This window comes from Aspergillus chevalieri, chromosome 6, assembly GCF_016861735.1.
Source record: "Aspergillus chevalieri M1 DNA, chromosome 6, nearly complete sequence".
NCBI classification, from domain to species: Eukaryota; Fungi; Ascomycota; class Eurotiomycetes; order Eurotiales; family Aspergillaceae; genus Aspergillus; species Aspergillus chevalieri.
In genome coordinates this window covers 2,761,979-2,964,991 of record NC_057367.1, presented here as the reverse complement: position 1 = coordinate 2,964,991, position 203,013 = coordinate 2,761,979, and the positions used below count along the sequence as shown (strand labels likewise).

General features: G+C 50.2%; 80 protein-coding genes across 80 annotated transcripts; 35 read left to right on the top strand and 45 right to left on the bottom strand.

The window, feature by feature from the left end:
* Window positions 1-92: 92 nt before the first annotated feature.
* ACHE_61043S (uncharacterized protein) lies at window positions 93-3,783 on the bottom strand (the record flags this gene model as incomplete). The annotated part of the gene is made up of 5 exons (XM_043282284.1): window positions 93-221; window positions 278-494; window positions 531-782; window positions 819-1,574; window positions 1,622-3,783. The coding sequence occupies 5 exons, from the start codon at window positions 3,781-3,783 to the stop codon at window positions 93-95; spliced, it is 3,516 nt and encodes a 1,171-aa protein (XP_043139679.1).
* Window positions 3,784-8,366: 4,583 nt separating this feature from the next.
* Window positions 8,367-8,708, bottom strand: ACHE_61042S (uncharacterized protein; the record flags this gene model as incomplete). The annotated part of the gene is made up of 1 exon (XM_043282283.1): window positions 8,367-8,708. One exon carries the CDS (start codon window positions 8,706-8,708, stop codon window positions 8,367-8,369), a length of 342 nt encoding a protein of 113 aa, XP_043139678.1.
* Window positions 8,709-9,062: 354 nt separating this feature from the next.
* ACHE_61041S (uncharacterized protein) lies at window positions 9,063-9,578 on the bottom strand (the record flags this gene model as incomplete). The annotated part of the gene is made up of 1 exon (XM_043282282.1): window positions 9,063-9,578. The coding sequence occupies one exon, from the start codon at window positions 9,576-9,578 to the stop codon at window positions 9,063-9,065; it is 516 nt and encodes a 171-aa protein (XP_043139677.1).
* Window positions 9,579-10,475: 897 nt separating this feature from the next.
* Window positions 10,476-10,976, bottom strand: ACHE_61040S (uncharacterized protein; the record flags this gene model as incomplete). The annotated part of the gene is made up of 2 exons (XM_043282281.1): window positions 10,476-10,571; window positions 10,680-10,976. The coding sequence occupies 2 exons, from the start codon at window positions 10,974-10,976 to the stop codon at window positions 10,476-10,478; spliced, it is 393 nt and encodes a 130-aa protein (XP_043139676.1).
* Window positions 10,977-12,349: 1,373 nt separating this feature from the next.
* On the bottom strand, window positions 12,350-15,068 carry ACHE_61039S (uncharacterized protein; the record flags this gene model as incomplete). Its single annotated transcript, XM_043282280.1, has 7 exons — window positions 12,350-12,715; window positions 12,769-13,011; window positions 13,064-13,225; window positions 13,287-13,575; window positions 13,649-14,022; window positions 14,073-14,588; window positions 14,643-15,068. The coding sequence occupies 7 exons, from the start codon at window positions 15,066-15,068 to the stop codon at window positions 12,350-12,352; spliced, it is 2,376 nt and encodes a 791-aa protein (XP_043139675.1).
* An 8,386-nt stretch (window positions 15,069-23,454) lies between these two features.
* ACHE_61038S (uncharacterized protein) lies at window positions 23,455-24,106 on the bottom strand (the record flags this gene model as incomplete). The annotated part of the gene is made up of 2 exons (XM_043282279.1): window positions 23,455-23,799; window positions 23,858-24,106. 2 exons carry the CDS (start codon window positions 24,104-24,106, stop codon window positions 23,455-23,457), a joined length of 594 nt encoding a protein of 197 aa, XP_043139674.1.
* A 1,506-nt stretch (window positions 24,107-25,612) lies between these two features.
* ACHE_61037A (EGFR-like transmembrane domain-containing protein) lies at window positions 25,613-26,264 on the top strand (the record flags this gene model as incomplete). The annotated part of the gene is made up of 2 exons (XM_043282278.1): window positions 25,613-25,654; window positions 25,719-26,264. 2 exons carry the CDS (start codon window positions 25,613-25,615, stop codon window positions 26,262-26,264), a joined length of 588 nt encoding a protein of 195 aa, XP_043139673.1.
* Window positions 26,265-27,070: 806 nt separating this feature from the next.
* Window positions 27,071-27,871, bottom strand: ACHE_61036S (class I SAM-dependent methyltransferase; the record flags this gene model as incomplete). The annotated part of the gene is made up of 1 exon (XM_043282277.1): window positions 27,071-27,871. The coding sequence occupies one exon, from the start codon at window positions 27,869-27,871 to the stop codon at window positions 27,071-27,073; it is 801 nt and encodes a 266-aa protein (XP_043139672.1).
* Window positions 27,872-28,068: 197 nt separating this feature from the next.
* ACHE_61035S (Zn(II)2Cys6 transcription factor domain-containing protein) lies at window positions 28,069-29,364 on the bottom strand (the record flags this gene model as incomplete). The annotated part of the gene is made up of 2 exons (XM_043282276.1): window positions 28,069-28,623; window positions 28,678-29,364. The coding sequence occupies 2 exons, from the start codon at window positions 29,362-29,364 to the stop codon at window positions 28,069-28,071; spliced, it is 1,242 nt and encodes a 413-aa protein (XP_043139671.1).
* Window positions 29,365-30,008: 644 nt separating this feature from the next.
* On the bottom strand, window positions 30,009-30,324 carry ACHE_61034S (uncharacterized protein; the record flags this gene model as incomplete). The annotated part of the gene is made up of 2 exons (XM_043282274.1): window positions 30,009-30,256; window positions 30,315-30,324. The coding sequence occupies 2 exons, from the start codon at window positions 30,322-30,324 to the stop codon at window positions 30,009-30,011; spliced, it is 258 nt and encodes an 85-aa protein (XP_043139670.1).
* An 83-nt stretch (window positions 30,325-30,407) lies between these two features.
* Window positions 30,408-30,880, bottom strand: ACHE_61033S (uncharacterized protein; the record flags this gene model as incomplete). The annotated part of the gene is made up of 3 exons (XM_043282273.1): window positions 30,408-30,656; window positions 30,711-30,819; window positions 30,876-30,880. The coding sequence occupies 3 exons, from the start codon at window positions 30,878-30,880 to the stop codon at window positions 30,408-30,410; spliced, it is 363 nt and encodes a 120-aa protein (XP_043139669.1).
* Window positions 30,881-32,255: 1,375 nt separating this feature from the next.
* On the bottom strand, window positions 32,256-33,210 carry ACHE_61032S (uncharacterized protein; the record flags this gene model as incomplete). Its single annotated transcript, XM_043282272.1, has 3 exons — window positions 32,256-32,939; window positions 32,995-33,098; window positions 33,171-33,210. The coding sequence occupies 3 exons, from the start codon at window positions 33,208-33,210 to the stop codon at window positions 32,256-32,258; spliced, it is 828 nt and encodes a 275-aa protein (XP_043139668.1).
* A 596-nt stretch (window positions 33,211-33,806) lies between these two features.
* ACHE_61031S (uncharacterized protein) lies at window positions 33,807-35,087 on the bottom strand (the record flags this gene model as incomplete). Its single annotated transcript, XM_043282271.1, has 4 exons — window positions 33,807-34,047; window positions 34,102-34,542; window positions 34,611-34,756; window positions 34,806-35,087. 4 exons carry the CDS (start codon window positions 35,085-35,087, stop codon window positions 33,807-33,809), a joined length of 1,110 nt encoding a protein of 369 aa, XP_043139667.1.
* Window positions 35,088-36,011: 924 nt separating this feature from the next.
* Window positions 36,012-37,539, top strand: ACHE_61030A (FAD-dependent oxidoreductase; the record flags this gene model as incomplete). The annotated part of the gene is made up of 3 exons (XM_043282270.1): window positions 36,012-36,168; window positions 36,219-36,256; window positions 36,361-37,539. 3 exons carry the CDS (start codon window positions 36,012-36,014, stop codon window positions 37,537-37,539), a joined length of 1,374 nt encoding a protein of 457 aa, XP_043139666.1.
* A 788-nt stretch (window positions 37,540-38,327) lies between these two features.
* ACHE_61029A (putative MFS transporter) lies at window positions 38,328-39,894 on the top strand (the record flags this gene model as incomplete). Its single annotated transcript, XM_043282269.1, has 5 exons — window positions 38,328-38,558; window positions 38,606-38,620; window positions 38,682-39,083; window positions 39,130-39,489; window positions 39,547-39,894. The coding sequence occupies 5 exons, from the start codon at window positions 38,328-38,330 to the stop codon at window positions 39,892-39,894; spliced, it is 1,356 nt and encodes a 451-aa protein (XP_043139665.1).
* A 554-nt stretch (window positions 39,895-40,448) lies between these two features.
* Window positions 40,449-42,700, top strand: POX1 (fatty-acyl coenzyme A oxidase; the record flags this gene model as incomplete). Its single annotated transcript, XM_043282268.1, has 4 exons — window positions 40,449-40,814; window positions 40,878-41,251; window positions 41,302-41,968; window positions 42,020-42,700. The coding sequence occupies 4 exons, from the start codon at window positions 40,449-40,451 to the stop codon at window positions 42,698-42,700; spliced, it is 2,088 nt and encodes a 695-aa protein (XP_043139664.1).
* Window positions 42,701-42,979: 279 nt separating this feature from the next.
* On the bottom strand, window positions 42,980-44,287 carry ACHE_61027S (uncharacterized protein; the record flags this gene model as incomplete). Its single annotated transcript, XM_043282267.1, has 2 exons — window positions 42,980-44,218; window positions 44,270-44,287. 2 exons carry the CDS (start codon window positions 44,285-44,287, stop codon window positions 42,980-42,982), a joined length of 1,257 nt encoding a protein of 418 aa, XP_043139663.1.
* Window positions 44,288-44,831: 544 nt separating this feature from the next.
* ACHE_61026A (zinc-binding alcohol dehydrogenase family protein) lies at window positions 44,832-46,000 on the top strand (the record flags this gene model as incomplete). Its single annotated transcript, XM_043282266.1, has 3 exons — window positions 44,832-45,089; window positions 45,143-45,260; window positions 45,318-46,000. 3 exons carry the CDS (start codon window positions 44,832-44,834, stop codon window positions 45,998-46,000), a joined length of 1,059 nt encoding a protein of 352 aa, XP_043139662.1.
* Window positions 46,001-46,387: 387 nt separating this feature from the next.
* ACHE_61025S (NADH:flavin oxidoreductase/NADH oxidase) lies at window positions 46,388-47,708 on the bottom strand (the record flags this gene model as incomplete). The annotated part of the gene is made up of 2 exons (XM_043282265.1): window positions 46,388-47,482; window positions 47,538-47,708. 2 exons carry the CDS (start codon window positions 47,706-47,708, stop codon window positions 46,388-46,390), a joined length of 1,266 nt encoding a protein of 421 aa, XP_043139661.1.
* A 1,688-nt stretch (window positions 47,709-49,396) lies between these two features.
* Window positions 49,397-51,968, top strand: ACHE_61024A (beta-glucosidase; the record flags this gene model as incomplete). Its single annotated transcript, XM_043282263.1, has 6 exons — window positions 49,397-49,517; window positions 49,572-49,765; window positions 49,816-49,868; window positions 49,921-50,143; window positions 50,206-50,618; window positions 50,669-51,968. 6 exons carry the CDS (start codon window positions 49,397-49,399, stop codon window positions 51,966-51,968), a joined length of 2,304 nt encoding a protein of 767 aa, XP_043139660.1.
* Window positions 51,969-52,795: 827 nt separating this feature from the next.
* Window positions 52,796-54,077, top strand: ACHE_61023A (uncharacterized protein; the record flags this gene model as incomplete). The annotated part of the gene is made up of 2 exons (XM_043282262.1): window positions 52,796-53,919; window positions 53,975-54,077. 2 exons carry the CDS (start codon window positions 52,796-52,798, stop codon window positions 54,075-54,077), a joined length of 1,227 nt encoding a protein of 408 aa, XP_043139659.1.
* Window positions 54,078-55,121: 1,044 nt separating this feature from the next.
* ACHE_61022S (cytochrome P450) lies at window positions 55,122-56,690 on the bottom strand (the record flags this gene model as incomplete). The annotated part of the gene is made up of 1 exon (XM_043282261.1): window positions 55,122-56,690. One exon carries the CDS (start codon window positions 56,688-56,690, stop codon window positions 55,122-55,124), a length of 1,569 nt encoding a protein of 522 aa, XP_043139658.1.
* Window positions 56,691-57,835: 1,145 nt separating this feature from the next.
* Window positions 57,836-64,470, top strand: ACHE_61021A (non-ribosomal peptide synthetase; the record flags this gene model as incomplete). The annotated part of the gene is made up of 5 exons (XM_043282260.1): window positions 57,836-58,448; window positions 58,505-61,519; window positions 61,594-61,871; window positions 61,927-62,016; window positions 62,089-64,470. 5 exons carry the CDS (start codon window positions 57,836-57,838, stop codon window positions 64,468-64,470), a joined length of 6,378 nt encoding a protein of 2,125 aa, XP_043139657.1.
* A 1,005-nt stretch (window positions 64,471-65,475) lies between these two features.
* Window positions 65,476-66,393, top strand: ACHE_61020A (uncharacterized protein; the record flags this gene model as incomplete). The annotated part of the gene is made up of 4 exons (XM_043282259.1): window positions 65,476-65,655; window positions 65,714-65,824; window positions 65,879-65,963; window positions 66,011-66,393. The coding sequence occupies 4 exons, from the start codon at window positions 65,476-65,478 to the stop codon at window positions 66,391-66,393; spliced, it is 759 nt and encodes a 252-aa protein (XP_043139656.1).
* Window positions 66,394-67,671: 1,278 nt separating this feature from the next.
* ACHE_61019A (uncharacterized protein) lies at window positions 67,672-69,011 on the top strand (the record flags this gene model as incomplete). The annotated part of the gene is made up of 2 exons (XM_043282258.1): window positions 67,672-68,822; window positions 68,873-69,011. 2 exons carry the CDS (start codon window positions 67,672-67,674, stop codon window positions 69,009-69,011), a joined length of 1,290 nt encoding a protein of 429 aa, XP_043139655.1.
* A 427-nt stretch (window positions 69,012-69,438) lies between these two features.
* Window positions 69,439-70,560, top strand: ACHE_61018A (sialidase family protein; the record flags this gene model as incomplete). Its single annotated transcript, XM_043282257.1, has 1 exon — window positions 69,439-70,560. One exon carries the CDS (start codon window positions 69,439-69,441, stop codon window positions 70,558-70,560), a length of 1,122 nt encoding a protein of 373 aa, XP_043139654.1.
* Window positions 70,561-72,312: 1,752 nt separating this feature from the next.
* Window positions 72,313-73,258, bottom strand: ACHE_61017S (uncharacterized protein; the record flags this gene model as incomplete). The annotated part of the gene is made up of 5 exons (XM_043282256.1): window positions 72,313-72,473; window positions 72,527-72,607; window positions 72,659-72,736; window positions 72,792-72,958; window positions 73,011-73,258. The coding sequence occupies 5 exons, from the start codon at window positions 73,256-73,258 to the stop codon at window positions 72,313-72,315; spliced, it is 735 nt and encodes a 244-aa protein (XP_043139653.1).
* A 782-nt stretch (window positions 73,259-74,040) lies between these two features.
* On the bottom strand, window positions 74,041-75,254 carry ACHE_61016S (uncharacterized protein; the record flags this gene model as incomplete). The annotated part of the gene is made up of 2 exons (XM_043282255.1): window positions 74,041-75,138; window positions 75,189-75,254. The coding sequence occupies 2 exons, from the start codon at window positions 75,252-75,254 to the stop codon at window positions 74,041-74,043; spliced, it is 1,164 nt and encodes a 387-aa protein (XP_043139652.1).
* Window positions 75,255-76,986: 1,732 nt separating this feature from the next.
* On the bottom strand, window positions 76,987-78,066 carry ACHE_61015S (pectate lyase; the record flags this gene model as incomplete). The annotated part of the gene is made up of 2 exons (XM_043282254.1): window positions 76,987-77,165; window positions 77,223-78,066. The coding sequence occupies 2 exons, from the start codon at window positions 78,064-78,066 to the stop codon at window positions 76,987-76,989; spliced, it is 1,023 nt and encodes a 340-aa protein (XP_043139651.1).
* A 1,985-nt stretch (window positions 78,067-80,051) lies between these two features.
* On the top strand, window positions 80,052-80,943 carry ACHE_61014A (RTA1 domain-containing protein; the record flags this gene model as incomplete). Its single annotated transcript, XM_043282252.1, has 2 exons — window positions 80,052-80,220; window positions 80,273-80,943. The coding sequence occupies 2 exons, from the start codon at window positions 80,052-80,054 to the stop codon at window positions 80,941-80,943; spliced, it is 840 nt and encodes a 279-aa protein (XP_043139650.1).
* Window positions 80,944-84,744: 3,801 nt separating this feature from the next.
* ACHE_61013A (DUF3425 domain-containing protein) lies at window positions 84,745-85,683 on the top strand (the record flags this gene model as incomplete). Its single annotated transcript, XM_043282251.1, has 2 exons — window positions 84,745-84,886; window positions 84,935-85,683. The coding sequence occupies 2 exons, from the start codon at window positions 84,745-84,747 to the stop codon at window positions 85,681-85,683; spliced, it is 891 nt and encodes a 296-aa protein (XP_043139649.1).
* A 2,282-nt stretch (window positions 85,684-87,965) lies between these two features.
* On the top strand, window positions 87,966-88,830 carry ACHE_61012A (pectate lyase; the record flags this gene model as incomplete). The annotated part of the gene is made up of 3 exons (XM_043282250.1): window positions 87,966-88,323; window positions 88,377-88,645; window positions 88,699-88,830. The coding sequence occupies 3 exons, from the start codon at window positions 87,966-87,968 to the stop codon at window positions 88,828-88,830; spliced, it is 759 nt and encodes a 252-aa protein (XP_043139648.1).
* Window positions 88,831-89,778: 948 nt separating this feature from the next.
* sit1 (putative siderochrome-iron transporter Sit1) lies at window positions 89,779-92,062 on the bottom strand (the record flags this gene model as incomplete). Its single annotated transcript, XM_043282249.1, has 11 exons — window positions 89,779-90,140; window positions 90,191-90,250; window positions 90,305-90,492; window positions 90,550-90,643; window positions 90,695-90,752; window positions 90,809-91,134; window positions 91,183-91,276; window positions 91,324-91,428; window positions 91,487-91,551; window positions 91,605-91,764; window positions 91,835-92,062. The coding sequence occupies 11 exons, from the start codon at window positions 92,060-92,062 to the stop codon at window positions 89,779-89,781; spliced, it is 1,740 nt and encodes a 579-aa protein (XP_043139647.1).
* Window positions 92,063-93,438: 1,376 nt separating this feature from the next.
* Window positions 93,439-93,762, top strand: ACHE_61010A (uncharacterized protein; the record flags this gene model as incomplete). Its single annotated transcript, XM_043282248.1, has 1 exon — window positions 93,439-93,762. One exon carries the CDS (start codon window positions 93,439-93,441, stop codon window positions 93,760-93,762), a length of 324 nt encoding a protein of 107 aa, XP_043139646.1.
* A 356-nt stretch (window positions 93,763-94,118) lies between these two features.
* On the top strand, window positions 94,119-95,440 carry ddiA (putative DNA damage-inducible v-SNARE binding protein Ddi1; the record flags this gene model as incomplete). The annotated part of the gene is made up of 2 exons (XM_043282247.1): window positions 94,119-94,656; window positions 94,725-95,440. 2 exons carry the CDS (start codon window positions 94,119-94,121, stop codon window positions 95,438-95,440), a joined length of 1,254 nt encoding a protein of 417 aa, XP_043139645.1.
* A 603-nt stretch (window positions 95,441-96,043) lies between these two features.
* ACHE_61008S (EXPERA domain-containing protein) lies at window positions 96,044-96,731 on the bottom strand (the record flags this gene model as incomplete). The annotated part of the gene is made up of 4 exons (XM_043282246.1): window positions 96,044-96,117; window positions 96,170-96,322; window positions 96,387-96,581; window positions 96,641-96,731. The coding sequence occupies 4 exons, from the start codon at window positions 96,729-96,731 to the stop codon at window positions 96,044-96,046; spliced, it is 513 nt and encodes a 170-aa protein (XP_043139644.1).
* Window positions 96,732-100,596: 3,865 nt separating this feature from the next.
* ACHE_61007A (TauD/TfdA dioxygenase family protein) lies at window positions 100,597-101,861 on the top strand (the record flags this gene model as incomplete). The annotated part of the gene is made up of 3 exons (XM_043282245.1): window positions 100,597-101,270; window positions 101,328-101,662; window positions 101,716-101,861. 3 exons carry the CDS (start codon window positions 100,597-100,599, stop codon window positions 101,859-101,861), a joined length of 1,155 nt encoding a protein of 384 aa, XP_043139643.1.
* Window positions 101,862-102,730: 869 nt separating this feature from the next.
* On the bottom strand, window positions 102,731-107,046 carry ACHE_61006S (putative non-repetitive nucleoporin; the record flags this gene model as incomplete). Its single annotated transcript, XM_043282244.1, has 5 exons — window positions 102,731-103,339; window positions 103,389-104,018; window positions 104,070-104,158; window positions 104,210-106,687; window positions 106,746-107,046. 5 exons carry the CDS (start codon window positions 107,044-107,046, stop codon window positions 102,731-102,733), a joined length of 4,107 nt encoding a protein of 1,368 aa, XP_043139642.1.
* Window positions 107,047-107,455: 409 nt separating this feature from the next.
* Window positions 107,456-108,074, top strand: ACHE_61005A (uncharacterized protein; the record flags this gene model as incomplete). Its single annotated transcript, XM_043282243.1, has 2 exons — window positions 107,456-107,601; window positions 107,669-108,074. The coding sequence occupies 2 exons, from the start codon at window positions 107,456-107,458 to the stop codon at window positions 108,072-108,074; spliced, it is 552 nt and encodes a 183-aa protein (XP_043139641.1).
* Window positions 108,075-108,360: 286 nt separating this feature from the next.
* ROT1 (reversal of Tor2 lethality) lies at window positions 108,361-109,177 on the bottom strand (the record flags this gene model as incomplete). The annotated part of the gene is made up of 3 exons (XM_043282241.1): window positions 108,361-108,660; window positions 108,713-108,891; window positions 108,946-109,177. The coding sequence occupies 3 exons, from the start codon at window positions 109,175-109,177 to the stop codon at window positions 108,361-108,363; spliced, it is 711 nt and encodes a 236-aa protein (XP_043139640.1).
* A 294-nt stretch (window positions 109,178-109,471) lies between these two features.
* Window positions 109,472-110,371, top strand: ACHE_61003A (5-formyltetrahydrofolate cyclo-ligase; the record flags this gene model as incomplete). Its single annotated transcript, XM_043282240.1, has 3 exons — window positions 109,472-109,568; window positions 109,621-110,142; window positions 110,250-110,371. The coding sequence occupies 3 exons, from the start codon at window positions 109,472-109,474 to the stop codon at window positions 110,369-110,371; spliced, it is 741 nt and encodes a 246-aa protein (XP_043139639.1).
* Window positions 110,372-110,535: 164 nt separating this feature from the next.
* Window positions 110,536-110,943, bottom strand: SME1 (small nuclear ribonucleoprotein E; the record flags this gene model as incomplete). The annotated part of the gene is made up of 3 exons (XM_043282239.1): window positions 110,536-110,588; window positions 110,657-110,747; window positions 110,803-110,943. The coding sequence occupies 3 exons, from the start codon at window positions 110,941-110,943 to the stop codon at window positions 110,536-110,538; spliced, it is 285 nt and encodes a 94-aa protein (XP_043139638.1).
* Window positions 110,944-111,442: 499 nt separating this feature from the next.
* Window positions 111,443-114,865, top strand: MTR10 (nuclear import receptor MTR10; the record flags this gene model as incomplete). The annotated part of the gene is made up of 8 exons (XM_043282238.1): window positions 111,443-111,562; window positions 111,641-111,733; window positions 111,808-112,080; window positions 112,174-112,264; window positions 112,335-113,615; window positions 113,676-114,101; window positions 114,167-114,697; window positions 114,777-114,865. 8 exons carry the CDS (start codon window positions 111,443-111,445, stop codon window positions 114,863-114,865), a joined length of 2,904 nt encoding a protein of 967 aa, XP_043139637.1.
* A 1,838-nt stretch (window positions 114,866-116,703) lies between these two features.
* Window positions 116,704-117,271, top strand: ACHE_61000A (uncharacterized protein; the record flags this gene model as incomplete). Its single annotated transcript, XM_043282237.1, has 2 exons — window positions 116,704-117,084; window positions 117,164-117,271. The coding sequence occupies 2 exons, from the start codon at window positions 116,704-116,706 to the stop codon at window positions 117,269-117,271; spliced, it is 489 nt and encodes a 162-aa protein (XP_043139636.1).
* Window positions 117,272-118,798: 1,527 nt separating this feature from the next.
* On the top strand, window positions 118,799-121,793 carry ACHE_60999A (putative C2H2 finger domain protein; the record flags this gene model as incomplete). The annotated part of the gene is made up of 2 exons (XM_043282236.1): window positions 118,799-118,988; window positions 119,035-121,793. The coding sequence occupies 2 exons, from the start codon at window positions 118,799-118,801 to the stop codon at window positions 121,791-121,793; spliced, it is 2,949 nt and encodes a 982-aa protein (XP_043139635.1).
* A 356-nt stretch (window positions 121,794-122,149) lies between these two features.
* CDC4_2 (putative cytokinesis EF-hand protein Cdc4) lies at window positions 122,150-123,047 on the top strand (the record flags this gene model as incomplete). Its single annotated transcript, XM_043282235.1, has 5 exons — window positions 122,150-122,152; window positions 122,445-122,598; window positions 122,677-122,817; window positions 122,873-122,965; window positions 123,019-123,047. 5 exons carry the CDS (start codon window positions 122,150-122,152, stop codon window positions 123,045-123,047), a joined length of 420 nt encoding a protein of 139 aa, XP_043139634.1.
* A 79-nt stretch (window positions 123,048-123,126) lies between these two features.
* On the bottom strand, window positions 123,127-123,723 carry ACHE_60997S (uncharacterized protein; the record flags this gene model as incomplete). The annotated part of the gene is made up of 1 exon (XM_043282234.1): window positions 123,127-123,723. One exon carries the CDS (start codon window positions 123,721-123,723, stop codon window positions 123,127-123,129), a length of 597 nt encoding a protein of 198 aa, XP_043139633.1.
* Window positions 123,724-123,909: 186 nt separating this feature from the next.
* Window positions 123,910-126,060, bottom strand: ACHE_60996S (M3 family metallopeptidase; the record flags this gene model as incomplete). Its single annotated transcript, XM_043282233.1, has 1 exon — window positions 123,910-126,060. The coding sequence occupies one exon, from the start codon at window positions 126,058-126,060 to the stop codon at window positions 123,910-123,912; it is 2,151 nt and encodes a 716-aa protein (XP_043139632.1).
* A 602-nt stretch (window positions 126,061-126,662) lies between these two features.
* OLE1_2 (stearoyl-CoA 9-desaturase sdeA) lies at window positions 126,663-128,082 on the bottom strand (the record flags this gene model as incomplete). Its single annotated transcript, XM_043282232.1, has 2 exons — window positions 126,663-127,792; window positions 127,848-128,082. The coding sequence occupies 2 exons, from the start codon at window positions 128,080-128,082 to the stop codon at window positions 126,663-126,665; spliced, it is 1,365 nt and encodes a 454-aa protein (XP_043139631.1).
* A 1,041-nt stretch (window positions 128,083-129,123) lies between these two features.
* ACHE_60994A (nucleobase:cation symporter-2 family protein) lies at window positions 129,124-130,863 on the top strand (the record flags this gene model as incomplete). Its single annotated transcript, XM_043282230.1, has 1 exon — window positions 129,124-130,863. The coding sequence occupies one exon, from the start codon at window positions 129,124-129,126 to the stop codon at window positions 130,861-130,863; it is 1,740 nt and encodes a 579-aa protein (XP_043139630.1).
* Window positions 130,864-130,954: 91 nt separating this feature from the next.
* ACHE_60993S (MOSC domain protein) lies at window positions 130,955-132,292 on the bottom strand (the record flags this gene model as incomplete). The annotated part of the gene is made up of 2 exons (XM_043282229.1): window positions 130,955-131,055; window positions 131,104-132,292. The coding sequence occupies 2 exons, from the start codon at window positions 132,290-132,292 to the stop codon at window positions 130,955-130,957; spliced, it is 1,290 nt and encodes a 429-aa protein (XP_043139629.1).
* A 334-nt stretch (window positions 132,293-132,626) lies between these two features.
* Window positions 132,627-134,039, top strand: ACHE_60992A (uncharacterized protein; the record flags this gene model as incomplete). Its single annotated transcript, XM_043282228.1, has 5 exons — window positions 132,627-132,669; window positions 132,725-132,944; window positions 132,993-133,045; window positions 133,094-133,725; window positions 133,776-134,039. 5 exons carry the CDS (start codon window positions 132,627-132,629, stop codon window positions 134,037-134,039), a joined length of 1,212 nt encoding a protein of 403 aa, XP_043139628.1.
* A 76-nt stretch (window positions 134,040-134,115) lies between these two features.
* Window positions 134,116-135,105, bottom strand: ACHE_60991S (uncharacterized protein; the record flags this gene model as incomplete). Its single annotated transcript, XM_043282227.1, has 1 exon — window positions 134,116-135,105. The coding sequence occupies one exon, from the start codon at window positions 135,103-135,105 to the stop codon at window positions 134,116-134,118; it is 990 nt and encodes a 329-aa protein (XP_043139627.1).
* Window positions 135,106-135,637: 532 nt separating this feature from the next.
* Window positions 135,638-136,448, bottom strand: pre8 (proteasome core particle subunit alpha 2; the record flags this gene model as incomplete). Its single annotated transcript, XM_043282226.1, has 2 exons — window positions 135,638-135,756; window positions 135,824-136,448. The coding sequence occupies 2 exons, from the start codon at window positions 136,446-136,448 to the stop codon at window positions 135,638-135,640; spliced, it is 744 nt and encodes a 247-aa protein (XP_043139626.1).
* Window positions 136,449-137,158: 710 nt separating this feature from the next.
* On the top strand, window positions 137,159-138,177 carry ACHE_60989A (uncharacterized protein; the record flags this gene model as incomplete). Its single annotated transcript, XM_043282225.1, has 2 exons — window positions 137,159-137,974; window positions 138,025-138,177. 2 exons carry the CDS (start codon window positions 137,159-137,161, stop codon window positions 138,175-138,177), a joined length of 969 nt encoding a protein of 322 aa, XP_043139625.1.
* A 1,264-nt stretch (window positions 138,178-139,441) lies between these two features.
* On the top strand, window positions 139,442-141,065 carry ACHE_60988A (uncharacterized protein; the record flags this gene model as incomplete). The annotated part of the gene is made up of 2 exons (XM_043282224.1): window positions 139,442-140,613; window positions 140,663-141,065. The coding sequence occupies 2 exons, from the start codon at window positions 139,442-139,444 to the stop codon at window positions 141,063-141,065; spliced, it is 1,575 nt and encodes a 524-aa protein (XP_043139624.1).
* Window positions 141,066-143,052: 1,987 nt separating this feature from the next.
* On the top strand, window positions 143,053-143,771 carry ACHE_60987A (uncharacterized protein; the record flags this gene model as incomplete). The annotated part of the gene is made up of 3 exons (XM_043282223.1): window positions 143,053-143,061; window positions 143,139-143,510; window positions 143,583-143,771. The coding sequence occupies 3 exons, from the start codon at window positions 143,053-143,055 to the stop codon at window positions 143,769-143,771; spliced, it is 570 nt and encodes a 189-aa protein (XP_043139623.1).
* A 163-nt stretch (window positions 143,772-143,934) lies between these two features.
* On the bottom strand, window positions 143,935-146,574 carry ACHE_60986S (uncharacterized protein; the record flags this gene model as incomplete). Its single annotated transcript, XM_043282222.1, has 1 exon — window positions 143,935-146,574. The coding sequence occupies one exon, from the start codon at window positions 146,572-146,574 to the stop codon at window positions 143,935-143,937; it is 2,640 nt and encodes an 879-aa protein (XP_043139622.1).
* Window positions 146,575-146,959: 385 nt separating this feature from the next.
* ACHE_60985A (uncharacterized protein) lies at window positions 146,960-147,259 on the top strand (the record flags this gene model as incomplete). Its single annotated transcript, XM_043282221.1, has 1 exon — window positions 146,960-147,259. The coding sequence occupies one exon, from the start codon at window positions 146,960-146,962 to the stop codon at window positions 147,257-147,259; it is 300 nt and encodes a 99-aa protein (XP_043139621.1).
* Window positions 147,260-147,544: 285 nt separating this feature from the next.
* On the bottom strand, window positions 147,545-150,846 carry VAM6 (putative vacuolar morphogenesis protein AvaB; the record flags this gene model as incomplete). The annotated part of the gene is made up of 4 exons (XM_043282219.1): window positions 147,545-147,599; window positions 147,649-148,125; window positions 148,178-148,286; window positions 148,338-150,846. 4 exons carry the CDS (start codon window positions 150,844-150,846, stop codon window positions 147,545-147,547), a joined length of 3,150 nt encoding a protein of 1,049 aa, XP_043139620.1.
* A 691-nt stretch (window positions 150,847-151,537) lies between these two features.
* On the bottom strand, window positions 151,538-153,304 carry FBP26 (bifunctional nucleoside/nucleotide kinase/histidine phosphatase family protein; the record flags this gene model as incomplete). The annotated part of the gene is made up of 3 exons (XM_043282218.1): window positions 151,538-152,179; window positions 152,233-152,892; window positions 153,251-153,304. The coding sequence occupies 3 exons, from the start codon at window positions 153,302-153,304 to the stop codon at window positions 151,538-151,540; spliced, it is 1,356 nt and encodes a 451-aa protein (XP_043139619.1).
* Window positions 153,305-154,656: 1,352 nt separating this feature from the next.
* Window positions 154,657-155,803, bottom strand: ACHE_60982S (RNA-binding protein; the record flags this gene model as incomplete). Its single annotated transcript, XM_043282217.1, has 4 exons — window positions 154,657-154,918; window positions 154,987-155,340; window positions 155,398-155,671; window positions 155,764-155,803. The coding sequence occupies 4 exons, from the start codon at window positions 155,801-155,803 to the stop codon at window positions 154,657-154,659; spliced, it is 930 nt and encodes a 309-aa protein (XP_043139618.1).
* Window positions 155,804-156,910: 1,107 nt separating this feature from the next.
* Window positions 156,911-157,597, bottom strand: ACHE_60981S (uncharacterized protein; the record flags this gene model as incomplete). Its single annotated transcript, XM_043282216.1, has 3 exons — window positions 156,911-157,036; window positions 157,096-157,416; window positions 157,472-157,597. The coding sequence occupies 3 exons, from the start codon at window positions 157,595-157,597 to the stop codon at window positions 156,911-156,913; spliced, it is 573 nt and encodes a 190-aa protein (XP_043139617.1).
* Window positions 157,598-157,912: 315 nt separating this feature from the next.
* Window positions 157,913-158,629, bottom strand: ACHE_60980S (uncharacterized protein; the record flags this gene model as incomplete). The annotated part of the gene is made up of 3 exons (XM_043282215.1): window positions 157,913-158,107; window positions 158,161-158,475; window positions 158,531-158,629. 3 exons carry the CDS (start codon window positions 158,627-158,629, stop codon window positions 157,913-157,915), a joined length of 609 nt encoding a protein of 202 aa, XP_043139616.1.
* Window positions 158,630-159,237: 608 nt separating this feature from the next.
* ACHE_60979S (uncharacterized protein) lies at window positions 159,238-159,708 on the bottom strand (the record flags this gene model as incomplete). The annotated part of the gene is made up of 2 exons (XM_043282214.1): window positions 159,238-159,492; window positions 159,607-159,708. 2 exons carry the CDS (start codon window positions 159,706-159,708, stop codon window positions 159,238-159,240), a joined length of 357 nt encoding a protein of 118 aa, XP_043139615.1.
* Window positions 159,709-159,982: 274 nt separating this feature from the next.
* On the bottom strand, window positions 159,983-160,301 carry ACHE_60978S (uncharacterized protein; the record flags this gene model as incomplete). The annotated part of the gene is made up of 2 exons (XM_043282213.1): window positions 159,983-160,207; window positions 160,266-160,301. The coding sequence occupies 2 exons, from the start codon at window positions 160,299-160,301 to the stop codon at window positions 159,983-159,985; spliced, it is 261 nt and encodes an 86-aa protein (XP_043139614.1).
* Window positions 160,302-161,471: 1,170 nt separating this feature from the next.
* ACHE_60977A (ATP-binding protein) lies at window positions 161,472-164,301 on the top strand (the record flags this gene model as incomplete). Its single annotated transcript, XM_043282212.1, has 3 exons — window positions 161,472-162,171; window positions 162,224-164,079; window positions 164,143-164,301. 3 exons carry the CDS (start codon window positions 161,472-161,474, stop codon window positions 164,299-164,301), a joined length of 2,715 nt encoding a protein of 904 aa, XP_043139613.1.
* A 247-nt stretch (window positions 164,302-164,548) lies between these two features.
* On the bottom strand, window positions 164,549-165,745 carry MDH1_2 (malate dehydrogenase; the record flags this gene model as incomplete). The annotated part of the gene is made up of 4 exons (XM_043282211.1): window positions 164,549-165,142; window positions 165,193-165,287; window positions 165,339-165,609; window positions 165,680-165,745. The coding sequence occupies 4 exons, from the start codon at window positions 165,743-165,745 to the stop codon at window positions 164,549-164,551; spliced, it is 1,026 nt and encodes a 341-aa protein (XP_043139612.1).
* An 807-nt stretch (window positions 165,746-166,552) lies between these two features.
* Window positions 166,553-167,463, bottom strand: BOS1 (golgi SNAP receptor complex member 2 family protein; the record flags this gene model as incomplete). The annotated part of the gene is made up of 3 exons (XM_043282210.1): window positions 166,553-167,002; window positions 167,051-167,398; window positions 167,461-167,463. 3 exons carry the CDS (start codon window positions 167,461-167,463, stop codon window positions 166,553-166,555), a joined length of 801 nt encoding a protein of 266 aa, XP_043139611.1.
* Window positions 167,464-168,082: 619 nt separating this feature from the next.
* ACHE_60974S (uncharacterized protein) lies at window positions 168,083-168,805 on the bottom strand (the record flags this gene model as incomplete). Its single annotated transcript, XM_043282208.1, has 4 exons — window positions 168,083-168,116; window positions 168,182-168,592; window positions 168,641-168,705; window positions 168,755-168,805. The coding sequence occupies 4 exons, from the start codon at window positions 168,803-168,805 to the stop codon at window positions 168,083-168,085; spliced, it is 561 nt and encodes a 186-aa protein (XP_043139610.1).
* A 632-nt stretch (window positions 168,806-169,437) lies between these two features.
* On the bottom strand, window positions 169,438-171,138 carry LAT1 (putative pyruvate dehydrogenase complex, dihydrolipoamide acetyltransferase component; the record flags this gene model as incomplete). The annotated part of the gene is made up of 4 exons (XM_043282207.1): window positions 169,438-170,511; window positions 170,576-170,799; window positions 170,898-170,947; window positions 171,032-171,138. 4 exons carry the CDS (start codon window positions 171,136-171,138, stop codon window positions 169,438-169,440), a joined length of 1,455 nt encoding a protein of 484 aa, XP_043139609.1.
* A 446-nt stretch (window positions 171,139-171,584) lies between these two features.
* SEC7 (Arf family guanine nucleotide exchange factor SEC7) lies at window positions 171,585-177,728 on the top strand (the record flags this gene model as incomplete). Its single annotated transcript, XM_043282206.1, has 4 exons — window positions 171,585-173,339; window positions 173,389-173,573; window positions 173,634-177,332; window positions 177,386-177,728. The coding sequence occupies 4 exons, from the start codon at window positions 171,585-171,587 to the stop codon at window positions 177,726-177,728; spliced, it is 5,982 nt and encodes a 1,993-aa protein (XP_043139608.1).
* A 384-nt stretch (window positions 177,729-178,112) lies between these two features.
* On the bottom strand, window positions 178,113-178,978 carry MET8 (bifunctional precorrin-2 dehydrogenase/sirohydrochlorin ferrochelatase MET8; the record flags this gene model as incomplete). Its single annotated transcript, XM_043282205.1, has 3 exons — window positions 178,113-178,248; window positions 178,315-178,796; window positions 178,883-178,978. 3 exons carry the CDS (start codon window positions 178,976-178,978, stop codon window positions 178,113-178,115), a joined length of 714 nt encoding a protein of 237 aa, XP_043139607.1.
* A 250-nt stretch (window positions 178,979-179,228) lies between these two features.
* On the top strand, window positions 179,229-180,952 carry ACHE_60970A (ribose phosphate diphosphokinase subunit PRS1; the record flags this gene model as incomplete). Its single annotated transcript, XM_043282204.1, has 5 exons — window positions 179,229-179,487; window positions 179,549-179,558; window positions 179,612-179,732; window positions 179,804-180,864; window positions 180,916-180,952. The coding sequence occupies 5 exons, from the start codon at window positions 179,229-179,231 to the stop codon at window positions 180,950-180,952; spliced, it is 1,488 nt and encodes a 495-aa protein (XP_043139606.1).
* Window positions 180,953-184,728: 3,776 nt separating this feature from the next.
* Window positions 184,729-184,896, top strand: ACHE_60969A (uncharacterized protein; the record flags this gene model as incomplete). The annotated part of the gene is made up of 1 exon (XM_043282203.1): window positions 184,729-184,896. One exon carries the CDS (start codon window positions 184,729-184,731, stop codon window positions 184,894-184,896), a length of 168 nt encoding a protein of 55 aa, XP_043139605.1.
* Window positions 184,897-186,169: 1,273 nt separating this feature from the next.
* pldA (putative phospholipase PldA) lies at window positions 186,170-189,085 on the bottom strand (the record flags this gene model as incomplete). The annotated part of the gene is made up of 8 exons (XM_043282202.1): window positions 186,170-186,184; window positions 186,240-186,785; window positions 186,848-187,308; window positions 187,359-187,619; window positions 187,671-188,292; window positions 188,350-188,502; window positions 188,561-188,961; window positions 189,025-189,085. 8 exons carry the CDS (start codon window positions 189,083-189,085, stop codon window positions 186,170-186,172), a joined length of 2,520 nt encoding a protein of 839 aa, XP_043139604.1.
* A 483-nt stretch (window positions 189,086-189,568) lies between these two features.
* ACHE_60967A (DUF890 domain protein) lies at window positions 189,569-191,309 on the top strand (the record flags this gene model as incomplete). The annotated part of the gene is made up of 10 exons (XM_043282201.1): window positions 189,569-189,657; window positions 189,708-189,755; window positions 189,806-189,881; window positions 189,932-189,942; window positions 189,990-190,088; window positions 190,137-190,210; window positions 190,257-190,383; window positions 190,435-190,525; window positions 190,578-190,841; window positions 190,893-191,309. 10 exons carry the CDS (start codon window positions 189,569-189,571, stop codon window positions 191,307-191,309), a joined length of 1,296 nt encoding a protein of 431 aa, XP_043139603.1.
* A 95-nt stretch (window positions 191,310-191,404) lies between these two features.
* Window positions 191,405-194,344, bottom strand: ACHE_60966S (tetratricopeptide repeat protein; the record flags this gene model as incomplete). Its single annotated transcript, XM_043282200.1, has 1 exon — window positions 191,405-194,344. The coding sequence occupies one exon, from the start codon at window positions 194,342-194,344 to the stop codon at window positions 191,405-191,407; it is 2,940 nt and encodes a 979-aa protein (XP_043139602.1).
* Window positions 194,345-195,025: 681 nt separating this feature from the next.
* On the bottom strand, window positions 195,026-197,824 carry SWI6 (putative APSES transcription factor (MbpA); the record flags this gene model as incomplete). Its single annotated transcript, XM_043282199.1, has 3 exons — window positions 195,026-195,711; window positions 195,762-197,442; window positions 197,507-197,824. The coding sequence occupies 3 exons, from the start codon at window positions 197,822-197,824 to the stop codon at window positions 195,026-195,028; spliced, it is 2,685 nt and encodes an 894-aa protein (XP_043139601.1).
* Window positions 197,825-198,400: 576 nt separating this feature from the next.
* Window positions 198,401-199,399, top strand: ACHE_60964A (uncharacterized protein; the record flags this gene model as incomplete). The annotated part of the gene is made up of 1 exon (XM_043282197.1): window positions 198,401-199,399. One exon carries the CDS (start codon window positions 198,401-198,403, stop codon window positions 199,397-199,399), a length of 999 nt encoding a protein of 332 aa, XP_043139600.1.
* Between the last annotated feature and the right edge of the window lie 3,614 nt (window positions 199,400-203,013).

The following is a 203,013-nucleotide window of genomic DNA, read 5'->3' as shown; positions in this document are numbered from 1 at the left end:
CCCTAACCCTAACCCTAACCCTAACCCTAACCCTAACCCTAACCCTAACCCTAACCCTAACCCTAACCCTAACCCTAACCCTAACCCTAACCCTAATAACCCATGCCGATGTGCCGTTCGACGTGCCAATCAATGAGCCATTCAGTGTGCCGTTCGCCGTGCCATTCAGTGTGCCATTGACCGTGCCGGCTCGTGTGCCATTCCATGTGCCGTTCAATGTGCTGTTCAATGTGCCATTCAGTGTGCCGTTTGATGTGCCATTCAGTGTGCCGTTCACCGTGCCATTCCATGTGCCGTTCAATGTGCTGTTTGATGTGCCATCGACCGTGCCGGCTCGTGTGCCATTCGCCGTGCCATTCAGTGTGCCATTCAATGTGCCATTCACCGTACCATTCGGTGTGCCATTCCATGTGCCGTTCAATGTGCTGTTCAATGTGCCATTCAGTGTGCTGTTTGATGTGCCGTTCGCTGTGCCGTTCAATGTGCCATTCGATGTGCCGTTCGCTGTGCTGTTCAATGTGCCATTCGATGTGCCGTTCGATGTGCCAATCGTTGTGCCATTCGACATGGCATTTGATGTGCCGGCCTGTGTGCCAATCGGTGTGCCAATCGGTGTGCCATTCGATGTGCTGTTTGATGTGCCGTTCAGTCTACCATTTGACATGCCATTCACCGTACCATTCGGTGTGCCATTCCATGTGCCGTTCAATGTGCTGTTCAATGTGCCATTCAGTGTGCTGTTTGATGTGCCGTTCGCTGTGCCGTTCAATGTGCCATTCGATGTGCCGTTCGCTGTGCTGTTCAATGTGCCATTCGATGTGCCGTTCGATGTGCCAATCGTTGTGCCATTCGACATGGCATTTGATGTGCCGGCCTGTGTGCCAATCGGTGTGCCAATCGGTGTGCCATTCGATGTGCTGTTTGATGTGCCGTTCAGTCTACCATTTGACATGCCATTCACCGTACCATTCGGTGTGCCATTCCATGTGCCGTTCAATGTGCTGTTCGATGTGCCATTCAGTGTGCCGTTTGATGTGCCATTCGATATGCCGTTCAATGTGCCGTTCAATGTGCTGTTCGATGTGCCATTCAGTGTGCCGTTTGATATGCCATTCGCTGTGCCGTTTGATGTGCCGTTCGATGTGCCGTTCGACATGCCATTCACTGTACCATTCACCGTGCCATTCACCGTGCCATGCGCAGTGCCGGCCTGCCACGCTGTCAACTGGTCAATGAATGGCATCGCCAGCCACATATACCACACCACCAACTCCCCGACCGCCCGTGGCACATACCGGTGGATCAGCTTGCTGTCGTTGCTCGCATGGAAGCCCTTGTGGTATGCAGTCACCAGTGTCACCATCCCATCCTCAATGAACACATTGCGGAATTGGTTGTTCGGCGTGTTGACATACTGCACACTGAGCAGCTCGGGGGCCCGTGCCGGCTGCCCCGCCGTCATATGGATGGCCACGGCCAGTTTCTCCTTGAACCGGGCCACCCGGGCCAGATACTGTGCCACCAATGGGCAGTGGATCGCCCCCGGCGCATGAATTGCTGCTGCACGGGGCGCTCTGTGCGCAGCCGCTGGATCATCCACCACCGGCCATCCACGGGCCACCGGGTCCGGCGATCATGCAAAAAGTTCCAGCCCGGGTGCCCCTGGGTGGGATCATCATACAAGCCCTGCCACGGGATGGCGGGCAGCGGCATGGTGCTTGGGGTGTGGGCGCTGCTGGAACCATCGGCAATACATAATAGTTCACACAGCAGCTCCCGTGTGGCCCCAACCAGCCTGTGGATGAACCCACGGAATTCACCCATCGTGAAATGCAGATCCTTGTACAACAGCTCATCGGCTCCCATCCACGCCACATGGCCCGGCGCCGTGCTATTGTAATGGATCTTCAACCCATATGTGCGCCAGTCGAGCAATGTCTGCATGGGCCCATGGGTGCCACGGATCATGAAGCGGCTGACCATCTGCTGCACATGGTCATGAAATGACGGGCGATCGTGCACTGTGGTGGGGGTGGAGCGTGTGGGACTGGCACTATCACAGCCCTCATCGATATCGGCCAGTTGGGCATCTGCACTGGCCAACGGCCATGCTATTGGGCTAGCCGGTGTGCCATTTGGAGTGCCATTCGGAGTGCCATTCGGAGTGCCATTCGGAGTGCCATTCGGAGTGCCATTCGGAGTGCCATTCGGAGTGCCATTCGGAGTGCCATTCGGAGTGCCATTCACTGTGCTAGCCTGTGCCTGCCACATCTGAATAATGTCCCCCACATGGGGATCCAACCACAGTGCCTTCTGCACCACCATGAACCGCGCAAGCTTGATCATCCGCGATAAAATGGGGGGGTAACTGTCGGGATCACGCCACCCAGTCTCCCCCCAGCCGAGCACCGCCATGGCACACACAAGGGGGCTTTCATATTCATGGGCACGGTGGCGCTGGTTGAGCAGCTCAATGCAAAACTCCAAGCAGGCACGCTCCATTGGGCTCATCATCCATGCCGGCTCAGTGCTGCCTGCATTGCCAGTCTCCTCTGCTTCTTCCACATGCTCGGGGCTCACCCCATGCCCCTCGGTGGCCCGATAACTGCCGGGGTTCCCACCCTGCTCTAGGATCCGACCGGCCCCGGGGAACATATGGACCGCCCGAGCCCGGGCTCGATGGGGCGCCTGTTGGGGCCTCGCCATGGTGGGCATGGCAAGCTGCCACAAGATCTGCCACTTCCGCTGCTGCCGCGCGGTCATCCCATACACGGGCAGCGGACCACACCACTCCCGCATGCCCTGTCCGGCCTGGGTGGCCTGTGTGCGTGCAATGAAGCCCAACACTTGCTGCCACGCCTGCACATGCTTCTGGACACTGGTTTCATCCATGTACGCCTGGAGCGGCCGGTATGGGGTCTGTCCGGCCTCGGTCCGGGCCGCCTCCATACAAATGCCGGTTCCACACCGCTGCACGGTCTGCTGGCTCCGCCGGGCCAACTGGCCCATGGCATTCCAAATGGCCTGGATGGCCTGTTCAATGGGATCCGGGGGCTCCTCGGGGGGCGCTTCCACCAGCCGGAGCAGGTCCTGGGGGTGCACACCTTCCAGGTATCGTGCCCACCCGGTCCGGCGGAGCCACGGGTTAGCATCGGTGATCCGATCGGCCTGGATGACGGCCTGTTGTTCCTGGGCCGTTCGAGCCTGATCCCATGCGGTGATGATGGCATCGACGGCCCGTTGGGCCTGGTCCGCGGGGGGCGGTGGTGGTGGTGGTGGTGGGTGGCCCTCTGGGAAGCGGATATGGATGTAATGGGACCCCGGGCCCGATGGGAAGATCTGCTGCCACGCTACGGTGGTGAATGAACGCCGGAGCTCAGCGGCCCCTTGTGTGCGCTCTCTCTGGCCAACCCGGCCACGGCGGGTCTGTTGGGACCATTGATGGACCTGGCGCCAGTGCTTTCGCATGGTGTCCATGCTGGATGCCACATAATGGCACGGGGGGTCCTGTCGTTGGCATAACAAACCATTGGGTTCACAGGGGATGATGGGAATGATGGGCAGCGGGTCGTTCAATATGCATGGGATCTGGATGGCCGCACTGTCCTGTTCAATATCCTCCCACTGTTGGACTGCCTGAGCCAACTGGTGGGCGGATTGATGCTTGAACTGATGTTTCCGCTTCAGATGTCGCTCGACCTCCACCGGTCGTACGCCATGCTTGCACTGGCGACAGATCATCACTTGCAAGCTTGGGATCTTCTGGAACAGCTCATTCTCCATGGCCGCTCTATCCCATGAATGGGTGTAGTGAATGATGCTGTGAATTCGATGAATTGAATGAGTGAATGACCCCCGAATTCACCGGGTCGATCATGGCGGCGGAATGGCGATGGTCGGGCCACACCCCAACAAATCCGCGCGCCCAAACCGGGCATCTTTCCACCCACACCACGCCGTCATTTTGGGCGATATGGGGCCCCCGAGCGAGCCAGATATAAAGCAGGGGCCGGTCTATAAGCTGTGAAAATTTCAGCTCAATTGGGCCACTCCCGGGCACACAACCCGGTGTAAGCTCCAGACCGACCGAGCGTCAAGGCTCCAGACCGACCGAGTGTCAATTGCCATTTTCGCCAGCCAATCAGCGCCCGACTTCTCCGAACCCCTAATTCGGACATGGGCATATTCGTCCAACCCCTCTGGGTTAGGATGGTTTGCTGACTATCAGAGAATGGTTGTATAATGTCTGATTGAAGAAAGTCAGAATCATAGAAAGAATCAGAAAACTGAGATTGTTGGTTTTGTGACATATTGAAAAATGTGTAAATAGGAAACTATCACTGAGCAAAATGTGAGGGACTCACAGAAAGATTTAAACATGGCTTCAGGGGACATTGACTATTGCAGGGAGTTACATGTAGAGTAGATAGATCTATTATTATGGAGTACCGCTCTATATTATGATAGGTTTAAATGAACACTAGTGCGGATATGATATGGATATCCTTGGATTATCCGCATGATATCCATTAATTATCCATGTAGATCCGCAAAGTTCACGATAAAATCATCAAGTTCCCATTTTCTTGATTTTCCAACAATTACATATTGAACTATATGGACTAGGCATTGGAAGTATATAAAAATCAGCTCCTGCTACTGCTTGATATCTTATTCAGGCAAATGTTCCCCTAAATCAATCTTCATGAGAGTAGTTCTCTTGGTAGAGGATACACCTGCACACTCCAGCAGTAAATATATATTTTCACCTGTAACACCCAAGGTCAGCTTTTAATAACGTATTCAACGGGCGAGCGGCGAATACGGCCGAAGTGCGAATTTTCCCCGCAACCATTACTTTTCGAAGCTTTTCAACCACCAACACCATTCAATCTGACTGAATGAGACTATCTCCTAGTTAAATACATGTCTATTTACTAGGACATCTCCTTATAGTGTGCCCAATAATCCCACAACCACTACAGCGTGGTGGAGCTCGCTGGCGAGGTGTAGCATCATTAAGTTGCTCATTAAGCTGTGCATCAAGCTGCTGAATAGTATCAAGCTGCTGAATATGCTCACGGCCTTCCTGTACAGAGATAAAGAGGTCATCCCCTAGAGAAGTGTGTTTCCTTGCCTTCTTCTTCATTTTCCGCTCATTTTCAGCCCGTAGAACCTTGATGTCTTCTTGTAGAATGAGGTTCATATTCATCGCCATCTGTGCAGCCTTCTCAAGATGTTGAATATGAGAGATTGGGCTGCTAGAAAGTGTCCTTTTTTTCCGAAGACTTCTTTGTAGGCTGCGAACCTTATGGTCTAACTGGCGAGGATTTTGAGGTGTTTGAAAAGCAGACGAGATTGAGCCTTCAGTTAGATTTGGCGGTGGTGTTGGTGTACGAAGTTGAAAGGTGATTTTCTCAAGAACCCGACCCTGATTCAATGGTTTAAGACCTGCACCTGCAAAGCCACTGCATATATTCCCTTTGGTAAATGCTGCTTTGCGTGCAGGAGGGTATAAATGTAGAAAATCTTCCTTGTCAATGTGGTTGTTTCCAGCCACCATCATACCTTCCACTAGTTTTCCATATGCGCGTTTGAGCGGCCCAAAAACCCCAACATCCAGGGGCTGAAGAAGATGAGATGTATGTGGAGGCATACAAAGACAGATAATTGAATTGTTCTTGCAGAAATCATCAATTCAGCAGTTTGGTGACTTGAATGACCATCAAGGATAAGCAACCGCTTCGCGCCAGTTGAATGCAGCTTTGAAAAAGGATCAAAAATTTGCTTTAACCACTTGAGACCAATTGCATCAGTTGTCCAGCCATTTGGACTGTTGGTAAGCTTCCAATCCAGGGGAAGATTATCCTCTTCATACCAAGCAGCCTGGTGTTCTTTCCCCTTCAAGATAATTGCCGCTGGAATAAGAATGCCCTTAGAGCTCACACATTCAATGATTGTGACCCATTCACGATTTCCCTGGATAACTGTACGAGGTCTCTCACTGCGTTCTGCTGCAGTAATAACCTTGGATGTTGTGCAGAGTCCCATTGCAAAGCCAGTTTCGTCAAAATTCCAGATATCATCTTCATGTATACCATGTTCTTGGATAACCTTGCGTACAATCTCAAACCACTCTTTAAGAACCTTTGGATCCTCTTGTTTTGCCCGCTGGTATGTGATTCTTCGATTGTATCTTGTACGTAGTTCAGGACGACGTTTGGTAAAGGAATAGGCCCAGTTGATTCCAAGAATTGCAGTTGGATCTTGTGTACGCTCACGAAGTAAAATTTGTGCCATTCCACGCAGGAATTCTGACCGAATTGAGAATCCTCGCTTGTCTGCATCTAGTAGACTCTTGACAAGCACTTCTTCTTCATATTCTGTCAATTTATGGCCATTTGCACGTGTTTCTGTACGTGGTTTGATTCCATTAAGCCGCTTGCGGAGGGAGGATTCAGAGACACCATATATCTGGGCGGCTTTCAATTTTGATTGAACTTTTTTCTCTTTCCATGCAGTAATAGCCATTTGCATACGGGCTTCCTTAGATAAAGGCATTTTTGTGTATAAAAAGTAGAAGAAATGATGTGTTAAAAATGGTTGTGTTGAATATTTTGGTGGTTGCGGGGAAAATTCGCACTTCGGCCGTATTCGCCGCTCGCCCGTTGAATACGTTATCTAAATCATTAGTAGCTACCACCACTTCGCCTGTAATTTGAGATACTAGAATTACTTCAAATGCAGAGGGTCTAATATACCTAAGCATTTTCAAAAATTTCATAAGGAGGACAATGGAAAAGTGCCAACTGATCCTATTACAATCAGAACAGGCGTAAATAACTGATATTTACGAATCTGAATCAGCGAGTTATGCATCACATGACAGCCTGAATGTAGTTAATTTAGCGAGAATTGTGCAAATGCGGATACCATGCGGATATCCGCATCCTATCCACGCGGATTTGGATTTGGATTTGGATACCTGAGTCATATCCAAATCCGTGCGGATTTGGATGTGGATAGCAAAGTGGTATCCGCGGATGAGGATATGTCGCAGTCTAGCCATGTAGTTGTGAATGAATGGGAGCTTTAGTCTTTTACATGAATAACTTTCCGCAGAAGGTTCAGCTTTCCGGTATACTTCATATTTCTGACATAGTAGACTGCAAGTGTCACGGCGCTCTACTAGGATAATGGAACATCCAACTCATGGGTTCTACCTAGGTAGCTCTCGACGAGGATAATTGACATGAGGAAGGAAGAAAGAAGGTAACGCCATATTTATCAACAAAGCAACAAAGCAAACAGCCACGCCTCACGTGATAACCAACCAACGTGACCAGGCCGTCACACACAGTAACTTCAGATGCTCAATCTTCAATAGGGGGGATCTCTGAAGTTGATATTCTTGTGACATCAGCTACATCTCTACGGCCACAAACAACCACTCATGACGAACTTTCACAGTATCTAGGAAGTAGTAAGCTATATCCCCTTCCATCTTACCTGTCTCTTACTGATCTCTATAGGTACTCAACTAGTGAACCCTCAGATCTACTGGAGGGATCATCAGCATGAATACCCCATCCTTGCAAGCCTCGCACGAGATGTTCTCACAACACCTGCTAGTGGTTCTGGTGTTGAGCGGTTATTCAACTCTGCTCGTGATATCTGTCACTACCGCCGAGGATCACTGAAATCCAAAACAATCAAGGAGCTTATGTTGTTTATGTGTACAACCAAGTTTGACATGGAATCTGAACAGCTTTGTCACATAGATGAGTATCTCACTACTCAAGAGACACAAGCAGAAAAAGAGGAAAAGGATGCTTGGAAAGCAGAGGTTGAGTTCAATCAAATCAGTGATGATGAGGATGAACCTTCAGTGATCACATTTCAAAATGTCCAGCCAATTCATGAGCATATGCTTGGGAAAAGACAAAGGGTTGAAGCTCCTACTGATAAGCATGGGCCTCTGATTGAATTAGGTGAAGAGGATGAGATTCCCCTGCCTGATAATAGCCACATGCAGGCAGAGAGCAGTACTCAGAGGCGTTCATCAGGGCGACTTCCAAAGCGTTCAAGACGAGATGAGGACTTTGTGTATGAAAAGCCATAGAATCAGTAGAATTCTGAAATAATCTGTTTGTGATTGGAAATTTTTATAATAATATGGCCTTTAAGCGTTTATCTGATCTCATTCTGTATGTGTAAGCAAAATACCCAAAAATACAGGCAGAATCTACATAAAATATGCATATCACAGCATTTCCTATGTTTGTACTGTTTGTGGAACCTCCGGTTCGAACTGCACCTCCGCGGTTCGGGTCTAAGAATATAAGAACCGCACCGTGGTTCCAACATCAAGAACCAAGAACCGCACCTCTTGCGGTGTGGTGCGGGTCGAACCGCGAGAACCGCGGTTCGATTTCGAGGCCTACTTGCACTAATGCCGCGATGCGTCCAGAGAAACCCTTGGACGACTTGGTGATGGAGCGAAGGAATAGAGTGTCACAGATGGCCCCGTGACCCCGCCCCGAACCCGCCCCAAACCCCGCCGGGGCGGGCTTCGGGGCAGAGGTGCTCACCCCGCTCTGGGTTTGGGGCAGAGGTCCCCGCCCCGCTAATTTTTTGGGTGCCCCGTTGGGGCGGGCTGAACTGGGGCAGCGGGGTTTGGGGCGCCCCAAGGCCCCGTTAGGCCCCATTACGAAGCCAAACATATATTACTGTATGGTATCTATACTGTGTAACGATTACTTTGAAGAAACCGAGTGTTTGACTGAGAGGCTTTGTCAGCTCAAAGTTATGAACTTATGCTATTATATTACAAAGGATCATGCTACATCCCGCATTTTAATTGTCATGATAATTTTTAACCATAGTGAAAACGAGTTGGAATTTTTTAACACTATCTTGATTCTTGAAACCTGATACTCCATACATCTTCCAGCATCAATGATAAAGGGGAACCCTTACAACCTCTGCAGGAATGAGAAAGCCCGTGCACTTCCAAGATCAATATGGATAGTACATCGACTCAGTCTCACAAAGACTACCAGCTATTTACCGTTCTCAAGGCGCTGAAAATATCCAGGTTCATGGATAACACGACGTGGCCGGGTTGTTGCAGATTGAGGATGTGGGTTTATAACCTCCGACTGGCTTGTCGTAGAATGAGCTTCTGCGTTCATGGATGGTGAATGGATGGCAGACGGTCGCTGGTAAGACTGCAGTGGAGGTAGTCTGAGTCCATCTTCCTCATCGTCATCAGCCCAGCGATCTCTATCATCATCCTCAAATCCACCTAGATCCTCTTCATCACTGATATAGTTGACATCCAATTCAACATTGAAATCCACATATCCCACATCGTTCTGCTCATCATTGTCACCATCTTCAACAGATATGTATTCCCGTTTCAGTTCAAAGCGGTCAGCAGACATTTGGATCATAATTGCTTCAATTGTTTCGGGTGCGAGGCGGTTACGCCGATAGTGGCAAACATCCCGAGCAGTACTGAACAGATTCTCGACACCAACACCACTCGCTGGAACTGCAAGGAAATCACGGGCCATTCGAGAAAGGATTGGGAAACGGGGTGCATTATCACGCCACCAGTCAAGGACATCAGGGACTGAACCCAGTGGTAAAGTTGCTTGAAAGTCACCATGGTTAGAACAATTGAAAAGGTCATAAATGCAGAAGTAACAAAAGAAGACTAACGCTCATCATCCAGGTATCTTTGCAGTTCAGTGTATTGATGACTCTGTGATTGTTCGTTTGAGTCAGACTGTTGGTTGTATCGGCGACGCTTGTACCGGTGAAGAGCTTGATCAATTACATTCAGATTGGTGGAGGATGCAGTCGCTTCGTTGATCAATGGATATCTGTTTCGGTAATAAGAAAAGACTTTTTTTAGTACATTCTCATATTTAACCGACCAAAGCATTCCTGAGCCACCATTTTCTTCCCAACTTGCTCCTTGGAAAACAGAAAGCTTTTGGCATGGATCAAGGACAGTGCCGATTGCATAAATGACGCCCTGAAATTCATATGTCTTTCCATAATATTCTGAAAGTTTTCTGTGCGCCATTGACAAACCCTGATAAAGCTGCCTTTTCCACGGTCGCTGTTTGTTTTCAAGGTGATGCTGATTATCCTCGATGTGATTGAAGAGACTGTTGTAGATCATATACACCTTGTATAAATATTAGCAAGGATCTAACCGTGGTGAAAATTGGCACATGCCTTATGAACTGTAACTCCATGGTGCTTAGACAGGCTGTTTGTAAAGTAGTAGAACTCTCGAAGCAGCTGAAGTAGGTACTCCACATGTCGCCATTCATGTTCTGCAAGACTCAGAGGGAAGATAGCATGGTCATCCGTTGTGGTGATAAACCTTCGAATTGGCTCCCTCAACTTATAAGCCCGTTCAAGCATAAGAAAGGTGAAATTCCAGCGAGTTTTGCAATCTAGAAGAAGACCAAGTGTTTTAGTATTGTGTGAATCCATTCGCTGATATCGTCGAAAGCTTTCCCGACGTTGAGGGCTGGCATTAACATATCGCACTAGTTTCCGGACCTATCTAGCATTAGCTGAGAACAAGTAACAAAGAAAAAAAAAGAAAAAAGAAAAAAGAAAAGAAAAGAAAAGGGGAAATAGAATCAAAGCCTTACTTTTTCGAGAGTACGAGTCAATCCTTTTTCTCTCAGGTTTTTATCATCATCATTCCAGCGGATGCCAACAACATCATCATTTTTGGCATCGATCTTTAGCTCACGCAAAAAGGCATTGACGGCAAGTTGTATGACATGTGTAAGACATGGAAGATGGTGTGGAGTGCTAAGAATGGCTTGTAGGCCACTGTCCATGGCATGCTCAAAGAAGTCATGTGTGTTCAAAGCGTCTTGCAAGCCATGAGCAACATCTGGATCTAAAGTCTGGGCAAGGGAATCTGTGACGTAGACAAACATTGTCCCATTGTTTCCAGCCTGTAATAGTCAGTATGATCTCAATTTCTTATGTTCTAACCATGGCGAGAGGATGTGTATATTATACGTACATTGTCCGTTGTAATGCCAAGGAGGCGATGAGACAGATCATGCTTTCCCAATATTTTCAAGAGCACAGATCCAAGACGATCCCCAGAATGAGATCCTTCCAATGGAGAAAAACCAAGAAGGGTCTCGCAAAACCGGAAATCCGCTGAGATGAAATACCCAATAACTGCCATGAATGGTTTCTGATCCGGACTTGTCCAGCAATCAAGGGCAATCGAAATTTTACTATCAGAAGGAAGGGTTTCCATGGTATTCCGTCGAGAAGTATGAGCAAGCTGCATTAGCAGATCTTTCACACCATTTCGATTGGGAAAATGCAGCTTTTTGTTCGGACCAGCCGCAAGATTTAGAAGACGTCGAAATTGTACATTTTCAATGAGTCGGAATGGGAGACGGTTACCAACAATGCAATGAACTACCTGTTCCTGAAATGCCTCACGAGAATAAGTCTTGTCTGGCGTGTTTATCTGGGAGATAGAAAGAATTCCTGAGTTAGTATACTTGTTTTGCATAACAGGATATTGGAGTAGACTTTGCACTTACTGGTCCTTTTCCAAGAAAGTCTCGAATGGAAGCATGACATTTTTGAGGATGCTGATAAGTGCATTGCCTGGTATTTGGATGTCTGATCATTGTTTTGGTCCCATTGCCTCTACCTGGATGATCAATAAAGGTCTCACAGTGAATACAGCGAGCATGTGGAGTGCCATCATCAAGACGTGCGACTTCTATGAAATGCTGCCAACCTTGAGAATGTTTGGATCCTCCCCATCGCATGTCTTTACCCTTCTTCTCAAACTTTCCAGCTGATATAGTTGTCCTCCACCAACGCATAAACTCATCTCGTTTTTGAATGAACTCAGATTCAGTGGTGAGGTTCTTGCGTTCTGGATATTTGACACATGTGTTTGTTCCATGTCTGCTTGAAATGATATCCAGGTCAAAGTCGCCGATTGGGTTGTTTTTCCGGTTAACAGAGGAATATGGTAAAGATGTATTCGGAAAGGGATCAATTGGCAAACTTCACTGGCTCTCTGGAAAAGGAGAGGACTCTAAGTCAAGATTGGGAAGTATATCACTGAATGATGATTGTGGTGCTGGCGCAGGTGAGGAATGAGAAGTGTAAGGAGTATTTGCTGGCGAATCCATTGTACATAGCATTCATATAAACATGATGAGAAGGAAGAGAAAAATCTAATAATCCAGAGCAGAATTTCAAATTCAGCGCCCAACACACCCCAAACTTTTCTGTAATTGAGAAAAACACTTTAACCATGGTTTGAATTTTAATTTTCGTTGTCAGTTGCCTCTGTGTTCTCTTCCGGTTCCACACCCTCTCCTGGTTCTACATCCTCTGTCTCATTTCGCTTGCGCTTCTGGGTCTCTGACTGTCTGATCACACTATTCTTCTGAATAGATCGGTTGTGCTCCTTGATCTTTGCTTGGATCTCCTCTGCTTGGCTTGTGAACATCTTCGGCCGACATTTTAGGAAGCCAGGAGTCTCCTTGATAGTGATCGCGGCCGGTTCTGAACGATCCAAAGAAAATGCACTCAAATCTTCGGAAAAATTATCGATTGCGTGTGTATAGCCGTACCGTTCAAGCACTTGTGCCTGGTCCTTGAGAACAACCACAGCCGCCTCATATTCCGCCTAATGAAACTAATGAGTTTCTAACCATGGTTAAAAGTGCGAGGAGCACTTACCTCACATCCAATCAGATTCTCTGGTCGCTTCTTCCCGCCCTTAAGCCCCCAACTGATCGTTTCCAGCATCTTGCTTTTGAGGGATCGGTAGTGCCAGAGGGCACCAAAAATTTCACCTTGCTGGACCAAGTCTTCCTCCTCATTTTTGTTGAGCATTGAGGGAGTTCGGCAAACTGCTTGATTCTGTTTAAGCGTGCGGCCAATCACCGGGCCCCACGGTGAGTATGGCATCTGATTGGAGATCTAAAATATGTTAATCTCACCACGGTAAGAAAAGTGGAGTGAGGGGACCTACTAAAAAACCCAGATCATTATACGCGCTCATCGCATTGGTCAGAACCGGGCCGGCAGACTTGACAACATGCTGTATAATTGCAGCCCAATTCGGGTGGAGGAAACGCTCAAAATATGCAGCTGAGTGCGACGCACTTGCAAGGGTATCAGGGGGTGGTTTGAGCTAGAATCAGTTTTATTAGCAACTTCATGTTCAATACTAGTGAACTGTCTGGTCAACCTACTAGGTCATTGAGTTTTGGGTCCTTCCAGAAGCCGTCAGTTTGGACCTGTCTCACAAGCTCATCGATGAAATTACGAGCTAACCGAAGACGGTCAGCATCCAGAGAAAATGGACGATCAAAATTCTTGTCTCCGAAAAGAAGGTCTTGGATCTCCAAGTCCCATTGGAAGTCCTTCAGATCATGCGAGGCTGCTGCAGGGTATGTCCAGTCTGGGTCAATCCATATAGCTATGTGGCGAAGAATCCGTTTGACCTTGTCAACTGCTTTTTCCAGGTTGCACCAATCATTCCTAGTCAGAAAGTTAATGATTCAAAAAGCTACTAACCGTGGGGAGATTATGGAGTCAGGGAACTGTAGCTTACCAGCATGGACATGGGAGATTTCGATTCTCCATTAGGCGTGAAAAGATGAAGTGGTAATCTTCTTCACTGAGATCCTTAAGAAACCCTGGGCGACGCCAGTCGAAGCGATAGTCATTGGTTTGGTAGGGGCTTGAGAGTCGCGGGAGTTGCTCATTCCGATAATTTGGAGGCAAAGGCCAAGGATTCTTGCGCTTTTTGTTATTCAACCAATAGTCCTCACGGCGTGGATAAAACAGGAGCCGAAGAGGGTAGTCTGGCCGACCAGCCTCAACACTGAGGATTAACTCCCAGTCCTCACATCGAACGAGGTGCGCGGTATGCCCGAAGATCTTTGTGGTGAACTCGAGAAATTTATCAAACTCTCGAAACCAGATCTGACTGTGGTTAGTACCATCTTCAACCTTTGATGTGGAAATCAACGTACAAAATCAAGTTTTGATGAAACCATTTTTCCTCCGAGGGTCCAGGTAAAGCGACGTTCTCCATATCGTGTCATTCCATATCGAAAAACATACGGCTGAAAGCCTTCATGGCTGATCACAGAGCCCATCCGGGCAGTGTGTGTGAGATACAGACCAAAGAGTGTCTGCACCCAGTCAGAGAAAGTTGAGCCTCTGACAATTTCTCCTCGCTCTTTCTCTGGCACACTCTCCAGCCGACCGAGTATCTGGACTGCATTGTAGCCATCACTGTTTGAATGGTGCATGACTTCACGATTGGCCATCAGGGCAGCAAGGGTATCCTCTGTCATCTTGTCATCATCATAAAGGTCGATGGCCCACAGATAGTCATGGGCTTCAGGTCGTGTGATGTCTTCCCCAGCATCAGCGCGTTCAATGGCCTCTTGAAGGATCTTGAGCATAGCTGAAACCCGATGCTGTCCATTTCGCAGTTCAAACGTGGTACCTTCTGGCAAAACTTGAATGTGAATCAATTCATTCTGATGTAGTTACCGGTTAGCAATGTAGTCACCATGGTTAGAATGTTAACGTACAGGATCACTAGTTTTTCTGGTAAGGGATTTGTGGAGGTCCATGAGCGTAGTCGTTTCTGTAACATGATCTGCCAAAACTGTCTCCAACATCTTGCTTGTAGTCGTCACTTTTAAGCGGTCCTCCTGTGCAAAACGCCGAACACCACACTTGAACGCCTCAGAAAGCTTCTCAATGAAACGTTCATCAATGGCTCGGTTACGTTCATTATGTGAGAGAGCACGAATATCCACCACAACACTCCCAAGGTATGCACTGTCAAGCTGGGTGACTATTCGATCGTCATGGATGAGCTTCTGGAGTGGTCCACCATTTTCAGATTGCTCGTTAGCCTGAGGAGCCTCAGGAGCAGGGTCAACATCCTCAGCACCTTTCCTGGCTTTGCTCGTGCTGGCCAGGGTTTTTGATTGTTTCTTTGGCGGCGCCATGGCGGCGAGCAAACTAACCGTGGGGAGAACAGGTCTCAGCGGTGTTTACTAACTTTTCATAAAACAGCCGATTTCTGAAAAACCTGATTAAAGAAAGGAAGATGGTTTCTTAGCATGGCGAGAATTTCGCGGAGTGATATTTATGCCCACGCCTCTTTTGTATTCACTAACCAGAGGAATGAAATAAAAAGCCAGTTTTACAAGTTTTATTTTCTCTTGCTTCACTGAAAGACACTCCGTAGGTTTTATATTCTTTGTGGTGATCTAGAATATAATTGGCGGATTTAGATTATATAATGCCCGGAGGCAATGTACTCTGTGGTTGCGACCGGAGGACACTCATAGAAGAGAAGTTGTAACCGGAATGCTATGTAGAACCTGTGAGGCTGTGACCATCTCACATTCCTCCCGTATTAGTTCCTTTGTTTAAAAAAATTCTAGACATATATTGATATTGCATTGTATAATGATGTCTTTCACCGTGGTGAGATTGCTATTGCGCAGAGTATACATGTAAATCGCATTAGCGCTATATATGTATATATATCTCAAGCTATATACTCTTGGGTACAGCATTCAAACAGAACAACTTCTTAGGCTTGTAATGCTTCGGAGTTGCTATTACTTTATGGATAGATATAAGTGTCTATATGATTCCAGAGGGATTCCTTCATGATAATTATGTATATTGCGACCGCTGCAACGATATTCTACTTACAACTTCGCATGAGGATGTATGTCGACATGGTAAATGTGCTGTAATTATACATGGCTGCGTAAACTATCAAGTGATCGTGTCTCAAATACAAAAAATACCGAAAACTCGGGGCGGACTGGGGACCCCGCCCCGTTAACTGCCCCAAACTAACCATGGTTGGAATAGTGCGATATCCGATCGACGGATTGGGTATAGCACGGAGAGTCTTGGGGTTTTGGGGCAAAACCCGCCCCAACCCGCCGGGGTTTCGGGGCGGGCAGGGCCATGGCACACCCCGCCCCAAAGCCCACTGGGGCGGGGCATTACTTGCCAAAGCCCACCCCGCCCCGCCCCGAGTGACACTCTACGAAGGAATCGTGTTGGCCAACCACGCTATGCGTAGGACAACACTGCCAGGATCAAAGCCTGTCGAAATTAGGGGGACTGGCTGTCTAGTCATGCCACTGCATTGTCCAGAATTAATTAAGGCCATGAGTCCCTGACAAGCCAGGTAGATCCGAAACCTCATTTCAAGTCATATGGGCTTGCAATATGGTCTATCTTCCACAATGGTGATAAATTTACATCAGACTCTCACTCTCACTTACAAGAACCTCTTCATTTTCTATAAATCACCCATTATCTCCTTCATCAAGACTTTCCTTCTGTTGGTTATCATTGCCATCATTTCCTGCTTCCTCAAAGAGATCAAACCCAACAATGTGTCCCCTAACGGCATTTCTCACACAGGCAGATGCATTTTGAATCTCCCAGATGCTATCGCCGCAGCCTCTTCCCAGCGCCTGGTTTTGTCATGAACGGCATTCAAAGTTCGGTACTCAAGGATTTCATTGATGCTGTCATCAAGAGTCCAGACATGGAAACCTCGTTACTCAGATAATCGACGATCCCAAATCGCTATTCGATGCGTGCAAACGATCGATACATGGCACAAGCAATTGCTCTGCTTCTGTGATGCTCACCTCCTTCAACGAAATCAACGCAGACTACGCAATTATAATGTACGAGAACTTCGTGGAGAATACACCCTGCAGCTGTATCTTCGGACAATCGACTCTCTCGCAGCGCCTGCTTCCGATTTAATGCGCACTGGACGCTCATATTGCACGATTCGACTCCAGCATAAGATCAACCGAAAAGGCGTGGAGTGGGTATTTTGTGAGACCGGCTCAAGCGTGATGGACGAGCCCTCTACCATTCACTGGTTATCGATCGTCGGGTACTTTGCGTCCCCGCTTTTCTTCTTCCTTTTTCTTATGCCTGGTCACTATATAAACAGTTCCGTTGCAGAAGAGTGACAAGCTTCTGTCGCAGAGCTGCTGACAGCCCAGGGAGTGGCCACCACTCCTCGTGTTTCATCGAACATAGTGTCCTTCTGCATTCTCTACGCTCCTGGGGCAATCGTCCACTGGTCTGCTGTTCATCTTCATGCTTTTTGCCTGCATCTCATTGCCTGTGCTAACTGCATGGGTTCATTATTTTCCAAAGCTTCGCTAGCCGGTCTGTGCACCGCTGTCCTGACCTTTGCAATTGGATTGATTACAGTGGCATCGAGTCTGACTATTACCAAGAGCACAGACGAAATGCTCGGTCTATCACTTGTATTCCCACCATATGCCTGGTCAATGCTAGTACGCTACTATCTTCATTCAATGTATTTACCCCTGGGATACTTCTGGTACTAGGAATTGCTCATTCACAGGTTATCTTTTTATAGTTGTTTGATAGAATATAGCCAGGTCTGTTGTTAGAAAGTAACTGTTAAAGGGAGTACATGAGGAATGTAGAAATATGACTGTGGACCATGCGACCGAAGCAACCTAGTCCAAACTCAACATATATGTAACGGGCTAGGCCCGAAAGGCACCTCGAACCATAAATGGTTCTCGATTGAAGCTATTCACAAGAGCGTGCCGAAGTCAGGTGATCTACGATCACCTGATCACGAGTATATAAATCCACCGCCAGCGTGTCTTTCTTTCTTTCTTTCCTTTCCCCAACGAGTTCTTTTGTACATATCTATATATTAGATAGCAAGGCTTCGGCCCATTACATTAGAACTCGTTCGCCCTCATCTATCTACTTATTTATTGAACAACGGATTACGCATCGGATTGAACGCGCAACGGATCGTACATCGCACACTGGACACACTGGACACACTGGACACACTGGAAACACTGGACACACTGGACACATTGAACGATTGGACATACCGGATAACTGGATACATTGGACATCGGATATCAGACATCGAAATTCACGGATAGTTGAGCTATTTACAAACAAATCAATAGTCAAGTCAGTCATATGACCACATTTTCAGCGGAAATCAGCGACCACGAGTCAAACGACCAAACCGACGGCAACATGGGAGACAATATACACTCAGGAGGGACCACCACTCCTGTCCCACAAGATCTTGTCGCAGTTATTGCAGGACTTCAACGACAACTGCAACAAATGGAAGAACGGCGGATTGAAGATCTTCGTCGTCTCAAAGAAGAGTTGACGAGCCCACCCAGAGAGCCCTTGCCACAACCGACTATTGAAGAGATAGCCCCCCAACCAATGGCGGACCCTGTTAGGAGACCTCGACCCAAGCTGACAGACCCAGAAGTCTTTGATGGTCGAAACCGAAGTCTCTACCGTCCGTTTCGAAGCAAGCTGCGCGCTAAACTTGAGGTCGATAAAGAAGCCTTGGGCAATGCCTATGATCGTATGTGGTATGCTTTTGGCCGTCTAACAGATGGGGCTGCTATGCAGGTGCTGCCCTGGATGGAGCGGTTTGCTAAGAAAGGAGCTACTGAGAGCCAGCTGGACGGAATGCTTGATCAAATGGACTTCATCTTTCTGGACCGGAATCTGGAGGAGAAGGCTGTACGAGACCTTGCAAGCTTGAAACAGAACAACAAGCCCTTCACAGTCTTTCTCACTGAGTTCAACCGACTACTCATGGAAGCTGATGGCCATAACTGGCCTGAAAACACAAAAAGGTCCTACCTAGACAATGCATTAAACCGTGAGATGAACACACGCCTTGAAACTGTTGAAAAGAAAAATGGATTTGAAGACTATTGCCGCCAGCTACAGCAGATTGCGGACCGGATGGAGAAGAACCAATTGCGGTACTCACGGAACAATAAGCATACCACCTCAACTTCTCCAGCTCACCCTGTGAATACCACCCGTGCTTCCTCTCCACCCCAAGATATGGACTGGGAACCCACAACAACAACTTCTGCACGCAGCCAACCTCGACGCGTGGCTAAGCATGTATCACGAGAAGAAATGGAACGCCGCAGACAAGAACGACGTTGCCTTCGTTGTGGTGACTCCACGCATTTTATCTCCCATTGCCCCTACGACAGTCCTAGGAACAGTACCCGCATGGCTCGCTCACACATTCATGGGCCGGAACTCGAAGATGAAGAAGAGCAGTTGAGGGAACAACCCAAGCTGGGAAAAGAATAGCTCCTGCAAAAAGTCTCTTGCAGGAGCACCACCAGCAGTTGATGGATCTACCTACATGGCGACCGGCCCCAGCAGCTCAGATAGACCTTCAGAAGGAGTGGAACGACTTCCGAAAAAGAGTCAAGTTTGACAGACCTGAATTCAGAGTATCCGCATTAGTCAATGGAGAACAGGTCAGCAGAACGTTAGTGGACACCGGTTGTACTACATATGGTATGGTTTCTGAGAATTTTACCCGAAAACATCAACTGGAGCGTGTAACCATCAAACCACGAACTATCGACGACTACAAGGGCCCAACGGATGATTGTATAAGGGAGGTAGCGAAAATCTCATTGAACGTGGGGGAAACCACCAAAACACTGCATGGCTGTATGTTGTTCCTAAACTGGGTAGGGGACTCGACATGATTTTAGGCCTTGCATGGATAGACGACCAACAAGTGTTTATCGACCCGAATGGTCCGAAATTGCGCTTCACAAATGGCATTGTTGTTAGCAGCATGGAAGATCAACCACAAATGGATATCCAGCCCATCGGGGCGAACGCTTTTGCACTATGGAACCGACAAAAGAAAAAGGACAGCAGCGTACAGATTTTCGCCGCAAGTTTAAAGGACATTGAGAAAGCATTACGACCCAAATTGCTGACAGACCCCCGCACCAAACTACCACCTCATTACCATAAATTCCTATCAGTATTTGACCGGAAGGAAGCTGACAAGCAACCACCATATCGAGGACCAAATATCGACCATAAGATTGAACTCAATAAGAACGCTGATGGAACGACCCCTGAACCTCCATGGGGCCCCCTTTATAATATGTCAAGGGATGAACTGCTTGTGCTACGGAAGACATTGACAGAGTTGTTGGAAAAGAACTTCATACGTGTTAGCAATTCGCCTGCTGCAGCACCTGTATTGCTTGTCAAGAAACCTGGTGGAGGCTTGCGATTTTGTGTTGACTACCGAGCACTGAACGCCATTACAAAGAAGGACCGCTACCCCCTACCACTAATTAATGAAACATTGGAAAGAATTGGGAAAGCAAAATGGTTCACCAAGTTGGATGTTATTGCTGCTTTTCACAAGATTCGTGTCGCTGCCGGCGATGAATGGTTGACCGCATTCCGAACTCGATTTGGGCTGTTTGAATGGCTTGTAACACCATTTGGACTAGCCAATGCACCGAGCACCTTCCAACGCTATGTTAATTGGGTCCTACGAGATTTCCTAGATGAATTTGCTTCTGCTTACCTTGACGACATCTTGATATTTACGGATGGAACATTGTCAGAGCATCAAGAGCATGTCTGCAAAGTATTAGGCCGTCTCCAAGAGGCCGGCTTACAGATTGATATTGATAAATGCGAATTTGAAGTGAAGTCAACAAAATATTTAGGATTCATTATTGAGGCAGGAAAAGGTGTCAGCATGGATCCAGCAAAGGTTGAAGCAATCATGAACTGGGCTGCCCCTACCACTGTGAAAGGTGTCAGGTCATTTTTGGGATTCGCGAACTTCTACAGACGTTTCATCCGAAACTATTCTGAACTTACAACTCCACTAACAGCGTTGACTCAAAAAGATAAACCCTTTGTGTGGGATGATAAATGCGAGGAAAGCTTCCAACAGTTAAAAAGGATGTTTACAACGGCACCAATCCTCATGCAATTTGATCCAGACCGCGAGACTGTCGTCGAGACTGACTCATCAGGGTGGGCCACTGGTGGCGTACTTTCACAGTATGATGATGATGGTGTATTACGACCTTGCGCGTACTTTTCCAAGAAAAACACTCCTGCAGAGTGCAACTACCAGATTCATGACAAGGAACTTTTGGCGATCATCAATGCATTGAAAGAGTGGGAATCAGAGCTCATATCAGTGGTAAATTTCCAGATACTGACAGACCATCGCAATCTCCGTTATTTTACTACCATGAGACGACTGAATGAGAGACAGATGAGATGGGCAGATCTATTGAGCCGATACGACTTCACACTTCATTACCGACCAGGGAAGCTTGCAGGGCGCCCTGATGCACTGTCTCGACGAGAGCAGGATGTTCCTGTATTGGGTGATGAACGGCTAAAGCATCGCGAACAACGACTATTCGATCCTGAGATCCTCAAGGACGGACCAGTGGAAGGAAGCAGCAAAAGAAGACTAGTTGAAGAACCCCATCCTATTAATGTGTCCCGGATCCTTCTAGCACCAGTCGGCACGGAGCCCTATAACAGTGAGCCAAGCGCACCTCAAGGATATGAACAGGCGAACGAACCTACCAATCTCAATAGTGAGCGACCATCGTTGGAAGAGCTACTGGATATGACTCTTGATGAACATTGGGCTCGGGTAGAGCCACTAGATGAAAAGTATGGTCGTATACGAGAAGCAGTGCAAGTAGGAGCACATCAATTCCCACGTGAACTGGGGATCAAAGCCTCAATCTCAGAATGCTCTATTGAACCGAACAACCGCTTGTGCTACCGAGGCCGGCGATGGGTCCCTGACATTGAATCTCTGAGGACAAGGTTGCTACAAGAAACACATGACTCAGTACTTACAGGCCATCCAGGGAGGAGCGCAATGTATGCTATCCTGGCACGAAGGGTCTACTGGCCTGCAATCTCTGAGGATGTCAGACGATTTGTACGGAACTGTGACAAATGCAGTGCCAACAATGTATGGAGAGACCGCCGACAAGGCCTACTGAAGCCTCTACCAATTCCAGACCGAAAATGGAGATATATTGCAATTGACTTCATCGAGAAGTTACCAACTTCAAATGGTTATGAAAACATCATGGTTATTGTCGATCGCCTTGGAAAAGGTGTCATCCCCATACCCTGTGAGAAGATCGACACCTACACAGTAGCACAGAAGCTTATTCAGAGTTTCATTGGCTATCATGGCATTCCAGCCAGTATTGTATCAGACAGAGGAAGACAATTCACCAATGAGATGTGGAAGCGTTTTTGTGAGCTACTGGGGATCAAACGACAATTATCAACTGCCTACCACGCTGAAACCGATGGCCAAACTGAGCGAATGAATGCTACTATTGAACTATTCTTGCGCTCATTCTGTGATCACACACAATCGAACTGGGCGTCATTGCTACCAATGGCACAGCTTGCAATATGCAGCCGGGATGCTGCCTCCACAGGTGTCAGTCCATTCTTCCTTGACCACGGCTACCACGTCGATCCCTTTCAGTTAGAAGAGGATGTTGAAATCAACCTTTCAGCACCAGACCTGGGCACCATGCGTGAACGAGGTGAACGAATTGCAGCCAAGCTAAGGGGAGCTCTTGACATCGCCACAACAGAACTTGCTGTCGCCCAACAGAAACAAGAAGACTATGCCAATCGTCGAAGAGATGTCGCCCCTGAATACCAGGTTGGGCAGAAAGTCTGGCTTGACCTGCACAATATACAAACAGAACGCCCTAGCAAGAAACTGGGAAGCAGGCAGGCAAAATTTACTGTGTTGGAAAAGATTGGATCCCACGCCTACCGCCTCAACACACCAGGCACAATCCACAACGTGTTTCATACAGCGCTCCTCCGCCCAGCGGCAATGGATCCCTTCCCTAGCCAACGGAAAGATGACTACCAACCTCCTGCAGAAATGATCAATGGGAATGAAGAATATATGGTCGAACGAATACTAGATGAGCGTTTTCGACGGTGGGGACGAGGCGAAAGACATGAGTTTTTAGTCAAATACATTGGCTGGCAGGAACCGGAATGGAACGATGCGAGGAACATGGAGGATACCATAGCATTGGATGACTGGGAAACCTACAAAACGATGAATGGGATTGTTGTCCAATCGGCCTTGAGTATACCAAATGAGCCACCCCACGCCGGGGGGCGATCGCGGAGGCGACGAGGAAGGGGGGTAATGTAACGGGCTAGGCCCGAAAGGCACCTCGAACCATAAATGGTTCTCGATTGAAGCTATTCACAAGAGCGTGCCGAAGTCAGGTGATCTACGATCACCTGATCACGAGTATATAAATCCACCGCCAGCGTGTCTTTCTTTCTTTCTTTCCTTTCCCCAACGAGTTCTTTTGTACATATCTATATATTAGATAGCAAGGCTTCGGCCCATTACAATATAACACCCTGATCACCACCCAGTGGGATTCAACCGAATCCACTTCGCCCCCGACAGAATCCTCCTTAAGTGTACGACCAAACAGCAAAGGCGCGGCCATCAGAAGACTCCCAGGGCGTAGTCTGGGCCTTGAAGGGGTAGCAGTCATCCAGGCTCACACCCCGGCGGGTGGTAATGTTCTTGGCGTTGACAAATACTTCCCAAATATTATTTCCACCAGCAAAAGGGCAGGCCAGGAAGCCATCCGCGCCGTTGGCCTTGTACTTCCACTCGCCAAATTGAGCGCCCTCGACCTGCGAGAAACCATTCATAGAGGAACCGGGCTCCATATCGCTGTCGCTGCCGCCAGTGTATCTGACATGACCGGTGCGGTCAACGTAGATGTGTTCACCACCGGGGATCTTGGCGGACTAGACATTGATTCATTAGCTGCGAATGCAATTGTGATGCAGATCGGATAAGACATACCATGTAGTTCGCAGAGGCCAAGACAGAGGCATCTCGGACAGTGATATTACCACCAGGACAGCCGCTAGCCTTAACCACTTCGGGAGGACACCAGACGTCGGTTTCACCGTTTAGGTACAGGTAGGTGGAAGAAGCGTCCAATTTCAGGTTGTGAGCAGGAGAGTCAGAGTTGATAGCAACGACGCTGAAACCTTTACTGGTCTTCTTCTCGGATGGGAGAGCAATGGCGCCAGCCAGGAAGGGCAGCATGGAAAGGAAAGTAGAGAATCTCATTTCTAATAAGCGTTGTTTTGAATTGAATTGAGATAGATTTTGTTGTTGTATGAGTGTTTTGCGGCGATGAGAGTTGAAAAAAATGGAAATCTTTCCACCATTTACGCCGGCTGCCCCTGCTACCTGTGCAAAGGTGACTTTCTTGTCGTCCGTTCTAAAATTGTATTTCTGTGGGAACCTCACTTGGCTCGGGGCTGTGAGATGGATGCCATACCAACTTCCCATTTGGTGGGTTCCCGATCCTGGATCGATCATGATCTACTAGAGATAGAATACAAGCTTTCCTTTTTGAGTTCACCGCCCGTTTGGCCTTACAGAGTATATCCGCGAAGTCGTGGATCGGAATGCGGCTGTGCAGGACCTCAGAAGGTCTTGGTAGTCATTAACGGGGGCCGGGGGGCGATTGATGAACAGATCCATCAGGCTTAGTGAGCATTGAGTGCTTGCTGGTGAGATTATCTTTCATGTGTATAATATGGAGAAATCCCAGGGGTTATACAATGTATGGGACGGTTTTTCAAAGAGCTCTAGGAAATCAACTGTGTAAGTATCCTTGAAACAAAATGGCTGGTCAATTAGCCTTCGAGTGACTGTACAGAGACCCAACCCCCAGAAGTGCTAGTCATGTATCCTCGCCGTCCGAATCGTCATGGATATCACTACCAGATTTCAATGATTAGTTACTCCGCTTTCTTGTTTCCGAGAGGCAGCGTCCTTGCCCTTTTGTGGCAAATCCTGCGACGATTCAGGCGGGTCATAAGGCGCAGATGGGTACGGCAGTCTATAGCGGTCAAATTGCAATATTCAAATTGCAATAACCAGTATTAAATGTTTGTACCTATATATGGTGGATATACTCAAACTATGGACTGAGTACTCTGTATGTTTATTTTACTCCGGAGTCCACCAAGTAAATTATTATGGCGGGTGGCTCCTCAGCACTGGTAGAGGGCCAATGTGGGCCTCGGCTTCTCTACCAACGCCGAGAGTTTGTCCAGGACCAGGGATTTCCCTTTCCGCTTCCAAGGTAGCGTGGAAATACCCGCCCCTCGACGTCAAATAGATACACACTACTAAACCAAATCAAACTAATGGCAATTTCCCCTGGGGCAGGACTAAGCTGCTCGTAGAATTTTGTCCGTTATTCTTCATGCCCATGAAGTTCATCGTTCATCTACCATGTCATTGACAACAGGGGTTCCTCTGCCCCTTACAACCACCTTTAGCCCGCCGAGTGAGTGTATCAGTGATTTCTGGGTCGCTTACAACACAGACAGCTCGATCTATCTGAACCTGGGGCCAACAACCCCCTCACTATGTCTCCCAACTGGCTGGGCCTCGACTACCTATTTCTCCCCAGGTATTTGCCCCAGCGGCTATGGCATCGCCGCCAGTTTCGCAGTGCCCATGGGCAGCGCCATAGAAACAATCGCAACGTGTTGTCCGGTGTGATCTCCCCCTAGTCTACTTCCACGCGAGTCCATGGAGCTGACCATTCCTTTCCTTCAGGGTATCCGGGTATACGTACTCGACGCGACCTTCGAGTAAGGAGCTATTCCCATGGTACAGCAGCGCAGTCTGCCAATAGACTTCGGGGCCAAACGTCGCCACAACGTTCAATCAGACTTTCTGGACAACGATTTCTACAACTCCCTCTCCGACCACGACCACAACAGTCGCCTCCGGGACGCTGAGCGGCACCGACGGTCTTGTAAATGCATATGGCGTCGAGATTCGCTGGCAGTCAACGGACTTCAGCAACGCCCCAGCCACAGCCATTGCGACCACCACCGGTGCAGCAGCCGAAGCAACCCATGACTCATCTGGCTTGTCAGCAGGTGCCAGCGCAGGAATTGGAGTCGGGGCGGCCGTCGCGGTCATATTTCTCGTTGCGCTGGGGTTCTTCCTTCTGCGTCGACGCAGGCTCCCGGAGAATCCGCCTGGCGATGGAAAGCAGGGGGATTCGTACATAACACTTCCGGAACATCCAAGCCGGATGCAAGGAGAAGTTGAGTTACCAGCAAATCCGTCGAGTGCTGCCGTTTATCAGAAGGCGGAGTTGGCGGATAATCCTGTGTATGAAATGGAAGGAGGCTCGAAACGAGCTGAACTGGGAGCGTCGAGTCCCCAATGACCATGTGTGTGCCGTCCTACATTATGGATGTGTTATGCTGCTCATCATTATTTATCATTTAATCAAGTTTATTGTCCATGTCGAGCCCTAAGGCTATGACAGACCATATTCCATGAAACTCGAGGGTCGTAACTGACTTTCGGCCTCTTGTTCCTATGAGTTCCCGAGGTAGTACCCCCCTCTATAATATTTCTGATCCTTTTCCTCGCCCCAAGTCCATAGGACGTCTCAAAAAGTTTTTGAGGGTTGGCCAAATCAGAATGGCCACCTCTGGGCCATTGTACAGAATACTGGTTAGTCGCACACGAGTTGTCGCAAGATTGCTTCCTGGCAGTGGATAGCCGCCAGGGACGTCGGTTTCCACTCAAAGGACTCATCACAAGCATCAAGCGAGCTCCTTCATTCAGGTTGATCTGTACCGGGGTCATGGATCCGTGGATAATACCCGATATCAGGGCTGAGCTGTATCCATGGCGCACATTATTACATCAGGGAATACACCGCATGACAAGCTGTAAACCGTTTGTTTGGGCCAGGCGCTGATTTCGCTCTCAAAGTTGAGATAATAAACGATCAAGTAAATTATCTCATTGGTGATATTCGAGAAGCTCATCGTAGCTGTAAAGAATTGTGTGGTTTCGAGTACTCGTGAAAGGAAGTTGCCGGATATAATTTGGGCCAATGGCATATATATCCTTCAGTCGTGGTAGAAAAAGAGCGCCCGAGTCTACAAACTTCCCATTGCAACGAACACTTGGTATATAGATACAATTTTATTTGCGGCTAAATCAACAGCTATATGACAATCACTTCCAGCAAAGGATCTCTGCGTGCAGTACTGCGAACCATCCATCCTCGTCCTCGATAAACCTCCTCCAGCCTTGCGCCATCTGGTTCAACTCTTCCTGCGTCGCCAATCCTTCTTTCACTGCAGTATTTGAAAGGCCTGAAGACTTCGCCCGTCCCTCCATTGATCCTCCCCAATACGCGCGCTCCGCAGGACTACTGAAGCACCAAGACCCCGCGCTTTTCTGAATCTTCTTTCGATCGAATCCCGCTTCCCGCGCCCAGACATGAATGTACCGGCCGGAACAGGCATTACAGCCCTTTGCCTTTGACATTTTTTCGGTTAAATTCCACCACGATTCTATTCCGGCATTCTCTGGGTACCATGTGTATTGCGCCGATTCGCGCGCAGCAACTATACCACCGTCGGATTTGGCAACACGGCGCATCTCACGGAGTGCTTTGACAGGGTCCGCGATGTGTTGCAAAACTTGGTGAACATGTACAATGTCGAAGCTGTCGTCAGGGAAGTCGAGCGAATGAATATCACCGACGCGGAAGTCGACGTTTGTGACTCCCTCGCTGGCCGCGAGACTTCGTGCTTGGTCCAGCGGATCGGAGACGTACTCAATACCAGTAACGAGTCCCTGAGGCACGCGGCGGGCAAGATCCACACTAATTGAGCCAGGACCGCAGCCGATGTCGAGAATCGTCATGTTGGGCTTGATATGCGGCAGGAGGTATGGTGCTGAGTTGACGACAGTGCGCCAGTTATGTGTTTGAAGGACTGAAGAAGAGTGGTCTGTTGTGTAGGCTGCCATCGTGATGAAATTGATTTGTTCAGAATTGAGAATTAGTGTTTACTGATCTTAGATGTTAACTGATGAAAAGGTTGACCTTTAAATAATAGCGACGCCATACTTGGCGTGACATCCACTTCGGAATTCCGAACACAACCAAGTAGATGATTGGCCACATTTCTTGGCTGCGTCATTGTACTCGGAATTCCGAGCAGAGATCAACATCCATGGATATGGGCGCAAACGGCGAATATCATCATCCCGAATTCATCCACCGTCTGTACCCAGCGCTCTATTCTCCTCCGTCGTGGTGGAGAGGAAGTCTCTACTGACCTCCACAACTCTGAAATTTCCAGCATTCCGTCTTCCCAGTCGAGCAGGTGACGGTCGTACTCTTTGGTCCATGTTTCGCGGTCAACGGCATCCCATAATGACCTGCTTTCCGGAGCGTACAATCCCCGTAGTTCTTCAGCAACGAAATTTGGCAGGAGACGGTCAGCATTGTACACGCTGCTGAAAAGGTACATGACCAGAATAGCCCGGCGTTTAGTAGATGCCACAATCCAGGATTCCCAATTCGGCCGCGATCGAGAGAGTTCAGCGGTGCAGAAGAGGCCATTCCGTGCGGTACGAAAAGCCATTTCCATGAGAGTCATCATAGCCTGGTCATTCAAGACGGAGGGACCACCAATAGGAGTGAAGTACATCATAATCGAGTAGATCATGTATGCCTGGAAAGCTGCGAGAAGTTCGTAGTCATAAGGACTCGGAGGCTACACAGATTAGAACGAATGCTTAGCGAAGCACAGGAGAAGCCCGTAGCGTACCTCTTCAGCCAACCGTCGCATCTCATTCTCTACAATACTGACCACCATTGTCTCGCTCCCGGGGACCGCCTGCTCCCACATCCGCACCAAGCTATAGCAGTTTGCAAGCGCGCGGGGCATTTCTCTCCCCACTATCTGCGCGCGATGAATTATGGGAGGAAGTCCCCCGTCCTTCTGCATACAACGAGGATATGTACATAATATCCGTGCGATGTACTGCAAGGTGAACGGATGATACGCTTTGGGGATCTCTTCGCCTTCTGTAAGAGGTAGGACGTAAGGCCTCAGCCAACGATCCCGGATATCTCCAGCATTAGCACTAGGTGCCAATTCGACTACTTGCAGGTCAAACTCGGTCTCTTTGTCCCGCTCCGGTCTTGTTTGTGGTTGGTTTTGAGCGGCTGTGATTGCACCAAAAGGAAAATCAACCGGCGCGTCCGTGATCTGGTCCAGTCGCGGAATTCCGAGTACTGTTGTATCGAGTTCTATCATAGACGAAGTGCTCTCAACAGATGGGCTCAGGCCTTCGTTGGCCGGATACTCGCAGTTCTGGCCTCGTGATCGACATCTTGAACAGGCCGGTCTCTCGAGATCGCAGCGGACTTTGGATCTCGTGCAGCTATTGCAGGCCTTCTTACGGGGCGGAGCACGTTGCTTCTTTCTCGAAGGGCTTGTCCTGGCGTTCATTTCAACGTCCTTGTATGTCGAGAGGTTCGGGAATGGCGGTTCGCGTGTTCGGAACTCCGAACCGGCGCGTCACGTGGTATTTATGTCTGTAGCATACACAACGATAGGATACCATTGGAAGCTACTAAGCTAAATAATAAAACTAATATTCCCATAGCCATAAGTCCTCGTACGCAACGTTGCATAGAGCATCTCTCTTTTGTCCGTATGCCTCGCCTTGCCCTAGCTTCATCGGCAATCTTCGGCTTAAGCAAAAATATTTCTCTTCTCTACCGGGGATATCACCGCAAGGAGGGCCATGCAGCAATACTGAGTATTTGTAGTACTGATTGCCGTATGCAAGCTAGCTGAGTGCAATAATCCTCCCTCGTCCCAGTCCATATTCTCGCAAACTTCAGCATCGATTGTTATGTACGGCTGGACGCGCTTCCCGAGTAATGACGCCCCGTGGTCAAAGAAACGAGTTGGTTGAATGGGAATCTTGCACTTTGCGAATCGCCGCGGCTCCTCCATTCCCGAAACACGTCTCATCATCCCCAACTTCTTCCAATATTGTTCGGGATTTTCGATGCCATCGTCGGAGTTCACTAATCCCAGTTCCTCTTCCTCAACATTCCGGCCCTCTTCACTCTCCAGTTGTTTAATCAGGTACTTGGAGGTGTAGTCCTGTACCACCCACCGTAGTGACCATCCATAATCCCGAGGTCCTGGTTCTGTATTCCATACTGTCCGTCTTTCTCGGGGATTGGCAAGATGGCGACATCTATGCCAAGAGAGCGCAGAACGGAATAAAGCACCAGGTCTGCTCCCTTCAGCACCCTGGGAAGCTGAGCCCGACCGTACTCTTCAGCTTTGGGATATGCGTGAGAACAGGGGAACGCAAGAATTTTACCTACTTCAGAATTAGTACCTACTTGTCAGAGTGAGCCAAACGGGAGAAAGAGACGTACCGTCTTGCATGGAATTGGACCTTCTCAGGGTTTCCTTGATCCAGTCATACAAGGGAAGCGTCTTCCGATTCAGGACTTGGGGCTCATAGAGAGTCACAGCTCGGTGACATAGAGGTTATAAGTGAGCGTCATCCGATCGCCTTCCGTGATAGTCTTGACTTCATGCTCGCAGTCACTGTAGAACGCCACTTGCTGGATGGTTGTCTCACTTTTGGCACTCCAGTCATATCTGAATTCCTGGCCATCGTGCTGCACGGCCAAATCACCTCCCTTGAAGGAAGATGGAAGGCAACCAGGTGTGTCGACATGCTTGCAGAAAAGGCCGGATGGTCCTGAGTAGGCCTGGAGCGGGATAATTAGTTAATTGGAGGCTAAAAAAGAGGTATTTCAACTCACGTTCAGCTTGTAAAGTTCTGCATGCAGCTTGCGCAGGTCCACGTTTCTGCTGCTGGGGAGGAGGATATGTTCAATGTACTCAATGATCCCGTAGTCGGACGGGTGAAAACTGGTAGCAAATTGCTCCGGGTCAAGTTAGACGGTCTTGCGGTATTCAGGGTCTACCACATCCCCGTTTCCCCGGCCGAAGCTCGTAAAGTCACAGCTGGCAATCAATCGTTGCAGTACATCCGTACTGGATTCTGGAGCAGCTCCATGGACTGGAAGAACCAATTTATTCGCGGTCGAACCAGTGCTTGCTGCCCAGAAAATACTTACTGGAGCAAAAGTTGGGTCAGTTTCGCTTGTCCCCACGATGGGGATAGCACTACCACAGGCAAGTGAGGCCGTATCTTGCTTGCGTTCTATAAATCCCTTCAACTGGCGACACAAGACTCGACAAACGCATTGCGAACATCTGGGACCGGCCGATGAGCACCAATCCGTTGCCGATACTATTCCTCTACCAGCATATCCAAAAGAGATTGGGGGAGAGGCTATCTTTGTCTTCGCCTTATTCTAGCCTCGATGTTTGTTTTTGACTTCATCTTCGTCCAGGTTTGCCCCTGAGTGGGGGGTTTCAAACGCGGTCCTCCATCGCGCTGACAGTCAACTCTTGGACTCCGCGTTCTCCAAATTGGATTAATTGTCCTGGAGATCCTTCACGGCTCGCTCCCTTCTTTCCTTCTGGAATTTATCCCAATCTGGTCCAGTTTGACGCCAATGGACACGGTAATCAAGATTGAAGCGGTAGACTTGGGCGGCAAGCCAGTACATGCAGGCATCAACCTTGCAGTTCTATCAAGTCCACATCAGTACATGAGCAAGGCTCCAACCAGGGACCCCAGACATAGTCGGATCAGGGCTTTCTCCATGTCGTTCTCGATTTCATCGATTGTCAGGCGATAGTGACGCGATCCTTCTTGGGATCTGGTTTCCGGTCACGGTAGGAGTAGCCGTAGCCATTGTCATCGTCATAGTCAGACATCGCCTGGTCAAACATGGCGAAGGATCATGGACTTGATGGAGAACGTCGAAGAAAAGCTGATACCGTTATGAGGATGCAAACGATGAAAGAAGAGAGTATGGTTATGGAAAGAGAGGACGTTATATAACAGCAAGAAGTAGGGGCCCGGTCACCTGAAAGCACCGCCCAAAGAGAAAACGCGACATCGCTGCCTGCTGTTCCTGCATCAGGGTTGCACAAGTATCCCAATTCACCAATTAGGATTGCACTCGCCACCACTGATGCCTGAATAACCTGGTCCCTGTCCGTCTGTTGCCTGCTGTTTGTCCCGTTTGAGGAATTCTGCAAAACCCTACTACGGGTCAGAATGACGCGTCCAGGTCTGGAAGTGCGTTGCTTACCTGGGGATAAAGCTGGTATACATACTCATCACGTCTATTACGCATGGCATAATATACAGAAATCTCTTTCAGTCAGAAGACGAAATAAAAGACACAACAGGGTATAATACGGTAAATGAAATCACAACGATGCGCGCGTCATGCTTCCGACTGGATAGCGCGAGGCGTAGGAGGCGTAGGAGCTGGCCCAGCATCCAGTTCATACACCGGTTGAGATATTTCCGTGGGCAGCTCTGAGACTTGATTCTCCGGTGCTTCGGCCGTCCCATCGGGTGGCATCTCACGAGACAACGGCGGGGTCTCGAGTTTCGGATGGAAGACATTCAGGGCCAGTATGTCCATCAACGGCTTCACTTCCGGCGGCGGCGCGACAGCACCCGTCAGCACTTGCGATGCTTTGACCTTCTGTTTGTAGAGCTTCCGGTTGGCGCCTCTTCGTTCGATCATGATAGCCCCCTCGAGTGACACTCCCGCGTATATCCCCTTGGTTTTCGAGTATGCGAACGTCGCTGCTGCACCCTTCGTGCTTGCTCCTCCAGCCACCTCGACACTTCTTCCAACTGGTCCGAATGCCGTCGAAAGGTTGGCACTCAGTAATGCACTTCCACACTGCGAGAATGTCCGGACGGCGTAGGTATCGTTGAGGACGAAAACGAAATCGGTCATTTCGACGCCAATTAGGCCCCCGAATCCACCCCCAAGTATTTCAATTGCAGATGGAGACGACCAGCTGCCATCGTCGAGACGAGCGACCATAACCCCTGATCCGAATCGAGCTGAGCCCAAGAACCCGACGCGGAAGACGGTGAAGACAACTAAACCCTGCAGAACCGTTAATTCAGCCAATCTCAATAAGTGTGCCGCAAAAGCTCAGTACCTTTGCCTTCTCCAGGACATGAGGGGGGAGCGATAACCCCGGACTACCAAGGGACGATGGCCGAATAAAGGACTCGAGGATTCGCATGGACTTTTTGCTCTCGCCTGGTGTCGCACGATATCAACAATCAGCAATCTCTTCGACAAGTTTTCTCTGCAGTGAATATGGGGACGCACAGCGCAAAGACGCGGGGAACGGGTTGTGAATTCTTTCCATGGTCAGAAATCCAGTCAACCTTGATGGTCAAGAATCAGCTGTGAAGGACTCTCTCCTGCAGAAGAAATTGGCCATGCCAGCCTTATCTACTGTAGAAAACAGGGGGAGTCCTGGGGAACAGCCTCGTCTCCCCAGTGTGCTAGCCGCTACAGACGCATTGATGTTGATCGTCTCATTCCGCGAATCAGAAGAGCCATTAGTGACCGGTAGTCGCGTTGGCGCGTGGAGGCGCAGTAAGGCGTCTTTGAATACGAGCGGTTCACTTCCGCGATTTCGAACTGAATTGTACATCGCGTGTCCCTGGATTGTCACGTGTGGCCATTTCCCGCAGACTCAAGAAAAGAAGATGAAATTACTCTGGACAGTCAATGTTCAGGTCTAAAAGAACATGCAAACATAAATACAGCATAAGTACACACAAATGGCAGCTCAAGTATGGCACATTTCATGACGGACATGGTATGCATCAGGGGTATATATATATGGAAGACGCAATCCTCCAACAACAAAACAGACTCTCGCCGACCGGATGATTAAAATATGATCATAAAGGGATATTCAAGAAGAAGAGGAAATGAAGAAAGCCGCCCGCGACTTTAATCTCTGCACGGCACAGAGGATCCCGGTTTGCGGGCGTAGACGATTGTTCCGGGGAGGTAGGCACGGGTCTTGTAGTCTCGTAACGCTGCTCGCATCTGGGCCAGATGTATTTGCGCGCGATCGTACGGCCAGCCGAGTGTCGAGGTGAGTAGTCGCAGCATGAAACCTTCCACGCCGTTGTGCAGTCGGAACTGATTCCATCGACCCAGTTCATGCATTTTGGGATCCGAACTCCAGCTGCACCGTCATTAGTGGCAAATCGTGATTACACCCGGAAAACAAGGAACATACCCATTCATAGGCCATTTGTAGTCGACTTCCACCACATCCACAAAACCAGCGCGCTTGAGGCGCTCTGCGCTCTCCTTCCAGATGGTAAAGGTCTTCCCAAACTTGACTCCGGACTGCACGACCGTCTCGCCCCAGAGCCGGTAGAAATGGTTTGGTCCCACGCTACCGTCGTCTGAGGTCGGCTCAACCGAGTGTTCCACCACTTCAACATAGCCTCCAGGCCGCAGAGACGTATAGCATTGGCGGAAAAACTCGTCCCAATCGGGGATGCAGCCAAACATCTCCCGGATGTGGATAAAGTCGAATTGGTTAGGAGAGTAGGTCCAAGGCAAGGTCATATCATCGATCTCGAAAACGCAGTTCGGGGGTACAAAGGAAGGTTGGATCGGGGAGAGGTCGACTCCGGTGACCTTGGCGCTGGGATATTCATCGGCCATATCTCTGCAATCGAAGAAGATCGGATCGTCAGTTCACGATTCCGATCGGTACAATTTCCGTTGATAACTCACATGGCCCAGATCCCGGTGCCGGTGCCGACATCGAGGATTTCTTGGGGGTTCTTCAAGGGGGCGAGATGGAGTTTCCCATCGAGGGTCAGGTAATACATGTGATGCGCGACGTCTTGCTGTTCGTTGGCGGTTTCATCGTTGGGTCCCTGTTCTGTCAGCACCTTCTCTTCCCTGTTTGTATTCAACCCAACATACCCAGTAAGCACCATCGCGGTAGGCATGGTAGCGACGGCCGTATTCGAAGCGGTAGTCGGTGATATAGCAGGACAGGGTCTTGGTATCGTCCCCGATAAAGGAATCGTCGCCGTACGCAGAGTCCAAATCATCGTCCCGGTATCCCACCTCTTCCAGGCCTTCGTCGTCGTAGTCTTCGCTGGTGGCGGGATAGAAGGAATCGCTGGTGGTCGGAGCATTATTACTACTATCCCGGGTCGGAGTGGAGGAGTTGGAGCGCCTAGGGGGAGGAGCAGCCGTCATGACGAAGATCTGCGCTCCGTAGCCACGAGGTGAACAATTGAATCAATAGAGGTGTGAATATAATGGTATTCAACAAAGAATTGAATTAAGAAAGAATGCGAGGCGAGTTGGGGAGTTTGAAAGCGCCGGTCACCTGACTCTCCCTCCACCGGTGGCACAAACTTTGACGACAAACAACGACGTTCTTCACTGAATCGGGGAGGAGAATAGTTATGGCAAAATAGAAAAAGAGAACACGAGATAATACGAGATCAGTGGAAAATAAGCAATACTATCAAGAGCGATCAGCCACTATTGCGTATCGCGTATCACTTCTGTTATGCCCCGAACAGTGTTCATATATACGGGAGTACCGGTTCATAACCCCCTCGGCCATCTCCTGTCGGTCTTTTAACTCTGCAAGAGAAAACCCTCTCAAGCCACGGTCGAACCTTCTGCTCTTCTTCCGCGATTCATCTTCCTTTATTCCAGCCGATCCTGGACGCCGGTGCACGAATGCAGACCCGCTCGCTGTGAAAATGCACCATACATAGCTCCGATGGCTGAAGAACCCGCAGACAAGCCCCCCCGTGGCCACGAGTCAAGGTGGACATCGCATCTCCACTTTGCCATAGTGGGAATTAATGTGCACCGAGACATGATTATTGCATGATGGGTTAAACCCGGCTGAAGGGGTTTGCCTGGAGACCATGCAATATGCCGTCAACACTCAAAGTCTGTCCCGGCTCTATGTCCGGCTCTTGGGACTCTTACTTATTACCGGACTGATAGACGGACTGATGTTAAGGATGCTCGGACTCTCTTTCCTCAGTCCCGCTCTATCGGCGACTGATTCACTTGAAACTAACGGCTGAGGATAACTGAGCATTCACTGACTTATGTATTCTCCTCCGTAACTTCACTGCTGCTGGCTCAATCTTCGCCATGTCGTCCTCTCCTCAATCCCCCTGTTCCCCTCTCCCTCGTTCTTCTCATCGTCGTCAACGTTCGATGAACGTTTTTAGGAATCTCTGGGCGGCTGTCATGCGCAAATACAATCATGCAGACCCTAATTCCGCCACGGTGCTGATTGTCGGTGCTGGTATGCGACCGTGAAATTGATATACAGAATTTGTTACTGACCATCTCCAGGCTCAACGGGTCTAGCGCTGGCTCAAGGATTGACAAAGGTATGCTATTTTATGCATTGCTCTTTTTATTTTTTTTCTTCATTTTTAATGCGTTGCTTATTTATCTGCCGTGCAACATCCACTAACGATGTACCTGATTCCAGGCCGGGATTCCCTGCGTGGTCGTCGAGAAATATGATTGCTTGGATGCTCGTTCACGCGACTGGAATATGGGTTTGCATTGGGGTGTATCCGCGCTGAGATCTCTTGTGCCCGACCATATGTGGGATCGCATCCAATCCGTCCAGGTCGACCCCCATGCGCCCACCGCCGAACACGATTCGCTCAACTTCTACAATGCCCAATCGGGTGATATGATGGCCTCGATCCCCGTCCAGTATTTCTATCGTCTTCGTCGTCGCAAACTCCGCGGTCTGCTCGCAGAAGGACTAGACATTCGCTACGGGAAAGAGCTGCGCTCTATCGAATACTCTGAGGATGGAAAGTTTGCCACGGCATGGTTCGAAGATGGTACATCAATCACGTCGCATTTGGTCGTTGGGACTGACGGCGCTCATTCAACCCTGCGACAAACGCTCATTGGTCCCAGCAGCGGCAGTACCCAACGTCTTCCGTACTGTGCGACCTTCGTCCAAGCGCGATACAGCGCTGACCGGGCTCGATACTTGCGCAAACTTCATCCTCTATACCTCGCGGGCATCAACCCGGCCGGCTATTTCTCGTTCTTCGGTATGCACGACATCCAAGATCCGAATGACCCGACGACATGGACCTTTTTCTTCTACATCTCATGGCATTCCCCGTTGGAGGAACAAGAGCGGACGGCCAACTGGACCAATGCACAACGGTTGCAGCAAGTGAAGGAACTGTCCAGGTGCTTCACTGACCCGTGGAAAAGTGCGTTCGAGTGGTTACCGGACGACCACCAGGTCTGGTACATGGGTCTGTCGGATTTCGATCCAGGCACAAAGGATCACCGCTGGGACAATCATGGAGGGCGAGTCACCATGGCTGGCGACGCGGCTCATGCCATGACGTACCAGCGCGGCCAGGGCCTCAACCATTCCATCACGGACGCTGCTAAACTGGCAGAGGCCGTGAAGCAATTTGCTTCCGGCAAAGCAACCCAGGCAGATGCCATCTCATCCTACGAAGAGGAGATGGTCGCTCGTGCCGGCGGAGAAGTCCGCTTGTCGACTGTCAACACCGGGATGCTGCACAATTGGGAAAAGGTCCAGCAATCACCGGTGATGCGATCGGGCATGACACCGCAACAGCAGCAGCGGCAACCACAACAACAGCAGGCCATACATGCTCAGTAAACATGCCTGCTCTTTCTTTTCTTTCCGGTATTTTTAATGGTTGGACGCGTTTCTTTTTCTCGACTCGAATACCCATTCATCGTTACGGAGTTTGTATGGAATTGGCGGTACATATTAATATTGCTTCTTAATGTATTTAATTGACCATATTTGCGAGACTTGCCTCTCAATTGAATATATTGTCTATATGGTGATCGTCTTCTTTCCAATGGTATTTGGATACCGCATCAGGCCATCGTCCTTGTTTGTCGACCTCTCTGCTTGGATGGCTCGATAACTAACCCCTAAATTCTTCACTTATTTCCCTTGCTCCGTCTGAATATTGATTACTATCCAATTCCCGTGATTGAACCTGGGAGTGGTGAGCCTCATGTGAAAGTGGGCCTCCTGGTCTGTCATGTGAAAGCCGGTCATGTGCTCTGAGCGTCGTGACTTCTCGATAGCCTCTTCTTCTTATGGATAACCTAGCAGGCCTGTGACTAACCTCTCAACAACTTCCATCTGTCCATAGCCACAAGGCAGCCAATATCATCGACGCAATAGACCCTTGATCTACCAGCCAAGCCCGAGGATTTGCCGGTCCCCAGAAACAGCCCGTCAGGAGAAGGATTGGTCCAATCATCATGGCCAGAATGAAATCCGATGCAGCGGAGAAATGATCTGGCATCTTGTCCCCGCATCTTCAACGGATGGACTTGGCGACAGGCAACGGAATGTTCGCGGGGTTGGATATATATTTCGTAGTTCGCGGAAACAGGCACACACATTAGCAGAGAAGACCAGACACCATGGCTATAACCTGTTTGACGCCATTGGAACTGAATAATAGGCCATCTGAAGTGCAGCCTACACCAGAACAGGCTGTGGAATCAGAAAATCCTATCAATGGTGATGATGATCCTCCGGCGACCGCTGTCAATGCTCTAGAGAGATGGAATTATCCCCGACACAACATCACTCGTCTCATAGCCACCTTCTGGAGCTTCATCGTGTCGGGAGCAAATGATGCTGCTTATGGTGTATGTTCATCGTCACAAATGGCAAGAAAACATGCTGACCGGTATAGGCTTTGATCCCTTATGTATGACGCATTTCGTTTCTGGACAACGATACAAAAGCACGAAGACGACTGACTGTCACAGCTGGAATCCTATTATGGCCTCAGTTACACTATTGTCTCTCTGGTATTTCTGTCTCCTTTGGGTGGATATGTGCTTGCCGCATTGTTTAACAATCGCATCCACAACGCCTTTGGCCAGAGGGGAGTCGCGCTGCTGGCTCCAGGATGCCACTTGATCGCGTATATTGTCAACTCTCTGCATCCGCCATATCCAGTGCTGGTAGTCTCCTTCATCTTTGCAGGATTCGGAAATGGCCTCACGGACTCGGCTTGGAATGCGTGGATTGGCAATATGGCCAGGGCAGATGAGATTCTGGGTCTCTTGCACGGGTTCTATGGTGCTGGCGCGGTGTTGAGTCCATTGGCTGCTACATCGCTCATCACGAAGGCCAATTGTCCGTGGTATTATTTCTACTATATCATGGTATGTCAGCCCAATTATGTCTAAAGTGCCAATGCTAACCGGTCAGATTGCATGTGCCGCGGTCGAGATAGTACTGTGCGCAGCTACCTTTTGGAAATCCACGAGCGCCGTATTCCGTCAAGCTACCGCACGATCACAAAATGAGAATCACAAGGGCGGCCTGCGACAAGCGTTGTTCACGTATCCATCGTCACGTGTAACCTGGCTCTGTGCCTTATTCCTTCTGGGATATGTTGGAGTCGAGGTCGCGCTGGGAGGATGGATCGTGACTTTTATGACCCAAGTGCGACACGGACCCGCATTTGCCAGTGGTATGACGGCCACTGGTTTCTGGCTCGGGATTACAGTCGGCAGAGTGGCGTTGGGTTTTGTGACGCCTCGCGTGGGAGAGAAAATCTCCGTTTCGGTATGATCCAATGCAAGTGCTCCGTATATTTTTGATGGCGTTGCTTACCATACTCAGGCTTACATTATTCTATCGATTGCATTTGGCCTCATCCTATGGCTAGTCCCCCAGTTTTACGCTTCCGCCGTGGCCGTCGCCCTGCAAGGTTTCTTTCTGGGCCCGCTATTCCCGGCGGTGGTGGTGGTGACGACAAAACTCTTGCCACGGCATTTGCATGTGAGTTCGATCGGATTTGCTGCCGCATTTGGTGGGGGAGGCGCGGCCGTGCTTCCGTTTGCCGTGGGGGCTATTGCCCAGTCGAAAGGGGTGAAAGTGCTCCAGCCGTTTATTCTGGGGTTGTCCGGGGGGATCCTGATATTATGGCTGGGGTTGCCGCGGTTGAGCAAGATCCACCGGGGGGAGTAATCCACTATATTTCCCAAATTCGATCTTACTTCCATACTCTTTGTATTTACAGTAAATGTATCCAAACAAAAGCACTGTACTCTGCACCTGGAGAGAAGATGCATCATATGCAGATCTTGATTATCAGATAACACACAGCCTCGGATCAGCTGCTGCTTCGTGGCCGATTTCGGTCGGCTGGCCATGACTCGGGACCGGGGATCTCCGACTGCAGGGTATCTAGCAGCGGTTCTGGCTGTATTCTGGCTGTATCATGAGCCTCCTTCCGGCCTGCCTTTCCCGAGCTTGCGGACAAGCGTTTCTACGCGCGGATATGGCTGACTGCTCCCGAGCCGAGGCAATTACCGCATTGGGACATCCGCTCATCCTCGGCCGAGTGTCATCAACGTCAAAGAGTTGCAATTCATCTGCCCGTGTTTCTGCTCTGTTCTTACTCTTATCAACCCCGTCCTCCATCTTTTCTCCATCCCCCAGATTTCTCACCCTATTGTCATCCGTCCTTTGTGTGTTCGTGTAATCCCCTTTATCACCGCCCTCAATTGCCCATCGTCATCATGCCAAACCCTCCCCCCGCCTGGGTCCAGGCCTTGAAGCCCGCCGGCCCGCAAGGCGCGGAATTGCTCGCACATGAACGCGCCCAGTCGAACGTCGCAGTGGACAGACTCGCAGAATTGCTGCACACGAAGGCGGCTTTGGAACGGCAACAGCGGATTCTGGGGCTCCTGCAACCCGAGAAGGTCTTTGACAAGTCGCAGAACCACTCCCTGGGCCGCGTGGATCGCATCCAACGGTCATTGGCAAAGGGGAAGCGACTGCAGCAATTGGCGGAGCAGTACAAATGGACGACGGAGGAGGTTCTCACGGCGAATGAGCTGGTCGGTGAACCAACGCCGTATGGCCTGCACTCGACTATGTTCTTGGTATGTTGAGATTCGCATTCGTCCGTAGAATGACGGTGGCTAACTGCTATACCTACGCTATAGGTGACGCTGCGGGAACAAGGAACACCAGAACAACACAAGCTTTTCCTCGAACGCGCGCAAAAGTACGAGATCGTTGGATGCTACGCACAAACTGAATTGGGCCATGGTTCGAATGTTCGTGGTTTGGAAACCACAGCTACGTATAATCCCGATGACAAGACCTTCACCATCAACAGCCCGACCCTGACTGCGTCGAAATGGTGGATTGGCTCGCTCGGACGGACGGCCAACCATGCTGTCGTCATGGCACAGCTCTACGTCGGCGGCAAGAACCTTGGTCCTCACCCGTTCGTCGTTCAGATCCGTGATATGCAGACTCACCAACCTTTGGAGAACGTCTACGTCGGTGACATTGGACCTAAATTCGGATATAAGTGAGTACTCCACGATTCACCAAGTTTTGCAGGTATACTGACTATTGCAGCACCATGGACAACGGTTTCCTCCTTTTCAACAACCACAAGATACCCCATGTCAACATGTTGGCCCGCTTCACGCGTGTCGACAAAGAAACCAACCAATACGTTCGTCCCGCGTCGCCATCGCTGTTGTATGGTACCATGACCTGGGTGCGCTCCAGCATCGTTCTTCAGGCTGGTGGTGTCCTCGCCCGCGGTGTCACCATTGCCGTCCGCTATTGTGCTGTTCGGAGACAGTTCCAGGACCGCGAGGCCACCGAACCAAAGGGTGAGAACCAGGTATTGAACTACAAGATGGTCCAAGTCCGTCTATTACCCCTCCTGGCCGCTATGTACGCGTTGCACTTCACTGGTCGGGGAATGATGAAGCTCTACGAGGAGAACCAGAACCGCATGAAGGCGGCCAGTCAACCTGACCAGGACAGTCGTGGTGCTGGCCCTGAGCAGCTGCGCGCTGGTGCAGACTTGCTTGCCGACCTCCACGCTACTTCTTGCGGTCTCAAGGCTCTTGCCAGTACTACCGCTGGTGAAGGTCTTGAGGTTTGCCGCCGTGCTTGCGGTGGACACGGATACAGCAGCTACAGTGGTATCGGTCCGTGGTATTCGGATTACCTGCCTACTCTGACCTGGGAGGGTGACAACTACATGTTGACTCAGCAAGTTGCAAGATACGTAAGTCACAATCCTTTTGAATCCATGGACTTTGCTTACTGACGGTTGCAGTTGCTCAAATCCGCACGCGCAGTGCTGTCCGGCAAGGCCCCCAACAATGACACGTGCCAAATCCTCCAGAGCTACCTTGATCGCCGGGAGAAGGGCGCATCGTTCGACGTGCTCGAGGTTGACAGTGACATTGTCGCCGCTTTTGCCTGGCGGACAGCACACCTCACCTTCGAGGCCCTCAAGCACCGCGATGTCGAGAACCGCTCGTGGAACAGTCTTCTTGTCGACTTCTGGCGTCTGTCGACCGCACATTCGCAGTACCTGGTCGTGAAGAACTTCTACGAAGCCGTCTCGTCGCCTCAGCTTGCTGCCGCCGTCGACTCGGAGACCCTGGGTCTCCTACACAACCTCTTCCGTCTGCACGCCCTTCACACACTCGAGCGCGAAGCATCCGAATTCTTCACCTCGAGCGCCGTCACCACCCGCCAGATCGGCCTGGCTCGGACCAACGCCGTTATGAAGCTTCTTGACGAGGTCCGCCCGCACGCCGTGCGACTCGTGGATGCATGGAAGATCCCCGACTGGCAACTCGACAGCAGTCTCGGTCGGTACGACGGCGAAGTATATCCCGACCTCTTCCGGCGTGCGAGCCAAGAAAACCCCGTCAACGACTTGGTCTTCGACCCGTATCCGTGGAACGAGAACGTTTTGAAGAATGATGCTCCGAGGAGCAAGCTATGAGTCTTTTTCCTTACTGTTCTTTTTCGATAATTCTTCCTTCTGGGCTGTATATGACTTTATTGGTTCCGGTCTTGATAGAGTATATAGATTGAATAGACCAAGAATGTACCATAATTACAAGGATGAAAAGTACAAAAAATAAAAATTAAAAAGAGGTCCTGCCCGGGATCGAACCGGGATCGTTGGAATCAGAATCCAAAGTGATAACCATTACACTACAGAACCGTAGATGGTACTTTGCTCCACTAGATAACATTATCAACTAGAACAATACTATCACTAATCAATGTCAACCTCGTCAATATCATATAACCAATCCTCCTCTCGAATTCCCCAAGACCACAAGCTGAACACCCGACGGGCTAATAGCCATGCCCAAATTCCCCATTCCATCCTGGTCATTTGCCACGGCCCCTTCTGACGTGACCTGTTACCGTTGTTGGCCGCCTGGGCCGCGAATTCTTCGATTCGCGGACGACGAATTGTCTCGAATTGGCGTAGACAGTCCTCCAGCGGAGTGGATTCCTTCTTCAGCAGGCGAGATAGAAGGAATACATCTTCCAGTGCCATGGACACACCCTGTCCCACATGTGGTTGCATTGCGTGTGCTGCATCACCGATTAAGACACACCGGCTGGTGTGCCAGACGCCTCTACGTGGAAGTCGATAGACGGGGTAGAAGTTGACTGTTTCGGTTTTCGAGACGACATCATGAAGAAAAGATCCCCAAGACCCGCCAATCTCGCGGGTGATATCCTGAAGCGTGTTCTTGAATCCCGCGACTTCTTTCTCGCGGTGTTCATTCCACCCATCCCTCTTGTCTGCTGCGTCCGGTTCAGGAATGTGTCGTGTGAGGAACCAGAACAATTCCTTCTCTTCTAAGTTGTCTGTACAGGGAACAACCGTCACCGATCCTTGCGACGTGAACGTGGCGTGCATCCCTTCCAGGTCAGTAGGCACAGGGACGATAGAAGACATGGATGAAATCCCGGAGTACTCGGGCGTAATCTCCGGGTCGACATGCAGTTTCCGAACAGCAGAATGGATACCATCGCAACCGAGGACCAGATCTGCCGTGTCGCAGCTTCCATCCGAGAAGGTCATTGTAGCGCTTGTGCCTGAGTCTTCATCGATAGCCACCAAGCGTTTATTGAAATGAACCGGAATACCACAAGTTTGGGCCTTGGAGAGAAGCGCATCTATAACCACTGTCCGCTTAATCCGCATAAATCCATATCCCGTTTTGGCTTTGATCCTGGCAATGTGGTCGAGGCGTCCCAGTTCGTTCCCGTTGATAGAATGCACGACCATCTGAGGTATGATAGAGCCTCCTTCTAGAAGTGGCTCATACACCCCCAGTCGGTCGAGAAGTCGCACACCATTGGCCGGGATGTTGATGGCGCCGCCAAGGTGGGTGGGTTGCTCCCTTAATTCGTACACCGTCACAGAGATGTTGTTTATATCTTGAAGACGGAGAGCAGCTGCAAGGCCGGCAGGGCCTGCTCCTATGATGATAACCTAATACAAAATGAGAAGTCGAATTCGATGAGCCGGGACGTAGAGACATACCTTGTTGATTTGAGCCATTTTCCCGATCTGTATGCCAACTTTCTTGCAAGACAATTTTATCCATATAAGCAGGGCGAACCCGATTTATATAGATTCCATGTCCGCGTAGACACAAGTTCCTAATATCGAAAGTCGGCCTCGGGGTCGGCCTCGGCCTCGGTGTTCGTTTGAATTGGACAGCGAAATCATGATGCCTTGGAAGGATTCTTCGCCCCGCGGGATGCAATTCTGTGTATTCCGTGGGCCACAACGGCATGCCCCAACTCATGATCTTCGGTATCCCGATATCAAACTCCGTACTTCATTGATCACTGCCAATCCGGCCTCCTATGCTGATTGGTCAAGATAGCTGTTTCCGGTTTCGGCAAGTCGGCCGATTCAGCATAACGGAACATATGCGTTTTATGCCTCCGTGTCGACACCGAGTGGGTCGATGATCTCAACGTGATTACCAAGCAAAGCAACCGAATATGCGACAAATATATATATCTAGTGATCGCTGGAGAACACCCCGTTGCTGAGAACATATTTCGTACACAATTGTGGACTGAAATTTGGCATCATGAAGAGCGTAATCAATTTGGCTGGACCAGTCGTCAAGATCATTGAAACCGCCATCCCCGAACCCAACGATGATCAAGTGGTGATCAAGGTTGTAGTGTCCGGTTCTAACCCCAAGGACTGGAAAGTGCCCGATATTGCTGCCATTGATGGACACCCATTTTTTGAGCGGTACTCGCAGGTTCGGGAGGGCGTCAACCAGGGCGATGATATCGCAGGTATCGTTGAGAAGGTGGGTAAGAACGTGGTCGAGTTCAAGGTAAGTTCCCAAATGATAACCGTGGAATGGTTCCTATGATTCTGACCAAGTAGCCCGGTGACCGAGTTGCAGCATTCCATGAGATGCTGGCCCCCGGCGGCTCCTACGCGGAGTATGCTTTGGCATGGAGCCACACAACCTTCCACCTGCCGAAGGAGACCTCCTTTGAGGGTATGCCAGTCCTTGCACGAATCTGCAAATCAATTTTCAATTACTAACAATCAGCAGAAGCTTCAACTATTCCCCTAGCGGGGTTAACAGCCGTTGTTGCGCTTTATCACCATTTGGCGCTGCCCTTCCCCTGGGCACCAGCGAAGAATGCTATCCCCCTCATTGTGTATGGCGCCAGCACAGCTGTTGGAGCATTTGCTATCAAGCTCGCGCAGAAGAGCAACATCCACCCCATCATTGGTGTGGCTGGTAAAGGAGCACACTACGCCCAGCAGTTTCTGGATTCAAGCAAAGGTGACTGCATTGTTGACTATCGCAACGGACCTGAGGAGACCATCCAAAAAATCAGGAAAGTCGCTGGAGGAGCAGAGATCCGACACGCATTGGACACCATCGTTCTGGAGCAGAGTACCCATGTACTGAGATCCGTTGTCGCTCCCGGAGGCAATGTTAACCATGTCTTGGCCAGTCCCCCAGACCTGTCTCCTGCTGTCGCAACCAACACCTGGGTCAGCTCCGCCCACCAGGAGGGAGGAGCAGATGACTGTCGGGACCTTTGCTTCCTGTTCTGCCGCTGGATCGGTCGAGGTCTGCAACGGGGAACATTCTCAGGACATCCGTTTGAAGTGAGACCCGGTGGCTTGGAGGGAGTTCAGGACGCTCTGAAGGATCTGAAAGAGAACAAAGCCAGTGCCGTCAAGTATGTCTTCCGCATCGCTGACACGCCGGGTCTTTCGTGATCTGTACATACGCCAAGCTGTCAATAATCGATGTACATAGCTACTTGACGCTTACCAGTATACCAAATGATGTTCACGATAAAGTAGTGCATCTGTCAGTAGTTGCCTGGAGGCATATGCCCAGCCGCTAGTTCCAAACAGGCGAGCCGCGACAGTCATGGGGCATCAGTCACATGAGCTGTACGACTTCACGTCAATAACAGAGATCCTGGCCTATATGAGTGACCTTCTGTGCTTGTTGGATACTTCAACTGGGCAAACGTGATTGGAACGCCTATTTCCGAGCATATCGTGGGTTGTCGGCAAGTCTAAGTCTATCAATATCTACCAATACACATCCGACGGGAATCATAGTCTATACACAGGCTGAAAACAAAAACAAAACGCTTAGTCGAAGATCGAGCTCTTGTACACGGAGGGGTCGATGTAAGGAGTACCGCCCCGTCTGGTGAATCCCCATCGGATTTGGTTGGCCATGGAGATCTCAACATTCAGATGCTGGGCGAACGTCCACGCCGTCGCCGTGTCCTTCTGGAAACCGCGTCCAACGAGAGTGACATCCAATCCCTCTTCCTCGAGCAACTGGTTGGCCTGCCTGCCATTGGTGATCGCTCCGACAGTAGCAACAACCAGCTTGTCGCCAACAGCCTTCTTGATAGCCACAGCAAATGGAGCCTGGAAACCGGGGCCAGACTTGACCTTCTGTGCAGCGTGAACACCGCCAGAGCTGACATCGATCAAGTCGACAGCACCCTGAGCAGCAAGAGCCTCTGCAAATCGCACGCTATCCTCGACCCTCCAGCTCTCCTCAGGGAGGGACTCCTCCAGCCAATCGGTTGCTGAAACGCGCAGGAACACGGGAACCTGCGGACCCACGGCATCACGGGTCAACTGCGCGATCTCGAGAGGCAAACGAATGCGGTTCTCAAATGAGCCACCATACTTGTCAGTCCGCTTGTTGGCAGCAGGTGAAAGGAACGAAGAAAGGAGATATCCGTGGGCGTTGTGGATTTCAATGAAGTCTGCACCAGCAGCAACAGCACGCTTCACAGCAGCACCCCAGGCTGCCTTGAACTCCTCGATTTCCTCCTCGCTCATGGCCTTGGGCTTCGGGAACGAGTCGGCAAAGGGGATGTCACTGGGGGCCTTGACGTTCTCTGGCCATCCGCCAACCTTTTCCGTCGCAACAACAGCCGAACTGACCCAGGGAGCAACAGTGGAAGCCTTGCGACCTGCATGGGCGATCTGAACACCAATCTTCTGGTTCTGACTGTGAACGAACTCGATCACACGGCGCATGGGCTCAATCTGAGAGTCCTTCCACAATCCAACGTCTTGCGGGGTAATGCGGCCCTCGGGGACGACTGCAGTGGCTTCAATCATCATCATGCCAGGACCACGCTGGGCAATGCCACCAAGGTGGGCAACGTGCCAGTCGGTCATGTGGCCATCCTGTGCGGAATATTGGCAGAGAGGAGCCAACTGCGCGAAAACGTTAGAATAAATCACACCAAGGATTTCAACGGAAACAACTTACGCCAATGCGGTGCGGGAATGTCACGCCTCGAATGGTCAGGGGCTGGAAGAGCTTAGGGATGGCCTGGCCGCTGGCCTGGGGGTTCGCTGCAGTTCCCGCCGGAGGCTCCTGGGCCGGAGTGAAGTAGGAGATACCCTCCGCGGGCTTGATGTCGACGTCGGGGAGAGACATGGTGTTTGCGGGTTACGGTATGAGGAAGAAAGTGATAATGGTGACTACTGACTACAACCTACGGCGCTTCATTCTCGCTTTATATACTACGGCCGCGAGTCAATGGCAAATCCCGTTGCTTTGAAATCAATCCCGAGAGTTGGCCTGGGAGACCCGCGGTAGAAGAACAGAGAATCGTGCGATTGAGACCGCTTCTTTCAATCGCCGTGATCAATCGGACCGACTGAAGAAAAAAAAGTCTCCGAGGGTGACTAATGAGTCCTATAATCGACCAAACGAGTTTAGTGTGAGTGGCGAACCATACATATACAAATTTGGACTCTGATTGGCTGACCATACAGATCGAGATTTTGCAATCCGGAGTACATTAGGCGAACAGGGTGCTGCAGAATACCAGGATCCCATGAACCATGAGACGTCGCTTGTCAGTTGAATGCGCCAAAGGTCATCCCTCATTCGGCTTATCATTTAGAATGAAATCTCACCTGCAATAATGACCGTGCAGTCTCATCATGGCCCAAGATCGGAGGCATGTATGCCGGAAAAATCTCGGGATGAATAGCGAGACGGTCATGGCGCCCTTTAAGATTGAGGGATAACTTGTGGTGTAAATACCAAGTGCTCGGGCCCATACGGATATATAACTTCGCAGTCCTGGCTCTCCAGACATCCCGCGGTGAGGCAATATCCGTATGGTGCGAGTAAGACCTGCTGGGGCAGCTGCGCCGCTAGACCCGTTGTATTGACTAGGTTTCTGTTCAACTCAACAAGAGCGATATCCCCTCAGTGCAGTAGATTCCATCGTTTATGGGGCCGGCCATGGAGCAGGACTGGGCCTGCACCCTAGTTAATCGGGGTAAACGTGTCTTTGGCAGTATGACCGGCATGGTACAACCCGGTTACTCTCGTTGAATCTTTTATGCGCCGCATTTCCCACGGCTGCTTACGGTGCGGGGGTCGGGTGAGGTTACTCAGTTTACCGTGTTCAGTTATCCGAGGTCAAAGATGGCGATATTATGGCATCAATGAGAAATAATCTCATCCCGCATCGAAAGTCATCTCCATAATGATACAGGAGTGGGGAAACAAACCACTCCGGTAAACAGAGGGAAAGAGTCTTCGGTAGTTGATTATGGTCACCAGACGCTTTGGCTATCGGAGTTCCTCCGGCCAAGAACCGTCGGCCACTACGAGCGACGGTGTGTTTTTAGCTTGCTTTCAGATATCATCCCACATAACTTTACCCCAGATTGACCCCAGATGTGTGGGGCCTCGCGTGGTGTGGGGATACACGTTTCGGAACTTTGCTCACAATATGGAGATTGCATGACGGATGCAACCATATCCAGAGGAACCGTCTTGCAAAGTCCAATAATACGCCGGGAAGACACCGAATTGCCTTTCTGGACGGCTATATCCGACTGCCATGCCTTGGCCTCGGGCTGGCTTGCTGATATGTTATGAATCGTGGACGCTCAGGGCACCACCCATACTCCCCTTTCCTTTCACTTGTCCATCAAAGCCCCGAAGATTAGCCGGTTCCCAGACGTATTGAAATACAAGGGAGATGAATTAGAGTGAAAGCAGTCGAACGGACCGGGATCTCCAAAGGCATCGAAGAGTATAAAGAGGGCATCTTGGCCTGCTTTGGAAGGAGGGAAACCGTCCACAACAGCAGCCTTTCCAAGATGGTCCGATCCAGCATTACCGGCTTACTCGGTGGTCTTATCCTATCTTCTGCCGTCGGGGCAGAGAATATCACGAGCGACACTCACTTCTATGGCGAGTCGCCGCCGGTCTACCCCTCTCGTATGTACAGCGCTCTCGACTTTTTTAGTCATAGTCACTGACCAAGAAGTATAGCGGAGGCCACGGGAACCGGACCTTGGGCCATTGCTTACGGGAAGGCCCGCGATTTTGTAGCGGACTTAACGGTGGAAGAGAAGGTTAACTTGACAGCCGGTATCACGGCTGACAGTTCCTGCTCGGGTATTATTCCCGCCATCCCTCGCGTGGGATTTCCCGGATTATGTGTGACGGATGCCGGAAATGGTGTTGTATGTTGGGCCTTAGCGTGGATCTTTCTCCCTTTACTGACCTTATCCAGAGAGGTACGGACTTTGTCAATGCTTGGTCAAGTGGGATACATGTTGGTGCAAGGTATTTCTCACTTACCCATAGATATGTGCATGTAGTGTACTGACTTCTATAGTTGGAATAAGAAACTGGCCAGACAACGGGCTGTCCATCTGGGCTACGAGTATCGTCGAAAAGGTGTTAATGTCGCCCTTGGCCCTGTGGTGGGCCCTATCGGACGAGTAGCAGAGGGCGGCCGTAATTGGGAGGGTTTCTCGGCGGACCCTTATCAAAGCGGAGTGCTTGTCTATGAATCCGTTGAGGGAATACAATCGACTGGTGTCGGGGCGTGCACCAAGGTGAGTTCCCTCTGGCACTGGGAGACACTGAGATCTGATCTGACAAATAATTGCCTTTACAGCACTTCATTGCCAATGAGCAAGAAACCAACCGTAACCCCGAAACCGATGATCAGGGAGAATATGTGGAGTCTGTCTCGTCTAACATCGATGACAAGACGATGCATGAGCTGTATCTCTGGCCTTTCCAGGACGCCGTACTCGCTGGAAGTGCTTCGATCATGTGCTCGTATCAGCGCATTAACAACTCGTATGGATGCCAGAACAGCAAGACCCTCAACGGCTTGCTCAAGGAAGAGCTAGGCTTTCAGGGATACGTGATGACGGACTGGTATGCCCAACACGGAGGCATCGCCTCGGCAAACGCTGGTTTGGACATGGCGATGCCGTACAGTGACTTCTGGAACTCTAACCTTACAGACGCCATTGCTAATGGCACAATGGAGGCCTCTAGACTGGACGACATGGCTACTAGGTAAGTTCCGTACTTGATTCAATATATGTACGTGCCGCTAACTAGTCCAGGATTATCGCAACTTGGTATCACCTTGGTCAGGACACTTACTTCCCAGACCCAGGAGTGGGGATGCCCAAGGATGTCGCAGCTGAGCATCAACGTGTCATTGCTACCTCCCCGGATTCCAAGGGTACGCTCCTGCAGAGCGCCACCGAGGGGCACGTTTTGGTCAAGAACACTAACGGCGCTCTTCCATTGAAGTCCCCGCGTCTCGTGTCGGTGTTTGGATATGATGCCAAGGGCCCAGACGCTCTGCAGTTCAACACCATCAACTTCCAGTCATCTTACCCGGCCATTCAAAAGAACCACACCTTGTGGGTAGGTGGTGGGTCTGGAGAGAATTCACCCGCCTACGTTGACGCGCCCATTGACGCTTTGCAACGACAGGCGTACGAGGATGGAAGCTCACTATTATGGAACTTTGATTCGATTGATCCCCAACTTGATCCGACGAGTGATGTCTGTCTGGTTTTCATCAACAGCTATGCCACCGAGAGCCAGGATCGCCCCGGACTCACCGACGAATACAGTGACACTCTCGTGACCAATGTAGCTAACAAATGCAACAATACCGTGGTTGTCTTGCATAATGCTGGTATTCGCCTCGTGGATGCTTGGGTTGATCATGAGAATGTCACAGCTGTGATTTTCGCCCATCTCCCCGGACAAGACACTGGCCGGGCTGTTGTTGATTTGCTGTACGGCCGGGCGAATCCCTCAGGACGACTGCCCTACACAGTTGCTCGCAAAGCTGAGGACTATGGGTCATTGTTGCAACCTTCGCAGCGCGAGGGCGATTACTGGCTCTTTCCGCAGTCCAACTTCAGCGAAGGCGTGCTTATCGACTACCGTGCTTTCGATGCCCAGAACATCACACCCCGCTATGAATTTGGATACGGTCTGTCGTACACGATATTCGACTATTCGGACCTGCAAACGCGACGGTCAAATGTCTCGACCACGGCTTACCCCCCGAAAGCAAGCATCGAACAAGGTGGAAACCCCCGTCTATGGGATGAGATCCTGACTGTGTCCGCGAAGGTCTCGAACACTGGTGTGGTGGACGGAGACGAGGTTCCCCAGTTGTACCTCGGTATTCCCAATGGTCCCGTCCGTCAGCTGAGAGGATTCGACAAATTGCGAATCGTGGCAGGGGAATCGGCACCAGTGGCCTTCCCGCTAACACGCCGAGATCTGAGTGTCTGGGATGTCTCTGCACAACAGTGGCATTTGCAGGAGGGAGAGTATAAGGTGTATGTCGGAAGGTCGAGCAGAGATTTGCCTTTGAGTGGAACATTCAGCATTTAGATGACACCCTAACTGGGAATGTGAGACTTTGATGACTTAGGATTGCAAATATAACTCTACAGGCTTAGTGACGCTGTGAAATGAACATTTTTACGTACCTAATTCTCTGAACTTTGTGGATTTCTCCACGTCCAAGTCGGTATCTATTGCCATTCTGGAGGCAAAGAGGTTTGACACCAATATTTCCCCCATCTCTTCCACAACTCCTTTCGCATTAGCACACATCAACGAAGAAAGTTCGCTCAGTTCCATGTTGAACAAGCCATGCAAGGATACATACGACGGCCACAGAAGATAGACACATACCCCAGATCCCGGTCCACGAGTACGCGGTACCTCTTGCAAGTTACACGCCGATCAGTCTATACGAGCTCGAGTGTATCCATGCGGCTATGACAAGGTCACCGATACGGAGGATTCGATGAGCTCCGCATTGGGTGACTGCCTGTTTTACCATCGACACACAGTTACTTTGATAATGTGTACAGGGGCACTTTGGAGCGTGGCCCAACAATTGATTGCCAGATCACAACCCGATGTTCCGGGCTGAGTGAGGTGGTTAGCAAACATCTGAGTCGGAGCGGAAGACAAAGATGAATCATATTCTAAACATGTCGGTGCCCGGATAGCCTTACAGCAACGTTAGATTGGTCAGATTTGAAATAGGTGTTACAGTCGTATCAAATGATTGAGCTCTAACCCCCCTCGAGTCTCCAGCGATATCATCTATAATTCCTCCATTGCATCTTCATACCTTCTCTTCGTGATCGCTTCTTCATTCTCCTATTCCCAAATTCCGACCATCAGTGCCGCCGATATTTTCCACAATGCAGCCTTTCCACACCCTCTCCCGAATCCTTCCCTTCCCGGATGCGACCCAAAAGGCGTGGTGGGATAAGTTAGCTCCCATGCTTTTGAAGGCTATGCAAGCTCAAGGATACGATACCGAGGCCCAGTATGCTCAGCTGGGCATGGTATACAAATGTGTCCTGCCGTACCTCGGACAATATCCAACCGTCGAGAACGATGCTACCCGCTGGAAGAGCTTCTTATGCCCATACGGCATCCCCATTGAGCCAAGCCTGAACATCTCGCAAGGCATTCTACGTTACGCATTTGAGCCTATTGGCCCCGATGTCGGTACTGACAAGGATCCTCAGAACATGAACGTCATTCAAGACTGCTTGAAGGGGTTAACGGACCATGATGACCGCATCGATACTACTTTGTATGCCCAGTTTGCCTCGCGGTTATTGCTCACCGAAGAGGAATCGCAGCGGGCGGCCGCCACAGGGCAGTTCACCTTCAAGCCTGGGCAGGGCATGCATGGGTATGCAGTAGACATGAAAGGCTCACAGCCCATGGTCAAGGGCTATTTTTGCGTTGGCATCAAGTCAGCTGTGACGGGGATCCCGACTGGGAAATTGATGCTCGATGCAGTCCGGGAAGTCGACACTGAAGGCAGAATTACTGAGCCATTGGACAAGCTGGAGGATTACTACGGCAATGCCTTGGGAAACTTGAGATTATGCTTCATGAGCGTTGACATGATCGATCCGCAGGATGCTCGCACTAAATTGTATGGTCTCCAACAAGAGGTTTCCTTCGAAGGACTCGAGGATCTCTGGACATTGGGTGGCCGTATCAATACCCCGACAAATCAAGAGGGCCTACAGCTGCTCCGAGAGTTGTGGGATTTGCTGCAAATTCCCCCTGGAGTGCGAGATATCGACGTTGACCACTGCTCAGTGGGCCAACCGCCCAAGTATTTGCTGCCCAGCTTGGTCAACTGGACGTTCTTGCCCGGCCATTCGGATCCCATGCCTCAGGTCTATGTGGTACCGTTTGGCCTGCCGGATGCGCACATTTCGGACGCTTTGGTTACCTTTTTTGAGAGACGTGGATGGACAGATCTGGCGAGGAACTACAAGAGCAATCTGGCATCGTATTTGTAAGTCCTCATGATTCTTTTTGCAAGGAAGAGTTACTAACCTCCTTTATTATAGCCCAGACGTCGACTTTTCGCAGTCCCGCCACGTCCAGGAGGCCATTTCATTTTCGTTCCGGAAAGGCAAGCCATATCTGAGCGTCTACATGTCCCTGTTTTAGGATGTGTTCAGGCTTGATTCAATCATCTGGAGTGTCGTGGTAGCCGTTGAGTTAGTCGATGTCTATAATCTTGGGATTTCCCAAAACGAGATCTGCACTGAGCATTGGTCGTGATGTTCATTTTCTTAGTGTTGCGGGTTTTATCTTGCTGTTTTACGAAATATCAATTTTCCAAATTTCGTTGCTATACACGTCGGGAATAGTAGTCATTTCACTGCTAAGATTCTCTTATACCTCTCTCTTTTTTCAAACCATCAACGACCTACGGTCATCGAACATGAGCCAGATCTTCCCCTCCCTGAGACATCCTTTCCTGAGTACATGATCCCTATACAACACATTGGATATCATAACCTGACAATCCTATTGTAAAAGCTCGCTTTGGAAGCCGAAGGAAGCATTGGGTCCAGCCTAGCCCACTTATTTACTAATTCATTACCCCCTCTCCCTCCCTTTTCGCGCTGACAGAACGTACGCTGACCAGTCCGGTATCTCGCAGACCGTAATGGTGGGGCTTTTGCCGGCCAAATCTGACAGAAGGTCAGAAATCTTGGAGTCCACGGCATTCGATGCACATCCTCAACACAGACCTGCCAGCACCGGAAGGAACAAATCCCGATCTGTCAGAAATTCGAGTAACACGGAACCAAGGTACCATGCATTGTACAACGAGGCTATTAGCCACAAGACTTGGACTCGCCATAGTAAGACTATTGCCGGGCAATCCGTAAATCTGACAGAACTGCCAAGAAACAACACACCACAAGTGTAACGTGGCTGCAGCCGGACCCCTGAGTAATGTCGTACATGTACAGCCGGCACTACGACATACGAGCAGCGGCTACAGTGGCGTTGCTGAAGCTTTCGAATTGGAGGGTAGTGATGCTCCTAAAATAATATTGAATTGCAATTTCTGTTCCTTGACACTCGAAGAGAAACTAATTGAGGTAACTGTAGAGTGATAAAGCATAGAAGTAATTTACGTTTAGCGGTGTAAGCAACAAGTAAGATAAGGAACAGCTGTACAACGTGGTCACACAAGGCTTATGCCTCTGATGTCAGCTCGTTCTCAACCTCCCGCAGAATGGCATAACTCTCCTTCGGAGCGATCTCCCATTCCTTCTCAATCAGCGCCTTTCGCTGTGCATCCCGGGCAGTAAATGTAGCGTCGAACTCCGGAATAGGAGAAAGGAAGGCTCCGGCCGATGGATTCCGGAGCATGTCCTCGACCTCCACTGGAGATGCAGTCCGGATGTTGAAGGCCCAAAGCAACCTAGCAGTCGAAATGAAAAGACTGTCCTGTGCAAAGTATCGTCCTGGACAACCACGTTGACCAAACCCGAATGTGGAAAAAGGCAGGTCTGGGTTCGCAATCCATCGCTCTGGAAGGAAGGAAAACGGTTCCGGGAAGACGTCTTCATTGTAATCTAGAGCCCATTGATTTACCAAGACTGTGGCGCCCTTTGGAATGAGATAGCCGTTGTACTCTACATCACGGATACTTTCACGTGGTGCGCCCAGAGGTGCGAACGGCCTCCACCGTAAGGCTTCTTTGACAAAGGCGTCGATGTAAGGGAGATTGCGTACATCTGCTGCTGCGGGCAAACGGTCCGCTCCGACGACCTTGTCCAGTTCTTCCTGCGCCTTGGCAGCTTTCTCCGGATATAACGCTGCAACCAAGACAATGATACGCAAAATTTGCTGCGATGTCAAAGATGCCTCGTAGAGTGTACCCAGTGTATATGAAACCTCAAGTTCCGACATTGGACGAGCCACCTTGTGTTTTGAAACCTCTTTAGCCCAAGTCCAGGCCGGTGCATTGATTCCCTCACGGAGTCTGTCCACGAATGTCTTATTGAATTGCTCGCAGATACGGTCACACATCTCCTTCCAAGGAGTAAGGAATGACGGCAGATATTGTAGAAGAGGAATGTATTCCACGAGCTGGCCTGTTGCTCGGAATGAAGCCTCGCCAGCTTCTGACTTGACTCGCACCAATTCTTCCATTCCCCGAATTTCTGGATCATCCGGGTACTGGACGCGCTTGCCGTAAGCTAATGTCATGAATAAGCTAGCAACCATCCGCTTAAAGCATGAACTGAAGTCGTCGGTTTTGAGAAGCTCTGCCAGTAGTTGTTTGGTCTCGACGTCGCGGAGTGCCGTGTACCTCTGCGTCATCCACGGCCGCAAGACGGAGGCCTGCAGCGAGCGGTGATCTCGCCAGCGTTTGCCGTACTCCATTCCGGAGGAATTCATTCCTCCAGAGAGACGATTAAACATGACGAGTTGTGGCCGAGAGCTATAAATGGTACTCTTCTTCTCCATCAGGTCATTCGCAACCTGATGGGAGCTCAGAATGATCGTCGTGGTTAAGCCCAGAGAAAGTGTCATTACTGGCCCGTATTCGTCGCTCCATTCTTTGTATTTTTCCCACGGGTTGACAGCCGGTGTTTGAAGACTGTTACCGATTAAAGGAAGGCCTCGGGGCCCGGGAGGGAGAGGAAGGCGTTGTTTGGAAGAACGAGATTTGAGCCAAAAGAATGTGCCAATGTATACGGCAACAACTGCCCATGACAGGGCAGCAGGTGAGACTGATTGCACGAGCTCTCTCATTCTGGTGAAAATAATCGGGGAGTCCCACATAGCGTTGGCAGTTGGTTCAGCTGTCAGCAAATAAATGGATATATTATCAGTTTCGAGTCGACACTGCAGAGTAAAGGAGCCCTGAAAATATTAAACATTTTGTCAGCTTGAAAATTGCCGCAGTGAATTCGCCTTGGCAATGACGATGATTATTTCAAACGAGACCACATGCAACGATATCCAGGATGCAAAGCCAGGGACATACGTCGCCACAGATTCTGATGCGCTGAAAGCAGATTACGATCGAGACGATTCGGCCTTTAGAAGCCTCAGCTGGTGGAAACTGAGACGGCTTTAAAAAGTGACCGGGTAGTCCCATCGCATCGGACGATGTTGCTTTGGTGCCGTAAGGTGATAGGTTAAGACCAGACAAAACCAACGAATACACTCGGTACAGAAATCCTGGCTTCAGTTGCACCTGTGGCACAGAAGTCTAGGTGTCCTAGCCATCGTCAAGGATTGCTTGGATCTGCAGACTCTGACATAATAGCCAAGCGTCCAGTTCTCGTCGAGAGCTAAATAACTAATATGGGCCATCTCATCGAAGATGCCATTCAGCTAGCCCAGGGAAATTGCACATGTAAGAGTTAATTGGGAACCACTGTGATGCGAAGATAGGTAAAACGAAAAGAGATTCTGGGAATACTCAATGAGACCGGGGACTAATAAAGCGACCCACAAGTAAACATTCAGTCAGAGCTGAGAGCGTGGAAAAACCACTGTTTGATGTCATCACCATCCCCGTACAGCAATCCCCAAACTGGACAATAATATTTCTGAAGAGGCCCACTGTTACACTATTCTATGGCATCATACACACAGGATCACAAACAGCAACCTCAGCTCGGGTGTTTTCCAAATGCAACCAGTGGGAATTGTAGTTTCTTTACCGCCAGCTGAATGCCATACGGAGCCGCGGGTTCCGTCGAATTGGGCATCCAACATGACGAACTGTAATGACACGGCGTACAAAAGAAGGACCGTCAGGCCAAGCGCAGGAGCCATCGAGGGTTCTTGTCGTCGAGTCCGTTGTAGAGGAACTCGTGAATTACCCTCTTTTGTCCATTTAGACCCGTTGCCTATAGTTGAATGTCTCCTCCGTTGCAACTTGATGCATGATGGGCTCCATCGAATCCGACTCTGTCCTCTCTTTCTTCAGTCAACAGTGTTTTCAGCACCCAGACAACACTGCTATCGACGATGGGCCAAACGGCAACCTTTCCTACAGCCAGCTCGACCAACAATCTTCCACACTCGCCCATTACCTACGGCAAAATGGCATCAAGACAGGCCAGGTGGTTCCGCTCCTAACAACCTCCCGTCTGGAAATGGTCATTGCGGTTTTGGGTATCCTCAAAGCCGGTGGCGTCTATGTGCCCGTTGATATTGATCAATGGCCTGCGGACCGCATTAACTATGTGTTGGGCCGTACATGTTCGGGCCTTGTGGTCTATACAGGTGACCATATCCCTTCCGGTATTAATCTCGAGGAAAAGTGTCGCATTGTTCAGGTTCAGATTCGGCTTGAAAATGAACTCAAAGCACAATATGAGCCCAATCCAAGGCCCCGGTTGATGTGTATCATCTTCACCTCTGGCACTACCGACAAACCAAAAGGCGTCATGGTTCCACATACCTCCGTTGCTCGGTTTGTAACATCACCGGGCTTCAACTATGATATAGTGCCGGGAGACCGGGTCTTGTTGGTACTTTCGGTAGCATTCGATGGTATGTTCGAATAGCCCATTCTCATTGAAATGGCGAAACTAATACGGAATCATTAGCATGCATGGGTACCTTGTTCAACACGATTTGTAACGGAGGAACAGTGATCCTGGCCAACAGATTAAACTTTCAGGAACGGTCTCGGCAATGCACGGTCCTTGTCGTGACGCCGTCGATTCTGGATGTGTTGAGCCCTCCTCAATCTCCATCAGATTACCCCCAACTTGAACGTATTTTCCTTGGTGGAGAGACTCCGTCACAGCAATTGCTAGAGGCATGGTCAGCTTTCAACGATGTGGCTCTGTGGATTGCCTATGGTCCGACCGAAGCTACCTGTGCAGTGTTGTGTGGTCGTCTACAAGCATCCAGTGAGACTGGCCAATTCCATCCTACGAGGCTAGGGCACAGCATCCCCGGCTCGAGTGTGCTATTGCTCACCGAGAAAATGGCAACAATCCAAGATAGCAACATGGAAGGGGAAATATGCATCGAAGGTCCATGTTTGACGGATGGGTATTGGCAGGATGAGGAACGCACGAAGGATCGATTCATAGAATATCACGGACGACGTGTCTACCGCACCGGCGACCTCGGCCGATTCGTGACCACTGAAGATAACGAGACCGCCATAGAATTTTGTGGACGGCGTGATAGGGTTACCAAAATCCGAGGGTTTTTGGTTAATCTAGAGTTGGACGTCGACGCTGGTCTTCGACGTCTTGATCCGGACATTACCGCCGTTTTCTCCGTTGTGCTCGATAGAAAGCTATGCACAGCAGTCGTGCCATCCTCAGTTGATTGTCGCAATCTACAGGCAGCTTGGCGGCTGGTGGCCCCGCCCTACCTCGTGCCTGATAAGGTGGTTGCCCTCGATGACCTCCCGCTGACGGCAAACGGAAAATTCGATCCTCGGCAAGTTATCAGCATTTTGCGGGATGCATTGCAAAAAGATGTGGCCATGCAGAATGGTACATCGCACAATAATGGTGCCGCCAATGATCGAAAGCAGTACAACTGGCGTTCAGACCCTTTAACGATTGACCAGACGATCATCAAAGGTCTTCAACAGGTCTTAGGAATCTCTCAGGCCGAAATCAATATGGAGGACTCTGCCGTGTTCCAGGGCGTGCATTCATTGGCTGCAGCTAAATTGTCGACATTTTGCCGGCACCATGGATACAATGTCTCTGTTGAGAGCATCCTCACGGAGCCATCCCTTCACGCCTTAGTTGAGAAAAATCGCCACGAGACAGAAAATCGACCAGATAGCTCCGCATTCGCCACAAGAACACCGGAAGAAAGCTCTATGCCTACCCAAGGACCAGTGACGCCCTTACAGAAGCGGATGGTCCTCGACAGTATAGTGGAAGATCCTAGGGCTAATTGCCCCCAGCATATCTCTTGGTATAAGACGGAAGACATTGGAAGGCTCCGAGAGGCCTGGAAAACGGTGGTAACCCATGAGCCCATTTTTCAGACTACTTTTGAGCTGGACGAGACACAAGAGCCATCTCAGAGACTCATCGGTGCTGGACTCTTCATATGGGAAGAGACAACCGTTACCACACACGCAGCCATCAAAGAAAGCCTCAAATCTCTCCCTGCTGCCACCGGTTTAGGGTCACGATTCCGCGTGCTGCATTGCGTCGGATCGGAGTTCCCCCACAACGAGAGTATGTTTGTATGGGCGGTGCATCATGCGCTCATTGACGGTTACTCTGCTTCACTGGTGTTCGAAAAGGTCGACAAAGCGCTGCAAAATGAGCCCTTTGAATCCTCCCATCCTTTCATGCTTGCAGCTCAGGATATTGCTCAAATGCGGGATAAACTAGCACCTGAGGTTGACCATTTCTGGAAAGACCAAGAGGTACAGTATCCTGGGGCAGCGGGTGAACCTCTCATCCCGGACGCGTTGACGAACCAAAGCGGGGTGGACTTCGCTGAGCATGTCGTGAACGTTGGTATAGACAACCAACGCCTGCGCTTTGCGGCACAGCAGGCCCAGGCTACTCCGGCTGCCATCTTCTATGCAGCATGGGCGTTGCTGCTATCTAGTTACACGAATTCAGACACGGTGATCTTTGGGGCTGTATTCTCCGGAAGAAATCTTCCATTCTCATGGGCCCCGTGCATGGTCGGGCCGCTGCTCAATATTCTGCCCTTGCGGTGCCGTATCAAACGCGATATCGAATCGGCCGGTTTTGTTCGCGAGATTCACCAAACAATCCAGGATATCTCTCGATTTCAGGTTGCTGATCGTCCAAAAGATACACCACCGTTTGCGAGCACTTTGACCGTACAAGATTCTGGTCTTCGGTCTGGGACTACTGCTATCCCCTCGCTTCGCTCTCCAGAAGTCAGAGAGTCAAATTTGCTTCCACTCACGGTTGTAGTCGAAACTGACGGCCAAATCACCTTTCTGTATCGCACAGATCGGTTTTCTGAAAGCCACGTAAAGGACATGGCAGCCATTTACATGAGCTTACTCGATGCCTTTCTCGACCCGGGACGAAGTCTACAGCACTGTATGGATCGCCGGTTTCCAATTGAAATGAACCAGGCCATACTGCAAACAGGAAATATCGATTCTGAAGTCGCACGAGTTCCTTCTGTAGACGGGGGACACACTCTTTCCAGTCTCTTCGGTACGGTCGCTAGTCTGCACCCCACGCATGTCGCAGTTCAAAAAGGGTCACATTCAATTACCTACGCTACCTTGGTCCAATATGCAGCTCGTGTAGCTGCAGTAATTGAGAAAAGGACACAGCCGGGAGAAGTGGTAGCCATCCTGGCCGATAGATCAATCAATTGGATTGTCGGCATCATGGGGGCCACGGCTGCCAATACAGTGTATTGTCCGTTGGATTCATCATATCCGGCTGAGTATCGAGAAGACCTGCTTCGGCGCAGCCATGCCAAGTTATTCCTGGTTCCCAGCAAGTCACAACTCCCGACAGCCGATAGCGGAGTGGCAACCGTTTCCATCGAAGACATCCTAGCTAGCGATATAAAACCACTTTATCCATGGCGAAAGCAAACACCTAGCGATGGAGCATACATTTGCTTCACGTCAGGTTCAACAGGTGTTCCGAAAGGCAAGTATCTCAGCAACCTCTGTTTGCAATGTTACTAATGTATATCGTGATAGGCGTTCTTTGCCTGCATCAAGGAGTGGTTTCGCTGCAATCATCCTCTGAGGAAGGACGACTGCATAGTGAGCCTGGACGGCGTATCGCTCAGTTCATGTCAACTGGTTTCGATGTCTGCGTTCATGAGGTTTTCGCCAGTCTTTGCTACGGAGCCACACTAGTCTTGCGCAAGGACGATGATGACCCCTTTTCTCATCTTGCTGATGTGGATGTGGTGTCCATGAATGCTACTGTTGCTGGTTCGCTAGATCCTTCAGAGTATCCTGATTTGCACTATGTATGCTTTCCTTGTTCGCGCATATTTGATCAGGGGCTTACCAGATTTAAACCAGGTTTACCTCGCTGGGGAGCCAATCCCTCAAAGAACAGCAGACAAGTGGGCAGTAGGTCGGAAGCTGTACAATGCATACGGGCCTACAGAGGTGCGTACCATTCTTCTATCATTCAAGCTGTCTGGGACGGTATGTGCTGTGATACGTAACTGACCATTTCAGGCCACCATCATCGTCACGAGGACACTACTCCAGGCAGGCATTCCAGTTGCCATCGGCGAACCATTTCCTTCTGTAAGAGCATACATCCTTAACGACCGCAGGGAGCTTCAGCCGCCAAACACACTGGGCAATCTCTTTGTCGCGGGGGTACAAGTGAGCCACGGCTATCTCGACCTACCAGAGGCCACCGCCAATTCATACTTCCCTGATCCTTTTCTTCCTGAATCTTCTAACGAGCGCATGTACGACACCGGTGATATTGGATTCTGGGACACAGACGGGAAAATCCAGTGCTGTGGCCGTAAGGACCGTCAGGTCAAAGTACGCGGGTTCCGTATTAACCTCGACGGTATCTCCAACATGGCCACCCTCCGCATGCCTACAATTCGCCACGCTGCTGCTTTTGTCAAGGATGGTGCAGTTGTATTGTGCGTGGAACCGGAAGACGTGAATACGGACGAGCTGCGGGCCCGATTAAAGGATGCTCTGCCTCCGCATGCGATCCCGCGGACCATATATTCCATTGCACATATTCCGTTATCATTGAACGGGAAAATCGATGTCAAGCATTTGGCTGCTATGGAAGTTCGCAACGACACGGCGCTTACCAATGGAATTACTAAGGCAAATAAGCTGGATTCAGCCCAACAAACGAGCAGCAATGATCTGAGTAATGGTGTTTCCCATGCCTCGAGCGAAGCGCACCTTGAGAAGCTTATTATTAAAGAGTGGCAACAGCTTCTCGGCCTCGATCCATCGCAACCACTTTCTAGGTCGGATGACTTCGTCCTTCTCGGGGGAGATTCCATTCGACAACTCAACTTGGCGGCACGTCTCCGGTCGGTACTTGGGCTTCCAATCAAGGTTAAGGACATCATCCGGTCATCCACTTTGGGTGACTTGATCACCCTAGTTGCGCAGCAGCAAGAGCAGCAGGGGAAGAAGAATGTCCTTAACGGTACACCTGCTCACAATTCCGTGGATCGACCACTAGGATATAAGAAGCTCTCACCCCCAGAAATGGAATGGGCATGTAAGTATCGCCATTCGCAATCGCAGTCAACCTTCAATGTGCCTTATGTTGCACGGCTCTCGTCAGCAGTTGACTGGCAACGTCTCGCGAGCGCCTTAGAAACAGTCCTCAATCGCCATCGCGTGTTGAGATCGCGATTTGTTACGAAGGATGGAACTGGCGAACGTGTTTTGTCTGAACGTCCGATCAGTGTAAATCGGACGGTGCATGATGTCGACATTCAAGAGGTGATCAACCGGCCCTTTGAGTTCGACAGCAGTGAAGCCCTTATCCGCACGGTTATATCGCCATCTACACTGGTTCTGTGTATTTCGCATATCCTATGTGATCTAACTGCCATAAACACGCTGTTATATGAAGTTGCAGCTACCTATCGTGGATTGGCCTTACCTCCGGTGGTGCGTGAGTACTTTGATGTCACATGGCACCATACAGTCGACCCAGAGAAGCAACGATTCTGGGCAGAGTACCTACAAGGTCTTAGTTTCAAGCAACCAGATGAAGTCAAACAAGTCAATGGAGTCAACGGCTGTGATCACTCGAACGGTACGAAGATTCGCAAACCACGCTCGTACCGGGGAACCTCACGGACAACGAGTCTGTCCGACAGTCTGTATCGTCACCTTATTATATCCTCGACCAAGAATGGGTTCACATTCCACCAGTTTGGCATGGCCGTTGCCGGGCTCGTGCTGCATTTTCTGACTGGTCGAGACGACATTGTGCTTGGCTCCCCATTTGTCAATCGCCCTTCGTTCGAGGACCGACAGGTAATCGGCTTATTCCTGGAGCCATTGCCTGTTCGTATTTCCGTGAAGCACCAGAACGAGAATGATGGCGGACCTGGCGCTCGCGAGTTCGTGCAGAGCGTCCGACAATCCTCACAATCGGCGCTGGCACACAGCGTACCCTGGGCAGAATTGATGTCCCATCTGGGGCTCCCTTTCCCCTCCGCACAACCTCAAGTCTTTTCCTGCTGCGTCACTTTCCATGACGACCGGGGAACAGATCCACCTCTGGCGATAAATGGCGTGGAGGGACAATACATTTCAGCGGAGGGAGCGAAGTTCCCCTTGTTGTTCGAGTGGCAGGCAACCAGGGCTACCGGTCAACATGAGCAACTCACTGTGCGCCTTGAGTATGATACCGATTGGCTTTCCGCGGAGTTTATAGAGATTCTCGAGGCACTGTTGCTGGAGTGCTTCCGGATGTTGTTGGAGGAAGAGGGCAGCCGTCATGGCGAAGTGAAAGGACGGTTGGGAGAGGTGCTTCAGAGCGAAGCCACTCGTATCGGAGTTGCGGTGGATGAGATATACGAGACGGCGCGACAGTATCTAACGGTAATATAGATGGGTTGGCGTTGCTATGTACAATGGATGTTGGGTTCGTTGCGGTGGAGGAAGGAAGGTCCGTTTATCGGGAGGAAATCAGGTGATGATAAGATGAGATGTCCCGAATAGGTAATGCAACAACATCGCGCCTTTTCTACACAATAGAGGGAGGCAACTGATGAGTGCCGCTGATACTTTCTGCTCTATAGTTCGATAGTTTATATTACATACATTGTACGGTTTCTGGGCTGTTGTGAAGAATGCATTGTGTTCGGTGTGAAATAGCTAGTTATCTGTGATATTTGGACGGAAGACAATAGCATTCATCCTCAATTTCACTCTCATTAAATTGACATTTCACTTATAGCCACTGCGTAGTAGTAAAACCTGTGTATCCTACTAGTCTTGAAAGAGTATGAGATGAGATTAATCTTTACTCATACACAGGTCCATCGCTACAATCCCCCATACTATTTGGAATATCGGTCAAGAGAAATATGATCCATTGGCCAGGATCTGATACAATGCATTCAAACATGAAGTAACCAACATGACTGCAATAAAGCAAACTAGAATAAGCACCGGCGCATAAAAAAAATGGAATTCAAGCGGCTGAAAGGGCTGTACATTGGAGACAAGCCCGAAGGATGGATCTAGCTTCACTCAGCAAATTCTGAATTGGCCTACATTAAGTGCACCGGGATAGTTGAGGTTACAATATGCTAGGAGCTGAAAGGGGATCGTGGCGTGACCGACTCTGAACAATGCTCACGGACTTTTATCTTTTCTTGTACAACGCTAGCAAGACAAGCGAATCTTGCGAATATCTGTCCCCCTATTTCAGCGCTCATGTTAACGAACTGCAAATTGACTGGGTTCACCAAGTCTGCGAAAGCCTTGCTCTTTTCTAGTTCCACACTAGTTCGAAGCGTCCAACTCGGTACAATGGGGCTATCTCTGGTCTTGTCCTGCGGGGTCATTGCCGGAATCTCGGGGTTCCTTTTTGGGTATGACTCCGGAATCATGACCACAACTATCGCGCAGGAACAGTTTCTTCAACAATTCAAGCCCAAGGAGTCCATGGTCGGGACAATTGTCGCAATCATGCAAGCCGGAGGCTTCTTTGGCTGTCTGACGGCGGGCAAACTGTCAGATCTATGGGGACGAAAGAAAGCAATCATGTTTGGCTGTGTGTTTGTGGTGGTAAGCCTCTGAATTTTATTCCTCTTGGTGATCTCGATCTGAATACAAGGACGTATAGGTCGGCGGTGCTCTCCAAGCTGCGGCATATCACACCGCCATGCTCATTATCGGACGATTGGTCACTGGCTTCGGTGTTGGATCCCTGACCATGACCGTGCCTGTGTATCAGGTACGCTTCTCCGGACACGCATGTTGAAATTATTACTATGCTGACAATGACCAGGCGGAAATCTCACCACCTCGTTGGCGAGGGACCATCGTCGGCTGTCAGCAACTGATGCTAGCAATAGGAAGCGCCATTGCCAACTGTAAGAATTGATCGAAGATGACAAAAGAGAATTGCTAACATATCCAGGGACTGGGTATGGTTGCAGTTTCGTGAACTCCTCCTTCCAATGGCGCATGCCGCTTGCTCTACAGGCTCTCCCGGGAATTGTGCTTTTTTTTGGCTCCTGCTTTCTTCCCGAGTCACCACGGTGGCTTGTGGAACACGACGCGCTGGATGCTGCGTTACACGTAGTACAGCGCCTATATCCCGACAAACAGAACCTGGATTCGGCTTACGCCGAGTTCCAGGAAATTGTGGAGCAGATCAAACAAGAAAAAGCACAGACCTCGGAACGCAGTTACCTCCAGATCTTCCGGCGAAAGGCATGGAGGAAACGGCTCTTCCTAGGGGCCGGTATCTGGCTAATGCTGAATCTGACCGGGGTCAATGTACGTCTTTTGCCATTCTGACATCGGATCACATCTGACAGCCAGCACAGGTTATCAACTACTACTTGACACAGTTTTTCACTGCTCTCGGATATGAAGGTAGACGAGCAATTTTCCTGTCAGGAGTCTACGGCTCTGTTGGGGCCGCTACTACCTTCTTGGCCCTGTTCTTCGTACATCGCCTCAGCAGGAAAACTCCCCTGATGATGGCAAATATCTCACAAACAGCCACGTTGATAGTGATGGCAGGACTCACAGCGGCATCGGAACTGGGGAAAAGTGGACAGGTGGGGGGCGTTGCAATGATCTTTCTATTCTTCGTCATTTACTGCTCCACTTGGGGTCCTCTGTCATGGGTGTATGCGTCGGAGATCTTTCCGACACAAATCAGATCAGTAAGTGCGCCTTTCCAAGACCAGTATACCCGTACTAATAAACTCGCAGAAGGGGTATTCAATGGCCAGTGCGGTCAATTGGCTAGTGACTCTTTTGTTCAATCAAGTAAGTCCAATTGCCTTGAAGAAAAGTGAGTGGAGGTTCTACTTTCTTTTTGTGGCCACGAATTTCATTTCTGCTCTGGTTCTGCTATTTCTCTATCCGGAGACGAGCGGCAAATCCTTAGAGGCAATAGACTTGGTAAGTCTGTCCTTACTCACAGGTAGCGAACTGAAATTGCTGACTGAATAGCTTTTCGCCGATCATCAAACAATCCATAGATCTACATTGGAGGACAACGAGGTCAGAGGGACCAGTGAATCCGTGAATGCAAAGCATTGAACCTTGTCTATTCTGACATGAGCATCTCTGAGAAGACTTGACCGCTCCTTATGATAATGGGTCAGATCGCAATTTATTACCTGAACAGTGCCAAGGGCTGAAGATATTGGGACTTGAATTTAACCCCTGTAATGCATAATTTAACCTTCGATTATATCAGGAACCGGTCCGACAATAGCTTTGACGTAGCCGACTCGGACCTGTTCAAAATCGGGCTAGCATGTTGGCCAAGAGTGTAACAACATTGGATATACTGTGCATCACGGCTAAGCATTTGTGTAACGCTGACAATCATAAGACTGTCAGCAGGTAATCATACGCCATGAAGGAGCCAACGCAACAAATGCAATACTTTCAGTATCTTCGCTTGATTGGACAATCCCCGGAAATCTCGTCGTAGTATAATCGGTTATCGAGATGTATCCTGTTACACCGGCATATAAGAGAGCCCCTCGAGTATCAAAGCAAAGCACTGGGGGAGCCTATTCGAATACCATCGCCTCTATTACTCCGGCGCCAAATATGACCTCGTATACCGAGTCCAGCGAAGGAACGAGAATGCCCTCCGAGATATTGACCTCTTACTACGACTATCCTACTCATGACCAAGAGTCGTGGTGGCGGGATACCGGTCCCCTTTTTGGACGCTTCCTCAAGGGCGCTGGGTATGATGTCCACACCCAATACCAATACCTAGTGTTCTTCATTAAGAACATCCTTCCATCTCTGGGACCCTATCCCGCCAGATGGCGCAGCACTATCACGCCGACTGGATTGCCAATCGAGTACAGTCTCAATTTCCAGAAGAATTCCCGGCCATTGTTGCGCATTGGGTTCGAACCACTGAGCCGCTTCTCAGGGACAGCTCAGGATCCCTACAACAAGATCGCCACGGCAGACCTACTCAATCAGCTGGCGAAGGTGCAACTGCATGATTTCGACACCCAACTTTTCAATCACTTCATGAACGACTTTGACCTTTCAAGAGCCGAGACCGAAACTTTGCAGAAACAGGGAGGTATCAATGGAAAAAGCACCGTTCGCAGCCAAACAGCTTTCGGGTTCGACCTGAAAGGCGGCCGGGTGTCCATCAAGGGCTATGCGTTTGCTGGGCTGAAAAACCGAGCCACTGGTATTCCTGTGGGCCAACTCATTTCGGATTCCGTTCGCAAGCTGGAACCCCAAATGCACTGTTGGGACTCGTTCTCCATCCTAAACGACTATATGGAAAAGAGCGACGGCTGGAACGAGTACTCGTTTGTGTCGTGGGATTGTGTCGATATCGAGCGGTCTCGCCTTAAGTTGTACGGCGTTCATAATGCTGTGACTTGGGAGAAGGTCAAGGAGATGTGGACACTGGGAGGACGAATCGAGGACGACGCCACCATAAAAGCCGGTCTCGAGCTGTTGCAGCACATGTGGGCGCTGCTTCGGATTGACGAAGGTAACCGCGACTACAAGGGTGGATTCGCGGCCGACAACGGCGGAAAGACCTTGCCCATCATCTGGAATTACGAGATCAACAAGGGCAGTCCACATCCAGCGCCCAAGTTCTATTTCCCGGTCCACGGAGAGAATGATTTGCAGGTATCAAAGTCCATTTCCGAATTCTTCTCACACCTGGGATGGGATGACCACGCCAGACAATATCCGCATCTGCTGCGTCAGATATAGTGAGTGACTATTAGAAACAGCCCGTGAGCATTATGCTAACCTGACGCAGTCCTAACCAGAACATCTCATTAACCGAGCGCCTGCAAGCGTGGATTTCTTTTGCATACCACGAACACACCGGACCGTACCTGAGCGTCTATTACTATTCCGCTGAGCGTCCGCCTTGGGGAAGCGATCAGGTCAAATAAGCTGGAGCTGAGGAGGGTGAGCGCCATGGAAAATGGGTTCTCGTTATTGGTAGCTACGATTTAGTTTCTGCAATCGGACACTGGTTCAGCATGCAGTATGGCGTTGGGACATCAGGCCCTCGTTTCCCGCTTCTTCACTGTAATCTTAAACGCTTTCCGCAGGTGCGCCTATCATTATCTCCATGGGATGTCCATGGCCAAATATAGCAACCCAGATCTATACCGCATAGGGTTAGAGCACGACCTGATCTCCTTATGCCCATTCAGGCTAGCGGCAGGTCAATCGGACAGGCAGCGTCTTTTACCACATGATGTCATCATCCCCCCGCAAGACCATAAATGCGTTGCATCCCCCATTCTCCGGTATTTTACATAGCAGTCCCTTCGTCTTCTCGATTAATACATACATATATATATATATATCACTATGGCAGACAAAATTGGCCAAAAGATCCTCCACGGCTTCCAGAAAGGCCTCGACGAGCTCAAGAACCAGGGCTCCTCGGGCTCCTCCCATCCGGCCGCAAACCATCCTGGAGCCCCTGCTATCGGAAGACGAGTTATCAACAGCGACGAGCGCCATGTCTCATTCAATGGCAGAGGCACCTATCCTCGTTTGACTCGCCTGTCCGACGGTTCAATTCTGGCTTCTTGCACCCAATTTGAAGGCTCGACTCGCGTCCTGCGCGTTTCCCGGAGTACCGACGGCGGCCAATCCTGGGCAGAGCATGGCGAGGTGTCTCGGGCTGACGGCGACTGTGACAACGTGTTCTTGCTGGAGGCCGCGCCGGGGGTCATTTTGGCGGCGTTCCGCAACCACGACATTGGCCCGCACGGCCCCACGCATTTCCGCATCACCGTCTGCCGGTCCACGGACGGCGGACGATCGTGGCAGTTTGCGTCGCAAGCTATGGAGAAGGGTCCCCCGAATGGTATCTGGGAGCCCTTTATGCGGAAGGGCCGTGGTGGCGAGGTGCAATTGATTTACTCGCAGGAGTTTGCCCACAACAACCAGTGTTCGATGATGGTTACTTCGACCGACCACGGTTCGTCGTGGTCGCCACCACGCTGTCTGCACGGGGAGACAGAGTGCCTCCGTGATGGCATGACTGGTATTGCCGAGACTAGGGATAATGGCCGGGAGGCCTTGGTGATGGTCTTCGAGACGACGCGACACGGTCCCTTTAATGTCGAAGCGTTGCTTTCCTACGACGACGGCCGGACCTGGGGCTGGAGGCAGAACGTGTACACGCCGGCTCGTGGCCACAACTGTGGGTCGCCGCAGATCGCATCGTTTGCGGACGGCACGTTGGCCGTCATCTTCATGACTGACGAGAGTCAGTCGCAGGTGCAGTGGACGCGCAACGCAACGGTCAGCGTCGTGTTTGGCCAGGCGCCTCACAACGGACAGATCCAATGGAGTAGGCCGGAAGTGATCTGTGACAAGATCAGTCACTGGCCGGGCATCATGGCGTTGGACCACCATACGTTGCTGGCAGCGTATGAGTGCGGAGGTCCTCGCGCGAGGACCATTTCGTGGCATCCATAGTTGGAGTATATTTTCTTTTTGGATATATATTCGCCCTTATTTGAATTGATTTCGGTTTCCCGTATATAATTGGACAAATGTTTCTATACTTCAGGAGGTACATTTTGCCGATCGCGCGCCAACGTCATTTTCGCCCAGTCAAGTGTTTGTTCCGCGCCTCAACCAGCTGGCAGCATCTATATAGTCATAATAGTCAGCGATGATTCTCGTCATTTTTGTCCGCTTTGTACATATAGTCCGCCGTAACTGCCCTTACCTAGTACCTACCTGTAGCCAGGACTTGAGATATCCTGTGACTTGTCACAGACCGTGACTGGTATGTTAGCACTGTCCTGCGGTTATACATTCTGTTAGCTGAGTTCCTCGGTGCAACCAACGTTCTCTTTATAGAGGTAAAGAAGAATCTGACGCTTGAGACTCAAAGACTCGAGTGAAAGGGCCAGGTGCTTTCTGAATGCGCCGGTATGCGGAAACCTTTCCCTTAGGCCTGTTTCCTCCAGCCCTCTTGTGCCTGCTTTGGCATCGCGATACTTCAAATCAGTAACATGCGACAGAGCAAGCATAAAAGAGAGGTTATTGGATGCCTGTTCTTGTAGTTCTGACAGAATGAATTCCTGGTTTCTGACTCCGTTGACATGAGCGTCTATTCATCCGATTGGAAGATCCGTTTGATAGCCAGTAAGCCTGATGACGTTCTGTTCCTCTATTCGCTCAAGAAGAGTAAGTAATCATGCTTCCCGCACACGAATCACAATTATTCTAGCCAGTATATGATGGATAGCGGCGGAACGCATGTTCGACCGGCTCATTATGTCTTATATTAACGGCATTAGGGCATTTTGGAACAGATCGGCGTGTCGAGAAAGCGGGATTCAACGGGAAAATGGGTAACAACTTTGAGCGCCGCGGAGAAAGCACTGATACTCCTAAGAAGAGCCGCCAAAGCGTCAGATCATGATCGCTTTCAGGAAGCGGAAACGCTGGCGGCAAATGGAGTGGAGGCCTTGAAGACAAGGTAAGCGATTTCGGGTTTCGCAAGGTCTGGGTCATGATGACTGATGAGCCTGAAGCGTGGCAGAGCTTCCCTACAACCGGCTGGAATGCTCGAGGAGGTGTGGGACGGGTAGTCTGTCTTTTGAAGAGATGTACAGACACCGCAAGCCGTTTTAGCATCCTCCGCTTCGGCTCATTTTTCCTTCTTACGGATCCATTTTCCCTGAAAATCCTACTAAACTTTCCCCTATCAGTTCTCTTTTACACTAACCACTCATGCCTTGTACACATCGGAAGTGCACAGCACCCGCGCCCTGCAGGATTTCCCGCTCACCATCTGATGTTGAATTATTTTTCCCCAGGCGTCAAGAAGCGCCCGTCTATGGGCTGATCTATATATCTCGCTCTAGTCGTGTCCTACCAGGCATCGATGCTTTGCTCGGAATTTTGCTCTATCTATAAACCGCTATGTCTTACATTATTGCTCAGACTTACAGTGCAGGTGGCTATATCTGTCCATCTGTGGTTACCCATGCTTAGATGGACTGTTATAAGGATATATAGCGTCTTTTATAAATGAATCAAATACACAGAGTATTGCACTGCTACGCAAACAAACGCCCACTGATTTTACAGGCATGCTACTTGGACAACAAAAGATGGCTTTCAAGACCTATGGTCAGGCACGGTCTAGCTATATTTACTTATTCCGGAAACAACTGTATACAAACAAAATTGTCACCTGAAGACGTAAAATCTCTAAAGGTTGTAAGTGTGCGCATGGATGTTAATAGTCTCCACAGTCCAAGTCTTGCCGTTGTCACTAGTAGTAAAGTCCGACGAGTCGGCCTCGGTGAGGACAAGAGTATCTTTGAACGAAGAGTCAGCGGAGTCGAGGACGATGGTGGTCGACTTGTATTCTGTTGGGGGTCAGCGATAACTTTTTTATGTCTGTTGCTATGACGAGACTTACGGTGCGCAGCAACGCGGGTGTTCTCGCAGGCGTCGTCCTGGCATTCGACAGCCGTACCCCAGCCTTGGGCCTGACCGGAGCCTAATTGACATCGTCAGTAGTTGCTTGAAGAATAGGGAATGGGCGGCATACTAGTCGACAGGCTTGAGACGACCTCTCCGTTGATGGAGACGGTCTGATCATATTTGTCGGTCTCATCGTTGTATTCGTCTATTATTTGATTAACCTTGATCATCATTGAAGACTGTCATGAAGGAAAACTTACAGTGCATGACAAGCTCATCACCAGGGTTGGCAGGGACCTCTTTGCCGCCGAGCTGCTGCTCTGTTGTTTGGTTAGCACTGCTTGTCCAACTTGTCAATCGTCCGAGTTTCTTACCCTGAAGGGTGCTTGCCCATGTACACCACTGTCCGCTGCTAGCGCCGCAGTTCCTACAACACGTCAGTTCCTGATATCAACCGGTCTCCTCTTGGATCCACTGACGCGTTCGGGTCAGAGAAAGAAACAGCAAGAGCCTGAATCAAATCACCACCGCTGGTTCCCATTCCAGGCCAGAGAGCAAGTCGATCAGCTTCCTTGCTAGGGACTTCGGGAAGCACAAGAGTGGTGTTTGCTTCACGGATCCATGACTGGGTAGGACCGAGGGAGAACGCAGGACCGAAGCCAATGTTGGACTGGGCGTTGGCAAGCCCGAGAAAGGCGAGAGTGGCGAGGCTTGCGAGGGTGTACATTTTGGATTTTTCTGTTGATAGGATGAGAGATTATTGAGATACTGGTAAGTGTCTGATGCAGCGAGATCGCTCTTATAGTAATCCAGGCATTTTCTAGGCTCAAATTCTCCGGCCCCTTGAGACTCGCAGTGAGCCGATAAGTTCTGGGAAATTTGGGTGGTAGACTCCTGTTACTGACCTCCGTTGTTTCAGGTTAACTAAATTTCGGCCCAGAATAGGGTGCTTAATACCCCCTAGTGCCAGTCTTATACATATTAATCATGTCAATTTATTTAAAAGGAAAACATTGAAAAGATGCAGTAACTAATCTATGGGGTACTTGGCTCCGTCCTAGGGGTGCTCTGGAGTCAAGGGAACATACGCTGGCGTTGATACCCACAACGGAAATTTCTGCGATCATATACGAAATATTGCCAATCTCAAAATTGGTCTTGAGAGCGTCCTACAGAGTTACCTTTGCTGCCGAGCCTACAAAGGCTTTCACTTACATCGCATCACGTCAACTCGCATCCTTGTACACAGAGTAAATAACCGAAGCAAAGACGGGACCCCTGTATAGGCCACATTTATCAAAATCACAGGGACCTCTGTGAATCATACGGTTGACATTCAACGACGGATGCCCTTGACTTTTTGTGATCCTGTTGACCTCGCGGGCATCAAGAATTGAAGACAGACTGCATTGCCTTGGAAGAAATCCCATGGTAGTTCGGTCCACGCCGATCTACACTTTCACTCTGTGCTTCTCGCGACTTCGTATCTGTATATGAAGTGCCTGGGAGTCACCTGGAAAAGTGTGCAGAACCCGTATCGAGAACGCTATTCGGAAAGGCCATCCACTCCTCCCATCCAGGACCAAGAAATGCATTGATGGATTCTATCAGAAACAGTCCAGAATCGCAAAAAAGCCACGAGTCACGGATGCTATGTAGCAACACAGCATAATGAGCGAAGATAATCAACGCTTCGGGACGCCGCGCTTTCAAAGCGTCAAAATACTCGTCAGACACACGCACTGGCCATGCGGCTATCGGGGATTTGCTCATGAATCCCGGGTCGGAGTTCGCTGAGTTGCTTGCAAGCTGGAGATTCTCAATCGCATCCTTGTAACAGTCTGTGATCGATTGCCCCAGCCGTGCCGATGTAACGAGGTCCAGTAGTCTTTGACATTCCGGTCCGAGAAATCCATCACGATCGGATGGCATCTTGTTATATCGAAGCATTGGGCTCAATGGGGTCTCCGCAAGTATATGAAATGACAGACCGGCGACAACGCGGACTCCCCGAAACAAATGAATGGACTGGGACAGTTTTTCCATGAAATTGTTAAAATCAGTATCACGGAAAACAAGTGCATCAGACAACAGATGATTCCCCAGCATTACTGAGAAGAGAAATATTGCGCCACTAGTCTCAGCATTCACTTCCGGCTTCATGGCATTAAACATGGAGAGAGCTTTTGTCTGCAGGTATCCTGCATGAGTCCTGTAGAAATCTTTCTTGTCCGGGGAGGAAACGGCAGCCAAGTGCAACGCAGCGAGTGCCAAGGCCTCATTCATCGCATAAGGAGCGGACACGCAAACTCGGAAGAGCTCGCTGACAGGAATCTTAATTTGCTCAGAATTCAGCTCCACTGATGGAATAGTTTCTGTTGACAGATGGTAGAGGAGTTCAAAATGCAACATATTAGCCGAAGGGAAGTCTTCTTCCCGCGTCGAAGCAGGGACACTTCCTGCTGATGACGCTACGGCTGGTGACGAGCGAGCTGTAAGGCTGGCTTCAGTCTGAGCTCTTGTAGCCGCGGGAGTTGGTTCTGCCAGATATTCGCAGTGCCGTTCCGAAATCGAGCAATTGACGCATGTCGGCCGCCGCTCATCGCACTGGCCAAAGTTAGCTCCCTTGCCGCGACAGTAACCCTCTCTGGTAGTACCTTGACGTGCCGCCGTTTACATTCCACACAGCCATTTCTGGATTTTTTATGTGCTCTGCGTGGCATTGCAGATATGCTGGGCCAATGTAGGTACAAGGAGAAAAGTGGTTGGATCGGAGAATCGAGAGCGAAGCAAAATTGCTATTTGGCGCTAAACCCGTTTGGGCAGGTCATTTCTACTCCATACAGTCTCTACGGAGTACACTACCCTCCATCCTTCATGGAACATTGGTAATGAAGCTCAAAATGATCTAGACCTTCTTCTAGTTTTACAATTGCAAGATGCCCCGTCGCAGGCTAGCAGACATTAAATATCATGGTTACAGAACGGCGAGGATGGCGTGCTTTCAGCATAGAAGAGCACTCGGCGAGTATCTGTCTTTCGTGTTCATATTCTGATGCCCAATATTGAAATACAATATCGATGACGCCGAACAACAAATTTACCTTATGTAGCTCGGTCAGAAGGTAGTTCTGGCTTGTTCTTCCTCCTCGGTCTTAGCCTTCTCGAGTTCCTGTCGCTGATTCTGATATTCCCTGAAATGGTGTTCGATACTCCCACTTCTCGTTTTTAAACAGTTTCTTTGGCTCGTTGCGCTTTTGAATAGACCAGCGGTTATTCAACCCACAAGATTCCGCTAGTACACTTATCTTGATGTTATCAATGTCCAACTTACAGGGATGCAAGGCTAGGTTTAGCCTTCTGCGTTGTGAGACACTCCCACGTCATGATCAATCTTTTTCAACAATGCCATAGAAACGTGATACTTGATTTCGGCACGCATCCACGATTTCCTGGCCTGCTGCTTCAGGGTCGAGCCAGACGTACGGAACGGCTTGCTCATGCGAAACGTTCGAGAACGAGAGCTTCTATCCCCTTTGTCCTTTGCAAGAAAATTAGTATAATGCGTTCACGGTAGAAGGTTGGCACTGTATACCAGCAACAGTCTGAGACAGATTGGCTTAAGAGACATATATCCCGAGAAAATCTAAAGTTATTCGTTTGATAGGTGTTTGCTTTCATTTGGTTCCCAACGCTCTCGATCAAATCCCGTGAATAGTGAAGTGGTGAAATAGCCAAGTGGAATCGCTCCATCACCAGAGAACCCAAACTGGCTTGCCTTCGTATGTAAAAATAATTGAATCTGAGCTCCCAGGCCGAGAAAATGGCGCGTTCCTGTCACATGAAATGACCAGCGTGGGGAGCAGGTCTGAGCCTGCTGGTAACTGGTACAGCATAAATTCCGCCGCTTGATAACGCAATGCCAGGCTGTATCTGACAGTGTGACTAGCGCTTCAGCAACTCTCTATGCTGGAATGTTCTCTCATGAGTATATGAGGTCTAGGCTAGTATAAATAAGCCAAAACGTGCCGCGGCACCAATTTGGCGCAACTTGAGTCCAAGTAGCATATCAGGGCAACCGAATAGTTCGGAGGAGCTGAGGGAGGGACAGCAGGAGCACTTTATAATGATGTATGAGTCAAGACGTGAATAATATGGACACCATATGTCCTGGTAAGAAACTATTCATCTGCTACGCGAGAATATTGTTAATTCACCTACCCAAGAACTACTTTAAGTTGTTATTACGAAGAGAGGAATCTAGCTATGGAATAAAATCACAACGATATTAAGGACATGCAGACGGAATTGAAGTAAAGTATACAGAATACCTGTACTCAATCCGTACGCATTATTGATACAGACTAAGATGTACACGATGGACGCTAGCCTCTGCTATCTTTGGAAACCAGATCACATTTTTTTCATCAGTAACGTGCCGCATCATCCAGTGATTTAGGACTGCTGAGTGATGTCGCTGTTCGAGTACTTGCAGTTGGTGCCGTCAGGACCAGAGCCAGACTCGGTAGGCTCATCACCGTTCGAGTTACCCTCGTATGTGACACAGATGTCGTCGACGCCGGACACGGTGATACCACGGAGAGTGGCAGTGTCATCGTAGTTGGCGTTGATACCTATGTTCTCGTTAGCCACAGGTCACCATGCAGAGTCGAAATAAAGCATGTACCTACCGACAATTTCACTACCCTCAACAGCGTAAACGTTCTCCATGACAACGTGGCGAGTAGGCATGTCATCGCAGTTACCGCAGCTACGGTAGACCTTGCCAAAGTTCTCAACGTAGAAGCCAGAAACCTGAAGGGTACCGCCTCCGTCGTGCTGCAGGACCTTGTCTTCGGCGTCGAAGGCACCACCACCAGTGATGGTAGTGGTCTTGCCATCTTCCTGCTCCTTGATGGTGAAGGCGTCCTCACAGACTGAGCTCCACCACACATTGGTCAGAGTACACGCACCGTAGCAGTGGACACCCTCGATTTGGTTGGGACCAATGATGACGTTGGAGAGCGAACCACCGTCTTCAATCTCGAACACGGCGTCACTGTCATCACCTTCTTCCTGACCAGTGCAGGAAACACCACGGTCGTACATGACCATTTTACCATCAAAGGTCTCGCCGGCAGCAATAGTCTTGACGGCGCTGAGAGTAGAGGTACCAGAGGAAGCCGGAAGGGTGGTAGTCACGCTTCCACTTCCACCCGCGGCGCTGCTGACAGGAGGGGCAGAAGTGATCATGGGTGATCCGTAGGAAGCCGAGCTAGTGGGAACAGCGCCGGAGGAGCTGTCGGAGTCTTCATCCTCGTCCTCATCGTCATCGTCATCGTCGTCGTCGTCGTCGTCTCGCTTGAAATCGGCCAAACGACGGTTGAACGCCTCGGGAGCGAAGCGACGAGCCACGAGGCTACGGGCACCGTTGATAGTGGACAGGCTACCTTTGTTGTTGTACTCGGCTGCGGGGGCGGCAGCAGCACCAATGGCGGAGACCGCAACGAGAGCAGAAAGGAATTGGATTCTCATTTCCGCAGGAATCGAATATCAATGAACGAATCGGTTGGTTTTTGTTTTTTGTATAGCGAAAGTAAATGGCTTGATCAACAAGGCAGTAGAAAGAGATAGCAAAAAGGCCGACGAACCAGTCGTACGACAAGAGTATAGAGAATGTAGGGATTGAAGAATTGAAGTGGTTGAGTTGGGATCAAGGCAACGAGATCTTTGCGTTTAAATATCCGAAAGGCGTGCCGCGCGTGGCAGCATGCATACAGAAACTTCATCAACGCCATACAGGTCACTGCAGATCGCATATCGAGAGACTTGGCTCATCCGGACGAAAATAGCAGCCAAAAACAAGATATCCAAAGTATTCTGACTCTTCGCGTGTTGATCTGCAGGTACGACTGACTCTGTGAAGCGCTCCGGAGTCCAAGTCTTTCTTCATGCCACCGGGTTCAGCCATATCTCTGATACGCACTGAAGTTTCAAGCACATCAACGGGAGGACGATCTCAGCGACGATATCCTCTCCGATTGGCGTATGCCCATCATTTGTTCAACACGAGCCAAGGGTCGATATGAAACAGGTGCCAAGCAACGGGATGTCTTCACAGCCACGCACTTTATTTTCAGGAGAGGCCGCCACACATGTTGGTCGTGGTACGTTGTCGGTTCTATACATTATTGAGATCGAGATATAGCAGGTCCGAACGTATTCAATATTGTCGTGTTGCAGCGACGGGAAGTGATCTGAAGACTGTACTCGAATTCCCGGGAACAAACTCGAGCAAACAAACTCCGCGCGACGTCTCGCATCGAGTCCACTCGCCGGTGGGGAATAATGTATGTGCTAGCAATCAAGACTGCCCGATACTGGTGATAATGCTTAGCTTGAACCCCAGTAGACGACGGTGACGCGGAAGGTATAAACCCCAGACATAGCATGAGTCCAGATAGTCCACGGCTTCCCATCGTTTATATCCAAGTGTCGCTGCGAAGGCCAAAGGTACCTGACCAGGGGCTTCTGGACGCTATTCGATAAGCATGCCATTGTCGTATTTTTCATTGGATATTGACATGCAGACGGCAGGAATTAGATAACGGTCGAGACGGTCGGGTTGGCAATGCTCCGATGCAGCAGTAACACCTGCCTATCGTTCATTTCGAGAGTTTTCACTCATGGTTGCGATAATAGCTAGTGAGGGTCAGTCTCTGCTCAGGCGACTGGAGGCACCGACTTACTTGGAAAGAGAGTAGAAAGCGGTGTTAGATCCGTTATCAACACTGCCGCCCGTCGAGCTGCGTGGCGACATGTAATAGGGCTGTGAACTACTGACACAATGTTCTCGTATTTAAAGGAACAGTTGCCAGGATATATAACATTCTTTTCGCTTTCATTATCTGTCGACTAGGCAGAAGTGTTAGAGATGGTGCTATGAGGGGTCTAGTATGGGCTAGTCTGCTTCATGTACATGTATGTTGTCTTAAATGCGAGAAACTATTATACAGTAGAGCAACCATTGTTCAGCCTTATTGGGCATCCTCAATCTACGGAGTAGTACGAAGTATTACTTGTTCATATGGCGAGATTCTGCTATATTGTCATACTCGCAGCCGGCCTAATGTCTCGCCTACAGGCCGTATAGTTACCCCTTTCGGCCACACAACTAAATGTCAACATTTTAGATCCTCAACCAAAACTTTGCAGAATCTTCCATCGAACTCCCATTTCCATTTTTGGTTCTGTAGAACTTTTCCCGGGTTAGACTATTTCTGAAGTTCCGCGTATGCACGAGCCAACTACTATACCAGCCAATAATATGCCCACCAATCTATACGCGTATTCGGCGCTCGTCCTGACAGTAGATGAGGAAGACTATCTTCTTTTTTATACGCGTATAGATAGGAATAGAACTCTTGCTACGCTATACTTGGTATAAATCATGCCAGAGTGCTCAACATGACTCTAATTGAACAACTACGATTCTCCTGCATTCATTCTGTACCCTCAACATGGCCGAATTAGAGACATACAAGGGCTACTATCTCTGGCGCTATGTGCCCTCGCTAGCAGCGGCCGTCATCTTCCTCATTCTCTTTCTACTGGCAACCCTCTTTCATTCGTGGAAGATATGGAAGACACGGACCGTGTTTTGCATCGTTTTTGCCATTGGTGGACTATGTACGTATTCGTTTTCTTTTCAATTATGTTTGGTCTATACTAACACATTCAGTCGAGGTTATAGGATTTGGAGCACGAGCGTCCGCCCATAGTCGCACCGGTAGCGTCTTGACATTTTCCATCCAGAATGTGTTCATCCTCCTCGGACCGACCCTCTTCGCCGCCACTGTCTATATGACATTAGGACGTATCATTCGCAGCGTCCGTGCAGAGCAATACTCGATGGTGAGAGTAGATTGGTTGACCAAGATCTTTGTGACGGGGGATGTCTTGTCATTCCTACTTCAAGGAACCGGAGCGGGCATAATGGCCACGGGAAGCAATGCATCACTTGGTCAAGACATTACCATGGTCGGTCTAGTGGTACAAGTGGTAACTTTCACCCTATTCATCAGCACCGCGATAATCTTCCAAGTCCGGATGCACCGTTACCCAACTCGTCAGGCTTTTGACATCGATCTTCGGTGGAAGAAACACCTCTATACGCTCTATGCGGTCAGTTCGTTGATTCTGGTTCGGTCTATTTTCCGAGTAGTAGAGTATGCGATGGGTCAGGATGGGTATCCGCTCACTCATGAATGGACTCTGTATATCTTTGATGCGGTTTTGATGTTTGGTGCTATGGTGATTCACGGCGTGTTCTTCCCGAGTGAGTTGCGAGTCGAACGTCCGAAGAGCGTCGAGAGTGGTGGTATGGCATTGGACGGCGCAGAGGGTGTTTAATTGTTTATTTTCTTTCTTTGTAATTACATTTGTATTGTGTTGACTTAGTATATCCTTCTTTTCTTTCTGTCTTGGTTGTCAGAGTATACGGGTTACCCTTGGTACAGAGCATTGCAAATTACACCGTTCAACATTCCATTGGGCTGAGACAAGGGACCAAAAATAAGGACCATAATCAACTATGATCTTGGCACATAGAAATATTAGGCTATTGAAGCTATTCAAGTCTCGATACCAACCCCACTTCCATGATGGGCAGCCGATACGAATACGAGCCAGTCAACTCCAACCATCGGCGTTTATCTGCGGATTTTCAGAACGCATGCATTACAGTTGTCACGTCCTTAAAATGCTGCGAATCCTTCATTTTCAACTCCCATCCTCCCGTTCCACGGTCCATTATCCCCGGCGCCATGTCATCCTCCCAACCTCAGCCAGTTCCTGATGAACTCTTTCTCGACCAACCCCCTCCTCCATACTTAGAAATCGCCGAAGATGCAGCTGGGGTTCGAGGTAAAGCACGCCGATCCCCCGCCATGATATCACTCTCTAACATACAGCAGACGACGGCCGTATTGAGGTCGACCTTGATTCTTCGGCGTGCAAGACGGCTATCAAGTTAATTCCCTGGCCAAGCGAGGATTTTGACCTTTCCGTCCCGTCTCCGGTTAATACGGAGGTTGTTACGAGCAAGGTCAAACTCAACATTGTCATTCAGGTTGTCGGGAGTCGGGGTGATGTTCAACCATTTATTGCTCTGGGAAATGAATTACAAAAACACGGGCATCGTGTGCGGTTAGCCACGCACAATGTCTTCGACTCGTTTGTGCGAAACTCCGGGCTGGAGTTTTATCCCATCGGCGGCGACCCAGCAGACCTCATGGCATACATGGTCAAGAATCCCGGTCTTATTCCCAAAATGAAAAGTCTGCGGGCGGGAGATATCCAACGCAAGCGAAGTATGGTTGCAGAGATGCTGCAGGGGTGTTGGAATTCTTGTGTCGAGGATGATCCGTTAACCGCGACACCTTTTGTGGCGGATGCCATTATCGCAAATCCCCCCAGTTTCGCCCATGTACATTGTGCACAGGCTTTGGGTATCCCGGTGCATCTCATGTTTACGATGCCGTGGTCTCATACGGCAGCCTTTCCACATCCTCTGGCTAACCTGAAGTATTCCGAGACCAGCGCAAATTTTGCCAACTATGCTTCGTATGGTATCGTGGAATGGATGACTTGGCAGGGGTAAGCATACTATTTCTATGTCTATTGGCGCAGACTGCGTATCTGACATCATGCAGCCTGGGCGACGTGATCAACGATTGGCGGAAAACTATCGACCTCGAGGCAGTTCCGATCACAGAAGGCCCCAACCTCGCGGCAACACTAAAGATACCCTTTACCTACTGTTGGTCTCCAGCATTGGTACCTAAACCTAGAGACTGGGCCTCGCATATCGGTATGTTGCGCATCCCCTTGATCTATACCCCGCTAACAAGTCAGATGTCTGTGGTTTCTTCTTCTGCGATCCGCCAAACTACCAACCACCCCCCGACCTCGATGTGTTTCTTAGAAGCGGGCCTCCGCCCGTATACATTGGCTTCGGCAGTATCGTTATAGAAGACCCTGAGCGGTTGACGGCGATTCTTCTTGAGGCAGTTCGCATGACTGGGGTCCGCGTCATTATCTCACGCGGCTGGAGTAAGCTGGGTGGTTCCTCGCCCTCCACACGAGACGTCTTTTATCTCGGCGACTGTCCTCATGAATGGCTGTTTCCACGTGTTGTTGCCGTGATACATCATGGAGGTGCTGGGACAACAGCATGTGGTCTGCGCTATGGACGTCCTACAACTATTGTTCCGTTTTTCGGAGAGTAAGTTTCACATCCCTTAACATTACTGAACGTCACTAACCATCCAGCCAACCATTCTGGGGAAACATGGTCGCCGCAGCCGGAGCCGGTCCCAAGCCCATCAAACATACCTTATTAAACGCAAACAATCTAGCAGATGCGATTCGATTCTGCATGCGACCAGAAACATCAAATGCGGCAGGCGACATCGCCAACATGATGCAAGCAGAATGCGGTGTCAAGACTGCCGTTGAGTCGTTCCATCGAAACCTGCCTTGGGATACAATCCAATGTCAGGTCTTGTCTGATGAACCGGCAACGTGGGTATACAAAAAAGCATTGACAAAGCCGTTGTTCTTGTCGAAGACAGCCGCGCAGGTTCTCGCTGATCATTTACGGCTCGACTCGAAGGACTTGCAATTGTAAGTTGCCATCCTCATGTTCCTTCGTCAAGCAAAAGCTAACAACGCAGCCACTCACCAAACCCGATTGTCATCCAAAACAGACGATGGGATCCCATCACCGGCACCACCTCCGCCGCAATCGGAACAGGCACCGACCTGGCCCGAGCAACAACGGATATGTTCTACAAACCCTACAAAGAAATCACCCGTGGTCGACGCGGTTCATCACGGCCCAGTACGTCGCGATCGACCAGCTCTCCTTCCGTCCAGAGGGCAGACTCAGACAGCCAGGTCCCAACCGCGGAGGAAGTATCCCGTGCAATAGAACAAGACCATCGGTCAAACTGGATTACTACGGGGAGAGCGATCGGGGCGGGAGCGAAGGGTGTTGGGAAATTTATAGGGTCTTATTACAAGGGTGTGCTTGTTGACATTCCACTTGCGACGACGGAGGGTCTCCGTGCAGTTCCTAGATTGTATGGCGAGGACGTCAAGGACTACAACGTCAACGATTGGAAATCGGGGGCTCTTGCTGGGGGGAAGAACTTTGCGCATGGTATGAGTAGGGGTCTGACTGATTTCGTCAGACAACCGTACAATGGCGTCGTTGAAGATGGGCCATTAGGCGTGGCTAAAGGGTTTGCGAAGGGGACGATCGGACTTACCACAAAGATGTCATCAGGTAAGTGGTTCTCGCTCCATGTTTTTGAGTTGATATTAACTGGTTAAGCTGCACTCGGCCTCGTGGCATATCCCGGCTACGGTATTACGAAGAGTATCCACGCTGCAGTTAGGACAAAGACGAGGAAGTACATCATCAAGGCGCGGAAGAGAGAAGGAGAGCACCGCGCTATTATAGCGGTTGCAAGCGGGCTCGACCATGGTACGATACTTCGATCATTTGAGGCACATAAGCGGGAGAATACCGAGAGCCATCCATCCTCGCGCTGGCAGGAACCTGCATAGTCGATTTCTCCTCGGGATTCTTTGACACAAGCATACAAGGCTCCTAATGTCTAGTTCATAATTTTGCCATCGTACTGGTACCTTGCTTATTTGATTACAGCGGAGCAGCTTCTCATAACTAATCATTCTGTACTTAGATAGCATCAATGGAAATACTTAGGAACAATCCCCCTTGACCCTACTTTAGACAGCATCAACACCCCAATATTCTCCGGCATGGCAGCTGATTGATATTGAGAATCGATGATGAGTTGCCACGGATCAAGGTTCTTATGGTCGTCACTGGAATAGTCTGATAGTCGCCACTCTTTTCCGGTATACTTCTCTGTATCGTTCCAAATTGGCAAAAGCCACAACTCGAACCTTGATCGCCGCAAATAGAGATAGCAATTCTACAGAGTAGGGCTAGGCTGTTGAATTCCAGGCAGTTCCACCCCACCCGGAGATATCCCTAACTCCGAACCAAGCAGCAGATCCCCGTGTCAGCGAAACATAAGAGGCCCATCGGATCCCCGCATCTGCTCAATCAACTAACTGCTAGTTCTCTTCAAGGTCCTGCTGACAGCCATATTATACACTATGCATTCCGAAATCATTCCGAATCGCTCAGACACTACTGCAGCAACGGCTAAAACGGAGCCGACCGATGATGGATGGTCGGGATTGACGGATCCTGTGGAGAGGCGGAGGAGGCAAAATCGATTGAATCAGAGAGCCCATCGTATGTGCTGGGATACCAATGCTAGGAAATATTGGCTAACGGTAGTAGGTCAGCGCAAACGCGCTCAAGGACATCCATACACCCGACCGAATACTACGATAATAAAAACATCACCCCAGACAACCTCTTCACCGGACACAGCGAAGTTCACGGACACCGCAGAATCCACAGAAAATGCAGTATCCCCAGTATCCTCAGCAAGCAGTACATCAAGAAGAAATTGCTTAGGCTTGCAAATGCTCAGTTACCTACACAAATTCAGCGAATCCGCATATCAAAGCTACATCCTAGGCTGTCCAACATCCGACCACCTCCTAACACTCAGCAAAGTGAACGTCTTCCGCGCATTCGGGGCAATAATGGCATCTATGGGCATGACTCCGGACCCCGAATGGATGCACGACGATGCAATATCGCCATTCAGCACGGTGCGCCCGGGGATTGCAGAAGATACTAATCTCCCGCTAGCGCTCCGCCCAACGAAGCTCCAAAAGTCACTAGCACATCACCCCTGGCTTGATTTCTTCCCGCTCCCCAAAATGCGTGACAATCTCCTCCGCGCGGGGGAGTTCGATGATGAGGAGCTATGTGTGGATATCATGGGTTTTTGGGATATGTCGACGGATAGCTGTAGCATGCTGGTCTGGGGCGAACCTACAGATCCGAGTAGTTGGGAGGTGACGGAGGCGTTTTTGAAGAAATGGCCGTGGGTTGTCCGGGGTTGTCCGGAGTTATTGCAGTCGACGAATTATTGGCGGCGGAAGAGGGGGGATGCTGTTATTTTTCGGTATATCTAGTTTCTCCAGCATATCTTCAGTGTACATTACGAATTCATGCTCTACAAGCACATTCTCACATCATTTCTTCTGTACTCCTAGAATACCTTGTCGCCCCATAAACGGCGCTAATGCAAGTTGCTGACAGCGCTAAAAGAGCTTAAATCTTGGCGTCTCTCAACAGCCAATAAGACGTAAACCTGTCGATATCCGGGGAAACGTCGGACGGAGAAGATTCCATATTGATAAACTCGGAACTTGAGTCAAGCAATCTGTGCTGGTGAAAAACAGAGATTCTCGTTTATCAGTTTATTGATGTGGCTGGATAGCAATTGGATAAGATGCGTCCTCAACGTATGGAGTACTTCTGTAGCAACTCCCACGGGGCGATTCAATGGTGGGATAACTTGCGTCAGGAGCAAAATGGTAGGATATCAAGTAGGCTAAATATACTCACTTTTATAAGGCCATCTTCCTCTGGTCACTGAAAAGTTGAGACAAGGGTATCATAGGAAGGGTAGCTATGTGTGTACTACGGCTATACTGCACGGATTGAAACCGGGTCATTTATGTATTGCAGGCTTTATGTACAAGTGGAAGGAAAGACGGAGTGTATGAAAAACCTCTACTAGAGGCAAATTACAGATGTAAGATAAGAAGGAAATATGATAGATTGATGTAAAGAACTAGAATACAGGTGGGCGGCCATGCATATAGATCGTCGCATAAAGAAAGCAAGAAAGCATCTACCTAGACTGTTCGTTGTGACTGCAAGGAGAGGAAGCATTCTATTTGAGTGCAAACGGATATGTGCCTACAGACTATATAAGAAGCGCCTCTACAATGTTCATTCTTTGCCCTGAATGCTAACTTAATAATTGTGACGGAAATCCACCATAGCTCTGTAGACCAAGGACATCACGAGAGAGCTACATAGAGGGAGGCACTAACCCTACTGACAGTATAGCACATCTCCAATTCACTCGACAACCGTCCATGTGCAGTTGAGAACTCATGCTCCGTCAACTTTCCGTCATTATTACTCCGTGCTTGTCCCAAAGTCCGATGTGAGACGATAAGCCATAGCATGGCGGACAAGCGTAGATAAGCCAACATGGCACACCGCATAAGTACAGCGAAGAGCTGGCTTTGGATTTCACACTGAGCAATCCACAAGAACACAACTCGACATAAATCGACTTGTGCGCTGGTGACAGGTTCTGGAACGTGAATGGAACCATACCATCTCTCATAGCTTGGCAAATGAAGCTTCGCCTGCCAACAATTGACCTCAAAGTTCTAACTTGCCGTTTTTTTTTTTTTTTTCTTTTGTGGTCAGAATTTCCGGTATGGCAAGGTCGACGGACAACGGAGAACAAATTGAATCCCATCACTGTCACATCCGGACTCCGTATTTTGTACTGCGTATTCGCCGGAGTATTCGAATTTATGGAACGGATGATTCGGTTGACGATTGTGCAGTCTTTTTGTTATCCAAGCGCCAGTTTATTTAACCGACATTGCAGTAGGAAGACACATGCTGCCATCATACACCAGAAACCGCTCTCAGGCATGAGTCAGTTAAGCTAGTCAAATGAATCGCAGGGGTGGTCTAGTAGCCACAGGACAAATCCGATACAGCGTGATATTAGGTAGCGGAGAACCCAAGACCCTAACTGTGCTGCGCCACGATTTCAACACTAAGGGTCTTAGTATCCAGGGGTTGAAGAATGAGAATCGCAACACAACCACCAGTCATGGGTCAAGTTATCCGGAGAGCGGGCGCCGTAGAATGACCAGAAGACCGTCAATTGCACATCACACTTCAGTTCAAAGCTCGAGGTCGCTCAGATGGCAAAGGCAGTGCAGGATGTCGGCAGAAGCCGCATCTTGGCACGGAGAACCAGGCAAGCAGGTTGTATCAGAAGATCCAAGAGGTACATAATTATCCGGATCAAATGTTTGCTGAGCGCCGTAAACGAATTGCGGTGATCGGCAGGCACTTTGACTGGCTCGAGATTCAAGTGGTGGCCATTGTGCCTGTGGTTGCACGAATCAATGCTGCAGTAGTATTTTGTTGGAGAAGCATCTCCTTCCCAGCAGTTTCACATATATCCTCAATTTTCTTTCTCTTGGGAGAATGAGGACTCACATTGAGACATGCCAAGATGAAAATAAATCAGTATCGTAGAGGACCCTGTCCTCTTAACGAATGTATACCATGAGCGTGGGTATAAAAGCCGGCTTTGCGACCACCTTTCCAGCATCATCTATCGATCAACTGCCATTCTCAGTCATCCAAAATGTATCAGAAAAGCATTCTCTTCTCTCTTCTTGCTACCAACGCCCTCGCTGCTGTCCATGGAGGCTCACACGGCCACCTGACCAAGCGGTACACCTTCCCCCTTCCTGACTCCCAAGGCAATGAGACCTTCGACGAGCCCAAGGAGATTACGGATGTCTTCAACGGCGGTATGAAAACATACGGCCGTGGTGTTGAATGTACCGGCCAGGAAGAGGGTGGCGAGAGCGACGCCGTCTTCATCATCAAGGAGGGCGGTACTCTCAAGAACGCCATCATCGGTTCTGACCAGATCGAGGGTGTGCACTGCCAGGGTGCTTGCACTGTCGAGAACGTCTGGTGGGAGGCTGTCTGCGAGGGTATGTTGATTCTTCCCAGGAAACGTATATACCACTTGGCTAACCAATAATAGACGCTCTCTTCCTCAAGGAAGGCAGCGGCCCCTACCGCATTATTGGCGGTGGTGCCCAGGGCGCCGAGGACAAGGTTATCCAACACAACTCCGGCGGCGAAGTCAGCATTGAAGACTTCACCGTGTATAACTTTGGCAAGCTCTACCGCTCCTGCGGCAACTGCGACTCGATGTCCGAGCGCACTGTGACTATCTCCGGTGTTACGGCTGTGAGCGGCAAGTCTCTTGCTGGTATCAACAGCAACTATGGCGACACTGCCGCCATCACTGTATGTTTTCCCGACTGTGATTGTTGTTTTTGTGGCTAAGTTGACATATACAGGATACTTGCGCTACCGACGTCGACGACATCTGCGTTGAGTACGAGGGTAACAGCAACGGCGACGAGCCTGAGAAGATTGGTTCTGGACCTAGCGATGCGTGCAAATACACTGAGCCTCTTTCCTCGTGCTAATTTTTTCAAAGCTGGCTTGCCTGTAACCTGATAGTATTAGCATTCCAATGTCACTTTTATTGCATTAACTCACCAAAGAAGACAAAATATTTGTCGACATTGAAATTGAAATTGTAGCTGCCTAACTACTTACCTTTTTCGGCTAACTACCACGTGCTTTTGAAGACAATAAATTCAAAACAATCGATCAGGATACTGTAGCAGATCCCATCAGGGAGCTCCAACAGTTTCTACCATGCTCTGACAAACGGAAGGAGTAGGTATCTGGGGTGCCTCAACCACCCATCGCAGCCACATCATAATGCCCAAGCAGTTTATTCACCACCTCCCAATACCCCGGTGTCCCAAAATCCATACTCAGCACGATCCTTGACAAGATCGCGCTCTCAGTCTTCCATTTCTCTAGTTGTTTCTCCATCTGCGATATCAGTATATCAATGGCGTAACATCTTGGGTTCTGTTGGATTGGATTCGTTAGTTAAGTGTTGTCGAGAAATCAGGCAGTTCATACTGTTTTTTCAAGAGCCCTCTCGGCGAGGATACGTTGGAGCCGCTAGGCGCGGCTGAAGATCGTTGCGCTCTGGATGGAGGTTAGAAAGGGTCGGATGGTTGGGATATGGGGGTTACTCACGCGATATGTAGAGCGAGGCATGGTGAGGAAAGGCAAGATGGGAAATTTGTAATTGCGATCTATTCACAAAGGATAGATTGCATAGGTATTGTACAGGCAGTTGGTGAATTCCGTTTGAACCACCCAGAGTTTACATGGCTTTTTCTATCTTGTCATTCTGTTGCTTTTAGCATAACTGTTGCATTCTCAAATATAGCTAGCCATATTAAATACATAAGCTAGAGGAACTGTATCATATACAGGCCACTCAAAAAGACAGAGTGCAAACGCTTGATGCATATCAACCAAACGCCATCATCCAAAAAAACCAATGCAAATCAAGGAGACTCCTCGCTTTCTTCTGAATCAGCATAGCTTTGTTCGTTGGTCAACTTCGGGTTCTTCATGCAAAAAGCAAAGACAATCAAGGGCACTGTCAAACAGATACCTGTGATGCAGAGTAGCCGCTGGACATATTTATAAGAGTCGACGACGGCCTGCCTGACAGGGGTCCCCATGGCATGGGTAGACACAAAGGTGAACGGATCCCCGTATGCCTGCTGAACGAGTGCAGGGTCATCGAGCTTATTGCTAAGTTCCCCAGGAAGGACTTGAGTCCATATTGCGCCCGCGATAGTATCGCCAAGTGCGCTTCCAACGTTGTAGCAGGCCAAAAAGAGACCAGTCACCACGGCAAGATCTGTTTCATTTAGTCAAGCCCGTAGAAAAAGTGGAACGCTGTGCACTTACGTTCGTGCTTAGTAGCCGCCTGAATACTGGCCTGGGCTGAGTACGGGAATAAACCTCCAGCTGTGTATACTTTAGCACCAGATCCCCAAAAGCTCAAGACTCTACTAAACTTACCAATACCTAGCAATACTTGCCCACCAATAACGCCCGAATGACTGGATCCTCCTGACCCTCCACGGAAATATATGAGGATGCCAAAGGCGACGCTGAAAAGCAAAGTCCCTGCAACGATAAACACTTTGAGTCTTCGAACTTTTAGGATCACGAATCCGAGTACACAACCAGTGATGACTGATGCAAAGCTGTATAACGTCAGTACGATTTTATAATGGCTATTGTCGATCAAGCTTTGAACTGACCTGTACAGAGAGATAATTCTGGTTGCAGAGGTAATCGATTCATCGAAGCTGACAACAAGGACGGTATATAGATAATTACCCTGAAGTCCCCACGCTATCCGGATGATTAGGCTCAGTTATTATGAATTCATTGGTAGGGACCTACCAGTGTTCAGCATGATAGCAATTCCCAACGCACCCCAGACGGCCCGGTCTTTCAGCAGCTGTAGCACGTGTCAATCAATCTCGCTTCTTTTTCATGGATGATTTGGGTTCAGACCTTGAATGGTACCATTGGGTGCTTGCATTTGCGTTCCCAAATGATCCATGCTGGAATGCAACAGACGCCGACTACGAGCGGCGCGATGATTTTGGCGGTTTTCCATTGCGACTGAGCCCCATGCGCAATGGTAAATGGTGTCAATATCAAAGCCAAGAAGGCAATCAGAAGTAGGATTCCGCCCACATCGAGATACCAAAAAGATTCTGTAACAAGCTGGCGAGCTCCAAGTAGACGGAGAGGGCTCTGGTATGCCGCAAAGGCGCCCTTCTTTTTGGCCCTCCTCTGTACTATGTAGAGTGGAATGAGCAACGTAAGTGTACACACTAGAGCTGGTTAGCATTATACAAGGTATAGCACAACCATTCACGTACCTGGATAGACTATTGCGAACATCCCGATTCCCCATCGCCAAGTAGTGACCTGCAGGACGGAGGAAGTGACATTACCACTGATCCACGTATTGATCTGATTTGGTCAATGCCGTTCGTTTTACTCGAAACAGAAGGTCTTACTATAAATGGTGCCGCCGGAATATAGGAAAAAAGCAAACGGGATTGGAGAGAGGTGATATCGGCGATCAAGACCTGAAACAGCAAGACAATTGCAGTATAACCGACCTAGAGATCACGGGTTTAGTAGGCATGGCACAAGCAAGGTATTACAGTTTCGAAATACCTGAAATATCACACCACCGGCAACAAATGTCTCCACATTATCCGCGCAAGCTTCCACAATGGTCCCTAACCGATTGTCAGCATAGGAAAGAGGCCATGAAGAACGTTATGAGCCGTACCAACTGTGTAGAACACGATCGAGAGGAGGATCACTTCGACTCTTCCGAAAACATCGGCAATTTTCGCGGCAGTAGGTTGTGCTGCTGCTGCGATCACAGCGCGTAAGACATTGATTGTCGAGATCAGACTGTGTTGTTGGTATTCGGCTGTGGCCAGAGGCTGTGATGTTGACGCAAAGTCAGCAATGCGTTCAAGTCTAGGTTGTGATATAGAAGAAGCTGCAAGGTACCTGATATGTCTGCCGAACCTGGTTATCCAAGCCATAGACATAAGCAATGAGGAATACGCCGGAGAACAAGAAGATGCGGTCGGTTAGATGGATGTGCGAGGAAATGAGTTCAATGCGTTTGACACCCGGACTCTCCTTGCTCAACAAAGACACTGATTCTTCAGAGCTGTCCTGCGATGGACGAGGCTGAGAGGCATGATTAGGTACTTTCTCATCGTCCGTCGCCATGATGCTCTGTCCGTTTCCGGTGCCAGAGACTCCGCTCCCAATTCTGGGGTAAGGGTAGAGAAGAAAGTGAGAGAGAGGACAAAGCAGGCAAGCTGGCGAAGCACGAGGAAAAATTAGGAAAAAAAAAAAAGGTTCAGTCAGAATCCCGTCATTGGAACCAATTTAGAAACTCATCATCAAGAGATAATCTTATCTTCTGAGTTTAAATTGTATCGTTAGTCAGACCCGGGAGAATACGAGAAGCTGAGAGAAAAAGAGGGTAGAAAAGAAACAGATCAACTATGGGATCAAAATCTCAGAATCAAGTAGAGAATATTTGCTTGGATTACATGTTGTAGTTGTATTGCAGTCGAGATGCAACATCCGTTTGCGGTAGGTGGTAGTATACAAATTATCTTATCTGATCATCTAAATATGATGGCTTAAATTTGATGCGGAACATGGATATTCTTGCACGCTCGCAAATTATTAGTGTCTCTTTGCTACGATAGAAATGGCTTAGCTAACTAGCAAGCAGCGACAATGCTGTACGAGCTACTAGCAATGACCCAGGGAACCTTACGGGCGCCTAGAACGGAATCACCACCGTCCGCAAACCGGAAAGCCAAGTCAAACGCCTCCGAGACTGGAATTTGAGATCTGGGCATCGCGTCTACATCCTGTTCCATAAGGTATCGCCATATCAATCCCAATCGTCAATCTGTGGTAGCCCTACGGATATTCAAAAAGAGCCGAACAATGCCGACAAATATTCAGCAGTACATTGGCCTCTAGTCAGTTTGAATGGCCGGATATACTCCGCCGAATGGTGAGCCTTATACAAATTATCGCACTACTGTTGGTGGAGACCAGTATCAACGGTTGCTGCTGTCATGTAGCCGCTAAGTGACTAGTTGCAGGAGACTTGCGGCATTTCCCTCGTACTTTCGTCGACTCGCTGGTCAGGGTGTTCGTTGGACTCCGTGTATGGAGAATAAAACCAGACGGGCAGCACGTTATTATCATCGGGGCCTGTACGGAGTATGCGAAACTGTTTGTGGCCATCAGAGCACGAGGCTATGCCGTCAGCACAGAGACAGCCGTAAAGATTACCGTCGCATGGCCTGTATGCAGGTTTTCAACGCGTGACGCAGTGATCCGTGGCTTCAGACCAGAATGAAATCCTTTAAAGGAGGCACAGATTATCGGGCAAAGATCGTCTTATTTTCAATCCGAGTATCCTGTCCGGCCCCCCTCGACAGTTTGACGCCGCAGCCCCTCCGGTTCCCACTGCAGGTTCAACGGTCACCCGCTTTGCCTGGTGATTTTCATTCGATCTAGAACCCGACCGGCAGCACAAGCGTTGCAGTAGGACATGGCTGATAAATAAGCACAGAATGAATGTACAAGTACTCCGTGGACAACAGAAGACTATAGTAAGAGTGGACAAAGAAGGAAGAGAGAGGAAGAAGTTGGAAAGTTGCCGTTTTGAGCCACCCGCCGCCGCCGCACGTCACATGTCGCCGCAGTCTCCTTCACCAGAGCAGGACAACAACATCCAGTTCACCACTTGTACTCTGTGCTCTCTGTACTTCATTCCTCTTCAGTCTCCTCCCTCTCTCTTCGCTGCTCTCCTATCTCTCCTGTTGTCTCTTATTGAATCTCCCTTGCGCCTCCGCCATATTCTCTCCCTCCGACTCCGTGATCTGCTCCCAGCTTGAGGTCATTACGCATGCTGCGTGGGACTTGACACCTTGCAGGCCTTTCTCTTTTCTTTTTTCTGTCGCGTGCTTCGCCTATAGAAACGGACCCTGGACTGGACAACACGCTTCTTGCTCCTCACAATCTCGTTTCCTTCTTGTCTCCGTTTGAATTGATTGAATTGGACTTCTCGTGGGATTAGACCTTCCCCGCATAAAGTACTTTTGATACACCATGTGAGTTCTGAGGATAGGGATAGCTGTTACAGCACCGCTTTGGCTAACAAATCCCCAATGCTACTAGGCGTATCACCGTCAGCGTTATCCGGCCGGACCAGGCCGATTCCGACATCGTCAACCTGGAAGTTGGCGGAGACATGACCGTCGAGCTTCTCAAGGCCATCATCGAAGTCGAATCCGCCATCCCTCCCAGTTCCCAGCGGTTGCTCTACAATAACCGGATCCTCAGCAACGATGCACAAACACTCGAGCAAATTGGTATTGGGGAGGGGGATATGCTAGGAGTTCAAGTTGCGCTACGGACTCCCCCGGCACCTACACGGACAGCTGGGCCCTCAAGTGCCGCTGCGCAACAAAGCCTCCAGCGACGCCAAGCGATGACACCCGATCCTGAAACGATTCGTCTACATATCCTTGGTGACCCGCGAGTGCAGGATGCGGTCCGGCGACAGAATCCACAGCTAGCAGAGGCTGCTGCAGATCCGCAGCAATTCCGGAACGTCCTTTTTGCGCAGCAACAACGAGAGGCCCAGCAGGAGGCAGAGAAAGAAGCGCGTATTGCCATGTTGAATGCAGACCCGTTCAACCCTGAGAACCAAAGGGAGATTGAGGAGATTATTCGCCAGAATGCTGTGACTGAGAACCTCCATAATGCCATGGAGCATCATCCCGAATGTAGGTGGTTGCTCCCTCTATCTATTTGAGCGGTTTTAAGAATCATTGCTAACGAAGCGCATCAAAAGCTTTCGGTCGCGTTACGATGCTTTACATCCCCGTCGAAGTTAACGGCCACAGACTTAACGCCTTTGTCGACTCGGGTGCCCAAGTCACGATCATGTCGCCTGAATGCGCGACCGCTTGCAACATTATGCGATTAGTTGATCAGCGTTATGGAGGAATTGCAAAAGGTGTTGGCACCGCAACGATTCTTGGGCGAGTGCACTCGGCGCAGATTAAAATCGGGAGCATGTTCCTACCGTGCTCGTTTACTGTCATGGAGGGGAAACACATTGATCTCCTTTTAGGTCTAGATATGCTGAGACGTCATCAGGCCTGTATTGACTTGAAGAGGGGTGCACTCGTCATCCAGGACGAGGCCGTTCCTTTCCTGCCAGAGGCCGATATACCCAAGCATCTGCAAGAGGAATTTGAAGACGAACCGACCGTCAAGGGTCAGGGAGGTGCCGAAGTCGGGGCACGAACAGGAGCCGTCACCCATCAGGTTGAGGGCAACAATAACGGTCAGGGCCCGAGCGCTTCCAGTAGCACACCGGCGGCAGCATCGTCCTCGTCTGCCGCACCGAGAATCAACATCCGTCCGACACCTGGTCCATCGTCCCGGTGGTCACAGGACTCGATCGCAAAGATCACGGAACTGGGCTTTACTCGGGAGGAAGCGATCCGGGCATTGGACGCAGCGAACGGGAATCTGGACGGGGCTATTGGATTCTTGATTTGAAAGTGATACCAAGCGGTAGTTTTTGATTCTTGTGCTGTACTTCATATCTGTATCACTGTACAGTCTCAACCAGCGCTATTCTGTTTTGAGCCTGTGTAATACTGAAGCCTACTGCGATTCTGCTATCGTTGCACTGGAAGTGCAATTCTTATCAAGCCCTTGAGACATGCATGCATTGGCTTGCGAAGCCACATATCTTAGATCGACTGGATGTAATTATTCTCCTGGACTTGGGTCGGGGTGCAACTACTTATCTTGGTGGATCTACGTTGTGGCGTTACGCGGTTGCTTGGGGATAACTATAGATAGTCAGGGTTCAATATACATGCAATGTGATATCGACAATGCATATTATCTACACAGTACAGGGTACAGAATGGCCAGCTGGAATACGCAAGGGGGATGGAGACGATTTATCATATCCATCTCTCATTATCAATCTTTTACAGCTGCGTATGTACATACTACACACATGGTACTTATTCCTGCACTGCACGGCCTTGATTCATATACTTGCTTGACGTGACCTCATTACTCCTCGCCTCGCGCCGTTCTACCCGGATGACCTTGATATCTCTGCGATATGGCTAGTAGTAACGCCCGCTACTCGCTCTTACTCTTCTGAGTAATAAGACGGGCACGCAGCCGGAAGACCATATCCAGCGCCATGAACGCGCCTACGGTAACATTAGCTTGTTTCAATTGAATAAACGGGGAAGAAAAACATACCCAACGCAACATACGGACTATACAACATGGTGAGATCCTGCTTCTCGACGACCGTCCGATCCGTCCAGCTCCAGACCTCGGCCAGACACGGCAATGAGGTGACGAACGACTGGACGCCAAAGACCAGTAGGTGGACGGGGACCATGGGGTCATCTACGCGCATTAGCATTGCATTAGCATTGGCGTTTTCACGGTTTCAGAAGTTGGGGTTGGCTACCTCGCAGCAAAGCACCAATAGCCCAGATACTCAACGGCGCATGATACCAGATCTCCATGGTGATAAACACGACGAACCACACAGGCGCCGGCTGCTCGAAGAACTTGTCATTGTACGTATTTACGTAGAATTCGCGTAGTTGTCGCGAGAAGTCAGTCTGGAGGAACGACGGCAGGAGAGGCGCCGCGTCGATTACTGCGAGATCAGGATACGTCCTACAGAATAGCAATTGAAGGGCAGAGCAGAGTACGTACAAAAGATGATCGGGAGGTGAATGACGAAAAAGACAAAGTACAGCAGGTCGAGTTTGCGACTCCAGAGCGAGGCCGGCGCGGATCCGGCCATGTTGTTCGTTGGTGGTGTGTGCGTGTTTAGCCGACCGGCGACGAGAAGAGTAACAGGGACGTCGCTATAGAGTAACCGAGGACGGCACGAGTCAGGCAGTATGTGTGTTTCTCTATAGAATATCTTGAATCAGAGAGCAATTGACTCTTCTGTACTCTATGTTGACTGTATCAAGTGAAGTCGCAGCAAGCAGTGCTCGTCAGGTGACCGAGAAAAAGCAAAAAACTGCACGCATCTCGGGAGTTCCTCCTAAACATAGCTTAAGCTTAGCCCGTGGATCGAGCCTACGGGGGTTCCTCCTGGGTAATTTGAGTAAGTTCATGTTGCTTTTTCTCGCCCGGCTGGTTGGGAAACACGTTAAATCTCTCCATACATAGTGTGGACTACACTTCAATCTACATTCTCTGTACAAGTACTACCAGCCCCATCAAATATTCGGGCTAAACCCATATCCATGAACGACCCTCGGATGGCAAAATGGCAGAATGGCAAGTAGGAGATAATTCGGTGTCTACAGAAGCTTCAGACTCTGTACACCGCAAGTCCGCCGCCGTTTGGCTGATGGAGCCGTAATCAACTGGGTCCTGACAGCGCCTAAGTCTTGGTCCTGGGCTAATCGTTCAGACTCATTTTCCGTCTGGCGTTTCGGTCTCGACGGAGAACAACCACGAAGGAACTGACTCGCTCCGTGGCGACTAAAGCCCACTAGTCTGTGCTCTGGGATGCTGCTTTTGCATGCCCCCTTACCCCGAAGCACACATCACCCTCATGTACATAGTACGAGCTTGCGATGCATGCTGCCGGCATCTATCCGACCGATCAAAGAAGGAATTTCGAAATGCCGGAAACCGGAACCATGGAGTTGCATGTCAGGTTACGGTCTAGCAAACTCAGTCCTACAGAGAGAGTCAGTCCTGCTCTGTACGGAATCACGATCCTACGTCTACATGCAGTAGTGCGCCCTACAATCGTTTCCCATTTGGAACATATACACCGGGTCTCCACAGAGGCGGGTTCTGGCTTTCTTGGTGGTTCCCTCCCAACTTGGGGCCGAAGACGACCCAAAGTTCAAACGACGGATGGAGATTAGACGACGAGACACTACTGCTTTAGCTCCCTGCGCTAGTTACCACCACCGGGCCGGTTTGGGCGAACGTTGCTATTCAATTTGTTGACCAGATCAGGACAACGTGGCGATTTTTCGTTTCGTAAGAGAAAGAAAGGGGAAAGCAAAAGGACGAAGAGACCGATCCTTTCTCTGCAGAAAATGCTCTCACACTACGGAGTATATTTTCCAGCCAAGATATCTTCGATGTCAATCATGATACAGCATGACGTAGCACGCATTTAATTTTCAAAAAGCAAAGAGTACATCGAAGCAACTGTAAGGATATCTTACCAAGATACCGCAACGGGACTTCTGTATGGGTTACCGATTGACTGAAGACTTATCTGATCTGATCTGTGCGCTGGCGACTGCGACCACGGTGGTGAAATGGTTCGAATATTCTTCTACGGCCCTTCGATATGGCCTGGAAACCTTCTACGACAGGCCTAGATCCAAGATTACTGTACTACCCTACCGGCCGTCCTCCTTCCGATTCGGATGGGGCTGGGTTCGGATGATACAAAACGGTCTCTGGCTTAGTGTCTTGTCTGTGGAGAATCTGATAAAAAAAATCTGCTCTGTACCGGGGGTATCGAACCGTACACCCGAAATGAAAACGGACTGCTATTCCTATTCAAGACAACCAGATAAAGAGAGTATGACGACTGGCTCCGGAGCACGGTGGGCTGTAAACGCTGTGTTCTGAGCACACACGCTACTGCTATGGATTAAACTATTCGGGTAAAAGTCATGCTGGGCTGGGAACACATGAGAAAGAGGGTCGACGGCAACGGACAGGCGAAGAGGCAAGAGCCGAACCAATGAATGCGTACAATGTACGACCCCAGAATCCTCTACCGATGTTTCTCTCCGACAGCTCAGAAAAAGCAAAAACAACGGGGACCATGGATTGGGTACCTGTCACAACCCCAACCGCTAACTATATACAATTTACCCTGGATTCTGGTTTACACGCCGACTTCCGTGATGTAAAATCCGATCAGTCATGTCAATAGAATGTCATTTCCCGGTTCAGGAAATTCGAGACTCTTAGTTGCATACCACATACGTACAAAGCAGACAAACACAAGTCTTCATTAATTGACCATTTCAAGGCTGGCTGCAGGGCTCGATCGAGAATCTAGTTCTACGTTCGATACTCGTGAAGTACAGACGGCTTCGAGGCCATGCAAGGATGATGCAAGATAGGAAGCAAGTCGCCAGAAACAGAGCAAGCCGGAGCAAGAGCTATGGCTCCGGACTCCTCCTACTCCTACTCCATCCGGAGGTCTACGGGAGGAGCTGAAGCTACGTACCAGCTATGGAGAGCTGCAGCTACTTTCTCGGACGACGACAGTTACAAGACCCATCTGGCGCGCCCTATTGCAGTGCAGTTCAACTCGGCTCAATTGCTCCCGTTGTATCGTGATATTGAACATCACGGCTTGCGGGTTTAATATCTATTTTTTGGAATTCTAGCTGCATGCTGCAAGATTCCATCATTCCCTGTCCACTTTTACGGCCACATTTCCGGCATCATTGACGACCTTATCATTCACATTTGCGTGAGGTCTCTTCTAAGCGGTGAAAAAAAATAGAAATTTAGAGGGAAAAAAACAAAAAAAAATTCTGCACCAGAAACAAACGGAATGAAAAATAGCTTCCATCCAATGCGAGCCAAAGTCCCGGAAACGCGCCGGGATCAAAAAGCGAACCGGGGGTTATGTTGATATTCATTGTCGGTGGACAATCGCAGTCAATGGGTCAATTCCTTCACCCCGTTTGAAAAAGGTCCATGAAAAACTAGCCCAAGTGGACGACAATTCGAGCTCCGATGACCCGCGAGCCGATGGATTGGCCCTTGACCGCTCATCTTCTTGCTCGTCGAGTGTCCCTCGCGCGCGTTTCCGGTTCATACAGAGCAGTCTTTCTCGAGTACGGAGGGTGGTCGGAGGATGGCTCACTAAGCGGACGGACTAGTCTCCAGTTTTCCTTCGTGTCGGATGTGTCTGCTCTACTCCCTTTTTTGATATATTTTATGTCATTGTCACTCTAAAGGTGGCGCCGGCCGTCTGCCGTTGAATCGTTTGGACCCGTCCGGACCGTTTCTTGGTGTAATTCTGGTACACACACAGTTCCATATACGCACACACACACACACACTACGCTATACCCCCCCTGTCGTCCCGGCATAATAATTTTTTTTTCACCCTCGGCCCTGGTCCTTTTCGGAATCTTCTCACGCATATCCCTCCCCAGCGCAGAACTCATCACCCTGGCCGGAGATGAAAGGGAGTACTATGTAGCAACAATGCCGTTTGTTGCGCTTGCACTGGCGCGCGCGCGCAAGGTTGTGGACTTGCACTACACCAGTGGTGCCACAATGATCATATCAGGATATCCACTTGCTCGAAATAAATCTTTATCGGGCAGGAAAACACGAAGATGAATGATGAGACGGTGGAGAGCGCCGGGCTTGTTGTATCACTCCCCCGTCTTGTCTATCAGAGACGGATCCTTATTTATTGCCGGCGCTCGTCCTCTCCATGCTCTTTTTTTCTTCCTCGTCTTCCATGATTCTTCTCTTGTTATCAATCAGGATCTTCGGCCTTCTCTCATTTTTCTAGACCGGTGATCGTCTGTTTTCTTTTTTGAGTTTGACTCGTGTCGTTGCTTGCATAGTTTCTCAACCTTCTTAAACTCTTTCCCTTCCTGCTTTTTTCTATCAATTCATCCTATTCAATTCTCTCAAACAAAATGCCTTCTTCTGCTCCTTCAGTTAAACCCATCAAGCCGGTCAACAGCCACAAGCCGGAACAGCCCATCAGCTACGACATCAACATCCCCTATGTCGATGTCAACAAGGAACACAAGCTGCGCACCCGGTACCCCGAGTACCTCCCGACCTGGGACAAGGTGTGGTTTGACCCTTTGCCGCCATTCGAGTATGAAGACCCGGCTCTCCGCGCAGATGAGTCCATGCCCAACCTGCTCAGCGGCACCGCCAGGGAGGAGCACATCCAGCCGAGAATCGGCACCTTCCTGCACGGCGTGCAATTGAACAAGTTGAACGATACGCAGAAAGACGAGCTCGCCCTGCTCGTCTCGAAGCGTAAGGTCGTCGCGCTTCCGAACCAGGATTTGATTGACGAAGGCCCGGCGCGTCAGGAGGAATTCATGCGGTACTTCGGCAAGCCTAACTACCAGCCTGTTTCGGGGACGGTTCGCAACCACCCCGGTTTCCACATCATTCACCGTGATGGAAACAAGGAGGAGATCACGCGGTTCTTGGACCAGCGCACCACGACCACCCTGTGGCATCAGGATGTCAGCTACGAAATCCAGCCCCCGGGCTATGTCATGCTCGGATTGTTGGAGGGTCCTAATGTTGGCGGTGACACCGTCTTTGCCGGAACCGACCTGGCATACCAGTATGTTTCTCCCCTCTTTCCCACCCTCATCTTTGTCGAAAACTAACCCATGTGCAGACGTCTCTCTCCCACATTCACCTCTTTCCTGGACAAGCTGGACGCAACCCACTCCTCGGCCAAGATGATCAACCACACCCGCCTGACCGGCGGTCTTGTCCGCAAAGACCCCGTCGACACCGTTCACCCGCTCGTCCGCGTGCACCCCGTGACCGGCGAGAAGTGCCTCTTCTTCAACGGCGAATTCATCACCCGCATCGAGGGCATGAAAGTGCCCGAGCAGAAATGGCTGCTTGATTTCCTCATGAACCACGTTGCGACTGGCCATGACTTCCAGGCTCGTGTGCGCTGGCAGCCGAAGACGATTGTCATCTTCGACAACCGGTCTACTATCCGTAAGTTCCCTTGCCTCATATCATTTCAGAAGCACAAGCTAACAATCCGACAGACTCCGCTATTGTCGACTACCTCGACGACGACAACAGCGCCCAACTCCGACATATCTTCCGTCTCTGCGCGCTGGGCGAGAGACCCATGCCCACTCACAGGCCTGACGACCACGACCACGACTCCCACTCCGAGTTCAGCGAATAATCTTGCCTCTCTTCTCCTCCCCTCATCCTCACCTTCTTTTGCCGCTTTGATTTGATCTCAAAAAGACGTACTACTTAATTTGCCATCTCCATCGCCTAATACCCATGTGCGCCTGTTTCTTGTCTTGCCTATTTTGATACCTCTTGTCTGGTCTGTTTCTGATAGACGGTTGTTTTTCGTTTTTTCGGGGTTTCTTTTTATTCCTGTTTGTTTGAATCGGTTTACTAGACTGGGGTTGTTTTTGATGACTGATAGACTTTGCTTTTGGCTGGGGATTCGGTTCCTCTTATGCTTGCTTGCTTGCTGGTTTGGTTTTTCAGCGTGTTTCGGGTTCCCTTTTTTTAACCTTTTTTTCTCTGCGGTCTTAAAATGGGTGGTAATAAAAATGATTCTGCATATTGGTTTTATCTTGCTTCGTACTGTCTTGACTGTGCTCGCATATCTGAAGTAGATCACATTGTGTTGGAAATGTGTCGTTTCCTGGGCCATATACAGTCTGTATGTCTCCTGTAGGCAGTATGGTCGAATATCTGAGTTATGTCATGTATTGTATAGGGACAGACCACGAAGACTCAATCCAATCATCCAGACTAGCTATTACATCTTAATATGTATAAGTAGAAAGAATGAATTATGGACTACCATCTCATCCAAAAGAACATCACACCACTTCCATGAAAAGCAACCATAAAATAACTATAAACGCCCAGTGTACAGACATAAACTCAAGAAAAACATTCAAATGCAAGTGTAAATGTACTTGGCTGACAACACAAAAACAGAAACCAGGTCTAGCCTTGTTCTTCCTCTCCTAAAGCAAGCTAAGCTCCCCCAAGTTTTAACGTCCAACTTTTTTCAACCTAGGAAAATCACCGCAGGATGTTCTCAATCCGCACCCGAAGCTCGTGCGCAACTTCCATCTGCTCTGGCAGAATGCCACCCTGCTGTAACAAGAGGAGCATCTCCAGGATTCGCTCCGCAACCAAATCACTACCAAACACTGCTCCGCCAAGACGGACGGTCTCGTGGAACCAATATTCAATCAGATACAGAAGGTCCTTGGCGATGTACTTCCGGTTCGAGCCATGGAAGGGTGCTTCGTCGGTGTAGTACATGGCCTCGAGGACGGTGTAGACGGTTTCGTGGGCGACTCCCAGGTCCAAGAAGAGGTCGACCACCCATGTCGCTGGGCCAACGCCGCGCTGATACTCAAGGGCATAGCGCTCAAGCATGGGGAGGAGAATCGGAACGGGGAAGACAAACTCGGACATGCGGAGGCGGCTTCCAAGGCTGCGGACCTTCTCGATGACGGCTTCGTAGGGCATGGGTTCGCCCCTTTCAACCGTTTCGTCATGTAGGTCTTGGAGCAGGTGTTGCCAGGTGGATTTGATGTCGGCCGAGTTGCGGTGATCCGCAATGTGGAATATTTGCAGGCAAACGTCGTAATAGCTCGCGGGATCAGCGAATTGGTTGAATAGCTGTACACGTTAGTAGAGATTCACGTGTGAGCGGAAGATGTATACGTACAGTACTGATGTCCATGATCGGCCCATCGACGTCGGCAAGAACGTCAGGCTTTCGGTCCGGAGAAATCCGCTTGTCATCCTTCAGGCGCTGCAGCAAATCATCCTGAATGTTCGCAACATCAATAAGGTTCGAGATCTCCTGTAGCACGCGCTGCCGCGACTGGCGGCCCACATCCGGTGTGAAAATTGAGGCGTTCGCCCTGGCACGGCCAAGGTACTCGATCCGGCGACCCAGAGGCAATGCAAAGGCACTCTGTGCAAGCTGCAACTGAACCTTGGCAGCCTCAAAGAACCGCTGAGCCTGCGCATAGTATCTCCAAAGGAGGTCCGCATGGGCAAGGTCGTCTGCCGACTTGCGCTCCAGATAGGTAATGACGAATGAAGATGTGCTTTGGAGCAACCGGTCACTCCATCCTTGTTCCAAATACCAATCATACAAGCTCGTCAGGAACACCTCGTCGGCCGAATCGGCAATGACGCCATACGCCTCATTCTTGCGCTTAGCGATAACAGTGAACTGCCCATCAACGACGCCAGGGTCATTGGCGGCGAGGTTGTCGACTGCAATGACGACCTTGAAGATCAAATCATAGCATTGCTTTCTAAAGTAGAAGTAGTCGCGGCGAGAGTCCTTGGCCCATTAGCATCCATCAATTACGAGAGTTAAAGAGCTTAGACATACCTCCTGAGGCCGTCCATCGACAATCCACGAGAACGCCATGTTGGCCTTGTCGGAGCGTGCCGCAACATTGAGCGCGAGTTGAATTGCACCTAATCAGCCTGTTAGTATTGTAGAGGAAAAGTTTCAGAAGAACAACATACCCGCAAAAAACTCGTTCTCAATGTAATTTTCTATAGCAGAAACGAGGTAGTCCATGGGAAGACTATCCGAAACTTGCTGGAACAGATGAAGAGACTCGTTGAGCAGGTTACGGCCAAGTTCAGAGTTGGCGCCGGCCTCAGTAGCCCGCTTAAGCAGCTCCTGAGCCTTGAAGATGACCACATCCTCAGGACTACAGAAGCTGCCACATCGCCGTCGCAGGGCATCAGCAATCGTCTCAACGTTGGAACCCTTAGCGATGTTGCGGTTTACAATTCCCTTGACCAGCTCCTTGGCAATGTCGTGGCCCTTGCTAGTGCTGAACAACTCCTCAAAGGTGAGCTTGAGGAATCGTTGCTTCGACTCGTCAGGCAAAGTGGCCACGATCTCATCCACCCGCTCATCGAAGAGCACCAAAACGAAAGAAATGCCCTCGATAGTATGAGAAACAAGCTGGACAAGAGAATGAAGGGCACGGTGCTCCGCTTGCAGAGCAGTTTCCTCCTGCTTGGTCGATACGCGAGCCAGGGCTTCCGGACCACTCAGACCTTCAATAAAGCTCTTGTTGCTTTTGAAAAAGTCCTGCAGTGCTGTCAGATCGCGCTGAATGGTTTGCAATTTCGCGATAGCGACTGAAGGTGAGATGGTTTCCCCTCCGCTCGGGTCCTTGCCGGCTGCGGCGATTTCCTTCTTCCATATCGACCGCAGCAAACGCGTCATGTACATGGCGATACCTGTGTGTCTGGGAGAAGGCACGACAGCATCGATAGCAGGTGTCGAGTTATCAGCGACGGCATTCTCGTTCATTGTGGGCCGACCACCGTACTCGATGAAGACCTTGCGGGCAAACTCAAGAACGTCCGGGTCGTTGATCTGTGTAAGGCGCGAGTCCGTGGAGATCTCAACGCCCTGGCCGCATGCAACAGCCAATGCAGTTGCAAGTGTTTCACTCCGGCCATATGTACGAATGAAGTTCTTGATCTCTCCCTCGAGTCCCTCGTCCCCTCCATTATCAGCACGACCACCACGTACTAATGCTGCGAACATGTCAACGAGACGACGACGACGGATGACATGGATGCCAGTGTTCGTCAAGATGGCAATTTCCGGTGCCGGGTTGTCGAACTGAATGGCAAGTTCATTGCCAAACCCTCCAGGCGAAGATGCTGCGGCGGCGGGTGGGGAGCAGAGGCCGATATCCTCCGCCCTACTGCCCAACGAAAGCCAGCTCGCGGTCTCACCGGCCTTTCCGGGGATCGGGTTATCCTGTGCACGAGCGACACGCCCGGAATCGGGAGAGGAGACGAACAAGGTGTCAGATTTCTGCGTGGAATCCTTGCAAGTAAAGCAAAAGAAATAGCCGGGAGGGTAACGGACGGTAAAGCGTGTAGGATCCAGGGAGTGAATAGGAATTTTCGAAGCCAATGGGGCCTGGAACCGGGGCTGGGCTTGGAATGTAGGACTCAATGGAGCAGCGGAGGGGTTGTCGAACGGTGGCGTCTTCACATGGTGCGCCTGCATGCTTGTCGGGGGGCTGGCACCATTCGGAGACGGCGCCCAGCTGTAAGACCCAGTAGCACTCAGGTAAATCCGGTAACCGGTAGCGGTGGTAGCCATAAGGTGATATCGCGAGGCCTCCGCAGCTGGAATCGGGCTGATGGACACGATCCTCACCTTGGGATTGAGGGACTCGTTTGTCATGATGATGTGTCCGATGTTGGCGTAGATATCCATGGCTGGTTTCGTGATGGCCAGGTTAACGGTTCCGTCGGACTTCAGGTGGAAAACACGGATGGTCGAAAGGGACGAGAGAGTGTAGAGCAACCTTCTGGTGTCGTCGACTTCCATCTGCACAACATGCTCAAAACCCTTTTGGGTGAAGCTCAGATTCGGGGTGAAGGCTGCCAGTCGAGAGCTGGTGTGGTTGACTTTCGAGCAACGGCCCTGGAACCACTTCTCCTCCTGCTGATAGATGAGTTCGTACACATCGTTGTCCGACGAACCACCAAAGAAGACCCGGCCAGTTGAGTCCGACGAGGCCAACACGTCAATGTCCAAGCCCCGAATGGATGTCGACATGCCCGTTTGATACAACGTCACCTGCCGTGTACCTCCCGCGGTCGTCTCGCAGCCCATACCCAACAAAATCACATCCGCCGTGGTCGAAATAATGAGGATATAGCTGATTGTTGGCAGAAACACGCCGTCACGAGGTCGCGCCAGCTTGACCGCGTTGATACTGTTAGGTTGATCCTCGAAGCCCACCAATTGCGGATTCGGGTGTGTGTAGTCCCACAGGTAGAGGGCGTTGTCAATCGCAACCCACGCGTGGTTCAACTCTGCAAAAAGACCCATACTCGTCGATACCTGTGCGCGGTTATATTGATCGAAGATTTGGTCGGGGATATTGTACATCTTGACTTTTTGGAACGGCGCCCATGATGGTGAGACGGGAATATCGTAATCGGATGAAAGGCCCTCTGGCAACATATGATAGTCAGTCAGTCTATTTCTGTGGATCCCAACGTTAAAACTCACGCGATAAGTAGCTATCGAGGTCGGGATAGCGAGTTTCCTGAGCAAGCGTGTCATTGATCGTCCCTGCACCGCGCTCCTCTGTGCTCAATGTCTGATTCTTAGACTTCGAGGTTGCTGGAGGAAGCTTAGGAAGCGAAGCAGGCGAGGTTTGCTCTTGAACTGGAGCAACAGCAGATGGCGTCGCGGGCCTGGCAGGAAAGAGCGGCGCATTGGAGGCATTCCCGGGGGCAGGGGTCTGGAAATAAGCTCCTGGGAGCGGCTTCTGCGGCGTGAGAGTCGGGGGGAGATTCGGATAAGACATGATGCCGGTTCACGGCTCGCTGAAGAGCTCTTTTATAGAAGAGGAAGGGGAGGAGGTAGAGGGAGGGAGTCGCGCTCCCCGGCGTAAAGAGAGTCTCGTTTCGGCGCTGAAATAAGGCAAACAACGAGAGAAAAGATAAATCAAGTCAAAAAAAAAAAGAGGACCAGCCGGGGAGGAAAGACAATGGAGAATAAAGAGCATTAGCCTGCATGGAAAGAGCAGAGAGGAAGAGGCCAGCCAACAGACCCGTTGTCAAAGAGGAAAAGAGAGAGAAACAAAATCGTGCACGGGCCCCAGAAGTTGGAGAGCTTTTGCTTGTCCGCCTTTGCGGTCAGCACCACCACCTTTACTTCTTAATTGAATACAACTACCAATTCGCTTCCATTAATACATCCTAATTGGAAACAATATGTTCGGACCTACTCGCTTGTCCTCGCGCATGAGTCTCCTGCGCCAGGTGCGCTGGAACTCGACTGCCAGTCCGGCTACGCCGCCCTTAATGGCTACGTTCAGACAGGATCTCAAGGATGCCATGAGGGCGAAGAATACGCCAAAGTATGTCTAATTGCTTTGACATTGGGATATTTGGGTCTACTTCAACGGACGACGCTGACTAGTCCAGGTTGAACGTCCTGCGTGCTCTCATCTCCGAAGTCAACAACTCTGTCAAGACCCCCTCTCCCATCCAAACCGATCTACAGCTCCTGTCCCTCATCCGGAAACGTGTCTCTGGGGCACAGCAGGCAGCGCAACAGTTCGAAGAGGCCGGTCGAGCCGATCTGAAGGAGGGTGAGGATTTGGCTGTGTCGATCCTGGAAGAGTACGCCGGTCAAGTCAAGACCATGGGCGTGGACGAGATCAAGTCGATTGTCTCGCAAGAGCTTAACAAGCTCAAGGAAGCGGGCGGCAAGGCAGATATTGGCTCGTTACTCAAGGCCCTTTTTGCTCCTGGGGGCGCTTTGGACGGCAAGCCGGCAGAGAGATCCGAGGTTGCCAAAATCGCCAAAGAGACCGTCGCCGCTGTATGAACATGAGCATGAGATACGATACGGGTTACGGGCATGAACACTGTATAATAGCAATGTATGTTACAACAAAAATAGACTCCCATCATCTCTGTCTGGATCTCAAATTGGGCACTCAGTATTGATTTGAAGACAATCGATGCTTCGTTGCAAACAGGGAAAAAAAAAAAAAGGCTATCAGTCGCATGTCTGGAATAGTGTACACTGAAAAAAACTGTTAACGCCGTGATTACTTTCCTATGCATGATCTTGCTGATTACAGAGACTGTCGTTGTCGAGTCGCATTCAATCAAGCATACATCAACGCGATTCCACCCAGAGAAGTTGCAATGATACCAAACCACCACCACCGCTCAGGGCTGACCAAGCCCTCGCTCTGAATCAGGTTCTGTATGGCGAACGAGCTGGAAGTGTCACTCAAATCGCGCTTGCTCTTGGGCGCCTGGGTGTGCAACGGGTTCAAGGTCGTCGTAGGCAATATCTCGGGGGTTTTGTAGGCAAGGTACATGGGATGCAAGGGAGCGCCGTCATGGCCATAGAGGTCAAGGCGACGGACATTGTGATAGGCATCTGTCGAGACCGTGTACGACTGATGTTTTTGTCAGTGGCAGATTAGGAGAGTCAATTCCATTGGTAAATACCTTGAAGAACTCTGTCTGATTGTATCTAGTATAGGTAGCAATGTCCTTCTTGCACGGGTCCGACAGCAACTGACGGCCATCAACGGCGATGGGATTCAAGACTATGGATCCATTGACGAACAGGGTGAATGCGCCATGCTGCCATTGCATGATTCCTTTGGGGCAGGAAGGATCCTTCGCTATTCGCGAGTCAACACTATCCATTAGGATGGTTTATGGAGATATATACTCACGATTGGCGAGAGCGCGATAGTAGGCCGCTTCATAGTAGCCGTCCGACGTAAATGAATAGGAAATGCCCGGGTGTTTTGGTTCGATGAGACGATCTTCAACGGAATCGAAGAAGCCGCGGCCTGTAAACACACTCTCTGACTTGGTGGTCCATGTTCCAACCAGCTCGGAGACACTAATGGCGCCGACAGCCGTAGCGAGAAGTAGATAGCTAATGAAGCCAACCGCAACCATTATGGGAAGTTTTGAAGGTGTAAGTGTAGTTGACAATTGACATTCAAGAGGGAAGAAAGAGGAAAACAATCCACATATTCACTGTTACCCCCTCGAAAGGGGGCGTTTCCTGTGTGGAATGGACTGGCGACTGCCCTTTCTTTAGCCCCTCCCTGCCATCCCAAGCAACAAACAATGTGCCAAGCCATCTGCACCTCTGACAGCAACACTACCTATTCTGTATTCTATAGAACTCCCCAACTACTTTGTCCTTATTTCTTCATTATCATAGCTTTTTTCATTCCGTAACCGCCCATGATGACAGCTCCTCTGCAGGCGGCCAAGAAAGACCTCCGGAAGAAAATACGTGACGCACTGCGAAAAATCCCCGCGGACTCACTATCTTCTCAATGTATGCCATTCAGTGCCAATCAATCACGATCTTGAGGCTAATACGTCGACAGCCGGAGTCGCTACAAACAAGCTTCTCTCCCTGACGGAATACCAGAATGCTAAGAGAATTGGGGTCTACCTGTCCATGCCGTCCGGAGAGCTGTCCACCACGAGCATTGTCCAAGATGCTCTGACCAAAGGCAAAGAGGTCTTTATTCCTTACATCTACACGGTCGAGCCGCCGGCCATGCTGCCAAAGACCTCGGTGATGGACATGCTCGCCCTTGAGTCCATGGAAGAGTTCGAGTCACTAGAGGCAGACAAATGGGGCATTCCATCGCTCAAGAACGATCAGGTCCACGGCAAGAAGAACTGTTTTGGCGGCAGTGGTCTCACCTTTCCCGCCGAGAAACAGACTACATCGCATGACAGCCAGGGTCTGGATCTGATCGTCATGCCCGGTATGGCGTTCGATCAAGGTTTCCGACGACTAGGCCACGGGAAAGGATATTATGATCACTTTTTGACCAGGTATTCGACTAAAGCGGCAGACGGCAAAACAGTAGCAGGAGCACTCAAAATGCCTTTTCTCGGTAAGAAAACCTCTTGCGCTGTACTATGAAACATTTCGTATCAAAGAAAAACGAGCAAAAAAAAAAAAAAAAAAGGCAGAAAACACCCTCTGACTCCACTTAATCAGTTGCCCTCGCCCTCCAGGAACAAATGCTTCCCCCGTCCGAAGAAATTCCCGTTACACATCATGACTGGCCTATCGATGCCCTCATTGTCGGTGATGGCAAATTCTTCGTCCGCAAACGCTGATACGACCAGAAAAACGGACTCTTTTTCGTGTAGATTGCTTCCTTTCCTATGTGTATATGATATGCTTCGATCGTCCTCCGATATAGACCGTAGATTCGATTATTAGGAACAAAAGGACATTATCGTATCGCAGCGAAACTTGGCTCTTCTTTTCTCTATTACGTTCATTGGACGGCTTGAATCAGAGACACGTTGTCACCCTTGAGCAAGATCTGGCCTGTAGTCGCGTTGTCAGTCTCCTTCCGATAACGCACCGACTGAGTAGCAAAGATGGTATTATCATACCCAATGGCCTCCGCTTCTCCTCCTCGGTCTTGGTAGCCAATTTCACTTCCACCGCATCGTCGATAACCAGGTTCATGAACTCGTCAAATCCCTACACGTCATTAGCTCACCTACCCCCATCGAAAACAGCAAAACTAGGAACCTACCCGAATCTTGCCCTCTATCCGGAACGCCAATTGCTCATAAAGCCAGATGGAAACGGTCGATCGCTGTTGGAGGAGCTTGAAGATAAAATGAATCGGCGCGAGCAACGTCTTGCGAGCTCCACCGCCTGCACGGCCGGACATGATGGTCGATAGACTGGGAGAAAAAAAGCTGGGTAATAAAAGCGAAAAGAACGGCGATATATCAAAAGAGCTGAAAACCAGAAAATACACGGTTGCGCAAAGGGTCGTCGCGTTGGTTGTTGGAGGGAAAAGAGAGGAGGAAAGACTGTCGGCGGTGATGACGGACTCCCGTTGCGGCTCACCAACTTTTTTCCCTGTAGGTCGGCCGTCAAGCCAAACATCCCACCTGCATCCTTCCCGCAGAGGAATACTGTTATATACTACCTTTTTCTACTTTATTCCTGTGCATTTTTCTGTCATTTGAACTTGTTCTCTACACGTTTAATGAGTGTTCATGACCACCATCTATCGATAAGGTGCTGAAGAAGCCTGTTTGGCCTGGCTCATCTGAACCCCTCTTTCCCAGACAACCCCCCCGGTTTTCTTCTTATATCACCACCTCTTCTACCTACTTGTTTCCTTTCTCTATTCCAACGACTTCCCTTCCAGTCAGTGCACCATGGCCAGCAAGGAAGGGGCCTTTGCGCCGGTCCTGGCGGCTGTCGCTACCATGCAAGGGAATGTTTCACGCTCCGAGAAGACGCATGCCCACGAGTTTCTTGAAAAGTTCCAGAAATCGGTTAGTCCTACCCTTCTCCCAATGACTTCTTCTCTCCAACCTTACGTATGCGATATCTGATACCGGATCATATGCTAGATCGAAGCCTGGACCATTACCCACGAATTGTTACAATCTCCAGATGTTCCCGTGGAGGCAAAGCTCTTCGCAGCAACCACATTGAAAGGAAAGGTGAAGCGGTCTTGACACAATCTTGCATTATATACCCTATGCGGGGGGTGGTTCCAACACACTGACCGCAATAGATCGTATTCGATTTGGACCAGTTGCCTCCGGAGTCCGTCGTGGCATTGCGAGATTCGGTTTTGAATTTGTTGGTGGCATATGCGGCGGGCCCTCGTCCCATCCAGACGCAGCTATGTGTGTGTCTGGCAAGCCTTGCGATTCAAATGCTCGAGTGGAAGGACGTCCTCGTGACAGTCGGTTCAGCATTGGGATCGAGCGCCGGTGACTGCGTGCTGGAATTCTTGAAGATCCTTCCGGAAGAAGTGACGGAAGGTCGCAAAATCAACCTCTCTGTATGTGCGGTCAATTGAATCAGACGAAACGACCTTCCCAGCCCAGCCGGAATCGCCAACAGGATCAGAGTCTAATGCTTTGTCGTCACATAGGAAGAGGACCTTATCACGAGAACAAAGGAGTTGCTGGAAGATAACGCAGAGCAGGTAATGCATCTGTTGATCCAATACTCCCAGTCATCCCGTATGTCACTGTTCCTCCATTGCTGGTCAATAAACGACCCTAGGCTAACAGTACATCGATGTCGTTTCAGCAACTGCGTCGACAAATCCGCGTCTCTTAGACTGTATAACTTCGTGGATGCGTGAAATCCCCGCAGCGAAGATTGTCGACTCGCCGTTGATGGACGTGATCATGAAGGCGCTGGACGATGATGCGTCGTTCGAAGCCGCCGTCGACAGTGTGTGTACGCTGTACCGTGATACTCGAGAAGTCGATGACTCGCTTCCTATTATTCAAGCCCTATACCCCCGAATCATGGCCCTCCGGCCCAAGATCATTGAGACCTCGGAGTCCGAGGATACGGATGCGTTCAAAGGTGTTACCCGGTTGTTTGCGGAGGCTGGTGAGGCCTGGGTTGTTCTTATTGCTCGCTTGCCAAACGAGTTCCGCGGGCTTGTGGACGCTGTTCTGGAGTGCAGTGCCCGAGACTGGGAGCGCGACGCCATCTCTCTCACCTTCATTTTCTGGTACGAGTTGAAACAATACGTCACCCTGGAGCGGTACAATGATGCGCGTCTCGCTTTCAGCGATATCTTTTCGCGATTGGTCGACATCATGGTCAAGCACTTGGAATACCCCCGACCCGAGGACGGTGAATCAGACTTGTTTGGCGGTGATCGTGAGGCAGAGGAGAAATTCCGTCACTTCCGGCACGCAATGGGTGATGTGCTCAAGGATTGCTGCGCGGTCATTGGTGTTACGGAGTGCTTGTCCAAGGCTTACCAGTTGATTCAACAATGGGTGTCCAAGTACGCTTCGCAGGCCAGCAACGAGCATGTCCCGAACTGGCAGGAATTGGAGGCACCACTGTTCAGTTTGAGAGCGATGGGTCGGATGGTCGACCCTGAGGAGGATACCGTTCTGGCACAGGTGATTCCGTTGATTGTGCAAATCCCGGATCAAGACAAGGTACGGTTCCAGGCCATCATGGCTCTGGCTCGGTACACAGAATGGACGGCCCAACATCCAGAGACACTGGAGCCACAGCTGAACTACGTTATTTCGGGCTTTCAACACAGCTCTCAGGAAGTCGTCCAGGCTTCTGCGCTGGCGTTCAAGTTCCTTGGAACGGACTGCCAAAAGCTGCTGGGTGGACACATTGCCCAGCTCCATTCCTTCTACGAATCAGTGCTCGACAAGTTGAAGCCAAATAGTCAAGAAGAGATCACCGAGGGTGTGGCGGCTGTCGTTGCGGTGCAGCCACTCGACAAGATCTACGAGACCATGAAGATGTTCTGTGACCCTATCATGGCCCGCATCATGAATCTGGCCAACAATGCCAAGGATGAGGAGGGGCAGCGAGCCGTTGCTGGTATGTATTATGCACTACTGAGGGAGGGCTATTGAGAGAAGAAAGTACTGACTTCCACAGATCATCTGCAGTTGATTACCATCTTCGTTCAGGTTGTGCAGCCGTATGTTGGTCCGAATGTGGAGAACCCGGCTGTGAAATACTGTGGCGAGATTCTGTCCATCATGACGACCATTGTCATGAACTTTACGACATCGACCCCCATCCTGGAGCGCGTTTGCCGTTGCTGGCGATACATGATCATCTCGTATCGGACGGCCATGATCCCTCTGTTGCCTACTTTGGCCCAGAGCATCGCCAATGGGTTCGAGGCCTCGCGGGAGGGTTGCTTCCTGTGGGCCACCGACGCAGTTGTTCGTGAATTCTCAGAGGGGGCTGAGCTGGTGGACCATTCGACGAGTAGTGCCGTGTTCCAGTTTTATGAGCAGCAGGCCATTGCATTCCTGCGGATCCTGAATGACTTGCCACCAGAGCAACTACCAGATGGTAAGCATTATCCAGCTTCATATCATTGGTTAGGTTTAGCGTTAGCTGACGGGGGGATGTTTCAGTGATCGAGGACTTTTTCCGCCTGTCATCGGACGCGGTGCGGTACTATCCCAAGGAATGCATATCGTCATCTCTAGCGGTGCCCATCTTCTCCGCAGCCTTGAGTGCTCTCACACTACAGCAGGTGGACCCGCTTATTGCCACATTACATTATTACCGTGACCTCTTTAGCTTTGCATTCGATAAGCCGATCGTCTCGGAATTCACTAGCCCCGAAGGCGAGGCCTACGTTAACCCGCCAGAGGTGCAAGCGGCCGTGAAGCAACTGATCGCCTCGCAAGGCCAACTGCTGGCGCAGCGGGTTCTGACGGGCATGATGTTCATCTTCCCTGGGGACTGCTTCGCAGATGCGTCGGGAGTGTTGATGACCATGTTTGAACTCATGCCGCAGGAAGCTGGAGCCTGGTTGCAATCGACGCTCCAGATGCTTCCGGCGGGTACAATGAAGCCGGGCGAGGCGGAGCGGTTGCTGAAGGGGGTTGCAGACAAGGTACAATCGGGAGAGACACGAAAGATCCGAGTCCTCCTTCAAGGTTAGTATTTGCTTTTTTCTGAATTTTTCTTTGCCGCGCTTTGTGTCCGTACGTGGACTAATCCGAGGCGACGTGTTAGATTTCACCAACTCGTACCGGCGACGAAATGTGGCACCTCGCGAAGGGCTGGGGCGACTGGAGGCGACACGATTCCGGTTTAGTGGCTAGAAGGATATATTTCAAGGAAAGCACTATGTATTACTGCATACCAAGACGGGACAAGTCAGGAACAGCATATCATCTGAAACAACGAACCTGGAAGATCATGATCTCCCTCAGGCACAAGGTGATAATCGCGGAGTGTGGCGGGTGTAGTGTGTGTCCTGCCATGATACCAGCTGAAAATAATATTCGTTTTTAATAAGTGTGTGTAGCGTATGAGGAAAGAAGACACGGACTCCACACCACCTACACTGTAGTATCCAGCCACCAGCCGCGTCACATGTAAACAACAGACCTACTCCAGACCTATGCTCATACCGCTACTATGACTACCATTTCCATCAAGTACTGTACCAGCAACAAGCCGAATCCGGCATGACTCGCGACCGCGAACAGATCCCAGCCATTCATCCATCGGGCTTGGCCGATATCGGGACCTGCAGGGCTGATCGATTTTTGCTTTTGCCGGGCTTACCATTTTTACACTGTCTAAGCGTAGAACATGTCCGATAGCCCGAGGGGGATGAAGTCAAGCCACACTCCAGATATTGCTTTTGCTGTTTAGCTCTTGGAGTAGTCTGTAGTTAGGACTGGACTAGTCTGAATATAGTATGGAGAGGGACGAAAGTTCTCGGTTCGCTTGCGTATAGGATACGATACTTGGTGAAGGGTATGTGGAGCGGTCATGGGACAAACTCTGACTACTGGACGGATATCTGTGCTCCATTACATGTACGCAGGACAGGCTCGTGCGAGAGTAGACTTTGGACATGAGGTAGGTACAGTCATGCATGATAATGCAGGTGTACAGAAGAGTGCGGAGAGAGGAAGCAAGACAGTGCATGCTCATATGACAGCAAGTGAGACATGCTCCAGTTAAGCATAAACATGAGGAACAGTATTAATACAGGGTAGGTACTGTACAAGTAGGTATCGGGCTGTCTGTCGCCCGAATTGGGAACGCGCGGGGCGCCGTGATTGGCCTCCCCGCAGAACTACTGTAGGCGGGGAATTTCTGATTCGAGTATCGCGGTACCAGAAGATTATACTCTGTAGGAGTTTATTGAGTGTGTTTAATGTTTAGTAGATATATCTTTAATGCGTATTGTAATATGTGTGCTTTGATATATATCCTGCTTACTTCACACGGTGAATGCAGTCAGTCATGGATATATATTTCTGAAGTAGCATTCACTGATAGAACCCTCCAGTAGCGTTGTATTCTTCCCAGATACGTAGTCTGGAGTCCCTCAATCGTCTCTACAACTCGTTCTTTAGTATACGCATTATATAGGACATAGCATGCGAGACATTGAGCGTAGGCTACATACCAGCAACACTGTAACTTTTACCACGAAGATGACAACACAGACACTAACGAAGACACCCAATTGTTGAGATTCTCGAAGGAGTGCTTAAGACATGGAAGCCTTGTTCCAGATGAACCAGGACCTGGCAGATATGTGGGCTTAGAAAGAAGTAATTACCCTAGCTCGTCGAGTTTCTGCAAATCGCTTATATTGGATATACGCTACCCACAAGCATCTTTGGAAGACGAATACGCTACTAATCAATATCGACACACTGTGCTGTTACTCGGGTGCAGCTTGTTAAACACAACGCTGGCACGAGTCCTTTCGACCGCCACGTTCTGGATCGATACAGTTGACTGATTTCAAGTTCCCGTGACTCGATATCAATCAAGGTAATTCTTATTGTCTTACTCGATTGTGATCATAAACCCGTGATATCTCCTTCTGTCTAATTCTGTACGTATCATTACAGTAATCTATAATTGGCCAGTGATCGACTACACTTAACCTGTTCCTGAGCTCGTATGCACAATGATGAACGTAGCTGTCATAGAGGAGTCACCTGCCAACACACCTTCCTTAATCCGTCTTCCTGCAGATTCTGAAACCGTCGAGCAAGAGCCGTCCTCGAGGGGAACGGTGGATCCAGCCAACGATGTTTTTTCTTTTGCAGAGGATACCGCGCTTCCGAGATCGGCCGAGACAGCCACCACACTTATCCGGAAGGCGTGCAGGGAAGCATCCTGGAGGGCTACTAGAATAGACCAAAGTGAAGGTGAAACTGTTCCTGACGATCCTGATCAGAAACTATACTGTCGAAGGAGGACACTCCCACGTATCTGCCTGGAGTACGGCGAACAGACGCAGGATGCGGAGCGGATGCAGATGCAGGATTCGAACAAGAAAGCGCGAGTGGGCCGAACTGACCTCATTTCGTCTGGATGGGATGGCATACAGTATGCATTGACGGTGGCGGGCAACCAAGTACCAGACTGTAGATGCCATTGGATGGAAGATGGTCGATCCTCGAAGCTTGGACGAGGATGGACGGGATAGTCAGGTACGAGAGGAGGCTTCGCGTAGAGGGCAGTGTGATTGACGGGTGGGTTCGTGGGCGTGTACACCGTAAGTTGCGTGCGCATTGATTCTGAGACGGCTGAGAATAGAAATTTTGTTTGATCACCGTGGACAGCTGATCAGATCTGCGATGCCATCATACAAGTACGGAGTAGTACTAACTAGTACATTAGTGCTGAACACTGAAGACACCTTGATGGCAAGACATGCATACCTGGACATGGACATGTGCACGTTTCCAGTTTCCCTTGTGGTAGACGGATCAGATAATTTCTCATTTCACAGTGTATAGTACCATGGTCGTGTGTTTCTGCACACAGCAAAGATCTACAATCAATCGTATCTTATCAGATAATCTCGGTAACCCTCGGTTGATCCGAATCAAACAGCACAAGGAATTGCACATTCTGGAAGACATTCCATGGATCCTGCTTCCGTCAACGTCAGCAGATTCACCGTATGATCGTATACCTAGTGTGTTTCAGAATCAATCCAAGAGAATTGCTTTTGCCGCCAATTCCTGGGCTTATTCCCATTCCGGGCCAGAAGTACGTGTGTAGCGAGCCGTCACTGGCTGTGGTGTTTTCCCGAGACTACGCCTAGTGCGAAGTACTTAATACATAGTAATCCTGGTCTTACCGCGGCAAAAAAAATCGCACGGCGCCATCAACCCGTATTGAGCTTTCTGGCACGGCAGATCGCTCCACACGGACATGCACTCGGAGGCCAGCATCGGCCATCGTGCGGGCTTGACCCGGTTAAAGTTAGCGAAAATGCATCGGGCAATTCCTCGAATGCGGTAATTCTGTATTATTATTCTGTACGGTGTACTCTGTATGTGTAGGGTCTAGGGACCATAGTTAAGTTGGTACTATGCTCCGACTAACCGCGACTGCCGCTTCTCTTGATTTAATTTTTCTGGGTCCATCTAATCTGATCTGATTCGGTATTTATTGTGTTATATTCTCTTTTCTTTTTCCACAATTTTTTTTTCTTTCCTCTCTGCGTCATATGGATGTTCATTCTGCAGTAGTGCCAGGGGCATCAGGGCACCGCTCGCACTTCTTTGCTTCCCTTTAGGAAAATCGAAAAATTCCATAGACTTCTACTGCGGATTCTGCTGGCTGTGGCTTGTTTCTTCTGCTGATCGTATTGTTATTTTCTTTTGTTCATCCCGCACGATCCTCGCCGACCCCTCTTCTGCTGCCGACACACTTACAGAATACTCACTGATTCGATTCTTCTCCGGCTTCTAAACAAGTCAATCTCGTTTTTCTTTTTCCAACTCTAATCCTCGCTTCCTTCCGGTATAATTCTGCTTTACGAGGCTGACGACCCTCTCCAATCTGTCACTGGATCTGCTCAAACCCCCTCCCATTCGCAAATCGCCCCACCATCTGCATATCTACTACTTACTCTACGCCGGCACTATATAAGTACCTAGCCCGTCCGGCCTTTTGGATAATATCACTATCCAGCCAGACTAGTCATGCCCTTCGTTTGATTGCCTGACAATACCAGATACAATATGCCCTGCGTCGTCACAGCCATGGCCCAACTGGAACAAGGCCAACCCAAGGTCCTCGACATGAGCCCGGTGCAGTCGACTATCGATGCCGCCGCGAAGAAGCGCAAGCGCACTCGCAAGGTCTACACAGACAAGAAGTTTGTTTGCAGCCATGAGGGCTGCGGGAAGAGTTATTCCCGTGCTGAGCATCTCTACCGTCATCAATTGAACCGTACGTCCCTTCCCGGCGTGCTCAAGTACAATGCTAACCTTGCTAGACACCCCCAAGCAAATCTACCGGTGTGATTTCCCCGATTGCTACCGGTCTTTTGTGCGTCAGGATCTCTGCATCCGGCACCGGGAACGACACACTACAAGGGGTTCCCAGTTGCAGAAACGCGATCACTTCGCCCAGACTGCTTCCCATCATGGCAAGCCATTGGTCCCTTCCAATGCTCCCTCTAGCGCTCCTCCTACTACACTGCCCTCCTCCAACATCCTGCCCGCAACAAGCAACCCAGAAACACCATCCACGGTGCCTCTCGGAACATATCAATACATGCCCGACTATCCTTTCCCCCGGCCGCATAGCTCGACCAACTACACCCTAGCTTCTCCCGCCGCTCAATCCACCACATCCTTTCCTCCGTATGGCCCGGTCAGTGACCGCTCGTCATCCCATACTCCCATTAGCGATCTGGGGCAGGATCCCCAGCAATTTGGGACGCCTGTGTCGACGGCTACCACATCACAAACAATCCCTACCTCGTATCAACCCTTTTCTACTCCCGATATGAACGGAAACTCCTTTAATCCGACCACGACCTACGACTCCCAGCCGGGTATGACCATTCCCGTCACATACTCGGATCTCTCTCTGGCTACTAGCACCGCCCCAACACCGACCACCCTGAGTGGGCTCGACTCCAGCCTGATGGCTCCCGGGCCAACAGCGACTGATGCCGGTTTTGATCCCATGTCTCCCTGTGCATACCCCATGTTTGGCGGCGAGACCTACAACCGGTCTCCGTTTGCCATGGCGGATGACTTTGCCGCATGGCTGTTCAACGAGCCGGGCCAAATGGCCACCCCTCCTCCATCCACAACATCGCCGTCCTTGGGAGGGTTTGCACCACTGCCACCGTCAGTGGCACCGACACCAACAACCGGGATGATGCCGGGATACCTTGACACAATGCAAATGTCGAATTCTTTTTTAGTGAACGACCCTGCTTGCCAGGGGCTTTTACTCAACAACATGCTGCCGACCCAGCAGCAGCATCCTATGAGTGTCACCAGTATCCTGGACACTGGATCGCCACAGGCCGTCCTATCGGGGGAAAAACGCCAGGATTTGCTTCAATTGATGTCCACCCGTTTCAACGAGGCGGCATATTCTGCGGCGGCTAAGCGTAAGGACTCGCTGATGCAAGGTAACCTGGACGATGACCACCATGTTCTCAGTCTGCGCATGATGCATACATACATCGGATCTTACTGGTACCACTTCCACCCCCAGCTACCTATCCTGCATCAACCAACGTTTTCTGCAGATGAGACGCCCAACCTGCTCCTTTTGGCTATTATTGCCATTGGGGCTGCTACGCTGGACAAAGTGCACGGGTCCGTGACTGAGGCGTCCGCACAATTGGCCGATTTTATCGCCTGGCACCTGCGATGGGAGCTGTTCATGGATGCTGACTTCCGTCCACCCGCTAAGCTGTGGATCTTCCAGGCTTTGTTGCTGCTGGAGGTCTACGAGAAGCGGTTTTCTACTCGAGCCCTTCACGAGCGGGCTCATATCCACCACGACACGACCTTGACTTTGATGCGTCGCGGCAGCTCCCTTATTGGAAAGGATGCATTTGGTAACATGCACGACGGCGCTGGTCACTCGCGATTTGGGTCGACGTCGACAGTGGCTGATGACTCGTGGTCGAACTGGATCAAGGCTGAAGGTACTCGACGTGTTGCATTTGCTGCGTTTGTGCTGGACTCGACGCACGCAACCATGTTCGGACACTCGGTTAAGATGGTGGCCCATGAGCTGCGGCTGCCCTTGCCGTGCGACGAGGCGCTGTGGTCCGCAACTACCTCTGCAGAAGTAGCCCGGATGCAGTCCAGCCTGAAAGCCAACGGCGTCAAGCCCGTCCTGTTCCTGGACGGGCTGAAGAAGACACTCAACGGCGAGTCTGTCCGTACCAACGCCTTTGGTCGAGCAATCCTCATGTCCGGATTGCTCAGCGTCAGCTGGCACATGAACCAGCGGGATCTGCAGGTCAGTTCGCTGGGAGTGCCGCAAGCCCTGGGAGGCCGCGACAAATGGCGGTCGTCGCTGCTGCGGGCATTCGATAACTGGCGCCGCGACTACGACGAAGCCCTGGGACAGGGCTCGCTCTTCTCGTACCACGCCAACCGCTTCGCCGCAGAAGATCCCGTGCTGGATTCACGGGATGCACTGCACGCGCTGGCACACATGGCCTCGCACGTGGACATTGTCGACTGCCAGATCTTCGCAGGCGCAGGTCGACTCCTGGGCCGCTCCATCACCACGCGGGACTACAGCGCCGCGCGCGAGAAAATGACAAGCTGGGCAACCAAAGCGTCCGCACGGGATGCGACGTTTTACGCTCTAAAGATCCTTTCCAAGTGCCTCCTCCCCGAACAAACCTCGACTTTCTGGTCCAACGAAACCACCTCTACCTACTCCGCCCGCAACGACTACCTCCTCAACCGCCCGTGGGTGCTCTACATGGCGGCCTTGGTAGTCTGGTCTTACGGCTACGCTCTGGATGGATCGCTGGCACCAGTGTCACTGAACAGCAAAGCGGAACAAGCGGCCGATATGCACTCGTTCCTGCGGCGGGTCGGGGGCGCGCGGGACCCGAATGAGCTGGAGCACATGGGCGGACGGAATCAGAGTCTGGGGCTGTTGATGATTCTGCGGGAAAGTTTTGTGGACAGTCGGTGGGAGTTGATTCAGGAGGCGGGGGAGCTGGTAGGGCGTTGTATTGGGAAGTTGTGTGGGAGCATGTGAAACAGCAGGACTGGTTTGATTCTATCTTGTATTATTATTTATTTACTCCGTATAGTTATACCTGTATGTATTTTTAGTAACAATGAAGACGAGTGATCTTTTACTATTGTGTGCCTGACTAGCGCTGATGCCTGAGGACAAGGTGAGAGTCGATCATAATAAAGCGGTTTCCCCCCCAACGGCAGCCCACTTGGTTTATCTGATAACTGTTTTATCTGCTGTCCTCTTCTCTGCTGTTATCCTACTACTGTCACTGCTACTATCTTGTCGTTGAATTGATCAATTATACCGTGTTGCTTCACTGTGTCGATACTCCCACCACCACTCATCTCTACAACTACACAATACTACACACAATGGTACGTCCCCTGAGTGAATGGCAGTGAATGGCAGACAGACAGAGCCAGAACTCGAGCATTCCATGCAAAACGCAAGGAAGCAGCGTCCAGCACTCCGAGTAGTTACCCAGTGACACTCAACTCGCCGCTCCTGCATTGTTTGGTTACTCCGGCTATCCCTGGTTCTGTTCCCTTCTGTTCCCTGTCACCACCACCACCTCTGTTTCCCTCATCACACCTCATCCCTCTTCTACATCAAATCATCAAATCAATACTCCACGAAGAAAAGAAAATGTCCTCACAAGAAGACCAGTCCTCCACCAATTACAAAGAAGCCTTTTCGCTCTTCGACAAGCGCGGCACCGGCAAAGTCGCCCTCGAGTCGCTTGGCGATCTGCTCCGCGCCTGTGGCCAGAACCCGACCTTGGCGGAGATTTCCGAGTTGGAGAAGAGTATTGGTGGTGACTGTACGTCTCTGTATCCAGATTCCGCTGCTTTATAAATAATACTGGGTGGATTATGCTAATACTGGGGGGTAACGATAGTCGACTTCGATGCGTTCTCGAAAGTGCTGAGTCGCCCCGGTGGTTTCCGCGACCCTGGCGAGCCCGAGGAATACTGCCGCGGTTTCCAGGTGTTTGACAAGGATTTGACCGGGTTTATTGGTGTGGGACAGCTTCGTTACAGTACGCCTCGTCCCTGTTCCCTCCGGTGATATGAACGCAGTGCTAATACGCGCAGTCCTCACAAACCTCGGAGAGAAAATGTCGGATGAAGAGGTCGATGAGCTGCTCAAGGCGGTTGATACTAGTTCGGGAGAGATCAACTATACCGGTGCGTTCCCTTGGTTTGGACTGAGACAGACTGACCGTCGCTAACTAACGCAGACCTCGTTCGCACTATCCTGGCCAACTGATTTATGATACCCACACGAGCTACGGAGTATAGGACATAATGCATTCAACGTTTTCTCGTTATGATTCTCGTAGCAGTAATCATGCCCATCCGCTCCATTCCTGATCCATAGGCTTGACTTTATCCTCATCGCCCATAATCCCTGTTTCTATCAATCCCCCAGGTAGCAAATACACCACCTTCACCCCGCCTCCACCCTCATTAGTATCATCCGCATGTCCCGGAAAATGCACGTCGTCCAAGAAATACCCAACAACAACCCGACACCGCCCACACCGCAGCAACAACCTCTTCTCGAATCCGTCCTCGCGCCGCACCAGCGTCGCCTTGCGATCCGGTATACTCGTACTAAGCAGGATGGAGTAATGCTTTACCCCCCGCGCGTTTGTCTCGTCTTCGACATCGTCGTCGTTGGTAGTCGATTTCGGGAGGGGGAGAATGAGCGCGGCGTCGCGGGCGGGATCTTTGCGTCGGGGGAGGGAAGGGAGAGAGCGCGTTGTTGCGAGGAGGAGGTGGTTGCAGAAGCGGCAGTGATGGGTTTTTATGGGGAGGGTTTTCTTTTCTTCGTTGGTTGTGAGGCTGGGGTCGTTGAGAGTGGATTCGTTGGGTTCATTCGTGAGGTAAGAGTCGGGGTTCTGGGGAGGGGTTTTAGTGGTAGGAGGGAGCGGTTCGGACATTGTGTTTGTGTCTGTATGTGTCGTGAAGATGGGTAGAGGAGAAGAAGGATTGAACTTAATTGAATACTGGTTGATTGTCATATCTTAATTTGCTACTCGAAGCTGCTAGGCGGTGAGCTTATCGATAGCTCACTCTACAACTCGCTAACTCAGACTAATACAGAACTGCACTCAATCTGAATACAGTTAGGCCAGCCCCATATCCTTATAAAAGGCATCCGTCTTAGGCTCCCTGCCCAAAAACTCCGTCAACGTTTTCATCTCATCCTGACTACCGCCCTTCTCCAGCACGGTATACCGATACCGTCTACCGGCCGCCTGATCCATCGGATTATCCTTGAAGATTGTGTAGAACATATCCGTCGAGTACACCTGCGAGCTGAGATATCCGTAGTACCCCGCGTCGTACCCACCGATGAGATGTCCGAAGGTCGCTTCGCCGTGGCCCCATTCATCGCCTAGGCCGATGGCCTCGGGCCCGTCCATGAGGGTGATTTGTTTGCGGAGGGAGTTGTAGGTAGATGAGATGGGGAGGGTAGCGATGGCTTCGTGGGAGGCAGGTTCGTGGACGGTCATGTCGAAGATGCCGAAGTGGAGCTGGCGGAGATTGAAGAGGGCGTCGTTGACATGTTTGGTGCGGATGAGGTTGGCGATGATGTCGTCGGGGATGTGTTCGGGGGCTTCGGCGGCGGTGCCCGTGGCTTCCTGCCAGCTGGCTTTGTACTCCGGGGAGAGGGTAGAGTAGTGCTTGCTCAGAGATTTGAGCTGCGAAGGGGTCCAGCACCAATTCTCGAGCATTTGGGAGGGAGCCTCGACGAAGTCGCGGACGGTGTTAGTGCCGTGGAAGCGCGACCAGATTGTCTTGGAGACGAGGTCGTGGATGCCATGGCCAAGTTCGTGGAATAGGGTGACGACTTCGTCGTGCTTGAGGAGACTGGGCTTTTTGGCGCTGGGTTTGGTGAAGTTGCAGACCAGGGCGGTGGCCGGGTAGCGGCGGTTGCCGTTGGTGTCGATGAAGCCGGGCTGGAGGTTGAAGTTGGCGGCGTGGCCGTATTTGCCGTCGCGGGGGAAGAGGTCGAGATACAGGTAGCCGACGAAGCCGTTGCCTTCGCCCTTGTCGTTCCAGACGCTGAAGATCTGCACGTCTTCGTGCCACACGATGTCGTTGCCCTTGCCTGTGGGGGCAACCTGGGCACGGTCCTCGCCGGTGATCTCGACGAATTCGAGGCCAAACAGTTCTTCGAAGATTTTGAGCATTCCCGCGATCGTAGTCTGCAGCGGGAAGTACTCGGCAATCTGCTGCTGGTCCAGCGAGTACTGCTGCTCCAGCATGAGACGGTCGTAGAACCGGTGGTCCCACAGGTAGTAGCGGCCGTCGAACGACTCACCCCGAGCCTCGTAGTCGGCCTTCTTCAAGGCCAGCAGCTCCTTTATCTCCTTCTGCCCGCCGCCGGCGAGACGGGTGCGTAGGTCACCCAAGAAGGTGTCGACGGTCTGCGGGGTCTTGGCCATCTTGTCCTCGATGCGGAAGGCCGCATGGTTGGGATAGCCCAGGAGACGAGCGGCCTCGTCACGGAGGACAATAGCTTCACGGAACAAGGGTACATTTTGGTTGCACTTGTTCTCATTGGCGATCATCACCTGCTTCCGGACTTCGGCGTTCTTCGCGTACTTCATGGTAGGGAAGAGATCGGGGTACTTGAAGGTCAACCGGAGCTTGCCCTCGTTCTCACCCTCGCCCTTTTTCAATTCACCCAGGACATCTTCGGGGACGCCGTCGAGCTGCTCGCGGGTGAACCAGATCCCGCCATTCTCCTCATTGAGGTTTTTCTGGAACTCAATGCTAATCTGGCTCAGACGCTTTTTAATCTCCTTGAACCGATCCCTCTTCGGACCAGCCGGCAGACCCAATCCATTCCGGATATAATCCTTGTGCTCCTTCTCCAGCAACCTTCTCGATTCAGGGTCAAGAGATTCATCCTTCTTCAACGCAGCATCAACCAACTTGAACACATCCTCGCGCATAACCGTCTCGATGAAAAATTCATCCATCAACTCCTCCGCCTTGGACGAGGCATCCCTTAGCTGCTGCTCCGTGGAAACAGCCTGGTAGAAGCCGAGAATGTGCGACTCGAGGGCCATGACATTCTCATCCTGGGCGAGCGGCTTCATGACGGAGGCGAAGGTGGCCGAGTCCGGGGAGACCTTTGCGACGACGTCATCTTGGACTTTGCGGGAGGATTCGATGAGGCGCTTTGCGTCGTCCACGATGGACTGGGCGGTTGCGGTGAAGATGGGAGGGGCTTGCGGAGGTTTGCGAAGGTGGTCGGGGGCCATGGTGGAGGTGGTGAGAAGACGGCGGAGGTTGGTTAGAGCTGGCGAGGTCGTGGTTGATACTCGAGAGCCGCGGATATGGCTCCAAATGGATGTCAATCGGGTAGTGGGGGAGGAGAGTCGCGGGGGAGCCACGGTGACGAGGAGGATGCCCACGAGTAGAACGAGGGCGTGGATGAGTAGACGAGAGGGAATGGTGGTGGATGCGGGGTAATCGTGTGCTATGTATGTATGGGGGAATACGTGGCAGTGGTGCAAGAATGGTGTCGGAAGTTAGATCCTGATGCTGGGGATGTCGGGTTGACTTCTCCGACCCATAATTCTCCGCTCGATGGACTTCTTCGGTTTTCTACAGTAATAGCCATGAGAGCTACGGAGTACGGGAAATAAAGACGGTCATACGTAGCGTCGTCAAGATTATCTATCTAATCTACGGCTTTTTATGGACAATAGTGTCCAACATGCGTTTTCTCAATCGTTATGTACCAACCAACGCCGATGAAACTCCAACCCAACACAGAAACACGCCATGAGTGCGAGGAAACAATGATACAAGGGTCGTGAAGAATAAATCGTCACATATATATAGGTGGGAGACAAGGAAATCATGCGGCATCGGCCGTGGGGATAGGCTCAGGGATCTTGGTCACCTGCTCGCCAGCCCGGACAATACGCTGACCGGTGGCATCCCGGACATAATCGCTGCTCTCCTTTTGAGCGCGTTTCCAGATCTCGACTTCGCAGCCACCGCGGATCACACCCACCCGCATGGTCGAGAGCAGGTTGTGGGCGGCGTTGGAGTGGTAGTAGACACCGCCGTTGAACATGGCGGTAGCGTCCTTGCCAATACCGGAGTTGATCATGGCCTTGCCACCAGGGTGGTCCTTGATGAAATCAGTCACGTCGTGCACCACACCGGCAATGGCAATGAGGCCACGTCCGTTCTTGGCCTGGTCGACATAGTCATCCCATTCGAGAACAGGGAGCTGGTCCAGAGGAACACCCCAGTCGAGCCTGGCACGCTTCTGATCGATCTTCTTCTGCAACTGCTGCAGACGACCCTTCTCGATCTCGTTGGAGCGGAACTTCTTGAGGTCATAGGCCAGGCCCAAGGACTTCCACATCCAGATGGTCCACTTGGTGGGGTCGTACTGGTGCCACTCAATGGCATTGCGGTAGTCGGAGGGGAATTCGTGGTGGAAGTTGTGGTAACCTTCGCCGAGGGTGGCAAAGGCAGTGATCAGGTGGTCACGGGGGGAGTTGCGGTCGTCAAAGGGCTGCTCACCCAACCAGTGGGCAAGGGAGTTGACGCAGAAGGTAGCCTGCTGGACGAAGAAAATGCGGAGGATACCGGCATAGACGAAGCCACCCCACCAGTCACCCCATCCGAGACCAGCAACCAGCATGGGAACAGCCAGACCCATGGTGAAAACCACCTTGAGGTAGTTGCGGTGCTGCCACACGACGACGGGGTCTTCGTTCAAGTCGGTGATGTCGGTCCGGCCAATGCGCTTGGGGTTCTGCTTCATGACCATCCATCCTAGGTGGGAGTAGAGCAGACCCTTGCGGACCGAGTAGGGGTCCTTGTCGGTGTCGGTATAACGGTGGTGAGCGCGGTGGTCACGAGCCCACCAACGGATGGAACCCTCGACGGCACCACCTCCAACAGCGGCGAGCCAGATACGGAGCGGAAGGGTAGCGGAGTACGAGCAGTGAGCCCAGAGACGGTGGTATCCTGTCGATGTTAGAATGGCTAATTCAACAGTGAGGGTTTGGAGCAAGGAACATACCAGCAGTGATTCCGAGACCAGTGAAAAAGTAGTAGACAACGGCCCAGATGGCAGTCTTGAGCTGCAATGGCACCCAGAAGGCCTGAATACAGCCATAGATGGGAATTCCTACGATGAGGAAGACGTTCAACCAGTTGACATGCTTGTACCAGTTCTGGCGAGTGAGAGGCGTATCGGCGATATGGACCTTCTTGGAATCGGTAGCCTTAGGGCGGGAGTCTGCCTTGGCCGACATGGTGATGAGATACCTGGTAGGATATCCCGCTGACAAGGTATAAAGACAATGGATTGAGAGCAGAGAGAAGAAGACGAGAAGAGTAGAAGATCGAAGACTAGAAAAGTAGGGAAAAGTGGAGGAGAAGGATTCTCTGGTGGGGACGAACACGGCGACGGTTGGGGATCTATAGCGGAGGAGATTCCCGGATTTGTGCCACCAAGAGACACAGAGAGAAAGTAAACGAGAGCGACACACACACACACACACACACACACACACACAAGTAATTGAGACAGAAGTAACAGTGGCAACGGTTATAAAGCTGTCGAGTCTACCAGACCCGAGGATATTCTAATCTTTTGTATGGAAATCCTCAGCATGAGGTTATTCAAGCCCTTGCAGCTACGCCCCTGATTGGCCCGCCGGGGATCCGTTGGGTCCCCAACGCTTTCGGCCGCGGAAGGCGGTCTCTTTGTTGGTGAGCTGTGATTGGCGGCTCTTCTGCCGCTGTTGGCCACTCGGTCGTTTCCATTTTAGGAAGGGCGGTGATCTCACGTGTTATCGATAAGAGTCCGTTAATATTTTACGGAGTACAAGTAGAGCCATCTATGCAGGATCCATTATCTTCCGAGTCTAGGTAAGCAATGTCTCATTGGCTACTATTTATGCCCGAGGCTTGTGTACTTATATGTACCCCGCAAAGCTTTCCAGAACCAGCATACTTTCCCGGGTACTACTGTGCAAGGAACATCCCACTCAAGCAAAAGCAGAACCAGCAACGTGTCTAGGATTGTAACTAGAGAATCGTGCTTAAAAATGCAAAATGTTTCGGAACCCCGCGTATCGGCCCTGCGCGATGCCGGCGGAATCCGCTGATAAGACCATCTTCTTATCTGATAACATCCCCGTATTCGATCGCTTTATGTATATCCAAGTATCTATGCAGGAAACTACTACCAATGTAGTACAGCATCCCCGCGCATGCCGCTGCAGGTATGTATATAAATTTTCGATCCCCAGATTCCCATCCCCGCCAGTTCTTGATCCATAACAACAACCATGGATCTCGACCAATATCCCACACGCTCCTGGACAGAACGGGCCAGACGCATCGTCAAGACATTTACCACGAAAGACGGCCTCGTCGGCGACTATGACTACGCTTACCTCTTCACCCCTCGCATCCCTTTCACCAAAAAGTCCCGACAGTCCGCTCCCTTTTTCGGTCTCGATGATCAAGTCCCTGTCCTCCTGGCTTTGCTGCTAGGTCTGCAACACACCCTGGCCATGTTGGCCGGCGTTATCTCCCCTCCTATCCTGCTGGGGGGTTCGTCGGGTGCGAATTTCGGGACCGAAACGTATCAGTACCTCGTGTCGACTTCGCTGATCACCGCTGGGCTGCTGTCCCTGATTCAGATGACGCGGATGCATATATGGAAGACAAAGTATTATGTTGGAACTGGGTTGATTTCCGTGGTAGGGTGCTCGTTTGCGACGATTACTGTTGCCAGTGGTACCTTCACCCAGATGTACTCGTCGGGGTATTGTCCGGTTGACACCGAGGGAAACCGTCTGCCATGTCCACGCGGATACGGCGCATTGCTGGGAACCTCGTGTCTGTGTTCGTTGCTGGAAATAGGCCTGTCCTTCCTGAGCAGCAAGGTCCTGAAACGCCTCTTTCCGCCGCTCGTCACCGGCCCGACTGTCCTATCAATTGGAGCCTCGCTTCTGGAAACCGGCATGAAGGACTGGGCTGGTGGCTCAGGTAGCTGTGGAAATGACCCGGCCAGCCGTGCCCTGTGCCCCAGTGCAGACGCTCCACACGCCCTCCCTTGGGGCAGCGCCGAGTTCATTGGTCTAGGGTTTCTGGTCTTTGTCACCATCATCATCTGTGAACGCTTCGGAGCACCTATCATGAAATCCTGCGCTGTCATCATCGGTCTCTTGGTGGGATGTATTGTCGCAGGCGCCTGCGGGTACTTTGATCGTTCCGGAATTGACGCCGCCCCAGTTGCCTCGTTCATCTGGGTCAAAACCTTCCCTCTAACCATCTACCCCCCGTTAATCCTCCCGCTGCTGGCCGTGTACATCGTGGTCATGATGGAATCCATCGGCGACATCACAGCCACCTGCGACGTCTCCCGCTGCGAAGTTGAAGGCCCCGAGTTCGACTCTCGCATTCAAGGCGGCGTCCTAGGGAACGGCATAACCTGCCTCCTCGCCGGCCTATGCACCCTCACCCCCATGTCCGTCTTCGCACAGAACAATGGCGTCATCGCCCTGACCAAATGCGCCAACCGCAAGGCCGGATACTGCTGCTGCTTTTTCCTGCTGGTCATGGGCATTTTCGCCAGGTTCGCTGCTGCCCTAGTCGCCATTCCCAGTCCGGTTTTCGGCGGCATGACGACTTTTCTCTTCTCGTCGGTTGCTGTCTCTGGTATCAAAATCATCGCGTCTGTGCCGTTTACCCGACGTAATCGCTTTATTCTCACTGCGTCTTTTGCCATCGGTATGGCTGCCACCTTGGTACCAGATTGGTTCTCGTACGTTTTTACATACAGCGGCGACAACCACGGCTTGACGGGCCTGCTCGATGCGATAGACCTGGTGATGGAGAATGGCTTTGCGATCACCGCGTTGATCGGATTAGTGTTGAACCTCATTCTACCCGAGAATCCGGATGAGGAGATGGCCATCGTGAACGCCCACATGCAGGCCCCGGTTAGCCAGGAAAACAAGAACGAGGAACGGTCGAGTAGTAAAGCGGAGTCGGAGCCTTCTGGTTCTGCCGCTGTATAAATATACATTGTTCGTATGATTGGACATATGATTGGATACCCTCTTACGTTACATGTTAGCATGACTCCGTAGTATCGAGCGGTGTACATACCTATTCCCCTGGGATCTTCTCCCCAGCAGCCAACATCTTAATATAAAAATGCTCCCCTATCTCCAGCACAGAAATTGGATCATCCACTGATACCCTAAATCCTACCGCAGAGTCAGCCACCAACCCCCCAAAACACAAGAGACACTCACTCTCCACAGCCGGAACAAGCTGCATCCCCAAACAAGCATACGCCAAACACCCCGGATCAATCCTCCGATACCCGCGCAGCGTCCGATCCGGCTCACAAGGATGCCTCAACCCAGTATCCGGATCAACATTCGGCAGCCGACACCTCACCGTCCGACAAACGGTATGAACCTCAACCCCTTCCCCGACACCACCGATAACAATCTTCTTCCATTGATCTTCCTCAAACGCCGCAGGACCCTGGACGATTATATTCGCGCGGAAGCGCCGGATGCTCAGACGCGGAATATCAGCCACACAGCGCGAAGCTACGTCGCGCACGCTGGATAGGGTGAGGAGGTGGATTGGGTAGGCATCTGCGAAATCGGTGACAGTTTGGAAGCCTAGTGTTTCCTTTGGTGGTGCGCAGCGGAAGATTTCGCGATGGTGAGAGGGGTTTGCGCGGAAGAGGGTTAGCGTGTCTGAGGCTAGGTACGTGTGCAGGGAGGGAGGGATGTGGATTGCGTAGTTGTAGGCTATGGGGGAATCTTTCCAGATTCTAACGGGTTTGCAGGGGTAGGATGGGAGGTTGTCTGGGGGTGGCGAGAGGGGAACCTGGAAGGATCGTTCTTTGGATATAATGCCCAGTGCTATCCCGAGCTTCCCTAGGAAAGATGTGGCACCAGCGAACGTCCGCGGGTAGGAAACAACCATCACGCCTTCAGATTTCACCTCATCCAAATCCGGCGCATAATCTGCAGCCGAAGAATCAGGCACCCAAATCTCCGTCCTAAGCAACGCCATCCGCTCAAAGCGCTTATCACGAAGCGTCCTCGCCGTCCAATGCGGTTCAGTATCCTGCTGTTTAGGCACAACATACTCAGCAAAACAGAACTGCCGGTCATACTTCAATCCCGTAGGGACGACATCAGATACATCCAGCTCGACACCAGCACAGCTCTTGATTGGATATGTGAATAGGGCTTTGATGCGCCATGAGGGCTTGCCGTTGGCGTCGTGGTGGGTTTCTGGAACCCCCTGGGTGTATTTAGGGTGGTATTCGTCGTGGAGGTTGCTTTTTCCTGGGGACAGGCCTAGTCTGCGGCAGCCACGTGGGTGTCTTTGTCGGTGTGTTTTAAGGTTGAGGATGAGGAGGATTGGGAGTATACATATGATTGTGATGATGGGTGCAGCATCGGATTGTGGGAGCATGTCGAACATCCTCACCACACTTTGAGCTATACAATCCAATCTGGTGTTATATATACAAGAAGTGTCAATTGGTGTTATTGAATAGAAAATAAAACTTTGTCAATTGACTGCATCTGCATAAAGCTTCGGAGCGGAATCGGAGGATCCGCACTTCCTTTTTGGGATGCTCGTCTTCGCTGTTATTCTCACAACTACAAGGGCACCACTGCGAGATGTCAACGACATAAGGTCCTATTTAGACGCTACAATACTAATATGAAGCTGTGGGGAGCTGCGATGAAACCGTGAACAACAATTGAATCTCCCACAACCGGTCGCCACGCGAGCCACCATAATGAGCCAGCAGGATCTTTTGGGGCTTGCCAGCGAGGAATCCCGTACGTTGCTATTCTATACGATCAAGAAACCGTTCAGAAGTTCTGACATCCGTAGATCGCGTGATTCCCATCTCAGCATCGCAGTCTCTGCACGCGTCGGCCGGCGCGTCTGCCACTCCGGGCGCGATTTCAACGGGGTTATCGAGACTCGATGAGGCGCTCTGTCCGCCTTCTGGAGAGGATGTACCTGGGTCCACTACCTCCAGTCCGGGAATTCTCTGCGGTCAGGTTACGGAGGTCTATGGGCCACCCGGCGTGGGGAAGACGGCGTTGGCGTAGGTCTGCTTCCTCTGCATAAGAGACTATTCTGACGGTTACTACAGATTGAGTACGGCAGTCAATGCCCTACTAGATAGACGGAAAGTGGTTTGGATTGGTATGCGAGCGCGATAGCCGGCCTAGATCATCTGTTAACAGACCACAGATACCATGTCACCTCTACCGAGACCCCGCCTCAGGAAGATGCTCCGGAAGGCACTGGAATCCATTGAAGGCGACAGGTCAGAAGAAGACGCAATCCAGAACCTGCACTACTTCCGTACTGCGTCCCTCCCACATCTTCTCGCGTTATTATTCCGTCCACCGAAGTTATTCCCCCCGGACGACACCTCACTCCTGGTAGTCGACTCAATATCCGGCCCATTCCCCTCCTACTTCCCCAACCCAACAGAACTACGAGCGCGTCTCGCGCAATCAGACATCACAGACAAGACCAAGATCCAATGGCTCATGAACCGGCGCTGGAACGTGACAAGCGACCTAGCCAATCAATTAATGAAACTGGCCACCACACGTCGACTGGCGGTGCTTGCTATTAACCAGACGCATACCAAGATCAAGGGACAGCCGCGTGCAACGCTCTGTCCTGTGTTGGCGGGCGGCGCGTGGGAGAATTGTATCGCTACGAGGGTTGTACTGTATCGTGATTTTTGCACAGTGGTGGAAGAGGATTTGCCTATTTTGGTTAATGCGCGCTTTGCAGAGGTCATGAAACGGTCAGGAAGGATTTTGGCATTGAGGTTGGAAGAGAATATTGTTCCGTTCGCTACTGAGTCGGTGAGTTCTCTTGGGATGTATGCTGCCGCAATCAATTGACCGTGATGCAGGACGGTCTCCGTGGGATGGAAAAGAAGCAGCCCCCCAGTGTTACTCCGCAGGTAGCAGAACCACGCGAGCTTCTATCCCAGCCAGCGAGTCAGCCGGCAAGTCAACCACCCAGTCAACCAGCCGGCCAGCTAGCGAGCCAAAGAAAGCGGAAAGTTGATGAAATTGCGGACAGTGAGGATGACGAAGATGACTCTGATGGGGACTACGGATGGGCCGAGGACGATGATGCCCTACTCCAGAATCCAGAGAAGCAATATCTTTAGTCTTTTTGGATTATTTTGATTAATACCTCACGTCTTGCCGTCGATAATATCCAACTCTATGATATACGATACAGCCTCACGAATCATTCCGCCGCTGCCTCTCTACCCAGGTAGAAATCCGCTCTAAGCTCGAATTTTTCCCACTCGACACACCCGGCCGCACCGTTTGCGCTGTCGACTCTGGAGTATGAATCGGCCTTGCATCGAGCAGCCGACTAGACGACGCAATAGACGTGCCAACCGGATTCAACGGCATCCCCGGCTCCTCAAAAACCAACTGCGAAGGCAAATGCTCACCACAAACAACATCGACCAATTTCCCCAGCACGGCAAACTCAAGCTTCAGCTTGATGCTATAAAACATACCCTTGAGCGTGATTTGCAGTGCATACTGATTTGCATACTCCAGCGCCAAAAGAATCAAATCTAAAAGCAACATCACAACGTTGATCCCGACAAGCCGATGCATAATCCTCCGCTTATTTTCATCCCACCCCAACTTCAGCAACCGGATCGTCTCGAAGATATAAAGCCCCGAGATAATCAACTCCTGCACCGTAAACCCAGTCATCTGGATCTTCTCCATGATATTATAACCCCGCACAAACTCCCCCGACCGCATATTCCGCGCATTCGACCCATACGTCAGCACCGTGGTGGGGATATGCAGCACCACGAAATTAACCCAGATCATAACCAGCACCTTGCGCAGCAGCCGCTCGTCCCGGACAACGAGATGCAGCCGCGAATACAGCACCATCGACTGCCCGGTCACCATGCACCACCAGCCAACCGTCAACAGCGAAACGCCGATGAACGGGCTGTACCCGGAGAAAAATTTAAGGAGGAACCCCAGCGAGTACGGCGTCACCCCTAGACAGGACGAGACCAGCAGGCTCCAGAAGTAGAGGCCGTGGTAGCGGCGGAAGGTGCAGAAGATGAGGATGAGGAGCTCGGTGGCATTGTACCAGGAGACCGCGATGAAGGTTGATAGTAGGATCTTGTACCCCGGGGCGTAGTGGTAGAGGGAGCCGGTGATTTCATTGATGGGGTTAGGGAGGGTCATTGCCAGTCGTGATTTTCGGGTTCTAGTATCTGTCAAGAAGAGTGAGGCAGGGGCATAATTTGTAAATATTGAGCAAAGGGGCAAAGGGCGAAGGAGGTCAACAGGCGCTTTTCATGATTACAAGAATGGTGATACAATCACACAGCAGGTGACATTCGTCAAGATCAAGGAGAAAAAGTAAAAAAAAAAAATAAGCACCTGATCTGTTTCAAATCGGCGTGTTTGGCCTGTGAGCTGTCACACTCAGTTCAGAGTAAGATGCGATCCGGGATGGGACATTGGACCTGACATATTTCCAGTATTAGGATATATCTATGCTTGATCCACAACGGAAAGAAAAGAAAAAAAAAGACTGCAATAATCATTATCATTCAGACCAAACGTCATTTCATTCTGTGGCGAATGTCAAACCCGCCCTAAGTCAAGTCGCACTGCTATGGCCATCCCATCGCAGTTGATTACTTGGTGGAACCTTGCCAGACTCAACAACGGTCTATTATACTACAAGGCTCAACAAATAGGCCATCATCAATCATAGATGACTGAGATAATCCTCAATCTGCTCCTTCGTCAACTTCCTAAACCGCGGTCCCCGGGCCCCCTCGACACCTTCGTAGCCCAGCAGGCTGTCGGCAGGGTCACCAACAATACCTAAAGAAAATATGGTTAGCACGTGGCCCCTGAAACATAGACGCACTGTCCATGAGGTGCAACTTACCGAGCTCTATTGTGTCACCGTTCATTTCACCCTCAATGCTCTCCTTCAGAGTCAGCAGAGCAATATGAATGGCGTCTTCCAGCTCCAGCTCTTCGGTGTATCGCTTCTCAAGGAATGTCTTTGCGCTGGTTGCGTGCTTGCCAATAGCCGTGGCCTTCCAGGGGTAGTAACTACCGCTGGGGTCAACCTGGTACAAGCTTGGGCCGCCCTTAAGAATACCCCCAGTCTGGCCAGTCGCCTTCTTGACATCGTCTGCGTCGTCACCCCGTTGGGCCTCTCCTGTGTTGGGCTCAACACCCTCATCCCATCCTGCAATTAACAAACTGACACCGTATGGCCTGACACCACCAGACTGTGTTGCTTCTTGCACGACACGGGCGACGTCTTGCACGAGAATGCGAGTCGGGGGGTATTCGTTATAGATCCGCTTGTAACCAGTGTGGGAAACCTTCCGTGCCTTATCGACAAGAACACGGTAGTCGGGACCCATTCCCGCATAGACCATGCCAATGTCCGGTGTGATCAAGGAAATCTTGGAGAGGGAGGGAGGGTCAATGAGCGGCGAGGAGGACTTCTTTTCGGTAGCAAGCACAATTCCGTTCGTGGCTGTAGAAGACCAACGCATCCATGTTAGCTATCCCAAGCTCTCCCGATGAGCTAGATGTCACAATACCTTTGATTCCGATAGCAGTGACACCCTGGTTGACGGCGTTTAAGGCATATTCTGGGCACGATCAGCAGCTGCATTACAATGAGGACAACACAAATGGTGTATTACCAATCTGCACCAGCTTTCCGCTGTAAAGTATTCGTTAGCAAATGCCCACCTCCAGATCATCCGGGGAGCTCATCTTACCTGGGCGAGAAGGTCGTCAACGAGAACGAGTAACGGTCCGCCATCGAGACAATCCAAGACCTCACTAGATAGGTGAAAGAGAAGTAGGGGAAAGGTCCGGTAAAAACAATCAACACAAACAGAGATGAGGCCTGAGGGGGTTTCGAGTGAAGCTGCGCTCTGGCACTGGCGACCGGGCGTTGACGCAGTACCTCTGGTTAGGTAAGGTGGTGCCAAGCCGCGCCTGGGGCGGTGAGCCACGATAGCCACGATAGCCGAGCGGCTAGTCGTTACAGCTCCTGACTAAGCCAATTAGCGCAGTTCCATTCTCGTCTCTCCACTTCCACCATAAAATTTTCCCAGCTCCAGTTCACTTTCTCTTCTTCCCTCAGTGCTCGGTGACTGTTTGAATACAGCTGCCAGAGCTCAATCACCGACCTGTGCTCAATTCTGACTTGCTATGTTGTGACATTATAATTCCTTGACTGTGCAGGCACATAATGGACTTGCGAAGTGAGCCACGCTGGCAGTGGCCGTCAAGCTCCTCTGCTCCCTCGAGCTCAGAAGCACCCCGGACTTCTGACCCCCCCCCAAAACGCACAGAGACAAGCGATGCTGCGAACTCGGAGAGTTCCAAAAAGCGCTACGGACCCCGCGAATGCCGCATCTGCTTGGAGACAGTCTACCCGACCTTTCATCCTCCCTCTGAGAACCTGCCGGGGTTTCTTCAGCCTAAGCCGCGGGTGGTATATGAGTCCTCTGATCCGGAATCTGGTCGGCTCCTGCGACCCTGCAGATGCAAGGGGTCCTCGCGATACGTCCATGAAGGTTGTCTTCAATCGTGGCGACACGCAGACCCAGGCTACGCCAAGAGAAACTACTGGCAGTGCCCGACTTGTGGGTTCCAGTATCGTTTGGAACGTTTGAGGTGGTCGCGTTGGATCAGTAGCGCCATGACCCAAATTACATTGACCTTGGGAATTTTAGTGCTCACTGTCTTTTTGCTTGGTTTCGTTGCTGACCCAATTATCAACCTTTACGTGGATCCCGTGGACACCATCTATCATGTCGAGTATTGGGAGTCCAGCCTTGGCAGAGATGTCAGGCGAGACGTTCCAAGTTACTCTTGGATAGAACACTTTGCGAAGGGTTTTACGTCATTGGGCGTCCTATCTTTAATCAAGACACTCCTGGGGTCATTATCATGGCAGATATGGGTACGCAGCTCGACTCTCAACGGAAGAAACTCCGGTAGGAATCGAGCGGCTTCCATAACCTGGATTATGATTGCGCTTGGTGTTCTGACTTTCCTTGTGGTAAGCTAGCTGCCACACCTTATGCCTTTTCTGTCACTAACAGATCGCAGGCTGTTTATAAGGGTGTAAGAAGCTGGAGCCGAAGGACTTTGGAAAAGGCAGGGGAACGCGTCCTGGACGTCCCATTACCTGATGACGATGATGAGGACGAACAGGCTCCCTCATCTGGTGACACCCAAGGACAATCCAAAAAGGATGACTAGGGATGTTCGTCTTGTACCCTACTTGTTCCATATCGACCGCACTACTTTGAGTTGTCACGATTCTTTCAATGGCGTGCCAATCAGTCAATGTGCGAAGAAGAACAGGTCCTTTACACCTTGGGTATTGCTTGAGGAGTCAGCCGGCTGGTTGGGACGTTTTGTTCTTCCTTTCGTTCTGTCTCCTTACCGAGCGTGCTTAAGGGGGAGGGCTCGCCGTGTTTTTCTCGATCGGTGTGGAGCGCTCCTTCAGTGAGCGTTTTTCGGATTGAGTTACGGTACATTCACGTTAGTGTAGTTTAATTAATAGTTAGTGGAATACATATTCATAATTTGAACATTGAACTGTCCGTTTCTTTGGTAAACGCTAGGATGGTATCATGGACCGAACTTGGTCTTAGTCCGTGGACAATCACGACTGATGTATGACAAGAGTCTCATTCTTCCATATATCAACTCTATGCTGCCCTAATATGCTTTCAATCATACCCATATATCCAATCGTCCGTCTTGAAACCTCTGGCGAATTGGCGACGTATCTCACATCTTGCGATGCCCTCGCTTGCAATCGATAGCCTTGCGGTTTGCGGACGCGATAGCTGTCGGCAACTAAGTGCTCTTTGACAAATGGAGAGACTTCTTTCATAACAAAACAGACTCGAATAGCATCACTCATTTCGTATATTTGTTCGAGGGTAATATTCATGGCTCGATCATTCGTTGATCGTTTAGTATGTTCTTCGGTTCGGAGCTGGCCTGCGGTCTTAGGAGGACGAGAAAGGCTCGAAAGAAAACTAAAATAGGCTATATAAAGAGCATCAATCCACATTTCTCGATTCACTGGTGTTTTTTCACAAAATACGCATCCTATTAGAAACTGAATGTAGCTTGCAGTTGTGTCGCGGAACACTCTATTTCAACTTAGGGCTTGCCACAGAACTTACAGCATTAAAGAAGAACTTGGAATAGAATAAAGGATATACCATTAAAAAGATTTACTGTGTCTGCATATCACACAGGAAAACAAAGGTCTTTTTGTGATAGTGAATGTAAATCAGGGCTCATCTTAAAATGAGTTGCAAGCCCATGCTCGCAGCAGTGAATGAGAACCCCTCATCTAGGAGTGATTTCTTCATTCTTTTTGCTTTCTCTCTATCATTTATATCCTTTATTTCCATTCTATCTAATCATCCTCTATCTTCTTGCCCAAGCTTTGTGCAATTTCCGTCATTGAGCAAGTTTACCATCCACTACTCGAAGAGGCAAGATGGACCAAGACATGCACGAAGCCAGCTCTGCTGGCGCTATCGCTGGTGCGACCTCCGCAACTGAAAACCAAACACGCGTTCCCACATATGAAGAAGTGTTTCCTGAGACCCTCGTCGCGGATGCTGCCTTTCGCGTGTTTAGCTACGCCAGACAACAGGCGGCGCTGACCCCTCCTCGTCCCTGCTCACCCATTCAGCCTGTGCCCGTGAGCATTGATCCTCAGAGACTAGGTGAGTATCGCCAGTCGCTTGCTGGCTTGCTGGCAAATACGTTGGAGGGCCTCGCGCTTTATGAGGCTCAAGCTGCGCAGGAAGACGAGTACGATGAAGATGAAGAAGAGGGCGACTATGGCTCTGTCGAAGGTTGCGAAGGTGGCTGCCGACTCACCGATGAGGAGGGAAATTACCAGAGCGATTCTGTTAGCTCCGTCGAATCTTCTATCGAAACGCCTGTCGAGTCCTCTGTCGAGTCGTCTGGGCCCAAGACTGAACCGTTCCCTGACTATTACGAGTCTTGCGAGATGTACCCGCCTGTCGACATCATCCAGCTTGAACAGGCCTACAATTACGCCATCTCCAAGGTCGTCGAGGAAGTCATTCGCTTCAGAGAAATTGATCCTTGTATCGCCAATCCGAGCTTCTCCAGCAGCGATGAAGAAGAGGAAGAGCCTCGACCCCTTCTCGCGCCGATCGAAGAAGATGAAGCTGAATACCAGAGTACAGTTGAGCAAAATATCAACGACGTCGATGGATCGCAAGGCCCCAACGAACCAAGCTCGAGCGCTTCCTCACCCCCTGGGATGTACGCTTCCCGTGAAGAGTCCGACAAAATGCGCGTTGTCGACGATATGAGACGTCTGCTCTGCAGTCAGTATCTTGGCGATGGCCCTAGAGGTGTCTTCCATGACTTCTCCTACTTGATCATCCGTATGGGGGAGATCCTGTTCGTCAATAAAAACAGTTCTCCGTTGCACTTTATGTCTGCCGGAGCTACCTACGACATCAAGATGATCGCGTCTGTGGTCACGCGCTATCTGGCCGTCGTTGATGCCCGGTTGATTGAATTGCTTGATGTCGGTTCTCGCGTGCACTACATCCTGCGCGAGGTTTCCAGGGACATGAGCGTTAACTTCTTTATTCGTTATCGTCGCATGCTCCATGTGATCTTAGGGTAAGACCTTCACTGATTTTGCCCTATGAGAGAAACTAACGCTGTACAGAAGCCAACTCCGCAAAGTCACCCCCATTGAGAAAACCCTCCTGACCACTTTCCTCGACCTATACGACAACTTCGTTTACACTTCCTTCCTCAACACCCGCAACCGCCACTTGCTCCTCGAGGACATCGTCAATATCGAACGCAACGAAGTCACCCGCATCCTCGTCGCCCTGTGGGATATCCTGTGTCGCGTGATTGAGGGCTACGACCGTTACCTGAATCTCATGGAGACTATCGGAGTCGAGTACTTGGATCCTCTCATCGAGCAGATCGAGCACTATCTGCATCCTATTCGTGGTAGCGAGAAGGAGCAGGATATTAGGAGGCAGTTGGATGAGGGATTCGATCGGTACAGGGAGGCAAATCTCTCGATTTTGAGGCCGGAGGATGGTTTGTTCCCCTGATTTCTTTGTTTGGATTGATTATTTATGGGGGATACTGAAAATAGTTATGAGATATGATCGATGATGGATGATTTGTTTATGGGATGTAGATTTATCTTTGGAAATATCATGTAACATATCAATGAAAGCTCTCCACTTAATGGGGCATGGGACAATGCTTCTTTTTCTATTCAAATCCCAGGTCTTTATTCTCGACGTGCTGCTCTTTATACGGATAAACTGTACCGCGTAGGTGATGGAAGGACAAAGCATTCTACAGAAACCCGGGGCGTAATGAAAATAAGCCTGCTAGTAAACCCGTGTAGTGCCATTTTTACTGACATTTACTTCAACCATCCCAGTTTCCTCGTCCCCCGCTCAATTCCCTTTTCCCTTTCCTACTTCTCTCCCTTCGCCTTCCAATACCGCACCGACAGTTGAACACCTCTAGAAAGATGCCTTCTCCGGCAAACAACGACAACAGCATGGAGCTTCCTATAAAGAAAGAGCCAGTCCGTGTGAAAGACAAGAATATAAGGACAAAAAAGTAAGCTATCAACCCCATCCTCCACGGCCAGCCCACCCCCACATAACACCTCTTCTAAAACGATATATCAAACAGAACGAATCTCGCCCAAGCCCACCTACAAGAAATGACCTCGCGGGAGAAAGCAGACCACCGTCGATCCTGAAAATGCGAAACCCACCGGGACAAACAAAACCAAATCATCCGCGAAAAGGCCTGACGACAGTTCTGTCCATGGTCCTATCTGTGCCAGCACCAAGGCTGAGAAGAAATATCCTGTCGACGATGTTTCTGGAGATGAGCAAGAAGTTCCCACGCCAGCCCTGACTCTCCCTCACCCTGAGGCCACCCCTCAGCTACTTCAGGTCAGTATGCTTCTCAGCCCAAGCCAGTTGGGCCCCGCAGTTCCCCAAAGCTCCGCGCTCGTATTCCATTATGCTTGCAGAGGCTTCCCGGTTGTGTATCAGCTGCGTGAAGTTACTCAAGTCGTACCCGAGCCACCGCTGCCACCGCGAGATCAGACACCACAATTACGAGGGCTGTGTACAGTCGAACAAGCACTGCATCTCACTTCCACGGCCGATGCGGACCACTGTCACTCATTTGCCGATGCATCGCACGGACGTGGACTTCGGTCAGTAGGTTGAGGGTGTTATTGAAGAGCTGGACGTGTATGCGTATGGTCGCCATGATGAGGACCAGGTGTTATGGGCTAAGCCCGTAGTGCTAATAACTAGCTACACAAGAGATTTCGTTGAAGAAGAGAAGAACGGATGTCCGATCGGACAGCTCTATATACAAATATACATCGTGCGGGGTAGGTAGCCTGTTAACCCCTCCGATCATCCTTCCGAATAACATATCGTTTATTCTACAGGCGCAGCCTGTGACACCAGGATGAGAGATTGCACCTGTTGCGTTCTATCAACAGGAACCTTTTCCGTATCGCCAATCTGTTGAAAGTTGCGGCGGATGGTGAGGAGTATGGAGAGGAAGAGGACGAGGTTGATGAGAGTGTGGTTGGGGTTGTTCAGGGTTGTTTAGGGTTGTCGATGGGAGCGTCTCCAATTTTCGAAGTCCAATTAGGAGCAAGTAGGTCGATGGAAGTCGTGAAATGAGTGAGATCAAGGCTTGTTTATATCTATTTCTAGTCTAATGGTGTCACTTTCAATACCAAAAGCAAGTAATGAAAATTCCCACAGGTCCAGGATAATGGAGCTTACCATCATTCACCGTAGACTTCTTGTGTTTACTTTGTCTCCCAGATTCATTTCCTGTGTTATACGCTTCTCTCCATCTTCTCTGCTCTTCCAACAACAACAACAACAACAACAACAACAACAACAACAACAACAACAACAACAACAACAACAACAATAGTCCAAGTTGATCTGCTCAAGCAAAATGTCTTTCACAGCCATAAACGACAGAAATATAGACCCACCTTTCGCAAAAGAAGTTATCGACTCAAACGAACCCATCATGACTCCAGTCAAAGACAAGGATGAAGCAAGCTACCAACCCCCTAATAACTCCCCAAAGCACATCAACTGACCGCTATATAACAGAACACCTCGCTCAACCCCAATCACACCCCAACCACGACCCCTCGCAAGCGCACTCGCAACAAAACCACAACCAAGGACAACGCCGACGAGCCCGAGTCTCAGCACGACGACGACGACCACCACGAATCACCCAGCAAGAAGGCGAAAACCAAATCCCCTACCAAAAGAACCAGCAGCCTCGGCCCCATCCCAACAACCTACGAAGAAGCAAGCGAGGAGGATAAATTGCTCATCCGCCTGAAAGACGAGAATAAGCCATGGGCTGAAATTACCAAGGCGCTTGAGGATATCACGGGGGTGACGCTGGGTGCTGGGTTGAGGGCGAGGTATGCGCGGATTAAGGCGAATTTGATTGGTTTTGAGGAGGGTGATGTATGTCTTTTTTTTTTTTTGTTTCTCTTGTTGTCCTGTTGTGATTTGGGAGCTGACAAGGTGGATGTGGAGGGTCCGATTCTGTTTGAACTCAAGAGAGAGATTGAAGATAAGCAGGAACTTGAGAAATGGCAGAGGATTGCTGAGGGAATTGAGGCGAGGAGTGGTAATAAGTACCCGATTATTACTCTGCAGAAGAAGTTTAAGGAATTGAGTAAGGTCAACGGAGGTGTTGCGGCTGCGGTCAAGGATGAAGAGTAATTGTAAGACTCTGTACAGGATCTGATTAGCCCTGGGAAGAATGATTGTCAAATGCAAGAACCACAGTCCATTCATGCTAAAAGGTATCTCCATGTATCAACAAATAAATTCCATTCCGCAACACAAACCGCAAATAATGCAAAATATAAGAAAAAAAAAACAATCAAATAACCATTTCCCGACGCCGACCCTGCATGCCCAATCCCAATTCGCCAAGTCTCGCATCTTTCGTAGAATCATCACTGTTAGTCCTTGCCACGGCGGTTGGCCGGACCTTGGCCCCCACGAACCCCCGCCGATCCCGTCCTGTTCGGCCTCGGCCGAGCCAGTTGTGTTTGAGGGCTTTGCTGAGCACTTCGATTCGTTCCTGTGGCTCGTCGCCGGTTTGCACGCTGGCGAGCACGCTGACGCATTGGAGCATGCGGCCTACTGTCTCGGTGATGAGGTGGGAGGTGTCTGGTGCTGAGGAGGATGAGCGGTGGATTATGGTCGGTCGTGGGGCGGGGGAGGAGAAGGATTGGAAGATTAACTGGTCTGGGTTCGAAGATGTGTTTGATGCTGCGCGGCTGCGGTTGTCGCTCATGCTCATTGAGTCGGAGGAGTAGCTGCCGGCGGCGGCGTTGAGGAGTGTCGATGACTGAGAACTGTAGCTTCCGAATCCTCCGTCTAGCGATGTTGCTGTCCCGGGGCGTCCGCTATTGGTGCTGCTCTTTGTTGTTGTGACGCTGAGGCCTGAGTTTCCCAGGTTCATGCTGTCCAGACTCAATCGGGAGAATGTGTTGAGCAGGCTCTCGTACCGACAGATAATCACCATGTCACGGAACGCGGTCAAGACGAGGTTGCGAACTTCCAGCGCGCCTCCTGGCGGACCAAACGGTAACCCATTTGTAGATGTCCCGCTCCAGAACTCGTTGGCTTCCCGTAAGCTCATTACAGATCCGCATCCCTTGAACTCCAGGTCCAGAGGAAGAAAGACCGCTTGGATGAACGGCAAGATCGTGCCGAACGTGAGCATCCATATCTGTACCAGATGAGGAACCAGCTTCTCATCCGGAACACCGCTCAAGTTGTGGTTCAACGACGCGAATCCTGTATCCAGCAGTTCGCGCAAGTCGTCGATTATCGCAGTCGGCGTGCGTTTTTGCACACATCGTTGGATGTGGATCAGAACCAATTTGTTCAGATCCTCAATCGCAATCCGCACATCCTCCCCATCAAAGATGACCAGGAGCTTCGCCTTCAAAAAGTCCCATGCATCTTCGGGGGTCATGTTGTTCAAACCAAACCCCTGCAGCGTCTCTCTGAGAGCAGCTTCTGCAAGAATCCCCGTCGAGCTCCCAAGAGACGAAGGGCCAGGAAACACAGTGGGAGTGCCATTACTGCCTGTTGCATTTACAAGCCCGTCAACCAGCTCTGATTCCGCCAATGCCTTTTCTTCCTTTTTCTTCTCGCGTAGAGCCCGTCCTCCATGGAGAATATCTAGGCCACTGACTGACTTACCGAATGTAGTAGAGACAGTACCAGGTGACTGGGGAACAAACGAGTAGAGCGATTGAGGTGCGTTCGGATCCGAAGGCTTCGAATTACTCCATGCCGACGACAAGGGCAGATGGCGATGTTCGTCCACGCGATCCTTCAGCTTCAGCTTCTGTCGTGACAAGAAGTGATGCTTATGTTTCTCCTTATCCTTGTCCTTCTCCTTGTCTTTATCCTTCTCCTTCTCCTTGTCCTTCTTCTCCTCACCGGACGCTGGCTTATCCGCCGGTACAACCGTGGATGCAGACCCATTCGACAAATTGTACATTGACGGGTTATTCGACGGCAACACTGGCGTATCAGGTAAAGCAGGCGTCGATGTGCTAACAATCCTCGACAACCCACTGGCACTAGCAAAGCTCATCTTGCTCGGCGATGGCATACCCCGATCCTTGAAGGGATCCTTGTCCCGACTAATCCCAATATGCTTAGGCTTCGAGAATAACCTCTTTTTCTTCTCGCCCTTCTGCTTCTGTTCTTTCTCAGGGACCGGCTCCCCAGGCATCCCCGGAGGCTGTAACCCGGGACTCCTGGGGAATGCGACATTGGCCGCCGTCGTAGCGACATTTGTATTTCCTCCAACTAGCCCATTCTGATGTGACGGCCCCGGTATGAGGTTCGGCGCAGCTAGTAACGGCGGGGGCGGCGGGGGAGGAGGCGAGTCACTGCCTGTTCTTCTGTTCCTCGATAGATTATCTTCCGATTCCTGGGAGATCGCCTGCGGCCGTCTCGGTGGATGTTGGCCAGACGACTGCTGCTGCTGCTGCTGCTGCTGTTGTTGTTGCTGCTGCATCGCCGCCTGAGCGGCGATCCTTGACGCGGAAAGCGTAGCATCTGTCGACGAGGCTGTCGGGAGCGACGGTTCGAAAAACCCTTGGGAATGATGTCGAGACCGATGCCGTTGGATCTCGGCTCTCTCTCGCCCTAAGGTGGTGGGCTTGCGACCCAACGGCTCATTCTGCGGCATGCTGGCAACCGGTCGCACAGAGGGGTTGGCGGTCGACGAGGTATTGCTGCTGGTGGTGCTGGTGGTCGTTATCGAGGAGGTTCGAGGGGGTCGGGACGCGGTGGCTGTGCCGGGAATGTTGCTGGTGCTGTTGTTGTTGGTATTGACGGCCGAGACGGTCGTCACGTTGGATGCAAGTGAAGATGCATCGCTTCCCGACGAGGCTGTGGCGCCCAATTCGTCGTCGAAGGAGGGACGGGAGGGAAGCTGGGCTGTCCTGGAAGGATGCTCCGGCGAGCCCGAGAACCGCAGCGTGTTCATTGCGAAGTGGCGGAAGTGGAAGTGTGGAACGGGGCGGAGAGAACCAGGGAGAGAGGGTGAGACGATGATGCTGAGACGTTGCAGTAGTGTTACCGCGACAGGGTTAAGGAGCGCATGTTTCGTGTGTTGTTGTAGTTGTTGTAGTTGTAGACTGGAAGAGTGTATGATTGTTGTTCTGGGGAGACGAAGTAGCCAAGGATACGCCCATCACGCCGATCGATCGCTGTTTAGCACTCCGTCTGGAACGTTTCCCTTTCATTAAACGCCGACGCACCCCGCCCGATGCTTTTTTACCACCACCACCACCACCACTCTCTATCCAGCACGCAAAAACGAGAGAAACACCAAACATTACAAATAATCGAATACTCTCATATCGATCGCCATGTCGACTTCTACCGGAAACCATCTGCGTGCCGTCTACACTTCGCCTCAACCCTCTACTCAGACCTTCCAGCACGACCTTTCCTCGACCCCGGTACCCTCCGACACGTCGTCCAAGGTGGCCTACCTGGGAGAATTGCGACAGCTGGTGCCGAAATTGCAGGATGAAATCAATGTGTTTCTGACAGAGCGCATGGAAGAGGACAAGAAGGCTGCCGAAGCGCAAGGGAGGAAGGAGTCGGAGAAAGAAGCCAAGGAGGAAGAAAACTACGGAGAGGAGAATGTGGAGGAGGATGCTTGAGGTTACACAGGTCCATAACGGTCATGCATTGTGAGATTGCCCGGTCTTCCTATTATATGGACATTGGGGATATCGACTCTATCATCAACTATACGGTGTACCTTCGCGGTAACAACACGCCAGCGCACACAAACACCTTGGATATATTGCTATCCTGGGGTATCAAATCGCAGAAAAAACATCCGCTGCTCTGCCCGAATCTCATCACGGACGGAGAGTATAAGAGAAAGGAAAGAAAACAAGAAACGAATGCAACATATGTCCAAAATCAAGATGCAAGTATTGTCATGAGGTAGTCGTGGACAGTCGATTCGCACATCCGAGATGGACAACAGTATTACTGCGATTCGTTAGCGGACATCAGCGTGCACAATACAAGCAAGACTTACTCTGGAAACACATTAATCACACTCCCTCCAAGCCGCTTGTGGCAGATTCCACAAATCCTCTCCTCTGTCACAGTAACATGCCTCGACCTCGAGGACTTCCGTTCAATGCCCTCGCCGACTAACAACTGCGCCTGCGTCTTTACATTCTGGGCCTTTTGCAAGTTCGCCGCAATTCTGGACTCATTGAACTTGGAATTGGCAGCGCGCATCCGACCTTTAAAGTAGAACTCTAGTCCTTTAACCGGTAGTGATTCAGGGATGAGTTCTAGCGCGGAACTAGGAGGGAGACGGGATCCATGCTTTGCGAGTATGTCGAGCGCGGGTCCATATTGTGGTTTATATCCATAGGGCGGGGTGAGATATAGACCTAGTAATGTCAGATGGATAGATGAGTGTTCATCTTTCGCCTCGTATTTTTCTCCCTCGGGCGCAGCTTCTTTTGCGGACGTATCTTCCTTGTGGACGTGGTTACAGTATCTGCAGTGGTTAGCCAGCCTTATCACGAAATGACTATTGATTGTTGGCATACTCTTCTGCTTTGGCGTAGTCCTCGAGCTTGAACACGTAGATCTCCAAAGCTTGTTTATGTTGTCCCATCTTGCTAAACACGATGGCTCTCGCTTCGAAGAACTCAGGATCTAGCACAGTCAGTAACAGCCAGCGATTCCATTCATGGAAGAAACGCTTACCGTTCCGGTCCAGCCGATCAAGCATCTTAGCCGGTGAATATTGCGAGCTCGATCGGAGCGTCTCTAAGAATCTGTTCCGCCATTCGACACGGTCGTCGTCACTCACAAACTCCCCTTTGTTCAGACGATCCAAGTAAAGAAGCAAAAGTTTGTAGTGCAAGTCCGGTGTCGTATCATTTAACTCCCCAATAACATGCTCGAGGTACTGGACAGCCAGGGTAATATCGATCTTCTCGAGAAACTCCAGCACCTGATGTCGAGGTAATGTCTCTGCATTTTCGGTATCTGCCACGAATATCTCCATCCCCAGTTCAGGATCCTCTCGCACCGGCCACTCCGCAAACTCGAGAATGAGATCGATCTTCGCTGGAGGCAGGTTCTGCAGATACCCGACCAATCTCTTGGGCCCATGGAGTTGCGGAGCTGATTCGTCTTCTGTTTCTGCTTGGCCGAACTTCCGTAGGAGTTCGAGGGCCTGACGATGCATCTTTTTGCCATAGAGGAAGTCAATGAGGTCGTTGTAGCGGCCGGTTTCTTCTAGCCGCTCCATTACAACGTCTGGGTCACAGAAGTTCGCGATACGGAAAAGGGAGCCGGCCAAGGATGGAGTCGCGAACATGTGTGCCCGGAAAAGAGTCGTGTCCACGAGTCTTGCCTTGTCCCGGAGTTTCTCTGCGAAAGCTTCCTCTCGCTCTTCTCGAGAGAAGTCGAGCAGTTTAACGACGGAATCAGTAAACTCATCATCCGCAGCATTGGTTGGCGGGTCTGGGATTTTGAGTGAGCCATCAGGGTTCAGAAATCGCTGAAACCTCCTCCGGACATCAGCCAGATATGCCTGGAGTTCCCGAACGGCAAGTTTGAGATCTTTCCCTTCTAGACGCTTGTCTTCCTCGACAGGCTTGCTACGGATGCTACCCGCATCATCGAAGGCGTCAGTCCTTGTTCGGAGGATAGATCTCATAGATGGAGCATGCGTCAGTTTCGTGGTGGGACTCGTAGCATCTTTGGAAGTCGCATTATCCTGGTCCTCGTTCGGCTTGGGTGAATCTTCCGATCCGCTATCCTCGGATTCTTCCTCTTCGACAATACAGGAAAGATCGCCCGCAATCAACTTGGGATAGAGTCTGATGACTGTCTCGGGGGGTGCCGAAACCTCTGTAAATAGGTCCATCGCGTCTCGATATTTCCTCACGTTGAACAGACCTTCGGCCTTCTCGAGTTTAATCTGGCGTAGCCGGCCGGGTTTGTCTTTCAGAAGGGCATCTTCGAGCATAACAAGCAGACTAATCGCTTCGTCTAGATACCCTTTCTCAACTAGGGTGTCGATCTGCGTATCGTAGCTCAGAGCTTCCATCCTCCATATAACCCTATCACTGCCAATTAGGAACCCTTTTCCGGCATGGGCCAAGCTGATCGTAGGCTGGGGGATATGCATGAGATTGGCGGACGGCAGCGAGACGGACTGAAGCAACGATAGAGTCTCCGGATTTCTCACTTCCAACACACCTTTTGATGCATCATGAAGCGCAAGGAGGAATGGATATGTGTACCCGATATCCGACGGTGCATGGCTCCACGGAATCTGCCTGCGACCCAACGAATTGCCATTAATATCAATGAAATGCGTGTTGATGTCCTTAGCCAACAGTATCTGCCCTTCACTGAGTCTTGTACAGAGAGGCTTCGGACCCATCCCACTCATCCCAATATAACTCATACTAGCAGCCCCAACGCCAGCCAGCCGCCCAGTCTCCTGACTACCGAAACCCCCAATACTCCCCGGCCCCACAAGCTCCGTGACTGACGAACTCTCAAGATCCACCATAACGAAATTCGACCCAAGACCAGCTACCAGCTTCGTCCCGGAGATCCAGGTAAGCGTCTTAATCCCACTAACCAGGATCATCTCCGCCGTGTCCTTCTCCAGCTCCATATCCCGCCATGTCCACAGCAGTATCTTTCTCTTAACAGCGACCGCAAGCCGAGACACAATCGACGGAACGCCAGTCTCGGGATCATTCACGATATTCGATGTTATCGCAAATGTCGTCGCGCCTTTCGTCTTGGTGAGCTGCTCGTGCAATTCGTACGTCTGCAGGTCGTGGATCGACACGTAGCCGCCCGATAACGAAACCAGCAGCTTGGCCTCCTTGATCAGGGCCAGTTGCTCGATCTTGTACCGGGAGAACTTTTCGATTTCGCGTAGGAGATCGGTCGGTTTCGTCTTTGGTGTCGTCGCCCGAGGTGAGCTTGCTGTTGCGGGCCTAACTCCCTCATCGCCGTTCTTGACCGTATCTCCTCCTTCGGCTCCTCCATGGTGCTGTCCCCCGCCGTTGGCGTCGGTGGTGCCCTCCTCATCATATGAAATCTCATTTACCCGGTATATTCGCAGACTGCCATTGTTCAGCCCGACGAGTAGTCGATCACCGTATGCGAGGACCGATTCGATCTTGGACTTGTCCCGCTGCTTGAGCTCGACGAGAGGCCGAGCTGTGAAAGCAGACAACATGCTGTGCCAATGCACCTCGGTTGTTCTCGCGCCTGTTCACCCGCTCCAGACACAAGATGCAATCATGTCCAGCAAGAATATCAAAGCCGAAAAGCGCAGCTAATCTGCTGTCCGCTGCTTCCAGTCGTTCCCGATCGGCGGACGCTGGTTATCACGGCGTTAGTCAGAATTTAGTCAGCTTGTTTATCGATAGGGGCTATGAGGTCATAGGCGTATCGCGCAAAGGACTACAGTTTGTTGCAGAAATCCATAAGAAAATAATATTATGCAATGTAAGTACTAATATGGTATTTGTTTATGTATGCTTTTCGGAATATAGACATTTTGAAGGGGCACGCCACCAAACTCAGAAAAACTTATTTTCCAAACGCCTCGGTTTTCATACAATGCCGAAGTAATATGATGGATAAGGAGGTAAAGTGTTCGTTCACGGGAGAGGAGAGAGCAGGTAGCGTAGAGAGATAAAGGATGTTGATCGATTATAGAAACCCTGGATATAGGTTAAGTCAGAATGAGGTAGGGTATGCCGTAGATGAATGGAGATACCCAGGAAGGCATCTATGCAACGTATTCTGACGAGTAGAACGACACTCGGAAATGAAATAACTGACGAGGTACAGCCTGCAGGTTTAAGGTCGAGCCACATGTAATTACACAGCGTATCGGGCCGCATGCTCGAATAGCAACTCAATCATTTCTGATCAGCAGGGAACTCCTGGTGGTGTGCGGAAGTACCCTTGCCACGCCAGGTGGATACTGCTGGAATGTCGGCCTTGAAGCGCTGCTCTTCCGTTCCGTACGCACGAGGAGTAAGCTTGATTAACGTGTGAAGAGGAACCTCCATCCACGGGCTTTGCTCTTGAGGAGTATTGAGAAAGTAGGCATAGATGCAACGTAGGACGGCTTGATGAGTGACGATAATGACGTTCTCACTGCGCTCCAGCTCCATGATGATAGGCTCGAGGCGAATAACGACATCACGGTAAGACTCTCCGCCCCGGTAACGGTAGTTATATTTGTCTTCGTCACGCGCCGCAAAGTCCTCGGGGTATTGGTCAGCAATGTCCTTATAGGTCAGGCCATCGCAAACACCAGAATCAAGTTCATCAAGCGCTTTCCATTCCAATTTCCCAAAGCCCGGTGTGCCTGCCAGGTGACGAGCAGTCTGGATCGTACGTTTCAAGGTCGAAGTCCAGATGACAATCTTGGTGTTAGGAGGATATCCAGACTTGCGCATGAGTTCAGGGAGGGCTTTGGCGTAAGCTTCTCCCCGTTCGGAAATGCTGGAATCACCACCAATCTTTCCAACCAGATTGTACTCGGATTCTCCATGCTGAAATCGAGATTAGCATGGTTTTCTTTTGCAACCTTTCGGTAATCACTTACACGAGAGAGCCAAATCGAGCGCGGCTTGATATGAAGGTTTTGGATATAGTAGACCAACCGACTTGACAAATAGTCCTTGATTTGGTTGATGATGACGGTGGAGCCGACATTTATAAGCTTGACATAGGTGTAATGCTTCTCGTTCTCATCAATGGTTTCGTAAACCTGCTCGTAGTTCCGGATACGAGTGCGGAAATCAAGCGCAGCCATCTCGGGATCCTGACCCTTGTAATCCGGAGACGTGGTTTTGACCTCGAGGATGTTGTTCATAATGACCTCCTCATCGTCGCATGTTGACTCGACGAACAAGGTCTCAACATTCTCCCTCTCGCAGGACTCGTAGATCCACCGGCGTCGTTCCCTTGTCGAGTTGGTGGCATCGAGAATGGCAACGACACCTTGATCTTCTCGGAACCAGGCAAGCATGTCGGATACTGCAGCCTCTGCGGCAGCTCGCCTCATTTTCTCCCCTTCCTCATTGTGAGGTTCGAAGAACTTGGCCGAGGGCTGGGGTGTGTTATGCCGACGATATTTGCCGACGTTAAATACCCGAGCGGGAATGCCCACCCAGGCAAGATACCGCATTGCCTTCCCAGCTATGAGACTCTTGCCTCTGGCAGGAAGGCCAACCATGACAACACAGATCTTCGTGTCATCTGACTGTAAAATTGTTGATGGTGAGTATGCTTTCGATAACATTTCCAGAAGACTTTCTTTCAAGCTGCAAAACAAAAAAATAATAACTTGCTACGAGGAAATCCACGCCAAACATCTGTCACTGCTTTATCAAGGCTGGGCGTTCCGACAATCGGATGCCGGAAATTGAAGATCCATCCTCGATCACGAGACATGGGGAATAATTAGATCCCACCCGAAGTGACAGCAGTTTGCGCGAGGAAGCAAATGACAAGGCATGCCCGATCATAAGCCGTAAATCGAACATCGTCTGACGAGGAACGTCGGAAGAGAACATAGGAAAAAGCAAAAAACCAAAAAAAAAAAAAAAAGGGACGCTTACGCTGGCGAAATAACTCTTGTGCCCTCGCTCACTGCGCGTGCTGCTGAACGACATGGTGGATTCTTTTTTGTTGAGCCTCTTTCTTGACTTCGGGTATTGATGAGACAGTCAAGACTTCGGGGACGGGTTTACCGATCGCGCAGGAAGCCGAGAATAGGAGAAGACCGGGGAGCGTATTAGCAGGAGTGATTATGCACCTTTTTTGGCGATGGTTCAGCGACTCAGAAGTGTTGAGCGTAGTTTAAATGCTCCACCGGACGGACGAGACAGATCCGGCTGCCTCAAACTAGCAACTTTAGGGAGTCTTTAGCTGGTGTACTTGTAGAGGAAGAAACGACAAGCCGATTCAGGGATTATTCTAGCAAAGGACTAGACCCCGATAGTGGATGCGGTGAGGGCGAAGAAGAAGAGAGGGAAAGGACAGCACAGACGTCATGCCGTGGGAAAGCACGACCCGGATAAGAGACAATGGAGGGGATAAGAGAGGCGGAGGGGAATAAAAAAGAAAAGAGAACAGATACAAGTGAAAGAGAGAAATCCAATCAAACAAAGTATTAGACAATTGCAGATGATGCAGTGAATTCAATCAAATCGGGTGATGCCCAAGATCGCTGGGGTCCACGTGATTTTCCCTTTTCGTTCGGGTAAAATCGAGCCCGTGGAGATGGAGTGCTGGATGCTCAACCCCGGACTCGACCATCAGAAACCCCTCATTTACATATTTTTACGTTAATGATGCCGAGAATCTCTCGCCTTCCGTATTTACTTGGTACCGTTCTGTCTGGATTGACTATCGGAATGGTGCCGATTGGACCAGGGTCTTTAGTTTACGGAGGAATGGATGGACTCTCGGTATGTCCACTGGACAAAAGGAAGGGAAGACTACTACTACTACTACTACTACTACTACTACTACTACTACTACTACTACGTACTGAGATACTCGGCTCAGAACTGACATGTATGAATCTGCATGCAAGATTATCGTGTTCGCTAATTATTATCACGCTTTTTTGAGTATGGTAAATGTTAAAATATGCCCAATTTCCAAAACTCTCAACCTGGCGTTGTCTTCCTTCGTTGCTGCTTTGTGAAACTAATGAAATCGAGGAAAGTCGAAGCTGACCAACGTCTGACTTCAAGGGCACAGGTACCTGCAGCGTCATGCATGACAGGCACGGACGAAACTGCAGACCTGGTATTAACGAAGCACCGCAACCGTTTTTTCCCACGATTTCTTTCGGCAGGCTGGCAAAAACCAGATTGCAATGTCTGTAGTTATTTTTGCAGCAATACACAGGAGTGCCACCCTGCTGGAAAAGCGACGACCCGTAACTTTTTTTGCTTTTGTCTTTATTCCGTCAAAACCGTTGGTAGGCGTAAAATCGGCAATCACTCAAGGTACTCTATACCCCAACGGGAACTTCGTCGGTTGCAGGGATCTCAGTCGTCTGGGTAGATGGCATTTTGCTTCTGTCGTCCCTCCATGTCTCTCCCCGGGCCCGTTGGACCCTAAGGTTGGCGCCCCAAGGACCCTCCTTGCCATTCATAGTGTTCATGGCGTCCTGGGCCTCTTGAATGCTGCTGAAGTCGACAAAGAGATAGTAGTGGTCACCGGGTTCAAATCGCTTGGAGGGGTGAGGAGTAAACAGCTTGCTAACGTTCTCACTAAAGGAAGAGACAAGAGTTAGTATCTCAAATGCTTTCTGTGCGACACAGGAAAGAGATGTACATACACCTCGAAATCCTTGAAGAAATTGTTGATGTTGATGCTGAGAGCTTCGTGGTCGGTCAATTTGGGGAGACCACCGACATACAGACGACGGCTGGAGTCACTGTTCACCTTGGCGAAAGTGGGAGTTTCATTCTTCCTCCAGCGATCGATCGAAAATGGCGAGCTCTTCTCTCCGTCCATGCGCTGTTGCTGAGACTTCACCACACCGGGCTTGATCTTGACAGGCCGACCAAGCATGTCATGGCCGTCCAATTGGCCCATTGCCCGATCAGCGAGCTCCTTTGTCGGCAGGTCGACGAAGCAGTAGGAGGGGTTGCGGCCCGTGAAAGGATCGATCGCAATGTCGATACGCTCGCTATGAAACACTCAGTCTGGGATCATTCGTAAGACCAGATCACGTCAAGATTCATACATGGAAAATTTCGCCGCCGTAAACAGGGCTTCCACATCCTCAGACTTGGCAGTATAGGGCATATTGCCGACATAGAGACGTCGGCCCTCGGAAATAGCATGGGGGACATGTGGGCTTGGTCTGCTGAAAGCCAGTCTGGAGGTGTTTGTCCTGGGCTTAGGAGAACCCTGACCCTCCAAGCTGGGGCTTTCTTCTCCCTTCATACGCCAGTTAGGGGAGTTGAAAGCACGACCGTTCGTTCTAACGCCATTTTGGAAGGGAGACCTTCCAGGAGCTAAGACACATCAGCAACTCATGTAACTTTTAGGTTTACATTGGAATCAGCCCCAGATGAGCAACCCCAACGGTATCCATCGTCCTACACACTTTGTTGCTGCGGCTGCGGGCTTTCAGGAGCGTCAACCATTTTGTTTGTTGGATTATCCAGAAATCGAATAGAAACAGCGACAAGTACAAGGTAGATATCCGGTCTGCGATCAAGAAGCGGCGCAAGGTCAGCATCGAAATATATCCGCGGGGGAGGGGAAATCGCAAACCAGCTGCTTACCTAGACAACGGATACTAAGGGGTATCAAAAGAAGAATAGCAGAATTGGCTTGCCAACAAAAGAATACTAACAAAAAAGATCTGACCAAAAATGAAACGAACCAACGTAGATACAGTTCCTTCGGCGACAATTCCAGAAAAAATGCCGCCGAAAATCTACTTTTTTTTCAGGCGGTGAGGATCGTCTCTGCAAATCATGCAAACTTCTGTCGCGCTATTCCTGTTCCTGTACGGAGTTCTGGTTGGTCCGTTAGCGATGCATTCTGCCCTCCCACCGCCTACTATCAATCGACTTTTCTTCGCCGAGTTTTTTCTTTTCTTCAAACCTGCTAACACGTCTTGACCAAGGTCGAGCTGGTGTACGTTTTGAATAAGACGGTGGCCGTCAGACTCCGAGAATTCGTTCTCGATAAGACGAAGGAATTCTGTTGTCATTGGGCACTGGATTGGTGATGCTTTCATCCAGCTAGCATGATGGTCAAAGGACCAGATCGATATCAACAGCTTGCTGTTGTACTGAAATAGAGTGAGTCTTTCCCCAACGTCTCCTTTTCCCCCATCACCATCCACTCCTATGATGAGGCATGATTTCACACAGACCTGTTCCGATTTTATAATGCGGACACACAATCATTGTCCAACTGCTATCTGAGAATATTCTCAATACTTAGCCTGCTCACGCATCCTCTTGTGTTCATCTGAGCTAACAGTCACAGGAATATCTAGTTCCGCTTCGCGTCTTGTTTGAATGGTAGTTAGTCTCTATAGTTATTGAAATTGGATTTTATATTTGATAATTTTGGCATGATAGTCCGTAGTGTGAACTTTATGTCTTATACGTTAGCCCTAGACGCGTCTTTCGTCTAAATTATTAAATCTAAGTTTCATACTCAATATTTCCTAGATTACGAGAATTGGCTTGTCAACGCCCAAGAAGCAGCAGAGGTAGAGCCCATATCATGACAGTTTACTCTTCATCTGTGACCGCAACGCCGTTTCCACTCGACATCTTCGCAAAGTTCTTTGGACTTTTCCTGGATCGTAGAGATAGGATATCCTCGATATCTTTCTTGACACCCAGGAGAATCGGCTCCTATAGGAATGAATCACGTTATCAGCTGCATTGTATCAAGACAGGGAGGCGCAATATACATGTTCCTTTTCAAAAATAACGAAGTTGGCTTTCATGCGCGCGTAACGGCCCTTCAAGGTGGTGTTGCCAAATTTTATGCCGGTAATCTCCTCAATAGCTGCTTTGATATCCAGCCATTGTTTTCCATCCTTCTCTCTCATCTTGATAATCAGTCTATCCTCTGGCCCGGCCTCCTCGTAGCTCATGGGTATCGGGCCTAAAGGGCCAGCCTTCTTTCCGGTCCTGTTCTTTTTTGCTGGAGATCCGTTTTCGTCTTCCATGGCCTGCGTCTTTTCACGAGCTCGGTTTGTTGTAGCTGTTGTAGGGGCGGAAAGTTCGCTCTGTTTAATATGGCAGGTTAATCCAGATTTCCAGGGCTAGCGGTGGGAGGCTTACTTTGTCTTCCTCTTCTTTGACCTTGAACGTTGATGACTCCGGGATCACGGTCGTTACGCTTGCATTGATTGACCCTCTGACGAAAGGGAAGTCCATGTTATCGCCGTTTACGGACATAAGAGACATGGCTGGGTCGTTTCTCTATCACTGCGATGTGGGAAGAAGGAAGGGGTATAAAATATGGAGATGTCGGGGAAGTGTTACTAAGGTAAGTGCGAGTGTTGAGCAGGTACCATGAAATTGTATTTTATTAGGGATCTGGGGTAAACCAATGGTATTCTCATATGTCCTGGGCCTCTGGGATTAACCATTGACTGGGCCACATCCTTTTTGCAACTACTGCTTTCGAGCCACTCTAACTAATTCTTGTCGCACATCCCAGGGCTGAATCCAATTCAAAGCGTAACCTCCTAGACAATAACCGAGCACTTATCATGAAGCTCACTCTTCCTCGACAGCTGCAGCAACCACCCCGTTTCCATTGACTTTCTTGGTCAGTTCCTTAAACTTTTTCTGCACCGCGGACGTAGGGTATTTGTTTCCGCTCTTTGCTTCGATGGCATCAGCGATCCTCTGCCATTTCTCGTGCTCCATTTTCTCTTCGATGCCTTTTTTCGCCTGCAGAAGGTAGTCTGCCTGTTTGCATATGTCAGTACCCTGGTTATAAGGGGGAGCTTAGGGCAACGTACGTCCTCTTTCTCGAAAACAGTAAAGTTGGCCTTCATGCGCCCATAACGGCTTGGAAGGCTGCTACCACCGAACTTGACCCCAGTGATTTCTTCGATAACCTTGCGAATATCCGACCATCCCTGGCCATCTTTCTCTCTCATCTTAATAATCAGCTTATCCTCCTCACTCGCCTCGTCGTAGCTCGTCGGGATAGGGCCCAAGCCGGCCTTCTTGCCGGGGGCTTTTGCCTTGCTTTTCTTAGTGGGGGATTCGTTCTCGTCCATCGTGGTCTGTGTATTTTCGCGGATGCGCTTTTTGGGAGTTGAATTTTCGTTCTGGAGGGTGTAGCGGTTAGTTCTTATGCTGGTGATGAGGGTGCGGATGACTTACTCCATCTTCTTGTTTGATTTTGGAGGTCGGAGATTCTGGGATCGTAGCCATTTCATTCGGATCGTCAACAGGTTCTTGTTTTGCGAAGGGATGCTCCATGGTGTCTTCGTTGGTAGGTGTGAAGGACATAGGTGGTTGTTGTCTGTTGCTGGTACGTAATGTAGAAGAAAAGTTGATGGTGGATCTAGAGCTCAAAGTGTTATTGAAGTGAAGTGAATAGAACAAGCAACAATTGACACTACGCGTTTCTAAGTCTAGAGCGAATGGTGGCATGTTTCATTATACATCAGAGCCTCTAGAAATAACCATTGTCTGAAATTCAACCTTTATTATGTGACAACTATTCAACTACTCCGACTGATACTGAACTCAGGGCTAAACAGCGACCATTCCATACAGGTACTGGCGCAACATCATCTCTCTTGCTCAATTTGTTGAACTTCTTCTGCACCACAGACATGGGGTATTTGTCCCCGCTTCTCGATTCAGTATAATCAGCGATTCTTTGCCATTTTTCGTGTTCCGTTTTCTCCTTGATTTTCGTCTTTCCTTGCAGAAGGTGGGATTCCTGTTTGCCTGTCAGTCTCGTGGGTCCCGTGACTCGTGGAGAAAAAAGAAGGGAAAATATAGAAACAAAAGGAAGTAAATAAGAAAAAGCAGGGGGACACTCACGTCCTCCTTTTCGAAGACAACAAAATTAGCATTCATTATCGTATCATGCAAACCGTGCTACTTCCCAACTTGTTTCCCGTAATCTCCTCAAGCGCTCTCTTCATCTCAGCCCAGTCCTTCCCCTCGGTCTCTTTCATGCACAGAATCAATTTGTTCTCCAGACCAATCCCCCTGTAACTCATCGGAATTGGGTCAAAAGGACCAGCCTTCTTGCCAGGATACTTGGCCTCGGACTTCTTGGTAGGGCTTCCCTGCTCCTGTTCATCCGCGTTGTCTCCGTTCATCAAGACCTTTTGTCCATGAGCTCGCTTTTTTGAAGTGCATGTTGTCTGTTGGAGGTAGGACGTTGGTGCTGTTCGAAGACATCGTTTCTTGGAAGCAGGTTAACAGGGATATTGGTTTACTGCGCCATTTGGTTCGTCGTTGGCCTTGGGGGTTGGAGAATCAACGGTCAAGATGATGTCGGTCGAATCAATGGGTTCCTGTTTCGCAAAGAAGGGGTCCATAATGTTGCGTTCGAAGCGGTAAAAGACATTTTCGTTGATGTTCTATGTCTTGCTTGTGCTTGAGGGAAGAAGAGAGTCTAAGAGACTTGGAGAGAGGGGTAGAATTTGACGAAGTGTTATTGGGTTGAATAATAAGTGTCAGTGAAAGTAATGAAGCCACTACGCAGGTGTATTTCAAGAAGTCAAATGTGATGATGGAAAATTCCGTTTCTTGGACCTCTGGTACTATTCATTTGACTATGTACTTTGACGCTTTGGCTAAATCCGATCCCAATCAAACTCCAAACAAACAGAATCCCAGTTCATTCGTATTCCTCCATGAAAGTAGTAGCGATACCACTTCCAACATCCCTCTTGCTAAGTTCCTTGAACTTTTCTGAATGGCCGCCGATGGATACTTGTTTCCACCCTTAAGCTCGACACTATTCGCGATCTTCTGCCACTTTTCAGATTCAAAACGCTCCTCAATTTCCTTCTTACTCTGGAACAGATGGTCTTCCTGTTGATAACCTGTTAGTAACATATACCCAAGATGCGTAGAGTCCAGACCAACGTACATCCTCTTTGTCGAACACCACGAAATTAGCCTTCATCTGAGTGTAGCGAACTTGGACAGTACTCCTCGCCCGTAATGTCTTCCATAATTTTCCGAATCTCGGCCCAAGCCTTTCCCTGAACTCCGTTTAGGAGGATGATCATTTTATCGGCCTCGCTAGCTCCGTTGAGGGTTGTGGGTTTGGGCCCAAAGCGCCAGCCTTCTCGGAGGGGCTTTTCTTGGTCTTCTTAGTCGGGGATTCTTGTTCTTTCATCACGGTTTGCGTTGGTGGTCTTGCCTCACTTTTTTGGGGTTATCGGGACAGGGATTCTTCCTGAATTGTACGGTGATTAGTAGCGTCGTTTTATTGCATGAGAGCTGACTTACTTCTTCACCCCTGCTCATTCTCGATTCCAGAGATGAGCACGTTCTCGGTGTCGGACATCACTGCAAGTCTCGTGCGGATCAAGTTCTTCAGTCTTGAGAGGGTAAGCGATGGTTTCGTCAGATGGCGTTAATGGCATGCCGACTCTGCAAAGGAGTATAACATGCTCAGAGATGGAATGTTATAGTTAATGGAAGCAGCAATTGCCATGGTGATTGCCAGCAGAGATCCTTTATAAGAGCCCCGAGTGAAGAGCCGGCGAGTTCCATTGGTATTGTCTCATTATTCCACTATTCTTCCGCAAGTACTCTTTCCATTAACTCTTCTACTTTGTACCCACGGCCCTTTCTTGCTGATTCCTCAACTTCTATATAGCCGGCCAATCGTAAGAAGCCAGAAGGACGCCCGTATTCCTGAGAGCCACGTACGATACCACGTGATATACGAAATTCCAGGATACAACAAGCTGTGAAACCTCAACTTGTCTCGACGCAAATGTTTTTACAGCCCTATAAAGCACAGCACAATCTTCCAGCTGGATAGGATTGTTGAGGTGGAGATGTATTGTACTACCGAAAAGTAAGCAATGCCAACATCCTTGCAGGAATGACGCCCGGTTGATATGCATATTAGTTGTTTGTCAGACTTTCCAGACGTCAAGCACACCGCTTGACAACGAAGATTCATTTCTTTTCTTTCTTATTTTTTCTCCTTCTTTCGCGCTCTCCCACTCCATATCCTTGCTCTTTCCCTGCTTCTTCGCTAAAAGGTACATATATTATGTATTCCACCTCTGCATCTCCAGCTTATCTTATCTAACATCCCATAAGCTAGATCGACACGATGGCCGATCCCACGCAAACCCCAGACTCTACCAGCAACGGTACTAGCGAGACTCCTGACAGCCAAGACACGGCGCCTGTGGCTACTCCGAAGAGCCCAGTCGTGGAGGAAGTCGACAAGGCCAAGAAGAACCAGCCCAATCCGAAGAAAACGAAGAAGCTTGAGGAGCATGAAGATACATCGTCCTCCTCCAGTGAAGACGAATCAGGATCGTCCTCGTCTGATGAGAGCACAGATGAAAGTACCTCTCCGCCAGGAATGGTTTCTTCAGAAACCTCTGAGTCGGAATCAAATGAAGAGCAGCGACGGACAACAAAGTCAAAAACAAAGAGGTCCAGACGCAGGAACCAAAAGAAGACGAAAAAATCTCGAGCGCATCGCTCGTCACATTCAACTACTGAGTCCGATCGCAGCGACAATGGGTCTGAGGACTCTTCTAAAGACAATCAACAACTCCCGGGGCCGCAAACTGAAACTCTGCCGGGAGCCCAGGCCGCTGAGCCTACTGACCTTATCCTCGCGTTAGCCAAAAGACTGGCGGCAATGGAAGCCGAGTTGATCGAGGCGCGCCGCAACCAGAATCTGATTCAGTGCAACCATACCGGCCAGAGCGAAGAATCCCCTCAGTATGAGCCCAGGAAGAGCAAGAAGGATAAGATCAAAATAGGAACCAAGGTGGAATTCAAGCGGGTTGATCAACGTGTGTTTTACTTTCCGAGAGTTCCCTATGTCCCACAATGCTAACTTTACAGTGTGGGACAACACCATCCATGATTACAAACTGTCAGAAACCGTTGAAAAAGAAGAGACCGATGAATGGGACCAGTATATCTTCACAGTCCGCCGAACCTTTGACGATGACAACAAACACGCTTCAACGACAGTGGACATCCGAAGCAAGCCCCTTCGTGAGGCTCTCGCCAAAGTGATGGGCGGCGTCAAAGGCATCAGCCTGGTCGAAGAGAAGCCATCGGTCGACCCCAACATGCTCTTCCTGTATCTCGAAGAAACTCGCCAGTACATGAAGGCTCAGAAGCAACTTGCCAAGACCGAGAAGAAGAGCAAGACGCGCAAGAGTGCTGCCACCAAAGCTGCCCATCTCAAGGTTCTCGTCAAATACCTCGATACCGACTACGCCGAGATCAAAAAGGCCCTACACGCGATGCTGAACTCCAACACAATCACCTTCGACCTCATGTGGGCCTTGTTCAAGCCAAACACCATTGCGTACGCATCGACGTACGGAAACGAAGATGAGCCCCGTGCTTTCAAGGTTGACTCTGTCACGAAATACAGCAGTATATTCGACGGCGAGTCCTACAGAATCAAAGGCCGCTATCTCAACTACGACGGTAAACACTTCGGCATGGTCAGCATGGTGGAAGCCATAGACGCCTTCAAGGGCTCTCGCAAAATCACCAGCCTGGAATGCTACCCTTTGCACCACCACCGGGATGCAGAGGCCGTGCGCGTCAAACTAATAGAACGCGGCAGAAAGTTCGCCTCGCTAAAGGGCCAGAACTACAAGTACCACCAAGGCATGGCATTCTGCAGAAAGGAGCAAGGCGTCGCAAAGATCAACGTCAACGGCCGTGTCATGGTCGACCCAACCACCCACAGCCGCATCAACCCTAACTACCCAGTTGACCGCATCCGCCGCAACCAAGACGACGGCGGCAACGCAAACATAGTTGACGACGACGACGAAGACGATGAGGGACCCATTCTAATATCCTACGAACGTCGCCTAGCTACCGACCCCAACGGCAAACAATACACCGTCCGCGTCAAAGTCGACAAGCACGGCAATGAGATCCAAGACGAAACAATGGACGGACTCCTCACTGATCCCGCCGAGCGCGCCTTCACAGACGAAGAACTCACCATTGCCAGCCCCGTCGTGCGCGGCTTCGCCTTCAACGAGAAAATGTGGCTCGAGTTCTCCGTCTCCGGCATCCGCGAAATCGATTGGAACGACAAGGCCTTCGACTCCCTCGTCCTCCCCGACAACCAGAAATCCATCGTCAAAGCCCTCGTCGAATCCCACACCTACAACGAAGCCCAGAACATCGACGACGTCATCCAGGGTAAAGGCCGTGGCCTCGTCGCCGTCCTCCACGGACCCCCAGGGACCGGCAAAACCCTAACAGCAGAGGGCATCGCGGAACTCCTCAAACGGCCTTTGTACACAGTTAGCATGGGCGAACTCGGCATAAACTCACGCACCCTCGAAAAAGAGCTAAACAATATCCTCGACATCGCACACACATGGGGCGCAGTGCTCCTCCTCGACGAGGCAGACATCTTCCTCGAAAAGCGCGGCCTGCACGATATCCACCGCAATGCGCTCGTGAGCGTCTTCCTGCGCCTGCTCGAATACTTCCAGGGCATATTATTCCTCACGACAAACCGCGTGGAAACCTTCGACGACGCCTTCCAGTCGCGCATCCACATTGCGCTACGGTACGGCGATCTTACAACCAAGGCTAAGCGCAGCGTGTGGAAGATGTTCCTGGGCAAGGTGCAGGCCGTGGAGGGAGTGCAGACGGCCGATTTCACGGACAAGGACCTCGATGCGCTTGCGCGTCATAACATGAATGGTCGACAGGTAGGTCCCTTTGGTATCCCTCGCTCTCTCACTTTGGTTTTATGTTCGATGTTAACGAGACAGATCAAAAACTCCGTCCGCACGGCGCAGGCCTTGGCTGTTAATGAGAAATCGCCGCTCTCCATGAACCATATCAAGCGTGTTCTCGAGGTCGCCGAGACGTTTGATCGGGACCTTCGTGGTGGACCAGGGTATTTGGATGCGATGAGGAGTTATACTTGATATTTATTTCATCTTTTCCTTGGCAGATTCGGTTGATGTCTCATCTTGCCTTATTTATCGCAATGTCTGCTTCGTTAGTATAAATTGGCTTGGCTATTTGTTTGGTTCTTGCCTATGTAGCCATTTTCAGTTACGACTTTACGCAAGTAATGCCATATGGAACAAAGAGATTGATCATACAGATATCATTAAAGTTTTGATTTTATAGGAAATACATATCATGTGTAACGGTAGTTATACAGACCGTTTAAGGGTTGGCCTTGACAAAGTCAATACCCTTCTGGATGTTCTTCTTAAGATCGCCAAGGCAAGCCTCAAGGAGCTTCTGCTCGTAAGCAGTGACGTTGCCGACGGGGAGGATCTTCTCAGCACCGTTGGGGCCAAGCTCGACCTGGGAGGCGAAGAAGTTGACACCCTGGTCCTTGTAGAGAGGGGACTCGACGAAGGTGGGCTCAACGACACCCTTCTCGCCCTGGGCGGCGCGGAGGAGGGACTCGGCGAAGCGGGCACCGGCGAAAGCCATGGAGAGGGTGGCGGAACCAGCACCGTCCTTGGCCTTGACAACCTCGTCACCACCGAACTGGATGCGGTTCACGAGCTCGTCGCGGGGGGTACCTTCGATGTTGGCGTGGTTGGACTGGGAGAGGAGAGGGACGATGGTGACACCGGAGTGACCACCAACAACGGGGACCTTCTCGTTGGCGGGGTCGGTACCCTTGAGCTGGGAGATGAAGCGAGAGGCACGGACGACGTCAAGGGTGGTGACACCGAAGAGACGCTGGGGGTTGTAGACACCCTTGGACTTGTAGACCTCGGAGACGATGGGGACGGTAGAGTTGACCTGTTCAATTAGACCGCGGCCATCAAGATTTGTTGGTGCAGGATACATACAGGGTTGGAGATGACCAGGACGTTGGCGTTGGGGGCAGCGTCAGCAGCAGCCTTAGCGAGGTCGCGGACGATGGAGGCGTTGGTGTTGAAGAGGTCTATACTAGTCAGATTGTTTCATTCCCAGAAATTTCTGGCTTGGAACGTACCGTCACGGGTCATGCCGGGCTTACGGGGAACACCGGCGGGGATGAGGACGATCTCAGAGTTCTTGAGGGCATCGCTGAGGCCAGAGGAAGAGGAGGGGTCGTAGCCAGTGACGGTGCTGTTAGTGTTGATGTGACCGAGGTCAGCAGCGACACCAGGAGCACCGCGGATATCGTAGAGAGAGAGCTCGGAAACGCGGGGGTTGAGCTTCAAGAGGAGGGAGAGGGGCTGGCCAATGCCACCACCAGCACCGAGGACGGCGACCTTGGAGGCCTATATAGATATATACGTTAGCATGCTTGATAACTTTTCTTGAGTAGATGGGCACAGAGCTGAAACGCACCTGGCTGGCCGAAGCGGAGAAAGCCCGCTTCTGGAAGAGGTTGAGGGACTGACGAGCGGCGAACATTGTGAGAGGATTGGTGGGGTATAGGAGAGTGTAGAGTGAAGAATTAAAAGAATTGATAGAATGGGGTGGAGGGGAAGAAGAAGAAAAGAAGAGAAGGAAGAGAGAGCGACACGAGGGAAAAAGGAAGAAAGCGGGTTGACCGGTGAGTGTCCACTAATCGTTTTTGGGCAAAACGGCTGTCGGTTCCGATGCCGCAATACAATACCACAACAGAGCACTGCGTATATGTCGGGTGGATGGATGCATTCAATTACTGCTATACTAACATTGATCTATTATTCATGTTCATATATTCTGGACTGGTACTTGTAGAGGCAGTAGACTTGTACCTCTTGAGTAGTCCGTACTGTGCGTATTATGTGGATAGCAACAGCCTCGGCGCATCATCACCACAACAGCTACACTTGCACAGGAACTAGTCTGTATAACAAACCCCCTGATAGAACCCTAGTAGAACGGAATGGACAACTACTCCGTACTCTCGGAACTCCCGCCATTCCATGTGCAAACTCGGCTAGGTCGGAGAAATGGATCATCGGATCCTGTGATGCCATAGAGAGACACACGGACTCTGCACGCACTATTGTCAAAGTTTAGTCGATCATATCTGATAATCTTTCGGTCTGCCGATGCTAATGCGAGTACTTTATCTGAAACTGTACATAAGTCGCGCGAATTCAAAGGAATGCATTGCATCCAGGATATACAACAAACTAGAGTAAACATAACCGCAGGCCAAACCATCCGAACTCCGGCGCTTGAGAAAACCAAAGCAATAATACAATATACTAACAAACCAGACAGTGCTCATCGCAAAAAGTGCAACACCGCCCAGCAGAACAAGAAGAATATCAACACTCCAACCCAGAAAATCCACTTATCCTGCTTAGCCCGTCGCTCCACCATCCGAATCGTATCCCCGCTCACGCCCAGCGTATTGGCAACACTGTACAGTCGCCGCTGCGTACCCTTGAGGATTTCCCGCTGCTCTCCCAGATCTGCAAGCACCGCGCGTCCCCGGTCGAGAAATTCATCCAGCTGGTTACTGGTGTTGCCCAGGAATGACTGTTCGCGCAGCGCGTGCGTTTCTCGGTTATAATCGGCCGGCGGTGCGCCAAAGCTCAGTCCAGATCGCGACGTAGTCGAAGGGGCGAATGGCGATGATTGAGGGAGGGCAGATTGTGCGTAGGGGTTTTCCGGAGTCGCGGCATGATGCGGTCGACGGCCGAGGAGTTCGTTGCGGTTCGACATGGATTGCTGTTGTTGTCAGCGACAGTCACAAGGTAAATAAAGACGGAGACCTACAGCATCTTCTCGCACTTTGCGAAGGCCGTCAAATTGCTGTCTGTAGTCCCCAAGCTCTGCTCGAAAGTTCTTAACCCGTTCAAACGCCTTCTCTTGTTTCGCAGGGATCAATTCCTTCTTGGATAGCGCCGAGTAGTCGTCCACCGTTCGCGATAGCGATGCTAACGAAGCTGCGATCTGGCCTGCATTGACAACCATCAGCATTTCATCCCGAACCAGACACGCGTATTCATCCGAGAGCGACTCACCTTGTAGTGCTGCAGATGACGTCGCGGGCGACTCCGAAAAGGTCTCCAGATCCCGCCGGATCGCAGACGACTGCTTAAGCGCAGAATTGAAAAGCGAGTTCTATGTGATAGAACGTCATTAGAAACCTCCATCATTGAGACTCTGCAGTATGCAGTACGTACCATGTTGCTTGTTGCTCGCTTGGTCAGTGTGTACAGTTGATCCCGCAGCTTAACGAAGCCACTGCGCACTCGTAAGAAGGCGTGCGGAAATATTTTCAAATATCGCCGAATAGTTTGAGGTCGAATAATGCCGAATTCATACGGCTTCTGGCAGATGTTTGCTCAAGGCAACGTGGTCATTATTGGCAACGCCCCCGAGGCCACATGTTCTTGCGATTCTGACGGTCCTCACCGCCTTGGGCTGAGGTTTCATCCAAGGCTCACTTAGTGTTGTTTTTCTACGCTATGTGAGTCTAACTGGTATGACCTGCAGATTGCTGCCGATTTGATTCCTGCATGGCCTCGTCTGTGCTGCTGCCAAATTTATGTTGTCCATCATATGGAGCATGATCGATATACTGTTGTATATACAAACCGGTTCTACATTTATATCCCGGATTGAGAAGGAAAATATTGGGTTACAAACTAGTATTAGGAGTGTGACAGCACATCATTCTAGCTTGAAGGAATAACATAACATCATTCAATCATTGAGCGGGGATGGTATATAAGGAAAATCTACCGTCAGGGCAAAGACGCCTTTCAACCGAACAAAATCCCGACTGCTTTTGGTATCCTGCATTTATTTCTTGGGGTACTTGTTCTGGATGAGCCATCTAAGCAAGCATCTGTCAGCCTTTGTCTTTCTCAAACCAAACACTAATCTCCAGAATAGACTTACTTGCTCACAAAGTAGTCCGCAACACCAAAGGCACCAACAGCCCCAGACCAGAGACCAACAAGCTCCCAAGACAGCTTGCCGCTCAGATGCTTCTGATAAGCACCGTATCCCAGCCCAGCACCAGCCAAGCCGAGCAATAGGGCATTTCCCACATAGACCGGGTTACCCTTGTTCGCGCTCAGACTGGACTTCTCGGCCTTTGCCTTGGCCCGGGCCTTCCGAGCCTTGTTCTGGCCCTCGACGTTCTGTTGCTCCTGCTCGCGTTGTAGCCGCTCGGCCTGGGTGGAGGTTTTTACGTTTTGGTTCAGGAAGTTCGGATCAACGGATGACACATGTGGGGAATCGACGTCGACGAGAGTTGCGGGATTCTCCGATTCATCTCTGTAGATTGCCTCGACTCTGGGAGCGCGCCTATTTTTGGATTCGGTCAGTTACGTCATTGCACGAGCGAGGTCATACGACTTGTTGCAACATGTTGACTCACGCCTAAGGATTGAGAAGCGGTGGTTAGCATCTGCCATTGACTATGTAGGAAACAACAATAAGAAAGAGACGGTATTGGAGAATACTCACATCTTCTGGGGATTGCTTGGCCCCTCTTGCTGCAGCGTCGGCGTAAGACATGATGTGTTATGGTATCAGGGAAGTCTGAGAAATATTTCGCAATTAAGCGAGCTCTGTGAAGTGTCAACAGTTAGGCCAGAGATTTCTCCATTATTGACCAGTGCTAGAATGTGTATTCCCGGAAGTAGCCATTGGGTATGGTTTCATGAGGGGCAATAGCAAGAATGCACTCACCAGAGAATTGGGGAAAGGATGTATGCGGAAGATCAGGGGTAATGGAGCTGAAGTGTAGGAGAGAAAAGTTGTCAGGAGGCCACTGGCGACGTATTTAAAGCAAACAGCAACCGCTGGAACCTTGCTGCAGTGACGACATAACGTCATCGATATCATGTGGTGGAGTCGGCACGTGCCGGGTGGATGCCAAGGTTCAATCTAGACCAGGAAGCCTTTTCCATTCAATGTTATTCAGATACTCCATACAGGCATACACTTATTGATGAAAAGACAAAGGAAATTGTATTGAAGATGCTCAAAATGAAACTCATGAAATCAGACGCATTACGGTCTGCAGGATGAAGACGCAAAAAGAAACAGGTTTTTAATACATATAAAGACACAAATAACTCAAAATGAAATCCCAATCATACATAGATCTACTAAGTACGCCAGGACTGTCCATCGTCACATTACCTTTAGAGGAGGAGCTCCAAGGGGTTCTCAACAACCTTCTTCAACTCCTTGATCCACTCACCACCGACAGCACCGTCAACGACCTTGTGGTCGAAGCTGCCAGTGACGATGATCTGGTCGTCCCACTCAACAGAGGTACCCTCCTCAGTCTCGACGGGGACAGGGACCTTACGAGTAGTACCCACGGCCAGGATACCGGCCTGAGGGGGGTTAATAACAGCAGTGAATCGCTCAATGGCGGGGTTCATGCCCATGTTGCTGATGGTGAAAGTACCACCCTGGTACTCCTCGGGCTTCAGCTTGTTGTCACGAGCACGCTTACCAAGGTCCTTGACCTGGTTGGAGATGCTGGACAGACCAAGGGCCTGGACGTTCTTCACGACAGGAGTGATAAGGCCAGCGGGGGTGGCAACGGCAACGCTGATGTCGGCGCTGTTGTGCTGGCGGATGACAACCTGTCCGTTCTCCTCGCGCCAGCTAGAGTTGACAGCGGGAACCTTAAGGAGAGCGGCAGCACAGGCCTTGACAAGGAAGTCGTTGACCGAGAGCTTGTACTTGCCCTCGGAGGAGGCGTTGAGAGCCTGGCGGAGCTTCAGAAGCTTGCTCACCGACAGAGTAGTCGAGACGAAGTAGTGGGGGTTCTCGCGGGTGGACTGCTGAAGGCGGTTGGCAATGGTCTTGCGCATCGAGGTAAGAGGAATGTCCTCGTAGGTCGCGCCAGCAGCAGCAGCGGGTGCGCTGGGCTTGAACTTCTCAACATCCTCCTTGGTGATCTGACCACCACGTCCGGTTCCCTTGAGACCTTTGATGGACACACCCTTCTCCAATGCCAGAGCCTTGGCAGCGGGGCTGATCAAGGGCTCACGGTCGAGACTGGGCTGAAGCTTCTCGCCAGTGGTGTCGGGCTCCTGAGCAACGGGCTCGGGCTCAGCGGGTGCTGGGGCCTCAGCGCCCTTCGACTCGGGCTCCTTCTTCTCTTCGGCGGGGGCGGCGCCCTTGTCACCACCGGCATCCTCCAAGCTGAACGACTCGAAAGCAGAAACATCGGCACCCTCTTCCGCAAGGACAGCGATGGGCTGTATCAAGCAATTAGCAAACCTGCTTACTATCCTAACCAGATACGTCATATAGAGCACATACAGAGCCGACAGCGACGTCCTTTTCACCAGTGTCCTTCAGGATCTTGGCAAGGACACCCTCTTCTTGGAACTCAAAGTCCATCTGAGCCTTATCGGTTTCGATTTCCACAAGGACGTCACCAGGTTGCAGACCATCACCGGCCTTCTTCTGCCATGCTCCGATGTTTCCAGCGGACATGGTCGGCGACAAGGCCGGCATGCTAATGATGGTGTGGGACGGGAAGGCTGTAGTTTCGTTATGTCAGAATTGAACCATCTTCAGACGAATAAAGCTGCAGATATAGAGTCGGGGCAGATCGAAAAGAAAGTTCTCAGTGACATACACTTGGAGGCATAGAAGCGAGAGAGGGCAGACAAGGCGGGCAATTGAGTTCTAAACAATGATATAATAGGTTAACCTTGATCCATATAGGTACCCCCGAATTAACGGGGAGGAGGTGGGGGTAATGCAACATACTGAGCAGCATCCTTGAATCTGTGGACAACCTGAGGCCTCTTCAGGCAAGCGGCGCCTTTGGACAGAAACATGGCGCCGGGGCGCATTCGGACAGCAGAGGCAACCATAGCGCCAAGATGGGGTATCTATATCAATCGTAGCCCCACGGTTCAAGCGAAATCAGAAAATAAAAGCGAAAGAGGCTGGCAATAAGCCTAACAAGTTGTGCGGGCTAGAGAGAGGCTTGATTATCCTGATATATCAGAGAGTTGGGGGACTCCAACGTCCAGGAACTTTTCTGTTGAGCTTTCCGGTGAGCGATCCGGAATCATCCTGCCGAGCCCCCGGGGGACGGTTATGTAAGCACGTCATGTCCGGCACCTGCCGCGCGCCGTAGAAATGTAGACACGCATCCTATCGGCCCGCTAGTAAGGCACCACCCCAGGAACTGTACAGTGAAACCAACCCGCCGCTTTCCTTGCACCATCCCCCCTTCCTTTTTCCTTTTTTCCCTTGTTCGATGTGGACCCGTCATTTGCGTTCTCTCACGCACTCCAGTTGGAGTCTTGCATAAATGGCGGAAGTCGCAAATGGCTCTGTAAATGAGCCAAATCAATCGTCCCCGGCTCACTCGCAGGAAGAGAGCAATGAGACCGGCGTAGATGCGCCAACACAACCCGAAACCCCACAGCCAGCGGACGAAGACAAACCCGAGCTCCCCGAAGAATCAGAACGACAAACAATTGAGGCTGTTTCCTCCGAAGAGCCCGATTCATCGCGAACACAAACCGAATCCGCCGAGCTGGAGCAAGCCCCAAGTCCTACGAACGCCGTTGAGACACCCGAACCCCAGAACAATGCAGACCCTGAGTCCGAATTGAAAGATGCCGGCGACAACAGTCCAGCGCCCGAGTCGTCAGTCAGTGTCGAGAAGGAACCGCCCAACGAGAAACAAGACCCCGTAACTGTGCCTCCGCAAGATGAGCCCGCTCCGGAAAGCCGATTGCGCTCAGATTCCAGGTCAACAACAGCGACATTTACGACGCAGCGATCCGGAACCGTCAGTTCAACTGTGTTCATCGTAACAGCTTTGGACACGATCGGCAATTCAAAGGAGGCTCGGAAGAACAAGCAGCTGGAGGATACTGTGAAGGATGCGCTTACCAATGTCAAGCAATCGGACCGCCAACCAATTGACCCAGAGGTTATCTTCCGCCCACTACATCTTGCCACGAAGTCGCTTAGCATCCCTCTACAAGTCACAGCACTGGATTGCATCGGGAAACTGATCACCTATTCCTATTTCGCCTTCCCCTCGGCTAAGGAAAATGAGACTGCGCAAGGTGAAGCTGGCTCGGAGCAGCCACCGTTGATCGAACGCGCTATTGATGCGATTTGTGACTGCTTTGAGAATGAAGCCACACCGGTCGAGATTCAGCAGCAAATCATCAAATCTCTTTTGGCAGCAGTCCTCAACGACAAGATCGTTGTACATGGAGCAGGTCTCCTAAAGGCTGTGCGTCAAATCTATAATATTTTCATATACTCCAAGTCAACGCCGAACCAACAAATCGCCCAAGGGTCCCTTACACAAATGGTTAGCACAGTTTTCGACAGGGTGCGTGTGAGGCTTGAACTGAAGGAGCTACGGATGCGAGATGGCGACAAAGCACAAGGCGGCGCTTCGGACTCTATCACTATAGATGTGTCCGAAACATCTCCCGCAAATGAGCCGGATCAAGCCTCGGAGACTGCTTCTGCTGTTACAATAGACCAGCCGGTTACCAAAGAACCGGCAGAAAAGCTTACTTTACAGAGTTTTGAATCGACCAAGGACGTTGCGTCTGTTAATGAAAATGCTCCAACCATGGTCACTCGTGCCAGGATCAACCGTCAGAGGGCATCACGGTCTATCTCGGGCATCCCTGAGGATGAGCGAGAATATGCAGATGGTGCCACAGAAGACGAAGAAGACGAAATCTACGTCAAGGATGCTTTCCTGGTTTTCAGGGCACTTTGCAAATTGAGCCACAAGGTCCTCACCCATGACCAGCAGCAAGATATAAAATCTCAGAATATGAGGACGAAGCTGCTGTCCTTGCACCTCATCCACTACCTGATCCATAATCAAGTCCCGGTGTTTACCTCTCCTCTTGTTACAATAAAAAATGGCACCAGCAACGGGGAGGCCATGACCCTTTTGCAAGCCGTGCGGCCGCATCTCTGTCTGAGTCTCAGTCGGAATGGCTCGAGCTCCGTACTCAGGGTGTTCCAGGTCTGCTCTGAAATCTTTTGGCTCATGCTTAAACACATGAGGGTTATGATGAAGGTCTGTCGCATTTCATTCCCTATGTACAAACGGTTCTAACCTGCAACAGAAAGAGCTTGAGGTCTTCTTGAAGGAAATTTATCTAGCTATACTCGAGAAGCGGAATTCGCCTGCCTTCCAAAAGCAGTACTTTATGGAAATCCTCGAAAGACTGGCTGGCGAGCCTCGAGCATTGGTGGAGATCTACCTCAATTACGACTGCGATCGGACGGCTTTGGAGAATATATTCCAGAAGTATGCATTTTCTTCTATGCGAGGGTTCACTTTGCAACATGAAAGCTAATATATGTCTAGTGTTATCGAACAACTCCAGCGATACGCAAGTGTCCCAGTGACTGTAACACCCACCCAGCAACAACAGTATCAAGAAAACAATGCCAAGCTCTCCAGTTTTGGAGCCGATTGGCACCAACGCGGCGCGCTCTCGCCGTCGCTCACAACGGTTGCCGTTGCCACTACTCCACAGCCTAATCTCCAAAATGTCCCCCCAGAATACATATTGAAAAATCAAGCCATCGAAAGTCTGGTGGAGATCTTGCAATCACTGGACAATTGGGCGGCACAGCGCATTGTCGATCAAACCGTCACTCCAAACGTAGCGTCCCATAAGTCGATGGACAACCCCAGAGAGTCCATTGACACAAATGCAGGGACTTATCTTGCCTCGCCAAGGATTGATGTGACGGATGGCGACACTGGTCGATCCACGCCGGTGGCAGAGGATGACCCGAGCGAAATTGAAAGGGTCAAGCAAAGAAAGATTGCGCTCACGAACGCGGTCCAGCAGTTTAACTTCAAGCCGAAACGTGGGATGAAGCTACTGCTGAAAGACGGGTTTATACGTTCCGAGGCCCCCGAAGATGTAGCCAGCTTTTTCTTCCGGAATGAACGCTTGGACAAAGCTATACTGGGCGAATATCTCGGTGAAGGTGACGCTGAGAATATCGCCATTATGCATGCGTTTGTCGATATGATGGAGTTCGAAAAGCGACGTTTTGTGGATGCCCTGCGCCAATTCTTACAGCACTTCCGGTTGCCAGGTGAAGCACAGAAGATTGACCGTTTCATGCTCAAGTTTGCGGAACGCTATGTTACTCAGAATCCGAACGCCTTTGCTAATGCCGATACGGCGTATGTGCTTGCGTACTCTGTCATTATGTTGAACACAGATCAACACAGTTCCAAAATGAAGGGGCCGCGTATGACGAAGGAAGATTTCATCAGGAACAACAGGGGCATCAACGACAACCAAGACTTGCCTCCCGAGTATCTTGGCTCCATCTATGATGAGATCTCCAGTAACGAAATTGTACTTGTCACCGAAAGAGAGCACGCTGCCAATCTCGGTATTGATACTCCTGCTCCTACTGGTTTGGCGTCCAGAGCCGGGCAAGTCCTCGCGACTGTCGGAAGGGACATCCAGGGTGAAAAGTACGCCCAAGCTTCTGAGGAGATGGCCAGTAAGACTGAGCAGCTCTATCGAAGCTTGATCCGTGCCCAGCGGAAAACAGCTGTTAGAGATGCGCTCTCACGGTTTATTCCGGCCACGTCCGTCCGGCATGTCGGTTCCATGTTCAATGTCACCTGGATGTCTTTCCTTTCCGGCCTGACTGCTCCCATGCGGGACACGGAGAATCTCGAAGTCCTCAGGCTCTGCATGGAGGGCATGAAGTTGGCGATACGCATTAGCTGCGCATTCGAATTGGAGACCCCAAGGGTCGCTTTCGTGACTGGTCTTGCCAAGTTTACGAATCTGGGGAACCTCAAGGAAATGACGGCTAAGAATATTGAGGCTCTTAAGGTTCTGCTTGACGTGGCTCTCACCGAGGGTAATTCCCTCAAGGGCTCCTGGAGAGAAATCCTCACCTGCGTCAGCCAACTTGATCGCCTCCAGCTCTTAACCGATGGCGTAGATGAGGGTTCCCTGCCTGATGTTTCAAGGGCTCGGATCATGCCTCAAGCACCCCCTGATCCTTCGCGCAGTTCATTCCAAGGCAAACGTCCTCGCCCTAGATCCATCAACGGTCCTCCTGCTGGGTTCCGCGCAGAGGTCGCAATGGAAAGTCGGTCGGCTGAGATGATTCGGGGAGTAGACCGTATCTTCACCAACACCGCCAACCTTTCCCACGAGGCTATCATTGATTTCATTCGCGCTCTAAGCGAAGTGAGCTGGCAGGAAATCCAATCTTCCGGAAACAGCGAATCCCCTAGGACATACAGTTTGCAGAAGCTAGTTGAAATCAGTTACTACAACATGACGCGAGTCAGGATAGAGTGGTCGAAGATCTGGGAAGTGCTTGGACAACACTTCAACCATGTCGGGTGCCACTCAAACACGACTGTCGTCTTTTTCGCACTTGACTCGCTTCGACAACTCTCGATGCGGTTTATGGAAATTGAAGAGCTTCCGGGATTCAAGTTCCAAAAGGACTTCCTTAAGCCGTTCGAGCACGTCATGGCAAACAGCAGCACTGCTACTGTCAAGGACATGATTCTCCGGTGTCTCATACAGATGATTCAAGCCCGGGGACACAATATCCGTTCTGGCTGGAAGACTATGTTTGGTGTATTTACCGTCGCCGCACGAGAGCCTTACGAGGGTATCGTCAATATGGCTATGGATCATGTAGCCCAGATCTACAACACACGGTTCGGTGTGGTCATAACCCAAGGAGCGTTCCCTGACCTTGTTGTCTGCCTTACGGAGTTTTCCAAGAACATGAGGTTCCAGAAGAAGTCGCTGCAAGCTATCGAGACACTCAAGGCAACAGTGGGCAAGATGATGAGGACTCCTGAGTGTCCTCTTTCTCATCGTGGCACGCCATCGGAGAACATGCTCGAGGATACCAACTCAAACCTAGCGAAACAACTCAATCGCCAGTCTCCGGAGGAACAGTTCTGGTATCCCCTCTTGATTGCATTCCAGGACGTGCTCATGACGGGCGATGATCTTGAAGTGCGATCGCGGGCACTTACGTACCTCTTCGAGACACTTATCCGATATGGTGGTGACTTCCCTCGAGAATTCTGGGATGTTCTCTGGAGACAGCTCCTCTATCCCATCTTTGTCGTTCTCCAATCGAAGTCGGAGATGTCAAAGGTTCCGAACCACGAGGATCTGTCAGTGTGGCTCTCAACTACCATGATCCAGGCGCTGAGGAACATGATCACCCTTTTCACGCATTACTTTGATTCCTTGGAATACATGCTTGGGGGTGTGCTTGAACTTCTCACGCTGTGTATCTGCCAAGAGAACGATACCATTGCACGAATTGGCAGCAACTGCTTACAACAATTGATTTTGCAAAATGTTGCCAAATTCCAGCAAGACCATTGGACCAAGGTGGTTGGCGCTTTTGTCGATCTCTTCAGCAAGACCACCGCCTATGAACTGTTCACGGCGGCTGCTTCGATGCCTTCCAAGGTGCGGAAGCCTTCCAACGGAGAGGCTGTACCGGAGTCTACTGACGCGACACCGGTTGAGGAAAATAACGCTGAATTCCCCCAGACCAATGGGTTGCGGAATGAGTCGTCTGAGCATGAAGAAGGCGACGTGCCAGCACCAGCCAACCCTGAATTGGAAGATTACCGTCCTCAGACGATGGAGATGCAGCAGCAGCCAGCTGCGGTGACTGTGGCCCGGCGTCGCTTCTTTAACCGCATCATCACGAATTGCGTTCTGCAGTTACTCATGATTGAGACTGTTCATGAGCTTTTCTCCAACGACAAGGTCTACGAACAGATTCCAAGCCATGAGCTCCTGCGGTTAATGGGACTTCTGAAGAAAAGTTACCAGTTCGCCAAGAAGTTCAATGAAGACAAGGAACTCCGGATGCAGCTCTGGCGTCAAGGCTTCATGAAGCAGCCGCCGAACCTGCTCAAGCAAGAAAGTGGAAGTGCAGCGACTTACGTCCAGATCCTCTACCGCATGTACAATGATGAGAGGGAGGAACGTAAGAGCAGCCGTGGTGAGACCGAGGCTGCGCTTATCCCGTAAGTATCACTTGATCTGATTGATCTAAGATCACATAGCTAACATGCTACAGACTTTGTGCGGACATTATTCGAAGCTTCGTCCGCCTTGATGACGAATCGCAGCACCGCAACATCGTCGCCTGGCGCCCTGTTGTTGTCGACGTCCTCGAGAGCTATACGAACTTCCCTTCGGAAGGCTTCGATAAGCACGTCGACGCATTCTACCCCTTGGCCCTTGATTTGCTCGGCCGTGATCTTAGTCCCGAGATACGCATTGCTCTCCAATCCTTACTTCGCCGCGTAGGAGAAGTGAAGCTAGGCTTGGCTCCTCCGAAGCCCCCTTCGCAAGCATCTATCAGTCCAAGGAGTTCCATTTCGCAGCAATACAGCCGTAGGTATAGTGGTGTGTCTTGAGATTCTGGGTGTCTTTATTTTTGTGAAGATTGATATTGTTTATTATTTACCTGGCTTGTGTTTTGGATATCCTTGTGCGATTCTTCTTATATCTCATTCTAGGCTAGTGGGCCAATGTAAAGTTATCATTAGCATTTTTATATATTTTTCTAAATAACTGAAGTGCTTTCAGCTATCTGCAGTGCATGATATTAAGTCCATGTGTAGAGAAGACCTGTGGTTGATATTGGACTACTTCAAGTAGGAGCCGAAGGTGAAAGTGGACATGAGTGTCAAATGATTATGATGGAGCAGTGAATATGAGAGTAGACAGCACAGCATTGTACCATTATTTGCCCATGAGTGTATATGTGCAGGTGTGCATTCGTTATCTATTACTCAATGTTAAGTGTTGCTGGCTCGGATCTGTTGAAAGCCTGGAATCTCCTCAGATGCGTAGTGGGCAAGGAGGCGATCCATATCCTGCTCGCCCATCTGCACTAATTCCTCTAAGCTCCAGGATTCGCAGACACCAGACATCCTTTTACACCTCCGTTTCAGCTTCAATGTTCGTTGACGGTAGAGAGGAGCTTTGCTATTGACATACCACTTCATTCTTTTCGGGCCTTCTTCGGCAGTGGGAGATATCTCCCTCAGCTTTTTCCGTAATTTTCCCACATTGTCTATCGCCGTCCCCATATTGTCTGGAATGGCGTCTGCAATCTTCTTCCGGACAATTCTGGCCAGCCTAGGCCCGTTCCCATTGGTGCTGACCATCACTTGTAAAGGGCCATCCCGGTAAACGCTGCCAAAATAGAAATCACATTCTGGAGGCACATCTGCAATGTTGGCAGGAATGCGCTTCTCCTTGCATAGCTTCCACACACGAGATGATGCTTCTGGGTCGTCAATGGCGCAAAGTACCATGTCCGCTCCGTCTAGATCGGCCGGTTCAAAATGCTTATTTTTATGGGAAACTTGTCCCTCGGAGACTCGAAAGGCTACTTCATCGTTCAAACCTGATGCTGGGCAGATGACGGTTACTTTGGCATCAGCATTGAGGGCATGGAGGATGCGTCCGGCGGCTACCTATGCCAGGCACGTGGTTAGTTACTCATATATATATTTCTGGCGCGGAGATAAGGACGAAGGACAAAGGACGACAGCAGTCATACCTCACCACCCCCAACAACAACGATATTCTTATCTTTAGCCTGCCAAGCAATGATCAGAGAGCCACCTCCCTGGACAGGAGGATATTTATGCGACATGGTGACAGGCAATCAATCGATGTACCACTTGACTGGTCCTATCGCGGGGCATTATTTTATCATCGGCGGGGAAGAATCGGTACGGGGACCGAGAAGTGCCGAAGACGACACACTTTTTTTTCTCCGGTTTTTTCTTTTAGCTTCAACTCTTTTTCTTTTTCCCTCGTGACCTCACAAAACTTTTGCTCTTTTCTATTCAACCCCATTTATAATCACTCTATGACTTACTTGTCATAGCACAAGTACCACTATGAGAGGAGTACAGATCTTTACCGGGACTTCGCATCCGGCTCTTGCTGAGACCATCTGTGAGCGTCTGGGTGCTGTCCCTGCTCGGGCAGACCTGGGGAAATTCAGCAATGGGGAAACCAGGGTGAACATCAACGTCTCAGTACGGAACCAAGATGTCTATATTGTGCAGAGCGGCAGCAGCAAGATCAATGACAGTGTTATGGAGCTACTGATCATGATCTCTGCTTGCAAAGGTGGCTCTGCAAGATCCATCACAGGTACGTTCTTCCATTGTGGATTCAATTGGTGTATGTCGCTGATTAAATCTTTCTTGTACAGCGGTTATGCCGTATGATGCCTACCTCGTTTGACTAATGCACAAATGATGCTGACCCAGACGAGGTACTTCCCATATTCTCGCCAATCCAAGAAGAAGAGCCATCGTGGCGCTATCACGGCTCGTATGCTTGCCAATCTTCTCTCAGTAGCTGGTGTCGACCACGTCGTGACATTAGATTTGCATGTGAGTTTTTCAATTCTATATTTGGCGATGGATTCGTCGGAGTGGAACTAAGACTATCTCGAATACTACAGGCATCGCAAATGCAAGGATTCTTCGGCAAGCCTGTAGATAACTTGTTTGCTGAGCCCTTTATTGCCCGGTGGATCCGGATGAACGTGCCCAACTGGAGAGAGGCCGTTGTCGTTAGCAAGAATGCCGGAGGCACGAAACGTGTTACGTCGCTAGCAGACACACTTAAGCTGAACTTTGGCATTGTCACAACCGACAGACGGCGCCCGAAGGCGTCTGCTAATATGGCTGACAGCACGCTTTTCTTCGATGCTGCCGAGCCGGAAACGGCTCGCACTCCGAAAGACCATCAGCCGTTCGATCTCCAGCTTCAATCTGCCAATGACTCGCCAGAAGAGGCTCTTAGCGAGACGAACGACGATCTCGACTCACAGTCTGTGTCGGACAACCATCTAAGACCGGACACACCACCTGCGGCTCGTCGTCCTTCTGAATTGGAAGCTACACAGGAGCAAACAGATGTCCGGGTGTGTGATGTGATTACAGGCCGCCTCGTGCAGGGTCAACTCGTCGACGATGATTATCCTTCCACGGCCCATACTTCTGTGCCTGTATCAGGCGGAACCACTCCGGCGCCAACTGGTTATCAACACAATGCGGACATTGTTCCCGATTCCATGGTGAACTCTCTCATTTCTACTACGTCGTCGTTACCGCCCGACCACGCACTCGGAGGTACATTTGATGCTGCAGAGTCGTCCGACGAGGAAGGCAGTGCTGGGCAGAATGAATCCGAGAAGACAATCACCTTGGTCGGAGATGTCCGCAACAGAACCGTCTTCATTGTTGATGACATGATTGACAAGTGCGGATCGTGGATCGCGGCCGCGGAAACAGTTGTGAAGCGTGGTGGAGCCAAGAAGGTCTACTGTATTGCTACGCATGGACTTTTTGGGGAAGAATCTCTCGACCAGTTGGAAGCCTGTGACTCGATTGATTACATTGTCGTGACGAACACATTCCCCATTGCTCCGGAGACGGTGAAGAGATCGAAGAAGTTGATCATCATCGACGTCTCGAGTCTTCTCGCGGAGAGCATCAGACGCCACCACTACGGTGAAAGGTATTTCCCCTTGACTCTTACTGCGATATTCGAGTAGCTAATTTGTTGCAGTGTCTCTGCACTTTTCCACCTCAACACGAATGAGTAATGATTTGCATATGTTGACTTCCACTGTTCATTCATTCATACAAGCTTGATGCATTGGTAAGACGGTGTTCGAAAATGACGGTCTAAAAATTTGATGATTTATTTTATGGCGTTTTACTTGAGACTTCTGCAGGAACCGGATTCTGGAAGTCATCTCTATCATGATACCTCGCTTTTCTTTTTCTCTCGGGATGCAAGTCGTGCATTTGTCTACCTTTGCATGGCGGGCTGGACATTTACGGAATGATCCAGACCTCACTACATAGACTGGTTAAGGTCTAGAACGCGCAGGCAGGCAATACACCGCCTTTTTTTTTTTTTCTTCTTCTCCCTTCCCTATCAGTTCTTTTCTTATCTTTATTGTCAATATGTCGAAAGACAACCAGCGATGCAGTCCACTCTGGGTACTGCAAGAGCATCTTGTTTTCCACAAGGTGTTCTTAACGGAGCGTTGGGAGAGCAGACTTCGGACCCTGTCTGGGCACTCGTTCGATTGTCAACTTTTCTGACATGAGGCGATGTTTGCACTTGCAGGCGTCTAACGAGGATTGAAGGCACCAGTTTCTGAGTTCTTGACTGGGCTTGGCTTAGGCCGGTGGGACTGGTGCAAGAGAACATCTCGAACATTGCGTACAGTACTTAGTTTGCTAGGTCTTGTAAGATGCTATACTCTGTACGTATGGAGTGCGCTAGAATGAAACCAACGTTTTGGTTTGCATACTACTTTGTTTGCGGATTGGTCCGTTTCGTTTCTGGGGCGTTGGCGAAAGTGAGGCGAGGCGCTTAATTCGAGAATCTATTCATCTTGTGTACTCTATTGGAGACGGGGCGATTCTTACGCAGCCACTGCGCTCCTTATCTTGGGTGAACCTCGCTATAGCTAATTACAGCTATGCCATTTAGTATAGTATTCTACTCCGTACAGGGCAAACACCTATCACGTACAGAGTACGATAACCCGACACACCCAATGCCCCATATCTGTCTTGCGTCAAATGCGAAAAAGCAATACATGGAGGGTTTGCCGACGAGAATAGCGGTGTAATTCTTCATTCAGGATTCCATACTACGGAATGGATGCGCGCTTCGGACCGAGTATGATGCAAACAAACATGATGAGGCTGAGGAAGCAGGGAAGAGTACTCTTGATAGATAGAATGTACCTTTTTTTTTTTTTTTACATCCGTGTGTTGTAGTCGGTACAGAAGTACGAAGTACCTCTCCCGAGCATGAATGTATCGCGTAGTCGCATTTTATCCTAAGCAGCGATCGATTTTAGTTTCAATATGATTATGATGTAGTAGTCAAGGGTATAACCGGACTTAACTCGAAGGAATGGCATATCGATCAGATCGGCCGGGAGACCGGGACATACATCAGGCATCAGCCCTTTCCGACCGGATTCTCGAATCTGCAGCGAAGACCCAATGGAACCATTTTCCGCATTGCTGCATTTACATTCCTGCCTGCATTGCATGTCATCCTTGTCATTTCACATCATGTCGAGCACGAGTTGCTTTGTTTACTTCCACTATCTCGTACGGAGTACAGGGGGGTAAGCAAGATGTAAAAAGTGATGTATCACAAACGAACGGAATGCTTAAGATGAATAGGGAGCATGGGTTTGACTGGGGATGTTCAATCGGTGTGGCAGTGCTGGTTTGGTGTGGCCGTATTCCGGTCGAATGGGAAGCGGCTGAACAGCAAAAGAAAACATGAGAAAAGACAAGTTAGCGAAGATGATGCATAATCACGAACTTTCAGCGAGAAAACAGCGACCCGTCAATCCGGTGTACCAACCACGGCGTACACCGTCGTGTATGGAAAATTGCAAAGCTAGTTCTCAGCAAAAACAAAACAAAATGATGAGACTCGGCTGAAAAAAGACCTGTCAAGGGACCCAAAGTACAATTCGGGCCTTCAACCGAGTTGGGAAATTGGTGGGGTTATCTACTATGTATCTAGCTGAGCAGAAGCCACCGGGGAAAGCTATCCGGTAGATCGTAAAGGCAAAAGTTCGAGCAATGCGACGCCATTGTTGGCCAATTGGTTGGGGACCCAGATCGCCGGACTATAAATGGTTCAAGCAATAATAACACGCAGGTACGTATCGGGAGTGATAATGCCAAATGTTGCTCCATAGTTCAGCTGGTATTCCGAAGCCACCACTCTGTATTCCGTACAGGCACTCCGTCCGGAGGCGCTCACGAGCAAACTCCAAACTCATATCATATCGACCCGGAGGTATCCATGATGTTCCATGTGGGTATCCTGGTCCTTGATTCCTGATCCTGGTCTTGTGCATATGTGTGTGTGTGTGTGCGTGTGTCGGTGGAGCGAACCCCTGGAACACTCCCTGCCTACCACTCAAACATTGTGTATGTGCGAGTATTACTCCCTGCCTACTCCGTACACCGTGTTCTGATGATCCCTTCGGAAGAATAACTGTACTTACTTTCCTGACACTCGACGATCTGCCGGTTACCGCCGGGTTGGAACACCTGGGCAATTTTTTTTTATTTTTTTTCCTTTGGCGAAATGCCGGGGCGGGGACTATGGAGGGGTGGTCGCATCCACATACTGTAGTCTGTAGTGTACTAATTATGCCGTATACCGTAAACGAAGGCTTCCTTTGGTGCGAAGAAAAGAAATAGTTTGTCTCTAGCTGGGCCCTAGTTCATGACGAATGAACCCGGTTGTTGGGGCCCTGCAGACTCCCGCGCGGGATGGTGTTCGGAATTGATCTGCGAGGGAGAGGAAAAGACAGGGAGGGATCCCAGCAGAGGCAAAATTGATTTGTAGTCTGGACAGAAAAAATAAGAATAACATGCGCCACCTCTGGAAAAATAAATCAAAAATAAAAACCTGGCATATTATCTCTGTATCTAATGGGGATGGGTCCGTTCACTCGGATTATTGAAGTTTCCTGGTCACCGGGAGACGCGTCGACTGGTTAGTGTTTGTTTTAGTTTGGACACCCTTTTTTGGTGAATTACTATCGGTGCTCTTCGGCGATGAAATAGTACCGTACTTTGGCCGGCCAGACGGAGGCCTTCCAGGCACTAAATCGATCGATGCAAATCATCTGATTCCTTGTAAAGCAAGATCGGTGTACGGGCATGTTTGTGCTCTCTATAGTAGAATATAGTTGCTGATATCATATTCTCAAATACTGAATCCTGATCGACACCCCAGAGACCGCAGGGCTGGATCCTGGAATGTGCTTTCTTTTCTTTTTTTTTATAAGAAAGAAAGATGATCTCTCTTTTTCGCTCCCAAAGATCGCGATATGCATTCCAATAATCGTTGCTAAATATATCGGATCCATCGCCCCGGAATCCACGGTCCACAACCCAATTGATATATCCATCTCTTCATATCTCCTCTATTCTCTTCCATCCCAGCTAATCCCAAACGCTTTGGACACCCTCGGCTATGTGCATCGTGTTATTCCCCATTCCCCAGCTTCACTGAACTCCCATCCTGGCGGTCTGGACCTTCTGCCTATGTATCACTGACCAGGGACGGTCTCTCCGGGTTGTGCTGTGTCCAACAATATCCATTTTGGTATAGGTTCATGGAATCTCATCCTGCCATACCTCTTTTTTCGAGTATATATATGATGGAATAGTCTCCCCAGGTCTCATCATCACAACAACTCCAGTCTTGACTATTCAATCCTATCTTCTCTAATACGCCATCTCCACTGTCTACTTCTTTCTCTTGAACGCACTTCACTCAAACAAAGCTCTCCATACACCTACTCCAACCTACATCATGGCGAACCAATGCTCCGGTCACTCCTTTGCCATCACTCAGGCCAGCAACGGCAACATCCTCACCTGGCACTGCCATGACTGCACCGGCGGTCCATTCACGGCCGTCTGGCTCTGCAAGATCTGTGGCTACGTCCGCTGCCACAGCTGCCACCAGTCCAAGTCATAAACCACATGTTTCAGTATGTTGCTATTAACAAACAGCCATTTATCTATAAAAGAGAGACTGACTCATCTGCCAGATATGCCCTGACTAGACCACGCTCACTATACCCTCACTACCTGCATTCCGTCTCGTTATCTCACATTCTCCACGACACGGACTACTTTCCTCGCTATCACTACTGCTATTGCTTCATTCCAACTCCTCGATACTTAATTTCTCCTTTACGACGAATCAAAGCAGGATCTCATGCCCTGGCTGAACGGCATTGGTGTTAATCGGCGTCCTACACTACATACCACGTACTGAACGACAAACAACAAACTGTCCTACACTCGCGCGCTACACTCGATTCGAGCGCTACATTAATTAATGACTGATCCGCTGCATTCCTTATTCGTGCGACTATGTTACATGGTGTTGTTTTTCTTGTCTCGTTTCGTTTCGTTTCGGTGCATCGCATTGCAAAGCTCGGGGTTCTGGTTATGATCAAGGTGTTAAATCTGCGATGAATTTCCTATTTTTTTTTTTTTTTTGCTTTTCGGGGCATTTCATCATGGCGTTTTTGTGGGAATTACTGGGATTGGACTAAATTGAGATACACTACAACCACGCATAGACATTATTGAGCAATCAATTAATCTACAGGACTATCTTGTGTCTGTACAACACAATGTTACACCTTGGATCGTTTGTGTCCGTGTTTCGAGTTCGTGGGACAGAACATGTTTTGGGAGGGCAGGGATAATCGAATACTTTCGAATGAATATTTTGCAACCTGTCTCTATCCTCCACCGGCTGAAGTAGATATATATATATGTATCAATTGAGCATTGTAACCAGGTCTTCAGCGGAACGGCAGGACTCAACACATCTATTTCTATATAAGGTACAATTTTCTACCATTAAGAATGGTAGAAGGAATAAAAACTAAATTGAAGTGCTAGGGGAGGAACAAAAACAAAAAAGAATTGACAAGAGTGGGATTCGAACCCACGCCCCCTGTCGGAGATCAGGAAACTTCGAGAAGTTGTATGTTAAGGTAACCTTAACCTGACGCCTTGGACCGCTCGGCCATCTTGCCATTTGTTGAGACACTCTTTCATTAATTTCCAGATCCGTCTATGCAACCCTAATCTATCATAACTCGTTTTTTTTCATTTGACTATCGTCGATAAATATCAATAGGAAAAGGAAGTATGTGGTATATCAAAATCATAAATAACATCGGAACAATATATATCATCAGCTTTTCCATATCCAAAATTGGACGTCTCGTTTACGTGTAGATACTCTGATATGCACGTTAGTCTTGTCCAAACAACACAAAGATAGTTGGTACAACTCACCTCGGTAATCTGGTTCACCTGCAAACCAGGCTCAGCCATCTCAGCATCCTTCAAGAAATCAAGCGGCATCCACACAAGATGTCCCTTGATCTTGTCAAGTTGCTCGCGAACCTGCGTAACCGGCTGGAAAGGATCGAACAGATGGCCCTGCTTCGAGCCCTTAGGCGAGAACTTATCATAGTCCTCAAACGTCCGGATGTTGTCATCGGGGTCAGCACGGAAGAGCAACCGGAACACTTCCGTGTTGACAGTGGCCCGCTCCGTCCACATGTCCCAGAGTCGCTCACCCAGGGGATCCGCGACGAAGTCGTTCTCAGGACCCTCCTGGACCTTGTTGGGGCAGACACCCGGGGGCTGCGCGTTGGGTTCCCGCGACGCGTCGTAGTCTTGGGCCGGAAGCAGTCCCAGGTGTTCTCTCCACAGCTCTCGTCGGAGGGTTGCAATGTGCCGTCCTGCTTTGTATGGTTTGCCGTCCATCCAGCTGTCCATGAAATCTTCATCCTCCATGACGATAGCGAGCTCACTGTCGTGGAATCCAAGTTGCGACTGCAATCGTTAATCTATGCACAGTCAAGCTGCATAGTTTTGGACGAGGAAAGAAAACTTACTCGGTCGTTGATGTTTGCACTACCACAGATAGCAACCCGGTCATCCGCGATACACACTTTACCATGGATATAGAGTTCTTCCTGGACAAAGTTCTCCTTCTCACCCTCCGGGTCACCTTGCCAAGCCTCGTCAGACATTTTACCCCCATGCAACATGGTGGTGTGGGCAACCGTGTCTTTGCTGAACAGTCCTTCGTCAGACTCGCGAGCCTCGAGCCGCCGCTCGAACTTGCGCAACCGTTCAATCTTTTCTTCAATTTCGCCAGCGGTGGTCTCATAGTCTTTTTCGCCCTTGTCGCCCTCTTTGCCAATTGTAGGGTGGACACTATCACTCATGATCGTCTCGGCAATACCACGCTGAATATCTTGGTAAGACACGCCGGCATCCTCCTCAAGCTTCAGCAGAGCTGGAGTCTTGTTGATACGATCGTAGGCACGCAGGTTGAAGAAGAAAATGTGTTCTGTTATCTGTCAGCAACGTAATAAAACCCCCCAAAGGCTGGTTACTTACGGGTCGGGTCAACGCCCTGCGCCTTGATCTGACCAAAGATCGAGTGTTCACCACGGCAGATCGACTTGTATTGGTAGTCCATGATTGCCCGAGTACCAGTTGCCTCCACCTGCCGTAAGTCACCGGCAAAACCAGGAATGGCCGGGATCAGAATGATGACCCTGAACTTTCTTCCCTCTTTACCAGCTCTGACGCAAGCTTCGACAATCGCGCTTCCAATAACGTTGTGAACAGGCGCCTGGTGCTCACCCGTAGCGGTGACTAGTATTTATGTTAGCATACTTTCTCAAGTGGGGAGTATGCGTGACATACTGAAGAACTGGTTTTCGATATAGACAAAATGCTTCGCGTTGCTAATGATCTCAATGTAAGCATTCTGGATACTATGCTCAAGCAAGATGCCACTGCTCCAGTCGGCACTGCTGCGCACAAGCTGTGCCCTCACGGTGCCCTGTCTGCCGCGAGGCTTGGTGTCCAACGGCCTGAATGGATGCTGAACATAATCACCGCAGGGGAACTTCGGACGCTGAACCGCAACGAGGTCTTCGTCTTCGCCAGTGCGCCCCTCGAGCATAAGCCAGTCAACCTTGTCATCCCGCTTGTACTTGTCTCGCTTGACGAAGTTCCAACGGAGGACGAAATGCTCGGCGATATCGTATACAGCGTCGCCGATCAGACCCATGGCAACGTCGTGCCATGGCATACGGCCGTATTCTGACTTGCTAATCTCATTGCTCTGCCACTGGTCCACACTCTGGAAGTCCATGATGCGGTTGTTGTTGAATTCCTGACCGGGGAAAATGTCGTTCTTGAAGTTGGATGGATGGCAGTCAGCCAAGGGGTGCTGATGAGCGTCCCATCGTCCGAAGCACAAATCGATACCACCAATGAAAGCCAAGGCGTAATCAATAACGATAAATTTCTCGTGGTGAGCCTAGCAACGGTCAATACTGTGTTCATTCGAAACGGTCTTTTTTTTTTTATTCCATACCCAGTAGAGAGTCATGTCTGCCGCATTCTCGAAAATGTTGTGGTCCGGATGGCGCAAGACCTTGATGTTTCCATGACCGGGGCTTCCTTCGGGACAGAGACTTCCCAAGGCATGCTTGGTATGCGCTGAATTGCAAGTAAGCGCTTGGTTGACCTAAGTGAGAAGCCATCAGCAATCCGCAATTGGCACATTGAAGCCAATTTCTGCTAACCTCCTTGTACACAATGATGTAGATCTTCACACCAGCCTCAGCGCGCCGCTTGAGAATCTGGTCCAAGCGCCATTCCTGATTGTCGAATGGAGGTCTCCGCAAGAACAATTCCGGCGAGATCCACCAGTCCGCCAAGTAGATGACCTCTTGGGCCTGGTCGAGCGCAATCGAGACCGCCCAGAGATAATCCAGAGCATCGACATACCACTTGAGGTTATTGTTCTCGCGAATGGGGGCGTAGGACTCAAATCGGTGGGACTTCGCAATGCCAGTTCGCTTCCTGTCGGTCGCTTGCTCGTGCTCTTCGTCATGGCGGTGGTTGGGATTGAGGATGTTGAAGAACTTTCCAAACTTGTGCTTCATGTGGTGGGCCTGAGCTCTGGCATCGTGGAAACCGGTGCCTGTGTACAATTTCAATCAGTAAGGATTTCCCCACAAATGGTGGACAATTAGTCCTATCTGACCTTTGAATTGATCCTCCAACTTGTCAACCTCACTCTCGATCATCGATTTGAATTTATTCATGGTGTCCGCTCCCGAGAGTCAGATTTAACGAAGGCAGTGGGGTCAACGAACGACTGAAGATAGTATATGCAAGAACGATTGCAGCAGGGCTATGTACAGTTTATGAACGAATGCCAACGTTATGTACGGAGAAGGCCCCCTGAGTGGAAACGGGTCAGATGAAACAAAGCGGAGGGGAAATCGAAAGTTATTGTTTGCCCAACACGTGTTGACCCCCCGCCCTGACATCATTCAGTCTTTTTTTAGCGGTGAGCGGTGTGCCATTTGCCGGTTTTCTCGGGCCTTATCCGCCCAGTGCCTTAATCAGAACCAGTTAATGACTCTGCTGTTTAACCGTCTAACTTTGCGATCTGCCTTTTGGGACCAGATTGGCTCAGACTTCTGGGTCTGCTAAGGCTGATTAGGGCTTGGCCCACAGGTGCTCATGGTAGGTAGGGAAATGACAATTTACTTATCTTGGCCGCTGATGAGTTTACAGAACATATGGACACTATGAGAGCTGCGCGCAATATCTACAAGAACGATGTCGATTTCATGGCGCTTTCGCTGCAGTCGCCAGAATTCGCTAAATAGTACGTGCCTGTGGTCGCGTGACCTCATGATAGACAACTGATTCCGCCAGTTTAAAACCAAATGGACAATTGGATTTTACCGATCCAGATGCGGTGCGGTACGAATTGAGACATCGGACTGGCCGATATGGGAGCTGATTGATAGTAGACAGTTGACCAAGAGTTTATTGAAGCAAGATTTTGATCTGGAAGTTGATATTCCCGAGAACAGACTATGCCCACCGGTATGCCGTATCCCCACCATTACATTTCATTCGCTAATTAGTTGTATCAGGTGCCCAACAGGTATATCATCGAAGGATTCAGAGCTAGCTCACATCTAACATTGCAAGATTGAATTACATCCTGTGGCTGCAAGACCTGCTAGATACTACCGGAGACGAGTACCGTGATGACTACGACCCTGACCGTGACGTTACAGGGATTGACATGTATTTCTCCGGCATCCTGATATTTGATCTCTGCTAATGAACGTCCAGAGGAACAGGATGCTGCAGTATCTATCCCCTTCTGGGATGTGCCTCGAGGCCAAGGTGGAAGTTCGTGGCCACAGGTTAGCAACAACGCCCTGTGCGTTGGATCAGAGGCTCACAAATCAGATATCGATGATGAAAACATCGAAACTGCCACAAAGACGGTAACCAAAAATGGACTCGAGTCGCGGATCCAAATCATCAAAACGGATCCCAGCTTACTCGTTCCGTTGCAGAAATCGGGAGTTGAACGGTTTGTACGACACAGACCGGAGATACCAAACCTTATTGCTGACAGGCAAAGGCTTGATTTTACAATGTGCAACCCTCCATTTTACGCATCGCGCGATGAGATGATTGCCTCTGCAGAAGCGAAAGAGAGGCTACCATTTTCAGTGCGTCGCAATATTGCCTTTATGGATAGAGTAACAGACTAAACATTCGCAGGCATGCACAGGAGCCGAAGTCGAAATGGTCACCACTGGAGGGGAGCTTGATTTCGTCGCGCGGATGATCGAAGAAAGCATCCGGCTTGGCGAGAAAGTCCTATGGTACACCACCATGCTCGGAAAACTGAGCAGCGTCTCCGTGATTGTCGAAAAGCTAATCAGCCACAACAACCGCAACTATGCCGTCACAGAGTTCGTCCAAGGCTCGAAGACAAGGCGCTGGGCAGTTGCATGGTCTTGGGCCGATTTACGCCCGGCTATGGTGCGTTGACACCTGTTCCGATTGTCTTAAGTGATACTAACAACTGCATAGAACGTAGCCCGCGGGATAACCAATTTCCCCAAACACCTCCTCCCCTTCCCCTCCGAATCGACCTTCCTCATATCCAACACCTCAATCGACGACCTCTGCTCCAAATTAGACGCAGAACTCAGCGCTCTCCCAATTCAATGGCACTGGCGCAAGAACCTTAGCACGGGAATCGGCTTCGCAAAAGAGAACGTCTGGTCTCGACAAGCGCGGCGGAAGATGCAGAACCCCGAGACTGCGGAGAAGCACAAGATGGAGATTGACGAGGGCCAGGTGGCGCTGGGGTTCAAGGTACAGTTAAAATTGGATGGGATTGAGGAGACGAGAACCAAGGTTGTGATGCGATGGCTGAAGGGGACGGATTCTGTTCTATTTGAGAGTTTCGTTGGAATGTTAAAGAGGAAACTTGAGGGAAGATAACAACGGTCTATCATGTTATATACCAGTACATCAAACCGAAACGAAAACTCGTATTCACATCGCATACACTCATTAACCAAAGAAAAGCAAATTTTTTAAGATCCAGTCCCAACCTCACTCTGCAATTCCTTCAACCGACTCCACCCCTCACTATCCTCCCAGAAATCCTTCCCCTTGCCCAAAATCCCCCTCACAGCACTCCTGGACTTAAACCGCCAATCCTTCGCCACCATCTCGCTCTCCCCATCCTCATTCTCAACCTGCCCCTCCTTATCCATAGGCCCGTACTTCGCATACCCCTCACGCACCAACCGCTCCGTCGCCTTAACGACATCCAACCACTTCTTCTCATCGCCCATTTGGAACGCACCCTGTGCGGAGGACGCAACAGTTGCGCGCCACGCTTTCTCATGCGCTTCGAAGGCTTTACTGGGTTGATTGCGGAAGTACTCGACGCGAGCGACAAGGAGCCACAACGAGGGGGAGTGCGTGATAAGCGGCACGACGGAATGGTCGATCAGCGAGAGGATCTGGCCGGGGATGGTACCACTGCGGACGATGCGTTCGGAGTTAGGATCCGCTTCGTTCACGTTGATGAGGAGGTCTTCGTAGCTGTAGTCCTTGGTGAGGTGGTCGACGAGCATGCCCAGGATGGGGTGGTCGATGCTCTTCTCGCCCTTCTTTGGGCCGAGCTGTTCGATGAGACGGCGTTGGGCGTTGATCACGTCGCGGAAGGGGGTGTAGGGTGGTGGGATTGAGGCTGCGACGGTGAGGACGTTGTCCCAGATGCGAGGGTCTTCGTGCTTGAGTTGGGCGGCGCGTTGGAGGGCTGTGAGGGCTTCGCGCTTACGCCTGAAGGGGTCTTGGGGCGCGGGTGCAGGTGCGGTTTCGGAGTCAGCGTCAGCGTCGGTATCTGCGGTTTGCTGTGCGACGGGGTCTTCTGATGTATCATCGGCGGGTTTGGAGGTTCGGAGGATGGCGGCTGCCAGGTTACTCCATGCCTCTGCGTCGCTCTCTTCGAGCTGAACGGTGCGGGCGAACGAGTCGACGGCATCTTCCCAGTGCTTGAGTTCCAGCTGGACACAGCCCAGGGCGAACCAAGCGCCGTGGTTGATGCGGTTGATGTGCAGACTCTTGCGGTACGCTTCTTCCGCCTTCTCCAGCGCCGGCGGCTTCATGGTGAGATAATGACGGGCCAGAGAGCGCTGGGCACGAGCATAGCGCTGGCCAGAGACCTCCCATGAGCGCTCGTACATTGCTGGGTCTGTGTCGATGTCACCCAGGATACAGAACAAGCGGGGCGCGTTCGCGGGGAGGGGAAAGAGTTCTGGTCCTTGGAATGTCTCGTTGTCGCCTGCTGGTTCGTCTTTGTTGGTGGGCTCATAGAGCTGTCCGCGGATCATTTGCTTAGCCTTTTCTTCCCTTTCCGTGGCGGCGTAGCAGAGGGCAGCTTCGGCCCACATCTGAAGGCGTTCGTAGATTTCAAGTGCGGTTCGCAAGCCTCCAAGGTCGACCCAGCGCTTGGCAAGTTCAGCTTCGAGATCCCATCTTGTCGAGAAGTTCAGGAGCCAGATATACTCGAGTCGTTCAGCAGCGGATGCTGATTCGGACTTTTCGGGTCTGGGAAGGAATGTCGTAGGTTCTTCGGTAGACTCCTCTCCAGTTTGTGCATCGAGGCTGGCGGTGTCTGCGATGACCTGGTCCACAAGAGCTTGCATCTGCAGGACGGATCTCTCAACCGTTCTTGACCGGTAACCTTCGATCCGACTGCGGAGCAACAATGCCTGGGTGTACACTTGCCAGTTCGAGCTGCCACCTTCAAGGACACGAGTGGCGTACGGGTGGGTTTCCTCGCGAGTCAGACCGTTCTCAGGCGTAGTGTTTGTAATTGCTGAAGCCAATGCAAGCAAAATAGAGGAGTCGACAGCATCGAGAATTGGCTGATCACCAGCATCGATCGAGGCCAGCGCAGGGGAAAGGCCGGATTCATCCTGGACAGTCATTGACTTTTCCTGTTCCTGAGATTCTGGGTTTTTGGCGAAAGAAATAGACTCCAACAGGGTATCATCGTTCAAGTCAAGGTTCTTCGGACCAGAAGGTTGCGAGTCATCCTTCTTTTCAGACTCTGAAGCAGCGCTCTCAGTAGTTGCGCTCTCGTCCGCACTCTTAGCCAGAATCACCAGCTGACTGATATCACGGTCCTGGAACTTAGTCCTCTTTCCCAGCCGTCCAGTCAACGCGAACTCAAAATGTCTCTCCGTAGCAGCACGCTCAAGATCCGCGCGAGCCTTGGCATCGAATCCATGGTGAGTATGCATCGTAGCCCTCTCGAGCAAGAAGCGGCCCTTCTCATGCGGGGTATACGTTGAACCCTCACCAAGCACCACCTTTGTCAGCTCATCCAGATCCTCATAGATAACATCCTGCAATGTACTGGTGACTTCCGAAAGCATCTTCTGGTGCAAGAAGTTGACACGCATCCGAGCAGTCCTTGCGACAACGGGACCATCAGCCACCAAGACATCGGCATCAACCAGGATAGCCTTTGCAATAGCGAACAACTCCACATTCGGAGTCAGCTTGTACGCTGCCTCTCCGTCCACGGTAAGGCCCCGAATGATCTGATCTCGGACACCGCGAAGAGTAGCTACCTGAGATCGCAGAGCTGACGGGAGGATAACCTCCGCCGGTCTGAAGTTCAATGCAGGTCCTGTGACGTTGGACTGCAGAAAGGAAAAGAGAGCCGCGAGACCGATATGCAGCAGTTGCGAGCGTTGCTCCCCTATTTGCGACTGTGCAACGGACTTTGTCTTCTCGGCCACGAAAGTGGTATAGGAAATATCGCCGCTGGATACCTTCTTGATGGCGTCTTTATCAGAGGGAGTCTGGCCGAACACCTCCTTTGCAACTGGCAGTTCGAGAATCGGGACCACCTCTGCATCGGCCAGGTGGACGGGCTCATACTGGCCCTTGAGAGGCGATGCATTGTCGAACAGGGTGTTCAACGATGCCGAGTAAGGAGTCGTCTCTGCCATTTTTGAATCTTTGATTTTCTCCAAGACAAGGACAAATGTGGGGTATCAAGTGTTAAGGAACACCAAACAACGTGGAACGACACGAAGCGAAATGGATGACCACAACCTATTGCATGCTCTATAGCAATCTAACAGTAGTCTCTGATCCACAGCCAGCAAAATGAACAATAACAGAAGTATCTACAGAACAAAAATCTCAAAATGAAGCCTTCAGACCCCACCGATTTCTAAATTTTTTTTATCGATAAGAGAATTTTCGGAGGGCGGTGGGGCTGACGGAAGGCCGTGGCATTATGACTTGCAGTCAGGAGGACGTTTGTCATCTCCGCAAAAAGCACCATAGCCACGCACTTTTTCACCAATACACAGCTCCAGGTGGTCCTCGGTAGAAGTGTATAGAAGATGGAGATGAATATGGCCTCACATAAAGATGATTCAATCCTATATCATATTATGATGTATCCAAAGGAAGATAAACATATTAAATTGTTCCTGGGGTATCTGCAAAGACAGACATTGAATGCGTAAAACGCCTCTCAACACGCAAGGAAGAAACATCAACGCCACGAATGCTAAAATATACAATAATATCCCATATAGACCATCCAAAAATTCACAAAGCCAAACCATTATACAACAAAATAGATCGTAAAGTCTCCAAGTGACGCATGTAGATGAGCATCACCAGTCTTGCCCCCGGTCTCGCATCAAAATCTCGATTGCCTCATCTTCCGGAACCGGATTGTCGTTCAGTTCTTTGACGCACTGTGTCAATCCTTCAGCAGCTTCGTCGACCTGTTCAGCGGACCATCCGGTACAGGCCATGACCATTCGACGGTAATTCTGCCCCAGTACTACATTCTTGGACTTGAGACGTTCTACCTCTGCCAACAGTTCATCGTTCACTCCCTGGTAGCAACTGATCCGCTTCCGCAGGACCTCGGGGGAAGGCAAGGAAGCCAGATATGCAGATTGCTTTTCAGATAACCCAGCCGTTGGATCGAATGATTCAGGGAAGATTGCCTCGAATTCTTCGATATCAAGGCCCGACTCTTTATCCGCATCTCCGACGGCCGCTACCTTTGACATGTCAAGCGATTCACCGCGCTTATCATTGAGGACCGTATAGAAGTCTTCTAATGACCGCTCGAGGTTTCTGATCCGTCGGTCAAGCTCAATGCGATCAGAACCTTTGCGTTTGAGATCATCGAGCCCTTTCTGCTCGATTTGCCGAGCCTTTGCAGTCTCACGGATCCTTGAATGCCAATGATCGAACTTTTCTTGCTTCTGAGTTAGACTCGAAGCGAGTTCACGGTCAAGACCGCCTAATGCCTCTTGCACCATAGTGGTCACTTGGGATAAGGTTGCTACATTGCAATTAGTATTGAAGACAAAGCGGAAAAGGAAGATAACTCACCATCTAAAATTTCCTTCTTGGTCTTAGCAAGCTGATCCGTAAAAGAGTCTCCCTTGTTGGCCTGGGAGTTGCCCTCTATCATATCTACACCAACGCCGTAGTCTGCAGGCCGGAGACCAGTGTGATTGGGGATGTGGGGGTCTGCTCCCACTTCCAAAAGCTGAGGCACAAGAACAGAGCGTGCGCGTCCAGCTAGATTGAGCGCAGTATCCCCTTGGTCATCCCGTAGGTTGACAATCTCAGAAATAAAGCGCCCGAGTGTTATAACTTCACCCGTGATCGGACCGTTCTGGCCGTTCTCAACAGTCCCATTGGGGGCATGCGTACTGACTGTCGAACCACCATGGCGAACAATAAACTCGAGTAAAGCCTCCAGGTAGTGCTTAGCCGACACATGACCTCCGCCTCCTGTTGCCGCCATCACTGCAATATGATGCAGGATTGTCCGCCCACTGTAATCAACCATGTCAATCGTTGGTGCAAGTACTTGTAATAAGCGAGGAAAGCTCCGGTAGTCCAAGTTGTTTCTTGTCCCAACCGATTTTTGCAGGGCAGTTTCTCCTGCGCCGTTCACACGGTAGATGCTCACGCCCTTCTGAATGAGTGCGTGGACAAGAGGCATGCGAGCAAGCATCGCGGCCCAATGAAGTGCATTGTTTTGATACTCGTCGAGAGGAATCTCCAGGTCTTCGTTGGAAAGTTGAACTAAGGCCGGATGGCTCGAGAAATCCTTCGTCCGCTTATCAAGGAACAAGGTCATGATGAGTTTCGTCTTTTGGAACCTTTCAGGGGTCGACGCTGCAGGAAGCGGATCAGAGGCGCGCGGGTTACCATCCACCATGGAAGCTGGTATATCCATTTCCTGGTAGAATGATTCATTCGGTTCTGTTGGTGTTGGCTCATGCATCGATAGATTAGAGGGCTCCTGGTGAGCCCCAAATGATTGTTCGTGATGGGAGGTAGACCTAAATCGTTTACGAGGGGGTTCTGCAGATTCCTCGTGATTAAGGCCTGAATTATCAACAGGCGGTAATCGTCCACCGTTCTGCATATGGTTGCTGAGGCTGTTATCGGACGCTATGCTGTACATGCTCTGCTGAGCGTTGAAGGGCATATGGGGCTCGCTGTTGAATGATTTTTGCATGACACTCGGCCGTCTGTTGACATTTCCTCGGGCGGCTGGAGAGTCAAATCGGGCCTTGCTGATGGCATTGACGGCTGTAGCGGCGGTGCGGGAGATGTTCTGGAAAAAGGTGCCCTGTTGTGGTTGAGACATGCTGCGATTGCCATCCATGCCGCTGTATAATCGCTTGCGCTGCGCAGCCATCGCCTGTTCTTTGGTGGGAGTGTCCATAATATCGTGCGTGGTGCCACCAGTACCGTTTGCGCTAGGGTCATATTCGAGCAACGGTCTCAATAACTCTTCGACGTGATATTCCCGGCAAAGATCCACGCCCCTGTGAAAGTTCACCCATGTACCCTGGTATTTACCATAGCCACCTTGGACCTTCTCATGTTCACCGGCCGCAATCTCCTTTTCAAGCGTTTTTGTCCTTCGAGCTTTGACCACGCCAGCGACTTTAAGGATCTGAGTAGCGTTCAACCATGAATCGTCACGACGTTTCATCACCGCAACTCCGTTGACTTCCATTTCGTAAACATGTACATTGGAATAGACAGCCTACAGCGAAGAGCGCAAAGTTAGCATTCACTCAGAATGGATAGAACAATTGTAGGGGCCAGACCCTGTATATTTGCGGCTTAAATTCTTCATGAAGGGATGGTATTGACGGCAAGCCATTCGGTTCATCGAAGCCACCATAACTGCTTCTCGAGCTGGCAGGCATGCCGTTGCCATTGTGATAGCTGAACGACATGGTCGATTGTTGTGATCCCTTCGGGGGAGGCGGTGTTGCTCTTGGTGTCGATGCCACGGAATGAGAAGTGTTGAATGAGCCCATTTGCGATTGTGAGAAAGCCATGCCATTGGTCGACCCGATGCTACTTTGCGAATATGACATGGGCAGGCCTGGACGTCCAACAGGGTTATTGCTGGAAACCATCTCAGGGTCGGTCTCGTCAGGTTCTCAATCGGTTTAGACACAGCACATGTAGCTTGGAGACCTGAGAATAACAATGCGATACTGTCAGCAATCACAAAACTTCTCGTAATATTCCCTAAGCATGCGGGACCAACCTCTTGTCCTAAGGCAGTGAATGTCGGAGAAGTTGTCGGAGCGCGCAAAAAAGGCGCGTTGTTGGAAGGGGCAACTGCACGGTTCACAAGTCCGCAAGGCCAACCAAGCAAAAGGCACAGTCCAGAATATTCAACGAGAGGAATCGATCTCTTTGCTTCTCTCGACCAGTAAGATAGGGCAGTTTCTCAGATCGTGCATGCAAACGGGGAAGATCGAGTCGCCGTGAAAGTCGCGGGGTTTCGTCGGGTCGCGTCTCGCGCTTGGCGCTTTCGCGTGACTTTCTGCGTCGATTTCCTTTTCGGGCCGCACCTCCGATTCCGATGTCTATGTCCGGCATCGACTGTGTCGCAGTTAATCGAGACGCTGCTGGGGGGAATATAGGGTTCCCATCACAATCCTTTCGTCATATCTACCCGTCTGCTGTACCTCTCTCATTCCGCCATGATGAGAACTCCGAAATTCACCCCGACCACTACTTTACCTACCATACCCTCCGAAGAATGGCGAAACCTCCTAAGGTCCTTACTCCGTGAATGCTCCTACCTTCCTGACCCCATCGCAAAGGGACACATGCGCGACTATGTGATGCAAAGATTCCGCCGATACTACTTTAACCCGCAAATACAGAAAGAAACAGAGCACCAGCGCAAACTCCGCAAAACAGCACTACAGCAACTATCTCTCCTACGACGCGCAAACGAAGGGTACACCAAACCACTGGAGCATGTGCTCCGGCTATCATACGGACGGACGGGGAAACGACGGAACGAATTGCTGTACAAATTTATTGCCCCCGCAACTCCCGTGGACAGTCAGGAGGTGGCCCAGCTGATCAATAAGCCTTTTGCGTACTATGATGGATGGGAACCACCGTCACTTGTGAGGGCGTTGCTCAAGGCGCAGCATGCCCATGGAATTATTAATGAGTTACGTGTTCGTCCACAGATCAAGTCTATTGAGCCGCGAATACCCGAGGAGAACAGTTGGGGAAGGCCAATTGCTGCGGTGCGTCGGAGGAATATTAGGAGCAATTGGTACACTGCAGCATTGAAGAGTCTGCTTCCACCATTACCAGGGAAAGAGCTGGATATACTGGAGGGGTTGATTTCGGGGGAACAACACTGGGAGCCACCGAAACGGAGAAAGGTGATAGAGAGCCCCAAAGAGGAGGAGGACAGCTACTTGAGATTCTTGGTAGATGGGCCACAAAAAGGGCATACGTTCCGGCAGTATGTCGATGGTCGACCCCATAAAATCACACGGCGGTTTATGCGGAGACTATGGCGACGAATCGACTGCCTGGTTCCTCGAATGTCGTGGAATGATGCCAGTCAGAAGTACGATTTCACATGGGCTGTTGTAAAGGCGATGCCAGAGATGTCTTTGCCTATGGACGATGACCCAGAGATCTTTGGGAACGTGAATCCACAGGTCAATTGATTTCGCAGTCCAAGGCTCTAAGGAACACTGAGTAGAACGATATCGCAACCTTCAGTTCAAATAACGATTATACGGCAACTTCCCTCATTAGCACTATTATACAGGTATAGACATGAATAATTTAGAGAAGTATTGAGAAACAGGCATCGGGACCTTAGATAGGCATTCCTGTGCTCTTAGTTCTAGGATAATTTATAATCGGTGAATTTCGACTGCACTGTAGACCACTCGGTAATCCGCGATGGAAGAAGGTAAGACATCCCAGAAACGTCCCTCTCCTCTCCCATCTTCTTCCCCCCACCCTCCTTCGTCCGTCAGCTTTAATACCCTCAAATGTTCCGACTCACTTCCGGCGCAACCCTGGTCAGAATAAGCTTGCCCTTTTGACCAAATGCGCCCAAGAAGTCCGAGAGACTCCTGGAGACCGGCGAGGCCGGCAATCAGTACATTATTGTGCTGAACATCTCAAAATACACGATCTCAAATCTCCGAGAAAATCAAGAAATTCTTAATTTGTGCAAGTTTCGATTCGCGCATGTTAGTGTCATAAAGGTCATCCCCTCTGGTGCACGCGATGTAACTGTCCGGAATTTTTCTACCAAGATCGAGAGACAGCTGGCCGGCATGGGTATCAGTGCTAATGAGTACCAGTTCGGCACCACAACCGGCCATCCTGCAATCGCGAGTAACAAGTTAAAACACCCAGACGACTGTTTTTACCCTGGGTCACGAAAGGTGAGGAATGGTGATATTGTTGCTTGGCCAACCTTCGTGGTTGAAGCTGATGTATCGGAATCTGTGCCGCGCCTTCATCAAGACGCGACGTGGTGGTTTGCCAATTTCGGCAGGATGGCCAGGATTGGCCTGGTAATCTCAGTCAGGAAAAACACAAAGACGATGATAATTGAACGGTGGTAACTGGTGCCTCCTGGGACCCCCAAGTTGAACAACAGTCATTGCGAGTCTCAGACAGATCAACGCCCACCCTCCGCTCGCCCTCCAGTCCGTCGCCAATAAGCAGCCTTTTGCGGCGCAAGTACTGAATGTCACGCCAACTACTGCCACCGGTGCCTCCCTTGTCATTTCCTTCCATGCATCTATGGACAGGGCCCCCGCAACTGAGAGACTGACCTCAGTTTCAGCGCACAGCAGCTCATGAAGTGCGCCGGACACCTGTAAGCGATGCCACAATTGAACCCCCCGTTTTCTTTTTCAGATATTTATCCTCGAGAATTGTTTTTATCCAACCCTGCATAGCAGAGGATCTTGTTATGTTTGCTCAGTTGCCTTGCTCGCCATTTATTCTCGGGGTGGCTGAATGAATGCATTTTAAGTTACTATGGGTAGGGTTCTTACGGGGAGAACTTCTAAATGGTTGTATTTTATGAGGGTTGTTTGCATCGTTTTGTTTGTTATTTCTTTATTTTCCTGATAGCAAGGCTTGCAGAAACTATAGAGAGACATCAGAAGACATAGCGATATTAGTGAGAAGCGTACAGGAGGGGGAAAAAAAAAGGAAAAAAGGATGAAACATAGGAAACCAGGACCCCGATATTGTCGGAACCGTAGAGACCATCCTCGGACTGTTAACCTTAAGAGCAGCTTCTGAATCTCTGAAAGTGTACCAAGAGCACTAGAGAAGACTTTTTCCAGACCTCATAAACAAGATTTCGTAATGATGGGTGCCGGAGTTGTGGAATACCGAGGGCTCTGAACGCCCTAACCCTAAATGTTGCTGGCATCAGGGCCCATCCTAAAGATAGTTTAGTTGATGATTCCATCTCAAAAGAGATTACTGGATTCATAATGATTTGTAGAACAAACGTTAACAGACATATCAATATCTGTGACCGACGATTGTAGTCACGTTCTTAGCGCCAACAGGCAGGGCTCTCTGTTTAAACTCCTCTTGCTCACTTCACTATCCTTGATGCGATTCCCATGTCTAATGACCCCGGCACCTCATTTTTGATTTGCATATTGCCGTTTTATTTAGACTCGCTGTCGCTATTGTTCTTAAATTCTTACCGGCTCTCTGTACTTGCCTGTTGAATGGTGCATAGGTCGCCTCCGCTGAGACAGGTAAGCCTCAAGAAGCAAAAGGATACCTCGTGTGAAGTAAGTGGATTGAAACGGCAAAGAGAAGCAATAAAAAGGTAGCACAGGCAGTGATAAGAAAGCGATCAATGGCATGTGACGAGAAGTTGATGATGCGCAGCCGAAAGATCATAGTTTTGAGAGTAGACAAGAATATGAACAGCGTAATGTGCCAATGGCCGATGTTGGTAATGAGACCCCAATCAAAGACGATCGCAGTTAGCGAGGATAGTGACGAGGTAGGACGAGGGGGAGAGGGGGAGTAGAGAGCAATGTTAAATCACGGCGAGCGCGATGAGGATGCGGTTGAAGGAGATTTCTTAACTTTTGTGCTTCTTGAAGAAGATCTTGCACCTTTCTCTTCTCGCAAGGGACTGGGATGCCGGGGCAGACAGTACGGTAGCTAGGGCACTGACTGGATCTGCAATAAAAACATGAGTCCGGTAATATTTCCCAAACAAGCAAATGGAGAGGGTGGCTGCTGGAGATTTCCCTGATGTCGTCTCGAAAATAGCTGGCTAAGGTGGATGAGAATAGATGAAAAGAAGATCATCTGTGATGTATTATGGCCCCTAGTCCATCATCGATAAGATTGGCGTCGCGGTACATTTTTGGTTGTTTCCATTAATACAATGCCCAAATGTCAGGTAGAATGGAATAAGCGAATAAATTGGAGAGATTTAGAAAGAACAGAGCAGAGGAAGGATTGAAGAAAGGGCTAAGATGGAGATTCACTGATAGAGGACCAATCCTTGATCCTGACCCCTACCACTCCGAAATTCCACGGTAAATCAACGCGTAGAGAGTAAGGTTGAGAAACCTCCATAGAAAATATTCCAAAATTCCTCTTTTTGCTTTCCACTTTCGCGTTGTCATGCGGAATAGCGGAATATACTCGGGGACTCATAATACTTCAAAGCGTTTTAATCTTGGACCGCTCCCCAGTCAGCAACCAAGCGCATCTTCAATCCTCTCCTCATTCTTCTACTCCTTCTACCAAAGCAGCTCCATGAGACGAGGCAATGAGTCAGTCCTCTGTATAGAATCGGAATAATGAACTAACTACAAACCAGATCCCAGCAAGCCAATCGAAAGCAGCCCTTTACCGCAAGAAATATCTTTCTCCTTCTCCTGTTCTGTCAATTAATTACTAACGTACAAATAGCAGCAATCTTCTGGACACAAGCCTCAGAAGCGCAAAAAGAAGAAAGATGAGCCCCGACCGAGAACGAGACAGAAACTGTGGGAGCAGCTGCAAAGCAACGGGAGAAACAACAGCAGCACCAACAGTTCGATTTTCCCACCGTTGCAGTTGCCCTAGTCGCGGATGTGAGTATCAAGGCCTTACACCAATTAAAGTTACATGACTAACATGGTTTAAGAAGACTGAGGATGAGGAGATCGCTACGGTTGTCCGCCAGGTAAACAAAACCCCTTCCACCTCTCATCATACGATATATTTAAGCATTTGAGCTAACTTCATATCTCCTTCTCCTGCTAGTATCGAGCCGAGAGGA